Source organism: Schistocerca serialis, chromosome 2 (genome assembly GCF_023864345.2).
Source record: "Schistocerca serialis cubense isolate TAMUIC-IGC-003099 chromosome 2, iqSchSeri2.2, whole genome shotgun sequence".
Classification (NCBI taxonomy): Eukaryota; Metazoa; Arthropoda; class Insecta; order Orthoptera; family Acrididae; genus Schistocerca; species Schistocerca serialis.
Genome location: NC_064639.1, coordinates 549,889,354 through 550,177,711, shown reverse-complemented (window position 1 = coordinate 550,177,711; position 288,358 = coordinate 549,889,354). Strand labels below are relative to the sequence as shown.

The 288,358-nt window shown below is 42.5% G+C and overlaps 1 protein-coding gene across 1 annotated transcript; it reads right to left on the bottom strand.

Moving 5' to 3' along the window:
- Positions 1–187,164: 187,164 nt before the first annotated feature.
- On the bottom strand, positions 187,165–283,016 carry LOC126456200 (luciferin 4-monooxygenase-like). Its single transcript, XM_050091954.1, has 9 exons — positions 282,897–283,016; positions 256,930–257,140; positions 248,903–249,200; positions 228,063–228,246; positions 219,442–219,614; positions 206,513–206,612; positions 203,538–203,765; positions 193,646–193,811; positions 187,165–187,445 (listed from the first exon to the last, which is right to left on the bottom strand). Exons 1-9 carry the CDS (start codon positions 283,014–283,016, stop codon positions 187,324–187,326), a joined length of 1,602 nt encoding a protein of 533 aa, XP_049947911.1. The 3' UTR covers positions 187,165–187,323.
- Positions 283,017–288,358: the final 5,342 nt, after the last annotated feature.

The following is a 288,358-nucleotide window of genomic DNA, read 5'->3' as shown; positions in this document are numbered from 1 at the left end:
GGCGAAGACCATTCCTTCGGCCGGAAAGGTTATGGTGACTGTCTTTTGGGATTCGCAAGGGATAATCCTTATCGACTATCTGGAAAAGGGTAAAACTATTACAGTTGCATAGTATTCATCATTGCTGGACCGTTTGAATACCAGGTTGTAAGAAAAACGCCGGCGATTGGACCGCAAATAAGTCATTTTCCATCACGACACTGCACCAGCAAACACCTCAGCAGTTGTGGTAGCAAAACTAATGGAAATAGGATTCCAACTCGTTTCACATCCCCCCTATTCTCCGGACTTGATTTCCTCGGGCTACCATTTGTTCCCCAATTTGGAGTAATGGTTGGCGGGACAAAGATTTTATTCAAACGAGGAGGTGATTGCAGCAAGTAATAGCTATTTTGCAGACTTGGACAATTCCTATTATTCGGAAGGAATCAACAAATCAGAACAGCGTTGGACGAAGTGTATAAGTCTGAAAGGAGACTATGTTAAAAAATGAAAAAGGATACCCCAAACACGTATGTAGTTTTTTATTTTTGCACAGACTTTTCAAACGCCCCTCGTACAGTTTCTCTCCATGTTGTCCACGGCCTCCCTCGGCATCTTCTCTCTGGCGGACACCAGATGAGCTAACACTGCTACCATCGTTGTTCTTCCCCGTACCGCATCACAAGGAACCCCTTGACAGCGAGGTCGCAAGTTCAGTCATTAGTAAGGATCGTTTGAAACCGTTCTGTTAACATCTATGACAGGACAAATATTAGCTGCTAATGACTCACCATATCAATCAGGAGGGTAAGAGAAAATGAGTGTCAGGGAAGTGCAGAGATCAACTTTCTATGGGATGTACGTATTACACTTCGCCAAACGGACATCGTCGACATTCAAGAAATTTTCAAAACAAACCATTAACAGGCGCCATCAACACCGAATGAAAAATGGAGCGCCACAGTGATCACATACGTCGGCACAATCAAGATCGAAGGAGAACTCCTTCGGAGTTACAAACCGTGCAGTATGATGAGAACTGATGGAATGTGATGGCATGGAACCCAGTGCAAAACAGTCTCTTGTGTAGATGATCGTGAAACTGTCTCTCTTTTACGTCGTAGCTGCAGATGGTGTGATAATATGTTTTATAGGCACGGAAAAAAAACATCCAGAGGCTGTTTGTCCAGTGGCTGCTGGTGGTATGAACTGCAATGTGATTCTTCAACTTCTCCAGGCGTATTTTATGACGAAATAAATCTCGGGTGAACAGCCTGGTATGAGTGTGCGTAGGACACTAGTGTCCTACGCACACTCATACCAGGCTGTTCACCCGAGATTTATTTCGTCATGAATTGCAATGTCACACACTTTTCAGGAGGGGTAGTTTGCTCTAAACAGAGACCAGGAATCAAGCAAAAAAAGTTATTTTTACCACAAATTAGCCACAAGCAGTGCTCATACCATAGTTGTAGTTCTCTTACGCCCATTTCGCCACTCTGGCTTCCTGTGACGTACATATTCCCTACTTCCATTGCAAGATCATTCACACGAGAAAGAAACGTCGGTGGCAGAGCACCTCCAACTTCTAGCAGCACAATAAATAACTTTCCATCCGATTTACCATCCAGATTAACAGTCGGCATAATTGTATACAAATACGTTAAGGCATTGATGATAGCTGATCTTGATACGACTCTCTTCGTACCTCAGATTTCCAGGTCTCTTTTGATATGTATTTCCTCTTAAAATACCGATTGGTCTGACTTGAAAACAAATTCCTTACTGAGCGATGGGATAAGTTTGTTAATTTAATTTTAAAATTTTCGGGCCGATTCCGCACTTTGCTGTGCATCGTCAAGTTGACACTTTGTTTGAAATTTCGCTATCTTACGCCTTCAAATTCTGTAACATTGTTTGAAATTATGCAAGCATCCACTTCTTCGTTTTAAATCACTGTAATCTATGTCATGCGCACTTCGATGTGCATAACGCAGTAGGTCACTATCATGCACATCCTTGAAATACACGTAAACACCAGTTTTTGCAACAGGTGAGCCTTATCCTCCCTAAGTATGTGTAGTTATGCACTACACGGTCATATTGCTGCCGACTTATTGGAAATTGGGTCAGATTTTATATATATGCTGCGTACGATCTTCCACGTACGTAATTATGTTTAGTATCCGCTCCTTTGACAACTACTGTCCTTTAGTACGTTTCACTGGAAAGGAGTTTGTGGCTCGCTGTCCGACAAGGATGATGAACTAAATGGCTCGACACCTGTTTCAGTACCACTTTCACTTGTTAAGCACTTATCGTCATCATTGCAGTCCTCATACACATTGTCTGCACAGTCGATCCTATGCGAAACCACGCATCCAACTGCCTCATCTTGCAGAAACGCTAGTATCTCATCTGTCACTTCTCTCTCACACTGCGAAATTCCTTAGGTTCCTTTCTGACGAAATGCCAACTATGGCCATTGTTGTTGTAGATATAGTGCAATGTTTGCTTTGTTTATCGTTGCCATTTCTCTCCTTTGTATCAGCACCACCAGCACTGCAGCAGTGTCGTGAGTTACTCGTTGGCTAAGCAGTTCAGCTACACTCCGTAGCCTCATGCCGTGTTCAGCACGGGATACCTCCAGTCCTGCCGCTTGTTGCCATTATCAGCCAATATTGTAGCTTCGTAGAAGACAACATGTAGGTCGTCGAATGCCGTAAACATCATTAGCCTTGTACTCAAGGGGTTCCTTGTCAGTGATCGAGCATCGGTCCTATCTGTGACTGGTTGCATGGCATCCACCTCCATTCTTATATATTTATTCCTTATTCGATCGAAGTGGATTGCTTTCTGCTCCGTAGTAACACAGTCATTTCAGCAACATTAATTCTTCCCCCTTTGTCTCTCGTTGAATGTCAGACACATTGAGCCGTATATCAGAATGCTTTCAACCACAGCACAGAGCCCTACTTTTTTTGTTCGTACGGAAATGTGCCGGCTACAAAACAGATCATTTGATGAGCTAGTAGATACCTTCGCTCGACTTATGCTATGTGTTATTTCGTCGTCACACAGTCCAGTCTTATCGATTAGTGGACCGAGATATTTGAATATTTCCACATTGCTTACCGTATCAAACTCAAAATCCAAATTCTCATCTTTCCCACTTTCAACAAGAAGATATTCTGTTTTACCCATGTTGACTGTTAATCAAATATCCTTTTACTTTCTCATTTGACACATGGCATCACTTTTCTTCGGAGCCATCAGTAATTGATCGTCGGCAGACAGTAATGAATGTAAACTTTGATGCTATACTGTTACCCCTCAACTTTTGTACTTTATCTGTTTTCATAAATTTTTGATCTGTTTTCTGCAAACTATTACATAGGTCGCACATGTCCAGTAATCATAACGTGCAATACTTTATATTACGTACATAGTGGTAAGGAATGGTAATAGAAACTGTTGTTAATACAAAGGGTGTTGGGGGTATAAGTGCAGAGCAATATTACGTAAGTATTTACGTCATTTTCAGATTCATAATTATAGCTATTAGGAATGCTATGGTTTTAGTTTGTTTAGTACCTCCAAGCACACATCGTACAAGCAAGCCAATGATGTTTATTTTCCCTTTGCCAGTAGGAAAGGTACTGAAGCGTGATCACCTAGCTGCAATACGGATAGTGCATACTGACAATTCATAGTTCATGGCGCAGTTACGATCACGCAGAAAACATCAAGTACAAAATATGTGATGTGTTTGTGGGAAGACTGATAGAAGCAGAAAAAAACAATTAACACATTGAAGTGGGTACCAATTATCACAATTTCTGTACATGAACCCTTATCGCCCTGCGCAATGAAGAATCGATACGGAATGTTTAAAATATATTCAAATAAAACCAATTGAAATAGAAGGAATGCAATTAAAGTCATAAGGGACTAACTTTCAGCTTGATTGATAACGGTTATCGGTGAAATTTAAAGCTGCCTGTTATATTCGTCGACGTCGATTTTTCATGTTTTATGCGTCTGCTAACTCGCAAGCAGTTTTGCTACGACAGTCTGTGCCCACTAATCGATATCGTTGCTGTAGTCAATCCTGGATCAGCCGTGATGGTTTGCCTTAACGCCTTTCTTCAGATGAGCGGTTGGTCGGCCAATAGGAATTCGAGGAGACCAGTGCTGGTAGCACGGTCTGTCCTGTTCTGTGATCGTATAGTATGTTGCTTGTAAGGAGCAACCGTGCCTCCTCACAGGTATATCTAGTGAGAAAGAGATTGGTTGGTGATTACAAACAGGGTTTGCATGTGAAAATATATATCAAGAATAGCGACCTGCATTCCTCCGTGCACAAATCAAGAGATGTGAGGTTGCTTGGCGTGCCGTATTGATGCATCTATTCACGTCTGTACTGAGTCATTGTGGATGATATTGTGGGACAACCAGTTTCGATTAGTATTGGCCAGAATTTGTCTTATCAATGCTAGGCAATTGTTTCCTCAGTGAACTGTGTAAAGCTGTTATTCATTCATTTAATGATACCCTGCATTTTCATTGGTTTCACGAATCTTTCCTGAGCGAAGTTGTTTCCAGCTATGATACAGATCCCACGTGGTTCATGTAACTTTAACTACGACCTTCATGTAAATGAATTTATCTTTGGGTTGCAATAATCAACCGTGTTAACAAATCTTCCTATATTCATTCACACACGTTCCCATAATTAAAATGAAAGTAAATAATTATACAGCGTTTCTTTTCACAAAGTCACCTGGTCATGGACTTAAATATTATTCAGCAGTGACTATCCAACTGTGATTATTTGCCTTCAGTAAGAGAATCTACTGAGAACCGTTTTCCACATGTTGCACTTATTTAGTCAGCATAAGAGTGGTAGCACTATTTTTCGTGCGATTCTTACAGGTGACAGAAAGAAATTTTTCGCGAGATCTATAGAGCAGCAGATGCTGTGTCCTAGTTCACACAATTTTCTCCTATACTCCTTAAAAGAATTAGGGGAACATGTGTGTCAACGTCCTGTAAATTAAACGTGTTTTGATACAGGCAGTACTTGGGCTATTATTGAATAGCTTCGGACCTTCGGCCTCAATGCATGCAACAACTGAGGTAATTCGCTATCTATCGGCTGTGTTATACATTACAGTGTGACGTGACCGCTCAGAAGGAAGTGAGTACCGGAGTCCCAGTGTTCTCTTCTGAGGCACACAGCTGCCAGTTGTTATTTGTGGATGATGTTTTCAACCAAGCACGTGAAATGCGACATCTAAATGCAGTGAAAGTTTCATTATCAACCTGTTTGATCCAAAAAAGATGGACTTTCCGTCGTGTTGCAGCAAATGCGAGTATCACTCCATCTGTCATCCATAGGTTGTGGACACGCAATAGGGACACACGTCAGTACACAATGCGAGCTGGACTAGATCAGTGACACATTACAGCCCAAGGGGACACCGATATCTGTCAATCGCTGCGTTGAGACGTCGTACGGCTATTGTCAGAGCACTCCAGACGATCGCAGAAGGGCCACTGGAGTCGCTGTGTCCAATCAGACTGTAAGGAACAGGTTACGAAAAACGACCCTATGGCCCAGACGTCCCGTTCGTTTACTTGACACTAGAAGATCTCGCAGCTCGCCTTCTCTTCTGCTATTCCGATGTCAACTGGCAACTTCGTCACTGGCGAAACATGTTATCCACAGAGTAGTCCACATTTTCTCTGGGACAAGGCCGTGTTAGTGTGTGGAGACGCCATGGTGAGCGGTACCTGCAGAATGCTATCCAGGAAAGCGCAGATTCCGCCAAGGTTCAGTGATGGTATGAGGAGGCATCAGTGTTGACAGCCGTACGGATCTTGTCGTTGTTCACGGCCGCCTCACCGCCAGACAGTACATCGAACATATCCTGTTGGACCATCTGGTGGCTACTGCATACGGTGGTCGTCCTGAACTCGTTCTCATGCACGATTTTGCCAGAGCCCATGTGGTGGGCGTATTTGGACATTGAAATCTACATCAACATCTACACCTACATCCATAGTCCGCAAGCCACCTGACGGTGTGTGGCGGAGGGTACCTTGAGTACCTCTATCGGTTCTCCCTTCTATTCCAGTCTAGTATTGTTCGTGGAAAGAAGGATTGTCGGTATGCTTCTGAGTGGGCTCTAATCTCTCCGATTTTATCCTCATGGTCTCTTCGCGAGATATACGTAGGAGGGAGCAATATACTGCTCGACTCTTCGGTGAAGGTATGTTCTCGAAACTTTAACAAAAGCCCGTACCGAGCTACTGAGCGTCTCTCCTGCAGAGTCTTCCACTGGAGTTCATCTATCATCTCCGTAACGCTTTCGCGATTACTAAATGATCCTGTAACGAAGCGCGCTGCTCTCCGTTGGATCTTCTCTATCTCTTCTATCAACCCTATCTGGTACGGATCCCACACTGCTGAGCAGTATTCAAGCAGTGGGCGAACAAGCGTACTGTAACCTACTTCCTTTATTTTCGGATTGCATTTCCTTAGGATTCTTCCAATGAATCTCAGTCTGGCATCTGCTTTACCGACGATCAACTTTATGTGATCATTCCATTTTAAATCACTCCTAATGCGTACTCCCAGATAATTTATGAATTAACTGCTTCCAGTTGCTCACCTGCTATTTTGTAGCTAAATGATAAGGGATCTATCTTTCTATGTATTCGCAGCACGTTACACTTGTCTACATTGGGATTCAGATGCCATTCCCTGCACCATGCGTCAATCCGCTGCAGATCCTCCTGCATTTCAGTACAATTTTCCATTGTTACAACCTCTCGATACACCACAGCATCATCTGCAAAAAGCCCCAGTGAACTTCCGACGTCATCCACCAGGTCCTTTATGTATATTGTGAATAACAACGGTCCTATGACACTCCCCTGCGGCACACCTGAAATCACTCTTAGTTCAGAAGACTTCTCTCCATTGAGAATGACATGCTGCGTTCTGTTATCTAGGAACTCCTCAATCCAATCACACAATTGGTCTGATAGTCCATATGCTCTTACTTTGTTCATTAAACGACTGTGGGGAACTGTATCGAGCGCCTTGAGGAAGTCAAGAAACACGGCATCTACCTGTGAACCCGTGTCTATGGCCCTCTGAGTCTCGTGGACGAATAGCACGAGCTGGGTTTTACATGACCGTCTTTTTCGAAACCCATGCTGATTCCTACAGAGTAGATTTCTAGTCTCCAGAAAAGTCATTATACTCGAACACAATACATGTTCCAAAATTCTACAGCTGATCGACGTTAGAGATATAGGTCTATAGTTCTGCACATCTGTTCGACGCCCCTTCTTGAAAACGGGGATGACCTGTGCCCTTTTCCAATCCTTTGGAACGCTACGTTCTTCTAGAGACCTACGGTACACCGCTGCAAGAAGGGGGGCAAGTTCCTTCGCGTACTCTGTGTAAAATCGAACTGGTATCCCATCAGGTCCAGCGGCCTTTCCTCTTTTGAGCGATTTTAATTGTATCTCTATCCCTCTGTCGTCTATTTCGATATCTACCATTTTGTCATCTGTACGACAATCTAGAGAAGGAACTAGAGTGCAGTCTTCATCTGTGAAACAGCTTTGGAAAAAAGATATTTAGTATTTCGGCCTTTAGTCTGACATCCTCTGTTTCAGTACCATTTTGGTCACAGAGTGTCTGGACATTTTGCTTTGATCCACCTACCGCTTTCACATAAGACCAAAATTTCTTAGGATTTTCTGCCAAGTCAGTACATAGAACTTTACTTTCGAATTCATTGAACGCCTCTCGCATAGCCCTCCTCACACTACATTCCACTTCGCGTAATTTTTGTTTGTCTGCAAGGCTTTGGCTATGTTTATGTTTGCTGTGAAGTTCCCTTTGCTTCCGCAGCAGTTTTCTATCTCGGTTGTTGTACCACGGTGGCTTTTCTATCTCTTACGATCTTGCTAGGCACATACTCATCTAACGGAAAGGGCAGCGGTGGGTCCCGACATAAACCCCATTGCATATACATGAGACGTGTTTGACAGACGTGTTCGTGGTCGTCCTGTTCCACCAAAGCTCTCCGAGAACTCTCAAAGGCTCTCATCGAAGAATGGGAACGGATGCCACAGGGGACCTCCACAGACATACAGAGCATGTGACGTACGCATAGGTGGTGATAAACGCTCACAGAGTGTACACACTTTACTGAAGCTCTCAAATTCTAAAGAAAAGCATCCAGGATGACGCGATGAGTGATTGTTTCCACCTTGTTTTCGACACCTGTCGGACATTTAAATTATTGTTATGTAAATGAACGAGGATGTAATGATGTTTTGCTGTGTGCTTATTTTGTGAAGCGAAAAGGTATAATTTGGTAACACACCCAGTTCTCAGTTATTACTGAATGGATTATGGTAGACACATAGGGTCAAGTTCCCACAATTCTTTCGAGAGGTGTATTATTAAATATTTTCAGTTCTTTTGTAGACAAGTGTTTAAATTACAGTTACGATCCGAGCATCCCCACTGTACATAATTACTTGTAATATGGAGATTTTTAAACATTTCAGAGTACAAATAATAGTTCTTTTGGTAGGAAACTTGATCATTAATGTGGATTTAGGCATTATTTGCTCCGTATTTAACAGTTGCTCTGAGTGCTTCCTGTGATAACTTATTCATGAAATAAAGTCAGATAGCGTTACAATAGCACCTGCACAGATCAATATTCATCGACACAAGGGGCATTAAATTCACGGCCATTTCCTGCACGTATTTCTATATGCACTCAGATTCTACACTACATACACAGGCCGCTTAGGAGACGTCAGTGTCGATGTTTAGTACTCACACTCATTTGTGACTACGCTAAGTGCTACTGTTTCGGTAAAACCTGCCGTTTTGCCTATAACTCTAAATATCGGCCAACCTCATTCGGCTCCTAAAACATAGTGACACAGACAAGTCCATTGATCGTTTAAAGGGTTACATTTTACACTTTAGAAGGGTTATGTAGCCGAAACAATAAACTGACGTGAGAAAAGTTATGGGATAGCGAAATGTACATATGGAGAAGGTGGTCGTATTGCACACAAAGTATAAAAAGGCTGTGCAATGACGGACCTGTCATCTGTACTCAAGTAATTCATGTGAAAGAGTTGCCGAAGCGATTATGCACCCAAGGCGGGAATTTACAGACTATGAATGCGGAATCGTAGTTCCAGCTAGATGCATGGGGTCATTCCATTTCGAAAATCGTTAGTAAATTCAGTATTCCGAAATCCAAAGTGTCAACAGTGTGCCGACAATATCAGATTTCAGGCATTATCTCTCACCACGAACAACACAGTGATCGATGGCTTCACTTAATGACCGATAGCAGCAGCGTTTTCGTAGTGTGTTGTCAGTGCTAACTGGCAAACACCACTGCGTGAAATAACCGCAGAACCAATGCGACACTTACGGAAACGTATCCGTTAGGACAGTGCGGCGAAATCTGGCATTAATAGGCTGTGTCAGCAGACGACCAACGCAAGTGCCTTTGCTAACAGCACGTCATCGCCTGCATAGCCTCCCCCGATCTCGTGACAATATCGGTGGGACCCTAGACGACTGGAAAACCTTGGACTGGTCACATCAGACCTGATTTCAGTTGGTAATAGTTGATGTTAAGGTTCGAATGTGCCGCAGACCCTATGAAGCCGTGAACCCAGGTTGTCAACAAGGCACCGTGCAAGCTGGTCATGGCTCCAAACCGGTGTTGGCTGTTTTTAAGTGGAATGGACTGGGTCCTCAGATCCAGTTGAGCCCATAGTTGACTGTAAATGCTTATGTTCGGATACTTTCGATAGAATTTTTATGATGTGATTCAAAAAGAGACAGACAGAGCTGCAACTAAAACAGATGTTTATTTAGTCGGTGACCGGTTGCAGACAACGCCCATACTCGAACCAACCAATGTTTGCTAAGTAAATAACAGATTGGACGGTCATTTTACTTGCCGAACATTGGTTAGTTTGAGAGTGGGCGTAACCCGAAACCGGTCATCGACTAAATAAACTTCCATTTCACTTGCAACTCCGGCTGACTCTTTTTGCATCACAGTCTGAGAAATGAATTGCTGTCCGCCTATACTCAGCATGCTAGAGTTATGGGATTTTTATGGATGATAATGCGCCACGTCATCGAGCCATAGTTGTTAGAGATTGGTTTGGAGATTATTCTTGTCAGATCGAACAAATGATTTGGCTAGCCAAATCGCCCAACATGAATCCCATCGAAGATTTATGGGACGTAACAGAGATATCAGTTCGTGCACAAGATTCTGCACCGGAAACAGCTTCTCAGTCATGGACGACTACAGAGGCACCAAGGCTCCATATTTGTGCAGAGGACTTCCAACGACTTTTTGAGTCCCTATCACGTCGAATTGCTCCACTACGCCAAGCAAAAGTATGTTCGACAAGATATTAGAAGGTACCCTAAGACTTTTCTGAGCTTAGTAATGAACAATGTAGCGCAAAAGGCTGGTGAAATCCTGACACTAATAGTCATTGTGACAAACTGATATCATTCAAGAAATTGTTTGGGATGTGGGCCATGACTAATTAGTATTTGAACCACGCCTCGAGTTTGGTCAGTGTTGCGCGAACTGAGCATGTTTCTAAAGCTTGGGGATATGTTGCATACGCCCTCTGCAGTGTTTCAAGTGTCCCAGTCCGATTGCCATTCGTCTAATCATCAGGCTAGTAGGCGTCTTTTATTAGATATGTGATCTCGTTTACTCGATCATATTGTTCAAGCAGCAACGAACGCTCACCCTGTAACGTACAAAGATATCCAACGGAAATAGCCCGAAAATTACCAGTAAAACCTCTACAGGTGTACTGCGAAGGCATCGGTGAGATTTCTGTTTACTACTTCGCTACATTCGTTGCAGTTACGTTGTATAGCTCTCCATTCTAAGGTCTAATATGAGGTATCGTGAAAGAAAGCTGCTAGAGGAGTGACCATCTGTTGGAAGTAAGATTATGTTATACACTAATTTTCAGTTTGTCGATCGCTGTTTTACTGTCTCCCGGTTAAAGGTTTCAGGCATTGTCGCACATATGTGAGGCAGAGTGTTGTACCTGGACGATAGTGTACTAGGAACACATAACGTTTTTTGGTCGATGTGATGAATCTAGGTACCGAGTTTTGATTCAAATGAAGCAATACGTGTTAGGCTGCCATAACCGGATTCAGGGGGTAAGGGAGGGGGGGAGACGACGACACGAGGTTGTGCATTGTGCAGCATTTGTAAATATTTTGAGTATTACACGTTTAAGTGCTGTATATTATATTAAAGCTACTCAGAATGTAATATTAATTCTACGTATTTTTTAAACTATTTGCATAACGTGTTAGCTATGCACAATATTTTTACCTTGGAACGGAGTAAGATCTAATATTTGCAAATGAACTGAGTTTCTTTAACCTCTTAAAGGTTTTATGCGCATCGTAAATGAAAAATGTGTTGGTTTCCAAACACTTCAAATTTAAAAAAATAAATAAATAAATAAAAATAAAAACACTTCAATATCTACTTTTAACTAGTTTCTGATAATATTTTTACTTAATTTGACAACGCTTACTGATTGTTAGTGTGTATTAAACAAGGTAACAGAAAGACTATTAAATAAAATCATGTTGTGCTTTGGAATATTTCTTCATGTTTCAAAAAAACCTTACTTTTCCGGAGTAATTTTCGTAATTTCAGAAAAAGTCTGCAGCAACAAAAAGTAAATGCCATCAAACTTGCTGGCACATTAAAACTGTTTTAATCAACCAGGAAGCTTCATATGAGCGCACACTCCGATGCAGAGTGAAAATTCATTGCAGTGGATATCGTCATTTAAAAAGAAAATATATTAAACTTCTATTACATGGCTGCTAGAAACGAAAACCTGTTAAAATATCCAAGGTACAACAGTCTCCCCTATATGTGACAGTTTAACTGTCTGTATTTATGTAACTCGGGTTACTGGTTATCAGGACATAATAACACAGAAAAATGAGGCCTTCCGTTGTGGCTGAGCGGTTCTAGGCGCTTCTGTCCGGAACCGAGCTGCTGCTGTGGTCGCAGGTCCGAATCCTGCCTCGGGCATGGATGTGTGTGATGTCCTTAGGTTAGGTTTAAGTAGTTCTAAGTCTAGGGGACTGATGACCTCAGATGTTAAGTCCCATAGTCCTTAGAGACATTTTTGGAAGGAAAACAGTGTATTTTCCATAAATAAGGATCTGCATCACTCCTCACTGACAAATACAACCAGTTTTGAAAAAAGAAGTTAGGAATTAAGGTCCGTCGACGGCGAGGTCATTAAACATCAGTTCCACACAAATGGGGAGTTTGGCAGATACCAGTATACAACGTGGACGGATGACAATGTTTTAAAATCATTTTTATTCGGTTTTAACTGCCTGAGATTGGGTACTTGTCAGCAATATATACACTTTTGCCAAAACTAATCACAACTGTGCTCTAACCATCACTACTTTGGCTTTTTTCAGTACGCCCTTTATGGTGCGGAGGTTTAAGAGGAAGCCTAACCCATACAGGTAGCCCATCCCCTCGCACACAGCTCCCCAGGCCCGCAACTTACACTGAGCGCTTGAAACGTTAGTTCTAATTTGTTCTGTTCGCATAATGCATAACGCGAGAATCGCATCTTCGTAGCACCACTGACGTTACCACGGCTATGCAACTGACACACGATGCGCAAGAGTTGGCAAGAAAGCATGCGACCAACGGGTCACAGATTTTGCTCATTTTTCGGACGGTCCTAGTGCAATTTTTTTTTTATTTTTATGCTTACCTTCTCACTAGATGAACGTTTCGTGTGTTTATTCTTAATTTCCGATTGATAATTAACCAAGCACGGAAACAGTTGCCCCTACATTTTTCTTTTATTACAAAATCATAATAAATATTCTACGTTTACCTGCCTTTTCTCTATTTGTCTTTCACCTCGTAAAGTGCTATAGATTTATATGGTCAAGATTTTTAAACTGGAAGTGAAAAATACAACTTTTATGTTCAAGGGCCTCCTTGGCCTGGGTTGATGCTACCTGTGTTCATAATTTACATTGTGCCTAAATTTCATTTGGCATGCAGTAACGCGTAATTCATTCAGAAAACTGCTGTTTGTTCAATTATATTTATGATTACTTTTTTATTACATTTATGTAATATCTCCATTCGTTTATTCATAGGCCTATTCACAAATTCCTTCGGGTGTGGTGTTTGTAGCCATCTGTGTAAGAATAATCCAGAATCAATCCTTTTGTGGGGAGAGGCTAAATTTCATCTTTATATGACAATATTCTCTCTATATAGAGAGTGTTTCTTGAAAGGATCAATACATCATAATCCATATTTGCGCAAGTCTTTTTATTTCTGTTTTTGGAACTGTTCGTCGACAGAAATGTGTTATTCAGTTTTTAGCTCAAAGAGTGAATGGAAATTTTAGACAGCCTTTATATTCAAGTACGGACTTAATGTTTCTAGTTTAAACATTCTTTCATTGCCCAAGATTTGACCATTGCTGCTTGTTATCCCTTTTATCAGAAAAAATTAGTATAACAAATTATACATTTGCGGACACCCAACACCTTCCAAACATTAGGGTTTTAATTGTGTCACTGGGCACTTTTAAACTGACTCACATTGGAAACACAATCACTTAAAAAATATATATTACAAGATTTATAGCGTATTGTAACAGGGTCAAATTTTGCCCTTGGTTGCTCCCACTCCCGCTTAAGAACCTGTAAGTAGGCTGTTTAGGTTTTTATATTGGTAACGCCACCTCTGTATGAAAATCACTGGCTGTGCTGTGTGCAGTCTGTGTCTAGTTTGCATTGTTGTCTGCCATTGTAGTGTTGGGCAGCGGCAGCTGGATGTGAACAGCGCGTAGCGTTGCGCAGTTGGAGGTGAGCCGCCAGCAGTGGTGGATGTGGGGAGAGAGATGGCGGAGATTTGTAATTTGTCATGAATTGCTATATATATTATGACTATTGAGGTAAATACATTGGTTGTTCTCTATCAAAATCTTTCATTTGCTAACTATGCCTATCAGTAGTTAGTGCCTTCAGTACTTTGAATCTTTTATTTAGCTGGCAGTGGTGGCGCTAGCTGTATTGCAGTAGCTTGAGTTGCGATGAATTTGAAGAAATGCACTGAGAGGCTATACGAGAAAAGTACAGAAAGCAGGTATAGATAGGACTTTTGGAAATAATGAAGTACGGAGGGAGACCTCCGAGAAGTAAAGAAAGTTTTGTTTGCAAAATACTGCAGTAAAACAAACCCTGTCCTTTCCTTGTATTATTCCGCTATATGTTTGTGTACCCTTGGGTATTTATGTTTTTCCTGTATTTATATGTTTATCTGATAAGACTTATATTGTAGAATTATTCTAATACTAAGCTACATTCACTATGATGAGGAATACTGTTATCCTCAAATATAATTTGCATTAATAATATGTTATTTACCTTGTAAATATGCTTAGACATTATTTATTCTGTTTTGTTTTAATGCTCATGTGTAAAGTTCATGTTCCAAAAGTTATTCTGATATTATATGTATCTACTTATCTCATAATTCCTGTAACATTGATTCTTTTGTAAAGCCTGTTTTACTACAAATGTTATCTGTATTGTTATGTTCTTTAATGATGTATTCTGTACCTTTGTTATTGTATTCTCATGTTATAAAATTGTAATTGACACCAGTTTATCAAACTAAGTAACTTGTAAGCATTCATTTCACTGCACACATTTCCGTTGGTCATAGTATATGGACAATATGTGAGAAGTAGGGACTGATAGTGTTTGCACGTGTATTAATAATTCAGCAAGGGACTGGATAACAGCATTGCTGGTTCTAAGGACATGTCAAACAAATTTTTTGTGAGTGGACAAGTGGTGGTTTATGGACTTGCTATTTTCTCCGCAAGACTCTTCGATGGTGATTGTGCACCTGCACAGTCGCAACAGATGGCTGCTGGCCGTCTCTACAAGGACTACAGTAGGTCTGCATCTTTGATGGCCCACCTATACCATTATTTCTACAAGGACTGCAGTGGGTCTGCACCTCTGGTGGCCCACCAATACCGTAATCTCTACCAGGACTACAGTGGGTCTGCTCTGTGATGACCTACCTACCAATATTCTTCAAAACGTCGAATGACTCTGCTGTGGGTTTGCTCTGTTGTAGCCCATTACCTGTGTGCATGTCGAGAGTCAGCGCTGTCTTTCCGTTGGAAGGACAACACTACTTCTTCAAGACTGCATGGAAATCCACTACTTCTGTGTGCAATTTCTTTTACTAATGAGACTTTGCGAAAAAAACTGTAATTACTATTATGATGAATGATCAGGACTGTCTTTATGGACTGTGACAAAATTTTAGCTTCTGACCAACATTGTATCAATAAGTGTGTGCATTTGATTTCTTTGTTATTGTAATTACGAAAATTTTTTTCAAATCTGTATTGGCCACTGCCCAAACCAATTTGTAAAATTTTTTGTGGGGAGCATGGGGGCTATTTAAGTAGGCTGTTTAGGTTTTTTTTATTGGTAACGCCACCTCTGTATGAAAATCACTGGCTGTGCTGTGTGCAGTCTGTGTCTAGTTTGCATTGTTGTCTGCCATTGTAGTGTTGGGCAGTGGCAGCTGGATGTGAACAGCGCGTAGCGTTGCACAGTTGGAGGTGAGCCGCCAGCAGTGGTGGATGTGGGGAGAGAGATGGCGGAGATTTGTAATTTGTCATGAATTGCTATATATATTATGACTATTGAGGTAAATACATTGGTTGTTCTCTATCAAAATCTTTCATTTGCTAACTATGCCTATCAGTAGTTAGTGCCTTTAGTACTTTGAATCTTTTATTTAGCTGGTAGTAGTGGCGCTCGCTGTATTGCAGTAGCTTGAGTAGCGAAGATTTTTGTGAGGTAAGTGATTTGTGAAACTTATAGGTTAATGTTAGTCAGGGCCATTCTTTTGTAGGGATTTTTGAAAGTCAGATTGCGTTGCGCTAAAAAAATATTGTGTATCAGTTTAAGGACAGTCGTGTATAATTGTTCTAAGGGGACGTTTCAAACCTATGGTATTGAAATTAGGCCCTAATGGGTGAGGTCCATAAATTACGTGCATTAGGTATCCATAATACCAATAATTCTGAAGTAAATGAGTACGACTAGTCGATAACTTGCGTAACGAAATTTCTCGGTGGGCCGGGCCTGTATGTCCTGGACTCATAAATGAAAAAGCTTACGTCATACGCTTAAATAGAAAAAGGCAAACGATGGCAATGGAGGCGATTATGCAGAGGGTGTGCGACATCAGTAACAACAGTATTGATTAAATCTGTATTGAGTCCAAAATAGCAAAAAATTATATAGAGCAATGTAATACACGTGTCCCCAAAGGGTTTTTTGCTTCGTGGATATAGATACTGTCAGGGTACTCCTAAAACGTTAATCACAATATTAAATTCTCTATGACTTTAGAAATATATCTGTCCCGTAAAATCGAAGACGAGTTTTGGAATCAGTAAGAGGATTTCTTTAAGATAAGATTCTTTGCATATCACTGAAATCTTATTCTCATGGCAGTTCCTACTTTGTTATAAGTGGCGGGAGGCTGGACGCCGAAAAATAAAGATTTGTGAAAACCGAAAGCATCAGAAATTACATTTGTAAGATCTTTTAAAGGCTGCACTGGGAAGACGAAATCAAAAACGAAATGAGTATGGAAGAATTAGGGATTGAACCAATAATTCAGAAAGGCAATCAAACACAAAGAAGAAAAGTTGGCCGGGTGAGAGTAGGACTGACGTACTGAGGGTTCCCTTCATCCATTTTGGGAATCGAGGACCTCGACGATAAGGTATTGGTCCCACGGATTCCAAGATTTTCGTGGACGTTTTAATTTAAAGTCGAATAAAAATTGACAAAATACATATTTTTTTCGTTAGACATAATTAAGAATCAACCATTTTATAATTTTTTCGCTTTACTTGTGCTATGAAACCTTTCTTCTTGCTAGATTTCATAAATCTTCGTCAAGGCGAAGCACCTATAGGTTTCGATGAGTGAGTTTGAGAGCAACAAAAAGTGTCACATAAACTTCCTTATCTTTTGCTTGCATTGACTTAGCAGCTTACGTATTTTATACCGCCAAAGGACCACAGAAGTGACAAATTTCAAGCTGCTACGCCTTACCGTTCCTGAGAAAAAGGGTTTTGAATAGTCGGACGGACAGGCAGACAGACAGTCAGATAGCCGAGTGATGCTACAAGGGTTCCGTTTTTACCAACTGAGATACCCGGAACACTAAAAAAAATTCGAGGGACCGTGTACTTCGTATGCTGCCACAAAGACGTCCCAAACGAGCAATGAATTATAAGCCATGTGGCAAGAGAAATGTAGGAAGACCGTGGGAGAGATGGTGAAGCCGGAACAGGCTCTAGATCTAAACCTGGAGTGGTTGAAGAAGAAGAAGACCTACGAGTAACAGCGCCAACTTTCAGTAATACATACGTTCTATTAAGATGTAACATACCGTATTCTATCGCATAATTTCCCTCTTTTTTCCTCGAAAATTTTTCTTGTAAACACTGGGGAGAGAATTACGGGCGTAATAGAGTGATGCTTCTACGAAGGGAAACTATGTGTATTAGGTAGGTAAAAGTTATTTTACGGTAATTTGAGAAAAAAGTGGTACCTACATACCGGTATTTACTTTTAATTAGCAGAAAGGGACTGGGTTCATACCACGGTTTCATTAGCTAACAATGAAGAGCGGAGAAGCATTGATTTATTGTTTCGTTTTTCTCAGTATTCTGCGGCCTGCTTTTGTTACTATCATCACTATTTTCAGGCTCAGACAACACATCTCCACTTTCACTATTCCACGTGTCCTACTCGGAACCGTCAATGGCACAAGAAATTCCAGTTATTTTGAAACTCTTAACAATATCGACACTAACTCTCTCTTATACGGATTATCCACTCGCACATCGTCGTATTCTTAGTTTCTCCGCTCGAGTCGGCTTCACAAAACACTTTTTGAGCCAGTTGGAACAACGAGAGTGTTATGTAGCATATCAGGAAACACTGGCGTCCAGTCAGCGTTACCAACCTGGGAGAGCAAATAGTCATATTGCTGTCGTACTTGTACATGTTACGTAACGATGGAACTCTTTCATCATATCCGTGTAGTCTAGAGGTGAACGCTGGTACGAAGATGTTCTCCTTCGTAGAGTGAGATTTTGACGTCTCATAACACGAACCACCCAACCAATGCTTGCTTTAAAATCCTTTATGTCAATGGTGAGCGTGGCACCTATCTCGCAGGCTGAAACATTTCATAAGAGACAGCACAACCACCATTCCGAAGTTTATTGACATAAGCAGTTACACCATTATCAATGCTGCGCGGGATTAGCCGTGCGGGGTAAGGCGCTGCAGTCGTGGACTGTGCGGCTGGTCCCGGCGGAGGTTCGAGTCCTCCCTCGGGCATGGTTGTGTGTGTTTATCCTTAGGATTATTTAGGTTAAGTAGTGTGTAAGCTTAGGGACTGATTACCTTAGCAGTTAAGTCCCATAAGATTTCACACACATTTGAATATTTGAACCATTATCAATTTCGGGATATTTCCCCGTTTTAGGCCAATGGGAAAATTTGTAGCTTGCCTTTCCAGCCATGAGTTAATCTTTTTCTCTCCGACATACCTTATTGAATTAAAATGTCTTCCTTCATTTGTATCAGCATAACTCATTTAATTTAAATTTTGCAGTGTAGTTTTATACTTCGACACTATGATGAAATACAACAAACTGACCAAGAAATGTGTCTGTAAGTTCACATTTCAGATTTATGGTATGTTGTGACAATGGAAATGTTTTTATTCCACGTATCACTGCGTCCACTGTTGTCCATTGTCAAGTCATTTGAAGGCCGCTCCAGTAAGAACGAACCAGGAGAGGCAATTATGGACGATATAATAATTTTTAACGATGGGAACTCGTAGGGAAGAAGGAAGCTTTTTTTTTTTTTTTTTTTTTTACATCCTCAGACATTTCTTCCTCAAATTAAGGACGCTATTTGATATTAGTAGACTTCTCTTTGCCAGAAACGCCTTTTTTGCCATAGCGAGTCTGCTTTTGATGTCCTCCTTGCTCTGTCTGTCATTGGTTATTTTACTGCCTAGGTAGCAGAATTCCTTAACTTCATTGACTTCGTGACCATCAATCCTGATGTTAAGTTTCTCGCTGTTCTCATTTCTACTACTTCTCATTACCTTCGTCTTTCTCCTATTTACTTTCAAACCATACTGTGTACTCATTAGACTGTTCATTCCGTTCAGCAGATCATTTAATTCTTCTTCACTTTCACTCAGGATAGCAATGTCATCAGCGAATCGTATCATTGATATCCTTTCACCTTGTACTGTTATTCCTCTCCTGAACCTTTCTTTTATTTCCATCATTGCTTCCTCGATGTACAGATTGAAGAGTAGGTGCGAAAGGCTACAGCCTTGTCTTACACCCTTCTTAATACGAGCACTTCGTTCTTGATCGTCCACTCTTATTATTCCCTCTTGGTTGTTCTACATATTGTATATGACCCGTCTCTCCCTATAGCTTACCCCTACTTTTTTCTGAATCTCGAACAGCTTGCACCATTTTATATTGTCGAACGCTTTTTCCAGGTCGACAAATCCTATGAAAGTGTCTTGATTTTTCTTTAGCCTTGCTTCCATTATTAGCCGTAACGTCAGAATTGCCTCTCTCATCCTTTTACTTTTCCTAAATCCAAACTGATCGTCACCTAGCGCATTCTCAATTTTCTTTTCCATTCTTCTGTATATTATTCTTGTAAGCAGCTTCGATGCATGAGCTGTTAAGCTGATTGTGCGATAATTCTCGCACATGTCAGCTCTTGCAGTCTTCAGAATTGCGTGGGTGATGCTTTTCCGAAAGTCAGATGGTATATCGCCAGACTCATATATTCTACACACCAACGTGAATAGTCGTTTTGTTGCCACTTCCCCCAATGATTTTAGAAATTCTGATGGAATGTTATCTATCCCTTCTGCCTTATTTGACCGTAAGTCCTCCAAAGCTCTTTTAAATTCCGATTCTAATACTGGATCCTCTATCTCTTCTAAATCGACTCCTGTTTCTTCTTGTATCACATCAAACAAATCTTCACCCTCATAGAGGCTTTCAATGTATTCTTTCCACCAGTCTGCTCTCTCCTCTGCATTTAACAGTGGAATTCCCGTTGCACTCTTAATGTTACCACCGTTGCTTTTAATGTCACCAAAGGTTGTTTAGACTTTCCTGTATGCTGAGTCTGTCCTTCCGACAATCATATCTTTTTCGATGTCTTCACATTTTTCCTGCAGCCATTTCGTCTTAGCTTCCCTGCACTTCCTATTAATTTCATTCCTCAGTGACTTGTATTTCTGTATTCCTGATTTTCCCGGAACATGTTTGTACTTCCTCCTTTCATCAATCAACTGAAGTATTTCTTCTGTTACCCATGGTTTCTTGGCAGCTACCTTCTTTGTACCTATGTTTTCCTTCCCAACTTCTGTGATGGACCTTTTTAGAGATGTCCATTCCTCTTCAACTGTACTGCCTACTGCGATATTCCTTATTGCTGTATCTATAGCGTTCGAGAACTTCAAACGTATCTCATCATTCCTTAGTACTTCCGCATCCCACTTCTTTGCGTATTGATTCTTCCTGACTAATGTCTTGAACTTCAGCCTACTCTTCATCACTACTATATTGTGATCTGAGTCTATATCTGTTCCTGGGTACGCCTTACAATCCAGTATCTGATTTCGGAATCTCTGTCTGACCATGATGTAATCTAATTGAAATCTTCCCGTATCTCCCGGCCTTTTCCAAGTATACCTCCTCCTCTTGTGATTCTTGAACAGGGTATTCGCTATTACTAGCTGAAACTTGTTACAGAACTCAATTAGTCTTTCTCCTCTTTCATTCCTTGTCCCAAGCCCATATTCTCCTGTAACCTTTTTTTCTACTCCTTCCCCTACAACTGCATTCCTGTCGCCCATGACTATTAGATTTTCGTCCCTCTTTACGTACTGCATTACCCTTTCAATATCCTCATACACTTTCTCTATCTGTTCATCTTCAGCTTGCGACGTCGGCATGTATACCTGAACTATCGTTGTCGGTGTTGGTCTGCTGTCGATTCTGATTAGAACAACCCGGTCACTGAACTGTTCACAGTAACACACCCTCTGCCCTACCTTCCTATTCATAACGAATCCTACACCTGTTGTACCATTTTCTGCTGCTGTTGATATTACCCGATACACATCTGACCACAAATCCTTGTCTTCCTTCCACTTCACTTCACTGACCCCTACTGTATCTAGATAGAGCCTTTGCATTTCCCTACCACGTTCAAGCTTCTGACATTCCACGCCCCGAGTCGTAGAACGTTATCCATTCGTTGATTATTCAATCTTTTTCTCATGGTAACCTCCCCCTTGGCAGTCCCCTCCCGGAGATCCGGGTGGGGGACTATACCGGAATCTTTTGCCAATGGAGAGATCATCATGACACTTCTTCAATTACAGGCCACATGTCCTGCGGATACACGTTATGTGTCTTTAATGCAGTGGTTTCCATTGCCTTCTGCATCCTCATGTCGTTGATCATTGCTGATTCTTCCGTCTTTAGGGGCAATTTCCCACCCCTAGGACAAAAGAGTGCCCTGAACCTCTATCCGCTCCTCCGCCCTCTTTGACAAGGCCGTTGGCAGAATGAGGCTGACTTCTTATGCCGGAAGTCTTCGGCCGCCAATGCTGATTATTTATCAAAATTTAGGAAGTGGCGGGGATCGAACCCAGGACTGAAGACGTTTTGAATATGAATCAAAGACGGTACCCCTAGACCACACGTAGATTCTGCGATAAAATACGGTATCCTGCTCTAGTAAAACCCGCTTATCAATCGTTACCAATAAATCGAATATCATATGAGAGTGCCACCTGTCGACCAGCCGCTTAACCGGCTGAGGTGCCAGAGTACAAGTCTGGCCGTACTTTCCACTTAGGCAATGCTGTTGTCAGTAACGAGAGCGAAGACGTACCCCGGTCGAGGTCTGGGTTGAAGGGCGCCGGCACGGCGTTCCTGAGGAGGGTGCCTATGAGGAGCGGCGCGAACTGCGGCACGACGCGGCAGCCGAGCGCCACCACGTCCCCGGACCCCCCGCCGCGCATGCGCAGCTCCTCGGTCACGCAGGCCGCGCGCCTCGACAACTCCCTGTACGACAGCCGCAGATCCTGCTCCCCGGGGTACACCTGCACACAAGCAAGTACAGGTAAACTCAAGTTCAAGAGCACACATCTTGTAAAATCGACTGCAACTCTCATTTTCGTCTATTTTTTTTTACCTAGTAATTGAACATTTCTCCAATTCACGTGATTCTACGTAGCACTAGTATTCAATGACTACATTCGCTCTACAATAGAGCTACAGAATGTAGAAACCTCGAGACTCAATTTTTAAGCAACTGTGACGGAATTTTTTTCGGTACACATAATTAACATCGGTTCAATGGTACCATTGGCTCTGTTAATAATATACGCTTTTAATGTTGAGTTGATTCACACTTATATTGGTTCTTTAAATACAAATGCTAAAATTTAATAAGGACATTTGAAAGTATGTACTTATAATGGTTCAAATGGCTATGAGCACTATGGGACTTAACTGCTGATGTCGTCAGTCCCCTAGAACTTAGAACTAATGAAACCTAACTAACCTAAGGACATCACACACATCCATGCCCGAGGTAGGATTCGAACTTGCGACAGTAGCAGCAGTGCGGTTCCGGACTGAAGCGCCTAGAACCGCTCGTTAACATTTATGGCAGGAAAAATAGGATTCTATTTATGCATTCCGAGACGACTGGAAGTTGTTTAAAATGCCCACGTGTTTCCTACTATGTATTCGTCATGGTAACGTGTTTTTAGTATTTCTTTATTTTTGTCTGCTCCTGTAACATTATCACATCAGTGTTTAAACATTGTCCGCAGCTCGTGGTCGTGCGGTAGCGTTCTCGCTTACCACGCCCGGGTTCCCGGGTTTGATTCCCGGCGGGGCCAGGGATTTTGTATGCCTCGTGATGACTGGGTGTTGTGTGCTGTCCTTAGGTTAGTTAGGTTTAAGTAGTTCTAAGTTCTAGGGGACTGATGACCATAGATGTTAAGTCCCATAGTGCTCAGAGCCATTTTTTTTGTTTAAACATTTCCTCGATCGCAACCATTTTAAATTCGTTATAATACTTGTTCCTAAATACATGACCATATTGTACCTTGGGACATTTTTTCACTTTTGAAAAACAAAATTATTTTTCAAGAGTAATTTTAGAAGGAAAACTGCAGCGTACAAAAAGTGAAGGCTATCATTTAAAAATGAAACAAGAAAATATATTTAACTTCTATTACAGGTTTGGCTAGACGCGGAATACTGAAAAGTTCAAATGGTTCAAATGGCTCTGAGCACTATGGCACTTAACATCTGAGGTCATCAGTCCCCTAGAACTTAGAACTACTTAAACCTAACTAACCTAAGGACATCACACAGATCCATGCCCGAGGCAGGATTCGAACCTGCGACCATAGCGGTCGCGTGGTTCCAGACTGTAGCGCCTAGAACCGCTCAGCCACACGGACCAGCTTACTTATAATGGAATTGTACTTCTTGTTCTACTTTTGTGTGATATTAATGTAAAATGCCGCAAATGTAAAATAAGAACATATTAAATGCACAAGAACACATCGGAGTGTGGAGAGATGGCGGGAGGTATAGTAGTATGTTAAGAGAAAATCGATATATGTATTGAAGAGTGAGACTGGTGTGAGGTGGTACTGGTTGTCTGGAGGGCCCAATAGAAACACCGTTGACAGTAAAGACTGATTTCATTTAACTTCAATACATGACGTGTTGTGGCTCAGCGAGACAAGCACGCCTCCGTCTGTTCTTCTTGGCCGGGCTCACGCACGAACGGCGGTGTCCACCCTGGATGCTGAGGCGGCGCCCTCCTTTGCTGATGGTAGCCCGGCGACCTTTGGGTGCCACAGCCGTTCACGTCAGTGGCGCTACTTCCCTTGGCCGTGTAGAGCCCTGGTGATCCTTCACTCTACACTCGTCTCACGACAGCTCGTGGAGGTGCCTGTGCGCGGGGATCAACTGACTGCCCTCTGGCAGGAATCGGACGGCGGCTTCTGCAGAGGTGCGAGTCTCAGCAGCAGTGGTAGCAGCCGCAGACGGCAGGTCTTTGGAGCTGTGGCACCAAGTCCCGTGAAGGACTTGGTGGTGGAGGCAGGTGCAGCCTGGTCTCGAACCCTAGCCTGCTGCTGGCAGTGTCCAGTTGTCTTGTTGTCCAGAGTAACTTCGGCATCGTAGTGGTGCTGCTGGTCTCCAGTGACGAGAAGTGCCTCTACCTCAAGATTCAGACTCATTTATATGCCTCTGGCGCACGTTTGTTTCTCTGAAACCCAATACCTAGACACGTCATCCATAATAACAGACTTGTCCTGGTGTGATGACATCGACCTACTTTTTACATGGCTAACACTGCACGGTGCAGTTCACTTCTGTGCTCGGATATCCTCGTCTCGCAATCCCCTTACATGTCTGATATGTCTCACACCAGACGAGTGTAACCCCTGCAAATGCTAATGCAACGAACTACGTTGACTGTTTCACTACTTCTTTTACACTTTCAAAAGATGTATTACTTTTTCTCATTGGCTACATAGCAACGCTGCACTGCCTCCTGCACGGAGAAGATTCGGCCCCTCACTGTAGCCAGGTTTCCTGCTAATGTTACTCTCCCCTTCTAGAACGGATTCAGCCCTGTTGACTTGATCATCCACTTTACGAACTCGTCTCCTCTTTGTTTTCCTCTGTTCATCCTGCTTCTGAAAAATTTATGTGTCCCCTACCATTTATGCTACAATAGCTGCAACACAACTATCATCAACATTTTGTGTATTCCCCCGTAGTATCTAAAAGAACAAAATTATCCGCAGTTCCACTCCACACGACGCAAAAATCACCGGTGTATGTACCTCACTCTGCGTCTGGCGCAAGCTCTCTGCCATTAACGTAACCACCCAATGGGGCAAATAGTACTGCACTTACATCATCCATGTTGCTGTCCCAGCAGTTAGTTACTCCAGTAATGCCCACACCGAGACTCCACGATTCCACTGGATGTTGGGGTTGGTACTTCTACATTAGTTTCCTTAACTTCAGCAATGTCATTACTCTGTGCATCACATACATTCTGTGGAACGTGTATTATGACATCATCTGCATTTAATTATTTCACTAAAAATCGTCTAAACAACTAGAACAATGTGTTCTATTCTTCACAGAATCGCCGGCGGGTGTGGCGAGCGGTTCTAGGCGCTTCAGTCTCAAACCGCGCGACCGCTACGGTCGCAGGTTCGAATCCTGCCTCGAGCATGGATGTATGTCACGTTCTAGGGGACTGATGACCTCAGCTGTTAAGTCCCATAGTGCTCAGAGCCATTTTCTTCACAGAATCGACATGTTCAACTACATCAACGGTAGTGGGACATTTTACAGGAACATGTAACAGCCACAAGCCTGCTCCTCTTCCTTTCAGCTTCCTCTTTCCCCATTCTTTCCATCCTCTCCATAATCAACACACACCGAGGCCCGTTTTCCATTATTCATTTCTCGTGCTCTCTGCTCGCCGGCCGGGGTGGCCGTGCTGTTCTAGACGCTACAGTCTGGAACCGCGTGACCGCTACGGTCGCAGGTATACTAGCTCCGTCCCCGCCACAGCTGCAGTGGTCCGCAACCCCACGACGACTACCGCAGTCCACTTCACCCCTCTGCCGCCCCACATTGAACCGAGAGTTATTGTGCGGTTCGGCCCCCGGTGGACCCCCCATGGAACGTCTCACACCAGACGAGTGTAACCCCTAGTTTTGCGTGGTAGAGTAATGGTGGTGTAGCCGTACGTGAGAACTTGTTTGCGCAGCAATCGCCGACATAGTGTAGCTGAGGCGAAATAAGGGGAACCAGCCCGCATTTGCCGAGCAGATGGAAAACCATTCCACGGACTGGCCGGCTCACCAGACCTCGACAGAAATCCGCCGGGCGGCTTCGTGCCCAGGACCGGCGCTCCTTCCCGCCCGGAAAGCCGTGCGTCAGACCGCACGGCCAACGGGCGGGCATATACTAGCCTAGTACTGCTGACTGTTAATCCGAGTCCGCCAATGAATGTTTCCGATTGCACGTAAGCAGCAGTAAGTCGCGCAATGCGCCTATGCGTGGATGCGACCACAGCAGCGAGTAGGATTTCACCACAGAAGCTGCGAATAACAGACGTAAGGAATGTTGCACTACGGATGCCTCCAGTACCACGGTAGTTATCCCCGAATGTCATAACATACCTCCTATCATCCCGTACCTCCATGTCGCCAGTGTTTTACACATCAACCGTTCCTCGCCTATTCTGGGGAGATGTTCATTTCTTGTTGTATCGATCCATTTTTCGGCATTCATCTGAAGAACTACATCTGAAACGCTTAGATTATCTTTCCTAAGGTCCATGATTCACTTCCATACAGTGAAGAGGGAATGGACGTAATTTTTTGAAATTTTTCTCAAATTAAATACTGTTTTTGGCACCGGGTGATTATAATTAGAGTGCAGCTACTCACGGACGTCCATTTCAGACTGTAATTATCATATGGCAACGAAACTTGGCAGATATGTCAATGCGTTAATGCAAAACTGATTCACGCTGGAAAAAAAAAATTAGTTCTAACTGTGGCGCTGTGCACCGTTTGTATGATGGTGTAAGTAGGCTGCTCAGGTTTTTATGTTGGTAACGCCACGTAGTGCTCTGTATGAAAATGGCTGACTGCGTTTTGTGCAGTCTGTGGCTGCTTGGGTTCATTGTTGGTATATTCGCTTGCGTAGTGTTGGGCAGTTGGATGTAAACAGAGCGTAGTATTGTGCAGCTGGAGGTGAGCCGCCAGCAGTGGTGGATGTGGGGAGAGAGATGCCAGAGTTTTGAGCGGACGATCTGGACTTGTGTCTGTCAGAAAAAAGGAAATTATATATAAAATATCTTTTGAACGCTATTAAGGTAAATACATTGTTTGAACTCTATCAAAATCTTTCATTTGCTAACTATGCCTATCAGTAGTTAGTGCCTTCAGTAGTTAGAATCTTTTATTTAGCTGGCAGTATTGGCGCTCGCTGTATTGCAGTAGTTCGAGTAACGAAGATTTTTGTGAGGTAAGTGATTCATGAAAGGTATAGGTTATTGTTAGTCAAATGGCTCTGAGCACTATGGGACTCAACAGCTATGGTCATCAGTCCCCTAGAACTTAGAACTACTTAAACCTAACTAACCTAAGGACATCACACAACACCCAGTCATCACGAGGCAGAGAAAATCCCTGACCCCGCCGGGAATCGAACCTGGGAACCCGGGCGCGGGAAGCGAGAACGCTACCGCACGACCACGAGCTGCGGACTTGTTGTTAGTCAGGGCCATTCTTTTGTATGGATTATTGATAGATTACGTTTCGCTCAAAATATTGTGTGTCAGTTTAGTGATGATCAGAATAAGTTAATCCGAGAGAAATGTCTGAGTACGTTCAGTTTTGCTCAGCTGTTTGAAAATCAAATAACGTAGAAGTTTACCAGCACTGTCATTCATAATTTTTCTAAGGGAACGTTGCAATGGTATGACATCGACGCTGTCATTTGAAAAGCGATAACGTGAGTGAATTGTGTGGCTGTCGAGAAGAGACGTCATGTCCTGTAAGTGAAACTGTTTTATGCAAACGGCTGTTATTACAGTTCCGTACTGAGAGAGTGTCGCCGACTGAGAGGCCTGATGATAGGCCCGTTGTATTCAAATTGTTTAAAGAAGACGATAATGAAATTCGGAAACACCAATGGTGTAGCACCTGGAAGAGGAAGGCGACGTATCACGGTGGAAGTTATTGCCGAGCTTGCTGTTGATGTAACTGACCATGCAGCACGTAGCGCGAGTAGTGCCAGTGCTCGAACAGGATCATAAGAATTATCCGTCCCATGGTCCACAGTACGGAAAGTTTTGTGGTTTCTGTTACACTGATACACGTACAAGATCGAGACGGTAAAGAAACTGAATGATCGGCAGCACCGTCTGAATTTGCCCTTCGGGTTCTGACACGGATTGAATTTTATGATATGGGTCTGGGCAGTATTTTGTGGAGTGACATTTTACACTAAAGGGTGCAGTGAAGACACAGAACTGCCGAATTTGGGTTACTGTTAACCAGCGTGTTGGGGCACAAAGAGCAATTTCGCTCGCACTATGTATTTGGTGTGAATTCACAAGAACCTTTTTTCTCGGTTCTTGTTTGAAGATAATATATGCAGAGGGCCTGTTGGTGAGACCTTCTTGTACAGAATGTAATTCCTGCTTTAGAAAAGCGCAATTGCGTGGAAACCACCGCTTTCACGTAAAATGCGGCAACACCTCGTATCGCTCACCCTGTGAAAGATCTACTGAGTGCATCCTTCCACGAACATGTTATCTCCAGCGGTTTGCCTGCAAGATCACCTGATCTGAATCACGTTACTTTTGGCTTTGGGGATATCTAAATGAAAGCGTTTCCCAAGGAAACCTTCGATATGCAGGATGGTCAGTATACAGGAAAGCGTTGCTCGGATTGCACCGGACTTGCTGCGAGCAGCTGTTCAAATGGTTCAAATGGCTCTGAGCACTATGGGACTCAACTGCTGTGGTCATCAGTCCCCTAGAACTTAGAACTAATTAAACCTAACTAACCTAAGGACATCACACACATCCATGCCCGAGGCAGGATTCGAACCTGCGACCGTAGCAGCAGCGCGGCTCCGGACTGGAGCGCCTAGAACCGAGCAGCTGTTGATCACTACGTATTATGGATTCAGCATCTCGTGGACGTCTCCGGTGCTCATATTGAACAAATTGTGTAAGCTGCGGTTAATAATAAAATGAAAATTATGCCTTTCTCACTTGTCTGACCTTTTCTCACCACGCCAAGTTCCTAATCCATTACATACGGAAACATTTCTTGCATTCACAGCACCAGATTTGCCCCTTGTTGTCAAAACTGGAACTATTTTCTTTCTGCGTAAATGGGTTCCACATTAACGCATTAGAATATCTACCAAGTTTCACTGGGATATGGTAATTACAACACACACTGAACCTTTGTGAGGAGCTGCACTTTAATTGCAACCACCCGGTACTAACAGACATATTTCTTATGTCCTCCATGTTTCATCAAAAATTTTGGATAAATTAGAAATTCATACGTACATCTGTACTCCAAAAGGCACCCGGCGGTGTATGAAGGAAGCTACTTTTTGAGGAGGGCACTTACTGTACATCTATCATTCCCTGCCCTCTTCCTTGTTCAGTTACCGAAGGCTGCTCAGGAAGAAAGGTTGTCGCTATCTTTATATAAACTATGATTTCTCTTAGGCGACATATATGTTAGAAAAATTTCGGAACATAGGCACTTGTAATTTCGAGAATAACCTATCCGCGATGCAGAGCCTTACTTCTAAGGTCCCTTACTGCCGCTGGTTGACCTTTCCTGTGACTCTCTCATGAGGACTAAACAAATCCATGACGAATGTGCAGCTCTTCTTAGAATCTTTTCTGTTTCGTTATCCAACATGGTAAAGGCCCAGACCGATGAATAATACGCAACGATCGCTACGGTCGCAGGTTCGAATCCTGCCTCGGGCATGGATGTGTGTGATGTCCTTAGGTTAGTTAGGTTTAAGTAGTTATAAGTTCTAGGGGACTTATGACCACAGCAGTTGAGTCCCATAGTGCTCAGAGCCATTTGAACCATTTGAATAATACGCAGGAATTGCTCGAATAACTATGCAGTAAAACAATATCTGACCCTTCGTCTATTTACGCACATCACACTACATAAGACTGATGTATCACAGCAACTAGAAGCCGGCAGCCACTATTTTTCATGCAGGGGAAGTTTGGAGCAACTAGGATGCACAAAAAGTCAGACGTGTACCTCAACTCTTTACTTGTGAGGACCAATGGTATTCTAACGTCAATGGAGACGTAAAGTTTCGTTCACCCACCCAGCATGATTTTCTCCATACCAGGACATTCTTTCTTGGCGTTCCTTTGATTGTGCTTGCTAACACATTTCACCCAGGGGAACGTGCAGCGAGAGCCGTTCTGCAAAGTAAAAAGGGCTTCCTCTATTCGTTCAGAACCTAGCCCCGATCTAAATGACTCGTCGAGAACGTCTACACGGCCGTGAATGGAATACACTCTGCTGGACGCAGAGCATGCAAACAACTTTTCTTGAGTCTCCGATACACCATTTTTCCGGGAACAACCTCTTTAGTGGCATCCGCCATTTCTGCAGACAATTGTCTTGTATACCGTATTATATTTCCTGTGCAGGTGGGTCCACATATCGATCCAGTTGCAGAGTGATTTCTCTTAGTCGATCGTGTTTTGTCTTAGGTCTAGAACATCATCTCATGTAAGACAAAAGTTTCATAAAAAACATTGAAGCTACATCTTGTGGTATGTTAAATCGCGGTTCAGACAGTGCTTCCATCGTCCGCGGATTCTGCCTCGCGAAACAGGGTATAAATAGCATCGTTGCGTCGTGAACAGCCGAGAGACTACATTGTGTTCGTACCAGTTGGGGGACATGGTTCATTGTGTGTCCAGTGATTTTTATTCGTTGTCTTTGCCTCACATACTTATTCGAAGCAGGAAGTAATTCTTTCCTATGCAGTTAGCTCAACATTCACACGTCCAACTTCCTCTTTTCAGTAGCACGCTGAACTTTTGGTCGCTGTTGTTCATCGACACAATATTAGTCACTGCATAAAGCGTGGCAGGTAACACGTTTCTGTGTCCACGTACTTGGGTCTCTTTCCGTTCTGTTTCTGGATGCAGCGTCGAAAGAGTGGATGCTTGAATTCTTTTAAGGGAACGGTCTAATAGGAACAAGAAATTTACCTTAATTTCTTTTATTTTTACAAGTATCTTATTTAGATATTGGGGTGTTACCCGTGGTCTAGGGGAAGCGTCTTCGGTCCCGGGTTCGATCCCCGCCACTGCCTAAATTTTGATAAATAATCAGCATTGGCGGCCGAAGACTTCCGGCATAAGAAGTCAGCCTCATTCTGCCAACGGCCTTCTCAAAGAGGGCGGAGGAGCGGATAGAGGTTCAGGGCACTCTCTTGTCCTAGGGGTGGGAAATTGCCCCTAAAGGCGGAAGAATCAGCAATGATCAACGACATGAGGATGCAGAAGGCAATGGAAACCGCTGCATTAAAGACACGTAACGTGTATCCGCAGGACATGTGGCCTGTAATTGAAGAAGTGTCATGATGATCTCTCCATTGGCAAAAGATTCCGGAATAGTCCCCCATTCGGATCTCCGGGAGGGGACTGCCAAGGGGGAGGTTACCATGAGAAAAAGATTGAATAATCAACGAAAGGATAACGTTCTACGAGTCGGGGCGTGGAATGTCAGAAGCTGGAAGGAGGTAGGGAAACTAGAAAATCTGAAAAGGGAAATGCAAAGGCTCAATCTAGATACAGTAGGGGTCAGTGAAGTGAAGTGGAAGGAAGACAAGGATTTCTGGTCAGATGAGTATCGGGTAATATCAACAGCAGCAGAAAATGGTACAACAGGTGTAGGATTCGTTATGAATAGGAAGGTAGGGAAGAGGGTGTGTTACTGTGAACAGTTCAGTGACCGGGTTGTTCTAATCAGAATCGACAGCAGACCAACACCGACAACGTTAGTTCAGGTATACATGCCGACGTCGCAAGCTGAAGATGAACAGATAGAGAAAGTGTATGCGGATATTGAAAGGGTAATGCAGTACGTAAAGGGGGACGAAAATCTAATAGTCATGGGCGACTGGAATGCAGTTGTAGGGGAAGGAGTAGAAAAAAAGGTTACAGGAGAATATGGGCTTGGGACAAGGAATGAAAGAGGAGAAAGACTAATTGAGTTCTGTAACAAGTTTCAGCTAGTAATAGCGAATACCCTGTTCAAGAATCACAAGAGGAGGAGGTATACTTGGAAAAGGCCGGGAGATACGGGAAGATTTCAATTAGATTACATCATGGTCAGACAGAGATTCCGAAATCAGATACTGGATTGTAAGGCGTACCCAGGAACAGATATAGACTCAGATCACAATATAGTAGTGATGAAGAGTAGGCTGAAGTTCAAGACATTAGTCAGGAAGAATCAATACGCAAAGAAGTGGGATGCGGAAGTACTAAGGAATGATGAGATACGTTTGAAGTTCTCTAGCGCTATAGATACAGCAACAAGGAATAGCGCAGTAGGCAGTACAGTTGAAGAGGAATGGACATCTCTAAAAAGGTCCATCACAGAAGTTGGGAAGGAAAACATAGGTACAAAGAAGGTAGCTGCCAAGAAACCATGGGTAACAGAAGAAATACTTCAGTTGATTGATGAAAGGAGGAAGTACAAACAAGTTCCGGGAAAATCAGGAATACAGAAATACAAGTCGCTGAGGAATGAAATAAATAGGAAGTGCATGGAAGCTAAGACGAAATGGCTGCAGGAAAAATGTGAAGACATCGAAAAAGATATGATTGTCGGAAGGACAGACTCAGCATACAGGAAAGTCAAAACAACCTTTGGTGACATTAAAAGCAACGGTGGTAACATTAAGAGTGCAACGGGAATTCCACTTAACATCAGGATTGACGGTCGCGAAGTCAATGAAGTTAAGGAATTCTGCTACCTAGGCAGTAAAATAACCAATGACGGATGGAGCAAGGAGGACATCAAAAGCATGCTCGCTATGGCAAAAAAGGCATTTCTGGCCAAGAGAAGTCTACTAATATCAAATACCGGCCTTAATTTGAGGAAGAAATTTCTGAGGATATACGTCTGGAGTGCAGCATTGTATGGTAGTGAAACATGGACTGTGGGAAAACCGGAACAGAAGAGAATCGAAGCATTTGAGATGTGGTGCTATAGACGAATGTTGAAAATTAGGTGGACTGATAAGGTAAGGAATGAGGAGGTTCTACACAGAATCGGAGAGGAAAGGAATATGTGGAAAACACTGATAAGGGAAGGGACAGGTTGATAGGATATCTGCTAAGACATGAGGGAATGACTTCCATGGTACTAGAGGGAGCTGTAGTGGGCAAAAACTGTAGAGGAAGACAGAGATTGGAATACGTCAAGCAAATAATTAAGGACGTAGGTTGCAAGTGCTACTCTGAGATGAAGAGGTTAGCACAGGAAAGGAATTCGTGGTGGATCGCATCAAACCAGTCAGTAGACTGATGACCCAAAAAAAAAAAGTCTAGATATTGTTGGAATCTTTCTTCGAAGGTCTCTTTCATAATTCATCTGCTATCTGTTAAGCTAGGTTAGAGATTAACGTTTCTCTGACGTAGTGATGATTAGCTATGGAGCATAGCTCATTTGGAAAAGTGTAGGTGAGGAGGCTACCACTGCCTGATTAATGCACCATCCCATCAAGTATTTGGGTAAACCAAGGAAAACTTAAATCAGGACACCTGATACAGCTTCTGTCGAATTCGAGCTAAGAATTTTAAACACCACTCCACCTCCCTCGGTTCCCAATGCTCGCATAGATCAATGACTACAATCGTTGCAGTTTTACAGCGACAGTCACTGTATTCTTTACAGCATATGCCACAGTTAATTCCCTCATTGGTCAGTTACTGTTAATTCTTCATAACTGCATCGAAACCAAGAAATACGGAAGCATACGTGTCATTTATATCCTCATAATGTTAATATCTGCTTGTTCGTAAGACAAAATTACAGAAAGTAAACCGCCATCCACACCAAATTTGTCAAAAATTGCCTTGAGGCTACACACAGAACTGTCATCTTCTTAGTACGCTATAGAATAATGGATCCCCAGTTGAAGGTATCATACTTGTTTTGATTTATTCTTATTCAATCTCTTGTATGTGTCTTATCAACACGTGCTCTTTGGCCTTGGTGTAGTGATTACGTGAGTCGCACCGAGCGAGGTGGCGCAGTGGTTAGCACGCTGGACTCGCATTCGGGAGGACGACGCTTCGATCCCGCGTCTGGCCATCCTGATTTAGGTTTTCCATGATTTCCCCAAATTGCTCCGGGCAAATGCCGGGATGGTTCCTTTGAAAGGGCACCGCCGACTTCCTTCCCTAATCCGATGAGACCGATGACCTCGCAGTTTGGTCTGTTCCCCCAAACAACACAAAAACAACGTGAGTCGCACACCATTGCACACGAAGATCGCGGTTATTTCGTATCTCGGCTTTAAAAACACATTATGAAAAAATGTAGAACGATCCTTACACGATTTGCAGACAGATGGCTCTCACGATGTTTAAGGGGTGACTGCGTAGTGAAGAAAGACAGACTGCCAGTGTAAAAACAAATGACAACTCCACAATCCGAAGTATGGCATAAGGTGCTGACGCTGAAGCGAAAAGCAAAATAATGCCAGTACGAAAGCAAACTTGATTCAGTAGCAGTTTTACAGCTACATTTTTATTATTTTATTTCTTTGCGATTATTTTATGGGTCGCAGTGCTCAGTCTTGTTGTCGGCTAAGCTGTCAAGCTGAAACCTGCAGTCATCATATCCTTCTAAAATAATCGAGAAGATGATGAATAAATAAACGGCTCGTGGTGCAACAAGTTATTTCTGGGGTAAGCTGCTTATTTTAGTTTATTTATCTCATTGTGTCTGGAACACTGAAATTTTTGTTTCCCACACGCTCCCTGCTTATTACAGATGAGTCGCCGGCCGGAGTGGCCGTGCGGTTCTAGGCGCTACAGTCTGGAACAGGGCGACCGCCAAGTCGCAGGTTAGAATCCTGCCTCGGGCATGGATGAGTGTTATGTCCTAAGGTTAGTTAGGTTTAATTAGTTCTAAGTTCTAGGCGACTGATGACCTCAGAAGTTAAGTCGCATAGTGCTAAGAGCCATTTTGAACAGATGAGTCAAAAAAATGTTCAAATTTGTGTGAAATCTTATGGGACTTGACTGCTAAGGTCATCAGTCCCTAAGCTTACACACTACTTAACCTACATTATCCTAAGGACAAACACACACACCCATGCTCGAGGAGCACTCGAACCTCCGCCGGGACCAGCCGCACAGTCCGTGACTGCAGCGCCATAGACCGCTCGACAGATGAGTCAGTATGTAGTTCTACGAGCCGTCTTCAAGTGGGACGAGTCAGCTAACGACATGGAACTTTACGATTTTTGTGATGACAGTTCCTGTTATTTCACACTGAGGAGCCATTGCCTCGTTTAAAACACAAAATAAGTTCTGCAATATTTCGGCAATGTGTTACCAAATGTTAAACTAATGAGAGGCAAGATCACTCTCTACGCTAGAAATAGAGCTTGAAAGACGCAATATTGTATTTTTCGTTTGATGTGTTTCATATTAACTTACATCCTACGAACATATACTGTCTCTAAGCTTCAGTACATTGAGGACCTTTCAAAACTGCGTCGTTATACATACGATGTCTTGTATTTTCGTAATATATTAGACATACAGGATGCCCCACTCGAGAGAGACCCCACAAACAAACATTTGCTTAAATTACACATCAAGAATTTGCATAACTATCAGTAAATGAAAAATATGAATATTTCATAACTTGCTCACGGGGAAATAAAAGTGAGACACGAAAGATGTGGGGAGTGACCGCTCTCGTCTTGTATACACTCTTGCACACGACGCGGCAGATTCTCCAATGTTTCTGTCAGTACATCAGGTGTCACTGGCTAGATTTCACTGATGATGATCTCTCGTAAATCTTTCAAGTTGTGCGGTTTGTTCCTGTAGATCTTGCCTTTTAGGCCACTCCAATCAGGTGGTATTAAATCAGGTGACCTTGGGGGCCACAGTTCTTTCGAAATCACTCTACCGTGGAAAAATGATTCGACTTTAGCCATGGTCACTCGAGACCTGCGATATGTTGTGTCATCCTGTTGGTACCAGCCGAGTGTAAGTTCTTCATCGTCCAACTGGCTCTCAAATTCCCGAAATATTTCGATGTTACCTGCACTTGACACAGTAGACTTGAAAAAAATTGGTCCGATGATGCGACGATATGATAGTGCACAGAACAATCCAATCTTCTGTGAATGCAGGGGTTGCTCGGCCAGTGCATGTGAATTTTCATGACACTACAAACGTGTATTCTGAGAGTTTACATAGCCGGAGTGGTGGAACCACGCCTCATCACTGAACCACGTGTACTGCAATATTCACGGCCTCTGAGCAATAAATTTCTGAAACCAATGACAAAATGCAATGCGTTTGTCTTTGTCATTGGCGTTCACTTCCTGAACAACTGTAAACCTGTGTGGATACATGTCTGCTTTCTTCGCCGTTCTGCAACATGTGCTCCGTGATATTCCTCATTCCTGAGTTAAACGTCGAACAGACTTTGCAGTAGAAGTCAACAATCGTTGTTTGACGTTAGTCACTTTTTCTTCCGATAATGGCGGCTGTCCCCCACCGTGAAGCTCCAGCACAGTTCCACTGCTGTCGAACTTGTTCATTAACTTCTGTATACGGCATTTAGACGGTATATGGTGGCCACCAAACCGTTCAGAACACATTCGCTGACATGTCTTAATGAAACCAGTAATCGAATATTGTTTCACAAGAAACTCGAGCTATTCAACAGAGTAGCGATACATTTTCACTTAACACTAAACACTGACCTCCAGCCACAATGATGCGCAGAAACACACTGTTGCGTCAAACGGTGTTGCAGAGCGCAGTGTTGCCGCGGCAAATGTCACAGATTACATGGTGAAATTTCAGCGAAATTGCTACACATGTCTGAGGAGCCTCTTTCGAGTGGGACAGCCTGTGTTATTTAGTTATTTTCGTATTATAGCTCGTGTATTATGTAAGTACGCCATTTTAAGGAAACTGCATATTGAAGACTAGTCGTTCTTCGTAGAATTTATTATAATTAAATCCCAGTTCATAATACAACCACGATTAAAGCCTTCGGAATATCATTACACAAAATACACAGTCTTCTGTTGTCGAAATTCAGCGTAGCACTGCTGGTTGAGCCCCTGAATTACCAAACAATGTGTGTGGCTTTGCATTTTACTGTATACTAATTTCTTTTTTAATCATTACGTTATCTAAAAAGTTTCTGGGACTTTCTGCCATATTCTGTGTTATGTAAATATAAGTGCGTTCTCTCTTAGGAGTGAGTTCGCCCGGTTTCGTCAGGTTTTATGAGCTGATGTCCATACCGCCTACATGGAACCTTCCTTTTTGTGTTATAACATGTTCAAGGACAGTGAAGTTTTTATTTACGTGTACTACAAATTTGGAAATTTGTGGTATGGAAATGGAAATGTCGTGTGGCTAGGGCCTCCCGTCGGGTAGACCGTTCGCCTGGTGCAGGTCTTTCGATTTGTGGTAAGGAGTACGGGATCAAACTGCTGAGGTCATCGGTCCCTAGTGTTACGCACTACTTAATCTAACTGAAACTAAGACTATGCTAAGGACGACACACACTACCATGCCCGAGGGAGGACTCGAACTTCCGACGGGGTGACCCGCACGAGCCACGACAAGACGCCTGGGACTGCACGGCTACCCCACGCGGCTGTGTACTACAGACACGAAACATGGCTGTCACATGGAAAGGGTACGAAGTACGCGTTGTAATAGAACTAACGTAAGTATTTTTCGCGAGTCCATTATTGTAAGCAAACTGTACGGTTTGCGAACGAGATACAGCCGCTACAGTTTCAAATGGTCCCACGTGACGCGGGAGCTGTCTCTCGTGAGGTCGCATTTCCCATCCGCTTCTACGTCAACGTTAGATGCCTCGTCCCCTGCAAGTTGGATAGCGGACGAGACAGAGAATTCAACAAACAGCTGGGTCATTCGTCACGGCTGTGACAGGTCAGAGAACGAGGTTCTGAGAAATGCTCAAATGTCTCTGGTGGGAGACACTGGAGGAGGGACGTTGCGCACAATGTAAAAGCTTACTTTTAAAATTTCATAATGAATCAAGAAATGTAAAACTCTTTTCTGCATGCGGCTCACGGATAGTTACGGCAAAATTAACTACGTTCTAGGTTACATGATGATTCTCTGCATCATCCGATATTGCATTCGAAGAGGGTAGAATGGACACAGTAACCCATGTGCGTCCTACCACACTCCATGCGGTGACTTATGCATCACAGATGGAGAAGCAAATGAGACAACTTACTGCGTTTCATGAGTTTGTTGACCTCTGCCTCTGGTCATCGAGCTCCTCCTTATCACCAGCTGTAAGGACGTCTAGAAGATACTTTTATATCATCATACTTTTACTGACATTTCGCGTCGGCTATGACGCTGATTATTGTAGCGCGAGAGCCGTGAATCCCCTAAGCCACGTCTCTGCAGTATCCTTTCTTCCAGAGGTGCTAGTCCAGCGAGGTATGCAGCAGAAGTTCTGTGAAGTTTGGAAGGTAGGAGACGAGCTACTGCCGAAAGTTGAGCCGTAAGGGCGGGTAGTGAGCCAAGCTTCGGTAGCTCAGTCGGTCAGAGCGCTGACTGCCCTTTGTAACAAAAAATAAATAAAAAATAAAAAATAGCTAAGTGAATTATTCAACTATCAACTTGAGGGTGTGCTGTGTGACGTCCTACCTACACCAAAGGATGAGAACAATAACGAGCAAAATACCGTAGAGAAAAGAAGAAAAAATGTATGTCTGTTGAAAACCTGCTAGCAAAAGACGAAATTCACAGGTTCGTGTCACGGTCTGGCATACAGTTTTAATCTGCCAGGAAGTTTCTCATCTGGATTGTTATGCACAAGCAACAATATGATGTAATAAGATCTTCGACGAGTGATGTCTCGCTACGTGCCAAGCAAACGTACATTTTAATCTCAAAATGTACACTCTTATCAGTATAGAGAGTATGAAAACAACAAGAAGTAAAGTCGAGAGGCAGAGTGTTATCAGTACCGTGTATACGTAATCAGGCTGTCGTCTACGGAGAAAGACATGAAGAACTCATATCAAATCGTGCTATGTCGGATCAATGACTTGGTTTTGAGTCCTTGATTTGACACACTATAATTTATGGTAATGTTAGTGAATTTTTACTTGCAGAACTGATATAAACAGACCTGAAGTTTCCAGAATGAGATTTTCACTTTGCAGCGGAGTGTGCGCTGATATGAAACTTCCTGGCCGATTAAAACTGTGTGCCAGACCGAGACTCGCACTCGAGACCTTTGCCTTTCGCGGGCAAGTGCTCTACCGACTGAGCTACCCAAGTGCGACTCACGACCCGTCCTTACAGCTTCAATTCTGCCAGTACCTCGTCCCCTACCTTTCAAAAAGTTCGCAGAAGAGCTTCACTCATCGAATCACGGATTGTCGCAGCCTTTCAACACTCCCTTACAGTTTCCAGAGGTTTCACAGGCATCCATGACGTAGATTTTCCTCAGTCTGGAACAGCGCGACCGCTACGGTCATAGGTTCGAATCCTGCCTCGGGCATGGATGTGTGTGATGTCCTTAGGTTGGTTAGGTTAAAGTAGTTCAAAGTTCTAGGGGACTGATGACCTCAGATGTTAAGTCCCATAGTGTTCAGAGCCACTGAACCGTTTGAAGATTTTCTGCATCCGCGTGGCGTACCGATAGAGCAATTGTTAAAGGCGCCCCCACACATAATAATCTAAACGACCGTGGTTGGCGAAACGTGAGGGTCACGGAACTGATCCTTCTTACCTATCCATCTGTCATGGTAGATACGATTCGATGAATTTCGAAAACTGAGACCGAAATGTGCTGGAACTCCATAATGTATAAATCACGTTTTTCTTCTACTGAGTTATGGAGGGAATTCTGCATAAAATACCTGGAGATTGAAGCTCTAAGACGTGATGTGAGAACGTATGCCCCTAAGAGGCAGTCACCTACAATTCCAGCCCACACATCAATCTTAAACTGATGCTAATGTCTGGCCTGTACTGTAGCATGAGGACTGCGATCGTTCCATATGTGTTTGTTGTTCGTTATTCTGTGTCTCCCAAATTTGCCTCGTCTGTAAACAAAGCTGAAGAGGCAAACAAGGTTTTGTCAGGGTTTGTGCAACAAACTATAGGTAGAAGTTCTCTCGTGGTGGGTGATTGGCAGGCGTAGGGCCCTGCACACGTTGAAGGTGATACGGGTCTGTGAGTTGTTCGTGAAGTATCCTCCATGTTAAACTTGAAGATGTACCACGTGCCACGGCCACTTGTCTTGCACTGATACCTGGCTCTTCTTCGCCAGCTCGTAGAACGTGCTCTTCTTTGTCGTACGAGCAACACGTGATCTCCATAGTCTGTGGAGCTACATACTCCGTGTCGGCAACGCGACGAAACACGGCACCAAAGGCTGGATGACTCGGCTATCTTTGGTCTGGAGACGCCGTCTGATACAGCTGTCCAGCGTAGGGTCCATTGTGTTGCCAGGCAGGCTTGTTTACATTCGCCATTCATCTGTCTTCAACGTGCCTATTGTAAACATATACTACAGGTCGTGAGTTAACTGAGAGTGCTCCATTCAAACGCTGTATTTATTCATGTCTGCCAGGTCACGACATGAATATCTACCATGTTTGAACTGAGCATTCTCAGTTAACTCACTATAGTACGTATATACAATGGGCACGTTGGAGACAGATGAATGGCAAATGTATATCAGTCCGTATGGCAACGTAACACCTTCTAGTATATAATGACTAGCATAGATAAGTGAAGTTGCTTGTTTGTACCGGGAAAGCCTTTGGACGTCAGCTTTCAACAACAACTCGAAAACGAAAGTTTACTGGCATATGTTTATATGACTTTTTTTTCTTGTTTTGGTGAGAGAAACCTGTCCCCAGAGTTTGTAAAAGTATTTTTGAAACACCCTGTAAAAGAAGAACAAACTAAATCCTTACTATCAGACAACACAAATTTGTGATCTCCATTTGAGAAACCAGGAAACTGAAAGAACGTCACTAGTTAAACGGAATGCTACCAACCAGGAGCATTATTACTCAAAGAAGTGTCTGGCAGTAACTTTGGTCCGTACGCGGAATTTTAACCAACATTGTATGAATAAGAAACTGGCTAATATCAGCATCATCAGGAGCCTAAAGAACACTCATTATTGTGCTTGACCACTTACACTCAGGACATTTACGCTTGCCCTGTGTAATTTGGAAGGGCAGTGCACAGTCTCTGTGCAGCACACATCTATAACTGGATATCTCGCTAACGAGACTACCAGACTGATACAGGGTGCCTAAAACGGCACTTTGCCGACGCGTCCCACCCTCTGAGATACCGGCGAGAGCTTATTGCTCAGTAAGAATGGGTGAAGATGCGAACGCATGAGTGTCATCAGCTAGTACATGGGCACCAGATTCCTGGAGTGACACACATCAAGCAATAGTCGGCTGAGGACTTCCTCTGTTTCTTCCACCTGCAGGCACCCACAGTTCGCATAATAATTGGGAAAGGCAAGTGAAGAGACACCAGGAATGTATCCACCATGATGGCTATACCCAGCACTAGACGTGAACAATTATGTCGTTAAACAATGAGAATTGCTCCAGCAATCACTTACCTGTGCGGTCTTGTCCCCAAGTCTCAACATGTTGCTGAAAACGTATTTTCCCAGAGAGACATCTGGCAGCGGCAGGTCCATACTAGGGCCACGCAGGATTTTGTCCTGTGATTCCATCATGTCTATCGGTGCGATGTTGGTACTGAGCAACACGACACCCACTTACAGTGTGGGTGAATTTACGGCTTACAAAGCCGTTTCAGAACCGAACAACTGCCTCTTTGTCGGCAAGAAATCACTTGGAACTATGTGCGAGCCCTGTTCCGAGTCTAAGAGAGCTTAAGAGGAAAGTCATGAGCGATCACGAATAAAACGACGACTGCTGAACAGCTGTGGCGTAACATGACTAAGACGCTAATTTATGTGGTCCCTTCCCACCTACAACTCACGTCATTTACTCGCTTTCAAGCACAGGAAGATAAGTACTCGAACCTTGGAGCATAATGGCTTACTCACCTGCCACAGATGTAAGTCTGATAACGTATGAATGTTGCTCCACGACATCCAACAGCTTGCTTATCACACACATCTGGAGTGACTCCCTAATTTTCTAAATGGTGCTGACTAAATAAAATGTATTGCATACACCTTAATACATAAACCAGTTCTTCGATCTTTAACAAAACAAAAAGCGGCAAATTAAGTGGAGGCGTGATCACAAAAGGTTCTGTTGACAATCAGGCTTCTGCTTTAGATTCAAGAAACGCTATAGTGAATTTCGGAAGAAATCTGCTGCTTTCTGACTCCTAATTTCGCTGCCTTCCAGCGTTTGATTTTCAGGTACCACAAAACAAATTCAAGCGTAATACTCACATACCATTATGTTATTGGGAACGACATTGTAATATGTATCACAAGGATGTTAGCGATATTACCAAAGATTCTTATTCGGAGCTTTCCTGAAAAAGAGTGTCGACATAGTTGAATTCTCACCTCTCCCAGTCAGTGTGTATCAAACTCATTTTTACCATCAAGGGGAGTGTTATAGGACCAGTACACTTCACAATACTTATAGGCAACCTAATAGATAATGTCGAAAGTTCCATGAGGCTTTTCGCAGATAATGCTATGATGTCCAGAGAAGTCACGACGCTACAGAATTGTAGCGAAATGCAGGAACACCTGCAGAAGATGGACGCTTGGTGTAGGAAGTGGAAAATGACCCACAACATAAACAAATGTAACGTATTTCGACTACGTAGACAGAAGACTACAAAACTGCAGAACAGTCAATGGAAGCAGTTACTTCGACGAAATATGTACGAGTATGCTTAAGGAGCGATTTGATGTAGAACGACCACATACAATTAATCGGTAGTAACGTAGATGGCAGAATGAGATACATTGGAAGGATCCTCAGGAAATGTAGTTCACCAACAATGGAAGTAGGTTATAAAACACTTGTTCGAGCAGTACTTGAATATTGCTCGTTAGTACGGAATCCGTACCACGCAAGACCGATAGGGAAACTGGAGAAGATCGAAAGAAGAGCAGTGCGTTTTTTCACACGCTCATTTAGTAACCACGAACGCGCGAAGCAGATGCTCAGCCACATCCAGTGACAGGGCATGCAAGAGAGGCATTCTGGATCACGTTATGGTGTAATTTTGAAGTTCCGAGTGGATACGTTCCTATAAGAGTCAGCCAAGATATTGCTTCCTCATACGTATATCTCGCGAATAGACCACGAAGGTAAAATTAGAGAGTTTCGAGCACACGTCGAGGCTTACCAGCAATCGTTCTTCCCGCGAGCCATACGCTGCTGTTACAGGAAAAGGGGGAAGTGACGTCGGTATACAAAGTACTCTCTACCATACACAGTAAGGTGACTTCGGACTACAGATGTAGATGTAGAAGGAGATCCTAGACAGAGAACAAAGGATGATCTGCAATTTACAGCAGTAACAATTAAAAAAGAAATGTGTGTGCCATTCAGTTTCGACGGTCAAACGTGACTGGTCACTACAAAATCTCTTTCAATCTGCTTACATGCGTCTGCTCTCTGTGAATAACCGCAAGGTGCGCATAATTGTATACAGCTGAAGCGTTGATCGAAAACCACGACCCCTATGAGAAGTGGCCGCTGTTCTTCTAGCGACTTTTTACAGAGGTCAAAGACGTGAACACATGTCAGGGGCACCTTTTCACCCACTAAGTGCTGAAAACTCCCTAAAAAGGCGAAGAATCAGCAATGATTAACAGCATGAGGATGCAGAGGGCAATGGAAACCACTGCATTAAAGAAACGTAATGAGTACCTAAAGGACATGCGGCCTGTACTTCAAGAAGTGTCGCAGTCTCTTTAGTGGCTAAAGATTCCATATTAATTCCCCAGTCGGATCTTCGGAAGGAGACTGCTGAGGGGAGGTGACTGTGATAGAAAGACTGAATAACCAACGAGTGGGCAACATTCTACAAGGAGGTGTGTGGAATGCTAGAAGTCTGAAGGAGGTGGAGAAGCTATACAATCTAGAAATGAAGGTGCCAGAGCTCAATCTAAATACAGTAGGACCGAAAACCTTTCAACAGACAATACCGAGTAAAATATTTATTTAAGACAACCGGTTTCAACAGACTTTGCTGTCATCTTCAGCTCTAAGAAGTATTTTTGTTATGGAAGAACTTCTTTTTAAGCTGAACCTCACACCAAGATGTCAAGTGAATAAAAATCAGCACATTATCAACATCCACTTCGCATCGTGGCCTGAGGTTCAGCGTGAACAAAAAGATTTTTAAGACCTGAAGATTTAGCAAAGGTCTGCTGAAAGCGGTTGTGTTAAATAAGGACATACATATGTGATCTTAACTGTTGAATGGTTTTTAACAATTAAAACAAATCACTCTTTAGTACTCTTAAACTGAGAAAGTTCAATAGCACGGCCAGTGAAATGAAATGCATAAAAAAAAACTATTTCTGGTGAAACGATTGTAGGTTAATACCAAAATCATCAGAAAATGTTATAGTGGGAGCAGCGTCATCATGAAGAGGAATGTAGGGCAGAGATTGAGTTGCTGTGATACAGTTGTTCCCATCAAAATCGACAGTAAATCAATGCCAGCAAAAATAGTTCAGCTGTACACGCCGACGTCACAAGTAGGAGATGAAGAACAGAGAAAATGTATGAGAATACTGAACGAGTACTTTAGTATGTAAAGGAAAATACAGTTATGGGAGAATATGGGTTTGATTATACGAATGAGTGAGGAGAAAGACTGAGTTCTGCAGTAAAGGTCAGCTAGTGATAGCTAACACACGGTTCAAAAATTCGAGAAGGAGAATTACACTTGAAAATGGCCTGGAGATATGGGAACATTCGTGATGGATTACATCATGACGAGGCAGAGATTTTGAAATCAGGCATTGTATTTTAAGGCGTACCCAGGACAGAAATAGACTCACTTTAGAATTTGGTAATGAAAATAGATTTTAGACTGAAGTTTAAGAGACTCGTTTGGAAGAATCGGTGTGAAAAGAAGCGACTACTGAAGTGTGGAGGAATGAACAGATGCGTTTGAAGTTCTCTGAGACTATAGGTACTACGAGAATGAACACCAAAGTACTCAGTTTGCGAACTAACAAATGAATGTCCAGCGGTGTTTTGTACCGCGCGTTGGCAGGTCAAGAGAAGCCACATTGACAAGAGGACCGTAATAACTTCCCGTCACAGATTTGCTTCGTATTGATTGGGTGTAAAGGGCATGACTAGGACTTCAATATTTGTAATTAGAAAAACGCATATCTCAAACATTTTAGAGAAAAACAAGTTTGAAAATTTTAGTTGTCGTTATAAATATTGTATGGTCAGCAAAGCGGAACAAGCTCGCAGCCGAGCGAGTAACCATTTAGTTTCATAAGCGAGAGGTCACTGACTTCATTTTCGCTCTTAGAGCTGCTTCCTTTGGTTAGTATTCGCCGCTATGCTTCGATAAGCTGGCACTCTGCGAAATTGTGAGGGGGTCGGGAACCAATTATAAATGTAAACCACGTTCAAATGGTTCAAATGGCTCTGAACACTATGGGACTTAACATCTGAGGTCATCAATCCCCTAGACTTAGAACAACTTAAAGCTAACTAACCTAAGGACATCACACAAAATGTAAACCAAGTTTGTTTTGTAATAGACTCATTGAAAACAAAAAATCATTGACATGCAAGAATTCGGCGTTCCTTGCAATATTTTGTAGATCATGATAATTATTGTTTTACATTTTCTACGATCAGTATCATCCTGATTCTTGCAGTGCTGCATGTCACAAATGTGGATTCAATACTGTAAATAAAATGACTACACTGATTTAAAAAAAAAATAAAAAAAATTTCTCCTTTTTCATGTTAAAGATTAAGACAAAAGTAATTGAATTATTAGATATTGATACTTTTCACGGTCGTAATAAATCTATTGTTGGATTACTTGGGATTGAAAAATAAACTACCGGCAGTGAGACTCGATCCACAGACCTACCGCATATGAAACTAAGTGCTTAGTCGCCGATTCCGTGAAAACGAACGGCCCTAGAAAACGTACAGCAAACGCTCGAATATTATTTTCAAACTCGATTTTCTCAAGAACTGTTGAAAGTTGCATCTTCTTGTTAACATACTTTAAAGTCCTAGTGAACAGTAAGAGTGGAAGGCCAAGAACGAAGTGTTCGGATTAGAAAGGGTGTAAGGCAGGAATGTAGTCTTTCGCTCCCACTGTTCAATCTGGACATCGAAGAAGCAGTGATGAAAATAAAAGAAAGGTTCACAAGTGGGATTAAAATTGAAGGTGAAAGGATACCAATGATAAGACTCGCTGATGACATCGCTATCCTCGCAAGGGAAACTCCCCATCGCACTCCCCTCAGGTTTAGTAGTAGGATGACCCAGCGGTTAGCCCGTCAAAAACTGAACACAGATCAAGCATAAAAACAGGGAGAAGATGTACTGAAGCAAGAAAAAAAAGCAAAACATAAACAGTGAACGGTGCAAGGTTAACAAGTGCAACATCGAACGCCGTGGAAGAGCTACCACATGGCTTAGGACTGTAACGCGGACGAGCCGTGTCCAAAGTTTTCTCGTGACAATTTTAATTTTTTTTTCACAAAATTATAAACTGTCCGTCCGGCCATTGAAATGTTTTTTCTCTTTCTGTATTCTTGGCAGTTGTCATACTATACAATGGTTACAGAACATGAGTCATGTGGTAAGAAGACATTATCGTCGCAAGTAAATGTGATGAATAGTGAGAGCAGGCGACATAGCACATATACGTCGCACATAAATGAAAACAACAAATAAAAGGGTATGAACTATGTTACAAGAAATGGATTTCATCACTCGGAACTTCCAAAAAGGAACGCAACTTCAAAAACGTTGAAAACATATGTTTTGACAGAGCACAGGGCAAATGCTGTGATTGAGAGTGATGATATTCATATTCATACGAACATCTAAACCGGGCAAGGAGGCAAATTACACTCACTCACCACTCGTACAAATTAGGTGCGTCCATAAGAGATACCTATCATATGACACACGTATTGTCGTTAATGCCGTGTATGACACACCAGACGTGTTTTCCTATGGACGATCCGGTTGACTTGTCTCCTTGTCATCAAACTTTTGCAGTTCTCATTAGAAAGCCATTTCCTTTCGACTGCTCATAGAGTAGTCGTGCAGAATCAACTTTCATTTTAGGTCCTTTCTTTACACCTCACTTTTGCAAACGGACGTCACACCACGACACAGACACAGATTTGAATACAGCGAACAGCGGAAAAAAAATTGCACGAGGGAGATTTGAAGACAACTCGCTCACTTAGCAGTCCAACACCACAACCACTTTTTTTTTTTAAGTGGAACCAAAATAGCCTACTTCCGGATAGTTGTGAAACAGAAATTTTCTTCTCCTGACTTCTTGTATTTTTCTTAATCTATTCCATAACTAAAAAGTATGGTGTCACTTTTACTTAGACCTGTGCGGGTAACATTTTAAACCTTAATTTGCTACAAAGTGTGCAGTTGTAGGCTTTTCTAGGTTCCATATTCCTTCAAAAGATTCCATTCTGTAATTGTCTAACCTTTGAACAAACAGATAAATGGCCATTGTAAAAATATTGAAAATGGATGTATTTATTTGTAATTACTTCGACCACCACCTGATTTTGTCTGTTTTGCATACGTCATAGGTGTGCTTCAAAATGGCTGATTAAATGTTCGCGAGCGAATAATTGCTGTCTAATAATTGCTGTGTTTGAAAACGGTGTTAAGTGCATCTGAGGCGGAACGTCGTTATGGTGTTGATGCTTCCACAGCAAGAAGACAGATTAGAGGATCTAGAGAGGTAGCGAGAATTCCAGTGCCAGGAAGACCAAGAGTCTCTACACGGAGACAATATGAAGAATTGGTCAGAGGGTCTCAGAATGCTCCATCACTCACTTTAAAACTAAAGAAAGCTTCACATTTCCCGACCTCGTAGAAAACTGCTCTCAGAAGATTAAAGGACCATGGAATCAGGTCCCGTCGTTATCTTTCATGATGTGAATGCCAAGCTGAAGCTCCACAGACCACTAGAGTTATGAACATTGGCACTTCAGAACTTGGGAATGCACAATGCTGTTCTTGGACTCTAAATTGGTCGGGCCGAGCAATCTTTTGTATATTCCTGTCTTCCATTTCTTTCAATCATTTTCAAACTTATTAGAGAGTGTAGTGGACCGGGTCTTCGCAAATGCAACAAAATCTGTTTACATGTTTAGTAGATAGTTCTGTTTCCTTTCTTGGTATGGACTTATGTTACAGAGCCGCTAAAGCGGAGAAGCAATTTTCAGGCAAGACACCTGAAAGAAGAATACAGATGGAAGGCGTAGGAGGCACTGTTCTTTACAGAATTTTTTTTCAGGTGTCACTAGTAATTTAATCATATCTTGGGGAACCTTCGATGTCGACTCACATTTTATTAATTGAAAAATAAATTGATCTTTTGCGCAGCTGAATCGGTATTTAAATTCAACCTGAACTTAGGCCCATTTTCATGTAGCTGTGAGATGAGAAAAAGGAACGGTAAGAAAAGGAAATTGTTTCAAAAAACATTGTACTCATCGGAAAATCACGTGAAGCCATGGGCTGTAATCGGTGAAAAGCATACTGTGCGATGCACGGACGCTAAACTGTTGAAGGGTGTGCCAAGGAACCGTCACAAACACAGGTATAGGATGTTTATTGTAGTGAATGTTAAAAGTGAACGACGGCAAATGATTTGAAGGTGCTGTAGAAAGAATGAGGCAACTATTTGAGACGGAATACTAAGTGCACTAGGTGGGCGTGACTATTGAATAAGAAAATTATCGAACAAGTTTGATTTTAGTAAAGTAGTGAACAAAGCGAAATAATGCGCTGCAGTCGATGGTAATATTGCATGTTAACAGTTTCGGTCGTAAAACATCGGAAATATTAAGTTATAACTGAAAAGGAATAACTGTAAACTGTAGATCTATTATTTCATTTAATCAGTTACCTACGAATCTGATTCATAACTTAACTGGTGCCTTATTTAGGATTGTGAAAACGTGAGTTTGTAATCTTACGGAACACATCAAATATGGAGCCAAGATTGGGAGACTGCATACAACACTGCATTCATAAAATAACACACGAAGAACGTTGAAACATATGCAAGAGGAAATTAACCACAACCAACCAATTCAATTTTCACCCAAAGAAGTTACGTTCGTAGCGCAATCCTGTCCGTCATGAAATTACCACACAATGGTATACTAAATTCATACTAACTCTCTGTGAAATCTACTTTGATGATTACACTACATGCTTCACGTGGTCAACTTGGTTTACACAAAGAGTGTAACTCCACAATAATTATGATAACTAAAATAAATTACATCGAAACACAAATTACAAAAGAAAAACCTCGAACTGGTTACTATCGTCTTACTATTAACCTGATGGGTCAAACAATTGTATAAGCACATGGTACTGGTCTCACAAAGTACACCCCATGTAGGTTTAACATAAAGAAAAGTTGCTATATTGAAAAATACTGTCAAGACGAGACGTTATAATCTCACGCACATTCGCATTTAAGATTGATGATCTTAGTTAGAGTTACGGATCATCCACACGTGGTTCCACTTTACTCACAAAGTAGTGACAAAGCTACTACTGGAAGACATTCTGAAATTCACACTCGAATTACACTGCGTTGCAATTTAAGATAACATATTTTAGATCTAAACCTGAAATAAAGGTGATTAAATTTTCAGTTAGGCTGAACTTAAGAAATCAATTGTCCTACGGATTTAGCAAAGACGCGCTTAACCAGAGATTCACCACTTCAGACGCTCGACGTGGACAGACTGCCGTGGGCTTCCAGATACAAAACGGAAGTGACCAGAGAGGCAGCTTTCTATACCAACATGACAAGGGACGGACAGGACCATACTAAGAATAGAAACCTCTTTGCTTTTAGAAAGCGTAGCTACCTGTTCCGACGCTGGTCCTACTGTTCTCTAGCAGACAGGCTTGTCTGCTACCATCAAGCATGCAACTAGAAATACATGCTCATTCATCCTTTCACACAGAAGGGATGGGGGATGACACTATCTTATCATATACAGTAAATAAAAGAAAGCGGATGTAGGTTCCGTATGAGAATGTGTGACATGAATTACATATAAACTGTGTTTTAAAGTGTAGTAGTGTGACAGATCGTTCTTGATTATGTGTAAAAGTAACACGTACCACTGCTCAGTCTCCTCCCAGATAGTCAATAGTCAGAAACACCACAGTAAATTTAGAAGTGGAATGTATGCCGTAAATGCCAACAGTTTTAAAAAATTAACATGAAAGGAATCCAACAGAGACCTTTCATCTGATATGAAAACCCGTTGCCCAAATAAACATTTAAAAACTACCCTTCAGAAGTTCAAAGGCAGAAAAATTCATTTTAGAGCGCTCTATACACTAACAACCGTATCTGCTGCAACTTTGGAGAAAGAGATGAAGATATTATTTCGTACCCTGACGATCAACGAGCTTTGAACATCGTTAGGCAGGAGAGCCGGATCATAAATAAAGGCACCCAGAAGAGAGATGACCATGGTGAATAATTTGTGTTGAATTGGTTGCGGATGGTGAAAACGCAGAGAAAACTAGAAACCAGTATTCCTTAATTTATTAATCTATTTTTACGCGTTTTGGCGTTAGCCATCATCAGAATCCTGGTTCAGATTGACTTGCATGAGTCTTCTCTAGTTCGTTACACACAATTAGTTTTCCTTGGCATTTAATTACCTTCATTTTCTTTATTTCAAATTTCGATTTCATGAAGTTTACAGTTTTATTTCACAACACTGTTCACATTTGCAACACAGGGCCAACCAACAGTCAGTTTCGCTCAGCAATTGAATACGATAGCTGAATCACAAGTTACATGTGGGGAAAGTTTTATCAAATCAATATATTCAGCTGTCTCATGTATAGACAATAAATTTTATATGAAGCTGATTAAGTAGTGGGATTGCAGCACAGGTTCTCGTAAGCAAATTAGCACTACGCGTAAGTGTGCTAACATTGGTATTTTATCTTTCAGCTATTGTAAATCCATTGTCATATTTGTGTGTGATTTTGTGTGAAATTTTTTTCTCCTTTTGCAAAAAAAATATTGAGTGTGAAAATCTTTGTTGCATAGGCAGACAGCAGTATAAATCATGTTAAACAATCCAGTTTTACACAGATGTTTTGCAGATATTTCTGTTGCATGAAACAATTTATTACTTTAGTTTATTTAACTGCAAATAGGTATTTTAAATTCAGTTTTTACACTTCAACATTATGGCTTCCTACACAGTATTTCGTCGTGCCACTAGACCACAAACTACGGCACAAAGCAATAGAACAGAACAAGTACAACTGTCGTTACACAAAAATGATTTATTTGAGATTTCAGAGAACGCAGTGAGTGTCCAACACAGATGAGTTCTTCACCAGGAAATGCACTAAAACATATATCCAACAGTGAACAAGAAATTTCAGAAGTCGAATCGGGAGGCGGCAAGTCACCTCAGCAATGCGAAATTTCGCAACAACCACATACTCAGACAGTTGATTTGAGTTTTGTTTCCATTTGTTTTAATCAAACAATGCTCGTGCTAACATCAGTTACTGACAATACGCACTCTGCCGTTGCAAATCTAGTAGACATCCATACGGAATATAATAATCCAACTTTGTTAGAGTTACTACTAAAGATAGACAAAACTTATAACAGAACACAAAATCACAAGAAGAAATGTGAAAAGACATTAAAAGCAAAAAAATAATCTCACATTCCACATTTGGAAGCTTGAAGAAAAATAGCAAAACCTTTCTGTAGAAATCCGATGATGGAGTGGAGATGAATTACCACCTATTATTACGGGGCTTGAGGCAAGGCTATGCAACCTTGAAACAGAACAACATAATATGAAAACTACGCAACAGAACGACAAAGAAGAGCTACTTGCAAAAATAAATACCACTGCAATTCACAGAACATCACGACCACCTTAATGTCACTGTTGGAACAATTAGCAAACAGGCAGACGCATTAAAACTGAACTCTGTCGAACGAAAAGAACAACTTTGTACGTTAACTAAGAGCACAAAAGTAACCGACATGAGTTAAAACAATGAAACAAATCCGCGCAGTGGCAAAGTAGAACAACTGACCAAACAAACCAACTCCTGTACCATTAGGGCTCAACTACAGTACTATTATTTCGAGTAACGCTAAGCAGAAACTCAGATAACATTTTTCTTACTTGTTCCTCAGATACAAAGAAACGTAAAACTTTGATGCAGCATAAAGACGGCTATGTCAGAACAATAGAATAACAGCTTACACTTAATCAAAGAAAATGAAGTGCGATGATTTTGGCTACTCTCATTCATATTTTGGCACTTTCCGGTTTTGTGTGTATTCGTACCACTCAGGTGACCTTTCGGGAGAACACAATTTTAATGGCACTCGAAACAGTAAACAGACTTGGTGGCATACCAAGTCTGTACTTTCTAGTCGATAAGTACAAGGATTTTTCTTCTACTATCATAATGCAAATATGTTGAAAGTAAGTCAAATGACTTGTGAGCTATGATTGAGAATGTGTCATATTGCCGATAAAGTTAATTTTGCATCTGACAAAACTGAACATTTCGATTACACGCATTTAGTGACTAACAAAACTTAACTCGGTTAAATATATCTTACTGATCGTCCCAGGCACGATGTTAAACAGTCCAACACAAAAAAAAAAAACAGAAATAGGAAATGTGCTGTCAGTAAACATTTTCTAACACGAAATTTTTGGATTTGAACCAGATATTGGCGAAACCAGTATACAACTTTTAACACTATCATTTTTTCCATATAGCAGCATCAGTCACGAGTTAGAAAATGAAAGACTTGGTACCATTTGTGGTGAGATAAAAGATTATTTACATTTTAATTGTTTTGCCCAAATGGAAAGTCAATTTTCAAGTAGTGGTAGTATTGATGAATTGAAGTATATGCAGGATTTCTACCAGTTTAAGGAATAATTAAATCTTGTTAAAGGTAAGAGTGTGTTGTCTGGAAGAAATTATGAGTGTCTGAGGTAACCTGTACTTCTGTCGAGATTTTCTTTTCATGATCAGCTGTGCGGTAATGAAGATTAGTTTCACTAATAGTGTTATTTATGAAGTGTGACTGTGGAACATTTCTCGTGTAAGGATTGATTAAATAAACAAAGCAGAAGTATTAACTTCTGATTATTTACGGTGTATGAGGATATTATGAAATATGAGGTAATTATTATGATGATGGTACAGTAGAGATAAATATCGTGAAGGTATTAGTGATTACTGATGATGAGAATTATGAGGATCATGATGAAAATGTGATAGGAAGATGCAGTGGTTAGGAATTATGATGTTAACGAGGAATGTATAAGTATGGCTAGAGCGTATACTGGAGATCATGTTTTCGGTGTAGTTGATTTTTCTTTGCAGTGATATATTTCATTAGTTTGCATGTAATAAAAGGAAGGTGATGAACAGATATGTTGTTAGTAACACAACAAAAATCTGAAATGATAAGTAACACCTGTAAAAGACAGCACAATTATTTTTTACGTGAAGATGTTTTGAGTCATCAGGTACAACTGGTATGGCATAAATTTCTGTCATTTTTATGGTCTAGCTTTTGTAATCTTTTTTTTTATTTGCTGCATATGGCATACGAAAGCATTATCCTGCTGAACTAACTACAGACCTTTCTGTCTGCAAGTCAGATTATGACAGACATAATGATATACATATAAACGAATTTGGCTATTATGAATATATTCCAGACTTATGAGCTATAGTTGCATACATGTATAGGATGCATGCATGCATGTATAGGATACATCATTGAAAACACTTCTTTATGACGATGCTAGGCACAGTTGGAAAACACCAAGGAGAAGATCATTAATGTTCCCTGAATAATAAAACCACAAAGTTAAAAGTTATTCAGAATATGCATATGTATGTCGCAAATAAAAGTTACAAGTTTCACCATGCTCAGAGCAATATTTTCGCTAGAATCGGTATCTTTAATAATAATTAAAGCTGCTAAATATTAGACTCAGAAATTCGTATGTAACTTCAGTTACATGTGACACCAAAAAGTAACCTCAATTAGTTTTCAAGTTATTTACTAAAAACCACATTTTGAACTAAAATATTCTTAATCATGGTAGATTAAGTATCATTTGTATTCGTAATAGAAAGTTCTAATTATGGCACTCTATTACATTCAGGCATTAATATAGCTGTACTAAGTTTCAAGACTATTGTACATAACTATGACTACAAGTAATCTTAAAGAAACATTTCAGGGATCATGTTTTAGTGTCAGTTCGGTTCTAGAAATTCCCGTTGGCAAAGTTTAAATGCAATCGAGCGAAGACTTCTTCAGTAACAAAAGCAAACTTAACTCTGCTTTAAAAAAAATTAAGAAGATTGTCAATTGTCAAACGACAAAGCTATTTTTAATACGTACCCGACGAAGGGGCCATTCAGATACTGCTACCTGTGCCTAGGTCGGTTGATAGCAGATAGCAGATACAAATGCAGCAAGAGAGGTAGTTGCGCAGAAATACTTTGCACCGAGATATCAGACTGTTCGCGTCAGTCAAACGCCTTTGTGCGTTGTGCCTCGGATGACGTCAGGGCTTAGTTGACTTGAATGCGTTTTCAGTAAAATTAGCAAGTGAACAAGCGAGGACTGTAGACCGTCCTGGATCCCTTAGATTTCACCGAAGTCACTGGCTCTGTGCACACTGTAGTGTTGAAGAAACCGTGCGGCACTCTTGAGGCGTGTAATTAACTTTTGTGATTAGAAGGTAGGGCGATAAACCATTTCACTTGGAACTTCCCGTTATTACTATTTTTATGGATGTTATTATATTTTGTGTATGTGAATTTTTACAGAATACCTTTATTGGTTGAAACTCTAAACTTTTATATATAATCATAGTTCTTGACCCCGCTGAGTAAACAGCAAGTAGGAACATTTTCTTTTCTTTCAGTGAGCACAAGGAATAATGTAGACATGCAGACTGGAAATGATGCTCAGCTTGTTCTCCATCGCTTTCTGGACGATCACAAAAGCAGTTCTCAGGCCCTTGTAAACCGCGAAGATAGGTAAAATGCACGCACAGAAAATTTAAGAGTCTTTTAATTGTGAATTATCGACTATTTGAATATTTATACGCCGCCCCACAGTAGGAGGGGGTATGCAAAATAAACCGGAATTGTTTTTAAAAGCTGTAAATTTTCAAATTGTTTACAGAACAACCTTATCCCCTGCAAAATACTCTCCATTACAACCAATACATTTGTCCCACCGGTGCTTCCACTGTTCGAAACATTTTTTGTAATCATCTTTATAGCCGGGCTGACAGCTCCTCCCTTGTTTTTTTCCCCCCTTTACTTCTTCAACGTTGTCAAATCAGCGTCCGTTCATGCCTCTATTCATGCGTGGATATAACAACAAGTCGCAAGGAGCCAGACCAGGCGAGTAAGGTGCTGGAGGGCGTTGAACCATGCCATTTTTAACCAAAAACTGTCTTAACAGTGGAGGCTGTGTGTGGAGGTGCATTATCGTGGTGGAAGAACCAGTCTTCTGTTTGCCACAAATCTGCTCTTTTTTTTTTTTTGGCGAACACTGTTGCGCTTTCTTCTGGAAACTTCAAATAAAAGGTTTGATTGACGGTCTGACCTGGGGGAACAAACTCTGAATGAACTATGCCATTGGCATCAAAAAATACAAATCAGCGTTGTTTTGATTTTAATCTTACTTGACGATATTTTTTTGGACGGGGTGACGATGACGTCTTCCGCTGGCTTGACTGTTTCTTTGTTTTTGGGTCATAACCATAACACCATGACTCGACAGAAAATCTGGATCAGTTTCAGGCTGTTGTTTCAAAGCACATGTTTCAACTCGACGTTCTTTTTGATTGTCAGTCAGAACCCCAGAAACAAACTTGGCAGTATTTTCATTCTCAAATCTTCCGTTAAAATTCGGTGAACCGAGCTCCAAGATAACCCACTAATCTCTGACAGTTGATCAATTGTCTCTTCGGCAGTCTGTGGGCACAAGCTCTCGAATTTTTTCAATGTTTTTATCGATTCAGGCAGTCGGCGGACGTACAGAATAACATTTTTAAATAGAGCAAACCACTCGTACAGTTGGGGTTTTCTCCATAGCGTCATCTTGGTAAGCTGTTTTCAACATTGAAACAGTATCAGCAGCATTTTTGCCGAGTAGAAAACAAAATATCACAGCTGCACGTCGTTCACTTAAACTTGCCGTCATAAAAAACGAAAAAAAACAGCGTAGCAAAAAGAAACACTGCAGCAGAACAGAACAATACAGGTCGACAACACAGGCGGCTCTGAATTGGCGATGAGTTGCGCTATACACGTATAGCGGCAGAAATATGCATTACGCAAACTCCGCCCATGGCAATGTTATCCTTTTTTTATTTTTTAACACCGTCGTTTGATAATGAACTTGTGAATTTGGCTGCATCGCTTTTCTGATGAACTATTTTTGTGGATATATCTACATCGCAGCGTCCACAGGTTTTATCAGACCTCATTTGGTGTAAGCATATGTTGTTGGGTGCTATAAATGATGTAAATGACAACAGAATTATGAAGAATTAGTATAGGAAGACAGTAAATCGAGAATATAACAGGTACACCCAGAAGTAAGAAAGTAATGAGTACAGAGAAATGGAAATAATAATATGTGTGATTAGGAATTGCACAATGTGGAAATGTAAATGAATATAGGGAGGCTCAATAATAGCTATATTATGTGTATATGATGTGATAATGAAACACAGCCAAACTGACATGGTGTTTTTGGCAGGTAAACTGACATGAGATGTATTATTACACGAATATGATGTTTTTGGCAACTGCATTGAGATAAAGGCTATTACAAGAAAAGTCCAATATCTGAAAGAAAGTATAGTATGTTACAGTACAACAGTTAGAAAGCTGATCAGTGCACTAGAGTAGTACATGACACTGGGATAAAATTTTACACCGACTGACGGACTTTGACTTTAAAGTGCAAATAATTCCCTTTACTTTTCCATTACATGAACCGTGATACATTTGTTTGTCATTTATTTCTGATCTATATACCTCCTTCACCTACGCTGTGTTAATGTTCTTTTATTTATGTATTTTTACTGCCACTGTTACTACGATTTACGTGTTAGTTGTTAATTCTGAGTAACTACTATTGTGTGCATGCTAGATTTTCTTGTACATATTGTTGGCCATTTGTCACCATTAGATAATGATGTTTTGTAAGCTCTTATGAACTCTGCTTTCTATCTGGCACATAATACTGTATAATTCTTTCCGTATGTGATGTTTTCTGATGACACTGATTACTGCAATCTACAATTATTCATGTTTTGTACGTAAAGTTTATCTTACATTTTCATGCAATGCTCGGCGTACCCTTTCACATATTTACTTGGAATAAGGTCATTTCTTAGAGAGACATTATTGCATGTGCAGCTCAGATTTTTGTAATGTATTGTGAAAACCACAAATCCGATGAAGTCGTCAGAGATTTAACTGAGTTTTGCACAAACGTAAAGGAAAAAGCAGTACTGAGAGTAAACTTATTTACGAGATTTGAACTGGACGTATGAGTTGTCAGTGGAAAACTACTTCCCTGAGTCTGCTCATATTTAATTCTACGTTTATTGCTAATCTGCAGAGTATAGTCAGTGATGGACAGCCTAAAACACTTGTCACTTTCGTCAGCGACCTCATCGGTGACTGTGCTTCACGAAATGTGTCAATATTGTGATAGTGACATTCCTTTTCTTAATCACAAGATTAATAACAAGAGACATTAATAGTATCTTCGTTTGTGCTAAGTGATGCAACATTTTACCTTCATTTGCAGTTACATTCTAGCTCAAGATTAATGATATGAAACTTAATACCAGATTTTCGATGGTTTTCAGTGATTCAACATTTACCTCCAATCTACATTCTACAGAACTCAGCGAAGAGTATGCGTGGTTCCTAACTGTACAAAGACGATCTTCAACTGTTAAACTCAAATCAGGGCATTTTTTATTACTTTTGTAACCTATATAAAAAAATTAGAAAGAAATGTGTACAATAAGTTACAATTAAAATTAACATTACAAGTTTTACGATATTTTTTGCCAAGTCTTGCTCTTTTACTGGTTGTGAAGATTTTGGAGGAATTTTAAAAATATGTTTGTAATTTCTTTGTAATGAGAGAATTTTGTAATTATTAATCTTCTTATGTTGTACAGTCCTTTTGTCAATAATCAGAGTTTCACTTCTCAAGTACGATTTTTTTTAGAGTAAAACCCACTTCCATGATTCATAATGAAGTTTTAAATTACTGCCGTGTATTCATTGCACCCATGCTACACACAGCTAAAGGTTATTTCCGACAATCAAAAAATATTAGAATAGCTTATTTTTCTTTAGCTGCTACAGTTGCTGATTTGTATTTGCTTTCGAGCACGTCGGTACTCCAGACACAAAACCAGCATGCTAAGCATGAGGTAAGTCACGTTTACCTCAGGGAGCACTTCACCTTGCATTCTTAGGCAAACAGTGTGTAGTCCAGTCCGTCAGGTATTATGCTAACAATCAAATTAATTTTCAGTGAACAGTATCGGTAGTTTCAAATAGTTATTTTCTTCCGAGTAGAGCAGTATCTTACTTCCGTGCCTTTTCCAAGTCTAACATGGCACTTCATATCGCGCAACGTTCGTAATGCACTTCGTTACTGAATTTTAATACTATAGTGTTCATAGATCACACATTTAGCTTTCTTTGGCATTTAATTACATTCGTTTTCTTTGTTTCAAAGTTTGAATTTCATGAACTTTAAAGTATTATATCACGACACTGTTCACATGCACAACAAGCCCAAACAACAGTCAGTTTTGCTCACAACGCAGCCTCCCCATAGCACCCCCTCAGATTTAATAGTACGATGACCCAGTGGATTGCCAGTCAAAACAGAAAGAAGGTGTACTGAACTGTGAAAAAAAGTAAAATAGAAATAGTGAGTGGTCCAAGAAGAAAGAGTGTAATAAAGAGCAGTCTAATAGTAGCAATGGCATCGTGGGAAAGTGGTCCTCGTGTTGGACTGCCAACGGGCGAACCGTTTTCAAAATACCTCGGGTTTCTTTTCCATCATTATGAACTGTCAATCCGGTCATTGAAATGTTTGTTGTCTTTCTGTAGTCTTGACAGTTGTCATACTGTGCGTTAATTACAGAATATGAGTCATGTGGTAAGTATACGTTACCATCACAAGTAATTGTGGTGAATCGTGAGAGCAGGCGAGATACCACATAGACGTCTCACAAAATAAAAACAACAAATAAACGGATGTGAGCTATGTTATAACAAAGGAATTCAAGAATCAAGACTTCCAAACAGAACACAACTTAAAACGTTAAAAACATATGGTTTGATAGAGCACAGAGAAACTGGGTGATTGTGAAACTGTTGCTTTAATTTGTTGCAGCTCATGTGACAAACTGTTTTGTTTTCATCATTCTCTTGGGAGTGATCACATTCATACGAACTCCTACATCGGGCAAAGAAGCATATCTCACTCACTAACTCACCAATCGTACAAATTAGCTCTATTATATGACACATGTACTGTCACTAACGCTGTATATGACACACCAGAGCATCAAAGGTTTGCGATTTCCATTCGAAAGCCACTTCCTTTCGGCTGCCAATAGAGTGGTTGTGCAACATCAACTTTCATTATAGATCTCTTCCTTACACCTCGCTTTTGCAAACGGACTTAAACCACGACAGAGACAGAAATTTCAGTACAGCGAATAGCGAAAAAAAAAAAATAAAAGGCACGAGGGAGCTTTGAACGCAGCTCGCATGTTTTGCAATCCAACACCGTGACCACTTAACCTCGACGTCGTCGGTTCTCTTTTTTGTTCAGTGTTGCACTTCTTAAGCTTGGACTGTTCACTGTTCCTATTTTGCTTTTTTTTACAGTTTACTACACCTTCTTCCTGTTGTGATGCTTGATCTGTGTTCAGTTTTTGACGGAATGTTCACTGATCCCTCTTACCACTAAATCTGAGGGGGGAGGGCGGGGGCTGCGATGGGGAGTTTACGTTGTCAACAATTTAATACGATACCTAAAGCACACGTTACGTGAGGAGAGCGATTCTGAAATAAATATATCCATTTTTCTCACATACAGACAGTATTTATGGAAAGCTTAGTCTTGTAGCATGGAAACGGTACTTCTACGACCAGTTTCCTATTCAAGACACTGTATAGTAGTGTTGTATGAGTTTATATGAGGAATTTATAAACGTCCTATGCATCTGTAATGATGAGTACCACAAGTTTCTGTAGCGTTACTTACAACGTTATTGTAAGTACTCACAATGTTTCTAATATCAACTGTAAACTTTATTTTCGCCTTAACCTCATCAAATGCGTTCCAGGTGCGTTGCTTAGGCTCTGCATGTACGCACTTGTGGGAGACCGTCGGTAGACTATGGAATAAATGATAAGAAGCATTGTTATGTAATCTGGAGCGTTGAGGTAATGTGGGGGAATCTGCTGCGACGTTTCGCTTCGAATAACACAGTCTGCGGACAGGTGGTCGAAGGTGGACTCTGTCCTGACACGCAGCTTGTCACAACGTATTATCCCTGAAATACCACTCTTACCAATAGTCAAGTGCAGCATGCTTAGAGGTTTTGTTTCGCTAGGATATTTATTGTTAACATTCCCATTTCCTGTCTGTAAGTCAACCAAGCAAAAGATCTAGCGAACTCTGTTTTGTGGCTAGATTTACTTCATAAAGGAACTTGTGGCGATATTCATGTGGCCTACGTATACTAATTACAATATTTTACATTTAGTATTATTACTGTCTTAAGAAGGAGTACAAAATAACAAACATCAAAAACATTCTTAGAAGTTCACACGTCAAACACTTCAGCCTCGTTGATAAAAACACTAACTCCATTTGTTTTGTAGGTTTTTTTTTTAAGTCTGCATGTTTTTTGGGCATGTATAACAGGAAACTGAGAGGAAACGTTACTGACTGTAAGTGCAGAGGATTCGTGTTTCTTAGTCAATTTAACAGAACTGAAAGGATAAAAATAAAACTGTATCATAATTGAAGTTTGTAAGGAACGTACATGCTATTAGCTGAGCGAACTATACTACACAAAATAAAGTAAAAAATCTGTAAAGAATTAAAAATATAATGAATCAAAGTAGTTCAACACGAAAACTGAAACTACGAAGAAGAGAAATGGAGTATTTAACTTTAAGAGTCAGCTTTGGTTTCGTTGATGCTTCTTCGACATTAGAGAGCCCTTTGAGGGTTGGACGAGCGCACATGTGGCCTCTGCTCCTACTGGCCGCCCGCCGCCCACCTCCTGAGGACCCTCTTGGCCACTTTGCCGCTGGCCGTGTGCGGGAGCTCCCCCACGATCCTTACCCCGCCTCGCAGCTTCTTGTGGTCCGCCACCTTATCTGCAGAAACAAGTTCACAATTGCCAAGGCACCATAACCTGAATACACAACTTAAAATTATATTTATAGAACATCCAGTGGGTTCTTGTAGGAACACAGACACATTAACAACTTGAATGTAAAGTATTAATGTTCCACAATAATATTTATTTAATAGTTCATTATGAACCGGCTTTCAGCTCTTTAGGCCATCGTCAGATTGCGTTATAGTAAACAGGTAGTCCACACAACTTCAGCGAGAATTCAGCAAACGTTGAAAGATACATGATATTTTATGACTATATCCATACAGAATACATGCATAATGTATTTCCTGAAGAGACTCTTAACAAATGAATCTTATATTACAGCATATTCAGATATTAAAACTATCTGAATTAATAAGGCAAAGGTGTTCTTCAGGTGAATAATAGCACTGGCTACTATGTCATATTGATAAATTGGTGAATGTGACGAACACACCGAATAAAGGGAGGAGGACAAAGAAGACTACGGAATTACCGCTATAACAAGCTTATAATGTAATGGTAAGATAAATAATAACTGGCTGCTACTTTATCAAGGGTGAGTAATGTAATTGTGTCTGTTCACTGAGAACCAGGTCAAGATTCTTTGATTGATGTTTATTAACAGCCAGAATTTCGAGTTATGTTAGTTTTCTGCCTTTAGTTCCTATACAGAGAACACCACATTTCACATCATATGAATGACATTCATTCAGAGGATGTTCAGATAAGGTGGAATCTTTCTTTTTCGGTCTCCAACTCCTTTCATGTTAAGTCAGTCTAGTAGTTATAGCCCTGCCTGATTGACCGAGGCATATTTTGACATACGGATAACAGGAAATTCTATAAATTCCACTGTTTTCTAAAGGAGACATCTTATCCTCATTGTTGAACGGAGGGCGAGCGATAGTATTCCTAGCGTAAAAAGCTGGAGTATATTTCCTGGATTTTAGTTTCCTGGCAAGAACCTGTCAAGTTTCAACCACATATAGCATGGGTGTTCATCTGTTATCAGTGTAGTTTTGTGCTGTCTTAGGGGGATAAAAGAGTGCTGTTATCCTCGGTCTAACCTTTTTGCTGAGTATGTTGTCACTTAGAGTAGGTTATAACCATTGATGTATGCTATTTCTTTAATTATTTTCAATTCATTTTCAAAATCTGGTTTGTTTGTGGTATAGGTATTAAGCGGTGCACCACGGTGTGGGAGGCAGCATGTCTGTATGTAACGAGATGCTGGGAAATGGCTGGTATTACTGTGTGTGTTGAGGTTACTTTGCTGTATATCTTAAATTAATGCTGTTGCTTAAAGATGTCAAAGGTGGAGCTAAAATGTTGGTAGAGTCTCCTCCAACCTCCGCTGTAAATTCCACTGTGACTTCCATTATTGAAGAAATTTATTTAATCTGTTATTCTGTTAGTTATCTATTACTCTATTTTAAAATACTTTTGCCTTATGCTTTCACATAATTTTAATATTTGAATATACTATAATGTTAGATTTATTTGTTCAGTGTCTCTTTAGGTATTACATTATGCTCGTATTTTGTATCGCTATAGTCATAAAATGTCACACATCTTTGTAGAGCAAACTTTGTACAGCTATGGATTCTCTCTGAAGTTGTGTGGACTATCTCTTTAGTAGTATTAAGTTATCTGACGATGGTTTAAGAAGCCGAAAGCCAGTTGATAACGAACTATTAAATACATATTATTGTGGCCCATTAATACTTTGCTTTCAAGTTATTAATAAAATGATATTTACGGTATTTCTGCGTGTAAAGCTATTTGAACTCAAACATCGCCATAGCCATGTACAGAGTGATAATCAAGGTTTTCGTATTTATCTTCACTGTCTTGTTTGCTACACAAATGGGCAAGTGTCATGTCATTTCTAAACACGCAGTTCTTTTCAGACATACACCAACAAGCCTGAAGTGGAATAAAAGGATTCCAGCATACGAATGTTTGGAGCCACTTTGAACTGGTCCAGACATAGTATTGGAGAAAATGAGTTATTGCCAAAATTATAATTCCTGGCACCAAAATGTTTTGACGAAAGAACCTTCGGTCTCATGTTTACAAAGCGAAGATATCGATACACGCATTTCATAACGGCACGAAGAAAGGCTCTCAGTTTGCCTTTTATGTGTTTACCGGTGACAACACTGAAGACAATTATCTCGCTTGTTTCGTATCTCTTAGGCAACGAGAAAGTGGATGTGTATTTTTTCTGTTTGTGGTGCGTCGTTAAGTGACAAACTATTGCTTACCAGTGGTAGAAAGTGATATAACGTCCAAAAATAGTATAAATTGCATCTCGCAGGAAGACAACTGAGAAAGACCGTGCAAGAGTGAAGAGCGACTCGTGTATGAATAACGACGTTATTGTGTAGTCGGGGACGCTGTTTCCTTTCCTGCGACCGGGTCCTTGGTCTTATAAAACACAGGTACAGAATCGTTACCAAATCAATAGTATTCATCAGATATCAAAGATTATTGTAAACTACAGACAAAAACCAACGAAGTGCAGACATCAGATGCTTTTAATTTTAAAATTTTTTGGATAATGTTCCAAAAAAGACTTTTCTTTCAGAAGGAACTGCTAAGGGAAGCGTTTCTTGAGATCGGAAAAATAAAATTTAACGTTAGCAGCTAGCAGGTGTCCCATAAGTAAGGACGAATTTGAATTTTGCGCCATTTTGTCACATAACGGTTGACAGCCGTGGTTCTTTCATGTTTGTTATCTGCGATCCTTACCATTAGTAGCCTGATACCTTTGAGTAGTGAGCATCGTTATTTGACGTTTATTTTCGCAATGGAGCAAGTGACAACGGAGCAACGTATCCAAGTAATACAAATTTTTAACAAAAACAGTGAAAGCCCCACGGCTACCGTTAATGAATTCCATGTGACACACTTGAGTAAAACTGCTCCAACCGAATCAGTTCGGAAGTTGACCCGGAAGCCTGAGACCACGCGTTATGCTTCAAACGTTAAAAAAACAGGATGACTGCTTGCTTTCTGTTCGAACACAAGAAAACATTATTGTCGAGTGCAACAATGTGATCGTAAGCTCCAGAAAATCTGTTCGCCAACGAAGTCAACAACTGAATTTATCACCAAGTTCACTGCGTGAAATCCTTTCAAAAATCTAAAAATGCATTCGTACAAGATTCAGCTTACACAAGAGCAGATCATGGAAAGAGACATCGATTTACTCAGTGGGCCTTGACTCGACGAGCAGAGAACTTCACAAAAAGAATAATTTTCTGAGATGAGGCTCACTTCCACCTCAGTGGGTACGCCAATAAGAAGAACTGCAGAATTTGGGGCAGTGAAAATCCGTATGTGACTGTGGAAGATGAGATGCATCCACGCAAGATTGCGTCGTGTTGTTTCTGGGCAGGAGGGGGGATCGGCAAGTATACTTTTGAAAACGGTAAGGAAGCTGCCGTCACTGAGAACGGCGACCGTTACTAAAACATGTTACTGATTGGTTTTTTCCCTCTTATTGATGAAAATTATTTTCGGTTTCAACACGATGGTAGAACTTGTTTCACGTCCCATGAAACGATTTCTCTATTGAATGAAAAGTTTTCTCAAAAAATTGTCCCTCTGCGTGGCAACCTGGAATGACCTGCGATCTTACGCATTTTGCCTTTTTTTCTGGGGATTTGTGAAATCAAAACTGTACGTGAACCAACCACACACAATAAACCAATTGAAGGATGAAATTAAAAGGGCTATTATCGGCATCCCACCCGATGTTTATGAAAATGTCATCGAGAACGTCAATGAACGCATTGCTCGTTGCCGCGCGGCCTTGGGTGGTCCTATGGAGGATATTATTTTTCATACATAAATGGAAGAAATTACTCAATGTGTCCGCAAAAAACATTACATTTTCAATTAATTTTGAATGTTCTATAGCACTTTAATACTCATCCCTACTTCCCGGACACCCTCTATAAGCTTTTAATACTCATCCATACTTCCCGGACACCCTCTATAAGCTTTCCATCCATATGCCATCGCCAAGTTACTTACTTGGACTGTTCCCAAAGATGGTATGATCAAACATAATTTCCGAGCAGCTGGAGCAGAAGGAAATGCTCCCAGTCTACCCACCAGTTTAGCATATCTAGTAGGATGTGTCCCAGTAAAATCTGCCATATTGAGAGATGTAGCAAAACCGCTTAGCTACAGGCCTGGAGAGTATAAACAATTTTACAATAAACTTTGCGGTTTGGTAGTGGTGTTTTTCCACAAAATTGCAGTTGACAAGTTCGGAAACTAGAAAATTTAAATATCACGAAAATAACTGGGCGGAGTTACTGCTAATGTTATATGACATAGTCTCTATTTAACCGAAATATGTAAAAACACGCGGCACTGTAATTCTTTTCTTACTAATGGTCAAATGTGCGTGGTTGGCCACTTCTCGAACTCAGTGTTTTTTCTGCGTCTTCTGGTGGAAATATAGGTAGGAATTAACAAATTGCATCAAAATATACCATGCGGGAAAGACGTCAGACCATTGGCCTTATTTCATCACCCACATTATGCTAACGTTTTATATGAAGTTACGTTACGTAATAATATTAAGCACATTGCCGACCATAATACTGCATAAGTTTTTTAATTTATAAGAAAATCTAAGGGAATTAAACTTATTTTTTTACTTGTCTTTGAAGTCGCTTAGCTCTGCAGAGGCCCTTTTAATATGGACGGATTCATTTCCAAATCTGGAATTCACCTGGTAAGGAAAAGTAACTTCTCGAACTGGAGGTAGTAAGGAGAACGTTCTCTATTGCTCGAAACAAAAATTAAAAAAGTTTGCCTCTACATGTACGCTAGCTATGTGTATGTGTGTGACTGATAATTAACGTTTTAATTTATTTTTTATTTTTTTCCCTATTGGGTGAGAGGAGATAGAAAGTAATTTTTGGAATAATATTATTTCCAGAATTTGCCTTATGACCAAGGGAAATCTCCAAAAAACCCTCAGTGAGACTCTATCTCCCTGTACTCTATTACTGAAAGATTGTTGTCCACCGTCTCAAGCTTAATAAAAAATGTTTGAGAGAGAAAGTGTAATATTCTTGACGTATATCACTATTCATTTCATTCTCTAGGTAGACCAAGCATATTAAAGCAATGATTAGTGTAGACCCAGAGACTTTTCAGCTAAAACCCAGACCGAGGGGGACCCAACTGACTACATTTGGGAGGCGGTTTCCAGTTTTTCCATTTGCCTGGTAACCAAAGGAAAGCTCCCTACAGACTCGAACGGAATCAAAGAATGGAAACTATTTTTAATTTAATTCTGAAAAGAATGTCCTTTAAAAAAATGAAAGCGTAGCGTATGTTGAGTTTGTAACAATGTTCATGAATTGTTGTTGTTGTGGTCTTCAGTCCTGAGACTGGTTTGATGCAGCTCTCCATGCTACTCTATCCTCTGCAAGCTTCTTCATCTCCCAGTACCTACTGCAACCTACATCCTTCTGAATCTGTTTAGCGTATTCATCCCTTGGTCTCCCTCTACGATTTTTACCCTCCACGCTGCCCTCCAATACTAAATTGGTGATCCCTTGATGCCTCAGGACATGTCCTACCAACCGATCCCTTCTTCTAGTTAAGTTGTGCCACAAACTTCTCTTTTCCCCAATCCCATTCAATACCTCCTCATTAGTTATATGATCTACCCATCTAATCTTCAGCATTCCTCTGTAGCACCACATTTCGAAAGCTTCTATTCTCTTCTTGTCCAAACTAGTTATCGTCCATGTTTCACTTCCATACATGGCTACCCTCCATACAAATACTTTCAGAAACGACTTCCTGACACTTAAATCAATACTCGATGTTAACAAATTTTTCTTCTTCAGAAATGCTTTCCTTCCCATTGCCAGTCTACATTTTATGTCCTCTCTACTTCGACCATCATCAGTTATTTTGCTTCCCAAATAGCAAACCTCCTTTACTACTTTAAGTGTCTCATTTCCTAATCTAATTCCCTCAGCATCACCAGACTTAATTCGACTACATTCCATTATCCTCGTTTTGCTTTTGTTGATGTTCATCTTATACCCTCCTTTCATGACACTGTCCATTCCGTTCAACTGCTCTTCCAGGTCCTTTGCTGTCTCCCATAGAATTACAATGTCATCGGCAAACCTCAAAGTTTTTAATTCTTCTCCATGGATTTAAATTCCAACACCAAATTATTCTTTTCTTTCCTTCACTGCTCACTCAATATACAGATTGAATAACATCGGGGATAGGCTACAACCCTATCTCACTCCCTTCCCAACCACTGCTTCCCTTTCAGGCCCCTCAACTCTTGTAACTGCCATCTGGTTTCTGCACAAGTTGTAAATAGCCTTTCGCTCCCTGTATTTTACCCCTGCCACCTTCAGAATTTGAAAGAGAGTATTCCAGTCAGCATTGTCAAAAGCTAGAAACGTAGGTTTGCCTTTCCTTAATCTAGCTTCTAAGATAAGTCGTACGGTCAGTATTGCCTCATGTGTTCCAGTATTTCCACGGAATCCAAACTGATCTTCCCCGAGGTCAGCTTCTAGCAGTTTTTCCATTCGTCTGTAGAGAATTCGCGTTAGTATTTTGCATCCGTGACTTATTAAATTGATTGTTCGGTAATTTTCACATCTGTCAGCACCTGTTTTTTTGGGATCGGAACTATTATATTCTTCTTGAAGTCTGAGGGTATTTCGCCTGTCTCATACATCTTGCTCACCAGATGGTAGAGTTTTGTCAGGACTGGCTCTCCCAAGGCCGTCAGCAGTTCTATTGGAATGTTGTCTACTCCCGGGACCTTGTTTCGACTCAGGTCTTTCAGTGCTCTGTCAAACTATTCACGCAATATCGTATCTCCCATTTCATCTTCATCTACATCCTCTTCCATTTCATTAATACTGTCCTCAAGTACATTGCCCTTGTATAGACCCTCTATATATTCCTTCCACCTTTCTGCTTTCCCTTCATTGCTTAGAACTGGGTTTCCATCTGAGCTCTTGATATTCATGGAAGTGGTTCTCTTTTCTCCAAAGGTCTCTTTAATTTTCCTGTAGGCAGTATTTATCTTACCCCTAGTGAGATAACCCTCTACATCCTTACATTTGTCCTCTAGCCATCCCTGCTTAGCCATTTTACACTTCCTGTCGATCTCGTTTTTGAGACGTTTGTATTCCTTTTTGCCCGCTTCATTTACTGCATTTTTATATTTTCTCCCTTCATCAATTAAATTCAGTATTTCTTCTGCTACCCAAGTATTTCTACGAGCCCTCGCCTTTTTACCTACTAGGCCCTCTGCTGCCTTCACTACTTCATCTCTCAAAGCTATCCATTCTTCTTCTACTGTATTTCTTTCCCCCATTCCTGTCAATTGTTCCCTTATGCTCTCCCTGAAACTCTGTACAATCTCTGGTTCTTTCAGTTGATCCAGGGCCCATCCCCTTAAATTCCCACCTTTTTGCAGTTTCTTCAGTTTTAATCTACAATTCATAACCAATAGATTGTGATCAGAGTCCACATCTGTCCCTGGAAATGTCTTACAATTTAAAACCTGGTTCCTACATCTCTGTCTTACCATTATGTAATCTACCTGAAACCTGTCAGTATCTCCAGGCTTCTTCCATGTATACAACCTTCTTTTATGATTCTTGAACCAAGTGTTAGCTATGATTAAGTTGTGCTCTGACCCATGACTATTAAATTTTCGTCTCCCTTCACTATCTGAATAATTTCTTTTATTTCATCATACATTTCTTCAATTTCTTCGTCATCTGCAGAGCTATTTGGCATATAAAGTTGTACTACTGTAGTAGGCATGGGCTTCGTGTCTATCTTGGCCACAATAATGCGTTCGCTATGCTGTTTGTAGTAGCTTACTCGCACTCCTATTTTTTTACTCATTATTAAACCGACTCCAGCATTACCCCCATTTGATTTTGTATTTATAGCCCTGTATTCACGTGATCAGAAGTCTTGTTCCTCCAGCCACCAAACTTCACTAATTCCCACTATATCTAACTTTAACCTATCCATTTCCATTTTTAAATTTTCTAACCTACCTGCCCGATTAAGGGATCTGACATTCCACGTTCCGATCCGTAGGATGCCAGTTTTCTTTCTCCTGATAACGACGTCCTCCTGTGTAGTCCCGGCCCGGAGATCCGAACGGGGGACTATTTTACCTCCGGAATATTTTACCCAAGAGGACGCCATCATCATTTAATCATACAGTAAAGCTGCATGCCCTCGGGAAAAATTACGGCCGTAGTTTCCCCTTGCTTTCAGCCGTTCGCAGTACCAGCACAGCAAGGCCGTTTTGGTTAGTGTTACAAGGCCAGATCAGTCAATCATCCAGACTGTTGCCCCTGCAACTACTGAAAAGACTGCTGCCCCTCTTCATGAACCACACGTTTGTCTGGCCTCTCAACAGATACCCCTCCGTTGTGGTTACACTTTTTTTTTTTTTGGTCATCAGTCTACTGACTGGTTTGATGCGGCCCGCCACGAATTCCTTTCCTGTGCAAACCTCTTCATCTCAGAGTAGCACTTGCAACCTACGTCCTCAATTATTTGCTTGACGTATTCCAATCTCTGTCGTCCTCTACAGATTTTGCCCTCTACAGCTCCCTCTAGTACCATGGAGGTCATTCCCTCATGTCTTAGCAGATGTCCTATCATCCTGTCTCTTCTCCTTACCAGTGTTTTCCACGTATTCCTTTCCTCTCCGATTCTGCGTAGAACCTCCTCATTCTTTACCTTATCAGTCCACCTAATTTCCAACATTCGTCTATAGCACCACATCTCAAATGCTTCGATTCTCTTCTGTTCCGGTTTTCCCACAGTCCATGTTTCACGGCCATACAATGCTGTACTCCAGACGTACATCCTCAGAAATTTCTACCTCAAATTAAGGACGCTATTTGATATTAGTAGACTTCTCTTGGCCAGAAATGCCTTTTTTGCCATAGCGAGTCTGCTTTTGATGTCCTCCTTCATTGGTTATTTTACTGCCTAGGTAGCAGAATTCCTTAACTTCATTGACGTCGTGACCATCAGTCCTGATGTTACGTTCCTCGTTTTTCTCATTTCTACTACTTCTCATTACCTTCGTCTTTCTTCTATTTACTTTCAAACCATACTGTGTACTCATTAGACTGTTCATTCCGTTCAGCAGATCATTTAATTCTTCTTCAATTTCACTCAGTATAGCAATGTCATCAGCCAATCGTATCACTGATATCCTTTCACCTTGTATTGTTATTCCTCTCCTGAACCTTTCTTTTATTTCCATCATTGCTTCCTCGATGTACAGATTGAAGAGTAGGGGCGAAAGGCTACAGCCTTGTCTTACACCCTTCTTAATACGAGCACTTCGTTCTTGATCGTCCACTCTTATTATTCCCTCTTGGTTGTTCTACATATTGTATATGACCCGTCTCTCCCTATAGCTTACCCCTACTTTTTTCTGAATCTCGAACAGCTTGCACCATTTTATATTGTCGAACGCTTTTTCCAGGTCGACAAATCCTATGAAAGTGTCTTGATTTTTCTTTAGCCTTGCTTCCATTATTAGCCGTAACGTCAGAATTGCCTCTCTCATCCCTTTACTTTTCCTAAAGCCAAACTGATCGTCACCTAGCGCATTCTCAATTTTCTTTTCCATTCTTCTGTATATTATTCTTGTAAGCAGCTTCGATGCATGAGCTGTTAAGCTGATTGTGCGATAATTCTCGCACATGTCAGCTCTTGCAGTCTTCAGAATTGCGTGGGTGATGATTTTCCGAAAGTCAGATGGTATATCGCCAGACTCATATATTCTGCACACCAACGTGAATAGTCGTTTTGTTGCCACTTCCCCCAATGATTTTAGAAATTCTGATGGAATGTTAACTATCCCATCTGCCTTATTTGACCGTAAGTCCTCCAAAGCTCTTTTAAATTCCGATTCTCTATCTCTTCTAAATCGACTCCTGTTTCTTCTTCTATCACATCAAACAAATCTTCAGCCTCATAGAGGCTTTCAATGTATTCTTTCCACCTATCTGCTCTCTCCTCTGCATTTAACAGTGGAATTCCCGTTGCACTCTTAATGTTACCACCGTTGATTTCAATGTCACCAAAGGTTGTTTTGACTTTCCTGTATGCTGAGTCTGTCCTTCCGACAATCATATCTTTTTCGATGTCTTCACATTTTTCCTGCAGCCATTTCGTCTTAGCTTCCCTGCACTTCCTATTTATTTCATTCGTCAGCGACTTGTATTTCTGTATTCCTGATTTTCCCGGAACATATTTGTACTTCCTCCTTTCATCAATCAACTGAAGTATTTCTTCTGTTATCCATGGTTTCTTCGCAGCTGCCTTGTTTGTACCTATGTTTTCCTTCCCAACTTCTGTGATGGCCCTTTTTAGAGATGTCCATTTCTCTTCAACTGTACTGCCTACTGCGCTATTCCTTATTGCCGTATCTATAGCGTTAGAGAACTTCAAACGTATCTAGTCATTCCTTAGTATTTCCGTATCCCACTTCTTTGCGTATTGATTCCTCCTGACTAATGTCTTGAACTTCAGCCTACTCTTCATCACTACTATATTGTGATCTGAGTCTATATCTGCTCCTGGGTACGCCTTACAATCCAGTATCTGATTTCGGAATCTCTGTCTGACAATGATGTAATCTAATTGAAATCTTCCCGTATCTCCCGGCCTTTTCCAAGTATACCTCCTCCTCTTGTGATTCTTGAACAGGGTATTCGCTATTACTAGCTGAAACTTGTTACAGAACTCAATTAGTCTTTCTCCTCCTTCATTCCTTGTCCCAAGCCCATATTCTCCCGTAACCTTTTCTTCTACTCCTTCCCCTACAACTGCATTCCAGTCGCCCATGACTATTAGATTTTCGTTCCCCTTTACATACTGCATTACCCTTTCAATATCCGCATACACTTTATCTGTTCATCTTCAGCTTGCGACGTCGGCATGTATACCTGAAGAGTCGTTGTCGGTGTTGGTCTGCTGTCGATTCTGATTAGAACAACCCGTCACTGAACTGTTCACAGTAACACACTCTCTGCCCTACCTTCCTATTCATAACGAATCCTACACCTTTTATAGCATTTTCTGCTGCTGTTGATATTACCCGATACTCATCTGACCAGAAATCCTTGTCTTCCTTCCACTTCACTTCACTGACCCCTACTGTATCTAGATTGAGCCTTTGTATTTCCCTTTTCAGGTTTTCTAGTTTCCCTACCACCTTCAAGCTTCTGACATTCCACGCCCCGACTCGTAGAACGTTATCGTTTCGTTGATTATTCAATCTTTTTCTCATGGTAACCTCCCCCTTGGCAGTCCCCTCCCGGAGATCCGAATGGGGGACTATTCCGGAATCTTTTGCCAATGGAGAGATCATCATGACACTTCTTCGAATACAGGTCACATGTCCTGTGCATACGCGTTACGTGTCTTTAATGCAGTGGTTTCCATTGCCTTCTGCATCCTCATGTCGTTGATCATTGCTGATTCTTCCGCCTTTAGGGGCAATTTCCCACCCCTAGCATAAGAGAGTGCCCTGAACCTCTATCCGCTCCTCCGCACTCTTTGAGAAGGCCGTTGGCAGAATGAGGCTGACTTCTTATGCCGGAAGTCTTCGACCGCCAATGCTGATTATTTATCAAAATTTAGGCAGTGGCGAGGAACGAACCCAAGACCGAAGACGTTTTGATTATGAATCAAAGACGCTTCCCCTAGACCACGGGTACTTGCTCACCTATGGTACGGCTATCTGTATCGCTGAGGCAAGCAAGCCTCCCCACCAACGGCAAGGTCCATGATTCTTGGGGGGAAGCTATTCATGAATTCCAGCGTGAAATCGACGACTTGCTCGACATGTGGAGGGAACCTATGCCGCCATCGATCACAGCCTGATATACAGCTATGTCCAGTGTGTGTGTGTGTGTGTGTGTGTGTGTGCTTTATACCACGGAAGACATTCTTGGAGGAGGAGGGGGAGATTAGTGTTTAACGTCCCGTCGACAACGAGGTCATTAGAGACGGAGCGCAAGCTCGGGTGAGGGAACGATGGGGAAGGAAATCGGCCGTGCCCTTTCAAAGGAACCATCCCGGCATTTGCCTGAAGCGATTTAGGGAAATCACGGAAAACCTAAATCAGGATGGCCGGAGACGGGATTGAACCGTCGTCCTCCCGAATGCGAGTGCAGTGTGCTAACCACTGCGCCACCTCGGTCGGTGACTTTCTTGGTTATCGATGTTTGTTCACCTAAAGTTATAGGGAGAGAGACGTTTCAACCGAGTATAGGGTACCAGCTATATGTTATCATTATCTGTGAACAATCTAGTTATGACCAATTTAATATGACATGCCTGACTGAATGATGTAGCTCTTATTAAAAAGGCCATATGGTTGCCTCTCTTAAAAGTTAATGGCTTATGTATTTTCCAGTGCGCTCCATGTGTATGTACAACTTTACGTACGATTCCTTGGAACGAAACCAGCCGATTCACAGTTGCACAGTGACCTAATACTGTGTTGTGCGCGAATGTGCAATTTAAGTGGTCCTTACACACAACTCTCTCTTTGACTCTATGCTATCTCCTACAGATTTTGTTAACTACAGTTCTATCTTTCCCTTCCCTTTGATGCACAGTGGCCTTTCTTGTCTCTCCCGGGTCTCCTTTGCTCTAAAGTTTCCAGTCTAGTTCAGCGAAAGCGATCCTGAACCTTTCTTACTACAGTTGCTTCTCAAAGAAATATAGCTGGATAGGTGCCTTACAAGAGAGTAGGCCGCTTTCCTTCTTAGCGAGCGCCTCCTCGCTGCTCATCCCACGCCTGTGCCGCCTTCGCCCAGTAAGGAGGCGCACTTGGGTAGGAGCCGTGTTCACATTCCGTCCAGCCTTCCACATGTGGATTTTCGGTGGTTGCCCTAGACTAACTGAGGCACATGTATCAATGGTGGATTTGTAAAACTGACTTCGTTATTTTCGCTTCACATTATTGTCCTCCGTCAACAATGTCCTGGTCATCCATCATACAACAGCTATTAGCTACCCTTCCTTGTACTGCTCTCGCAGCACGACTGTCTCCTTGAAACACCCTAGTCTGGCTTACCGTCTACCAGCCGCTGCAGCTCCTCAGCGGTGGCAGAGGCGCCGGGCCGCAGCAAGACGAAGGCGGTGGGGTGCTCCTGGTCGGTGGGGTGCGGCTTCCCCACCACGGCGGCCAGCTGCACGCTGGCGTGCGACATCAGCAGGTTCTCCAGCTGCGGCGACAGCACCTGTTCACGTGCAACACATTATGTGATTCTAAATTTCTAAAACGTAAACTTTCACGGCCAGAAGTGCCACAATTAATAAAATGTTCCGGACTGTTATGACGTGGTCGAGTAGATTTCACCTTAAAACCCAACGTTTCGTCCCCATCTGCAGAGGATGTTTTTCAGGGAGGATCATAGCTTCTTTCAATGTCCGATTCATACCCTGGCTCCACACGACCACAGCAAAATTCCGCAACGTGATTGGCCGTTGTCGATTGTCGTCGTTCTCTGTTGCTATCACACCATAGTCGAAGACTGGTATATCTGCTTCAGCACCGGAATCCAGGAATCATTGAATTTCAGGCCCTCTTCCTTCCGACTGAAATTCCTGGAGTGTTCCACAATCTCTATCACCCTCCGTATAACCTTTCATGGTACCCGCTAGTGGCTGGCAGTACTTTAATCCTATCAAAACGAGTGTGTGAAAAATATGTTCAGTCAATCTCTTCTCTTCTGTAATTGCCCTTGTGCTCTTCTAGACGTTTTATGGCAGCTTTTTTTCTTTTCTCTCTCTCTTTTTCTTTTTTTTTTTTTTTAGTACCGGCGCATGCCTCCTCTTAACCAAATGGAATCCTATAAATTCTTGCTTCTTCCAGCGGTTGGCGGGCATCCTTGGCCGATTTTAGGTGATTTTGTGTCTTCCAGGTGGGTTTCTACATTACGGTGATGTTCTGCTATTTCAAGGTTTTTGCTATTCGGTCAGTAAAATCCTTACTGGAGGGCAGGGAAACTTTCGATGTCACCGGCGCTTGAGTATCACTATGATTTCTAAGCGGTGGTCTTAACGCTGTTTTCATGTCAGCGAAAGGATAAGCATTCTTGAGCAAAGTATTGGTGAGATGTAATTCTGCGGCAAGTAGCTCTAGTTCGCACATTTGCCTTACTCTGTCAGCCAACATTTTTATGGTGCCCTGCTTCCGTTGTGGGTTTTAATGTGAAATCCAATAGTCCACGGCATAATAACCCGGAACATTTTATTAATTGTTCTTTTAAATTTGTTATTTGCTGTCGATGGACGAAGACGAATCGCTGACATAGATCATGGACAGCGTAAGTTAATCGCTAACTACATCCGGGGACCGGCGACTACGCAAGTCGGACGTCTGGGGAACTACCAAGAGCACGATATAACCGATCACTGAACAAGAAAATGTCAGTTTCTCTTCGGACAGCCTCCTCAAGCACATTTACGCATTGTGTCTGACGACATGGCCCTGTTACACCGGATTCTGCCGAATTCCTCGTCTCGTCCTGCTGTGCTGCCATAAAACTTTGTCAGCAGTTCTGAGCTACAGGTGGCAGACTCTGAAACAGATTCACTGGATATCTGTGCTACCGTGTCAAATGTCGGGTGGAACAATCTGGACTTGCTCTCGTTATTATCGACTGTCACTGACTGTCACCTGAACTACTGGAACTTCAGTTGTCAATTCTTTCTACTTCCTTTATGTTCTTACGGACGATGTTAGTTGTATTAATATGGGATGTCAAGTAATGTTTGCAATGGTAATTGTTTGTTTATCGCTTTAGGTTACAACATTTATCTTGTCCATTCTCGACGCTGAACATTGCGACTCGTTGCAATAGCGAACGATTTGTTTAGAAACAAATACCAGTTTCTTAATCAAGCACTTAAAATTTTTATTTCCCCATCGTCCATGGCATACACCTCATAAGATGGTGTGCATCTCCAGGATGTTGGCATAAAACAAAACATGCCTGTAAATTTTAGTAACCCTGCGAGACATCGATGTCGCTAATACGTTATCCATCTGCGAGACAGGTCCGACGCCCGGCGGACACACTGCGAGCTGCATAGCGTGAGGTCCCTGGTGACGGAGGAGTTCAGCTGCCGGACGTCTGTATCGCTATTTCAACTTTTGCAGTGTACTAGCACAGTATCACATGAGCCACACCAAGTGATCTTGCATTCGGAATGCGTAGAAGTCTTTTATGAGTTTCTGGAACCATAGCTGCAACAGACAACAGTACAGAACCAAATCGTGGAAAGGTCGACTCTGGCATCCAGTTCACATTGGACAGCATTAGTATTCTACCACCTCATGATTTTACTCAGCCGTAAATGTAATTTCACTGAATCGGCTGACGCTGCTGCCAAGGCTGCCGTCTTCGTAACTCAGCCCGCCAGTACCTATATTCCCTCCGATAATGTCTGCGTTTCCATCTGTCAGGAGGTGGTGTTCCTTTGGCATCGCTAATGGTCCTCCCTTCGCGGGAATAAGCTTCGGCTTATGAAGCCTCTTCCGGCACCTTGGACAACCTCCTCTCGGCCCTCCTGCCGGGAGGAGATTATTTTAACTCGGCTGCGTACTGGGCACTGCCTTTTTTAGCTATCGGCATTTTCCAAGTGGCGCTACCCCACCACTTTGTACACATTGCGCCCAAATTTTAACTGTCCGCCACTTCCTTTTTTTAACAATTAACGTTCCAATTTGGGTTTACCTTCTGATTTATCAGCCGTTTTAGCGAATGACTCGCGAGCTGTAACCGCATTTTACTTTTTATCCGACGAAGCAATATGGCAAAGGCCATTTAATTTTTAGTTTTGGACCTCCATTTCTGTATGTTTTTTAGCCCTTTTTCCACGTGCCTGTTTTCAGCTGTCTCCGATTCTGTCCATTTGGACTGACGTATAGTCGTTTAACTTCTCTCTGTGTTCCTGTTCTATAGCTTTGACTTGGGCGTGTATGACCCCAGTTGTTTTTTGAGCCCTAAATCAAAACAAAACCAAAACGAAACGGAATCGTTAGAGTCATTGTGATACATTTTGCACGAGACCAAGATGTTCGTTCACACGCATTACGCGATACACATCTCTCCCTAGTGGAAGTTCTCCAAATCGCCAAGGCTTTTGAGATTTCACAAGTGGTATAACTAGTTTTGTGAGAATACAATTTGAAACGAGACTCGTCCGATCAGACAACATGTTTCCAGTCATCAACAGTCCAATGTCAGTGTTGACGGGCCCAGGCGAAGCGTAAAGCTTTGTGTCGTGCAGTCATCAAGGCTACACGAGTGGGCCTTTGGCTCCGAAACCCCATATCGATGGTTTCGTTCAATAGTTCGCACGCCGACACTTTTTGATGAACCAGCATTTAAATCTGCAGCAAATTTGTGGAAGGGTTGCACTTCTGTCACTTTGAACGGTTCTCTTCAGTCATCGTTGGTCCCGTTCTTGCAGGATATTTTTCCGATCTCCACGATGTTGGAGATTTGATCTTTTACCGATTCCTGATATTCACGGTACACTCGTGAAATGGTCATATGGGAAAATCCCCACTTCATCGCTACCTCGGAGATGCTGTGTCCCATCGCTCGTGCGACAACTGTAGCACCACTCACTTAAATCTTGATAACGTGTCACTGCAGTAGTGGTACCTGACCTAACAACTGCGCCAGACACTTCTTGTCTTATATTGGCTATCAGAATGTGAAGCATTCTCTGAGGTAATGACTCATTGTATGCAGCAAGAACGCTTCTGTTGCATTCACTACGACGTAGGCCTGTAGTGGTTTGATAAAAATACGGAGAAACGGATACTTCAACATAAATGCAGATGCTAGGCAAATCTGCAGGTTGCGCTGTTGTATGAGACTACGAACGGCACCTGTGCAGTGTCCTCAATGAGTTTCAAGTCTGAGTCGTGGTCAGAATAGTGTTCTGTGTAGTTTTGAGTACATTATGGCGGAGTTCGGTGAATGCATATGTGAGAAAATTATTGGTTCTCGTATGGCGGTGATTTTGTAACCAAGGGGGCCGGAGTATTTGGTATTTCAAGAGGCACCGCGTCCAAAATTTATACCGCACACAGGAAAAGCCATCATCCGCTAAATCATAAAGCAAACGAAAGTGTGTTCCCAGAATGAGATTTTCACTCTGCAGCGGATTTTGCGCTGATATGAAACTTCCTGGTAGATTAAAACTGAGTGCCGGACCGAGACTCGAACTCGGCAGAACTGAAGCTGTGAGGACGGGCAGAGCACTTGTCCGCGAAAGGCAAAGGTCCCGAGTTCGAGTCTCGGCCCGGCACACAGTTTTAATCTGCCAGGAAGTTTCGAAAGTGTGGTGTATGATCTCTGACAGACGCTCATTGAAGAGGACTTCGACGAAAAATAAAATGACGAAAGCTGCAAAAGTCACTGCAGAACTGAATGTCGCACTCGTGAACCCTGTCACTCCAGAACTACACGTCCGCAGCTCGTGGACTAGTGGACAGCGTTGCTGTCGCTGTATCACAAGGTCCCGGGTTCGATTCCCCGCCGGGTTTGGGATTTTTCTCTGACAGGGGACTGGATGTTTGTGTTGTCCTAGCCATCATTCGTGACAGTGGCTAGATTGGACTATGTAAAAATTGAAGTGTGAAAAAAATTGATGACCACGCAGTTGAGCGCCCCACAAACCAAACACCATCATCATCATCATCCATAACTACACAAAGGAAGCTCCATAAGCAGAAAACTGCAGTGCGAGCTGGAATTCCAAAACCCCTCATCTGTGATGCAAACATTCATAAAAGGACAAAGTGGTGCCGAAGCCACAAAACCTGGATTATGAAGCAATTTCGTCGAATGAGTCTTGTTTCACACTGTTTCCAATTCCTGGCCGAATTTACGTCCCAACAGTGAATCAGTGCAGGAGTTTCGTGACGATCTGGGTAGCCGTACTGTGGCCTTCCATGAGCTTCAAGGTTATTCTGCAAGGTCGCATTACTTCCAGGGATTAAGTGATCGTTTTGGCTGATCAGGTCCATCCCATGGTACAATGTTTGTTCCCCAATGGTGATGTTGTGTTCCAAGACGACAGGGCTACTGTTCACGTAGCTCACATCGTCCAGGACTTACTATGTGAAAACGAAGATGTATTGTCACTTCGGCCGGCTGGTGTGGCCGTGCGGTTAAAGGCGCTTCAGTCTGGAACCGCGTGACCGCTACGGTCGCAGGTTCGAATCCTGCCTCGGGCATGGATGTGTGTGATGTCCTTAGGTTAGTTAGGTTTAATTAGTTCTAAGTTCTAGGCGACTGATGACCTCAGAAGCTAAGTCGCATAGTGCTCAGAGCCATATTGTCACTTCTTCCCTGGCCACCACAGTCAGTGGGTGTCAATATTATTGAGACCTTACAGTGTACTTTGGAGAGAAAGGTACGTGATCATTATCCGCCTCCATCTTCGTTACCTGAACTTATTACTATTTTGCAGGAAGAGTGGTATAAGATACCCTCGAAAACCATATACGACCTGTATTTATCCACTCCGAGAAGACTGGAAGCCGTTTGATGTAGCAACAGATTACCTACACCGTACTAGGCATGATAATGTGGTGTGTGGTGTTCCTATACCTTGTCCAACCACTGTACATTGTTACATACCACCTCCTCCACTGAAATGTTCACAGAACTCCCATTTAATTAGTCTCGAGGAGGAAGTACTTAATCAAAGATGACTGGTTTTACTGGTTCAGAAATAGATGCTTTAATTTAATGTTTGGTATTTGGTCTTAGTGTAGATCAACGTTTTCTACGCGTCATTTGAGGTGCCTTCGTTACCTTCAGGCATTGTGCTCCCAGTGTTACCCGAAAAATAAGCACTGTCGACATCAAGGTGGTCAGAATCAAGGCAAAGCCTAAGTCTGGACAAGGATGATGGACTGAATTGGAAGTTCTCTTCCTGAAGCAATCATATAGGCATTTGTGTAATTCCAGTTCTTTGTTGAATTTGTTGCTGTAAGATATCCCTCCAATGGCTCGATACAGATTAATTCTTTTGGTGCTTTACTCCAGTTATTTTAGTTGGGAATATTTGCGCATCTGTACAAATTTGTGTAACACGGCTAGTAAGCAGCCAGGTGACACGGTGGTAATATATTCAACTCGTATTCGGAAATACGGCCGCTCAAATCCCTGCATAATCATCAAGATATAAGTTTTCCACGGTTTTCCTAAATAATGCAAGGAGAATACCAGGATGATTCCTTTGAATGAACGCAGCCGACTCGCTTCCCCATCTTTCTCCGAGCAGTGTTTGTCTTCTGTCTCTGATGATCCCATCGTTGACAGAACATTGAACCCTAACATTTCTTCCTTCCTTCCTTCTTCCATGCAAATACAGAACTGTCTTGATTCTAGAAGGCATCTAGGTAGGTACAGCAATCTACGGTGAGACGAAGCCACATCAGGGACAGATTCTATTGCCTCCGAAACGCGAGCTCCATTTGCGCTAACCCTCATAAGTAAACCTATTCTCTCTGTATTAGGCGCGGTTCGTACTGAGGCGATAATGATATGCGATACTATACGCTATGCAACTCGCGGTGCGACGCAGTGACGCATAAGCAACGTGCACCGCCGGAGCGCAGAGAAACGTACCTGAAGCGCTTTAACTGGTCCACACTGCGACGACAGCGATACGACACCGACACGTATCTACGTCGTAAGGCCGGCGCAGTGTTCCTCGCTCCACGCTACTTGTGTCCTACGATACACAGCAAGGGACATTTCAAGTCATCCTGTGTGTCCCAAAAAACTGTTTTACGTAAATGAAGCAAAGCTACATCCGTCTATGTACACTCCTGGAAATGGAAAAAAGAACACATTGACACCGGTGTGTCAGACCCACCATACTTGCTCCGGACACTGCGAGAGGGCTGTACAAGCAATGATCACACGCACGGCACAGTGGACACACCAGGAACCGCGGTGTTGGCCGTCGAATGGCGCTAGCTGCGCAGCATTTGTGCACCGCCGCCGTCAGTGTCAGCCAGTTTGCCGTGGCATACGGAACTCCATCGCAGTCTTTAACACTGGTAGCATGCCGCGACAGCGTGGACGTGAACCGTATGTGCAGTTGACGGACTTTCAGCGAGGGCGTATAGTGGGCATGCGGGAGGCCGGGTGGACGTACCGCCGAATTGCTCAACACGTGGGGCGTGAGGTCTCCACAGTACATCGATGTTGTCGCCAGTGGTCGGCGGAAGGTGCACGTGCCCGTCGACCTGGGACCGGACCGCAGCGACGCACGGATGCACGCCAAGACCGTAGGATCCTACGCAGTGCCGTAGGGGACCGCACCGCCACTTCCCAGCAAATTAGGGACACTGTTGCTCCTGGGGTATCGGCGAGGACCATTCGCAACCGTCTCCATGAAGCTGGGCTACGGTCCCGCACACCGTTAGGCCGTCTTCCGCTCACGCCCCAACATCGTGCAGCCCGCCTCCAGTGGTGTCGCGACAGGCGTGAATGGAGGGACGAATGGAGACGTGTCGTCTTCAGCGATGAGAGTCGCTTCTGCCTTGGTGCCAATGATGGTCGTATGCGTGTTTGGCGCCGTGCAGGTGAGCGCCACAATCAGGACTGCATACGACCGAGGCACACAGGGCCAACACCCGGCATCATGGTGTGGGGAGCGATCTCCTACGCTGGCCGTACACCACTGGTGATCGTCGAGGGGACACTGAATAGTGCACGGTACATCCAAACCGTCATCGAACCCATCGTTCTACCATTCCTAGACCGGCAAGGGAACTTGCTGTTCCAACAGGACAATGGACGTCCGCATGTATCCCGTGCCACCCAACGTGCTCTAGAAGGTGTAAGTCAACTACCCTGGCCAGCAAGATCTCCGGATCTGTCCCCCATTGAGCATGTTTGGGACTGGATGAAGCGTCGTCTCAGGCAGTCTGCACGTCCAGCACGAACGCTGGTCCAACTGAGGCGCCAGGTGGAAATGGCATGGCAAGCCGTTCCACAGGACTACATCCAGCATCTCTACGATCGTCTCCATGGGAGAATAGCAGCCTGCATTGCTGCGAAAGGTGGATATACACTGTACTAGTGCCGACATTGTGCATGCTCTGTTGCCTGTGTCTATGTGCCTGTGGTTCTGTCAGTGTGATCATGTGATGTATCTGACCCCAGGAATGTGTCAATAAAGTTTCCCCTTCCTGGGACAATGAATTCACGGTGTTCTTATTTCAATTTCCAGGAGTGTAATTAGTTTCTCAGTAAAACTTTCCCTTTTCGCAGAAAAACTTAGAAACCTTTGTTATGGGATTCGCGCGTGTTCTCCGCTATGCAGTTTTTCTCATTCAATTTTGTGGAAACTATTCAGTGAAAACGATTTCTCCGCACTTTATAGTCTAATATCTCAGTTTGATAAGGAACTGATTTCCGTTTTGTTATTGCCCATAATTACTGTGATACTTTGCAAACAAATAAATCATGAGGCATATTTTGAAGAGCCTGCAGTGGTGAATGTAGTCACTGGCCATTTTCCGTTTGGTTCATTTTAAGGCACACATTGCTGCATACGGGATATGACTAACACAGCGAAACTGTTTGCAACGGCAGAAGAAGAGCGATACCTCTTTCCATTCTCGAGAAAATTCGTGAGATATATTTAAAGTTGGCTATGAAGCGAATAGCACCTACTCGCCCCACGCGAGGCTACTGCTGCAAGCTATGGGCTGTTAAGCGGAGTGCGGAGCAGCCTCGTGTCTCTCTTTTCCATATGCTACCGATACAAGCTGGAGCTGGAAATGGAAATGGAGACACACTAAAATTAAAAGACACCAGGCGTCATCAGCCTATGATGCTGAGTGCATGTTTTTCAGCCTATGTTCCCTTACTTCAGGAAACTTTGTGGAAGGCATAATTGAGATCTGGCAGCTAAATTCCTGTCACTTCAGAAAGAGTAGCAGGAGGAAGCCGAGAAGGGCTTCTTCCATTTCTTCAAATACGTTGCCTACCCCAGGACAGAGTACACCGTCCTCTCCTACACCATCTATGGTGTCAAAACTCACTTCAGATGCAGCCGTGTTTCTTCTGAGTACTCCTTAGCTGAATTTTACACTACTTTGCTAAACTGAACAGTTCTAGAAACACTATCCTAGGTTATTTAATTTGTAACCATGAAATAGACTTTCCATGGTGACATTTTAAAGCCATTCACACACTTTCGCCATCTTATTGCGATTACTAGCGCCTCACCAGGAGACTTAGCAAGTCAGAAGTTACGTTCTGCTTAGTCAGAGTAGTTGATATTAATTGAAACAAAAGTTGAAATTGACTCAAAGTATTCTGTAGAATTTGTGGAATTTTTCGTGTTGAGAGACCTCTTGAGAAACCACAGCTGAACCATATTTCATATTTATAGCACTGTACGGGTGCTTCCAGTATTTGCTATTCTTCTTCAGTTTCTTGACATTTAAGTAATAATAAGTCACAATAACGTCCTTTTCAGAAGGGGTCATGATTGCAATTGAAACATAAACGTGATTCGTACTTTCTTGTTCGTTGTCGTATGGCGAGTCGCATCGCGTATCTTATCGCATCGCGTATCGAATCATCTTAGTGTGAATACAAGTGTCGCACGAATAAGGTTCGCATTGCGCAGCTGTTATTGCAACCTGTTGTACCTCATATTGTATCGTCTACGCGTCTATCTCTACATACAGTGCAACAGACCCGACGGGCAAAGAAGCACTGAGCAGTATACAGATAAAATCTGAGGGCAAGAAGGTAAGGGGATATTTCACTGTGTGGTCGGCATGGAGAAACATGAGTCGATTGAAGCGTATTTGTTACAAACGTATCCTGTGTAAGTATTCTCTGTCCATTACGGTTACAAAGGTGGAGTGCATTAATTACTCTGTAACGTACTTCTGCAGACCGTTGCTTCGCTAGATCAAAACCTTCAGCAAACAGCCCTGATTAGTTTCTGAAACAAAATGAGTGATGCTCGAGGGCGGACGAGGCAGTTACACCGACGCCTCCACAGACGCCGAAGCCAGCCTCTCAACGACCACCGACGCGCGGTCGCGGGTGCGGACCGCGGAGAGAACGCCTCGGGGGGGAAGGGGATTTAGGACGGCCGCCCACCCTCAGGAGCTCAGTTCGTCAGCGCACCTGATGATGGCGACATGTCTGATCGCCGAAATATTGTGCCCGTTGGACGCTATGGACCGGCAGTACATCCGTGAACCGTTCGAGCAAGAAATACGCCAGGAGAAGTTGAATGACAAAATGAATGATCTTCGGAATCGCGTGGAAATCCAGCAAATCCTACATGTGAATGCTTGGATGGGCATTTGACTCCTGGTCTGATGCGCTGTTAGGAAGATTGCTATGGCGTAACATGTGAGGAGTGCGTCGGTACTCACGTGGTGTCCCCTGAACTTGATGAGCTGCTTGACGCGGTCCACGACGTAGAAGTAGCCGTCGCGGTCGTAGCGCACTACGTCCCCCGTGTGGAACCAGCCTTCTTTGTCCCAGGCCGCCGCCGTCGCCTCCGGGTTGTTCCAGTAGCCCAGCGCCGCCGCGGGGGACTTCACCCACAGCTCACCCTCCTGCTCGGGACCCACCGGCTCCTGCGTCTCCAGGTCCACCACCTGGAGAAATAACAGCATGCGTCTTTCAAGTGCGAGCCACCGTTAGTCAGGGGATCTAATTTCATGGAAAACTCAGGGTGTTATTAACGTCGGTTACTTTCATAGAAACTCGTGTGATCGAGTCACTCACGAAAATACACTGGTCTCCTATTTATGAAAAAATGCTAACATTTTTCGTTTTTGGTTGTTCCTAGTCAAATAAGTAGCTCGACAGCTCAGTGTACGCGCAGGCGTCAAATCCAAACATGTGGGCTTCAGTATTTCCATTTGGTCGTGGGACTTATTTGCTGTCACTTACCGATTCTTGCCAAGCAATGTTACGCTGTGGTTAACAAACTGGACTCGTATTCATTGGGAGAATAACGGTTTAAATCTACGTCATAGGTTTCCCTATATGGCTTCCTATGCTTTCTGTTTTCCTCTCCGTAAATCCCCTAGTATGAGTTTGTGCTCCGCCTCTAATCACATCATCGTCGACGGACCGTAAAACCTTAATATTCCTTCCTTATCGCTTCTTCACGTCTGGTAATAACTTGTATGCGTGAAAAATGCCGACTTGTACCATGTTTCTGAGTCGATGTTGAACTGCAGGTCCGACCCTACTACTGTCTCGTTAAGTCAGTTCTAAGTTCAGAGGAAGGCAAACGCATACCTCCAATAGGACCATAAGATAGTACTCTCCATAATACGGATATTATTTGTTGCTTTTTCCTTATCACTCGAGATGCAGTTACATAGTTATTTATTCTGCATGTGCAGAACTTAGGTAACACAAAATAATAAAAATGCAATACAAGAAGTAAAAAGAAAATATTTCATCAAGCGTTTCATCGGTCACAGTTGCAGTTCATGTGCTTGGCGACTAGTTTCTAACCAACTGATTCACTCTCAAGCATAAACTAATGAGGCACCTTACGTTAACAACAAACATCAAAATTGCAGTATACTCATCTACAAAGTAATCGCAAATGATTGTCACAGTCAACATGTGTCCACTTATCAGGTCAGTTTGATTCTGCTTTGCTATGTAGTTACATGTTGATACTGACAGTCCTATGCGATTACTTTGCTAGATCACGAATTACCGTTTTGATGTTCCTTATTGAGATACGCAACTTAAAGTTCAACTTCAGTAAGTGAGGCTTCATAATGAACCACTTGGTTCGAAACTAGTCACCGAACAAATGTAATGCAGTCGTGACAGATTTATTAGTAAGCGCTTCATGAAATACTAAAAATGGTTGCTGGTATCAAATCAACAAAATGTTGAAACTGTGAAAAAGGATGGTTCAAATGGCTCTGAGCACTATGGGACTTAACTTCTAAGGTCATCAGTCCCCCATAACTTAGAACTACTTAAACCTAACTAACCTAAGGACATCACACACATCCATGCCCGAGGCAGGATTCGAACCTGCGACCGTAGCGGTCGCGCGGCTCCAAACTGTAGCGCCTAGAACCGCTCGGCCACCCCGGCCGGCTGTGAAAAAGGAATACAATACATAGTGCAATAGTCTTACAAAACTCTGTAAGTTTTACTTTTGAGATAATTTCCGTTTGTAGCTCAGCCACACTCAGGAAAATTGAAATTATTGCACCACAAAGCAGCATTCCGACTTTTTTCGAACTTCGTGCAGATGTTCATCATATAAAGGGTATTAACGCCTAAATACACCTTCCACTCGGAATTGATGTCCATCATCATCGCCGGCCGAAGTGGCCGTGCGGTTCTAGGCGCTGCAGTCTGGAACCGCGAGACCGCTACGGTCGCAGGTTCGAATCCTGCCTCGGGCATGGATGTGTGTGTTGTCCTTAGGTTAGTTAGGTTTAACTAGTTCTAAGTTCTAGGGGACTAATGACCTCAGCAGTTGAGTCCCATAGTGCTCAGAGCCATTTGAACCATCCATCATCATCACTATGGGATGTGAGCACCAACAGGTACAAATACACTCCCACATTCTTTGTACCACGAAAGCAAACAGCCTCCGAAGATTGTCAACAATTTCTTGGCATGCCAGAAACACATCCTGTAGAAGTTCATTAAGATTTCTGTCTGGAGGCTGGTACACGAGTACACGTCTTCCCACCACTTGGCAGATGTTCTCTACGGGTTAAAACCCAGATGGAAGGGGAGACCAAGCAAGAATCTGTTCATTCGTCGTGACGGTCTTCCATTATTCTGCTGCAATTGCCATTTGATACCTCGTTTTAAAACTTATGACAACTGGGTTTACCATTCTTTCCATACTGACGAGCATTCAGCCTCCTTTCAATATTTTCGAAATGCTGTTGTGATCTGTAATAGCTCTCCGGAGCACATTTATAGGAGTTAGGCAGGCACGTGTCTCGAGAGTCACGGTCTTCTGCGACCTTTCGCCACGCCGTCTCCTGACATGTCGGCCACGATCTGACCGACACAAGTATGACTCTCTCGTGATGAACAGAACAAACTGTGATACGCGAAACTCTATCAGCCTGTTAAATGTATCTGTTAAAGACCCAGGCAGAATGCAAAAGCAACATTGGAATGAGTTTTTCACCTCAAAAATCGTAAAATTTTGTTATTAGTTCAACAATTTCTTCTCATTCCACTAACTGATTTTCAGAATGTGAAATAATAGAAAACAGAAATGGCAAAGTATGCAATATAGCTACAGAAGGAGTGTACACATCAACTATACTTCTGACTATTATATTTAACAGTAATTTCTGTCCAGTATTTTCATACTTTCTCTCTGACTACACATATTAGATCTAAATCTATCAATTCACGATTCCCGAGACACAATGAAATTTTGGTAAATAGAGGAGTTGGTAACATACTAGAAGCTATCAAACATTAATTCTGTAGGGTATAACAGCTTCACTAGACTTCTCCAGACGAAGTACAAAGTAAAACAAATGAACAGAAGCATAAGAATTACCTTGGCCTCCACGTTGAAGAACAGCTTCCCTGAGGAACCTGGTGGACTAACACTACCGGGTTGAGCACCCATGACGACAACAGCCTCTGTCATGCCATACCTGCAAAGAAAACACTGACGTCGCAATAAGCTCTTATAGAATACAAGATTAATAACTTTCAAAATCTTTATCTTAATATAACCTTTACCGAAAAATAAAATAATATTTTTTGGTTGATTATCACACATATATAATAATATCGACTACGACCTACAGCCCTTACAATTGTTGGTATGTAACGGCTCTTGATATCAACTTACACATCAAACTGATGTTGAATGAGTCATTTATGAAGTTATATAGGCGTAGCATATTTCTGTAAGTGATTCACTAAACAAAACGTAGCTGTGAATCAGAAGACTTCCTTGTGACTATTTCAGAGAGCTCTTCAGGGTTACTACCTCTGCTGAGACGAAACTACCGAGGAAAGAGGAGGTCGTGAGTCGCGAGACCTCCTAGAGGCCATCGCCACGACAGTCCAGTGCAGACATCGAGGCTGGATGGTATGTGTTCGAGTCCTGGGACTCTCCATCTCCGATGAAAGTGCACCCGCCGGACTTCCACGTGCGTCCGCGTCAAAGATGTACGGTAAGCGGCTCCATTCGGAAAAACCGCCACGGCCAGAGTAAACTGCCATAAGCAAAAATGTGCTGACGTCTGAGGCCACGATCAATTGTTGCATATTGTAGCAGCGTGCAGTTGTCCACAATGAATTAAATCAGCTGCCAGTTAAAATCTCGACAACAACAGCCGGTGTGCAATCACACTACTACAGAACTATCGCCTTTCTAGGAGAATAGAAGTCACTACACAGGGCGTGTTCCTCTGCTCCCATAGATCCGGGCACAGAGGAAGGACCATCAAAAACATGGAGAAATGCCGCCTGGATTGATGAATCGCGATACATTTGTGTGCAAAACGGTGGAAGGAGACGATTACGTGGAAAGCCTCTAAATAGCGCTTCTTTATCCGTGATTTAGTGGTAGACCTGAACACATCATTATTGCTATCTTCCACATGAATGGCGACCAGTCTTCAATATTCAGATAGGCCGAAAATCTATATCTAAAACTAATTACAATTAGTGGCAAAGAATTGTAAAGTTTCGACAGTAGATAGTATTTAATTGCGTGAACACTTGCCCGAATGTCACATAACAAAACGATGAAGAATCTAAGTAAAAAATTTTATTAGAACCTCAGATAATCAGAGAATAAAATTTCGGGACAAGTTTTCTTCTTCTTCGTATACTAATGCTGTATCCGATCACATCTGCTCAGTCTTCTCTAACTGTTCCAGTATGAATCAAGTCCCCCGCATTTCTTGTTCCTGTCCACTGTCTGACGTTGCCGAGCAGTGACAGCCTCCTCCTACCAGTTTGCCTTCAGCCTTCCCCTCGATTACAATTTGTATCACATGACCTAAGTAAACTGTTTCTTGCGTCTGGTTGTGGTTAGCAGTTCTTGGTCTCTTTTTACTATTCTTTAGATCTCTTCACTTGTTTTCCTTGTTGTCCATGGAACTTTAAGGAAACCTCAATATAACCACATCTTGAATGCTTCTACCTTGTTCGTAGTGTTTACTTTCAGCGTCCATATTTCTATGTCATTCGAAAGTACTGAGCACACATATCTCTGAGATTAAGATCAAAGTCAGTACTTGTAAACATTTGTTAAATTTCATAAATGTATTGCGGGCCTCCTCTATTCTGCATCTGATTTCCATGTCGGACGACCAATTTTCGCATAACCACGTCCCTAAGTAGTTGAATGTACTCTCCCTTTCTAAGAGTTTATTGTTATGCATTAGTTCTATATTTTTATGTTCGTTTGAACTGCGAGTTACTATTATAAATTTTGTGTTTTGGTGTTGATACTGGGGCCCATATGCCTATTGTGTTATCCCACTGCAGTAAGAAGGTCTTGTAGGCAGTTCATCTTAACAGCAATTAAGACTGTCACCCGCATATCTTAAGCTGTTAATCTATATCCCATTTATTTTGATTCCAATCTCACGGTCTTCAAGCGACTCCTGGAGTATACGATCTTAGTACGGATTAAAGAGGAGTGGTGAGAGCACACATCCTTGTCCAACTCCTTTACAGACACTTTGTGTTTCCGTCACTTGACTTCCAATTTTAACCACAGCTGTTTCAGTCCAATAAAGATTTTCTATGCAGCGAGTATCTTTTCCGTATGTGCCAAGTCTCCTTAAAATTTGTACAAGTTTATAGTGTTGCACTCTGTCAAACGCTTTATAGTAATCTGTGAAGAACAGCATTACATCCTTTTTCAGAGCATATCTGAACCAATACATGAATTGCTACCAATGTTTCTCTCGTACCGAAAACCCCCTTTATATCCAAATTGCGAAGATCCCACATCTCTTTCAAACTTCGCAGTGATTCTATATTGAATGAGCTTAAGAACTATCTTTAGAGTACGGTTTATTAGGCTAATTAGTCTGTAATCTCCGCGTTTTGTTGCATTGTTCTTCTTGAATAAAGGGATGATGTGTGGCATCAGCCCTTTATCAGGAAATTTACCCTTATTACAAAACTAATTAAAAACTTTTTGGAGAACTAACGTACTGTTATTATCTAATAGATCCAGCATTTCAACTTATATCTGATCTAGACAGACTGCTTTCCTATCTTTTGCCGTTACTATTGTTCTTTTGATTCCGACATTTGTGATGGCAGGACCCGACAGACCACCGTCAACTTCATTTTCTATTTCTGGTCTTTCATCTGCAAAAAAGACTGTTAATATAGTCCTCCCAGATACTTTTCTTTTCCTGACCGTCCTGTGCTATTTCTCCTTAGTCATTTACTGTATTTGAACTTTTTTTACGATATCTACCATCCGTTTTCTTTACCGTCTTATGTAAGCTGAAGTCGTCGTGTATTTGCTGCAGTCGTTCCAACTCTTCACATAGTTGTTTCAGCCAGCTACTTTTTGCTGCTCTAATATTCATTCTTATGACTTTCTGTGTGTCCATATATTTTTCCGGGATTGTTTCGCTTCTATACTTACTTTTTTCAATTAATTCCAGAATTTCGTCTGTTATTTTTCCATTTCTTCCCGTTGGCTGTTTATGTTATTCCCTCTTCTATTTGTGGTTTGACTGTACCTATAATCCTTTCCCAGATTTTTGTGATTAACCTGTTTGGGATACCTTCATCTTTAAGCCGATCGTATTCTTTTTTCGTTGTTGTGTATGTCTCTTGTCATTCCTAATTTTTATCTTTTCTATTAGTAGGACATTGAAGGAACGTCGGTTTCCGGACAGGTACATACCCTCCTCACCGAGGTTGTAGAGCGCTTATTAATCAGAATGTAATTCTGTACTGTACTTTACTATTTTTTCACAGGATGTAAAACAGACATTTTTTGCAGTCATCGTTCTGGCAAACCCCTAATACTCCGAAGAAAACCCAACATGATATAGGTTGTAAAAAAAAAAGGCCAGTTAGAACTAACAACTAATGTTTGTTATTTCTAGAATATCTGCCTGATCTGCCTCGCACAGCCAGTTCAGATGGTCGCAGTCACACGAGTTAAGTGACAAGTACACGATATTTTCAGTTCATCGACTTCTCAGAGTGCATGTCCCTCAGTACACTCGATTACAGATCAAGTACCTGTAAGTAGAGGATCGCTGCAGGTTCTGGCGCAAGAGTCAGTGATATCAGCATTAGCATGATGACATCAGCGTCGACTTTCCTAAAATCGCTGGAGACTGCAGTCGCCACTCAAACGATGACATCATTCCTGGAATTTCCTTCCCAATCCTTACACCTCCCTCCCCTCCTCCCTCCTCCTTCCCTTTGACAAATGGCAACACAGCAGTTTTAATTTTTGTAATTTGATTGCGTGAACACCTTTATTTACCTACTGTTCGTACGTATGTCCAGTATGAAGTGCCGTCAGCAACAGCAGCAGTGATCATCTACGAAGCAGAAGACTGCCAGTAAGTATTCATCCATCCCTTATTATTCTTATAATTATTATTGTGTGTGGAGAAGGAAGGAGAAGGAAATCGGCCGTACCCTTTCACAGCAACCATCCCGGTATTTGCCTGAAGCGATTTAGGGAAATCATAGAAAACCTAAAACAGGATGGTCGGACGTGGGTTTGAGCCTTCCCTAACCCGAACTTGTGCTCTGTCTCCATACTTGGTTGGGGCTTTGCTATGAAGAGAGACGGAAGTTCCTGCCTAAACCAGTGCAGGAGCCGCCGCAGCAGTCACGGTCCGCAGGAGGTCTTTTCGACCCCCGAGATAGTTGGCGCAGTGGTTAGCACACTGGACTCGCATTCGGGAGGACGACAGTTCAAACTCACGTCCGACCGTCCTGTTCCCAAAATCGCTACAGGCAAATACCGGGATGGTTTCTTTGAAAGGGCACGGCCGATTTCCTTTTCCATCCTTCTCTAATCCGAGCTTGTGTTCTGTCTCTAATGTTCAGTATTTATGGTACAAGTGGGACTATATCTGGAGTGTGATGGAATATAAAGAGACGCAGATGATTGATGAATATGTCACATGTTGTACTCCGACTGACGCGCTTGGTCGTAAGGTGTCAGTAGTAGAGATGCTTGGAGAGGCAACGCTAGAATTAACTTCATGTGACACGAACATACACCTAAAACTTTCATTATCAATTGCAACAGACTCATTGGCACCAATATGAAAGAGGGGCACACATATGTGTGAATAGGACAGCAACATGGCGTCACTACAGCACGGCAATCAAACTAGGGTGTGGTTTGCAGGAGATCGGATGTAAGTATACATATTTATACGTGTTTGTCTCAGCTTTTAGCCACCCTTCCGTGTAGTGCTTATGTGTTCCTATTTTTTTCTGTAGGTGCAACTGACTTTGAGCTGGCACAAGCCGTAATGCCATTTTCTAGTCAGGACCCGCCGGAGACGAAAACGGTCGTTGACAAGTGGATAAGTCAGTATGACTAGTTGTTGTTGTTGTTGTGCTCTTCAGTCCAGAGCCTGTTTGATGCCGCTCTCCATGCTGCTCTATCCTGTACAAGCTTCTTCATCTCTAAGTAACTACTGCAACCTACCTCCTTCTGAATCTGCTTAGTGTATTCCTCTACGATTTTAACCCTCCACGCTGCCCTCTAATACTAAATTGGCGATCCCTTGATGCCTCAGAACATGTCCTACCAACCGATCCCTTCTTCTAGTCAAGTTGTGACACAAGCTCCTGTTCCCCCCAATTCTGTTCAGTACCTATACATTAGTTATGTCATTTACCCATCTAATCTTTAGCATTTTTCTGTAGCACCAAATTTTGAAAGCTTCTGTTCTCTTCTTGTCTAAACTATTTATCGTTCATGTTTCACTTCCATACATGGCTGCACTCCATACAAACACTTTCAGAAAAGACTTCCGGACACTTAAATCTACACTCGATGTTAAGAAATTTCTCTTCTTCAAAAACGTTTTCCTTGCCATTGCCAGTCTACATTTTATAGCCTCTCTACTTCTAGCATCATAAGTTATTTTGCTTCCCAAATAGTAAAACACGTTTACTACTTTAAGTGTCTCATTTCCTAATTTAATTCCTTCAGCATCACCTGATTTAATCTGACTGCATTCCATTATCCTCGTTTTGCTTTTGTTTATGTTCATCTTATATCCTCCTTTCAAGACACTGTCCACTACGTTCAACTGATCTTCCAGGTCCTTTGCTATCTCCCATAGAATTACAATGTCATCGGCAAACCTCAAAGTTTTTAATTCTTCTCCATGGATTTTAATTCCTAACCCAAATTTTTCTTTTGTTTCTTTTACTGCTTGCTCACTATACAGACTGAATAACATCGGGGATACGCTACAACCCTGTCTCACTCCCTACCCAACCACTGCTTCCCTTTCATGCCCCTCGACTCATAACTGCCACTGCAACCTGGTTTCTGTACAAACTGTAACCCTTTCGTTCCCTGTATTTTACCCCTTCAGTCAACATTGTCAAAAGCTTTCTCTGAGTCTACAAAAGCTGTAAATGTACGTTTGTCTTCTTAATCTATCTTCTAAGATAGTTTGTAGGGTCAGTATTGCCTCAAGTGTTCCAACATTTATACGGAATCCAAAATGAACTTTCCCGAGGTCGACTTCTACCAGTTTTTTCCATGATGGTAGAGTTTTGTCAGGGTGGGTGTACCAAGGCTATCAGTAGCTCTAATGGAATGATATCTACTCCTGGGGCCTTGTTTCGACTTCGGTCTTTCAGTTATCTGTCAAATTCTGTCACCCAGTATCATATCTTCCACTTCATCTCTCTTCCATTTCCATAATGTTGCCCTCAAGTACATCGCCCTCGTATAGACCCTCTATATACTCCTTCCACCTTTTTGCTTTCCCGTCTTTGCTTAGAACTGGTTTTCCATCTGAGCTCTTGATATTCGTGCAAGTGGTTCTCTTCTCTCCAAAGGTCTCTTTAATTTTCCTGCAGCCGGTATCTATCTTACCCCTAGTGAGATAAGCCTCTACATCCTTACATTGGCCCTCTAGCCATCCCTGCTTAGCCATTTTGTACTTCCTGTCGATCTCATTTTTGAGACGTTTGTATTCCTTTTTGCCTGCTTCATTTACTGCATTTTTGTATTTTCTCCTTTCATCAATTAAATTCAATATCTCTCATTCTACCAAGTATAATGATTTACACTTTCATGGAGAGCTTATGATGGGTGCACGTTTTTTTCTTATTTGTTGAGGCAACTGAAGATAGTATAGCTATGAATGTGAGTGTCTCATTGAACAATAAAATGTCTAAATATATGTAATATATCCTGAATGACGGAAATGATGAGTAGCTTATATCACTTGTTAGCATTAGCAACCCCAACGTAAGTACCAGAAATTATAATTGTTATTGAAACCTCACCGTTCCTTCCCAGAAGTGCTGAAGTCATCTGGAGGTGGACTCGCCACACCACCAATCTTAATGAACTGGCTGCTGAAAACACCATATGCGGTAGTCCCATTGTACCAGCACAGACCGATGATGTGCACATCATCACCCCAGGCTGAAAAATCAGACTGTTTACCACGTGCAGTAGCCTCTTTGCCGTGGCTACAGTCATCACGCTTCCTGTGGTCAGCGCTTGTGACTTTGTGACTTCAGTCGCCAACACTGTATGCGGCAGGCCTGTCACCTCAGAATGAATCATCAAACCACATGGATTATCAACTTTGGCACGTCTGCCACGGCCTCCATCACGTGGGACTCTATCAATCCGTCCTGGGGCGTGAGATTTGCCATGCTCACTTTTCGACTGATCATCACGCACTGTCCTGGGTCTAGCCGTAGTAGAAGTCACCGAGCCCGTCTTGATAATGAACGCCAGGTGAATCACACAGCTCCATTAGACTACTCTGTGATTACTGTTATTTTCAAGGATGATAATCTTGCAATGCCACATTGATAACACTAATACGATGTACAGAGATCTGGCAATCTTTTTGTATATTTGCCAAGCAGAGTTGGACCTTCCTGAAATTGTCAACAGCCAGCCGTATCCCAACATCACGTGAAAACCAGTTCTGTGCAGTGAGCTGATGTCACCCTTCCAATGAGGGCTGCTTCAGAGAAAATCATTGCTGAAATTTGGGTGACAGATGGCGCTATATCATGGGGCAAGTCAATTGTTGAGTGATATTTAACTTTTAACGAGAACTTCATACTAAGCTGTTCTTCCGATATGCAAAAAAGAGGGCCTGGAAAGGCAGTCAGCAGTGTACTCCAGCATGACATGAACTCTCTTGTGTTTGATCCAGTTAATGGAAGGGTCGAGTTTCATCCATCTTCCAGAAGACATTTCCTCTAAACAGGGAATGTTTAACATTTGGAATCTGGAGAAGGGTGATAAATATTGCTTCGCAGGGTCGCTTCTGGCATGTGAAAGGAACTACCCAAAACTTGCGTATCATACAGATACGTACAAGACAGCTAAAGTCCATGAGCATATTACTTTGAAGGTCTCTCATTTCCCATCACAATCCCAGACCTGCCAGTATTCAGTTCAAATTTATGATCTGGTCATAAGTAAAAAAAAAAAGAAAGTCAAAATATTTGAAGCATAAAATAGTTGGACTCCACTTTTCCAAAGTAGTGGTTCAGCGTCCCAAATATATGGATCTACTGTTATTCTTCAAAGGTGAGAAGCATCGCTGAGTCTGGATCAAGAACATGTCCTGGCTACTTATCTCAAAAACTAAGTAAAAATAAGGAGATAATGTATTTTTGCCATAGATGTCTCAATTCCCTCCCTATGAGTGATCATTTATAAACACATTTGATTCATTGTTCCAGCCAGAAACCAGTTCATGTGGAAATTCGCACTGAAGGTAAAATGTTCTTAAAGTTTAAGAATGCCCACTACCCGGAATGCTATCCTTTCGTTGTATACACTGAATTTCGGTGCTTACTCATTCCTGTGACACGTTATGTTGATCCCAGAGCCTGTCACAGCACTTTTACAGATCGATATGTACATTATGCAACAGTATATCGTGTTTTATACTCTTACGGTTGCACTTTTAACATATTCAAATCATACCTCGTGAATAAATCTGAAAGATGATTTCTCACTGTGCTTGAAAAACTTGCTTTGAGTGTTGTTGACGGTTATGGTAAAGAATACAATGACCAAACCGCAGGGGAAAGATGCCTTATATGAGCAGGCGAATATAATATTTGTGAGCTGCCATTGGATAGAAAAGCAGAAAATCCAGGCAGAGATCACTGTCGTCTAATGGGAAAGTTCTGCATTGCAGCGCACAATGTATGAAAGTTGAAATACTAACTTCCACGACATATATCCATCTTCTTACATAATTTGAGTGGGTATTATGCTCACTTGATTGTTGACCACTTGGATGATGTCACGTTGAAGAATGATAACGTCGGTGTCGTATCTGACAATGTAGAAAACATTTCATTCACCAAGCGAATCACATAAAGAATAGCGCTACACTTCCTGGATTTATTTTAATTCATACACGCACAGCTTTAAAAACTTGCTGAGACAATGCATCAGAAGGATGTTCATATCACCAGGGGGATGATGTAAAGTTTCTGCTTGTGACGAAGAAGGGAGTCTTTCCATATGATTAACTGGATTATATGGAGTGACTCTGTGAAATCACGACATAACGGCATTCACCAGCAAAGTCACAGGCTGCTGTAACAGATGCGGAGTATCAGCACACGGTGATTGTTGGGCAGGACTACAGGATCTCTGATTTAAACGGATATGTTAAATTGTAGATGGAGACAGATGTGCATTACCTCGCAGGCATTTTTGAGGAATTCCAGATTGTAGGCCTGGGCACGTAAACTCTGGATCCTACCTTCTATTACACAGCATCAGAGCTTCTGTGGGACGCAGTGTTGAAAAAGACATATTATCATCGAACTGTTGACCAATGTTAATATGTTGCTTTTTTTCGAACGCGGGATTCACTGGGAACGCCCCAATTGCATGCTCAGGTACGCCAAGGTGAATAACACGCGAATTAGCAGGAGGAGAGCAGCCATTTCACGATATGAGTTACATCTTTGACTTGTGTGTAACTATCTCCACTGGCATGCCATGCAATAAACTCATCTCTCTCGAGGGTACCGATACCTGTCCAAAGATGAAATGCTCATATTGAAGGATGAGGTCCAATATGTGACTTTAGTTGCTGATGAGGGATATTTCCTAAAGCCAGACCAATCTACACGACACGTACAGCGACTTGCTCACGTGTCTGGAGCCCCTAGTCCCACGAAATGGTTCTGTACTCAAGCTGGTGACAACGCTGGGAGATAAGCGGAGATACATTCTACACTATAGAAACCTCCAACAATGTTTCAGGTTGAGGATGAAAGTTGTTAGAATTACCCACAGCATCTTCAAGCAGCATCCCTGGTTGAAGAACTACATTTATTTTAATACTGGAAAGGGGATCTCATGAATTTTTATAATTTAGTGAATAATTCAGTTTTCGGCTGCATCATGGAGAGTGTGAGAAATCGTCAAGTTTATTTAGTTTAGGTTTGAATGGGCGTTATGGGACAAGAAATTACATTGCCAGGCCAAGATTTAAGTTGGCGACAACCTTCAGTCAAGGACTAGTCGCTGCGGTGATGACTACTCTCTCAATGTAGTCCACAAAACATGTCTGTATCGATGTGTGTATTCTAGACCTCTCCAAATTCCACACGCACCGATTCTACCTCGATTTTGCAAAACCAAAGTTCACTCACCGTAAGATACTTTATGTTGATGCAGACAGTTTCATCTACTGGGTAAAAGGCTGTGACTCACATGAAGTAATTAGGCACAATCCTGAGGAATTCGACAGGTTTTTTTTTATCCACAAGTCTTCTGACTAGTCTGATGCGACTTTTTCTCCTGTGCGAATCTCTTCATCTCAGAGTAGCGCTTGCAACCTGTATGCTGAATTATTTGCCGGATCTATTCCAAGCTCTGTCTTCATCTACAGTTTTTGCCATCTACAGCTCCCTCTAGTGCCATGCAAGTTATTCCCTGATGCCACAGATGTTACACAATCCTGCCTCTTCTCTTTGTTGTTGTTTTCCATATATTCCATTCCTGGCCGATTCTACAGAGAATCTCTATACTCCTTACCTGATGAATCCACCTAATTTTCAACATTCTTTTGTAGGAGCACATCTCAAATGGTTCGATTCTCTACTATTCCGGTTTCCCACAGCCCATGATTCACTACCATACAATGCTGTGCTCCAAACATACATTCTCAGAAATTTCCTCAAATTAAGGCCTTTGTTTGATACTAATAGACTTCTCTCGGCCAGGAATGCCGTTTTTGCCGGTGCTTTTTATGTCCTCCATGCTCCATACATCACGGGACATCTTGCTGCCTAGGTAGCAGAATTAATTTCAACTAATTCGTAATCACCAAGCCAGATGTTAAGTTTCTCGCTATTTTCATTTTTGCTACTTTAATTTCATCTTTCTTCAGTTTACTATTAAAACATATTCTGTACACATTAGACCGATTATTCCATTGAGCACACCACGTAATTCTTCTTCACTTTCGCTGAAGATAGCAATGTCATCAGCGAATCTTATCGTTGATATCCTTTCGTCTTGAATTTTAATTCCACTTTTGAACCTTTCATTTATTTCCATTATTCGTTCTTCAATGTATAGTTTGAACAGTAGGGGAGAAAGACTACATCCCTGTAACATCTATCTGTCTTACACCCTTTTTAATCTGATCATGTCGCATCTGCTCTTCCACTCTCGTTGTTCCCTCTTGGCTCTTGTACACATTGTATATTCTCCGCCTTTCCCTATACCTTACCCTGTTTTTCTTAGAATTTCAAACATCAAGTACCATCTGACGCTGTTGCACGCTTTTTCCAGGTCTACAAATCCTATTAATATGTCTTTATTTTTCTTTAGGCTTGCTTCCATTATGAAGAACATCGGCAGAACTGCCTCTTTGGTGTCTTTACCTTTCGTAAAGCCAAAGACATCGTCATCCAACACATCCACAATTTTCTTTTCCATCCTTCAGTGTATTATTCTTGTCAGTAATTTGGATGAATGGGCTGCTGAGCTGATTGTGCGATAATTCTCACACATGTCAGCCCTTGCAATCTTCGGAATTGTGTACAAGATATTTTTCCGAAAGTCAGATGGTATGTCACCGGACTCTACATTTTACACACCAGCGTAAATAGTCGTTTCGTTGGCACTTGGCCGAATTATTTTGAAAACACTGATGGAATGTTATCTACAACTCTGCTTTATTCGATTTTCAGTCTTCCAAAGCTCTCTTAATTTCTGATTTCAATAATCGATCCCCTATCTCTTCTATATCCACTCCTACTCCTTCTTCTGTCATCAGACTATTCCTTCCATTTATAAATGAAATCACTGTAGTCCTTCCAACTACCCATTCCCTCCTCTGGATTCAACAATGGAATTTCCATTGCACTCTTACTGTTACCACCTTTGCTTTTAATTTAATTGAAGTTGTTTTAACTTTTCTATGTTCTATGTCAGTTATTCCGACAATCATTTCTTTTCCGATTTCTTCACGTTTTCCATGCAGCCATTTTGCCTTGGTTTCCCTGCACCTGCCACTTATTTCATTCTTAAGTGACTTGTATTTCTCTATTCCTGAATTTCCCTGAACATTTTTGCATTTCCATCTTTCATCGATCATCTGAAGTATTTCATCTGTTACGAGTGGTTTCTTTGCAGCTACCTTCTTTGTACCCATGTTTTTCTTTCCAACTTCTGTGACTGCCCTTTGTAGAGATGTCCATTCCTCATCAACTGAACAGCCTACTGAGCTATTCGCTGGTACATTGTCTACAGCCCTGAAAAACTTGAAGCATATCTCTTCATTCCTTAGTACTTTCGGGTCCCTATTCTTTGTGCGTTCATTCTCCCTGACTATTATCTTGAACTTTAGAGTACTCTTCCACACTACTAAATTGTGAACTGAGTCTACATCTGCTCCTGGCTATGCCTTACAATCCAGTATCTGATTTCGAAATCTCTATATGACCATGATGCAATCTAACTGAAATCTTCCCGTATCACCCAGTCTTTTCCAAGCGTACCTCCTCCTATTGTGATTCTTGAACAGAGTATTCGCTATTACTAGTTAAAATTTATTACAGAACTCAATTAGTCGTTGTCCCGTCTCATTCCTTGTTCCAAGCCCATATTCTAACGTAACCTTTTCTTCCACTGCATTCCAGTCGCCGTTGATTATTAGAGTTTCATCTCCCTTCGCGTATTGTGTTACCCTTTCAATATCGTCATATAATTTCTCTATCTCTTCATCTTCAGCTTGCAACATCGGCATGTACACATGAACTATCGTTGTCGGTGTTGGTTTGCTGTCGATTCTGACAGGAACAACCCTATCACTGAACTACTCGCTGTAACACACTCTTTGCCCTACCTTTCTATTCATAACGAATCCTAATCCCGTTATACAATTTCCTGCTGCTGTTGATATTTCCCTACATCTAGATTGAGCCTTTGCATTTCCCTTTTCAGATTTTCTACATTCCCTACCACAATCAAGCTTCTGACATTCCATGCCCCGACTCGTAGATCGTTATCCTTTCGTTGGTTAATCAATCTTTTTCTCATGGTCGCCTATCCCTTGGCAGTCCCCTCTTGAAGATCCGAATGAGAAGATCCGAATGGGAGCTATTCCAGAATCTTTTACCAATGGTTAAATCATTATGATACTTTTTTCAGTTACAGGCCACATGTCCTGTGGATACATATTATGTGTCTTTAATGCATTGCCTTCTGCATCCTCATGCCGTGGATCATTGCTGATTCTTCCGCTTTTGGGCGCAGTTTCCCAACTCAAGGACAAGAAAGGGCCCTGAATTTCTGTACGCTGCTCTGCCCTCTCTCCATACATTCTGACAATTAACACCGCACCCTTTAACACGCTAATGCTGATTGGAGTATGCTGTGAGTTGTATTCACTTGTCATCTCTATCTCTATGAACTCTGTCAGGCTACACTGATTGTCCCAATTGGACCACATAGTCTCTACCCTAGTACCAAGCATTGAACTTTCCCTGTCCCAGTGACCGCATCAAAAACACTGTGAGGTGCTAGGCCTACATCCATACGTTCAGATGCATATCCAGTCAAATTACATATTGGTGAAGTGTAGCGAAACACATGCCAACGCCAACAACAACAACAACAACAACAACAACAATAATGCTTACTGATAGTCTTCTTCTTCTTCTTCTTAGCTGCTAGCTGCTGCTGCTGCTGCTGGTGGTGGTGGTGCTTCATACTGGACATATGTACAGACAGCGAAGAAATTAGTGTTCACACAATCGAATCATAAAAATTAAAACTGCTTGAAGGGTGGGGGGCTGTACTTGCACACCATTGGTGCTTCGAAATCCTGATGCAACTAGCAGAGAGCACTATGAAGTTAATGCACAGACATAGCATCATTGGCCGCAGAGAGAGGGGGTGGGGGAGGAGGAGGAAATTCTGGAAATGCTGATACTGTTGTCATTGAGTGCCAGATACTTGTATCAGCAGTTCCGGGAAGCCTGATGCTGATGTGGTCAATTCCAGGATTTTCTGCCCAAAACTCTCATTGTCCTCCTACTCCCATAATTGTACCCCAATCAAACACATGGTCTCACTTATCTAATATCTAAGTCTTATTCATCCACTAGCTGAGAAACCCAGCGTTACTTGGATACCTGTGCACAAGAACCTCATACATGTGGAATTTATTTTTTATTTATAAACCTCCTTTGTATACATCATTTGAAGTAGTATCATTGGGGATTGGGGACGTGAACGAAGACCTTGTTTGCTTCAGTAACACACATACAGATATAGAGCCACAGAAAGGCGTAAAGTAATTGACCCTAAGGTCCACGCCTGCCACATGCAACGTCTGGCTTTATGCTTTGTTTGTGGTAATAAAATAACATAAGCTCACTGGGAACTGACACGTTAATGCGAAATGGTAAATTGTTAGAAATAAGTGGGATTCGAGGTACACAATTTTACTCCCTAGCGACGCTTTCCGTCAAATTTTTTTCTTCTTTGTTGCTACGTTGGAGAGAAGTAACTTTAAGTGTCTTTGTTTAAGGGGTGCGAGATAATGCAGAACGCTCTCGATCAGAATTATGTCACGCCCTGCTTTCGAAAGAACTTCCCAAACGGTGGGCTAAAGCTTCATGTTAGCGAGCAGGAGCAATTCTCGCTTCACCGTCTTCACTGGATTCTTGAAGCCCAATATTGCTCAGTCGTTTAGCTATTCTAATGTATTCAGAAAGTCTCGACCGTTTTCTAGGCTATTTTCTTCATAAACAAATCGAAAACAAAATTTAATGCATAGCCACGTAAATCACGACGCAAATTTACTAAATTTGTTTTTCCTAGAAAAGAATATCAATAAAACGTATCGAAAGAAATAAAACAATGTCGTTCAGTTTTTAATACACAAAGCGAAATCAATTAAGTAAACTCGCTGTTAGTCTGTGTTCGTAATGATAAGATTACGGTGCTTAATTTTGTAACTGATGTGAACTTCCCAAAATGCATCACTGTCTTAAAGAAAATTAACAAGGCCATCTGTTGGTTCTTTGGTGTACTACTAAACTAACGATGCTATCTACTGGTTCTTTGATGAACTGTGATGTGATGACTAAACATCTGAACTACTAAGCTGAGCTGACGATTCTAGATAAAACTTTAAACCACTGTACCTGCGGAAACCACACGAAATTTCTTCTAGTAATTTTGGAGTTTAACGTGTTCGAACAGACAGACGAATTTTACACAAAACTTTAAATTATGTTTTCTTTTTTATCTGTGATCCAATTTTGCTGAAATGAGGTAAACAAACAATAGTTTTACAGTTTCATTGTTAGTGTAGATATAGACAGAAGATAGAGAATTCATATAGGTAAGTCACGAACGTTCTCAAACTGCACGTGCTAACGTAAATTTCCTTTTATCATCATATTTAATATTAACGTAATATGATGCTAATTGAATGGGTTTGTACGCCAAAAAATACAACAAAATATTTCAGCTTTTATAAAACATGTATATTTAACATGTCTAAAGCTACTAACTTTACTTCATTTCCGCACAGCTTATTTTACGTATGCACACAGTTTGGCTGTAATGAAATGAGACACTAATTTCAAGTCATTTATTAGTTTGGCTCAAAACACTGATTAGAAAAAATATTTTCATCACGAAGAGGTCGAAGGATGTTCCAGATGAACCTCTTATCACGTTAAACTCTAATAACCCGCATTTTTAATAACCTTTGTGTTACGTAGGATCAGTTCAGCGCCTGCAGAAATATTGTCATATATCAAAACTTTGTTCGCAACTAATACTTGTGTTTATCGAAGCTGGAGGAGGGGAAAGTAGTGTTTGTTTGTTTGTGTGTGTGTGTGTGTGTGTGTGTGTGTGTGTGTGTGTGTGTGTGTGTGGAGGGGGGAGGAAAGTAATGTTACTTCTGAACTAACTCTCATTGAGTTGCCTGTAAAAATGTTCGTAGTATTTTTGCACTAGAATACTAATAAATCTTCAGTTGATGTATTTTCTGTGGGTTCCTTTTCGGAATCTTCGGCCGATTTATGTTTAACGATTTTCCTGACGTTTTGCCTGCACGAGTGTATCAAATACTTACCTTCCATTGCTGATGGAAATACACTGTGTATTTTCGCACCCTCGATTGTCTTAGACTAGAAAATTGTTGTCAATTCCGAAGCTGTGTGTTAGTTTCGAGGGGTTAAATCAAGAACTATGTTATTTTACCTCCATATCTGACTTAGTCTGTTGTTGCACTCACCCCTGGCTGACCCGCTTACCAAGCTCCTTTTCAACGAAAAGCTGAGTCTCTGCGTCCATTACAGCCCCTCCGACTGATAAGATTTTGATGTGGTGCAGCATCTTTCGGACGGGACTTTGTGGGTTCTTGGCAATAGTCACTGCCAAGTTTGGAGGCATGAACAAGCTCGAAACCTGGAAAGAAAGAATAAGATGCATCAGGAGCCACAAAACTGTTGTGACACGCATTTACTTATAAACATGGCTCTATAACTATCCAAATTAATATAAATAAAGCTCGTAATAAACATTATTTTTCTTTCTGACCACTCACAGACGTCAAAAGGTAGCACTAGCAGTGGAGAGTATATAAAGCGTATCGGTGGGAGACGGAGAACAGTGCGTTCGTTGTCACAATGCGGAACAGGGCGATTTATCTGACGTCCAGAAGGGCATAATCATTGGCTTTCGCCCGCATCTCGTGGTCGTGCGGTAGCGTTCTCGCTTCCCACGCTCGGGTTCCCGGGTTCGATTCCCGGCGGGGTCAGGGATTTTCTCTGCCTCGTGATGGCTGGGTGTTGTGTGATGTCCTTAGGTTAGTTAGATTTACGTAGTTCTAAGTTCTAGGGGACTGATGACCATAGATGTTAAGTCCCATAGTGCTCAGAGCCATTTTCATTGGCTTTCGGGCCAAGGACGGAAGAATTTCCGAAACGGCTACAGTCGTAAACAGTTCGTGTGCCGCCGAGGTTAAAGCACACATGGCAAAATGGCGCTATCCGAAACCTTCGCGTAGGCAACTGCGACGCTCCACGGGCCACAGATGACTAGGGCGAATAACGGGTGCGGAGATACGTACAGGCGATTAGACGTGCAATTGCTGAGCAACTGATCGCCCAGACGAAGCCAGGGTCTATCAACAACGTCTCCTCAACAACCGTTCAGCGAGTGTTGCGGTGTCTGAGCCTCGGCAGCAGGCGCCTGGTTCAGTCACCCATACTGACCGCAGTTCATCGCTGGCGAAGGGTGGAATTTGTACGCCAGTGCCGTAGCTGGACGACCACTGAGTGGACACCGGTGGCCTTTTCAGCTAAACCACGTTTAAAGCTCCATCGGCTTGAAACGTCTGAAAGCAAACACCCCAAACAATCGCGGAGCGTTATAGCCTGTGAAATGTTTTCGTGGAATTCCCTGGGTAATCACATCTTTCTGGAAAGTACACTGGATCAACACAAGTATGCATCTATCCTTGGGAACCACGTCCACCCCTACATGCAGTTTGTTTCTCCTCGACACAATGGCATCTACCAGCAGAACAATGCAACATGTCACAGTGTACGTGATCGGTGAGAGTGCACCAGGACGAGTTCATCGTGTTCCCCTGGCCAACCAACTATCCGAATTTAAACCCAATCGGAAGTCTGTGGGGCCATAGCGGAACGCAATAGAGCGGCGATTCTGTGTGGCATGGGTGGAACAAGTCCTTAGTAGGCATGTGGAAACGGTTACGCAGTATGATGGCCGAGACGAAGTTCACTATTTTCCTCCTAAAACCACTGTAGCACGACTCTGGCCTTGTGATGTGATGGTGGTGTATTTGTTCCTGCGTTTAATATGCCAGATTGGGACATATTCTCACAATATGAGAGTCAGTCTTAATATACAACATGCTTTGCGCATTACAATAAAGTAATTTCAATGGACGAGGGCTATAGCATTCGGAACCTCACTGGAACAATCACCGAAAAAATCTTCTCGTTGGTTCACATGCATCAGCAATTAATAACTGATGTATATACAACATTTAGTCACCTGATTATGGCAGTATGCTGCCGAAAAGTGTGAGTATTGGATAATAAAAGCAACTGATTCTCAGAAAGCTATTTTTTATACTTGGTGACTGTATTAATGAGATCCGTTAGGCAACTGACATCGGAGGTAAGTTATGAACATTCACGAAGAACATAATTAGACTTCAGATGCAGTTTGCGACCAAAATAACCAAGATTATGAGTGTTGGATTGCGACTGTGTAAAGTGTCAACGGAGAACCAACACGTTTAAAAATCTTTATAATGTATGGATAATATGAGGACAAGGAACTACTACCTGCAGAATGAAAAGTAATGTCCTCTCACTATAATTTAGATGTTAATAATACTTCTGAGGGAACTGTGGCTGAGGAAATTAATATTTTTCACAAGTTATCTTCGGCGATCAAAATGCACTCGACGTGTTCAGTAAATTGATGAATTCGTAACTACATTAAGAAAACTGTCGAAATCCCGATAAGCGTTTTGAAGTATCTTAAAAGGTAGGGTGGTTGCCTTTCGTGTGTCACTGCACTGCTCTGCTTGGTGTTGGATGATACCCGGTGTACCAGCCAGGCTGTGTCGTATCGTGCACGCGAATTGGTGACATCTTGAAAGTAAATCTTGATATTTCCCGGAGTATTGAACACTCGATGACGCTTCGGGACTGCAACCGGTTGTAGTTGTCTGCCTTGAACATGTCTGGCAGGTGCCCAGACAAAATATGATATTTGGCAGAAAACGATGAGTGACTTAACTTCTGAAACACCATCGAGCACCTTTTAAGTAAAAGATGGGCAAATGGTTTCGTTACAAGGAAATCTGCCAATACCTACACCATTTTTGGTACTAACAAGCTCGAGAAATACCTTGGCTTCCCCAAACAAAATAGTTGCTCCGAACTGAAGAGATTATGGTTGACAGAGGAAAATTCATGTGGAGAATTTATGGCTTAATGGAAGGGCATTTCTGAAAAACAAAAATTTGTTAACATGTTAGTCTTTTCTGAAGGTTGCTTTCTGGCGCGTAGTTTTGAAACGTGAACCTGAACAGACAAGAATATAATAGAGGCTTTTCAAATATTGTGCTGAAGAATGGTGAGGAATAGGTAGGTAGAACAATAACTAGGTACAGATTCGAAATGAGATGAAGGGAATTAATGGCACAGTTGCCCAACACCTACAAGGGGGTAGTTTGCACCTGTGTCCGGAGACGGACGGTTCCACGACTTATATTTGTGGTCATTTTGGTTTTTCACTTTTTCTGGTTTCTTCCTTCCTTTGTTTGGTTCCTTTCTTTGTCCTTCTCCCTCTCACTTTCTTCCTTACTTTTTACCTTGCCTTCTTCTCCTTGCCTTCTTCTCCTTGCCGTCTTCTCCTTGCCTTCTTCTCCTTGCCTTCTTCTCCTAGCCTTTTTTTTCCTTGCCTTCTTGTCCACCCTCTGGTCTCCGCCTCGGCGTTTGAGATAGTCTGTCCTTTCTCTCCCTCTCTCCCTTTTTTTTCCTCTTCTTCTTTCCTCCCTGTGCGTGCCTGAAGGCCGACCCAAGCGTTCGCACGCGTATCCGGTGACGGGGTAACGCGTAATTCCCCGCCCCGGGTAAACAAGTAAGGCTCGCACGTACCCCCTGGTAAAGGCCAGGCCCAGGGAGGGGTGATTGCCTGAGCTGACACCTTCAGACCATGCCGATTGGTCTTTCCGTCCGTTTCTCGGGAGGTGTGACCTGAGGTGTAAACATTCACCTAAGGCGGGAGTGCCCTCTGAGAGGGTCCCCACAAGGAAGGAGCGCACCATCGGAGACGCTGGCAATCATGGGGTATTCCTCCGCAATGGATTTCTCTTCTTCTTCTCTCTCGACTTCTGCCCAAAAACGGAAACTTGACCGGCCACCAGTGACAAAAGTACTACCGCCTGCCCCAAAGTTCCTCGTAGTTTCTCGATCTGAGGATGGAAAGGATTTTTCATCTGTCAACCCTTTCGTTATCCAGAAGGGCGTAGATGCCATAGCCGGATCTGTCAAGTCTTGTACCAGGATGCGTAACGGTACCTTGTTGCTAGAAACTGAGAGCGCCTTTCAGGCACAAAAACTGGTTCGGGCCACACTTCTGTACACGTTCCCTGTCCGGGTGGAGGCTCACCACACTTTGAATTCGTCGCGTGGTGTGGTATATACTAGATCACTCGACGGATTGACTGACGAGGAGATTCAGTCTTTGCTCGCTGAGCAGAGCGTGACGGCTGTCCTTAGGGTAATGAAAAAGGTCAACACTGACCTTGTACTGACCCGGACACTTTTCCTGACCTTTGATAGTGTTCAGCTGCCGTCGCGCATCAAAGCGGGCTACGAGGTTATTTCTGTTCGCCCCTATGTCCCGACACCTACGCGCTGCTACCAGTGTCAGCGTTTTAATCACACTCGCCAGTCTTGTTCTAATGCGGCTAAATGTGTCACTTGTGGCAGGAACGCCCATGAGACAGTCTGCGTGAACTGTCACGGTCACCATGCAGCGTCCTCCCGCGATTGTCCCATCTACAAGGATGAACGCTGTATACAGGAAATTCGGGTCAAAGAGAAAGTGTCCACCTCAGCTGCTCGCAAGCTATTTGCTAGTAGGAAGCCCACGCTGCTCCCAGCGGGGAAATACAGTACTGTCCTCGCCTCTCCTCGGACTACCAGGGAGGTGGCGACGCAGACATGCGATCTGACCTTTAGCACTACGGTCGTCCGTTCGGCCAGTGCTAAGATCGCCCGGTCAACGTCTCCTCTTCCTCCCGTCACCCCTAAGACACAAGCACCTTCATCACCTTCTGCCAAGACTAAGACCCAGAAGTCAGATACACAGGCCTTCAAGACGGAACCGTCCCGTGCAGACTTCCTACGTACTTCGAGCTCCCAGCCATCGACCAGTACTTCCATTAAACGACCTTCCAAGAAGGCTCATAGGAAGCAAAGTTCTCCTTCTCCGCCACGGCGCGTTTCTTCTCCTGCGCCACCCAGCGGTTGCCGCCCCAGGCCGTCATCCGTTTCGCCTGGCCGCACCGCTGGTAGCCGAACATCTGGTCGTTCACCGGCGGAACAAGCTCCCCCTCCCGGCCATCTTAACAAGATGGCCGACGAACCTATAGAACCAACGGACGATGACTGTCCGCCTATTGATAGCAGCGGCAGTGCTCGATCGAAGCCAGGCCCTCAGCGGCCTTCGAGGTGACCTTGCTTCTCCTTTTTCTTCTCACGATGGCACTTCTTCATTAGAATATTCGAGGCATTCGCTCCAACCGAGAGGACTTAAAGTTGCTGCTACGCTTGCACTGTCCGCTCATCGTAGCTCTCCAGGAAACGAAACTACGCCCATGCGATCAAACCGACTTGGCACACTATGGCTCTGTGCGTTTTGACCTACCCCCTGTGGCAGGTATTCCGGCTCATGGATGGGTTATGTTGCTGGTCCGGGATGATATTTACTACGATCCCATCACATTGCACACCGGCAGGCAGTTGCCGTCCGAATTACTCTCCCCACTTTTGCATTTTCCATTTGTACCGTTTACACTCCATCGTCGTCTGCCGTTACCAGGGCAGACATGATGCAAATTATTGCTCAGCTACCTGTACCATTTTTGTTAACTGGAGACTTCAATGCCCACCATCTCCTTTGGGGCTCTCCAGTATCCTGCCCGAGAGGCTCCCTGTTAGCAGACCTTTTCAACCACCTCAATCTTGTCTGCCCCAACTTTTCTTTCGGACATAACTCACACCTACTCCCATTTAGATCTCTCTATATGTATTGCCCAACCTGCAAGCCGGTTTGAGTGATACGCTCTTTCTGATACGTATTCGAGCGACCACTTCCCTTGTTATCCATCTCCAGCATCATACCCCATCTCCGTGCTTAACTAGTTGGAACATCTCCAAAGCAGACTGGGGGCTCTTCCCCTCTAGAGCGACCTTTCAGGATCAAAACTTCGCAAGCTGCGATAGTCAGGTCGCACACCTCACGGAAGTCATTCCCACTGCTGCTGAATATTCCATCCCTCACACTACTTCTTCTCCACGTCGCGTACCGGTCCCCTGGTGGACTGCAGCATGTAGAGACGCTTTACGTGCTCGTCGACGTGCTTTACGCACCTTTAAACGCCACCCTGCAATGGCGAATTGTATTAATTATAAACGATTACGTGCGCAGTGTCGTCGTGTTATTAAAGAAAGCAAGGAAGCCAGCTGGGCTGCTTTCAGAAGCACCTTCAACAGTTTTACTCCTTCTTCTGTTGTCTGGGGTAGCCTGCGCCGGCTATCTGGCACTAAGGTCCACTCACCAGTTTCTGGCTTGACGGTCGCGAATGACGTCCTTGTGGCCCCTGAGGATGTCTCCAATGCCTTCCGCCGCTTTTTCGCAGAAGTTTCGAGCTCCGCTCATTACCACCCTGCCTTCCTTCCCCGAAAACAGGCAGAGGAGGCAAGGCCACCTAACTTCCGCTCCTCGAATCGTGAAAGTTACAATGCCCCATTCACCATGCGGGAACTCGAAAATGCACTTGCCCAGTCACGGTCCTCCGCTCCAGGGCCTGATTCTATTCATATTCAGATGCTGAAGAACCTTTCTCCTGCGGGTAAAGGTTTTCTTCTTCGTACTTATAATCGTATCTGGATTGAGGGTCATGTTCCCACATGCTAGAGCGAGTCTATTGTTGTCCCAATTCCTAAGCCGGGGAAGGACAAGCACTTACCTTCCAGTTATCGACCCATCTCCCTTGCCAGCTGTGTCTGTAAGGTGATGGAACGAATGGTTAACTCTCGTTTGGTTTGACTGCTCGAATCTCGACACCTACTTACCAATGTACGATGTGGATTTCGTAGGCGCCGCTCTGCTGTTGACCATCTGGTTACCTTGTCGACCTTCATTATGAATAACTTTTTGCGGAAGCGCCCGACCGCGGCTGTGTTCTTCGATTTGGAGAAGGCTTACGACACCTTTTGGAGGGCGGGCATTCTCCGCACCATACATACATGGCGCCTTCGCGGTCGCCTCCCTCGTTTTATTCGTGCCTTTTTAATGGATCGACAGTTCAGGGTACGTGTGGGTTCTGTCCTGTCCGACGTCTTTCGCCAGGAGAATGGGGTGCCACAGGGCTCAGTTTTGAGCGTCGCTCTCTTCGCCATAGCGATCAATCCAATAATGGATTGCCTCCCAGCTGATGTATCAGGCTCCCTTTTCGCGGACGATTTTACCATCTATTGCAGCGCGCAGCGTACATGTTTCCTGGAGCGCTGTCTTCAGCGTTGTCTTGACCGTCTTTACTCCTGGAGTGTCGCCAATGGCTTCCGTTTTTCTGCCGAGGAGACGGTCTGTATTAACTTCTGGCGCTACAAAGAGTTTCTCCCACCGTCCTTACGGCTCGGTCCCGTTGCTCTCCCATTCGTGGAGACAACAAAATTTTTAGGTCTTACATTTGACAGGAAACTTAGCTGGTCTCCACATGTGTCATATTTGGCCGCCCGTTGTATCCGTTCTCTAAATGTCATCCGTGTTCTCAGCGGTATGTCGTGGGGAGCGGATCGAACCGTCCTACTTCGCCTATATCGGTCGATCGTCCGCTCAAAGCTGGATTATGGGAGCTTCGTATACTCCTCTGCACAGCCGTCCATCTTACGCCGCCTCAACTCTATACAACAACGGGGTTTACGTCTTGCGATCGGATCGTTCTATACTAGTCCCGTTGAGAGTCTTCATGCTGAAGCCGGTGAATTGCCACTAACCTACCGGCGCGATATACTGCTTTGTCGGAATGCCTGTCGGCTATTGTCAATGCCCGACCACCCGTCTTATCGTTCCTTTTTTGACGACTCTCTCGACCGTCAATACAGGTTGTATGTCTCTGCCCTGCAACCCCCTGGAGTTCGCTTTCGTCGCATCCTTCAGCACCTTGATTTTTCACTCCCTGCAACCTTTCGAGAGGGCGAGAGCCAAACGCCACCTTGGCTCCAGGCTCAGGTTCGCGTTCACCTTGACCTCAGCTCGCTCCCGAAGGAGGTTACTCGAGCTTTGGTCTACCGCTCCCGTTTTGTCGAACTTCGTTCGAAGTTCATTAATATGATCTTCATTTATACAGATGGCTCTAAGACCAATGACGGTTTCAGGTGTTCTTTTGTTGTCGGGGCACACAATTTCAAATACCGGCGCCATGTCCATTGTTCGGTCTTCACAGCTGAGCTATTTGCCCTCTACCAGGCTGTTCTTTACATCTGCCGCCACCGACATTCTGCTTATGTCATCTGCTCCGATTCCCTGAGCGCCATCCAGAGCCTCAGTGATCCGTATCCGGTTCACCCTTTCGTGCACCGGATCCAACGCTCTCTTCAGCAGCTGGCGGACGACGGTTCTCCAGTTACCTTTATTTGGGTTCCTGGCCATGTCGGTATCCCTGGGAACGAAGCTGCAGATGCCGCGGCCATGGCTGCGGTCCTCCTGTCTCGGACAGCTTCTTGTTGCGTCCCTTCATCAGATTGTAGCAGGGTCATTTGTCAGCGCACTTTATCGCTGTGGCATGCCGATTGGACTACACTTACGAACAACAAGCTTCGGGCCTTGAAACCTCTTCCCACGGCTTGGACGACCTCTTCACGCCCTTCTCGGCGGGAGGAGGACGTTTTGGCCCGGTCACGAATTGGACACTGCCGGTTCATCCATCGCCATCTGCTGACGGCTGCGCCAACGCCCTTCTGCCCATGTGGGCAATTGCTGACGGTACGCCACATTTTAACGTCCTGTCCGAATTTTAATACACTGCGCGTTGATCTTGGCCTGCCATGTACTCTGGATGCCATTTTAGCGGATGACCCAGGAGCAGCTGCTCGCGTTCTTCGTTTTATACACTTGACAAACCTGTCTAAGGACATTTGATTATGCTGGTTTTTTTTTAATCCTTTGCCTGTTAATCTGTCTTTTATAGCATTGTCCCTTTTAGTTGCTGTTTTAACCTTGTGCCTCGCAGTGCATTCCTAACTTAGTCTGGGCGCTAATGACCATTGTAGTTTTGCGCCCTAAAACCACAAAAAAAAACAGTTGCCTAAAAGTAGGGATCGATTGGTGGGACAGCAGGAAACCACTTCATTCTTATAATAACTTTTTTAGAAAGACACTGCACATGAATTTTATTGTTGCCATCGTGGTCCTCCGCCCAAAGACTTGTTTGATGCAGTTCTCCACGCTTGTCTATTTTGTGCAATCGTATTCAGCTCTAGATAAGTCCTGCAGCTTAAATCCATTCGAACTAAGTATTCGAGCCTTGGTCTTCCTCTAGAATTCCTTCCACACTCTCCCGCCTCAAACTTATCATGATTACCACATAGGCGAATCTTCGATGCCTCAGGGTGGGACACATCTACAACTTTCGTGTCGTAGACATTAACCAATTCCGTATTACTACCACACTGGTGTATAATAGCTCTCGTCTTGTTAGAATACCGACTCGTAAGTTAGAAGCTGATGCTATCTCGGATGTAACAATGGCCTTGCATCCTGCCGTCCTAGTTGGGCCATGACTTACTTTCATCGGTTGACACGAACTGACGAAATGTTTTGATGTACTATAGACTCCGCGACAATAATTATTGGACGGGTAGCAGCGAAGGCCAGTCTTCCAAATCACGACTGCAATGTTCACAACACTAATCACTCTTCCTGTTCAGACTTGCGATGCACCTAGCGTATCTTAAAACGAATGTATGGTAGACATGAAACAATTTCAGGTGACGAAGTGTCTTTTGTACAGTTACTTGGTAATACACAGGTGTACAAACGGAAATGAAGTGTAGCATCGACTGAAATCTAACCGAAAAAAACGTAGTTCGGCGCTTGGGCGCCGTAGATTGCTATTCAAGACTGTAGTGTTCAGCATTACTCACGTTGTACTCGCCCAAGACGCGTGCTACTGTATCCTCGTCGAAGCTGGGAAGTATGCAGGCCGTCTTCCCAAGGTGAAGGGCATACAATGGCGTTATAAGCCCAGACACCCAGAAAATCGGCGACGTCGCTATTACGGCCTCTGGACGTCGGTCACTCGATGTGGCAAACTGTGCTGACATTTTCCTGCAACAACATAGGAACATTGAAAGGATCCATTCATCCTATTTTCCCCGATTTATTGTTGTTTACGTCATACATTTGCACCTCTAAATATGCTGTGGTATTTCTAAATTTATCTGGAAGGAGACTGAGCAGTGAAATACGTTATATTGACACATGAACACGAACAACTTGTCACACAACATTTTCAAACACATTTTTGTATGTAATTCTTATCATACAGTTTCCTATGAAACCCACATCCGCCTTCTTTACGTAGTACGTATGATGTCTTAAGATACTGTCATCTCCTTCCCTTCTGGCGTGAAAGGATGAATGAGTGAGAGTATTTGTAGTTGCATGCTCGGTGGTAGCAGAGTTCTGTCTGCTAGAGAACAGTAGGGCCAACGTCTGAGTAGGTAGATACGATTTCTAAGGCAAAGAGATTGTCTCCTTGATGTGGTTCTCCCGCCCCTTGTCAGGTTGGTAAAGGAAGCTACCTCTCTGGTCACTTCCTATTGTATCTGTGGGATGACCTCGGACGGGGCCCACGCTGGTCAGTCGGCGGGCAGTTTCTGAAGTGGTAACATCTCCGGGTAAGCGCGTGTTTGGTGAGTCCGAAAGACAATGAAATTCTTAAGTCTAACTGAAATATTAATTACTTTTCTTACAGATCTACATCGAAAATATTGTATATATATCTGGATTCAGTGTGATTTCAGTGTTGGTTTCGAGTGTATTGCGGTAGTTGCTTTGTTTCCACTCCAATAAAGGAAAGTGGAAGCACGCTGTCATGAGGTGTAATTCTGATAAAAATCATCACTCTTTAGTGTGAATGTGCGTAGAAGTGTTTTCTCTCGCTGAAATTAAGAATTTCTCTTTGTGTTCAACCCACGTGGTGTGTGCTTTGTAGTAGCAGTACCACGTGCTCGTAAAATTGAGGCATCAGGTCAATACTTATTTATTTATTTATTTATTTATTGTTCCGTGGGACGAAATTAAGGAGAAGACTCCATGGTCATGGAACGAGTCAATACATGAAATTATAACACGATAGTAGAAACAGATGAAATGAAATACAAGAAACGTATTCAGGCGACAATTCGTAAGTTTAAATAAAGAAAATCAACAAGGTAACACTGGAATTTACTTAATATTTCAGCTCTTCCAGGAGCTCCTCGACAGAATACAAGGAGTGAGCCATGAGGAAACTCTTCAGTTTATACTTAAAAGCGTTTGGGCTACTGCTAAGATTTTTGAGTTCTTGTGGTGCAGCAGAATAGTGCACTCCTTTCTGCACAAGAGTCAAGGAAGTGCATTCCACATGCAGATTTGATTTCTGCCTAGTATTAACTGAGTGAAAGCTGCTAGCTCTTGGGAATAAGCTAATATTGCTAACAAACGACATTAAAGAAACTGTATACTGTGAGGGCAATGTCAGAATTCCCAGACTATTGACTAGGGGTCGACAAGAGGTTCTCGAACTTGCACCACATATAGTTCGAACAGCCCGTTTTTGAGCCAAAAATACCCTTTTTGAATCAAAAGAATTACCCCAAAAAATAATACCATATGACATAAGCGTATGAAAATATGCGAAGTATACTAATTTTCGTGTTGAACTGTCACTTATTTCAGATATTGTTCTAATGGTAAATAAAGCAGCATTTAGTTTCTGAACAAGATCCTGAACATGGGCTTTCCACAACAGCTTACTATCTATCTGAACGCATAGGATCTTGAACTGTTCCGTCTCGCTTATAATATGCCCATTCTGTCTGATCAAAATATCAGTTCTTGTTGAACTGTGAGTTAGAAAATGTAAAAACTGAGTCTTTCTGTGATTTAGCATCAAATTATTTTCCACAAGCCACGAACTTATTTCATGAACTATATTATTTGATAATGTTTCAATATTACACACAAGATCCTTCACTACCAAGCTGATGTCATCAGAAAACAGAAATATTTTTGAATCACCTGCAATACTAGAAGGCACACCATTTATATAAATAATAAACAGCAGTGGCCCCAGCACCGGCCCTTGGGGAACGCCCCACTTAACAGTGCCCCATTGAAACTGAACATCATTACCACTCTCAATATTGCGGAGAATTACCTTCTGCTTTCTGTTCTTAAAGTAGGAGGCGAACCAATTGTAAGCTACTCCCCTTACTCCATAATGGTCCAACTTCTGCAGTAATATTTTGTGGTCAACACAGTCAAAAGCCTTCGTTAAATAAAAGAAAACACCTAGCGTTCGCAGCCTTTTATTTAATCCGTCCAAAACCTCACACAGAAAAGAGAATATAGTATTTTCATTTGATCAACCATTTCTAAAACCAAACTGTACATTTGACAGCAAATTATGTGAATTTAAATGCTCCAGTAACCTTGTATATACAACCTTCTCGATAACTAGCAAACACCGATGGCATAGAAACAGGTCTATAATTGTCAACAATATCCCTGTCTCCCTTTTCATAAAGTGGCTTCACTACCGAGTAATTTAATTGGTAAGGAAATCGACCACTCCTAAAGGAAAAGTTATAGATATGGCTAAGTACTGGGCTAACATACATAGAACAATACTTCAGTATTCTGCTGGATACCCCATCATATCCATGAGTGTTCTTGGTCTTTAGTGATTTAATTATTAACTCAATCTCCCTCTTCTCAGTATCGTGGAGGAGAATTTCAGAAAACAGTCTCAGAACACTTTTTTCTACAAGCGCTATATGATTCCCTGTTGGGACTAGGTTACTGTTTAGTTCACCTGCTATATTCAGAAAGTGATTATTAAATACTGTACATATATGCGACTTATCAGTAACACGGACATTCCCACTACGTACTGATTCTATATCCACGACCTGTCTCTGCAGACCAGCCACTTCCTTTACGATTGACCATATGGTTTTAATTTTATCCTGAGACAGCTATTCTATCTGCATACCACATACTTTTTGCCTTCCTAATTACTTTTTTAAGCACCTTACAATACTGTTTGTAATGGGCTGCTGCATTTAGATTTTGACTGTTTCTAACGTTTTGATATAATTGCCACTTTGTTCTACAGGATATTCTTATCCCTTTAGTCAGCCACCCAGGCTGCCTGTTTGTGCTAGTACCCTGTTTTGAACGTTCTAACGGAAAGCAACTTTCAAAGAGCACGAGAAAAGTCTTGAGGGAAGCATTATATTTATCGTCCACTGGGTCAGCAATATAAACATCTTGCCACTCTTGTTCCTTGATAAGTTTTACAAAGGTCTCTACAGCAACTGGATCAGCTTTCCTAAAAAGTGTGTTGCAGCACAAAAAATTTTTAGAGTTAAAACTTGTGCATCATGATCTGAAAGGCCATTCACTTTTTTGCTAACAGAATGCCCTTCTAGTAATGAGGAATGAACAAAAATGTTGTCTATGGTTGTTCTACTGTTTCCTTGCACTCTAGTTGGAAAGAATACTGTTTGCATAAGATTATATGAATTAAAGACGTCTACCAGCATCCTTTTCCTCGCACAATCAGTTATACAATTAATATTGAAGTCACCACATATAACTAACTTTTTGTAGTTCCTATAAAGTGAACCAAGTACCTCCTCTAGCTTTAGCAAAAATGTTGTGAAATCGGAGTCTGGGGATCTATAAATAACAACAGTTAGAAGTTTAACTCCACTAAATTTAACCACACCTGCACAACATTCAGACACCTTTTCAGTGCAGTACTTTGAAACATCGATTGATTCAAACGTGGAATACCGTTTCTCACATACATGGCTACTCCCCCACACCGCAAAGAGCTCCTAGAAAAGTTGCCAGCCAACCTGTATACTGGTAAAGGATGCCTCTGAATTATCTCCTTATTTAAGAAGTGTTCAGTTATACCAATAATTTCAGAGTCAACATCTATAAGCATTTCACTAACTTTATCTCTAATACCTTGTATATTTTGATGAAATATACTAATTCCCTCATTACTCGGATACCTAAGCTTTGTCGAAAGTGGTTTCTTTGTTAGAGAGACTTCCCTTAAGCAGGAATACCTATCAGCTGACTTCAATCTAAAAAAGGTACAGCTCTAACACCCACAACTACCGGAATTTTCCCATGAGTGATCGCACCACCCCCACCTATAAGCTTTGCCAACCTCCCCTTTCCATACTTGTTGAGGTGCAGGCTACGTCTTGTGAAACCCGTCCTGCTGATAGACTCCACCGACACCACTGAAATGTGACTCATGCCTTCTGTCATCAGCGCACCACCAAGTCTCATGTTATTACACTTGACGGCTGTATTGAGTTGAGGCCGATCGTGACGCTGAAACAGTTCCACGAAATGCACATTCGTGTTGCCAGTCTGAGTGGCTATCTCTTCCAGGTCACCATCTATGTCATACTCCCCATCCCTATCAATACTATTACCAGCCCCACCCACAATCACGACCTGATCCTCTTTAGTAAAATCCCTACATAACCCCCCTATGTTAACAGTCACCTGAGCCAATCCTGCATTAGGCTTCACAATGCTGGTGACCTGGTACTCACTCCCCAACACTTCCTGCAACTGCTGGCCTACACCTCTACCATGAGAACTACCTAACAGCAGAACCTTCTTCTTTCTCTCAGACTTTGCAACTGTCCTAGCCACCGTAACTGCTGAGGTCTGCTGCATACTTCCTACATCTACAGCTACTAGAGATTCCTCTCCACTAGACTCTGACAGTTGGTCATATCTATTGTAAACACCAATAGTAAAACTATCTGAAAATCTCCTTCTCCTAGCAGATCTCTTGCCAACAGCCAGCTCCCATTCCCCAACCCCCTTCTCCCTCCTCATCCTATCTAGCTCCTCCTGTGCGTTTTTCAACTGCACCTGAAGGGCACAGATCTTACGCTCCTGCTCCTCTATCAACTTACTCTTGCTACATAACCTGCCGTTATTAACGCAGTTCGAAAGTTTCTTTAGTAACTAATGTGTTTGGATTTGATTTCTTCATTAAAATCGTTGTGGAATTACATATTTTCTGTAAATGTTCGTGTGCAAAAAATGGTTCAAAAGGCTCTGAGCACTATGGAACTTAACATCTGTGGTCATCAGTCCCCTAGAACTTAGAACTACTTCAGCCTAACTAACCTAAGGACATCACACAAATCCATGCCCGAAGCAGGATTCGAACCTGCGACCGTAGCAGTCGCGCGGTTCCGGACTGAGCGCCTAGAACCGCTGACCACCGCGGCCGGCGTTCGTGTGCACGTGGAACATGTGGTGTAGTAACGAAACTAGCCCTCAGCTACTCTTTTGCATAATATTTCGCGTATTCAAACTTGATTCATCGCTATCGCGAACAGTTTTTCCTGCTTCACGATTTCTAGAAACATTTTTATAGAGCATTTTGGTAAGATTGTGGTTACATCGAACCACGTAATCTTTGTCTAAACTTCCAATACCAGTCTGTGGTTATCCATTGGCCACAGGACTGCGCGAGGAGAGGAATTTCTTTGCCTAAATCGAATGGATTGTTGATGGTTCAGTTCCTTTTATTGTGTACACTTGAACAATCTTCGTGTGCTTGTTTGAATGTGGTATCCCATCCTGTTGCCTAATTTTTGGTTCCTATTCTTAGAAAATCACGTTTGATGTTATTGAACCCTCTCTGAGTAACAGTTTTCTTAATTTACAATAGTAAATAAGGCACCAACTTTGAGACGGGCTTAGCATGTGTTATCCATTTTATTGAACACTGATGAATTTTAAAATAAACATGGAAGTTTAAACACTTTACTTCCCTTGAATCTAATTTTCCCCATCATCTGTTTACTTAAAATAATAATAAAATGATGAAAAAATGAGCTGATGGTGTGGGTGACCATTGCATAGATTTAAAAATTTATAGCAGTAATAAGAAATTGTATATTAGTCACCCACACGTACTTTCCACCCTAAGCTCGGATGGTTTTAAAAACACTAGGCTCATTATAACATTCGAGTACATCTTGTTGAAGTGTTGAGAGCGCTTTGGATACCTCACATCCACCGATCAACCACAGAAATTATCGAGGTGTGGTCGCTTGCGTGCCACAACATTAAGGATAGTCGCACCTTAGGTGAGGCCATAACGGAATGTTATCTATAGAGAAATTAAACTGATAGAACCCTGACGAGGGGTAGTAGGATTTTCCTACCATGGGTAACTGAAAGCTTTTTTTTATGAGGGCCTGTAGCTCTACCGTATGGTTTAACGATGATGGCATATGTACATCTACATCACTACTCTGCAATTCACAATTAAGTACTTGGCAGAGAGTTCATTGAAACACCTTGAAGCTCTTTCTCTACCCTTCCGCTCTCAAACAGCGAGCGGAAAAAACGAACACTCAAAGCCTTCTGTGCGAGCTCTGATTTCTCTCATTTTATTATGCTGATCATTCCTCCCTATGAACGTGGGCGGCAACAAAGTATTTTCACACTCTAAGGAGAAAGCTGGTGATTGAAACTCCTGGAAAAAGTCCTGTCGCAACGACAAACGCCCTTGTTTTAATGATTGACACCCCCATTCACGTATCATATCCATGGCACTCTCTCCCCTATTTCGTGATAGTGCAAATCGAGCTGCCCTTCTTTGAACTTTTTCGATGTTCTCTGTCGATCCTGTCTCATGCAGGCCCACGCCGCACGGTGGTACTCCAGAGGAGGACGTACAAGCGTAGTGTAAGCAATCTCTTTAGAAGACCTGTTGTATTTTCTCAGTGTGTTGCCAAAATGTCGTATACTTTGTTCTGCTTTATCCGCAACATTATCTATGTGATCGCTCCAACTTAAGTTATTCGTAACTGTAATTCCTAAGTATTTAGCTGAATTTACAGCCCTCGGATTTGTGTGATTTATTGTGTAACTGAAAATTAGCAGATTCCTTTTGGTACACATGTGGATGATTTCGCACATTTTAGTATTTAGAGGCAAATGCTACTTTTCACACCATATAGACATCTTGTCTAAATCGTTTTGCAATTGGTTTTGATCGTCTGATGACTTCATATGACGGAAAATGCCAACATCATCTGCAAACAGTATAAGAGTGCTACTCAGATTGCCTCCTAAATAGTCCATGTACATCAGGAACAGCAGAACGCCTATAGCACTTCCTTGGGGAACACCAGATATTACTTCTCTTATAGTCGATGACTTCCCGACGGTTACTATGAACTGTGACCTTCCTGACAGGAAATCACGATTCCAGTCGCACAGCTGAGACGATAGTCCATAGGCACGCGATTTGATTAGAAGTCACTTGTGAGGTATGTTGTCAAAAGCCTTCTGGAAATCTAAAAATATGGAGTCAATTTGACATCCCCCGTCAATAGCACTCATTTCTTCGCGAGAATGAAAGCCTAGTTTTTCACAAGAAAGATATTTTTTGAATCAATGTTCGCTGTTTGTCATAAATCGTTTGCTTATCGTTTTCTTCGAGATAATTCATAATGTTCGAATACGGTATATGTTCCAGAACCCTACAGCAAATCGACGTTAGCGATATGGGCCTGTAATTCAGTGGATTACTCCTGTTTCCTTTCTTGTGTAATGGTGTGACTTGCGTTACTTTCCAGTCTTTGGTATGGATACTCCTACGAGTGAGTGGTTGTACATGATTGCTAAGTGTGGAACTACACTATCAATATACTCTGAAACGAGCCTGAGTGGTGTAGAATCTGGGCCAGAAGCCTTGACTTTCTTGTTTTAAACTGCTTTGATACACCTAGGATATCTACTTTTGTTTCTCTTGGCAGCATTTTTCTTTTTTTTTTTTTTTTTTTTTTTGTTTCGAATTCTGGAATAATAACTTCATATGGTTTGGTGAAGGAATTTTGGAAAGCCAAATTTAATAACTCTGCTTCCGTGGTACTGTCATCAGTAACATCACCATTGCTATCGTGCAGATAAGGTATTGATTGCGTCTTTGCTCTTGTGTATGTTAAATATGACCAGAATCTCCTTGGATTTTGTGGACAGAGACAGTTTCGTTGCGGAAAGTACTAAACGCATCTCGCATTGTAGTTCGCGCTACATTTAGAGCTTTGTAAAAAACCGCCAATCTGCAGGGTTTTGCATTCTATTAAATTTGCCATGTTTTTTTCGTTGCGTCTGCGACAGTGTTCTGACCTTTTTAGTGTACCATGGAGGACCAGTATCATCTTTTATCAATTTATCTGGTATATAGCAATAGCCGTCGATACTGTTTCTTTGAATTTACACTACTGGCCATTAAAACTGCTACACCACGAAGATGCCGTGCTACAGAGGCGAAATTTAACCCACAGGAAGAAGATGCTGTGATATGCTAATGATTAGCTTTTCAGAGCATTCACACAAGGTGGCCGCCGGTGGCGACACCTACAACGTGCTGACATGAGGAAAGTTCCCAACCGATTTCTTATACACAAACAGCAGTTGATCGGCGTTGCCTGGTGAAACGTTGTTGTGATTCCTCGTGTAAGAAGGAGAAATGCGTACCATCACGTTTCCGACCTTGATAAAGGTCGGATTGTAGCCTATCGCGATTGCGGTTTATCGTATCGCGACATTGCTGCTCGAGTTGGTCGAGATCCAATGACTGTTAGCAGAATATGGAATCGGTGGGTTCAGGAGGATAATACGGAACGCCGTGCTGGATCCCAACGGCCTCGTATCACTAGCAGTCGAGATGACAGGCATCTTATCCGCATGGCTGTAACGGATCGTGCAGCCTCGTCTCGATGCCTGAGTCAACAGAGGGGAACATTTGCAAGACAACAACCATCTGCACTAACAGTTCGACGAAGTTTGCAGCAGGATGGACTATCAGTTCGGAGGCCATGGCTGCGGTTACCCTTGACGCTGCATCACAGACAGGAGCGCCTGCGATGGTGTACTCAACGACGAACCTGGGTGCACGAATGGCAAAACGTCATTTTTTTGGATGAATCCAGGTTCTGTTTCCAGCATCATCATGGTCGCATCCGTGTTTGGCGACATCGCGGTGAACGCACATTGAACGCATTTATTCGTCATCGCCATACTGGCGTATCACCCGGCGTGATGGTATGGGGTGGCATTGGTTACACGTCTCTGTCACCTCTTGGTCATATTGACGGCACTTTGAACAGCGGACGTTACATTTCAGATGTGTTACGACCCGTGGCTCTACCCTTCATTCGATCCCTGTGAAACCCTACATATCAGCAGGATAATACACGACCGCATGTTGCAGGTCCTTTATGGGCCTTTCTGGATACAGAAAATGTTCGACTGCTGCCCTGGTCAGCATATTCTCCAGATCTCTCACCAACTGAAAACGTCTGGTCAATTGTGGCCGAGCAACTGGCTCGTCACAATACGCCAGTCACTGCTCTTTATGAACTGTGGTATCGTATTGAAACTGCATGGGCAGCTGTACCTGTACATGCCATTCAAGCTCTGTTTGACTCAATGCCCAGGCGTCTCAAGGCCGTTATTACGGCCAGAGGTGGTTGTTCTGGGTACTGATTTCTCAGGATCTATGCACCCGATTTGCGTGAAAATGTAATCACATGTCAGTTCTAGTTCTGAAAACCCGTTTATCATCTGCATTTCTTCTTGGTGTAGCAGTTTTAATGGCCAGTAGTGTAAATCACGTATGGTCTACACTTACATATTCAGATTGGAAGGAGTCAAGGCTGTCTCTTAGAATGGCCTCAAGCGTATTTTTATCAGCTTGCTTAAATAGATTTAAATATATTCCGGACATAAAAGTCTCCCATTCAGATCTCCAGGCCGCCTAGCTCTACAGATAACGAGCTGCAATCAATGAGTGTAGTGGTGTAGTATGACAGCAACAAAAATGTCATTCTGTGAACCCTGCAATACGGACTAATGACGTGTAACATCCAAATTTAGCCGCTCCACGGCGTCCTATCATGTATGGGAAGTACAAAGGCGAGGAAAACTGAAATGGTTGATATACCACAGAGCTGACGAGGCTGTTGACACCTATGGGCTTCTCCAACTTCACTGTCCTGACGCTGATGCCTTTGCGACTGGAAGCAGTTTCCGATGTAGTCGTTGTCACCACAGCATTTTCGCTCATTGTACACACACATAAGCAGATGTTCGTCTTTGAGAGCACTGAAGTGGGCTGTACTAGGTGATAGTGAGTCACTGTAGGCTTGCGCCTGCAGACTCTGATCAGCCTACCTGCACGACATCGTTGTTGGGTCCTGACCTGTGCCACGCCAGGGTGTTACATAGGCTACACATTCCTTGTAGCGCTCGAGTGTGGGATTCAGCATGCCTTCACCTCGCCGGAGGAGACAACGCACGTTGTAAATCCACGAGTAATAAACATGTTTCCAGACAGCGCTCTTCAACTGATGCTCTCACAAGCTTCAACGCCCAGCCTCCTGCACCTGTAGCACCAGCCTCTACACCCACTAAAAATCCTGATCCGAGGGTTGACCGCTACAACTGGAATCGGAAATGACTGGCCACTTGCTGCAAATGGTGATCAAAAGCCGTCCTGACGCTTATGCATTTGCGACTGGAAGCAGTTTCCGATGTGGTCGTTGTCACCACAGCATTTTCGCTCATCTGGATTAGATTAGATTATATTAGATTAGTACTTGTTAAAAAATTCTTTTAATTTCCTTTTAAATGCTATATGGCTATCTGTCAGACTTTCGATTCTATTAGGTAAGTGACCAAAGACTTTTGTGGCAGCATAATTTACCCCCTTCTGAGCCAAAGCTAGATTTAACCTTGAATAGTGAAGATTATCCTTTCTCCTAGTGTCTAGCCATGTACACTGCTATTACTTTTCAATTTGTTAGGATTCTTAATAACGAATTTCATAAGTGAATATATATATTGTGAGGCTACAGTGAAGATTTCTAGCTCTTTAAATAAGTGTCTGCAGGATGATCTTGGATGAGCTCCAGCAATTATTCTGATTACACGCTTTTGTGCAATGAACACTCTTTTACTCAATGATGAGTTACCCCAGAATATGATGCCATACGAAAGCAGAGAATGAAATAGGCGTGGTAAGCTAATTTACTGAGATGTATATCGCCAAAATTTGCAATGACCCTAATAGTATAAGTAGCTGAACTCAAACGTTTCAGCAGATCCTCAGTGTGTTTTTTCCAGTTCAACCCCTCATCAATGCATACACCTAGAAATTTTGAATATTCTACCTTAGCTACCGATTTCTGATCGAAGTCTTTATTTATTAATGGCGTCATTCCATTTACTGTGTGGAACTGTATATACCGTGTTTTGTGAAAGTTTAATGAGAGCCCATTTGCAGAGAACCACTTAATGATTTTCAGAAAAACATCGATTACAATTTCACGAGATAATTCTTGTCTGTTGGGTGTGATAGCTGCACTTGTATCATCGGCAGAATGTACCAGCTTTGCATCTCCGTGAATATAGAATGGCAAGTCATTAATATATATTAAGAACAGCAGAGGACCCAAGACCGAACCTTGCAGCACCCCATTCTTGATTGCTCCCCAGTTTGAGAAATAACCAGTTTTTTCTGCATATTATGTGAACTGCTTATTTCAACTTTCTGCACTCTTCCAGTTAGGTATGAATTAAACCACTGTCCCATTCATACCACAGTACTTGTGCTTATCTAGAAGTATTCCATGATTTACGCAATCAAAAGCCTTTGCTATATCACAAAAAATCCCAACGGGTGACTTCTGGTTACTCAGAGCATTTAATATTTCATTACTGAAAGTATATATATCTTTTCCGTTGAAAAGCCCTTCTGGTAACCAAACTGACATTTTGTTAAAACTTTATTTTTACAAAGGTGTGAAGCTACTCTACAATACATTACTTTTTCAAGAATTTTGGGTAAGGAAGTCAGAAGAGAGATTGGGCGGTAGTTGTTGACATCAGACACATCCCCTTTTTTATGCAGTCATTGCTTCACACACTGCAGGGCGGTGAGTGAGAAACATTTTGTGTACCTTGTAATTGGCCGTTTTCATTGACCTCGGTGGATCATAGGGACGTTTTATTCTGGGGGTAATGATGTGAACCTACTAACCTGTCTGGAATCAAGGGCAGTTGTCACGAATTGCCTTTGGCACGTGTCAGATGTACATTTCATAGCCCTTCTGGGTACGTGTTGCTGTACCCGAAGACTATGCCAGCCATATGTTTCACTTGTCGGCGTAGGGGTCGGCCAAACGTTGCTAGTGTGGCGTTTTAAATCCAGCGTGTGTCTCCTGCACTGTCCAAATTGTCCTTTCTACATACATTTTTTCGCACTGGTAAGAGATGCGATAGACTCCCAGTTTCCGGAGTCCTAGGACATCCTTGACTGATCCTAATAAGGTTTTCGTCTTGGCTGGCAGGTGGAAGGCACATCTGACATTCTGTTTCCGGAGTATTCCTCCGATTTTGATGTGTTCCCATGTATGGAATGATCGCCATCGCAATCGCTTTTATCTTCGCCTTCAGCTTACTTTGGTTTTGCTTCTTGGATCTTAAGGTACGCCGTATTGGGGGGGGTGCTGTAACCGTTACAGAATACGGCCTGTACGTGTTGCAGTTCATCTACTACACAGTCGTGGTCTGGGATTTCAGAAGCTCTGTGCGCTTGTGTGCTTAGGACACCTCGTTGTGAAGGGGCATGGCAGTCTGAGGCGCTAGTGTGGCATCTGGACACTGCTGGACGAGTACATCCAGGTTCGGAAGTTGATGGTTTTCTTCTTTCTCCTTCGTAAATTTGATGTTCTGGTGGAGCGAATTTAAGTGTTGCAGAAAGTTTTGTAGGTGATGTTCATGTAGACAGATGATGAATGTATACATATAGAAAAAAAAAGACGGCTTGCAGAACGTCGACTTCAGGGCTTCTTCTTTACAGCCTCCAAAAATATATTAGCCAGCACAGGACATAGTTTGCAGTCCATCGCTACTCAGTCTGTCTGTTAGTAATACACTACTGGCCAACAAAATTGCTACACCAAGAAGAAATGCAGATGATAAACGGGTATTCATTGGACAAATATATTATACTAGAACTGACATGTGATTATATTTTCACGCAATCTGGATGCATAGATCCTGAGAAATCAGTACCCAGAACAACCACCTCTGGCCGTAATAACGGCTTTGATACGCCTGGGCATTGAGTCAAACAGAGCTTGGATGGCGTGTACAGGTACAGCTGCCCACGCAGCTTCAACACGATACCACAGTTCATCAAGAGTAGTGACTGGCGTATTGTAACGAACCAGTTGCTCAGCCACAATTGACCAGGCGTTTTCAATTGGTGAGAGATCTGGAGAATGTGCTGGCCAGGGCAGCAGTCGAACATTTTCTGTATCCAGAAAGGCCCATACAGGACCTGAAACATGCGGTCGTGCATTATCCTCCTCCGACAGTGTGCGGTGTGATCACAGACAGAGTATTAGTTAGTGCCTGCGAGCGAACATTGAGTGGCATCGCGGTGGACTGATCATCTGACCAGCGTACCACGCCAGTAGTTAGACTAGGGGCAGATAGGAGTCCTTGACTTCGTCAAGGCGTAGTGAGAGTTCGATTGGCGAAGGTCAATCCAGACAGAAAGAGATAGTTTTGTTATTTTTCAGTAGCGAACGATGCAGGCAGCAGTCATCGCAGCTCACGGTATTGTGCGCTACAGCATAGGCGAGCCCCATCTTTCCTCCATTAGAAATAACATGCTTCATGCACGTCACTCCATTACATTCTCGCGCAACAGCCTTGACCGTACTTAGAAAAATTCAATCGGATAATTATTCAAGTTGAGTAGGCACGGCTCTCAGCCATTCTGCCGAGTAAATAACGTCCTTAAAGAAAAGAGATAAAAGAGCTTTCCCACACTTTGTATATAAATTTCATTAACAGGATTCCCATCCATCATAGGTAACCTCCTATTCCGAAAAGAACCCGGAAATTTATGTATCATTTTATATATAAAAGTTTCACTTGATTTTTTCAGATTTTGCAATAAATAATATTTTCCGTTCGTTTAATGTTTTTCTCACACTAACTAGCAATACTCCAGTACCCAAGTATCCCACTAGTTACGTAAGAAAATAGAATATTTTTGTGTCTTTTCCTTAGAGCAGACGGCTCCAGAAGATATTTATTGCTGAAAGTTTTCAGGTAATTTTGGTACGTTAGGAGGTTCAAATGGTTCAAATGGCTCTGAGCACTATGGGACTTAACTGCTGTGGTCATCAGTCCCCTAGAACTTAGAACTACTTAAACCTAACTAACCTAAGGACATCACACACATCCATGCCCAAGGCAGGATTCGAACCTGCGACCGTAGCGGTCACGCGGTTCCAGACTGAAGCGCCTTTAACCGCACGGCCACACCGGCCGGCTACGTTAGGAGGGTCTGCCTGACTTCTGTAGTAGTATGGGGTGGAAACTGCTGCTTGCAGGAGCCAAAGTGTACTTGTCATATCAATCTGTTGCGCAACTCGTCAATATAACAACCACATACTGACAACATTTTGATTAGCAAATATAGTATGAAGAAGTTGCCTGTAATGAAGAGACTGACATTGAAGGAAGCATTGGAGGAAAGAGAGGGAGGGAAGTAGAAGACTTAGTGGAATGCTGTATGATATACAAAATAGACGAAGTTAGGAGCACGTGAACCAAGAGACACTTGACAGAGAAAAGTGTAGAGCATCTATTCGATACCTGTTTTAAGACAGATTTATCAAAGAAGACGGATACGTGGAGAGAGAATGCACGCACCCGAAGGCGACAGTCAAGGTGAGCAGCCCCCGGTGTGAGAGCATGACGCCCTTGGGCGGCCCCGTGGTGCCGGAGGAGCAGAGGATGGCGGCGCACGAGTCCAGCCAGCCGGCCGCGTCTGGCGGGGACAGCGCCTGCAGGGCCTGCTCCGGGTCTGCGTCTCGCTGCAGCCAGCCGTCCACCTGGGACAGCGGCAGAACGGGGCACCCTGCTGTTTCCCCCACTGCCGACAGCGCCGGCTCCTGGCTCACCAACAGCTTAGGCTTCAGGGTCTGCTGCACCACCACCTTTTATTCCTCTGCAACAATGCCATTGTATTCCACTTATGGGCACACTTGTTCGATTTTTCATTTATTAGACAGTATGCGTTGTTTTGCTGACTTATGCAACTAAGATGTTTCGATTCACTTCAGTTCATTTATTTTACTTTAGCAGGTGTTTCCTCTTATCAGTAGATGCCTGTTCTCAGATGCCATAAATTTCTATCCCGCCAACCTTCTTCCGATGGACATCTCATTTCCACAGCTTTGGCTACAGTTCCTCTCCATGTTGTCCACGGCCTCTCTCGGCATCTTCTCTCTGGCGGACACTAGTTGAGCTAACACTGCGACCATCGTTGTTCCTCCCCATAACATATCACATGGGAACCCTTGAGGGCGAGGTCGCAGGTTCAATCTCTAGTAAGGCTCATTTGAAACTGTGCTGTTAACATTTATGACAACAAAAATATTAACTGCTAATGACTCATCACATCAATCAGGAGGGCAACAGAAAATGAGTGTCAGGGAAGTGCAGAGCTCAACCTTCTTTGGGATGTACGTATTACACTTAACAGAATGGACATCGTCAACATTCAAGAAATGTTCAAAACAAACCATTAACATGCGCCATCAACACCGAATGAAAAATGGAGCGCCACAGTCATCACATACGTCGGCACAATCAAGATCGAAGGCGAACCCCTTCCGAGTTACAAACCGTGCAGTATGATGAGAACTGATGGAATGTGATGGCATGCAACCCAGTGCAAAACAGTCTCTTGTGCAGATGATCGTGAAACTGTCTATCTTTTACGTCGTAGCTGCAGATGGTGTGATAATATGTTTTATAGGCACGGAAAAAAACATCCAGAGGCTGTTTGTCCAGTGGCTGTTGGTGGTATGAACTGCAATGTGATTCTTCAACTTCTCCAGGAGTATTTTATGACGAAATAAATCTCGGGTGAATAGCCTGGTATGATTGTGCATAGGACACTAGTGTCCTACGCACACTCACACCAAGCTGTTCACCCGAGATTTATTTCGTCATGAATTGCAATGTCACACACTTTTCAGGAGAGATAGTTTGCTCTAAACACAGACCAGGAATCAAGCAAAACAAGTTATTTTTACCACAAATTAGCCACAAGCAGTGCTCATACCATACCTGCAGATCTCTTACACCATTTCCCCACTCTTGCTTCCTGTGACGTAAATATTCTCTACTTCCATTGCAAGATCATTCACGCGACAAAGAAACTTCGGGAGGAGAGCACCTCCAACTTCTAGCAGCACAGTAAATAACTTTCCAGCCGATTTACCATCCAGATTGTCAGTAGGCATGTATACGAATACGTTAAGGCATTGATGAAAGCTGATCTTGATACGACTTTCTTGGTACCTCATATTTCCAGGTCTTCTTTAATATGTATTTCCTCTTAAAATCCCGATTGGTCTGAGTTGAAAACAAATTCCTTACTGAACGATGGGATAAGTTTGTTTATTTCATTTAAAAATGTTCGGGCCAATGCCGCAGTTTGCTGTGCATCGTCAAGTTGACACTTTGTTTGAAATTTCGTCGTCTTACGTCTTCGAATTCCGTAGCATTGTTTGAAATTATGTAACCATCCACTTCTTCCCTTTAAATCACTATAATCTATGTCATGCGCAATTTGATGTGCATAACACAGTAGCTCACTATCATGCACATCCTGTAAATAGCATCCAGCATCCTTGAAATCTATGCAAGTACAATGTTCTGTAACAATAGCGCCTTGTCCTCCATAAGTATGTGTAGTTTTTGTTATGCGTTACACGATCATATTGCTGAGCACTTATTCGAAATCGCTTCAAAATTGTTTTTTTATTATACTGCGGCTGATCTTCCAAGCACGTAATTATGTTCAGTATCCGCTCCTTTGACAACGATTGTCCGTTACTTAGTTTCACTGGAAAGAGATTTGTCGCTCGCTGTCCGACCAGCACTTATCGTCACCATTGTACCCCTCATATACATTGTCCGCACAGTCGATCCTATAATACACTACGCATTCAACGGCCTCATCTTGCAGAAACGCTACTATCTCATCTGTCACTCCTCTCTCACACTGCGAAACTCTTTGGGTTCCTATCTGACGAAATGTCAACTATGGCTAGTGTTGTTGTAGATATAGTGCAATGTTTGCTTTGTTTATCGTTGACATTTCTCTCCTTTGTATCAGCACCACCAGCACTACAGCACTGTCGTGAGTTACTCGTTGGCTAAGCAGTTCAGCTGCACTCCGTAGCCTCATGCCGTGTTCACCATGGGGTATCTCCAGTCCTGCCGCTTGTTGCCATTATCAGCCAATATTGTAGCTTCGTAGAAGACAACATGTAGGTCGTCGAATGCCGTAAACATCATTAGCCTTGCACTTAAGGGGTTCCTTGTCAGTGATCGAGCATCGGTCCTATCTGTGACTGGTTGCATGGCATCCACCTCCATTCTTATATATTTATTCCTTATTCGATCGAAGTGGGTTGCTTTCTGCTCCGTAGTAACCCATTCATTTCAGCAGCATTAATTCTTCCCCCTTTGTCTCTCGTTCAATGTCAGACACACTGAGCCGTATATCAGAATGCTTTCAACCACAGCGCAGAGCCCCACTTTCTTTGTTCGTACGGAAATGTGCCGGCTACAAAACAGATCATTTAATGAGCTAGTTGGCACCTTCGCTCGACTTATGCTACGGCTTATGTCGTCGTCACACACTACAGTCTTATCGATTAGTGGACCGAGATATTTGAATATTTCCACATTTCTTACCATATCAAACTCAAAATCCAAATCCTCATCTTTTCCTCTTTCAACAACAAGATATTCTGTTTTATCCATGTTGACTGTTAGTCAAATATCGATTAACTTTCTCATTTGACACATGGCATCACTTTTCTTCAGAGCCATAAGTAATTGATCGTCGGCAGACAGTAATGAATGTAAACTTTGATGCTATACTGTTGCACCTCAACTTTTGTACTTTATCTGTTTTCATAAATTTTGGATCTGTTTTCTGCAAACTGTTACATAGGTCGTAAATGCCCAGTAATCATAACGTGCAATACTTTATGTTACGTACATAGTGGTAAGGAATGGTAATAGAAACTGGTGTTAATACAGAATGTGTTAGGGGTATAAGTGCAGAGCAACATTACGTAAGTATTTACTTCATTTTCAGATCCATAATTATAGCTATTAGGAATAGTATGGTTAGTACCTCCAAGCACACATCCTACAAGCAAGCTCATGATGTTTATTTTCCCCTGTCCATCAGGAAAAGTATTGAAGCGTAGTCACCTAGCTGCAATACGGATAGTGCATACTGACAGTTCACACTTCATGGCGCAGTTACGATCACGCAGAAATCATCAAGTACAAAATATGTGATGTGTTTGTGGGAAGACTGATAGAAGCAGAAAAAAAGCAATTAACACATTGAAGTGAGTACCAATTATCACAACATCTGTACATGAGCCCCTATCACCCTGTGCAATGAAGGACCGCTATGGAATGTTTAAAATATATTCAAATAAAACCAATTGAAATAGATGGAATGCAATTAAAGTCATAAGGGACTAACTTTCAGCTTGATTGATAACAGTTATCGGTGAAATTTAAAGCTGCCTGTTATATTCGTCGACGTCGATTTTTCATGTTTTATGCGTCTGCTAACTCGCAAGCAGTTTTGCTACGACAGTCTGTGCCCACTAATCGATATCGTTGCTGTAGTCAATCCTGGATCAGCCGTGATGGTTTGCCTTAACGCCTTTCTTCAGATGAGCGGTTGGTCGGCCAATAGGCATTCGAGGTGGCCAGTGCTGGTAGCACGGTCTGTTGTGTTCTGTGGTCGTATAGTATGTTGCTTGTAAGGAGGAACCGTGCCTCCTCACAGGTATATCTAGTGAGAAAGAGATTGGTTGGTGATTACAAACAGGGTTTGCATGTGAAAATATATATCAAGAATAGCGACCTGCATTCCTCCGTGCACAAATCAAGAGATGTGAGGTTGCTTGGCGTGCCGTATTGATGCATCTATTCACGTCTGTACTGAGAAATTATGAATGACATTGTGGGACAACCAGTTTCGATTAGTATTGGCCAGAATTTGTCTTATCAATGCTAGGCAATTGTTTCCTCAGTGAACTGTGTAAAGCTGTTATTCATTCATTTAATGATACCCTGCATTTTCATTGGTTTCACGAATCTTTCCTGAGCGAAGTTGTTTCAAGCTATGATACAGATCCCATGTGGTTCATGTAACTTTAACTATGACCTTCATGTAAATGAATTTATCTTTGGGTTGCAATAATCAACCGTGTTAACAAATCTTCCTATATTCATTCACACACGTTCCCATCATTAAAATGAAAGTAAATAATTATACAGCGTTTCTTTTCACAAAGTCACCTGGTCATGGACTTAAATATTATTCAGCAGTGACTATCCAACTGTGATCATTTGCCTTCAGTAAGAGAATCTAGTGAGAATTGTTTTCCACATGTTGCACTTATTTAGTCAGCATAAGAGTGGTAGCACTATTTTTCGTACGATTCTTACAGGTGACAGAATGAAATTTTCTGCGAGGTCTATAGAGCAGTAGATGCTGTGTCCTATTCCACACAATTTTCTTCTATACTACTTAAAAGATTTAGGGGAACATGTGTGTCAACGTCCTGCAAATTAAACCTGTTGGAATCCAGGCGGTAGCTGGGCTATTATTGAATAGCTTCGGACCTTCGGCTTCAATGCATGCCACAACTAAAGTAATTGGCCATCTATCGGCTGTGTTACGCGTTACAGTATGACGTGACCGCTGAGAAGGAAGTGAGTACTGGAGTCCCAGTGTTCTCTAATGAGGTACACAGCTGGCCGTTGTTATTTGTGGATAATGTTTTCAACCAAGCATATGAAACGCAACATCTTAATGCAGTGAAACTTTCATTGGCAGCCTGTTTGATCCAAAAAAAGATGGAATTTCCGTCGTGTTGGTGCAAATGCCAGTATCACTCAATCTGTCATCCACAGGTTGTGGAAACACAATAGGGACACACGTCAGTACACAGTGCGAGCTGAACAAGAGCAATGACACATTACGGCCCCACGTGAACACCGATATCTGTCAATCTCTGCTTTGAGCCGTCTTACGGCTATCGTCAGAGCACTGCCAGACGATCACAGAAGGGCACTGGAGTCGCTGTGTCCGATCAGATTGTAAGAAACAGGTTACGAGAAACGACACTATGGCCCAGACGTCCCGTTCGATTACTTGACACTAGAGGATCTCGCAGCTCGTCTTCACTTCTGCTGTTCCGATGTCTACTGGCAACTTCGTCACTGGCGAAACGTATTATCCATAGAGCAGCCAGATTTTCTATGGGGCAAGGTGATGACCGTGTTAGTCTGTGGAGACGCCATGGTGAGCGGTACCTGCAGAATGCTATCCAGGAAAGCGTAGATTCCACCAAGGATCAGTGATGGTATGAGGGGACATCAATGTGGACAGCCGTACAGATGTCGTTGTTGATGGTCGCCTCACCCCAGACGCCGAACATATCCTGTTTGACCATCTGGTGGCTGCTGCATACGGTGGTCGTCCTGAACTCGTTCTCATGCACGATTTTGCCAGAGCCCATGTGGTGGGCGTATTTGGACATTGAAATAACGGAAGGGGCAGCGGTGGTTCCGGCCTAAACCCCATTGCGTCTATGTGGGACGTGTCTGACAGACGTGTTCGTGTTCACCATGTTCCACCAAAGACTCTCCAAGAACTCTCAAAGGCTCTCATCGAAGAATGGGAGCGGATGCCACAGGGTGACCTCCACAGACATACAGAGCATGTGACGTACGTATAGGTGGTGTTAAACGCTCACAGAGTGTACACACTTTACTGAAGCTCTCAAATTATAAAGAAAAGCATCCAGGATGACGCGATGAGTGACTGTTTCCACTTTGCTTTCGACACCTGTCGGAGATTTAAGTTATTGTTACGTAAATGAACGAGGGTGTAATGTTTTGCTGTGTGGTTATTTTGTGAAGCGAAAAGGTATAATTTGGTAACACACCCACTCCTCAGTTATTACTAAATGGATTATGGTAGACACACAAAGTGAAGTTCCCATAATTCTTTCGAGAGGTGTATTATTAAACATATTCAGTTCTTTTGTAGACAAGTGTTTAAATTACAATTACGACCCAAGCATCCCTACTGTACATAATTACTTGTAATATGGAGGTTTTCAAACATTTCAGAGTACAAATAATAGTTCTTTTGGTAAGAAACTTGATCATTAATGTGGATTTAGGCATTATTTGCTCCGTATTTAACAGTTGCTCTGAGTGCTTCCTGTGATAACTTATTCATGAAATAAAGTCAGATAGCGTTACAATAGCACCTGCACAGATCAATATTCATCGACACAAGGGGCATTAAGCTCAGGGCCATTTCCTGCATGTATTTCTATATGCACTCAGATTCTACACTACATACACAGGCCGGTTACGAGATGACTGTGACGAAGTTTAGTACCACCACACACTTTACGCTGTATGCTACTGTTTCGGTAAAACCTGCTGTTATGCCTATAACTCTAAGGTTCGGCCAACCTCACGCGGCTCCTAAAATATTGTGACACAAACAAGTCCACTGATTGTTTAAAGGGTTAGGTTTTACAATTCAGAATGGTTATGGAGCCGAAGCAATACACTGAGGTGGCAAAAGTCATGGACTAGCGAAATGCACGAGAAGGTGGTCGTATTGCACTCAAGTTATAAAAGGGCTGTGCAATGACGGACCTGTCATTTGCTCTTAAGTGATTCACGTGAAAGAGTTTCCGAAGTAATTATGCACCCAAGGCGGGAATTTGCAGACCGTGAACGTGGAATCGTAGTTGGAGCTAGATGGGTCATTCCATCTCGAAAATCGTTATTCCGAAATCCACAGTGTCAACAGTGTGCCGACAATATGAGATTTCAGGCATTATCTCCCATCACGAACGTCACAGTGGCCGACGGCCTTCACTTCACGACCGAGAGCAGCAGCGTTTTCTTAGTGTTGTCGGTGCTAACAGGCAAACACCACTGCGTGAAATAACCGCAGGTATCAACGCGATACGTACGGAAACGTATCCGTTAGGACAGTGCGGCGGAATCTGGCTTCAATAGGCTGTGGCAGCAGACGACCAACGCAAGTGCCTTTGCTTAAATCACGGCATCGGCCCCCTCCTCCCTATCCTGGTCTCCTGACAATATTGGTAAGACCCTAGACGACTGGAAAACCTTGGCTGGGTCATATTAGTCCTGATTTCAGTCGGTAATAGTTGATGTTAAGGTTCGAATGTTCCGCAGACCCTATGAAGCCATGATCCCAGGTTGTCAACAAGGCACCGTGCAAGCTGGTCATGGCTGCATAAAGGTGTGGGCTGTTTCTAAGTGGAATAGACTGGGTCCTCTGATCTAATTGAGCCCATAATTGACTGGAAATGGTTATATTAGGCTACTTGGAGACCATTTGCAGCCATTTGCGTTGGAATTTTTATGTTGTGATTCAAAAAGAGACGGATAGAGCTGCAACTAAAACAGATGTTTATTTGGTCGGTGACCGGTTTCGGACAACGCCCATACTCGAACCAACCAATGTTTGCTAGGTAAATAACAGATTGGACGGCCACTTTACTAGCCGAACATTGGTTAGTTTGAGAGTGGGCGTAGCCCGAAACCGGACACCAACTAAATAAACTTTCATTTTAGTTGCAACTCTGGCTGTTTCTAAGAAATGAATTGCTGTTCCCCTATACTCAGCATGCTGGAGTTGCGGGATTTTTATGGATGACAGTGCGCCATGTCATCGGGCCACAGTTGTTAGAGATTGGTTTGGAGATTATTCTGGTCAGATCGAGCGAATGGTTTGGCCAACCAGATCGTCCGAGATGAACCCCATCGAACATTTATGGGACGTAATAGAGAGATCAGGTCGTGCACCAGATTCTGCACCGGTAACAGCTTCTCAATTAAGGGCGGCTGTAGAGGCAGCGTGGCTCCATATTTCTGCAGGGGACTTCCAACGGCTTGCTCAGTCCCTATCACGTCGAATTGCTGCTCTACGCCAGTCAAAAGGATGTTCGACACGATATTAGGAGGTACCCTATGACTTTCCTGAGCTTAGTAATGAGCAATGCAGCGTAACAGGTTGGTAAAATCCTAACAGTAACAGTAATTGCGACAAACTAATACCATCCAAGAAATTGTTTGGGTTGTGGGCGATGACCAATTAGTATTTGAACCACGCCTCGAGTAGGGTCAGTATTGCGAGTACTGAGCTTGTTCCTAAAGCTTTGGGATATGTTGCATACGCCCTCTGCAGTGTTTCTAGTGTCCTAGTCCGATTGCTATTCATCTAATCTTCAGGCTAGTAGGCATCCTTTATAGATATGTGATCTCGTTTAGTCAATCATGTTGTTCACGCAGCAACAAACGCTGCCCTGTGACGTACAAATATATCCAACGGAAGTAGCCCGAAAATTACAAATAAAACCTCGGCAGGTGTGCTGCGAAGGCACCTATGGGATTTCTGTTTACTACTTCGCTGCATTCGTTGCGGTTATATTGTATAGCTCTCCATTCCAAGGTCTAATATGGGGTATCGTGAAAGAATGCTAGAAGAGTGACCATAGGAAGGAAGTAAGATTATTATATACACTTATTTTCAGTTTGTCGATCACTGTTTTGCTATCTCCCAGTTATGGGTTTCAGGCATTGTCGTACGTATGTGAGGCAGAGTATTGTACCTGGACGATAGTGTACCAAGGAACACATGATGTTTCTTGGTCGACGTGTTGAATCAAGGGACCGAATTTTGATTCAAATGAAGCAATAAGTGTAAGGCTGCCATAAGCAGATTCAGACATTTTACTACTTTTTAGGGGGCGAGAGGGGAAGACAATAACACGAGGTTGTGCTTTGTGCAGCATTTGTAAATATTTTGAGTATTACACGTTCAAGTGCTGTATAATACATTAAAGCTATTTAGAACGTAATATTAATTCTTCAGTTGCGGAATTTTCTACATATTTTCAAACTAATTGCATACCGTGTCAACGATTCACAATTTTTTTACCTTGGAACGGAGTAATATCTAATATTTGCAAATGATCTGAGTTTCTTTAACCTCGTAACAGTTTTATATGCCTTGTAGATGAAAAATGTGTTGGTTTCCTAACACTTCAATTTCAAAATGTATTTAACTTTTAACTAGTTTTTGATAATACTTTTACTTAATTTGACGACCCTTACTCATTGTTAGTGTGTATTAAATAAGGTAACAGAAAGACAATTAAATAGAGTATTGACGAGATTTTCTCGATTGCAACTCAGTTAAATTGCAGTAGAATATTTGTTTCTAGATACAACACCATGTTGTATTTTGGAATATTTCTTCATGTTTCAGAAATACCTTGCTTTTCCGGGGTAATTTTCGTAATTTCGTGAAACGACTGCAGCACGCAAAAAGTAAATGCCATAAAACTTCCTGGTTTATTAAAACCGTTTTAATCAATCAGGAAGCTTCATATGATCGCACACTCCGGTGCAGAGTGAAAATTCATTCCAGTGAATACCATCATTTAACAAGAAAATATAGTAAACTTCTATTACTTGGCGGGTAGGGACGAAAATCTGTTAAAATATCCAAGGTACAACAGTCTCCCCTATATATGACAGTTTAACTGGCTGTATTTATGTAACTCTGTTTACTGGTTAGCAGGACATAATAAAACAGTCAGAAAAATGAGTGTATTTTCCATAAATAAGGATCTGGATCACTCCTCACTGACAAAGCAAACAGTTTTGAAAAAAGAAGTTAGGAATTAAGGTCCGTCGACGGCGAGGTCATTAAACATCTATTGCACACAAATGGAGAGTTTGTCAGATACCAGTATATGACGTTGGGCGATGACAATTTTTTAAAATCATTTTTATTCGGTTTTAACTACCTGAGACTGGGTACTTGTCAGCAATATATACAGTTTTGCCAAAACTAATCACAACTGTGCCGAACCATCACTACTTTAGCTTTTTTCAGTACACCCTGCATGGTGTGGAGGGTTAAGAGGAAGCCTAGTCCATTCAGGTAGCCCACCTTCTCGCACACAGTTCCTCAGGCCCGTAACTCTCACTGAGCGCTTGAAACGTTGGCTCGCATAGTGCATAACGCGAGAATCGCATCTTCGTAACACCACTGACGTTACCACGGCTATGCAACTGACACACGATGCGCAAGAGTTGGCAAGAAAGCATGGGACCAACGGTCACAGATTTTGCTCATTTTTCGGACGGCTCTAGTGCACCTTTTTTATTTTCATGCTTACCTTCTGACTAGATAAACGTTTAGTGTGTTGATACTTAGTTTCCGACTGATAATTAACCAAGCACGAGAAACAGTTGCGCCTACATTTTTCTTTTATTACAAACTCATAATAAATATACTATGTTTACCGGCCTTTTATCTAGTTGTCTTTCACCTTGTAAAGTACTATATTGTACATTTATATGGTCAAGGTTTTTAAGCTGGAAGTGAAAAATCCAACTTTTATGCTCACGTGCCTCCTATTCCACAACATGTCGTGCTCGGAACCGTCAGTGGCACAAGAAATTCCAGTTTCTTTTTTAAACTCTTAACAATATCGACACTAATTCTTTCTTACACGAATTATCGACTCGCACATCCTCGTATTCTTAGTTTCTTCGCTCGAGCCGGCTTCACGAAACACTTTTTGAGCCAGTTAGAACAACGGGAGTGTTATGCGGCATATCAGAAAACACTGGTGTCTAGTCAGCCTTTCCAACCTGGGAGAGCAAATAGTCATATTGCTGTCGCACTTGTACATATTACGTAACGATGGAACTCTATTACTTCGTGCATTCTCGAGGTGAAGGCACAAAGATGTTCTCCTCCGTAGACAGATTTTGTCGTCTCATAAAACGAACCACCCAACCAATGCTTGCTTTAAAATGCTTTATGTCAATGTTGAGCGTGACAGCTATCTCGCAGACTTCGTTCGCAATCATTTCATAAGAGACAGCACAACCACCATTCCGAAGTTCACTGACATTAGCAATTACACCATTATCAGTTTCGAGATATTTCCCCATTTTAGGTTCACGGAAAAATTTGTAGCTTGTCGTCCAGCCATGAATTTGTCTTTGTCTCTGCCATACCGTATTGAATTAAAATGTCTTCCTTTATTTGTATCAGCGTAAGATAAATTTTGCCGTGTAGTTTGATATTTCGACATTATGATGAATTGCAACAAACTGATCTAGAAATGTGTCTGTAAGTTCACTTTTCAAATTTATGGTCTGTTGTGACAATGGAAATGTTTAATGACACGTACCACTGCATCCACTGTTGTCCATTGTCAAGACATTTGAAGGCCGCGCCAGCAGAAACGAACCAGGAGAGGGAATAATGGGCAATATAATAATCTTTTAATGATGAAAACTCGTAGGAAAGGGGGAAGCTTATGCGATAAAATACGGTATGCTGCTATAGTAAGACACGCTTGTCAATCGATACCAATAAATCGAATATCATATGAGAGTGCCACCTGTCGACCAGCCGTTTAACCGGCTGAGTCGCCAGAGTAGAAGTCTGGCCGTACTTTCCACTTAGGCAATGCTGTTGTCAGTAACGAGAGCGATGACGTACCCACGTCGAGGTCTGGGTTGAAGGGCGCCGGCACGGCGTTCCTTAGGAGGGTGCCTATGAGGAGCGGCGGAAACTGCGGCACGACGCGGCAGCCGAGCGCCACCACGTCCCCGGTGCCCACGCCGCGCATGCGCAGCTCCTCGGCCACGCAGGCCGCGCGCCTCGACAACTCCCTGTACGACAGCCGCAGATCCTGTTCCCCGGGGTACACCTGCACACAAGCAAGTACAGGCAAACTCAAGTTCAAGAGCACACATCTTGTAAAATCGACTGCAACTCTCATTTTAGTCTCATTTTTTTTACTTAGTAATTGAACATTTCTCCAATTCACGTGATTCTATGTAGCACTAGTATTCAATGACTACATTCGCCCTACAATAGAGCTACAACATGTAGAAGCGTTGAGATTCATTCCATAAGCAACTGTGACGGAAATTTTTTCGGTACTCATAATTAACATCGGTTCAATAGTACCATTGGCTCTGTTCATAATATACGCTTTTAATTTTGAGTCGATTCACACTTTTACTGGTTCTTTAAATACAAATGCTAAAATTTAATAAGGATATTTGAATGTATGTTCTTATAATGGTTCAAATGGCTATGAGCATCTACATCTACATCTACATGATTACTCTGCAATTCACATTTAAGTGCTTGGCAGAGGGTTCATCGAACCACAATCATACTATCTCTCTACCATTCCACTCCCGAACAGCGCGCGGAAAAACGAACACCTAAACCTTTCTGTTCGAGCTTTGATTCCTCTTATTTTATTTTGATCATTCCTATCTATGTAGGTTGGGCTAAAAAAAAATATTTTCGCATTCAGAAGAGAAAGTTGGTGACTCTGCCACACTCTCTCCCCTATTACGTGATAATACAAAACGAGCTGCCCTTTTTTGCACCCTTTCGATGTCCTCCGTCAATCAAACCTGGTAAGTATCCCACACTGCGCAGCAGTATTCTAACAGAGGACGAACGAGTTTAGTGTAAGCTGTCTCTTTAGTGGACTTGTTGCATCTTCTAAGTGTCCTGGCAATGAAACACAACCTTTGGCTCGCCTTCCCCGCAATATTATCTATGTGGTCTTTCCAAGTGAAGTTGTTCGTAATTTTAACACCCAGGTACTTAGTTGAATTGACAGCCTTGAGCATTGTACTATTTATCGAGTAATCGAATTCCAACGGATTTCTTTTGGAACTCATGTGGATCACCTCACACTTTTCGTTATTTAGCGTCGACTGCCACCTGCCCCACTATAGAGCAATCTTTTCTAAATCGCTTTGCAACTCATACTGGTCTTCGGATGATCTTACTAGACGGTAAATTACAGCATCATCTGCGAACAACCTAAGAGGACTGCTCAGATTGTCACCCTGGTCATTTATATAGATCAGGAACAGAAGAGGTCCCAGGACGCCTCCCTGGGGAACACCTGACAGCACTTCAGTTTCACTCGATGATTTGCCGTCTATTACGACGAACTGCGACGTTCCTGACAGGAAATCACGAATCCAGTCGCACAACTGAGACGATACCCCATTGGCCCGCAGCTTGATTAGAAGTCGCTTATGAGGAACGGTGTCAAAAGTTTACGGAAATGTAGAAATACGGAATCAACTTGTGATCCCCTGTCGATCGCGACCATTACTTCGTGCGAATAAAGAGCTAGCTGCGTTGCACAAGAACGATGTTTTCTGAAACCATGCTGATTACGTATCAATAGATCGTTCCCTTCGAGATGATTCATAATGTTTGAATACAGCATATACTCCAAAAGCCTACTGCAAACCGATGTCAGTGATATAGGTCTGTAGTTCGATGGATTACTCATACTACCCTTCTTAAACACTGGTGCGACCTGCGCAATTTTCCAATCAGTAGGTACAGATCTATCGGTGAGCAAGCGGTTGTATATGATTGCTAAGTAGGGAGATATTGTATCCGCGTAATCTGAAAGGAACGTAATCGGTATACAATCTGGACCTGAAGACTTGCCCGTATCAAGCGATTTGAGTTGCTTCGCAACCCCTAAGGTATCTACTTCTAAGAAACTCATTCTAGCAGCTGTTCGTGTTTCAAATTCTGGAATATTCCATTCGTCTTCCCTGGTGAAGGAATTTCTGAAAACTGCGTTCAATAACTCCGCTTTAGCGGCACAGTCGTCAGTAACAGTACCATCGGCACTGCGCAGCGAAGGTATTGACTGCGTCTTGCCGCTTGTGTACTTTACATACGACCAGAATTTCTTCGGATTTTCTACCAAATTTCGAGACAATGTTTCGTTGTGGAACCTATTAAAGGCATCTCGCATTGAAGTCGGTGCCAAATTTCGCGCGTCTGTAAATTTTAGACAATCTTCGGGATTTCGCGTTCTTCTGAACTTCGCATGCTTTATCCGTTGCCTCTGCAACAGCGTTCGGACCTGTTTTGTGTACCATGGGGGATCAGTTCCATCTCTTACCAATTTATGAGGTATGAACCTCTCAATTGCTGTTGCTACTATATCTTTGAATTTAAGCCACATCTCGTCTACATTTGCATAGTCAGTTCGGAAGGAATGGAGACTGTCTCTTAGGAAGGCTTCTACTGACACTTTATCTGCTATTTTAAATAAAATTATTTTGCGTTTGTTTCTGGTGGATTTGGAAGAAACGGTATTGAGCCTAGCTACAACGAGCCGGCCGAAGTGGCCGTGCGGTTAAAGGCGCTGCAGTCTGGAACCGCAAGACCGCTACGGTCGCAGGTTCGAATCCTGCCTCGGGCATGGATGTTTGTGATGTCCTTAGGTTCGTTAGGTTTAACTAGTTCTACGTTCTAGGGGACTAATGACCTCAGCAGTTGAGTCCCATAGTGCTCAGAGACATTTTTTCTAGCTACAACGACTTTGTGATCACTAATCCCTGTATCAGTCATGATGCTCTCTGTTACCTCTATTTTGTGGCTAAGAGGTCAAGTGTGTTTTCGCAACCATTTACAGTTCGCGTGGGTTCGTGGACTAACTGCTCGAGATAATTTTCGGAGAAAGCATTTAGGACAATCTCGGAAGATGTTTTCTGCCTACCACCGGTTTTGAACAAGTATTTTTGCAAACATATCGAGGGAAGGTTGAAGTCCCCACCAACTATAACCGCATGAGGGGGGTATTTATTTGTTAGCACTATGGGACTTAACTGCTGAGGTCATCAGTCGCCTAGAACTTAGAACTACTTAAACCTAACTAACCTAAGGACATCACACACATTCATGCCCGAGGCGGGATTCGAACCTGCGAACGTAGAGGTCACGCGGTTCCAGACTGTAACGCCTAGAACCGCTCGGCCACTCTGGCCGGCTTACTTATAATGGAATTGTACTTCTTGTTCTACTTTTCTGTGATATTAATGTAAAATGCCACTAATGTAAAATAACTTAATAACAGGTTAAATGCACAAGAAGACATCTGAATGTGGAGAGATGGCGGGAGGTATAGAAGTATGTTAAGAGAAAATCGATATATGTATTGAAGAGTGAGACTGGTGTGTGCTGGTACTGGTTGCCTGGAGGGCCCAATAGAAACACTGTTGACAGTAAAGACTGATTTCATTTAACTTCAATACATGACGTGTTATGGCTCAGCGAGACAGGCACGCCTCCGTCTGTTCTTCTTGGCCGGGCTCACGCACGAACGGCGGTGTCCACCCTGGATGCTGAGGCGGCGCCCTCCTTTGCTGATGGTAGCCCGGCGACCTTTCGGTGCCACAGCCGTTCACGTCAGTGGCGCGCTACTTCCCTTGGCCGCGTGAAGCCCTGATGATCCTTCACTTTACACTCGTCTCCACGGCAGCACGTGGCTGTGCGCTGGGTTCAACTGACTGCCCTCTGGCAAAAATCGGACGGCGGCTTCTGCAGAGGTGCGAGTCTCAGCATCAGCCACAGACGGCAGGTCTTCGGAGCTGGGGCACCAAGTCCCGTGAAGGACTTAGTGCTGGTGGCAGCTGCAGCCTGGTCTCGAACCCTAGCCTGCTACTGGCAGTGTCCAGTCGTCTTGTTGTCCAGAGTAACTTCGGCGTCGTAGTGGTGCTGCTGGTCTCCAGTGACGAGAAGTGCCTCTACCTCAAGATTCATTTACATGCCTCTGGCCCACATTTGTTTCTCTAAAACCCAGTACCTAGTTACGTCATCCATAACAAGAGACTTCCGCTGGTGTGATGATATCAACCTACTGCGTGGTGCAGTCACCTCTGTGCTCGTGTATCCTCGTCTCGCAATTCCTTTGCATGTCTGTATCATGACCCACTGCAGATGGTAATGCAACGCACTACGTTGACTGTTTCACTACTTCTTTTACGTTTTCAAAAGACTTGTTACTTTTTCTCGTTGGCTAAATAGCAACGCTGCACTGCCTCCTGCACGGAGAAGACTCGGCCCCTCACTGTAGCCTAGTTTCCTGCTACTGTTACTCTCCCCTTCTAGAACAGATTCAGCCCTGTCGACGTGATCACCCGCTTTACGAACTCGTCTCCTCTTTGTTTTCCTCTGTTCATCCTGGTTGTGGAAAATATATGTGCCCTTACTATTTACGCCACAATAGCTGCAACATAACCATCAGCAACATTTTGTGCATTCCCCTTAGTATCTAAAACAACAAAACTATCTGCAGTTCCACTCCGCACGACGCAAAAATCACCAGTATATGTACCTCCCTGTGCGTCTGGCGCAGGCTCTCCCCCATTTACGTCATCACCCAATGGGGCAAATACTACTGCACTTACATCATCCATGTTGCTGTCACTCCGGTACTGCCCACACCCAGACTCCACAATTCCATTGGATATTGGAGATGGTACTTCTACATTAGATTCCTTAACTCTAGCAATGTCATTACTCTATGCATCACATACATTCTCAGGAACGTGTATTATGACATCATATACATTTCACTAAAAAAATCGTCTAAGCAACTGGGAAAATGTGTCCTACTCTTCACAGAATCGACAGGTTCAACTACATCAACGGTAGTTCAAAAATGTTCAAATGTCTGTGAAATCTTATGGGACTTAACTGCCAAGGTCATCAGTCCCTAAGCTTACACACTACTTAACCTTAATTATCCTAAGGACAAACACACACACCCATACCTGAAGGAGGACTCGAACCTCCGCTGGGACCAGCCCCACAGTCCATGACTGCAGCGCCTAAGACCGCTCGGGTAATCCCGCTTGGCCATCAACGGTAGTGGGACGTTTTACAGGAACATGTAATTTATGCACAAGCCTGCTCCTCTTCCTTTCAGCTTCCTCTTCCCCATTCTTTCCATCCTCTCCATAATCAACACATTACGAGGCCCGGTTTCCATTATCCATTTCTCATGCTCTCTTCACAACTTCTACACTCCTGCGTTTTGTGATAAGCTATTTTCGTCACCTCGGAGTCAAATGCTTCTAATCTTACCCCGCTCCATCTTTTCCGCTTGCAGCTTGTCTGCTTCCAGCTGGAAGCGGTCTGTAAAATAGTCCAATGGTTGGATTCCGGAATATTTCTGAAAGTGGTCAACATAAAACGGAGTCTCATAATCAGGAATGAATGTTGGGGGGCAGGGCAGGAAACCTGCATCAATGTCCTGGACAACGTCCTACTGGGGATGGTTTGGGGTGTCAGGTATTATGAGGTGTCAAGTGTGTATCTATCTCGTATAAATGACTCTGGTTTTTACTTATATAGTGCAGTGCTGGTTCCGTGTTATTGTAACTGGGTAACCTCTTTTGATGCTAGTCAGTTGTCAGCATGAGCATTACTGCAAAGGGCATTTGATTCTAAAGCATTATGTCAGGGTGAAAAACACTAAATAAATTACTTTTTCTCTCTTAACAACATGTGGGCAGGGTGGGTTCTTCCTTGGCTCGGGTATGAGATAGAATGAAGCAGCATTTTTACATGAGATAATTTTTATTGAAAGATTTGTAGAATGGTTTCCTTACTGGATAGTTCTGGCTGGGAGAGTGGCAGCTGTGTCGTTTGTGAAGGCTTCGGTGTGTGAGCGACGGAGTCTGATTACGCCAGGCGGAGTGTATCTCGTGTCGCTGTTTCGCCCAGTTGACTGGAGACGTGCATCGTGAGGTGGCCTGTTTAATTATTGAGAACGAAGTCGTGAATCGGATGGTGATACCTTGGATGTGGCGTCCCAGTGTTTCTCTTCTCTATGTGGCCGGTGTGTGTCAGTGGTGTGCGTCGGCCAGCGGAGCGGCGCGGCGTGGGAAGGCCAGTGTCCCGGACTCGAACAACGGACGGCAGTTTGATAGTCTTCGGCTGTCAGATCTTCATCACCATCTCACAAGTGACTGCTGATGTGAGGCCCTCTCCTTCCCGTCCTCACGAGTCACCCATGTACGTAAAATCAGCCTTCAAAAACCTTCTAACTTCTGTCTTCTGGCGGCGAGGCTGCTGCTTGCTATTCCATCACAGCGATGGACTTGGTGCTTCTGTGTACGATGTAGTCTCTTCCTATATGACAGTCTTCAGCACCGACTGAACTGTACTGAACTCGAACTGAAACTGAACTGAAAACTACTGTCGGGCCCACTGCGTCTCACGTATTTAATTACTTCACTTCACTAGAGGTGAACGACTTCACGGTCATTGCCTCTTCTGTCACGTTGAAAAGCTTCTCGAAGAATCTTCTTAATGTCAGTCATTGGCTCTTGGAATGTAGGCGATGGCCTTTGATCACGTGTGACAATTGAGAAACACGTGAGCCGGTCGGGCGATGTCCTGATGGCTGAATCGACAGCTTCTGCTTATCTGGGGAGGGCGATGGCTTCTCCTGAACGTGCTGACCTGCAAGTGCCGGCCGTTGCCACTGCTGCTCTGCCGCTGTTTGCCAGTTTTGTAACTATTCTAACTAAACTAAGTATTTCATTTATTTTCTAATTTCTACTTCACTTCACATTGATTTCACTAATTTATTTATCTATCTTAAGTACCACTCAACATTATGGATGAAGGGAAGGGAAATGGTGAAAACCGGTAATGCTTGTATGTAGCCTCCTCCTCCTGTCGAACAGCACCAAGAGGGCAACAGAGCTTAAGGTCCCCATCTGACAGACAGACCACCATCAAATGTGGCACAGGAAGTTTGGAATTTAATCCAGGATATTGGCGCTAAGACTGATAATTGGAAATCGTATACCAATGCACAGACTCCTCTTGATAGCCAAATATAATTTCTGAAAATTTTCCACCCCAAGATTCGACCCAGCTTATCTCCTTGTTGAGTTCCACTGCACACGTGTACGTTAGCGAACTCTTCTATGGAGGTGGGTAGTTGCACTGCTGCAGGGGTTTTAATTATTTACTTTGGAGTAGTGAGAAGTTTAACCCCGTTTCGCGTCATAAAGTAAGGAATGTGGCCCTTATTTAAATTGATATAGTAGGATAGTACTGCTGACTGTTAATCCGAGTCCGCCAATGAATGTTTCCGTTTGCACGTAAGCAGCAGTAAGTCGCGCAATGCGTCTATGCGTGGATGCGACCACAGCAGCGAGTAGGATTTCACCACAGAAGCTGCGAATAACAGACGAAAGGAATGTTGCACTACGGCTGCCTTCAGTACCACGGTAGTTATCCCCGAATGTCATAACATACCTCCTATCATCCCGTACCTCCATGTCGCCAGTGTTTTACACATCAACCGTTCCTCTCCTATTCTGGGGAGATGTTCATTTCTTGTCGTATCGATCCATTTTTCGGCATTCATCTGTAGAACTACATCTGAAACGCTTAGATTATCTTTCCTAAGGTCCATGATTCACTTCCATACAGTGATGAGCAAACGGACGTAATTTTTTGAATTTGTTCTCAAATTAAATACTGTTTTGGGCACCTGGTGATTATAATTAAAGTGCAGCTACTCACGGACGTCCATTTCGGGCTGTAATTATCATACGGCAACGAAACTTGGTAGATATGTCAATGCGTTAATGCAGAACTGATTTACGCTGGAAAAAATATTATTTCTAACTGTGGTGCTGTCCACGGTTTATATGGTGCTATGACATCGACGCTGTCATTTGAAAAGCCATAACGAGAGTGAGATTCATACATACACATGTACTCTAAAAGGCAGCCGATGGTGTATGAAGGAAGTCACGAAGTGAGGAGCGTACTTACTGTACAGCTATCATTCCCTTCCCTCTTCCTTGTTCAGTTACCGAAGGCTACTGAGCAAGAAAGGTGGTCGCTGTCTTCGTATAAACGATGATTTCTCTTAGGCGAGATATATGTTGGAAAAATTTTGGAGACAGACACCTGTAATTTTGTGAATAATCCTATCCGCGATGCAGTGCCTTACTTCGAAGGTGCCTTACTGCCGTTGGTTGACCTTTTCAGTGACTCTCTCATGCGGACTAAATAAATCCATTTTCTGTTTCGTTATCCAACATGGAAAAGGCCTCAGAGCGATGAAAAATGCGCAGGAACTGGTCGAACAGCTATGCAGTAAAACTCTATCTGACTCTTGGTCTATTTACGCACATCACATTACATAAAACTGATGTATCAGAGTAACTAGAATCCGGCAGCAACTATTTTTCGTGTAGGGGAAGTTTGGAGCAACTAGGATGCACGAAAAGTCAAACGTGTACCTCAACTCTTTACTTGTGGGGACCAATGGTATTCTAACATCAACGGAAACGTAAAGCTTTGTTCGCCCATCCAGCATGATGTTTCTCCACACCAGGACATTATTTTTTTGGGTTCCTTTGATTGTGCTTGCTAACACATTTCACCAAGGGGAACGTGCAACGAGAACCGTTCTGCAAAGTAAAAAGGGGTCCCTCTATTCTTTCAAAACCTAGCCTCGATGTAAATGACTCATCGATAAACGGAACAACTTACGCACTGCCGTGCATGGAATGCACCCTGCTGGGCGCCGCGCGTGAAAACAACTTTTCCTGTGTCCCCTGGAAACAACTTCTCTAGTGGCATCCGCCATTACTGCAGACAATTGTCTTGTATGAACCATTATATTTCCTGCGCAGCTGGGTCTATATATCGATCCGGTTCCCGAGTGATTCCACTTAGTCGATGGTGTTTTGTTTTAGGCCTAGAACAACATTTCATGTAACACAAAACTTCCGTAAAAAACATTGGTATGTTAAATCGCGTTTCAGACAGTGCTTCCATTGTCCGGGAATTCTGCCTCGCTAAACAGGGTATAAATAACATCGTTGTGCCATGAACGGCCGAGAGACTACATTCTGTTCGTACCAATTGGGGGACGTGGTTCATTGTGTGTCCAGTGAATTTTTATTCGTTTTCTTTGCCTCACATACTTATTCGAAACAGGAAGTAATTCTTTCCTGTGCAGTTAGCCTATCATTCACCCGTTCAACTTTCTCTTTTCCATAGCACGTTGAACTTTTGGTCATTGCTCTTCATCGACACAATATTAGTCACTGCAGAAAGTGTAGCAGGTAACACATTCCTGTTGCCACGTACTTGGCTCTCTTTCCGTTCTGTTTATGGATGCAGCGTCGAAAGAGTGCCTGCTTGAATTCTTTTAAGGGAACAGTCTAATAGGAACAAGAAATTTTCCGTTTTTTCTTTTATTTTTACAAGTATCTTATCTAGATATTGTTGGGATCTTTCTTCGAAGGTCTCTAAGCACAGATTTTTCATAAATTTCCTTGAATCTGCCATCTGTTAAGCTAGGTTAGAGATTAACGTTTCTGCGACGTCAAGATGATTAGCTTTGGAGAGTAGCTCAGTTGGAAAAGTGTAGGTGAGGAGGCTACCACTGCCTGATTAATGCGCCATCCCTTCAAGTATTTGGGTAAACCAAAGACAGCTTAAATCAGGACACCTGAAACAGCTTCTGTCGAATTCGAGTTAAGAATTTTAAACACCACTCCACCTCCCTCGGTTCCCGATGCTCTCATAGATTTATTACTACAATCGCTGCCATTTTACTGTTAATTCTTCATAACTGCATAGAAACCAAAAAAGACGGAAGCATACGTGTCATTTATATCCTCGTAATGTTAATGTTTGTTTATTCGTAAGACAAAATTACAGAAAGTAACCCGCCAGCCACACCAAAGCTGTCAAAAATTGCCTTGAGGCTACGCACAAAACTGCCATCTTCTTAGTACGCTATAGAATAATGGATCCCCAGTTACAGGTATCATACTAGTTTTGATTTATTCTTATTCAGTATCTTGTATGTGTCTTATCAACACCTGCTCTTTGGCCTTGGTGTAGTGATCACGTGAGTCGCACACCATTGTACATGAAGGTCGCGGTTATTTCGTATCTCCGCTTTAAAAACACAACATGAAAAAACGTAGGACGATCTTTACACGATTTGCAGACAGATGGCTATCACGATAATAAAGGGGTGACTGCGTAGCGAAGAAAGGCAGACTGCCAGTGTAAAAACAAATGACAACTCCACTATCCGAAATATGGCATAAGGTGCTGACGCTTAAGCGAAAAGCAAAATAATACCAGGACAAAAGCAAACATGTTTCAATAACAGTTTTACAGCTACATTTTTTATTATTTTATTTCTTTGCAATTATTTTGTGGGTCCCAGTGCTCATTCTTGTTATCGGCTAAGCTGTCAAGCTGAAACATGCTGTCATCATATCCTTCTAAAATAATCGAGAAGATGAAAAATAAATAAACGGATTGCAGTCCAACAAGTTATTTCTGGGGTAAGCTGCTTATATTTGGTCATTTATCTCATTGTTCCTGGAACACTGAAATTCTTGTTTCCCACACGATCCCTGCTTATTACAGACGAGTCAGTATGTAGTTCTACGCGCTGTCCTCAAGTGGGACGAGTCAGCTAACGACATGGAGCCTTACGATTTTTGTGATGACAGTTCCTGTTATTTCCCAATGAGGAGCCATTGCCTCGTTTAAAACACAAAATAAGTTCTGCGATATTTCGGCAATGTGTTACCAAATATTAAACCAATAAGAGGCAAGATCATTCGATACGCCAGAAATAGAATTTATGGTATTCAGTATTGTATTTGTCGTTTTCAGCTGAAGCCCATATTTGGTGTGTTTCATATTTACATCCTAAGAATATATACTGTCTCCAAGCATCAGTACATTGAGGACCTTTCAAAACTGCGTCGTTATACATTGGATGTCTTGTATTTTCGTAATATATTACACATACAGGATGTCCCATTCGAGAGAGACCCCACAAACAAAGATTTGCTTAAATTACACATCAAGACTTTGCATAACAATCAGAACATGAAAAAATTGAACATTTCATAACTTGTTCATGGGGAAATAAAGGTGAGTCACGAAAGATTTGGGGAGTGACCGCCCTCGACTTGTAAACACACTTGCACACGACGCGACAGATTCTCCAATTTTGCTGACAGAAGCTCATGTGTCACTGCCTGGATTTCACTGATGATGATCTCGCGTAAATCCTTTCAAGTTTTCTGGTTTGTTCCTGTAGATCTTGGAAACATTTCGATGTTACCTGAACTTGACACAGTAGACTCGAAAAAAATTGGTCCGATGATGCGACGATATGATACTGCACAGAACAAGCCAATCTTCTGCGAATGCAGGTGTTGCTCGGCCAGTGCATGTGAATTTTCATGACACTACAAACGTGTATTCTGAGAGTTTGCATAGCCGGAGTGGTGGAACCACGCCTCATCACTGAACCACGTGTACTGCAATATTCACGACCTCTGAGCAATAAACTTCTGAAACCGATGACAAAATGCAATGCATTTGTCTTTGTCATTGGCGTTCACTTCCTGAACAACTGTAAACCTGTGTGGATACATGTCTGCTTTCTTCGCAGTTCCGCGATATGTTCTCCGCGAGAGTCCACATTCCTGAGTTAAACGTCGAACAGACTTTGCAGTAGAAGTCAACAATCGTTGTTTCACGTCAGTCACTTTTTCTTCCGATAATAGCGACTGCCCCGCCGTGAAGCTCCAGCGCCGTTCCATTGCTCTCCAACTTTTTCTTTAATTTCTGTATACGGCATTTAGGCGGTATATGCTGGCCACCAAACCGCTCAGAACACATTCGCTGACATGTCTTAATGAAACCAGTAATCGAATATTGTTTCACCAGAAACACGAGCTCTTCAACGGAGTAGCGATACATTGTCACTTGAACACTAAACACTGAACTCCAGCCACAGCGAAGCGCGGAAACACACTGTTGCGTAAACGATGTTGCAGAGTGCAGTGTTGCCGCATCAAATGTCACAGATTACATGGTGAAATATCAGCGGAATTGCTACATATGTTTGGGGAGCCTCTTTCGAGTGGGCCGCCCTGTGTTATTTAGTTATTTTCGTATTATAGCTCGTGTATTATCTAAGTACGCCATTTCAAGGAGACTGCATATTGAAGACTAGTCGTTCTTCATATACTTTATTATAATTAAATCCCAGTTCATAATATAACGACGATTAAAGTCTTCGGAATACCATTGCATAAAATACAAAGTTCTCTGTTGTCGGAATTCGGCTTAGCACTGCTTGTAGAGGACCTGAATTACCAAACAGTGTGTGTGGCTTCGCGTTTTGCTGTATACTAATTTTTTTTTTAATCATCACGTTATCCAAAAAGTTTCTGGGACTTTCTGCAATATTCTGTGTTATGTAAAGATAAGTGCGTTCCCTCTTAGGAGTGAGTTGTCCGGTTTCGTCAGGTTTTATGGGCTGATGTTCATACTGCCTAGATGGAACTTTCCTTTTTGTGTTATAACATGTTCAAGGATACTAAAGTTTTTATTTATGTGTACTATAAATTTGAATATTTGTGGTAAGGAGTACGGGACCAAACTGCTGAGGTCATCGGTCCCTATTCTTAACCACAACTTAATCTAACTGAAACTAACTTATGCTAAGGATAACACACACAACTATGCCAGAGGGAGGACTCGAATCTCCGACGGGGGGAGCCACGCGAGTCGCGGCAAGATGCCTCAGACCGCAAGGCTACCCTGCGTGGCAGTGTACTACAGACAATAAACATGGATAGCACATGGAATAGGGGAGGAAGATCACGTTGTAATAGAACTGACGTAAGAATTTTTCGCGAGTTTGCGAACGAGATACAGCCGCTACAGTTTCAAATGGTCCCACGTGACGCGGAGCTGTCTCTCGTGAGGTCGTATTTCCCATCCGCTTCTACGTCAACGTTAGATGTCTCGTCCCATGCGAGGACGGCTTCAGTATGAGACGTCCTGCAATTTGGATAGCGGACGAGACAGAGAATTCAACAAACAGCTGGGTGATTCGTCACGGCTGTGACAGGTCAGAGAACGAGGGTCTGAGAAATGCTCAAATGTCTCTGGTGGGAGACACTGGAGGAGGGACGTTGTGCACAATGTAAAAGCTCACTTTTAAAATTTCATAATGAATCAAGAAACGTAAAACTCTTTTTTGCATGCGGCTCACGGATCGTTACGGCAAAATTAACTACGTTCTAGGTTACACGATGACTGTACATTCTGTGCATCATCCGATATTGTATTCGAAGAGGGTAGAATGGTCACAGTACCCCATGTGCGACCTACCATATACTCTATGGGTGACTTATGCGTCACAGATGGAGGAGCAAGAGAGACAACTTATTGTGTTTCATGAGTTTGTTGACCTCTGTCTCTGGTCATCGAGCTCCTCCTTATCACCAGCTGTAAGGACGGCTAGAATATACTTTTATATCATCATACTTTTACTGACATTTCGCGTCGGCTATGACGCTGATTATTGTAGAGCGAGAGCTGTGAATCCCCTAAGCCACGTCTCTGCAGTATCCTTTCTTCCAGGGGTGCTAGTCCAGCGAGGTATGCAGCAGAAATTCTGTGAAGTTTGGAAGGTAGGAGACGAGCTACTGCCGAAAGTTGAGCCGTAAGGGCGGGTGGTGAGACATGCTTCGGTAGCTCAGTCGGTCAGAGCGCTGACTGCCCTTTGTAACAAAAAATAAATAAAAAATAAAAAATAGCTAAGTGAATTATTCAACGATCAACTTGAGGGTGTGCTGTGTGATGTCCCACCCACACCAAAGAATGAGAACAATAGCGAGCGAAATGCAGTAGAGAAAAAGAGAAAAAATGTATGTCTGTTGCAAACTTGCTATAGTTCAATTCTTTTATCTTGGCGGTTCGCACATGCCCGCCCAGACGTGGGAGATTGCTGCGTTGCCAGTTGTACGCGCCAAGAGAAGCAGCGCCATAGTATAGTTCACAAACTTACGTTTCGGGGGGGAGCGCGCAGTTTATGAAGTAAAGCCACCACGACCGCATTAACCCTTTCGCTGCTACAGAGACGTGCTCCCCGCATTCCGCGATGTGCCCGATTTTGTCATCATTGAACTGCTCGCCTGTGCAGACACATGGTGTTTCGACTGCTTTGACACACTTTATCATTCGATTTCACAAAAACTATTTGGCCCAAAAATTTGTTTTTTACCCATCGTCTTGACTGATACCTTGCCCCCATAAATGACTTAATTTTGTTTCGATGTTCAACGCAGTTATTGTGCAGCATTAGATGTAGTAAACCATTGCACGAAATTTTGAAGGGTTTGCAGAGGTAAAAGTCCATAGCGTATACTTTCCGTATGGTCGATTTTAGCTGCCACTAGAAATTTCAAAAAATTACATTCAAACGAATAAAATTCATGAAGTAAGACACTTCGTTATTGTTTTTAAATAAAGAAAATATTAAGCACCGAACAAGCTTTGAACTCAGAATCTTTCGCTAAGTAGCTATACACTTCAACCATTACGCTAACGCAGCTTGTCGTTCAGTATATCTTCCGGAGGAGTTTAAACGATCACACAAAATACCGACAAACACTGTTGGTATGACTATGAATTACTTATGTTTCGTCGAATTAAAATAGGAAACAAACAATTACCGCTGTTCTTTATTGCCAAAAAGCGGTTAGTGAGAATGATACAAACACCTTTCCTTGCTATCGCTATTAGGAGGCTCATTGCTTGTATAGTGTAATTAATTAATAGAATATGAAGCAATTGGTATAAAGAATGCTTTTTCCAAACTTTCTATAAAAGAAAGTCTGCTATCAAGAAATTGCTTTTGTTCAATTACTTTATTTATGACTGAACATTTCTAAAACTGAAGACACTCGTCCGTGTTCTGCACTGCAGTCGAGCTCTGGCAACGTCGTTCTCTGTTCATTGGCTGACTGTGTTTTGTGACGTCAGATGCGCAGAACGAACCTAAACTCGGCTGCCGTCATAAATGACGCGCACTTTAGTAAAGGGCAAAAGTCGCAGATTCGTGTCACGGTCTGGCATACAGTTTAAATCTACCAGGAAGTTTCTCATTTGGATTGTTATGCACAAGCAACAATATGATGTAATAAGATCTTCGGTGAGTGATGTCTCGCCATGTGCCAAGTAAACGTAGAATTTAATCTCAAAATACACACTCTTAATGTTCATAAAGAGTATGAAAACAACAGGAAGTAAAGTCGAGAGACAGACTGTTATCAGTACCGTTATACGTAATCAGGCTGTCGTCTATGGAGAAAGACATGAAGAACTCATATCAAATCGTGCTATGTCGGATCAATGTTGGTTTTGAGTCCTTGATTTGACACTCTATAATTAATGGTAATGTTAGTGAATTTTTACTTGTAGAACTGATATAAACAGATCTGAAGTTTATTTGTCGAAACAAACCATCGTCAAATGAAAGTCTAGAACGACCTAAACCGTATTTAGAAAGTGACCGTATATATCTTCTACAAAATTTCTTGAAAAGTATACAGGGTGTTACAAAAAGGTACGGCCAAACTTTCAGGAAACACTCCTCACACACAAATAAAGAAAAGATGTTATGTGGACATGTGTCCGGAAACGCTTAATTTCCATGTTAGAGCTCATTTCAGTTTCGTCAGTATGTACTGTACTTCCTCGATTCACCGCCAGTTGGCCCAATTGAAGGAAGGTAATGTAGACTTCGGTGCTTGTGTTGACATGCGACTCATTGCTCTACAGTACTAGCATCAAGCACATTATTACGTAGCATCAACAGGTTACTGTTCATAACGAACGTGGTTTTGCAGTCATTGCAATGTTTACAAATGTGGAGTTGGCAGATGCCCATTTGATGTATGGATTAGCACGGGGCAATAGCCGTGGCGCGGTACGTTTGTATCGAGACAGATTTCCAGAACGAAGTTGCCCCGACAGGAAGACGTTCGAAGCAATTGATCGGCGTCTTAGGGAGCACGGAACATTCCAGCCTATGAGTCGCGACTGGGGAAGACCTAGAACGACGAGGACACCTGCAATGACGAGGCAATTCTTCGTGCAGTTGACGATAACCCTAATGTCAGCGTCAGATTTCAATGCTGGGCCTTCAACAAGTGTCAGCGTGAGAACCATTCAACGAAACATAACGTTGACCACGTCACTGTATGGAGAGTGCTACGGGAGAACCAGTTGTTTCCGTACCAGCAGCTGATTGACCTCCACGGGTACACTTCTGCGAATGGTTCATCCAACAATGTGTCAATCCTGATTTCAGTGCAAATGTTCTCTTTACAGATGAGGCTTCATTCCAACGTGATAAAATTGTAAATTTTCACAATCAACATGTGTGGGCTGACGAGAATCCGCACGCAATTGTGCAATCACGTCATCAACACAGATTTTCTGTGAACGTTTGGGCAGGCATTGTTGGTGATGTCTTGATTGGGCCCCATGTTCTTCCACCTACGCTCAATGAAGCACGTTATCATCATTTCATACGGGATACTCTACCTGCTAGAACACGTGCCTTTACAAGTACGACACAACATGTGGTTCATGCACGATTGAGCTCCTGCACATTTCAGTAGAAGTGTTCGTACGCTTCTCAACAACAGATTCGGTGACCGATGGGTTGGTAGAGACGGACCAATTCCATGGCCTCCACGCTCTCCTGAACTCAACCCTCTTGACTTTCATTTATGGGGGCATTTGAAAGCTCTTGTCTACGCAACCCCGGTACCAAATGTAGAGACTCTTTGTGCTCGTATTGTGGACGGCTGTGATACAATACGCCATTCTCCAGGGCTGCATCAGCGCATCAGGGATTCCATGCGACGGAGGGTGGATGCATGTATCCTCGCTAACGGAGGACATTTTGAACATTTCCTGTAACAAAGTGTTTGAAGTCACGCTGGTACGTTCTGTTGCTGTGTGTTTCCATTTCATGATTAATGTGATTTGAAGAGAAATAATAAAATGAGCTCTAACATGGAAAGTAAGCGTTTCCGGACAATGTCCACATAACATAATTTCTTTCTTTGTGTGTGAGGAATGTTTCCTGAAAGTTTGGCCGTACCTTTTTGTAACAACCTGTATATTATATTCAACCAGTCGATTGACACCAGAAAATGAGCATGTAATCAAGGAACTGCTACTCTATCAATGGTTCGACAGTCACCATACGGAAGGTTTGCTCGAAGACTACAATCATTTGCTGATGTCTCCAATGCGGAGAGACCGGAGATATTTTGTTGATTTTAAAGTCCCAAAGGACCAATGGCAACACAGAAAGGGTCTTTCATAGGACAGTTTGTCGCCTTTCACTCTTTCAAAGTAAATAACACAGATCATCATCTGCTTAATACTACTACAAGTTTTCTTATGGTGACAATCTGGTAACTGCAACACAACTATATGTCCTCTGTTCCATTGAGAGAAGCCTGACAAATGCGTAGGATCTCATTTATTGTACATCGCGCTCAAAAATTATTTTACAATCTTTGGAGACAGGTTTCTTACACGAAAACAACAACAAACGTCCGTGTAAACATATGCCCCAAAATCCTTCGTTTCTGCGTTATTTATGAAAGGAGCTCATGAAAACGTAAACTCATAATAATTGCTCTAAATTCTCTTCTCTTGCTTCCAAACACGCATGCACTTGTCGAATCACGGATTGTCGCAGCTTTTCAAGTACCCCTGACAGTTTCTAGAGGTTTCACGGGCATCCATGACACTTCGACGAAGATTTTCTGCATCTGCGTAACGATACGCATAGACCAGTTGTTAAAGTTGGCCCCATACATAATAAGCTAAACGACTGCGGTTAGCGAAACGTGCAGGCCACGGAACTCGTCCTTCTTACATATCCATCTGTCATGGTAGATACCAGTCCTTGCATTTCGAACACTGAGACCGAAATGTGCTGGAGCTCCATGATGCATAAATCACATTTCTCTTCTACTGGGTTTTGGAGGGTATTCTGCATAAAATACCTGTAGACTGCAGCTCTAAGATGTGATGGGAGAAGGTATGGCCCTACCAGACAGTCACCCACAACTCCAGCCCACACATTAATCTTAAACTGATGCTAATGTCTGGCCTGCACTGTAGCATGAGGACTGCGATCGTTCCATATGTGTTAGTTGTGGAAATTCGTTATTCTGCGTCTCACAAACGTTGCCTCGTCTGTAAACAAAGCTGAAGAGGCAAACAACGGTTTGGCAGGGTTTCTGCAACAAACTATCGGCAGAAGTTCTCTCGTGGTGGGTGATCAGCAGGCGTAGGGCCCTGCGCACGTTGAAGATGATACGGTTCTGTGAGTTGTTCGTGAAGTATCCTCCGTGTTAAACTTGAAGATGTACCACGTGCCACGGCCACTTGTCTTGCACTGATACCTGGCTCTTCTTCGCCAGCTCGTAGAACGTGGTACGAGCAACACGTGATCTCTATAGTCTGTGGAGCTACGTATTCCGTGTCGGCAATGCGACGATACACGTCACCAAAGGCTAGATGACTCGGCTGTCTTTGGTCTGGAGACGCCATCTGATACAGCCGTCCAGCGTGGGCTCCATTGTGTTGCAAGGCACACTTGTTTACATTCGCCATTCATCTGTCTTCAACGTGCCCATTGTGACCATATACTACAGGTCGTGAGTTAACTGAGAGTGCTCCATTCAAAGGTGGTAGTTATTCATGTCTATCAGACACGACATGAATATCTACCATGTTTGAAGTGAGCATTCTCAGTTAACTCACTATAGTACGTATATACAATGGGCACGTTGGAGACAGATGAATGGCAAATGTAAATCTGTCCGTATGGCAACATAACACCTTCTAGTATACAATGAGTCGTATAGATAAGTGAAGTTGCTTGGTTGTACCTGGAAAGCCTTTGAACGTCAGCTTTCAACAACAACTCGAAAACGAAAGATTACGGGCATATGTTTATATGAATTTTTTTTCTTGTTTTGGTGAGAAAAGCCTGTCCCCAAAGTTTGTATAAGTATTTTTGAAACACCCTGTAAAAGAAGAACAAACTAAATCCTTACTATCAGACAACACAAATTTGTGGTCTCCATTTGAGAAACCAGGAAACTGAAAGAACGTCACTAGTTAAACGGAATGCTACCAGCCAGGAACATTATTACTCAAAGAAGTGTCTGACAGTAACTTTGGTCCGTACGCGGAATTTTAACCAACATTGTATGAATAAGAAACTGGCTAATATCAGCATCATCAGGAGCCTAAAGAACACTCATTATTGTGCTTAACCACTTACACTCAGGACATTTACGCTTGCCCTGTGTAATTTGGAAGGTCAGTGCACAGTCTCTGTGTAGTACGTATCTATAGCTGGACATCTCCCTAACGAGACTACCAGACTGATACAGGGTGCCTAAAACCGCACTTTGCCGACGCGTCCCACCCTCTGAGATACCGGCGACAGCTTATTGCACAGTAAGAATGGGTGAATGTGCGAACGCATGAGTGTCATCAGCTAGTACATGGGGACCAGATTCCTGGAGTGACACACATCAAGCAATAGTCGGCTGAGGACTTCCTCTGTTTCTTCCACCTGCAGGCACCCACAGTTCGCATAATAATTGGGAAAGGCAAGTGAAGAGACACCAGGAATGTATCCACCATGATGGCTATACCCAGCACTAGACGTGAACAATTATGTCGTTAAACAATGAGAATTGCTCCAGCAATCACTTACCTGTGCGGTCTTGTCCCCAAGTCTCAACATGTTGCTGAAAACGTATTTTCCCAGAGAGACATCTGGCAGCGGCAGGTCCATCCTAGGGCCACGCAGGATTTTGTCCTGTGATTCCATCATGTCTATTGGTGCGATGTTGGTACTGAGCAACACGACACCCACTTACAGTGTGGGTGAATTTACGGCTTACAAAGCCGTTTCAGAACCGAACAACTGCCTCTTTGTCGGCAAGAAATCACTTGGAACTATGTGCGATCCCTGCTCCGAGTCTAAGAGAGCTTAAGAGGAAAATCATGAGCGATCACGAATAAAACGACGACTGCTGAACAGCTGTGGCGTAACATGACTAAGACGCTAATTTATGTGGTCCCTTCCCACCTACAACTCACGTCATTTACTCGCTTTCAAGCACAGGAAGATAAGTACTCGAACCTTGGAGCATAATGGTTTACTCACTTGCCACAGGCGAAAGCCTGATAACGTATGAATGTTGCTCCACGACATCAAACTAAAAAGTGTACACCTTCCTTATCACCCTCATCTCGAGTGACTCCATAATGGTCGATGATGCTGACTGAATAAAATGTGTTGCATACACCTTAATACATAAACTAGTTCTTCGATGTTTAACAAGATTATGTTGACTATGAATATCCATCAGGCTTCTGAATTATATAGTCCATTTCGGAAGAAATCTGCTGCTTTCTGACTCCTAATTTCGCTGCTTTCCAGTGTTTACTTTTCAGGTACCACAATACAAATTCAGCACACGCGTAATACTTACATACCGTTCTGTAATTGGGAACGACGTTGTAACATGTATCACAAGGATGTTAGCCATATTACCAAAGATACTTATTCGGAGCTTTCCTGAAAAAGTGTTTAGACGTAGTTGAATTCTCACCACCCAGTCCGAGTGTATCTTACTCATTTTTACCATCAAGGGGAGTGTTGTAGGACCGGTACTCTTCACAATATTTATAGGTGACCTAATAGATAATGTCGAAAGTTTCATGAGGCTTCACAATATTAATAGGTGACTTAATAGATAATGTCGAAAGTTCCATGAGGCTTTTCGCAGATGATGCTATGATGTACAGAGAAGTCACGACGCTACAGAATTGTAGCGAAATGCAGGAACACCTGCAGAAGCTGGGCACTTGGTGGAGGAAGTGGAAAATGACCCACAACATAAACGAATGTAACGTATTTTGACTGCGTAGAGAGAAGACTACAAAACTGCAGAACAGTCAATTCTTCCACGAAATATGTACGAGTACGCTTAAGGACCGATTTGAAGTGAAATGACCGCATGAAACCAATCGGGAGTACTGCAGATGCCAGAATGAGATTCACTGGAAGGATCCTCAGGAAATGTAGTTCACCAACTATGGAAGTAGGTTACAAAACACTCGTTCGAGCAGTACTTGAATATTGCTCAGCAGTACGGAATCCGTAGCACGTAAGACTGATAGAGAAACTGGAGAAGATCGAAACAAGAGCAGCGCTTTTTCCTACAGGCTTTAAAAAATTTTAAATAATATTTCATAAAACATTTACATTACCAATAAACTATAATTTAAAAAATCAATTCTATAAAATATACTAAGACAAAATCCAAAAAAATTGTTTATATCAAATAATTAAATAAACAAAAAATAAATATAATAAAATAGATGCTCAGCCAAAATAAGTGGCAGAGGATGCAAGAGAGGCGTTCTGGATCACGTTATGGTGTTGGTTGGTTGGTTGGTTTGGGGAAGGAGACCAGACAGCGTGGTCATCGGTCTCATCGGATTAGGGAAGGATGGTGAAGGAAGTCGGTCGTGCCCTTTCAGAGGAACCATTCCGGCATTTGCCTGGAGCAATTTAGGGAAATCACGGAAAACCTAAATCAGATGGCCGCACGCGGGATTGAACCGTCGTCCTTCCGAATGCGAGTCCAGTGTCTAACCACTGCGCCACCTCGCTCGGTGCGTTATGGTGTACTTTTGAACTTACGAGAGGGTTCGTTCCGATAAGAGTCAGCCAAGATATTGCTTCCTTATACGTGTATCTCGCAAAAAGATGACGAAGGTAAAATTGGAGAGGTTCGAGCACACGTCGAGGCTTACCAGCAATCGTTCTTCCCGCGAGCCATACGCTGCTGTTACAGGAAAAGGGGGAAGTGACATCGGTATACAAAGTACTCTCTACCATACACAGTAAGGTGACTTTAGGAGTATAGATGTAGATGTAGGAGGAGATCCTAGACAGAGAGCAAAGGATGATCTGCAATTTACAGCAGTAACAATTAAAAAAGAAATGTGCGTGCCATTCAGTTTCGACGGTGAAACGTGACAGGTCAGTGCAAAACCTCTTTCAGTCTGTTTATATGCGTCTGCTCTCTGTGAATAACCGTAAGGTGCGCGGAACTGTACACAGCTGAAGTGTTGATCGAAAACCACGTCCCCTATGAGAAGTGACCGCTGTTCTTCTAGCGACTTTTTACAGAGGTCAAAGACGTGAACACATGTCAGGGGCACCTTTTCACCCACTAAGTGCTGAAAATTGCCTTAAAAGGCGAAGAATCAGCAATGATTAACAGTATGCGGATGCAGAGGGCAATGGAAACAACTGCATTAAAGAAACATAATGAGTACCTAAAGGACTTGTGGCCTGTACTTCAAGAAGTCTCTTTAGTGGCTAAAGATTCCATATTAATTCCCCAGTCGGATCTTCGGAAGGGGACTGCTGAGGGGAGGTGACTGTGATAGAAAGACTGAATAACCAACGAGTGGGCAACATTCTACAAGGAGGTGTGTGGAATGCTGGAAGTCTGAAGGAGGTGGAGAAGCTATACAATCTAGAAATGGAGGTGCAAGAGCTCAATCTAAATGCAGTAGGGCCGAAAGCCTTTCAACAGCCAATACCGCGTAACATATTTATTTAAGGAAACCGGTTTCAACAGACTTTGCTGTTATCTTCAGGTCTAAGAAATATTTTTGTTATGGAAGAACTTCATTTTAAGCTGAACCTCACACCAAGATGTCAAGTGAATAAAAATCAGCACATTAACTATTTCTGGTGAAACGATTGTAGGTTAATACCAAAATCAGCAGAAAATGGTATAGTGGGAGCAGGGTCATCATGAATAGGAATGTAGGGCAGAGAGTGAGTTACTGTGATACAGTTGTTCTCATCAGAATCGACAGAAAATCAACGCCAGCAAAACTAGTTCAGCTGTACACGCCGACGTCACAAGCAGGAGATGAAGAACAGAGAAAATGTATGAGAATACTGAACAAGTACTTTAGTACGTAAATGGAAAGACAGTTATGGGAGAATATGGGTTCTATTATACGAATGAGTGAGGAGAAAGACTGAGTTCTGCAGAAAAGGTCAGCTAGTGACAGCTAATACACGGTTCAAAAATTCAAGAAGGAGAATTACACTTGGAAATGGCCTGGAGATATTGGAACATTCCATCTGGATTATATCATGGCCAGGCAGAGACTTTGAAATCAGACACTGTATTTTAAGGCGTGCCCAGGATCAGAAATAGACTCAGTTTATAATTTGGTAATGAAATTAGTTTAGACTGAAGTTTAAGAGACTCGTTTGGAAGAATCGGTATGAAGAGATACGACATACTGAAGTACGGAGGAATGAAGAGATACATTTGAAGTTCTCTGGGACTATAGGTACTACAAGAATGAACAGAGCAGGCAGTTTTCGAGCTAACAAATGTAAGTTCAGCGGTGTTTTGTACAGCGCGTTGGCAGACCAAGAGAAGCCACGTTGACAAGGGGACCGTAAGAACTTCCCGTCACCGATTTGCTACGTATTGACTGGGTGTGTAGGGCACGACTAGAACTTCAACACTTGTAATTAGAAAAACGCATATCTCAACCATTTTCGAGAAAAACAAGTTTGAAAATTTTAGTTGTCGTTATAAACTTTGTATGGTCAGCAAAGCGGAACAAGCTCGCAGCCGAGCGATTAACCATTTAGTTTCATAAGCGAGAGGTCACTGACTTCATTTTCGCTGTTGGAGCTGCTTCCTTTGGTTAGCATTCGCCGCTATGTTTCGATAAGCGTGGCACTCTGCGAAACTGTGTCGCGGCCGAGAACCGACTATAAATGTAAACGAAGTTTGTTTTGTAATAGACACATTGAAAACAAAAAATCATTGACATGCAAGAATTCAGCGTTCCTTGCAATATGTTGTAGATCATGATAATTATTGTTTTACATGTTTCTACGATCCGTATCATCCTGAGTCTTGCAGTGCTGCATGTCACAAATGTAGATGCAATACTGTAAATAAATTAACTACACAGAAATTTTAAAAAAATAAAACTTTTTCTCCTTTTCATGTTACATATTAAGAAAAAAGTAAATGTATTATTAGATATTGATACTTTTCACGATCGTAATAAATCTATTGTTGGATTACTTGGGATTGAAAAATAAACTACCGGCAGTGAGACTCGATCCACAGACCTACCGCATATGAAACTAAGTGCTTAGTCGCCGATTCCGTGAAGACGAACGGCCCTAAAAAACGTACAGCAAACGCTCGAATATTATTTTCAAACTCGATTTTCTCAAGAACTGTTGAAAGTTGCATCTTCTTGTTTACATATTTTAAAGTCCTAGTGAACAGTAAGAGTGGAAGGCCAAGAGCGAAGTGTTCGGATTAGAAAGGGTGTAAGACAGGAATGTAGTTTCTCGCTCCCACTGTTCAATCTGGACATCGAAGAAGCAGTGATGAAAATAAAAGAAAGGTTCTCAAGTGGGATTAAAATTCAAGGTGAAAGGATACCAATGATAAGACTCGCTGATGAGATCGCTATCCTCGCAAGGGAAACTCCCCATCGCACTCCGCTCAGGTTTAGTTGTAGGATGGCCCAGCGGTTAGCCCGTCAAAAACTGAACACAGATCAAGCATAAAAACAGGAAGAAGATGTACTGAAGCAAGAAAAAAAAAGCAAAACATAAACAGTGAACGGTCCAAGGTTAACAAGTGCAACATTGAACGCCGTGGAAGAGCTACCACATGGCTTTGGACTGTAACGCGGACGAGCCGTGTCCAAAGTTTTCTCGTGACAATTTTAATTTTTTTTTCACAAAATTATAAACTGTCCGTCCGGCCATTGAAATGTTTTTTTCTCTTTCTGTATTCTTGGCAGTTGTCATACTATACAGTGGTTACAGAACATGAGTCATGTGGTAAGAAGACATTAACGTCGCAAGTAAATGTGATGAATGTGAGAGCAGGTGACATATCACACATACGTCGCACAGAAATGAAAACAACACATAAAAGGGTATGAACTATGTTAAAACAAAAGGAATTCGTTAGTCGTAACTTCAAAAACGATACGAAACCTTAAAAAAGTTGAAAACATATGTTTTGACAGAGTACAGGGAAAACGGTGTGTTTGAGAAACTTTAGCGTTCATTTGATGCAGCTTCCGTGACAAACTATTATGTTTTCATCATTTCCTTGGGAGTGATGATATTCACATTCATGCGAACATCTATACCGGGCAACGAGGAAAATTGCACTCAGTCACCATGCGTACAAATTAGGTGCTTCGATAAGAGATTCCTATCATATGACACACATATTATCATCAATGCCGTGTATGACGTGTTTTCCTGTGGAGAATCCGGTTGACTTGTCGCCTTGTCATCAAACATTTCCGTTTCTCATTCGAAAGCATGCCTTTCGGCTGGTAATAGAGTAGTTGTGCAGAATCAATTTTCATTTTAGGTCCTTTCCTTACACCTCACTTTTGGAAACAGATGTCACACCGCGACACAGACACAAATTTGAATACAGCGAACAGCGAAAAAAAAAATGGCAAGAGGGAGGTTTGAAGACAACTCGCTCGCTTGTCAGTCCAACACCATAACCACTTTTTTTTAAAGTGGAACCAAAATAGCCTTCTTCTGGATAGTTGTGAAACAGAAATTTTCTTCTCCTGTCTTCTTGTATTTTTATTAACCTATTTTATAACTAAAAATGATAGTGTCACTTTTACTTAGAGTTGTGCGGGTAACATTTTAAATCTTAATTTGCTACAAAGTGTGCTGTTGAAGTCTTTTCTAGGTTCCATATTCCTTCAAAAGATTCCATTCTGTAATTGTCTAACCTTTGAACAAACAGTTAAATGGCCATTGTAAAAATATTGAAAATGGATGTATTTATTTGTAATTACTTCGGCCACCACCTGATTTTGGCTGCTTGGCATACGTCATAGGTGTGCTTCAAAATGGCTGATATAAACGTTCGCGAGCGAATAACTGCTGTCTAATAATTGCTGTGTTTGAAAACGGTGTTAAGTGCATCTGAGGCAGGACGTCATTATGGTGTTGATGCTTCCACAGCAAGAAGTTATGAACCCTGGCACTTCAGAACTTGGGAATGCACAATGCTGTTCTTGGACTCTAAATTGTTCGGGCCGAGCAATCTTTTGTATATTCCTGTCTTCCATTTCTTTTAATCATTTTCAAACTTATTAGAGAGTGTAGTGGACCGGGTCTTCGCAAATGCAACAAAATCTGTTTACATGTTTAGTAGATAGTTCTGTTTCCTTTCTTGGTATGGACTTATGTTACAGAGCCGCTAAGGCGGAGAAGCTATTTTCAGGCAAGACACCTGAAAGAAGAATACAGATGGAAGGCGTAGGAGGCACTGTTCTTTACAGAATTTTTTTTCAGGTGTCACTAGTAATTTGACCATATCTTGGGGAACCTTCGATGTCGACTCACATTTTATTAATTGAAAAATAAATTGATCTTTTGCACAGATGAATCTGTATTTAAATTCAACCTGAATTCAGGTCCATTTTATGTAGCTGTGAGATAAGAAAAAGAAACAGTTAGAAAAGGAAATTGTTTGAAAGAACATTGTACTCATCGGAAAATCATGTGAAGCCATGGGCTGTAATCGGTGAAAAGCATACTGTGCGATGCACGGACGCTAAACCGTTGGAGGGTGTGCCAAGGAACCGTCACAAACACAGGCATAGGTTGTTGATTGTGATGAATGTTAAAAGTGAACGACGGCAAATGATTTGAAGGTGCTGTAGAAAGAATGAGGTAACTATTTCAGACGGAATACTAAGGACACAAGGTGGACGTGACTATTGAATAAGAAAATTATCGAACAAGTTTTATTTTAGTAAAGTGGTGAACAAAGCGAAATAATGCGATGCAATCGACGGTAATATTGCATGTTAACAGTTTCTGTCATAAAACATCGGAAATATTAAGTTATAACTGAAAGGGAATCGCTGTAGATCTATTATTTCATTTAATCAGTTACCTACGAATCTGGTCACGAAAACTGACAACGACCGGGAGAGCGGTGTGCTGACCACATGGCCCTAGGTATCCGCATCCAGTGACCCCTAAGGGCTGCGGATGACACAGCAGCAGGTCTGTACCGTTGGGCCTTCAAGGCCTCTTCGGATGGGGTTGGTTAGTTTTTTACCTACGTATCAACATCAAGAAAAGACCAATGAAAACAAAATGAGCTCAGCATCAACTTGCAGCTAACGCAAACCAAGGTAGAAAATACACTCCTGGAAATTGAAATAAGAACACCGTGAATTCATTGTCCCAGGAAGGGGAAACTTTATTGACACATTCCTCGGGTCAGATACATCACATGATCTCACTGACAGAACCACAGGCACATAGACACAGGCAACAGAGCATGCACAGTGTCGGCACTAGTACAGTGTATATCCACCTTTCGCAGCAATGCAGGCTGCTATTCTCCCATGGAGACGATCGTAGAGATGCTGGATGTAGTCCTGTGGAACGGCTTGCCATGCCATTTCCACCTGGCGCCTCAGTTGGACCAGCGTTCGTGCTGGACGTGCAGACCGCGTGAGACGACGCTTCATCCAGTCCCAAACATGCTCAATGGGGGACAGATCCGGAGATCTTGCTGGCCAGGGTAGTTGACTTACATCTTCTAGAGCACGTATTGTGGCACGGGATACATGCGGACGTGCATTGTCCTGTTGGAACAGCTAGTTCCCTTGCCGGTCTAGGAATGGTAGAACGATGGGTTCGATGACGGTTTGGATGTACCGTGCACTATTCAGTCTCCCCTCGACGATCACCAGTGGTGTACGGCCAGTGTAGGAGATCGCTCCCCACACCATGATGCCGGGTGTTGGCCCTGTGTGCCTCGGTCGTATGCAGTCCTGATTGTGGCGCTCACCTGCACGGCGCCAAACATGCATACGACCATCATTGGCACCAAGGCAGAAGCGACTCTCATCGCTGAAGACGACACGTCTCCATTCGTCCCACCATTCATGCCTGTCGCGACACCACTGGAGGCGGGCTGCACGATGTTGGGGCGTGAGCGGAAGACGGCCTAACGGTGTGCGGGACCGTAGCCCAGCTTCATGGAGACGGTTGCGAATGGGCCTCGCCAATACCCCAGGAGCAACAGTGTCCCTAATTTGCTAGGAAGTGGCGGTGCGGTCCCCTACGGCACTGCGTAGGATCCTACGGTCTTGGCGTGCATCCGTGCGTCGCTGCGGTCCGGTCCCAGGTCGACGGGCACGTGCACCTTCCGCCGACCACTGGCGACAACATAGATGTACTGTGGAGACCTCACGCCCCACGTGTTGAGCAATTCGGCGGTACGTCCACCCGGCCTCCCGCATGCCCACTAAACACCCTCGCTCAAAGTCCGTCAACTGCACATACGGTTCACGTCCACGCTGTCGCGGCATGCTACCAGTGTTAAAGACTGCGATGGAGCTCCGTATGCCACGGCAAACTGGCTGACACTGACGGCGGCGGTGCACAAATGCTGCGCAGCTAGCGCCATTCGACGGCCAACACCGCGGTTCCTGGTGTGTCCGCTGTGCCGTGCGTGTGATCATTGCTTGTACAGCCCTCTCGCAGTGTCCGGAGCAAGTATGGTGGGTCTGATACACCGGTGTCAATGTGTTCTTTTTTCCATTTCCAGGAGTGTAGATCACAAACTGTTTCAAGACAAAGAGTCGGGAATTTTAATGATGAATGCGAAAGCATTGATATTATGTCATACGATCTGATATGAAAACCCGTTGCCCAAATAAACATTTAAAAATTACCCTTCAGAAGTTCAAAGGGGAAAAATTCATTTGAGAGCGTTCTATACACTAACAACCGTATCCTCTGCAACTGTAGAGAAAGAGAAGCAGATATTATGTCGTACCTGGACGATCAGAGTGCTTTGAACATCATTAGGCAGGAGAGCCGGATCATAAATAAAGGCACCCAGAAGAGAGATGACCATGGTGAATTTGTGTAGTCTGCAATTTGCTGGATTGGTCTCAGATGGTGAAAACGCAGAGAAAACTAGAAACCAGTATTCGTTAAGTTATTAATCTATTTTTACGCGTTTTGGCATTAGCCATCATCAGAATCCTGGTTCAGATAAAAACCAGAGACTTACATAGCTACATGGTTCACTTGCTTGAGTCTTCTCATGTTCGTTACACACAATAAGTTTCATTTGGCATTTAATTACATTCATTTTCTTTATTTCAAATTTCGCATTTCATGAAGTTTACAGTTTTATTTCACTACACCGTTCACATTTGCAACACAGGGCCAACCAACATTCAGTTTCGCTGAGCAATTGAATACGGTAGCTGAAGTACACGTTACATATGGAGAAAGTTTTATTAAATCAATATGTTCAGTTGTCTCGCGTGCAGACAAAAAATTTTATATGAAGCTGATTACGTAGTGGGATTGCAGCACAGGTTCTCGAAAGCAAATTAGCGCTACGCATAAGTGTACTAATATTTGTATTTTATCTTCCAGCTATTGTAAATCCATTGACATATTTGTGTGTGATTTTGTGTGAATTTTTTTTTCTCCTTCTGCAAAATAATATTGAGTGTGAAAATCTTTGTTGCATAGGCAGGCAGCAGAACAAACTATGTTAAACATTCCAGTGTTACATAGATGTTTTGCAGATATTTCTGTTGCGTGAAAGAATTTATTACTTTAGGTTATTTAACTGCAAACAGATTTTTAAATTCAGTTTTTACACTTCAACATTATGGCTTCCTACACAGTATTTCGTCGTGCCACTAGACCACAAACTACGGCACAAAGCAATAGAACAGAACAAGTACAACTGTCGTTACACAAAAATGATTTATTTGCGATTTCAGAGAACGCAATGAGTGTCCAACACAGATGAGTTCTTTACCTGAAAATACAATAGAACATGTATCCAACAGTAAACAAGAAATTTCAAAAGCCGAATCGGCAGGCGGCAAGTCACCTCAGCTATGCGAAATTTCTCAACAACCGCTTACTCAGACAGTCGATTTGGGTTTTGTTTTCATTTCTTTTAATCAAACAATACTCGTGCCAACATCAATTACTGACAATACGCACTCAGCCGCTGCAAATCCAGTAGACATCCATACGGAACGTAATAATCCAACTTTGTTAGAGTTGGTACTAAAGATAGACAAAATTTAGTAAAACACGAAATCATAAGAAGAAATGTGAAAAGACATCAAAAGTACAATAAATGATCTCACATTACACATTGGTAAACTTGAAGAAAAATAGCAAAACGTTTCTGCAGAAATCCGACGACAGGTTGGAGATGACGTACCACTTATTATTACGACGCTTGAGGCAAGGCTATGCAGCCTTGAAACTCAACGACTTAATTTGAAAATTACGCGACAGAACGACAAAGAAGAGCTACTTGCAAAAATAAATACCACTGCACCAAGCACGGTAGTCTCACAATTCACAGAACATTACGACCACCTTAATGTCACTGTTGAAACAATTAATAAACAGTCAGACGCATTAAAACTGAACTCTGTCGAACGAAATGAACAACTTTGAACGTTAAATGATAGCACAAATCTAGCCGACATTAGTTTAAACAATGAAACAAATCCGCGCAGTGGCAAAGTAGAACAATTATCCAAACAAACCAACTCCTGTACCATTAGGGCTTAGGAAGAACAATAACTCCAACCTCTTTCTAACCCGATCTGTGAAGAACACGAACAAACTACTATTATTTCGAGTAACACTAAGCAGAAACTCAGATAACATTTTACTAGCTTGTTCCTCACATACAAAGAAACGTAAAGCTTTGATGCAGCATAAAGACGATTATGTCAGAACAATAGAATAACAGCTTACACTTAGTGAAAGAAAATGCAAGTGCGATGATTTTGGCTACTCTTGTTCATATTTTGGCCGTTTCCGTTTTTGTATGTATTCGTGCCATTCAGGTGATCTTTCGGGAGAACACAATTTCACTTGCAGTCGAAACAGTGAACAGCCTTGGCAGCTTACCAGAAACGTTTTGTGGATACAGAACGCTTCCAGTTACAATTACAAACATTTTCATACAGTCAACTTACATGATTATTTTCTTGAAAAAAAACGTATTTACACAAAAGACAGTGAAAAGTCCGCGCATTGGAGCAAAAGAATTGCGAAGGAAGTGACAATCTGAAATCCGTGCAATTTACTAAGTTCAAATGTAAGTAGAGGATCCATTATACTTTTTTTGATCATAGATTAGCAAACGATGCATCCCCGAGATGAAAGTTAACTATTTTGCCGTTTCTTGGTACACTCGTCTTCTCCTACTATCCTTTCTAGTCGATAAGTACAAGGATTTTTCTTCTAATATCGTAATACAAATATGTTGAAAGTAATTCTAATGACTTTTGAGCTATGATTGAAAACGTGTCATATTGCCGTCAAAGTAAATTTTGCTTCTGACAAAACTGAAAACTTCTATTACACGCATTTAGTGACTAACAAAACTTAACTCTGCTAAATATATCTTACTGATCGTCCCAGGCACGACGTTTAACAGTCCAGCACAAGAAACAGAAATAGGAAATGTGCTGTCAGTAAATGTTTTCTAACACGAAAATTTTGGATATGCACCAGATATTGGCGAAACCAATACATAACTTTCAATACCATCTTTTTTCAATATAGCAGCACCAGTCACGAGTTAGAAAATGAAAGACTTGGTACCATTTGTGGTGAGATAAAAGATTATTTACATTTTAATTGTTTTGCCCAAATGGAAAGTTAATTTTCAAGTAGTGGTGGTATTGATGAATTGAAGTATATGCAGGATTTCTACCAGTTTAAGGAATAATTAAATCTTGTTAAAGGTAAGAGTGTGTTGTCTGGAAGAAATTATGAGTGTCTGAGGTAACCTGTACTTCTGTCGAGATTTTCTTTTCATGATCAGCTGTGCGGTAATGAAGATTAGTTTCACCAATAGTGTTATTTATGAAGTGTGACTGTGGAACATTTCTCGTGTAAGGATTGATTAAATAAACAAAGCAGGTGTATTTACTTCTGATTATTTACGATGTATGAGGATATTATGAAATATGAGGTTATTATTATGATGATGGTACAGTAGAGATAAATATCGTGAAGGTATTAGTGATTACAGATGATGAGAATTATGAGGCTTTTGATGATATGATAGGAAGATTCAGTGGTTAGGAATTATGATGTAAATGAGGAATGTATAGGTATGGCTAGGGCATATACTAGAGCTCCTGTTTTCGGTGAAGTTGATTTTTCTTTGCATTGATATATTTAATTAGTTTGCATGTAATAAAAGGAAAGTGATGAACAGGTATGTGGTTAGTAACACAACAGAGATCTGAAATAGCAAGTAACACCTATAAAAGAGAACACAATTATTTTTTACATGAAGCTTTTCTGTCACCAGATACAACTAGTATGGCATAAATTTCTAACATAATTATGGTCTACCTTTTGAGATAATTTTTTTTTATTTTCTGCATCTGGCATACGAGAGCATTATCCTGCTGAACTAACTACACACCTTTCTGTCTGCAAGTCTGATTATGACAGGCATATACAAATTTGGCTATTACGCATATATTCCAGATTTATGAGCTGTACTTGCACGTAGAATACATCGTTGAACACGCTTTTATTACGACGCTAGGCACAGTTGGAAACCACCAACGAGAAGATCATTAATGTCCCCTGAATAACAAAACCACAAAACTAAAAGTTATTCAGAATATGCAAATGTATGCAGCAATTAAAAGTTACAAGTTTCAACGTGCTCAGAGCAATGTTTTCGTTAATATCGACATCTTTATGAAAAATTAAAGCTGCTAAATATTAGACTCACAAATTCGTATGTAACTTCAGTTACATGTAAAAACATAAATATGTGACACCAATAAGTAACCTCAATTAGTTTTCAAGCTATTTACTAAAAACCAAATTTTGAACTAAAATGTTCTTAATCATGGTAGATTAAGTACCATTTGTATTTGTAATAGGAAGTTCTAATTACGGCACTCTATTACATTCAGGCAATAATATAGCTGTACTAAGTTTCGAGACTATTGTACATAACAATGACTACAAGTAATCTTAAAGAGACATTTTAAGGATCATGTTCTAATGTCAGTTCCGTTCTAGAAATTATAGTTGGCAAAGTTTAAATGCAGTCAAGTTTTCTTCAGTAACAAAAGCAAACTTCACTCTGTTAAAAACAAATTAAGAAAATTGTCAGTTGTCAAACGAGAAAGCTATTATTTAATACGCATCCCAGGAAGAAACCATTTAGATACTGCTACCTGTGCCTAGGGCGGTTGATAGCAGATGTTCCGCTTGGCGGTCCGCTGTGCCCATATACAAATGCAGCAAGAGAGGTAGTTGCGCAGAAATACTTCGCACCGAGATATCAGACTGTTCGCGCCAGTCAGTGTGCGTTGTGCCTCGGATGACGTCAGGGCTGAGCAGAGTTGAATGAGTTTCCGGTAAAAGTAGATAGTGAACAAGCGAGGACTGTACACCGTCCTACGGTCGCATGTTCGAATCCTGCCTTGGGTATGGATGTGTGTGATGTCCTTATGTTAGTTAGGTTTAATTAGTTCTAGGCAACCTCAGAAGTTAAGTCGCATAGTGCTCAGAGCCATTTGAACCATTTTTTCTTTTTTTTTTTTTTTGTACACCCTCCTGGATGCCTCAGTTCTCATGGAAGTCACTGGCTCTATATCCACTGTAATGGTGAAGAAACTGTGTGGAACTTTTAAGGCGTTTAATTAACTTTTGTGATTAGGAGGTAGGGCGATAACCTATTTCACTTGGAACTTCCCGTTACTATAATTATTATTATTATTATGGATACCCCCCCCCCCCCCCATGAACCATGGACCTTGCCGTTCGTGGGGAGGCTTGCGTGCCTCAGAGATACAGATAGCCGTACCATAGGTGCAACCACAACGGAGGGGTATCTGTTGAGAGGCCAGACAAACGTGTGGTTCCTGAAGAGGGGCAGCAGCCTTTTCAGTAGTTGCAGGGGCAACAGTCTGGATGAGTGACTGATCTGGCCTTGTAACACTAACCAAAACGGCCTTGCTGTGCTGGTACTGCGAACGGTAGAAAGCAAGGGGAACTACAGCCGTAATTTTTCCCGAGGGCATGCAGCTCTACTGTATGGTTAATGACGATGGCGTCCTCTTGGGTAAAATATTCCGGAGGTAAAATAGTCCCCCATTAGGATCTCCGGGAGGGGACTACTCAGGAGGATGTCGTTATCAGGAGAAATAAAACTGGCGTTCTACGGATCGGAGCATGGAATGTCAGATCTCTTAATCGGGCAGGTAGGTTAGAAAATTTAAAAAGGGAAATGGATAGGTTGAAATTAGATATAGTGGGAACTAGTGAAGTTCGGTGGCAGGAGGAACAAGACTTTTGGTCAGGCGAATACGGGGTTATAAATACAAAGTCAAATAGGGGTAATGCAGGAGTAGGTTTAATAATGAATAAAAAATAGGAGTGCGGATAAGCTACTACACATAGCATAGTGAACGCATTATTGTGACCAAGATAGACACGAAGCCCACGCCTACTACAGTAGTACAAGTTTATATGGCAACTAGCTCTGCAGATGACGAAGAAATTGAAGATGTGTATGAAGAAATAAAAGAAATTATTCAGATAGTGAAGGGAGACGAAAATTTAATAGTCATGGGTGACTGGAATTCGGTAGATGAAATAGGGAGAGAAGGAAACGTAGTAGCTGAATATGGATTGGGGGTAAGAAATGAAAGAGGAAGCCGCCTGGTAGAATTTTGCACAGAGCACAACTTAATCATAGCTAACACTTGGTTCAAGAATCATAAAAGAAGGTTGTATACATGGAAGAAACCGGGAGATACTGACAGGTTTCAGATAGATTATATAATGGTAAGACAGAGATTTAGGTACCAGGTTTTAAATTGTAAGACATTTCCAGGGGCAGATGTGGACTCTGACCACAATCTGTTGGTTATGAACTGTAGATTAAAACAGAAGAAACTGCAAAAAGGTGGGAATTTAAGGAAATGGGACCTGAATAAACTGACTAAACCAGAGGTTGTACAGAGTTTCAGAGAGAGCATAAGGGAACAATTGACAGGAATGGGGGAAAGAAATACAGTAGAAGAAGAATGGGTAGCTTTGAGGGATGAAGTAGTGAAGGCAGCAGAGGATCAGGTAGGTAAAAAGACGAGGGCTAGCAGAAATCCTTGGGTAACAGAAGAAATGTTGAATTTAACTGATGAAAGGAGAAAATATAAAAATGCAGTAAATGATGCAGGCAAAAAGGAATACAAACGTCTCAAAAATGAGATCGACAGGAAGTGCAGGGATGGCTAGAGGACCAATGTAAGGATGTAGAGGCTTATCTCACTAGGGGTAAGATAGATACTAGGGGTAAGATAGATACTGCCTACAGGAAAATTAAAGAGACCTTTGGAGAAAAGAGAACAGATGGAAACCCAGTTCTAATTAAGAAGGGAAAGCAGAAAGGTGGAAGGAGTATATAGAGGGTCTATACAAGGGCGATGTATTGAGGACAATATTATGGAAATGGACGAGGATGTAGATGAAGATGAAATGGAATATATGATATTGCGTGAAGAGTTTGACAGAGCACTGAAAGACCTGAGTCGAAACAAGGCCCCGGGAGTAGATAACATTCCATTAGAACTACTGCCAACCTTGGTAGAGCCAGTCCTGACAAAACTCTACCATCTGGTGAGCAAGATGTATGAGACAGGCGAAATACCCTCAGACTTCACGAAGAATATAATAATTCCAATACCAAAGAAAGCAGGTGCTGACAGATCTGAAAATTACCGACCAATCAGTTTAATAAGTCACAGCTGCAAAATACTAACGCGAATTCTTTACAGGCGAATGGAAAAGCTGGTAGAAGCTGACCTCGGGGAAGATCAGTTTGGATTCCGTAGAAATATTGGAACACGTGAGGCAATACTGACCCTACGACTTATATTAGAAGCTATATTAAGGAAAGGCAAACCTACGTTTCTAGAATTTGTAGACTTAGAGAAAGCTTTTGACAGTCTTGACTGAAATACTCTCTTTCAAATTCTCAAGGTGGCATGGGTAAAATACAGGGAACGAAAGGCTATTTACAATTTGTACAGAAACTAAATGGCATTTATAAGAGTTGAGGGGCATGAAAGGGAAGCAGTGGTTGGGAAGGGAGTGAGACAGGGTTGTAGCCTCTCCCCGATGTTATTCAATCTGTATATTGAGCAAGCAGTGAAGGAAACAAAAGAAAAATTCGGAGTAGGTATCCATGAAGAAGAAATAAAAATCTTGAGGTTCGCCGATGACATTGTAATTCTGTCAGAGACAGCAAAGAACTTGGAAGAGCAGTTGAACGGAATTAATTGCGTCTTGAAAGGAGGATATAAGATGAACATCAACAAAAGCAAAACCAGGATAATGGAATGTAGTCGAATTAAGTCGGGTGATGCTGAGGGAATTGGATTAAGAGATGAGACACTCGAAGTAGTGAAGGAGTTTTGCTGTTTGGGGAGCAAAATAACTGATGATGGTCGAAGTAGAGAGGATATAAAATGTAGACTGGCAATGGCAAGGAAAGCGTTTCTGAAGAAGAGAAATTTGTTAACATCGAGTATAGATTTAAGTTCAAAAATGGTTCAAATGGCTCTGAGCACTATGGGACTCAACTGCTGAGGTCATTAGTCCCCTAGAACTTAGAACTAGTTAAACCTAACTAACCTAAGGACATCACAAACATCCATGCCCGAGGCAGGATTCGAACCTGCGACCGTAGCGGTCTTGCGGTTCCAGACTGCAGCGCCTTTAACCGCACGGCCACTTCGGCCGGCTATAGATTTAAGTGTCAGGAAGTCATTTCTGAAAGTGTTTGTATGGAGTGTAGCCATGTATGGAAGTGAAACATGGACGATAAATAGTTTGGACAAGAAGAGAATAGAAGCTTTCGAAATGTGGTGCTTCAGAAGAATGCTGAAGATTAGATGGGTAGATCACATAACTAATGAGGTATTGAATAGGATTGGGGATAAGAGAAGTTTGTGGCAGAACTTGACTAAAAGAAGAGATCGATTGGTAGGACATGTTCTGAGGCATCAAGGAATCACCAATTTAGCATTGGAGGGCAGCGTGGAGGGTAAAAATCGTAGAGGAAGACCAAGAGATGAATACACCAAGCAGATTCAGAAGGATGTAGGTTGCAGTAGGTACTGGGAGATGAAGAAGCTTGCACAGGATAGAGTAGCCTGGAGACCTGCATCAAACCAGTCTCAGGGCTGAAGACCACAACAACAACATTAACATTATGGATGTTATTATATTTTGTGTGCGTGAATTTTTACAGAATACTTGTATTGGTTGAAACTCTAAACTTGTATTTATAATCACAGTTCTTGATCCCGCTGAGTAAATAGCAAGTAGGAATATTTTCTTTTCTTTCAGTGAGCACAAGAAATAATGTAGACATGCAGACTGGAAATTATGGTCAGCTTGTTCTCCATCGCTTTCTGGCTGATTACAAAAGCAGTTCTCAGGTCTTGTAAACGGCGAAGGTAGGTATAACGCACGCACAGAAAATTCAAGAGTATTTTAATTGTGAAATATCGGCTGTTTGAATATTTACACGCCGCCCCACAGTACCAGTGGGTATGCAAAATAAACCGGAATCGTTTTTAAAAGTTGTAACTATTGACATTGTTTACAAAACAACCTTATCCCCTTCAAAATACTCTCCATTACAACTAATACATTTGTCCCACCGGTGCTTCCACTGTTCGAAACATTTTTTGTAATCATCTTTATACCCGGGCTGACAGCTCCTCCCTTGTTTTTTTTTTCCTTTACTTTATCAACGTTGTCAAATCAGCGTACCTTCATACCTCTTTTCATGCGTGGACATAAGAACAAGTCGCAAGGAGCCAGGTCAGGCGAGTAAGGTGCATGGGGCCGTTGAATCATGTCATTTTTAGCCAAAAACTGTCTAACAGAGATGGCTGTGTGTGTAGGTGCATTGTCGTGGTAGAAAAACCAGTCTCCTGTTTGCCACAAATCTGATGTTTTCTGACGAACAATGTTGCGCAGTCTTCTGAAAACTTCTATATAAAAGGTTTGTTTGAGGGTCTGACCTGGGGGAACAAACTCTGAATGAACCACGCCATTGGCATTAAAAAAGCAAATCATCATTGTTTTGATTTTCATCTGACTTGACGACACTTTTTGGACGAGGTGATGGAGACGTCTTCCGCTGCCTTGACTGTTGCTTTGTTTCTGGGTAGAAACCATAGCACCATGACTCATAATCAGTAATGATATATGACAGAAAATCAGGATCAGTTTCGGGCTGTTGTTTCAAAGCACAACATGTTTCAACTCAACTTTCCTTTTGACTATCAGTCAGAACCCGAGAAACAAACTTGGCAATAACTCTTTTCACTCTCAAATCTTCCGTTAAAAATCGCTAAACCGAGCTCCCAGATAACCCACTTGGTAAGCTGTTTTCAACATTAAAACAGTTTCAGCAGCATTTTTGCCTAGTAGAAAACAAAATTTTACAACTGCTCGTCGTTCACATAAACTTGCCGTCATAAAAAACGAAACGAGAACAAAACAGCGCTAGCAAAAACAAACATTTCATCTGAACAGAAAAATCCAGGTCGACAACACAGGCGCCGGCCGCTGTGGTCTTGCGGTTCTGGGCGCTGCAGTCCGGAACCGCGGGACTGCTACGGTCGCAGGTTCGAATCCTGCCTCGCGCATGGATGTGTGTGATGTCCTTAGGTTAGTTAGGTTTAAGTAGTTCTAAGTTCTAGGGGACTGATGACCTAAGATGTTAAGTCCCATGGTGCTCAGAGCCATTTGAACCATTTTTTTTGACAACACAGGCGACACTGAACTGGCAATGAGTTGCGCTATACATGCATAGCGGCAGAAATGTGTACTACACAAGCTCCGCCCATGGCAATGTTATTCCGATTTTTTTTTTTACACCCCCGTTTGATAATGAATTTGGCTGCATTGCTTTTCTGATGAACTATTTTTTGATATATGTACACTGCAGCGTCCACGGGTTTTATCAGAGCTCATTTGGTATAAGCATATACTGTCAGGTGCTGTAAATGATGTAAATGACAACAGAATTATGAAAAATGGGTGTAGGAAAACAGTAAATTGGGAATATAACAGGTACACCCAGAAGTAAGAAAGCAATAAGTACAAAGAACTGGAAATAATAAATAAGTGATTAGGAATTACACAATGTGGAAATGTAAATCAATACAGGCAGACTCAATAATAGCTAAAATATTTGGTTATGATGATGTAATAATGAAATACAGGCAAACTGACATGGTGTTTTTCGCAGGTAAACTGACATGAGAAGTATTATTAGACGAATATTATGTTTTTGGCAAGTACATTGAGATAAATGCTATTACAAGAAAAGTCTGATATCTGAGAGAAAGTATAGTATGTATGCAGTACAGCAGTCAGAAATCTGATCAGTTGCACTAGAGTAGTACGTCACACTAGGATAAAATTTCACACAGACTGTCAGACTTTGACTTTAAAATGAACTTAATTCCCTTTGGTTTTCCTTTACATGAACAATGATACATTTATTTGTTTGTCATTTATTTCTGATCTATATACCTCCTTCACTTACGCTGTGTTAATGTTCTTTGATGTATGTATTTTTACTACCACTGTTACTACGATTTACGTGTTAGGTATTATTTCTAAGTAAGTAAACATTTTCTGTAACATAATATCTATTATTGTGTGCATGCTAGATTTTCTTGTATATATTGTTGGCCATTTGTCTCCATTAGATAATGATGTTTTGTCAGCTGCTTCTCTTGTGAACTCTGATTTCTATCTGGCACAGAATATTGTATAATTATTTCTGTATGTGATGTTTACTGATCACACTGATTACTACAATCTAGAAATATTCATGTGTTGAACGTAAAGCTGGTCTTACATTTCCATGCAATGCTCGGCGTACCATTTCACATATTTACTAGGAATAAGGTTATTTCTTAGAAAGATATTACTGCATGTGCAGTTCAGATTTTTGTAATGTATTGTGAAAACCAGTTATTCGAGGAAGTCGTCAGAGATTTAACTGAGTTTTGCACACACTTAAAGGAAATAGTAGTACTGAGAGTAAACTTATACACGAGATTTCAACTGGACGTATGAGTTGTCAGTGGAAAACTATTTCCCTGAGTCTGTTCATATTTGATTCTACATTTACTGCCAATCTCCAGAGTGTAGTCGGTGATGGACATTCAATTGCCTTATTTGCTACCCTCAAACCTGAAACAGTTTTTACTTTCATTAGCGACCTCATCGGTGACTGTGCTTCAAGAAATGTGTCAAAATTGTGCTAGTTGCATTCCTTTTCTTAGTCACATGATTAATAACAAGAGACATTATCAGTATCTTCGTTTGTACTAAGTGATGCAACATTTTACATTCAACTTTAGTCACATACTAGCTGAAGATTAATGATATGAAACTTTAAAACAAATTTTCGATGTTTTTCGGTAATGCAACATTTACCTACAATCTACATTCTACAGAACTCAACGAAGATTGTGTGCGCTTCCCAACTGTACAAAGACGATATTCACATGTATAACTCAAAGCAGGACTTTTCTTTTTTATTTCATTTTGTAACCTACACAAAAAAATTAGAAAGAAATGTATACAATAAGTTACAATTAAAACTAACACTACAAGTTTTATGATATTACTTTACATATAATACTTTCTTACTTTTTATACTGACTGTGAAGATTTTAGAGGAATTTTAAAAAGTATGTTTGTAATTTCTTTGTAATGAGAGAATTTTGTATTTATCAGTCTTCTTCTATGGTCTAGTTTTTTTTTTGTCGATAATCGGAGTCTGACTTCTCATGTACGATTTTCTTTAGAGTAACACCCACCTCCATGACTCAAAGTGAAGTTTTAAATCATTGCCGTGTGTTCATTGAACTCATGCCACACACAGCTAAAGTTTATTTCTGACAATAAAAAACAAATAGAGTAGGTTATTTTTCTTTAGCAGCTGTTTGTATTTGCTTTCGAGAACATTGGTACTCCAGACACAAAATCAGCATGCTAAGCATGAGGTAAGTCACGTTTATTTCAGGGAGGACGTCACCTTGCATTCTTGAGCAAACGATGTGTAGTCCAGTTTGTCAGGTATTGTGCTAGTGATCAAATTAATTTTCAGTGAACAGTATTGGTAGTTTCAAATAGTTATTTTCTTCCGAGTAGAGCAGTATCTTTCTTTTGTGCGTTTTCCAAGTCTAACATGGCACTGCGTATCGCGCAACATTCATAATGCACTTTGTTACTGCGTTTTAATACTATAGTGTTCATCGAGCACACAATTAGCTTTCTTTGACATTTAATTACATTCGTTTTCTTTGTTTCAAAGTTTGAATTTCATTAAGTTTAAAGTATTATTTCATGACACTGTTCACATGCACAACAAGCCCAACCAACAGTCAGTTTTGGTCACAACGCAACCTCCCCATCGAACCCCCTCAGATTTAATAGTACGATGACCCAGTGGATTTCCCGTCAAAAACTGAACACAGATCAAGCATGAAAACAGAAAGAAGGTGTACTGAACTGTGAAAAAAAGTAAAATAGAAACAGTGAGTGGTCCAATAAGAAAGAGTGTAATAAAGAGCAGTCTAATAGTAGCAATGCCGTCGTGGTAAAGTAGCCCTCGTGTTGGACTTCCAAACGGGCGAACCGTGTTCAAAATACCTCGGGTTTCTTTTCCATCATTATGTACTGTCAATCCGGTCACTAAAATGTTTGTTGTCTTTCTGTAGTCTTGACAGTTGTCATACTGTGTATTAATTACAGAATATGAGTTATGTGGTAAGAATAAGTTACCATCACAAGTAATTGTGATGAATCGTGAGAGCAGGCGAGATACCACATAGACGTCTCACAAAATAAAAACAACAAATAAACGGATGTGAACTATGTTACAACAAAGGAATTCAAGAATCAAGACTTCCAAAACAGAACACAACTTAAAACGTTAAAAACATATGGTTTGATGGAGCACAGAGAAACTGGGTGATTGTGAAACTGTTCCTTTCATTTGTTGCAGCTTATGTGACAAACTATTTTGTTTTCATCATTCGGGAGTTATCACATTCATACGAACTCCTACATCGGGCAAGGAAGCATATCTCACTCACTAACTCACCAATCGTACAAATTAGCTCCTATCATATGACACATGTGCCGTCACTAACGCTGTATATGACACACCAGAGCATTCCGTTGACTTGTCATCAAAGGTTTGCGGTTTCCATTCGAAAGCCACTTCCTTTCAGCTGCTAATAGAGTGGTTGTGCAAAATCAGCTTTCATTGTAGGTCTCTTCTTTACACCTCGCTTTTGCAAACGGACTTACGTCACGACACAGACACAAATTTGAGTACAGCGAACAGCGAAAAAAAAAATAATAATAAAAGGCACGAGGGAGCTTTGAACGCAGCTCGCACGTTTTGCAATCCAACACCGTACCACTTAACCACGACACCGTCGCTTCTCTTTTTCGTTCAGTGTTGCACTTCTTAATCTTGGACTGTTCACTGTTCCTATTTTGCTTCTTTTTTTTTTTTTTTTTTTTTTTTTTTTTTTTTTTTTTTTTTTACACCTTCTTTCTGTTTTGATGCTTGATCTGTGTTCAGTTTTTGACGGAATGTTAACTGGGCCCTCTTACCACTAAATCTGAGGGGCGAGGGGGGGGAGGCTGCGATGGGGAGTTTCCCTCTTCAACAATTTAATACGATACCTAAAGCACACGTTACGCGAGGAGAGCGATTCTGAAATCAATATATCCAGTTTTCTCACACACAGACAGTTTTTATAGAAAGCTTAGTCTTGTGGCATGGAAACGGTACTTTTACGACCAGTTTCATATTCGAGGCGTTGTATAGCAGTTGCCGTCTAGATGTTGTATGAGTTTATATAAGGAATTTATAAACGTCCTATATATCTGTAATGATCAGTATTCCAAGTTTCTGTAGCCTTATCTACAACGTTATTGTGAGTACTCACAATGTTTCTAATATCAACTGTAAACTTTATCTTTGTCTTAGCCTCATCACATGCGTTTCAGGTGCGTTGCTTATGCCGTCGGCACACGGACCATGCTGTCGAACGTTAACGTTGAGCGTGCCACGTTCCACGTGCTCCTGAACGCTCAGGAACGGTGCGACTTGTGCATACGGTACGTGGGCCGCAAACGTGGTATACACTATCACGACGCACTCCAGCGGCGGATGTGGGATGTTTCCAGTTCGTAAATCACACTGTTTACTTAACGGGCGCACGTAAAATTCCCACGTTAGCTCTATTAAAACGCACATTTCCTGCATCGTCCACGAAAAGGATAGTACCATGTCCAATAAATAAGGACACAGGCGTATAAAAGTTCCATTACAAACAGTGCAGTACTAATTTGGTTCTTGGTTATTTCATCATCCCCACATTTCAGTAAAACCCCAAGATCAGTCTTACATGAGCACTGTTCCTATCCAGCAGCAGAATCCTTGCAACATGTGAATTACGAAACGTAAAAGAAAAAGGAGCAAAATATGTTTATACAAGTAGTGCAAGCTGCTCTGTAGATTAAGCCAATCGAACAAAGTCACCCCTCAAAAATTGGTTTACATAACATCAAATATTATAATATATACTTATATTAAACTAATAATAAAGTATCAGAACCCAATAAAAACGTGAATGTTAGGAAAAAAATACTCATTACGCTACACGAACAACATACCACGGATCTCCAATTATTTTATGATAACCGTTGCTGAAAACCTTAATCGTAGATATGTTACTAACTGAAATTTAATTATAGGAAGTTGTACAAAGAACAATGCGTTTAGGGTGGATCTTCAGCGTGTCGCTACCTTCAAATAGCCTACTCTCATAATAAGCAAGTTACAATACTTCTTTTGCCACGAATATGTTGTTTGTCATTATTTTATTGGAACGAATCGCACAGTTAACAACGATTTTTCCAGTGATTCTCAATTTGCTGTTGCCTAGAAACGGTATATATGCATATAGGCTTGAAATGAATGCCAATATGGCGCCTCATAAGTATGTACTGAAGGCAGATGGCGTGTGTGTGACGTCGGTGGCGTTGGGCCATCTCATTGGTCAACGCTCAGACGCACGCTCAGAATATCTGACATGCCAGATATTGCTCTGCACGTTCGGAAAGACTCCCAAACGTGCTATTCCACGCTATGACGTCAGAAACTCGGCACGCTCAACGCTCAACGTTCGGATGCTCGGTCCGTGTGCCGACGGCTTTAGGCTCTGCATGTATGCACTTGCGGGGGACCGTCGTTAGAGTATGGAATAAATGAGAAGAACCATTGTTACGTAGTTTGGAGCGTTGAGGTAATGTGTCAAGTCTGCTGCGACGTTTCACTTCGAATAACACAGTCTGCGGACAGGTGGTCGAATGTGGACTCTGTCCTGACACGCAGCTTTTCACAACGTATAATCCCTGAAATACCATTCTTACCAATAGTCAAGTGCAGCATGCTTAGAAGTTTTGTTTGGTACCATATTTACTGTTAACATTTCCATTTCCTGTCTGTAAGTCAACCGAACAAAAGATGTAGCGAACTATACTGGTTGTTTTGTGGCTTGATTTACTTCATAAAGGAACTTGTGGAGATATTCATGTGGCCTACGTACACTAAGTACAATGTTTTAGTGTTATTACTGTCCGAAGACGAAATACACAATAACAATCATCAAAAACATTCTTAGAATTTCACACATCAAACACTTTTAAGATAGCATGTTTTTTGGGCATGTATAGTTACGTTGAGGGTGCTAACACAGGAAACTGAGAGGAAACGTTACTGACCGCAAGTGCAGAGGATTCGTGTTTCTTAGGAAATTTAACAGAACTGAAAGGATATACATAAAACTGTATTGTAATTGAAGTTTGTAAGGAACGTACATGCTATTAGCTGAGCGAACTATACTACACAAAATAAAGTAAAAAATCTGTAAAGAATTAAAAATATAATGAATCAAAGTAGTTCAACACGAAAACTGAAACTACGAAGAAGAGAAATGGAGTATTTAACTTTAAGAGTGAGCTTTGGTTTCGTTGACGCTTCTTCGACATTAGAGAGCCCTTTGAGGGTTGGACGAGCGCACATGTGGCCTCTGCTCCTACTGGCCGCCCGCCGCCCACCTCCTGAGGACCCTCTTGGCCACTTTGCCGCTGGCCGTGTGCGGCAGCTCCCCCACGATCCTTACCCCGCCTCGCAGCTTCTTGTGGTCCGCCACCTTATCTGCAGAAACAAGTTCACAATTGCCAAGGCACCAGAACTTGAATACACAACTTAAAATTATATTTATAGAACATTCAGTGGGTTCTTGTACGAACACAGACATATTAACAACTTGAATATAAAGTATTAATGTTCCACAATAATATTTATTTAATAGTTCGTTATGAACCGGCTTTCAGCTCTTTAGGCCATCGTCAGATTACGTTTTAGTAAACAGGTAGTCCACGCAACTTCAGCAATAATTCACAGGTGTGCAAACATTGTAACATACATGATATTTTATGACAATATCGATACAAAATACAGGCATAAAATAATTTCTCAAGAGACTCTTTAACAAATGAGTCTTACATTACAGTATATTCAAATGTTAAAACTATGTGAATTTATAAGCCAAAGATGTTCTTCAAGTGAGTAATAGCACTGGCTACTATGTCATATTGACAAACTGGTGAATGTGACTAACAGACCGAATAAAGAGAGCAGGAGAAAGAAGACTATGGAATTTGGATGTGGAACCGCTGTAACAAGCTTATTATGTAATGGTGAGATAAATAATAACTGGCTGTTACTTTAACAAGGGTGAGTAATGGAATTGTGTTGTTCATTGAAAACCAGGTCACAATTCTTTGATTGTTGTTTGTTAACAGCCAGAATTTCAAGTAATGTTAGTTTTCTGCCTTTAGTTCCTTTGCAGAGAACACCAAATTTCATATTATATGAATGACATTTATTCAGATGATGTTCAAAAAGGTGGAATCTTTCTTTTTCAGCCTCCAATTCGTTTCATGCTCAGTCAGTCTAGTAGTTATATCCCTACCTCATTGAACTGGACATATTTGACCACACGGATAACAGAAAATTCTATAACTTCCACTCTTTTCTAAAGGAGAAATCTTATCTTCACTGTTGAACGGAAGGCGAGCAATAGTATTCCTAGCGTAAAAACCCTGAGTATATTTCCTGGATTTTAGTTTCCTGGCAAGAACCTGTCCAGTTTCACCCACATATAGCATAGATGCTCATCTGTTATCAGTGTAGTTTTGTGCTGTTTTAGGGGGATAAAAGAGTGCTGTTATCCTTGGTCTAATCTTTTTGCTGAATATGTTGTCACTTAGTGTAGGCTGTAACCATTGATGTATGCTATTTCTTTAATTATTTTCAATTTATTTTCAAAATCCGGTTTGTTTGTGGTACAGGTATTAAGCAGTGCACCACGATGTGGAAGGCTCCATGTCTGTATGTAATGGGATGCTGGGAAATGGCTGGTATTACTGTGTGTGTTGACGTTACTTTTCTGTATATCTTAAATAAATGCTGTTGCTTACAAATGACAAAGGTGGAGCTAAAATGTTGGTAGAGTCTCCTCCACATTCCACTGTAAACTTGATTTTACTGTGGTGTGAATTCCATTGTTGAAGAAATTTATTTGATCTGTTATTCTGTTACTCATCTATTACTCTCTTGTAGAATATTTTTGCCCTATGCTTTCACATAATTTTAATATTTGAATGTGCTATAATGTAAGATTTATTTGTTCAGTGTCTCTTTAGGTATTACATTATGCTCGTATTTTGTATCGCTACAGTCATAAAATGTTACACATCTTCGTTCAGCTATGAATTCTCTATGAAGTTGTGTGAACTATCTGTTTAGTAGTGTTAAGTTATCTGACAATGGTGTAAGAAGCCGAAAGCCAGCTGATAACGAACGATTAAATAAATATTATTGTGGAACATTAATACTTTGCATTCAAGTTATTAATAAAATGATATTTACGGCATTTCTGAGTGAAAAGCTATCTGAACTCAAACATCGCCATGTACGGAGTGATAATTAAGGTTTTCATATTTTTCTTCACTGTGTTGTTTTCTACACAAATGGGCAAGTCACGTCATTTCTAAACTGGTGGTTCTTTTCACAAATACACCAGCAAACCTGCAGTGGAGTAAAAGGATTCCATGATACGAGTATACGGAGCCACTTTCAATTGGTTCAGACATAGTTTTGGAGAAAATGAATTAGCGCCAGAATTATAATTCCGGGCACTAAAATGCTTTGACGAAAGAACCTTCGGTCTCTTGTTTACAAAGCGGAGATATCGATACACGCATTTCGTAACGACACGAATAAAGGTTCTCAGTCTGCTTTTTCTGTGTTTACCGGTGGCAACACTGAAGACAATTGTCTCGCTTGTTTCGTATTTCTTAGGCAACAAGAAAGTGGATATGTATTTTTTTCTGTTTGTGGTGTGTTGTTGTCAAAAGATAAACTATTGCTTACCAATGGTAGAAAGTGACATAACGTCCAAAAAGAGAGTATGAATTGAATCTCGCAGGAAGAAAACTGAGAAAGACTGTGCAAGAGTGAAGAGCGAATCATGTATGAATTACGAGGTTATTGTGTAGTCGGGGGACGCTGTTTCCTTTCCTGCGACCGAGTCCTTGGTCTTACAAAACACAGGTAAAGAATCGTTACCACATCAATAGTATTCATCAGATATCAAAGATTATTGTAAACTGAAGACAAAAACCAACGATATGCAGATATCGGATGCTTTTAATTTTAAAATTTTATGGATAATGTTCCAAAAAAGACTTTTCTTTCAGAAGAAATTGTTAAGAGAAGCGTTTCTTGAGATCGGAAATATGAAATTTAAAATTAGCAGCTAACGGGTGTCCGATAAGTAAGAACGAATTTGAATTATGCGCCATTTTGTCATGTGACGGTTGGCAGCCGTGGTCTTTTCGTGTTCTTGATACCTTTTGTGTAGTGAGCATTGTTATTTGATGTTTATTTTCGCCATGTAACAGATGACAACGGAGCAACGTATTCAAGTGACAAAAATTTTTTACAAAAACAGTGGAAGTCCCACGGCAGTGAGTCGCTGACGTAATGCTGCTCCAACGGCATCAGTTCGGAAGTTGATCCGGAAATCTGAGACCACCTGTTCACGTTAAGAAAACAGGACGACCGCTTTCTGTTCGAACACAAGAAAACATTGCTGTCGTGCCCGAGAATGTGATCGTAAGCTCCAGAAAATCTGTTCGCCAACGAGCTCAACAACTGAATTCATCACCAAGTTCACTGCATGAAATCCTTTCAAAAATCAGCTTACACAAGAACTGGAGCCTGTAGATCATGGAAAGAGACATTGACGAGCAGAGAACAAAAACTTCACAAAAGGCATAATTTTCTAAAATGAGGCGCACTTCCACCTCAGTGGGTACGTCAAAAAGAACTGCAGAATTTGGGGTAACGAAAATCCACAAGTGACTGTAGAAGATGAGATGCATCCACAACGCATGTTGTTTCTGAGTAGGAGGGAGGATCGGTCCGTATATTTTTGAAAATGATAAGGGCGACCGTTACCAAAACATGTTTCTGATTGGTTTTTCCCCTCTTATTGATGAAAATGATTTTTGGTTTCAACACGATGGTACAACTTGTCTCACATCCCATGGAACGATTGCTCTGTTGAATGAAAATTTCCTCAAAAAATTCTCTCTCAACGTGGCAACCAGGAATGGCCTGCGATCTTTCGTTGCAGTGAGGCCTTGGGTGGTCCTATGAAGGATATAATTTTTCATACATATATGGGAGAAATTACACAACATGTCCCTAAAAAACATTACATTTTAAATTAATTTTGGATGTTCTATAACGCTTTAATACTCATCCCTAATTCTCGGACACCCTCTATAAGCTCTCCATCCATATGCCATCGCCAAGTTTCTTAGTTGGATTATTCCCAAAGATGGTATGATCAACATAATTTCCCAGCAGCTCGACCAGGAGGACCTGCTCCCAGTCTACCCACCAGTTTAGCATACCTAGTAGGATGGGCCCAGTAAAATCTGCCAGGCTGAGTGATGTAGCAAAACAGCTTAGTTACAGGCTGAAGAGAGTAAACAAATTTATAATAAATTTTGCGCTTTGGTAGTGGGCGAAACTTCTTGTGTTCTTCCACAAAAGCTCAAATGGATTATAGTTGACAGGTTCGATAACTAGGAAACTTAAATATCACGAAAATAACTGGGTGGAGTTACCGCTAATGTTATACGACGAAGTCTCTATTTAACGTAAATATCTAAAAACACGCGGCACTGTAATTCTTTTCTTACTAATGGTCAATGTGCGTCGTGGGCCAGTTCTCGAACTCAGTGTTTTTCTGCGTTTTCTGGTGGAAATATGGGTAGGAATTAACAAATTGCATCAAAATATACCACGCAGAAAAGTCATCAGACAATCGTCCTTATTTCATCACGCACATTAGGGTAACGTTTTATATTAAGTTATGTTAGGTAATAATATTAAGCATACTGCCGACTATAATACTACATAAGTTTTTTTAATTTAAAAGACAATCTAAGGGAATTAAACTTATTTTTTCCACTTTTCTTTCAAATCGCTTAACTCCTCTGAGGCCCTTTTAATATGGGCGGATTCATTTCCAACTCTGGAATTCACCTGGTAAGCAAAAGTAACTTCTCGAATTGCAGGTAGTAAGGACAAGTTCTCTATTGCCCGAAAAAAAAATTAAAAATTTGCCTCTATACGTACACTAGCTATGCGTATGTGTGCGACTGATAATTAACATTTTTATTATCTATTTTATTTTTGCCGTATGGAGTGTGAGGAGATGGAAAGTAATTTTTGGGATAGTATTATCATTTCCAGCATTTGTCTTATGACCAAGGGAAACCTCCCGAAAACCCTCAGGGAGACTGCATCTCCCTGTACACTATTTCTGAAAGAATGTAGTCCACCGTCTCAGGCATAAATAAAAAGTACTTGAGAGAGAAACTGTAATGTTCTTGGTATATATCACTATTCATTTTACTCTCTAGATAGACCAAGCTCATTCAAGCAATGATTAGTGTAGACTCAAGGACTTTGCAGTCAAAAACCAGACCGAGGGGGACCCAACTGATTACATTTGGGAGGCGGTTTCCAGTTTTGCCAGTTGCTTGGTAACCAAAGGAAATCTCCTTACAAACTCGAACGGAATCAAATCAGGGAAAATATTTTTAATTTACTTCTGGAAAGTATGTCCCAGAAAAAGATGAAAGCTTAGCGTATGTTGTGTTTGTAACATTGCTCATGAATATCCAGCGTGAAATCGACGACTTGCTCGACATGTGGAGGGTACCTATGTCGATCACAGGCTGGTATACAGCTATCTCCATTGGAGTTAATATCGTTAAAGATAATGAATACGTGAGAAAGGAATATTTGTGTGTGTGTGTGTGTGTGTGTGTGTGTGTGTGTGTGTGTGTGTGTGTGTGTGTGTAGCAGTGAAGTTAGTTCGTATGGAATATCCTTTCAGGTTGCTATATCTCAGTGGCTGCACAATTTGAATTTGCTTTATACCACGGAAGACATTCTTGGTTATCGATGGTTGTTCACCTAAAGTTACAGGGTACCAGCTATATGGTATTATTATCTGTGAACAATCTAGTTGTGGCCAGTTTGATATGATATGTCTGACTGAATGATGTAGCTCTTATTAAAAAGGCCATATGGTTACCTCTCTTAAAAGTTAATGGCTCATGTATTTTCCAGTGTGCTCGATGTGTACGTACAACTTTACTTACGATTCCTTGCACAGCCCCACAGTGACCTAATACTGTGTTGTCTGCGAGTGTGCGATCTAAGGGCTCCCTTTTTGACTCTAGACTATCTCCTAGATATTTTATGAACTACAGCCCTATCCTTCCGTTCCCTTTAATTAGCAGTGGCCTTTCTTATCTCTCCATGGAATCCTTTTCTCTAAAGTTTCTAGCCTAGTTCCGCGAACGCGATCGTGAACCTTTCTTACTATAGTTGCCTCGCAAAGAAATATAGCTGGATAGTTGCCTTACAAGAACTGTTGGCCTCATGCCATCTTAGCGAGCGCCTCCTCGCTGCTCATCCTGTGCCTGTACCGCCCTCGCCCAGTAAGGAGGCGCACCTGGGTAGAAACTGCATTCACTGTCCTCCCAGCCTTCCACATTTGGATTTTCGGTGGTTTCCCTAGACTGATTAAGGCAAATGTAGGGATGGTACATTTGTAAAACTGACACCGTTATTTTCTCTTCACTTTATTGTTCTCCGTCAACAATGTCCTGGGCATCGATCATACAACAGCTATTAACTACCCTTCGTTGTACTGCTCTCGCAATACGACTGTCTCATTCAAACACGCTAGTCCGGCTTACCATCTACCAGCCGCTGCAGCTCCTCAGTGGTGGCGGAGGCTCCGGGCCGCAGCACGACAAAGGCGGTGGGGTGCTCCTGGTCGGTGGGGTGCGGCTTCCCCACCACGGCGGCCAGCTGCACACTGGGGTGCGACATCAGCAGGTTCTCCAGCTGCGGCGACAGCACCTGTTCACGTGCAACACATTATGTGATTCTAAATTTCTAAAATGTAAACTTTCACGGCCAGAAGTGCCACAATTAATAAAATGTTCCGGGCTGTTATGCCGTGTTCGAATGGATTCACCTTAAAACATAACGTTTCGTCCCCACCTGCAGAGGATATTTTTTAAGGGGGATCATAGCTTCTTCGAATGTCCGATTAATACCCTGGCTCGCTACTTCCATGTGTTTCGCGCAGTGTTGTGACGTCACATGTTTTGAATACGCAAGTGCAATTGGCCGTTGACGACTGCCGTCGTCCGCTCTTGCAATCACCTCCCTATTAACATTCCTGGAGTGTTTTACAATCTCTATCGCGTCTCCGTGTAGCCGTCCATGGTATCCGCTAGTGGCTGCCAGTACTTGAGTCCTACGAAAATGAATGTGGTGATCTCCTGGCTGCAAAGCACGTTCCGCAACAGCTGCCCTGTCAGTCTCCCCTCGTCTGCAATTGCTCTTGTGTTCTTCTAGTCTTTTTTTACCGTTCTTTTTGTAGTACCGACGTATACCTCTCCGCAACTACAGTGAATCCTATAAATTCCTGGTTCTTCAGATGGTTGGCGAACAACCTTGGCCGATGTTAGATTGTCTTATATCTACCGGGCGGATTTGTAGATTACCACGATGTTCCGCTTTTTCAAGGTTTTTTCTATGCAATCACTGACGTCCTTAATGAAAGGCAGGAAAACTTTCGATTTCACCGGCGCTTGAGTATCGCTATTATTTCTAATCGGTGGTCTTAACGCTCTTTTCACCTCAGCGAACGAATAACCATTTTCGAGCAATGCATTGGTGACATGTATTAATTCTGCGTGAAGCAGCTGTGATTCGCAAATTTTCCTTACTCTGATCGCCAACGTTTTTATGGTGCCTCCCTTTTGTTGTGGGTTTTAAGGTGAAATCCATTTTACCAGGGCATAATAGCCCAAAACGTATTATTAATTGTGCTTTTAAATTTGTTCTTATATCTTTGCGATCGATGGACGAAGATAATCGCTAACAGAGATGATGGACAGCGTAAGCTTATCGATAACTACACCAGGTGACCGGCGGCTACGCAAGTCGAATGCCGGGGGAACTACCAAGAGTACGATGTAACCGCTCACAGAACAGGCTGTAAGACGTGTATGTTTCTATTGCCTATTGCCAGATCACAATTTATGAAAGATGTTTATATTTTATTAATAGGATTAAGTAGGAATAATTAATATTTGTCATGTTGGAAATAATTGTGGTAGCAGGGAATGTCTGCACCAAAGTATTGTTGACATCTACATCTACATTGATACTCCGCAAGCCACCCAACGGTGTGTGGCGGAGGGCACTTTACGTGCCACTGTCATTACCTCCCTTTCCTGTTCCAGTCGCGTATGGTTCGCGGGAAGAACGACTGTCTGAAAGCCTCCGTGCGCGCTCTAATCTCTCTAATTTTACATTCGTGATCTCCTCGGGAGGTATAAGTAGGGGGAAGCAATATATTCGATACCTCATCCAGAAACGCACCCTCTCGAAACCTGGCGAGCAAGCTACACCGCGATGCAGAGCGCCTCTCTTGCAGAGTCTGCCACTTGAGTTTATTAAACATCTCCGTTACGCTATCACGGTTACCAAATAACCCGGTGATACCGCAAATTGATATAATTTGAAAAAGGGCGGGAGAGACCGCGTATGGATACATTTTAAGAAAAGAGCGGGAAAGACCGCGCATTGATACATTTTGTAATGGTAGCAGGGATTGTCTGCACCAGAAAGCATTGTTGGGAGGAGAGACCGCAGTTTAGCGTTCGTAGGAAGTCAGTAGTAAGCGAGATGTGAAGCGAGTTGGTAGAACGTCTGAAGCGAGAGGTTGAGAAGAGTAGTGTGCATGCCAGCCACCAGCTATGATTTATAAGAGATTATAAACGGATGTACAGAGACATCAACTAACTATTATCATAAGAGGAACTAATATTATTGAATTATTTTCTTTGCGAAACTCAAGAACGCTTCAAATATTTACTGTTGGTAATGAAATGATTTTACAAACGTTCAAATGGGACTTACTTTTTACAATAATCTTACAACCAGCACTGCGCAAACATACCTTCAGTAGTCTTGAGTTTCTCAAAGCAGTGCTGAACTATAGATGATAGCTTCAAACAGTTTCACTGGATATCTGTGCTACCCTGAGAAATGTCGTGTGGAACATTCTGAACTTGCTCTCGTTATTATCGAGTGTCACACTTACGACTGAGACCTTATAGGTCCGCGACGCAGACTGCTTGAGGATACGCTTCTGTTTAGCTATTCTGGGGAGGTTCTCCAGTGTAGCAGCTACCACATGTCCTTTTTAAGTGTAAAATGATGAGATAGTAGAATACTAATGTGTCCAATGCGAAATGGATGCCCTTTATAACGGCTCCAGTTTCTGCTCTATATGAAATGACTGCGGACTTTTGAAGAAAATAATTGCACTGCCGACCAGTGATATTAATTGCCTGGAAATTTAGTGTTAATCGTATTCAGTTTCATACAAGAGAAAAAATGCCGGAATAGCTGGAGCTATGTCACAGTCGACATTTCCGCGATGTGGTTGTGTATGTGGAGTACTGATTTCCGCTGCAGTTATGGTTCCAAAAAGTTATAAATGAATTCTGCGCCTTCCTAATGAAAGCTCACTTGGTGTGGCTCGAGTGACTCCACAGCCCTAGTACCCTGCAGAGGTTGAAATGGTGCGGTCGCTAAACTCTGCCATCACCAGAGACCTTAGCCAGACAGCACGCAGTGTCCCCACGGGGCGTCGTACCCGTCTCGCAGTTGTATGATGTATTGACGATATCGATGTCTGTCAGGGCTACTAAAATTAACAGGCACGTTATATTTTATACCAACGTTCTGCAAATACCCACCGTCTTACGAGGTGTACACAATGGCTTGAAAACTGGATAATCGGGAAATAAAAACTGGTTTTCAGTTTTGAACGTGGCCGTTACTCAGCAACCGTATACTGACTTCAGCATAGGATTATAAAGCAAACCGGTTGCACGTAACTGGTAGGTACACTGACCTGCGTTGGTTTCGACAGCTACGAGGGGCGTCTTCATCAGGATGAAATTTTGCTAAATCGTAAAATTACATTGCTGAAAAGTAACGGTTAGAATTTGCAGCACCTATGCTCAAGTCCAAATTGAAATAAAACGTTCTATACTTTGCCACGTGTGCCCAGCTGGGAACTCAATTAGCCTGATGGCTAGAACGTTTTATTTCACTTTCGACTTGAGCATAGCTCTCTAAATTCTAACCGTTACTTTTCAGTAATGTAATTTTACCATTTAGCAAACTTTCATTCTGATGAAGACGCTCCTCGTACGTGTCGAAACCTATGTAGGTCAATGTACCTACCAGTTACGTGCAACCGGTTGATTTTATAATCATATATCGAAACTGGTGTTTGTTTCCAAACAAATCGTCCGCTATTTTAAGGACTGTCATGGTGTTCAACGTAGAGATTGGGCAAGATAAATGTTGTAAAATAAAGAGATAAACAAACAGTTACCGTTGTGATAATTACTAGGCATCACGTACGAATACAAAGAAGTGAATACAAAGAGGTGACAACTGAAGTTTCAGAAATTCAGCGTCTATCAAACAGAAGCGTATCCTCAAGCAGTCTGCGTCGCGGACCTATAAGGTCTCAGTCGTAAGTGTAATTACGCTGAATCGTTTGTCATTGTGATACGTTTAGCATGAGACTAAGATGTTCATTCACATGCATTACGCATGACAGATCCCTCCCTAGCGCAATTTCTCCAAATCGCCAAAGCTATTGAGCTTTCACAAGTGGCACAGCTAGCTTTAACACAATACTGATGGGTCTCCAAAATTTCCCTTCTACCTTACAGAGCATACACCAGACGCTCATCTGCCCACTTATCAAAACGGTAAAGAGAACTGTATTTAATCGGCCAAGACAGCGTCGTACAATTACTGCTATTTGCGAATATGCCTAGAATGTCCGCGTATAGAATACCTCCACAACAAATCTATCTGACAAATTTGCTTTTTGTAAGGAATGTATCAGAAGTTAGAGCCTCAAGGGCCCGCTGCCTGTAAGACAAATATGATGGCACAGAAACAATATGCAACCGCTCTGTCCCCGAAATTTACTCTCTCCAACAAATTAATGCTGTCGCTGGCTTGTCCTTTACAAACAAATTCATGTAATTAAACATCGTTAGGCTGAAATAAAACCTCCAAAATTGTAAGTTTGTAAGCATGGACATCATTCGACACCATTGATAACTAACGGTGCCCCTAAAATGCTAACAATTGACCCGTGTCATCACATTCCCAGTGACAGCAGATCCTACAGCCAAAAAAATTTTCGACTCTGGTAACCTCGCCGTTGAGCTCCCGTAAGCACCAACCAACCTAAAAAGTTTTCGACCTGAATCCAAACATCGCGTACTTATTTTCCATCGAGAATCAGCTCATGCCATGCTGCATCCTATTTCTTAAGCTGAATCAGATATGCTTTGTACGTTTTTCCCTTAACACTGACCTCGAAGAATAATCAGATGGCCCGGACAGTAAAATATTTTGATACCTATAGACAACTACCAGTTACTAAGTAGATAACCGTGTCCAAACCAGGAAATACATTGCGCTTATGTGGTGATCTGAAAGGAACCTTGAGCGTACGAAAGAATTAGATTCAGATCATTTACCTAGATACGATTGAATTTTCTCATAGCCTCCAACAGGGAAAAATATTTATAAGATAGATTCGTCTTTGGAATGAAATTTTCACTCTACAGCGGAGTATGCGCTGATATGAAAGTTCCTGGCAGATTAAAAGTGTGTGCCGGACCGAGACTCGAACTCGGGACCTTTGCCTATCGCGGGCAAGTGCTCTACCAACTTTTTCTTAAATTTTTTTTTATCTTTGTGTTTGGTCGTTGAGGACGTCGCAATACATCCTGTTCAAGTTCGGTGGTTGATCTTTCCACTCAGTTTTTTTTATTACAGAGGCCAACTGGCTCTCTGACCGAACACGCTGAGCTACCGCGCCGGCAGCTGAGCTACCCAAGCACGACTCACGCCCCGTCCTCACAGCTTTAATTCCGCCAGTACCTCGTCTCCTACCTTAGATTCGCCTTATTTACACTTCATTTCCATCTAAACTATGTGATCAAAAATATCCGGACACCCCCAAAACATACGTTTTTCATATTAGGTGCATTGTGCTGCCTCTTGCTGACAGGTACTCCATATCAGCGACCTCAGTAGTCATTAGACATCGTGAGAGAGCAGGATGGGGCGCTCCACGGACTTCGAACGTGGTCAGGTGATTTGGTGTCACTTGCGTCCTACGTCTTTACGCGAGATTTCCACACTCCTAAACATCCCTAGGTCCACCTGTTTCCGATGTGATAGTGAAGCGGAAACGCGAAAACTTACAGGCCGACCTCGTCTGTTGAGTGACAGAGATCGCCGACAGTTGAAGAGAGTCGTAATGTGTAATAGGCAGACATCTATCCAGACCATCACACAGGAATTCCAAACTGCATCAGGATCCACTGCAAGTACTATGACAGGCAGGAGGTGAGAAAACTTCACAATAATCTGGTTATTAGAATTGTCTTTAATCACAGTTCATACCAACGTAGGTAATATTCGATTGCTGTTCAGTGCACACGCACAGCTTGAAGAGACTACTGATTCATATGATTCACATGCTGCTATCGGAATCCGAAAGCGTTCTCTGGGGTCATGTCTCATTATGTGTAGCAACAAAGGTTCTGTCGCATTCGTACGACGTACAGTGGTCTGACAAGAATATGGAAACACCGCGAGAAACGGATGTTGTTGTTGTTGTTGTTGTTGTGGTCTTCAGTCCTGAGACTGGTTTTATGCAGCTCTCCATGCTGTTCTATCCTGTGCGAGCTTCTTCATCTCCCAGTACTTACATCCTTCTGAATCTGCTTAGTGCATTCACATCTTGGCCTCCCTCTACGATTTTTACCCTCTAGCTGCCCTCCAATGCTAAATTTGTGATCCCTTGATGCCTCAGAACCTGTCCTACCAACCGATCCCTTCTTCTAGTCAAGTTGTGACACAAACTCCTGTTCCCCCCAATTCTGTTCAGTACCTATACATTAGTTACGTCATTTACCCATCTAATCTTCAGCATTCTTCTGTAGCACCAAATTTTGAAAGCTTCTGTTCTCTTCTTGTCTAAACTATTTATCGTCCATGTTTCAATTCCATACATGGCTACACTCCATACAAATACTTTCAGAAACGACTTCCTGACACTTAAACCTATACTCGATGTTAACAAATTTCTCTTCTTCAGAAACACTTTCCTTACCATTGCCAGTCTACATTTTGTATCCTCTCTACTTCGACCATCATCAGTTATTTTGCTCCCCAAATAGCAAAACTCCTTTACTACTTTAAGTGTCTTATGTCCTAATCTAATTCCCTCAGCATCACACGACTTAATTCGACTACATTCCAGTATCCTTGTTTCACCTTTGTTGATGTTCATCTTATATCCTCCTTTCAAGACACTGTCCATTCCGTTCAAACTGCTCTTCCAAGTCCTTTGCTGTCTCTGACAGAATTACAATGTCATCGGCGAACCTCAAAGTTTTTATTTCTTCTCCATAGATTTTAATACCTACTCCGAACTTTTCTTTTGTTTCCTTTACTTTGCTCAATATACAGATTGAATAGCATCGGGGAGAGGCTACAACCCTGTCACACTCCCTTCCCAACCACTGATTCCCTTTCATGTCCCTCGACTCTTATAACTGTCATCTGCTTTCTGTACAAATTGTAAATAGCCTTCCGCTCCCTGTATTTTACCCCTGCCACCTTCAGAATTTGAAAGAGAGTATTCCAGTCAACATTTTCAAAAGCTTTCTCTAAGTCTACAAATGCTAGAAACGTAGGTTTGCCTTTCCTTAATCTTTCTTCTAAGATAAGTCGTAAGGTCAGTACTGCCTCACGTGTTCCAACATTTCTAAGGAATCCAAACTGATCTTCTGATCTTCCCCGAGGTCGGCTTCTACCAGTTTTTCCATTCGCCTGTAAAGAATTCGCGTTAGTATTTTGCAGCTGTGACTTATTAAACTGATAGTTCGGTAATTTTCACATCTGTCAAAACCTGCTTTCTTTGGGATTGTAATTATTATATTCTTCTTGAAGTCTGAGGGTATTTCGCCTGTCTCATACATCTTGCTCACCAGATGGTAGAGTTTTGTCAGGACTGGCTCTCCCAAGGCCGTCAGTAGTTCTAATGGAATGTTGTCTACTCCGGGGACCTTGTTTCGACTCAGTTCTTTCAGTGCTCTGTCAAACTCTTCACGCAGTGAGAGAAACGGATACTTCAACATAAATGCAGATGTTGGCCAAGCCTGCAGGCAGCGCTGCTGTATTACACTATGAACGGCGCCCGTGCAGTGTCCTCAATACGTTGCATGTGTCAGTCGTGGTCAGAACAGTGTTCGGTGTAGTGGTGAGTGCAATAGGCTGAGTTCAGTGAATTCATATTTGAGCAAGTGCGGGGCAGTCTCGTATTTCTCTTTTCCGTATGCTGCCGATACAAGCTGAAGTTGGAAATGAAAACCTCAAAAAAAGAAAAGACACAAGGAGTCTTCAGCCGATGGTGCTCAGTAGATGTGCTTTCAGTCTATGCTCCCTAATTTCAGGAAATTTTGTGGCAGGCATAAATGAGATCCGAGAGTTAAATTCCTGTTACTTCCCAATGAACAGCAGGAGGAAGCCCAGAAGGGCTTCTTCCATTTCTTCAAATACGTTACCTGCCCCAACACAGAGTTCACCATCCACTGCTACTCCGTCTATGGTGACTGAACTCACTTCACATCCAGTCGTGTTTCTTCTGAATTCTCGTCAAACTGAATTGTGCGCTACTTTGCCAAATCAAGCAGTTCTAGAATCACTATCCTAGGTTATTTAATTTGTAACCAAAAAATAGATTTTTCATGGTGGCATTTTTAAAGCCATTCACACTTTCACTAACTTATATTATGATGAGTAGCTCCTCACCAGGAGACAGCGAGTCGGAAACTTACGTTCTGCTTTGTCAGAGTAGTTGATACTAATTGCTTCAAGAAGTGGAAGTTGACTCAATGAATTCTGTAGAATTTGTGGAATATTTCGCGCTGAAAGCACTGTATCGGCGCACCCAATATTTTCTTTCTTTTTTAAGTTTTTTGAGATTTAAATAATGGTAAGCCACTATAACATCCTCTTCAGAAGAGATCATGATTGCTGTTGAAACTGAAACAGACGGTTAAAGGCACTGCAGTCTGGAACCGCAAGACCGCTACGGTCGCAGGTTCGAATCCCGCTTCGGGCATGGATGTTTGTGATGTCCTTAGGTTAGTTAGGTTTAACTAGTTCTAAGTTCTAGGGGACTAATGACTTCAGAAGTTGAGTCCCGTAGTGCTCAGAGCCATTTGAACCATTTGAACTGAAACAGAAACGTGATTTGTGCTGTCTGTTGCTTGTCGTATGACGAGTCACACCGTATATCTTATCGCATAGCATATTGTATCATCCTAGTGGGAATACGAATAAGCGTAGCGTCTCGCAACCTCTATTGCAACCTGTCGCACCTCATAGTGTATCGTCTCTGTTCAACCCTGCCCTAGTCTTTACATACAACAGACACCGACGGGAAAACAAGCACTGAGCAGTATACAATTAAAATATAAGGGCGAGGAGACCAAGAGATATTTATCTGCGTTATTGGCATGGAGATTTGTTGCAAACACATCATGTGCAAGTATTATCTCATCTACTACAGTCACAAAGGAGGTGTGTGTAAATTACTCTTTACAGTACTTCTGAGGACCATATTGTATGTTAACCGGGGACCTAGAAATGACGGAGAGGCTCCGTCCCCGCCGCAGCCGCAGTGGTCCACAACCCCACGACGACTACCACAGTCCACTTCACCCCTCCGCCGCCCCACACCGAACCCAGGGTTATTGTGAGGTTCGGCCCACGGTGGAACCCCCCAGGGAACGTCTCACACCAGACGAGTGTGACCCGTATGTTTGCGTGGTAGAGTATTGGTGGTGTATGCGTACGTGGAGAACTTGTTTGCGCAGCAATCGCCGACATTAACTGAGGCGGAATAAGGGGAACCATCCCGCATTCGCCAAGGCAGATAGAAAACAGCCTAAAAACCATCCACAGATTGGCCGGATTCACCGCACCTCGACACAAATCAGCCGGGCGGATTCGTGCCGGGGACAAGGCGCTCCGCCAGCCGCGGTGGCCGAGCGGTTCTAGGCGCTTCAGTCCGGAACCACGCGACTGCTACGGTCGCAGGTTCGAATCCTGCCTCGGGCTTGGATGTGTGTGATGTCGTTAGGTTAGATAGATTTAAGTAGTTCTAGGGGACTGATGACCTCAGATGTTAAGTCCCATAGTGCTCAGAGCCATTTGAACCATGCGCTCCTTCCCGCCCGGAAAGCCGTGCGTTAGACCGCACGGCCATCCGGGCGGGCAAACAACCCTGAATAGTTTCTGAAAGCAAATCAGTGGTCTTCGGATTCACGTGGCAGTCTAGCAAACCCTAAATCTGAATGCTCGGATGGGCATTTGACTCCTGGTCTGATGCGCTGTTAGGAAGATTGCTATGGCGTAACATGTGAGGAGTGCGTCGGTACTCACGTGGTGTCCCCTGAACTTGATGAGCTGCTTGACGCGGTCCACGACGTAGAAGTAGCCGTCGCGGTCGTAGCGCATGACGTCCCCCGTGTGGAACCAGCCTTCTTTGTCCCAGGCAGCGGCAGTCGCCTCCGGGTTGTTCCAGTAGCCCAGCGCCGCCGCGGGGGACTTCACCCACAGCTCGCCCTCCTGCTCGGGACCCACCGGCTCCTGCGTCTCCAGGTCCACCACCTGGAGAAATAGCAGCATGCGTCTTTCAAGTGCGAGCCACTGTTTATCACAGGCTCTCATTTCATCGGGAACTCAGGACGTTATTAACTTCGATTACTCTTATAGAATCTTACGCGATCGAGTCATTCACGAAAATACACGGGTCTCCTATTTATGAAAAAATGCCAACATATTTTTTTTTTAGTTGCTCCTAGTCAAATAAGTAGCTCGACAACTCGGTGTACGTGTCAGACGTCAAATCCAAAGGTGTGGGCTACACTATCTACACTTGCTCGTAGGACTTATCTCTTGTTACTTACCGCTTATTACCGAGCAATGTTACGCTGCGGTTAGCAAACTGGACTCGTATTCATTAGGAGAACAGATGTTTAAATCCCCATCATAGGTTTGCCTAAATGGCTTCCTATGCTTTCTGTTATCTTCTCCATATGTCCCCCAATACGAGCGTGTGCTCTGTCTCTAATCACATCGTCGTCGACGGAATGTAAAACCTTAATCTTCCTTTCTTATCACTTCTTTCACGTCTGGCAGTAATTTGTCGACTTGCACCGTTTTCCGTAGTCAACGTTGAACTGTAAGAGCCCCCCCCCCCCCGCCCCCCCTCTATTACTGGCTCTTAAGTCAGTTCTAAGTACAGAGCGGATACCTCAAACAGGGCCATAGGATGGTCGTCTCCGTTATATGATCTTCTTTACCAGCCGTGTTACATAGTTATTATTTATACCGCTTTTCCAAGACTTAGGTAACACAAAATAATAAAAATATATTATCATAACTAAAAACACAATATTTCATCAAGCGTTTATTACAAATCGGTCTCAGTTGCAGTACATACGCTTGGTGACTAGTTTCTAACCAACTGGTTCACTCTCAAGCATGAACTACTGAGGCTGCTCCTAAAGTTCCTTATCTGAATAACAGGCGTCAAAATAAAAGTACACTCATTTACAAAGTAATCATAGATGATTGTCACAGTCAACATGTGCCCACTTAGGTCAGTTTGTCTGGGTTGCTAAGTAGTTACATGTTGATAGTGACAGTCAAGTGCGATTACTTTTTAAGATCATGAACTACCATTTTGACGTTTGTTATTAAGATAAGCAATTTTAAGTACAACTTCAGTGCGTCAGGCTTCAGAATGAACCAGCTGGTTCGAAACTACTCGCCAAACAAATCTAACGCAGCTGAGACTGATTTATTAATAAACACTTCGTGAAGTACTAAAACTGGTTGCTGGTCCCGAATCAACAAAATGGTGAAACTGAGAAAAAAAGAATACAGGTCAAATTGCAACTGTCTTATAAAACTTAAGTTTAACTTTGGAGATAATTTCCAACTGTTCTTCAGCTATACTCAGGAAAATTGAAATTGTTACAGCACAAAACATCATTCCAACATTTTTCTACGTTTGTGGAGATGTTCATCACATAAAGAGTATTAATACCTAAACATACCTTCCATTCGGAATTGATGTTCATCATCAGTATTGGGTGTGACCACCCACAGGCACTAATACTCACCCATATTGATTGTGGCATGAAAGGAAACAGCCTCCTAAGATCATCAAGAATTTCTTGCCATGCCTGAAAAACATCCCATAGAAGTTCATTAAGATTTCTATCAGGAGGCTGGTACACGAGTACACGTCTTCCCACCACTTGGCAGATTACAGGTGAAAAACCAGGTGGAAGGGGAGGCCAGTCAAGAATCTGTACATTCGTCGAGGTGGTCTTGCATTACTCTGCTACAATTCGCCATTTGATACCTGGTTTTGAAAAGTATGAGAACAGGGTTTACCTTTATATCCTTACTGACGAGGATTCAGCCTCCTTTCAATATTTACGAAATGCTGTTGTAATCTGTAATATCTCTCCGGACCACAATTAGAGGAATTAGGCAGGCATGCGTCTCTAGAATCACGGTCTTCTGTAACCTTTCGCTACACCGTCTCCTAACACGTCGGTGACGATCTGACCGACAGAAGCAGAAGCGATACTCGTCGATGAGTTGTCCACACACTGCCACTCGAAGTCACAGTTAACTTTGGTTCCATGCCACACAAGTCTCTGTCGTCTGCGGTATGACGTCAGCAGTAAACGATTTGTGGTAACTCGAGATCCCAACGCAGCTTCCAATAGATGCTTTGACTGAGCCAGAACTGTCCGGGGTTTGCGTGAGATGGGAAGAGGAGGGGGAAAACCCATTGTCTGACTTAGAAGTGGCACCTACATCCTAGACTCTCTGGTGCTGAACAGAACAATCTGTGATACGCGCAACTCGTTTGAATTTTCTCTACCAGCCTGTAAAATCTATCTGTTAAAGACCCAGACAGAATGAAAAAGAATCAATGGAATGTGTTTTTTATCTCAAAAATAGTAAAATTTTATTGGTAATTCAACAATTTCTTCTCATTCCACTAACTGGTTTTGAGAATGGGACATAACATAGAAAAAATAACTAGCAAATTATGCATTGTAGCTACAGCAGTAATGTACACGTCAACTATACTTCTGACTGTTAAATATAACAGGGAGCAGACAGTACTTTCTGACCGGTACCGGTACTTTTATATTTTCTCTCTGACTACACATAGTGGATCTAAATCTATCAATTCACGATTCCCTTGACACACTGAAATTTTAGTAGCGGAGTTGGCAACATACTAGAAGATACAAATAAAACAGCTTCACTAGACTTCTCTAGACGAAGTACAAAGTAAAACATATAAACAGAAGAATAAGGATTACCTTGGCCTCCACGTTGAAGAAGAGTTTTCCAGAGGAACCTGGTGGAGGATCACTACCGGGTTGAGCACCCATGACGACAATTGCTTCTGTCATGCCATACCTGCAAAAAAAAAAAAAAACACTGACGTAACAATAAGCTCTTGTAGAATACAATATCGCTGCTTACTTTCAAAATCCTTATCTTAAAAAAATTTTACCGAAAAATAAAATAAGACTTTTTTCGATGATAATCACACATATACGGTAATATCGCCTACGACCTACAGCCTTTACAATTGTTAGTATGTAACGGCTCTTAATATCAGACAGATATTGAATGAGTCATTTATGAAGTCATATAGGCGTAGCAGATATCTATAAGTGATTCACTAAACAAAACGTAGCTGTGAATCAGAAGACTTCCTTGTGACTATTTCAGGGAGCTATTCAGGGTTAATACCTCTGCTGAGACGAAGCTACCGAGGAAACAGGAGGTCGTGAGTCGCGAGACCTCCTAGAGGCCATCGCCACGACAGTCCAGTGCAGACATCGAGGCTGGATGGTATGTGTTCGAGTCCTGGGACTCTCCATCTCCGATAAAAGTGCACCCGCCGGACTTCCACGTGCGTCCGCGTCAAAGATGTACGGTAAGCGGCTCCATTCGGAAAAACCGCCACGGCCAAAGTAAACTGCCGTAAGCAAAAATGTGCTGACGTCTGAGGCCACGATCAATTGTCGCAGATTGTAGCAGCGTGCAGTTGTCCACAATGAATTAAATCAGCTGCCAGTTAAAATCTCGACAACAACAGCCGGTGTGCAATCACACTACTACAGAACTATCTCCTTTCTCGGGGACAGGAGTCACTGCACAGGGCGTGTTCCTCTACTCCCATAGATCCGGGCACAGGGGAAGGACCATCAAAACATGGAGAAATGCCGCCTGGATTGATGAATCGCGGTACATTTGTGTGCACAACGGTGGAAGGAGACGATTAGCTGGAATGCCTCTAAATAGCGTTTCATTAGCCGAAATTAAGTGGCAGACCTGAAGACATCATTATTGCTATCGTCCACATAAATGGCGACCAGCCTTCAAAATTCAGATAGGCCGAAAATCTATATCTAAAACTAATACAAGTAGTAACAATTGTAAAGTTTCGTCAGTAGATAGAATTGAATTGCTTGAACACTTGCCCGAGTGTCACATAACAAAACGATGAAGAATCTAAGTAAAAAATTGTATTAGAACGTCAGATAATCAGAGGAAAAAATTTCGGGACACGTTTTCTTTTTCTTCTTCTTCTTCTTCTTCTTCTTCTTCTTCTTCTACATATACGCTAATGATGTTTCCGATCACATCTGCCCAGTCTTCTCTATCTCTTCCAGTATGAATCAAGTCCCCCGCATTTCTTCTTCTACATATACGCTAATGATGTTTCCGATCACATCTGCCCAGTCTTCTCTATCTCTTCCAGTATGAATCAAGTCCCCCGCATTTCTTATTCTTGTCTGACGTGGCCGTGCCGTGACATCCTCCTCCTATCAACTTATTCCTCTCTTCCCTTCAGTCTTCCCCTCGATTATCGGTTGAAGAAAATGATACCTTTCAATTTGTATCACATGACCTAAGTAACCTGTTTCCTTGCGTCTGATTGTGGTTATCAGTTCTCCGTCTCTTTTTACTATTCTTTAGATCTATTCATTTGTTTTCCTTGCTGTCCATGGAATTTTAAGGAATCTTCAGTATAACCACATCTTGATTGCTTCTACTTTGTTCATAGTGTTTACTTTCAGCGTCCATGTTTCCACGTCATTCGAAAGTACTGAGCACACATAGCTGTTTATAAATCTAGTTCTGAGATTAAGATCAAAGTCAATACTTGTAAACACATTTTTTTTCTCTACTGTACATCTGATTTCCACGTCGGACACCCAATTTTCGCATAACCACGTCCCTAAGTAGTTGAATGTACTCTCAATTTCTATAAGTTGATTGTTATGCATTAGTTCTACATTTTAATGTTCGTTTGAATTGCGAATTACTATCATAAATTTTGTCTTTTTGGTGTTGATACTGAGGCCCTTATTCCTACTCCGTTATCCCACTGCAGTAAGAAGGTCTTGTAGGTAGTTCATCATATCAGAAATTAAGACTGTCACCCGCATATCTTAATCCGTTAATCCATACCCCATTTATTCTGTTACTAATCTCTCGCTAAACACTAATCTCCTCCTCTTTTCGATCTATCGGACCTAGTTTCATCCAACTATTCAATGTCACAGCTGTAGCTGGAATCACCACAGCTCACCGAGCCACAGAGAAGTCTCACAACGGTTCTGCTCTTCACTAACACTTATGATGTGACAGCGAGTGGATATAAAGGCGTTAATGTCGGTCTATCACCGCAGTGTGACTTTGACGTGTAATAGAAGTAGAATACACAGAACAAATTGGTGCTATAGTTCAGTATTGATGGTACAAGTGGGACTATATTTGGGGTGTGATGGAATATAAAGAGACGAAGATGATTGATGAATATGCCACATCTTGTACTCCGACTGACACACTTGGTCGTAAGGTGTCGGCAGTAGAGATGCTTGGAGAGGCAACGTTAGAATTAACTTCATGTGACACGAACATACACCTAAAACTTTCATTATCAGTTGCAACAGACACATTGTGCCATTGGCACCCATATGAAAGAGGGGCACACAATTAATTTGGCGTGTATTTGCACAATAACTGTGTAAATATGGACCACGTGAAGCAATGCATGAATGCCTGTACCGCACCTGCAAGAGTAAGTGTCGGATCTATCAACTCCTTAGAGGCTAAGTTCACAAACGTTTCCTAATCCGTGTGTTCATGCCTGTTGGACTCAGTGTTATATGGGTGAGCTGTAGGCTTATAGAAGCAACATTTAGCGAGATACTATGCTACAACACAATGATTGTAAATAAGTGTATACATATGAAAATAAAACTAAAGTACCGGGTGCCTCAGGCGCATTTTATCTGGTGTTTCGGCAGACTGTTGCCATTTCGCTTTTGCAGCGTTTAGCTGGCATCAGTCCAAAAAATGCTACTCATCACGTCTTTCATACGACGCCCAGTTTCGACGGAATGCCTCGGTTTGTTTCCCGTTTCAGACAATCGTTTTTTAATCGGAATTTTACGTCATCATTCGATAGAGAACTGCCAAATACGTGTAGTGCGATATTTGTTTTGCTGATATGTATTAAGAGGGACGGTTAAAAACGAAGGACAATTAGTACTGCGGCAGCGACTGAGCAGCACACTTCTGTATGGCAATAGCAGTCACCGCAGACCAAGACAGTGCTATCTCTGGTGGTGAGCTCGTTATTCCTTTTGTGTTTTATTGTCCTTGTTAATACATACACTGAAATACTAAAGAAACTGGTACATCTCCTAATATCGTGCAGGGCCCCGCGAGGAAGCAGAAGTGCCACAACACGACGGGGCATGTCTGAGGTAGTGCTGGAGGAAACTGACACCATGGATAGCGCAGGGATGTACATAAATCCGTAAGAGTGCGAGGGGGTGGAGATCTATTCTGAACAGCACGTTGCAAAGCATTCCAGATATGCTCAATAATGTCCTTGTCTGGGGAATTTGGTGTCCAGCGGAAGTGTTTAAACTCAGAAGAGTGTTCCTGGAGCCACTCTGTAGCAGTTCTGAAGGTGTGGGGTATCGCATTGACCTGCTGGAATTGCGCAAGTCCGTCGGAATGCACAATGGACATGAATGGATGCAGGTGATGAGGCAGGATGCTTACACATATCACAATCGTATCTAGCTGTAAAAGGGGTCCCATATCACTCCAATGCACACGTCCCACACCATAACAGAGCCCCCATCAGCTTGAACAGTCCCCTGCTGACATGCAGGGTCCATGGATTCATGAGGCTGTCTCCATACCCGTACACGTCCATCCGCCTGATGAAGCGAGACTCTTCCGACCAGCCATGTCATCAACAGTCCAATGTCAATGTTGACGGGCCCAGGCGAGGCGTAAAGCTTTGTGTCATACAGTCATCAAAGGCACGCGAGTGGGCCTTCGGCTCCGAAACCCCGTATTGAAGATGTTTCGTTGAATGGTACGCACGTTGATACTTGTTTATGGCCCAGCACTGAAATCTGCAGCAATTTGCGGAAGGGTTGCACTTGTGTACAGGAACGATTCTCTTCAGCTTTCGTTGGTCCCGTTGTTCCAGGATCTTTTTCCGGCCGCAGCGATGTCGGAGATTTGATGTTTCATCGGATTCGTGATATTCACTGTACACTCCTGAAATGGTCGAATGGGAAAATACCCACGTCATCGCTACATCGGGGACTGCTGTGTCCCATCGCTCGTGCGCCGACTATAACGCCATGTTCAAACTCACGTAAATATTGATAACCTGCCAATGTAGCAGCAGTAACCCATCTAACAACTATGCCAAACACTTGTTGTCTTATATAGGCGTTTCCGACCGCAGCGCCGGTTCTGCCTGTTTAGATATCTCTGTATTTGAATACGCATGACTATACCAGTTTCTTTGACGCTTCACTCTATCGTGATAATGAATATTTTGATAGACTAATTTGGGACCGCTCTGCCCAATGGGCGCGTATTTCAGTTTAAAAATCATTCTGTCTGAAACGGGAAGGATACCGACGCTTTCCCTTTGACGTGAAAGACGTAATGAGCAGCATTTTTCTGGGCTCTCTCCAACTACACGTTGCAAAAACAAAACTGCAAATATCAACGAAACTTCAGAGCAAATGTGCCTCACGACTCTTAGGAGAGACATCGTGTAAATATATTTCCTACAAAAAATACTGATGTTCTTTGCCCCCCCCCCCCCTTCCATGGCCTACCCAGTTGCACATTCTTTTTTTTTATAAATATATATTGCTGCTTTCCTATGAAGCAGTGTGCTAGCAATTGAACCCTAGCTTAGTATGTTAAATTCTGAGTTATTAGTAACAAGACACAAACTTGCAGTTTATAAAAGCACTTTCTTTAAATATAAATTACGTGTAGTTTCAGCATTGCTACTACTGATATGCTGACATGGCCACTGCATGTACCCGTACTGTCAAGACAGTTACTCCATGCACACAACTTAATTATGCAACAAATACGGCACACACAAGTTATACACTGTATATTCACCAAATATGCACCATACATACATAGGACATACAACGTCGTAAGATACGTTGACTTTACAAAATGATATTGTAACACAGCCTGTTAAATGTTAGTTGAGTGGTCCAAAGCTGTAGATTGGTAAAAATGGCTCTAGAATTAGGAACGAGGTAGGATATGAAATTGTAAATTGCTAAAATTGGTAGGATAACCCAAAATTCAGATTATCAGCCAAAAGGAATTGACGGATATGTAAATACACTGATAAGCCAAACGACTAAGACCGCTGCCCTTAGAGGCGTTAGATGCCACCTTGTGGCGTTGCGGATACGTCAGGCGGTAACAAAAATATGTAAGTGGAGCAGGCACGGACGGAGAAGATATGGCCTGCAAATGATGAAGTTCACTGGGGTAATCAACTCTGGCAAAGCGCAGATTATTATTACGCAGAGCCTGTGAAATAGTGCCTCAAAAACGGCGAAGCTGGTCGAATGTTCACGTGCTACTATCGTGAGCATCTACGGATAAAAGTAAAAGGATAGTTAAACTACCGCTAGGCGCTAAATGGTTGCACGTCCACGACTATTTACAGACCAGACAAACCTCCAAACCTCATGTTCTGTGAAGTAGGATAGATGGTGATCTGTGGTATCTCTGTTGAAAGAGCACAATGCTGGCGATAGCAAAGTATTTCTGAGCACACCTTTCATCGTACATTGTTGACCACGGAGCACCGCAGCAGACCACCCCTATATGTTCACATGTTGACCTAAGGACATCGTCAGTTACGATTGCAGTGGGTATGGGACCATCAGGATTCGACTGTCGATCAATGGTACAGTGTCAGCTCTTTGGGTGTATCACATTTTTTGCTACATGTAGTAGGTGATCATCTCGACAACTGCCATCATGGAGGTGAATGGCGGGAGCAGTATTATGCTATGGGAGATATTCTCCTGCGCTTGTATAGGACTTGTGGGAGTACTCAAAGACCCGCTGACAGCTGCAAACCACCTGCATCCCTTCATGCTTGATGTCTTTCCCGACAGCGATGTCATCTTTCACCAGAATGACTGTACACATCTTGGAGCCAGAACTGTGCTACAGAGTTTTGAGAACCATTATAGTGAACTGACGTTGATGTGTCTGCGACCAAATTCGCCTGATGTAAATGCTACTGGACGCCATCACCGCATACGCAGATCAGCGACCTGTTATTTACGCGAATCACATGACTGGTGCGTACACATCTAATGCCACATACTGCAACAAAGATAACAACAAACTGTCGGACTCCTGATACTCAGAATCAATGATGGATTTCATTAAAAAGACGATCAAACAAGCTACTGAGCAGGTGGTTTCTTTGGAAATTTCTGGTAAGCTTATATGGGACCAAACTGCTGAAGTCATCGGTCATACGTGCACTGCTTCAGAAACTTGCTGAGAGAATGCATCAGAAGGATGTTCGTATCACCAGGGCATGATGTAAAGTTTCTGCTTGTGATGAAGAAGGGAGTCTTTCCATATGTTTAACTGGATTTTATGAAGTGACTCGGCGAAATCACAACATAACAACATTCACCAGCAAACTCACAGGCTGCTTTAACAGATGCGGAGTATCAGCACACAGTGAATGTTGAGCAGGACTACAGGATCTCTGATTTAGACGGATATGTCAAATTTTAGATGGAGAGAGATGTGCATTACCTCTTAGGCATTTTTAAGGAATTCCAGATTTACGCCTGGGCACGTAAACTCTATATCCTGCCTTCTATTACACTGCATCAGGGCTTCTGTGGGACGCAATGTTGAAAAAGACACATTATCATCGAACTGTTGACCAATGTTGATATGTTGCTTCTTTTCGAAAGCGGGATTCTCTGGGGACGGTCCAAGTGCATGCACAGATATACCAAAGTGAATAACAAACGAATTAGTGAGGAGGAGTGCAGCCATTTCCTTTACTTGGGTGTAACTATCTCTAGGGCATGCCATGCAACAAACTCATCTCTTTCGAGGATACCGATACCTGTCCAGAGATGAAATGGTCATACTGAAGGATGAGGTCCAATATGTGACTTTAGTTGCTGATGAGGGATATTTCCTAAAGCCATATCAATCTGCACGACACGTACAGCGACTTGCTCATGTGTCTGGAGCCCCTGGTCCCACAAAATGGTTCTGTCCTCAAGCTGGTGACAATGCTGGGGGATAAGCAGAGATACATTCTACACTATAAAAACCTCCAACAATGTTTCAGGTTGAGGAAGAAAGTTGTTAGAATTACCCACAGCATCTTCTTCAAGCAGCATCCCTGGTTGAAGAACTAAATTTATGTTAATACTGGAAAGGGGATCTCATGATTTTTTATAATTTAGAGAATAATTTAGTTTTCGGCAGAATCATGGAGATTCTAAGAAATCGTCAAGTTCATTCAGTTTACCGTATGCATGGGCGTTATGGGACAAGAAATTGGATTCCCACGCCAAGTTTTAAGTTGTCCACAACCTTCAGTCAAGGACTAGTCGCTACGGTGATGGCTACTCTTTCAGTGTAGTCCACGAAACATGTCTGCATCGATGTGTGTATTCTAGACCTCGCCAAATTCCACACCATCGATTCTACTACGAGTTTGCAAAACCAAAGTTCACTCACCGTTTCATCTACTGGGTAAAAAGCTGTGACCCACATGAAGTAATTAGGTACAATCCTGAGGACTTTGACACATCCTTTTTATGTACAAGTCTTCTGACTAGTTTGATACGAATTTTTCTCCTGTGCGAATCTCTTCATCTCAGAGTAGCGCTTGCAACCTGTATCCTGATTTATTTGCTGGGTCTATTCCAATCTCTGTCTTCATCTACAGTTTTTGCCCTCTACAGCTCCCTCTGGTGTCATGCAAGTTATTCCCTGATGCCGTAGATGTTACACAGTCCTGTCTCTTCTCTTTGTTGTTGTTTTCCATATATTTCATTCCTCGCTGATTCTACAGAGAATCTCTATATTTCTTACCTGATGAATCCACCTAATTTTCAACATTCCTCTGTAGGAACACATCTCAAATAGTTCGATTCTCTACTATTCCGGTTTCCCACAGTCCATGATTTACTAACATACAATGCTGTGCTCCAAACATACATTCTCAAAAATTTCCTCAAATTAAGGCTTTTGTTTGATACTAGTAGATTTCTCTCGGCCAGGAATGCCGTTTTTGACGGTGCTTTTTATGTCCTCCATGCTCCATCCATCACGTGACATTTTGCTGCCTAGGTAGCAGAATTAATTTCAACTAATTCGTGATCGCCAAGCCAAACGCTAAGTTTCTCGTTTTTTTCATTTCATTACTTTAATTTCATCTTTCTTCAGTTTAGTCTCAAAACATATTCTGTACTCATTAGACAGATTATTCCATTCAGCACATCACGCAATTCTTCTTCACTTTCACCGAGGATGGCAATGTCATCAATGTCATCAGCGAATCTTATCGTTGATATCTTTTCGTCTTGAATTTTAATCGCACTTTTAAACCTTTCTTTTATTTCCATTATTCCTTCTTCAATGTATGGGTTGAACAGTAGGAGAGAAAGATTACATCCTTCTAATATCTGTCTTACAACCTTTTTAATCTGATCATTTCGCATCTGCTCTTCAACTCTCGTTGTTCCCTCTTGGCTCTTGACATATTGCATATTATCCACCTTTCCCTATAGCTTACCCTGTTTTTCTTAGAATTTCGAACATCATGTAGCATCTGACATTGTTGCACTATTTTTCGAGGTCGACAAATCCTATTAACATGTCTCGATTTTTCTATAGTGTTGCTTCCGTTATGAAGAACATCGTCAGAACTGCCTCTCTGGTGTCTTTACCCTTCCTGAAGCCAAACACATCATCATCCAACGCATCCTCCATGTTCTTTTCTATCCTTCTGTGTATTATTCTTGTCAGCAACATGGAGGCATGGGCTGCTAAGCTGATTGTGCTATAATTCTCACACTTGCCAGTTCTTGCAATTTTCGCAAATGTGTACAAGATGTTTTTCCAAAAGTCAGATGCTATGTCACCGCACTCCACATTCTACACACCAGCGTGAATAGTCGTTTTGTTGCCACTTGGCGGAATGATTTTGGAAACTCTGATGGGATGTTATCTACACCTTTGCTTTATTCGATCTTTAGTCTTCCAAAGCTCTCTTAATTTTGTGATTTTAATATTGGGTCCCCCATCTCTCCTATATCGACTCCTATTTCTCCTTCCATCATGTCATGAGACTATTCTTTCCATTCATAAATGAATTCACTGTAGTCCTTCCAACTACCCACTCTCTCCTCTGAATTTAACAATGGAATTCCCATTGCACTCTTATTGTTACCACCCTTGCTTTTAATTTAATTGGAGTTGTTTTAACTTTTCTGTGTTCTATGTCAGTTATTCCGACAATCATTTCTTTTTCGATTTCTTCACGTTTTCCATGCAGCCATTTCGCCTTGGTTTCCTTGCACCTGCTACTTATTTCATTCTTAAGTGACTAATATTTCTCTACTCCTGAATTTCCCTGAACATTTTTGCACTTCCATCTTTCATCGATCATCTGAAGTATTTCTTCTGTTACCAGTGGTTTCGTTGCAGCTACCTTCTTTGTAACTATGTTTTTCTTCCCAACTTCTGTGACCGCCCTTTTTAGAGACGTCCATTCCTCATTAACTAAACTGCCTACTGAGCTATTAGTTAGTGCAGTGTCTATAGCCTTGAAAAACTTGAAGCATATCTCTTCATTCCTTAGTACTTTCGGGTCCGTATTCTTTGTGCGTTCATTCTTCCTGACTATTCTCTTGAACTTTAGACTACTCTTCCACACCACTAAATTGTGAACTGAGTCAATATCTGCTCCTGGCTGTGCCTTACAATCCAGTATTTGATTTCGGAATCTCTATCTGACCATGATGCAATCTAACTGAAATCTTCCCGTATCACGGAGCCTTTTCCAAGCGTACCTCCTCCTCTTGTTATTCTTGAACAGAGTGTTTGCTATTACTAGTTGAAATTTATTCTAGAACTCAATCAGTCATTCCCCTCTCTCATTCCTTGTCCCAAGCCCATATTCTCCTGTAACCTTTTCTTCTAGTGCATTCCAGTCGCCGTTGACTATTAGAGTTTCATCTCCCCTTGCATATTGTGTTATCCTTTCAATATCCTCATCTAATTTCTCTACCTCTTCATCTTCAGCTTGCGACATCGGCATGTACACATGAACTATCGTTGTCGATGTTGGTTTGCAGTCTATTCTGAGAGGAACAACCCTATCACTGAACTATTCGCTGTAGCTCACTCTTTGCCCTACCTTTCTATTCATAACAAATCCTACTCCCGTTATACCATTTCCTTCTGCTGTTGATATTACCCTATACTCATCTGACCAGAAACCTTCTTTCCATTTCACTTCACTTCACTGACCCCTGCTACATCGAGATTGGGCCTTTGCATTTCCCTTTTCAGATTTTCTACCTTCCCTACAACAATTAAGCTTCTGACATTCCATGCCCCGACTCGTAGATCGTTATCCTTTCGTTGGTTGCTCAATCTATTTCTCATGGCCACCTCCCCCTTGGCAGTCCCCTCCTGAAGATACGAATGGGGGCTATTCCAGAATCTTTTATCAATGGAGAGAGCATCACGATGATTTTTTCAATTATAGGCCACATGTCCTGTGGGTACACGTTATGTGTCTTTAATGCCTTGCTTTCTGCAGCCTCATGCCGTACATCATTGCTGATTCTTCCGCTTTTGGGCGCAGTTTCCAAACTCAAGAGCAAGAAAGTGTCCCGAATTTCTGTCCGCTGCACTGCCCTCTCTCCATACATTCTTACAATTAACACCGCATCCTTTAACACGCTAATGCGAATAGGAGTATGCTGTGAGTTGTATTCACTTGTCATCTCTATCTCTATGAGTTCTATCACGCTACACTGATTGTCCCAATTGGACCACACATTCTCTACCCTAATACCAAGCATTGAACGTTCATTGTCTCAGTGACTGCATCAAAGACACTGTGAGGTGCTAGGCCTACATCCATACGTTCAGATGCACATCCAGTCAAATTACATATTGGTGAATAGCTGTATTTTGCTATCACTTAGCTGAGACTCAATTTCTGTCAATGGCTGTGCTATAACATAGTGGAATGGTACCAGGTTCAGAAGTTCAGGAGGACATCCTATCCAGAGTAATTGCTGCTTTTGCTGCTGTGGCAGTTCGGAAAGAAACTACCAGGCAACCTCATCTATAGCATAACAACAAAGCGCTAAGTGTAGCGAAACACATGCCAACAACAACAATAACAACAACAACAACAATAATAATAATAATAATGCTTGCTGATAGTCTTCTTCGCCTTCTTAGCTGCTCGCTGCTGTTGGTGGTGGGGGTGGTGGTGGTGCTTCATACTGGACATATGTACAAGCAGCGAAGAAATTAGTGTTCACACAGTGACGAAACGACGCTTAAAGTCCTGCAGATTCTTCCTGAACAGCTGCAAACCATCCTTGCAACACTTCACATGATTCAGTTTTTGGTCAAGCATGAGCAATCGCGGAACCCATCTTGGAGATAGCTTTCTCATGTCCAAATGTTTATGCAAAATATTATGTACCCGTTCATTCGAGATGCCCACAGCACTAGCAATCTCACGCACCTTTTCTCTCATCCATCACCATATCATGGATGTTATCAATGATTTATGGAGTTGTAATCTCCACAGGGCGTCCAGAACGTTCAGCATCACTTGTGTCCATATGATCACTCCGAAAGTTTTGAAACCACTGTTCTAATCGAAGGTGCAGAGTCACCGTAACGTTTTTCAAGCTTCTCTTTAGTCTCCTGAGGCGTTTTGCCTTTCACAAAGTAATGTTTAGTCACCACACGAAATTAGTTTTCGCCCATTGTTTGACAATCACTTGACTTTCTTGATTCACACGAATGCCAGACACAAAGAAATAGACCAATATGGCTCAAACTTGGTGTGCATTCTTTCCAAAGATGCTACTAACTAAACATGAACTCAATACGCGCCGGTGGTACCATCTCTCAGACTTTTCACGGACTTTTCAAACGCCCCTCGTATGCACACAGTTTGGCTGTAATGCAATGAGACACTAATCTCAAGTTATTTATTAGTTTGGTTCAAAACACTGCATAAAAAAATATTTTAATCATGAAGAGGTCGAAGGATGTACCAGATCAACCTATTATCACTTTAAACTCTAATAACCCGCATTTTTAATAACCTTTGTGTTATGTAGGATCAGGTCAGCGCCTGCAGAAATATTGTCACATATCGAAACTTAGTTCTCAACTAATACTTGTGTTTATGGAAGCTGGAGGAGGGGAAGGTAGTGTGAGTGTTTATGTGTGCGGGGGGGAGGGGGGGAGTGGTTGGGGAAGGGTAATATTACGACTGAATGAACTCTCATTGAGTTGCCTGTAAAAATGTTCGTAGTATTTTTGCACTAGGATACTAATAAATCTTCAGTTGATTTACTTCCTGTGGGTTCCTTTTCGGACTATTTGGCCGACGTTTGTTTAACGATTTTCCTGACGTTTTGCCAGCACGAGTGTGTCAAATACTTACCTTCCATTGCTGATGCAAATTCACTGTGTATTTTCGCTCCCTCGATTGTCTTAGACTAGAACATTGTTGCCAGTTCTGAAACTGAGTGTTAGTTTCGAGGGGTTAAATCACAAACTATTTAATTTTACCTTCATACCTGACTTAGTCTGTTTTTGCACTCACCCCTGGCTGACCCGCTTCCCAAGCTCCTTTTCAACGAATAGCTGAGTCTCTGCGTCCATTACAGCCCCTCCAACTGTTAAGATTTTGATGTGGTGCAGCATCTTTCGGACGGGACTTTGTGGGTTCTTGGCAATAGTCACTGCCAAGTTTGGATGCATGAACAAGCTCGAAATCTGGAAACAAAGAATAAGATGCATCAGGAGCCACAAAACTGTTGTGACACGCATTTACTTATAAACATGGCTCTATACCTATCCAAGTAAATATAAATAAAGCTGGTAATAAACATTATTTTTCTTTCTGAGCATTGAAGTTGCAATCAAGTTTCCACTGTGAATGATTTATCGTTGTTGGGCTTCAGCTCCATTCATTTCGTATCGAAAACTTAGCGCAGTCAAACAGTATTTGGATCGTCTTCAACATGTCTTTACCAATGTTTTTCTCGTAGGAAATTAAAGTAATGAGTATTCTATACAGAAGTTTGATTGATGGTTGACAATGAAGGTTTTCATTCCGTGTCATAGTAAAAAATGATATTTTTTACATCCATTATTAGAGATTACTTGCCAAATCCTAATTATTACATCTACTCTACTTTTGCTAGTTTAATTTCCCGAAGCGCCCAGCTTTTACTTTTCCGTGCCCAACAACTGCGCGTACATGGAACCTCAAACAAGTTAATTTGAGAGAGCACCACTCGTTCTTACCACTTTCATTGTCAGCACTGTCTAGCCAGTTGCATTCCTATAAATACTACAAAATTATCGTTAAGACTGATATCAAGCTAATTATCTCCGTAACTGAAAGCGTATCTATCTTAGGTGGATGTACCTTCTGCAACAGTAACAAGAACCAATCACACTGACACGTAGTGTAGAGCTTTCATCTGTCTGGTCTCCACCTCTGTATCAACTTGCAATTCGCGCTGTATATTACCGCTTCTTCCGGCTCGCCTTCTTATTTCCGTTTTTCTTCAACGTATACTTTGCAATCTGTTATCAGTAAGTTACGTGTAAAGGTACTATACAGGAACAATAAATAATTGTTCAGTTGTTGTAAAGCCATGTTATAGATATTACGAGCGTTAATGTAATGTTTATAAAGTTTTGAAAGAATGCTAAAATCCAGATCCAAATGCTATGGATGCAGAAAGAGCATAGAACCTCTGTTGACACGCACTCTGTCAAAGGCAATACAAATATTTACAAAATGAATTTTTAACAGTGATAAGGCACATTTACGATGGAATATAAATGTTTTCAAGCAATATTTCGTCCACCTTCGATGATGCAATATTGCCAGGACATGGTAGGATAATCCTTGAGATGGTGCTTCGAGAAAGGCAGCAGTTGTGGCACTTTGACGGACAATTGAAACATCCACAAACTATAACAATAAATCATTCATGGTTTTCTTAAAGATGGTGGTATTTTCATTTATTTCACGAGCATAGCAACCCAGAAAATAAATTTTCACCTTTAAGTGAACTGGAGGCGTTGTGGGTAGTTTCTTACGAAAATGAAAGGCGACTGGTGTGGTTCGAGTTAAGTCATGTAAAGCAAACAGCTGGGCTAGGTTCGTCCTGCTCAGTTTGTATGTAAATTGAGAACTCTTACTCTCCACGACACACAACCAATGCGATCTGTGAAATGAGAATGCATTCAACTAACGAGACTCAAGTAAACACTTGCTTACATCAGGTTAGGAGTGATTTTGCCAGACAAACTGTTTTATGACGTTGTCGGTTTTTTTATGGTTCTGAGATAGCAAAGAAGGCTATTCTTCTTATGTCACTCAGCCACACTGCTCATTTGCGCATGGGATGAATCAAACAGAGATATTCCAAGAAAAATTATCAAAAAGTAAAAAGCGCCACGTGTTCCACTCTGGAGAACACGGTCCAGTCACAATGTGACCACCGCCTATGTTCGACATTATGTTATAACCACTCACAGACGTCCAAAGGTAGCACTAGCAGTGGAGAGTATATAAAGCGTATCGGTGGGAGACGGAGAACAGTGCATTCGTTGTCACAATGTGGAACAGGGCGATTTATCTGACGTCCAGAAGGGCATAACCATTGGCTTTCGCCCGCATCTCGTGGTCGTGCGGTAGCGTTCTCGCTTCCCACGCTCGGGTTCCCGGGTTCGATTCCCGGCGGGGTCAGGGATTTTCTCTGCCTCGTGATGGCTGGGTGTTGTGTCATGTCCTTAGGTTAGTTAGGTTTACGTAGCTCTAAGTTCTAGGGGACTGATGACCATAGATGTTAAGTCCCATAGTGCTCAGAGCCATTTTCATTGGCTTTCGGGCCAAGAACGGAAGAATTTCCGAAACGGCTTAAGTCGTAAACAGTTCGTGTGCCGCCGAGGTTAAAGCACACATGGCAAAATGGCGCTATCCAAAACCTTCGCGTAGGAAACTGCGACGCTCCACGGGCCACAGATGACTAGGGCGAATAACGGGTGCGGAGATGCGTACAGGCGATTAGACGTGCAATTGCTGAGCAACTGATCGCCCAGATGAAGCCAGGGTCTACCAACAACGTCTCCTCAACAACCGTTCAGCGAGTGTTGCGGTGTCTGGGCCTCGGCAGCAGGCGCATGGTTCAGTCACCCATACTGACCGCAGTTCATCGCTGGCGAATGGTGGAATTTGTACGCCAGTGCCGTAGCTGGACGACCACTGAGTGGACACCGGTGGCCTTTTCAGCTAAACCACGTTTAAAGCTCCATCGGCGTGAAACGTCTGAAAGCAAACACCCCGAACAATCGCGGAGCGTTATAGCCTGTGAAATGTTTTCGTGGAATTCCCTGGGTAATCACATCATTCTGGAAGGTACACTGGATCAACACAAGTATGCATATATCCTTGGGAACCACGTCCACCCCTACATGCAGTTTGTTCCTCCTCGACGCGATGGCATCTACCAGCAGAACAATGCAACATGCCACAGTGTACGTGATCGGTGAGAGTGCACCAGGACGAGTTTATCGTGTTCCCCTGGCCAATTTAAACCCAATCGAAAGTCTGTGGGGCGATAGCGGAACGCAATATAGCGGCGATTGTGTGTGGCATGGGTGGAACAAGTTGCGACGGATTTTTTACGTGCGTGCGTGCGATGCACCAATTGCGACGGATTGTACGTTGCTGCTGCAATGCAATTTCTTTTATAATTTTTGTTCACCTACCTCTTTACAGCGGTAGATCTTCACACGTAAACTCTTGAGTGCAGCTGCTTGCGAGATCGCAGAAAAGCAGTGTTGAGGAAACTGTAACCTCATAGCTACACGCCAGAGGCCGCTACGCGTAAAATTTGCTGAAAATTTTCTATGTACTTTAAAGAAATGATTCGTAAAGGGGATATCACTCGTACTTTAAACACGAAGTTCAAGTTTAAACCTTCAATAGATCTTTATTGCCGTTAAGCAAGATCATCAGCCCACATTTACGAAAATTACTAAAGTTTCTGCTCACAGTTATCACCATACCTAAAACAGCCAGAACTTTTACCTTCCCAAATTCCGAAACCAATTACTTTTAACACAGTCAATGATCGGCCAATTACTTCTGCACACGATATTCAGTGGTTGTCTTTAGTAAAAGTTTATGCTCGCCATAAAATATTCAATAACAATATACTCAGTACCGCCACACTATATACACTCCTGGAAATTGAAATAAGAACACCGTGAATTCATTGTCCCAGGAAGGGGAAACTTTATTGACACATTCCTGGGGTCAGATACATCACATGATCACACTGACAGAACCACAGGCACATAGACACAGGCAACAGAGCATGCACAATGTCGGCACTAGTACAGTGTATATCCACCTTTCGCAGCAATGCAGGCTGCTATTCTCCCATGGAGACGATCGTAGAGATGCTCGATGTAGTCCTGTGGAACGACTTGCCATGCCATTTCCACCTGGCGCCTCAGTTGGACCAGCGTTCGTGCTGGACGTGCAGACCGCGTGAGACGACGCTTCATCCAGTCCCAAACATGCTCAATGGGGGACAGATCCGGAGATCTTGCTGGCCAGGGTAGTTGACTTACACCTTCTAGAGCACGTTGGGTGGCACGGGATACATGCGGACGTGCATTGTCCTGTTGGAACAGCAAGTTCCCTTGCCGGTCTAGGAATGGTAGAACGATGGGTTCGATGACGGTTTGGATGTACCGTGCACTATTCAGTGTCCCCTCGACGATCACCAGTGGTGTACGGCCAGTGTAGGAGATCGCTCCCCACACCATGAAGCCGGGTGTTGGCCCTGTGTGCCTCGGTCGTATGCAGTCCTGATTGTGGCGCTCACCTGCACGGCGCCAAACACGCATACGACCATCATTGGCACCAAGGCAGAAGCGACTCTCATCGCTGAAGACGACACGTCTCCATTCGTCCCTCCATTCACGCCTGTCGCGACACCACTGGAGGCGGGCTGCACGATGTTGGGGCGTGAGCGGAAGACGGCCTAACGGTGTGCGGGACTGTAGCCCAGCTTCATGGAGACGGTTGCGAATGGTCCACGACGATACCCCAGGAGCAACAGTGTCCCTAATTTGCTGGGAAGTGGCGGTGCGGTCCCCTACGGCACTGCGTAGGATCCTACGGTCTTGGCGTGCATCCGTGCGTCGCTGCGGTCCGGTCCCAGGTCGACGGGCACGTGCACCTTCCGCCGACCACTGGCGACAACATCGATGTACTGTGGAGACCTCACGCCCCACGTGTTGAGCAATTCGGCGGTACGTCCACCCGGCCTCCCGCATGCCCACTATACGCCCTCGCTCAAAGTCCGTCAACTGCACATACGGTTCACGTTCACGCTGTCGCAGCATGCTACCAGTGTTAAAGACAGCGATGGAGCTCCGTATGCCACGGCAAACTGGCTGACACTGACGGCGGCGGTGCACAAATGCTGCTAGCGCCATTCGACGGCCAACACCGCGGTTCCTGGTGTGTCCGCTGTGCCGTGCGTGTGATCATTGCTTGTACAGCCCTCTCGCAGTGTCCGGAGCAAGTATGGTGGGTCTGACACACCGGTGTCAATGTGTTCTTTTTTCCATTTCCAGGAGTGTAATTCAAAGTTCACTCGCGATTTTCGTCGGAACGAATTATCACAACACTCTAAAGTTTTCATAAACAGTTTCTGGTCACTACCAGATACCATTAACACTGGACCATAACGCGGAAGTCATCCCAAGACTTCATCTTACACATAATGCGAAAAGTCACATCCAGCATAACCGCCTCCAATCAAAGCTAGCTCGCGACTCCCCTCTCACTCTCCCACACTCAAAATCCATATCTCCTGGCTAGGCGGCCAACCGTCTCGCATCTCATTGGCTGTCAGCACTTACGACCAATGAGAACTCACTTCTAGGGCGTGGCTCGGGCCAAAATCTAGCAAGCACCAACCACTTCTCTAGGCTCATTGACGTCATCAAATTAAGTAACACAAAACTCTCTAATTAAATAAACAAAACAAAATGAACTATAAGCTTTACTCTATATCTGGAAATTTATTATGTAGTCGCAAATGTTCTGGCTGTCTTATACATAAGCATACATACTTGGACATCTGACATTCACGAGTAGGGGAACCACTAGTGGCTTCGTTACCACGTTACAGAGTTGGAACACTTACCAAATCCTGTGGAGAATTACATGAATGATTTTTAATAATGCCGAACGTCCCACATACTCTCACGTACGCATTCTCATTCACACGCACCCTAACACACACCTACACATATTTACTTAGAATTCTTGAAATTATTGTTATAGAAAAGTCACAGAGGTTTTCTGAAACTAAAAACTTTCCAAATTTATATATGAACACTGAAATTGTTATCAGATCATCGTACATAGTCACTGAAGGTGAACTATTACATTACTGTGTTTATTTAAATTCTTGACTGTCGGAAAATTACGTTTTTTTATGGAATTTTACTAACTTCCAAAATACAACTATTTTTGATCTCAGACTTTGACAGATTGTTTGTTTTCACAACAGAAGGATGTACATCAAATATGACGTTCCTCAGATTATTCCTTTATTAGTTATTAATATTTTTAGTCTCGTATAATGTAAGTGGCCTGCCAGCGCTACTCCACTGCTTTCACACGCGCAGCTGTAACACATGGTCGTGACGTCAGTCTGCAGGACACAACTCGTCCGTTACTGACCGTATAATACTCTACCGGCTTACATTGCAGCCCACATACATTCTGAAGTAAAGCTTTTAATAGACAAATGGGCGATCGTGCACTAGTTGCGACGCCACAAAGTCCTTAGTAGGTATGTGAAAACTGTCACGCAATTTGATTGCCGAGACAACGTCAGTTCACTATCTTACTCCTAAAACCACTGTAGCACGACTCTGGCCTTGTGATGTGATGGTGTTGTATTTGTTCCTGCGCTTAATGTGCCAGATTGGGACATATTCTCACAATATGAGAGTCAGGTTATCTTAATATAGAACATGCTTAATATTGCGCATTACAATAAAGTAATTTCAGTCGACGAGGGCTATGACATTCGGAACCTCAGTGGAACACTCACCAAAAAAATGTTTTCGTTGGTTCACATGGATCAGCAATTAATAACTGATGTATATACAACATTTAGTCACCTGATTATGGCAGTATGCTGCCGAAAAGCGTGAGTATTGGATAATAAAAGCAACTGATTCTCAGAAAGTTATTTTTATACTTGGTGACTGTATTAATGAGATCCGTTAGGCAACTGACATCGGAGGTAATTTATGAACATTCACGAAGAACATAATTCGACTTCAGTTGCAGTTTGCGACCAAAATAACAGTAAGTAACCCAGATTATGAGTGTTGGATTGCAACTGTGTAAAGTGTCAACGGAAAACCAACACGTTTAAAAATCTTTATAATGCATGGATAATATAAGAACAAGGAACTAATATCTGCAGAACGAAAAGTAATGCACTTTCTTTATAATTTAGATGTTAATAATACTTCTCTGAGGGCACTGTGGCTGGAGAAATTAATATTTTTCACAAGATATCTTCGGCGCTCAAAATGCACTCGACATGTTCAGTAAATTGATCAATTCGTAACTATATTAAGAAAACGGTCGAAATCCCGATAAGCGTTTTGAAATATCTTAAAAGATAGGGTGTGTCACTGCTCTGCTTGGTGTTGGATGATACCCGGTGTACCAGCCAGGCTGTGTCGTATCGTGCTCGCGGATCGGTGACATCTTGAAAGTAAATCTTGATATTTTCCCGGAGTATTGAACACTCGATGACGCTTCGGGAGTGCAACCGGTTATAGTTGTCCGCCTTGAACATGTCTGGCAGGTGCCCAGACAAAATATGATATTTGGCAGAAAACGATGAGTGACTTAACTTCTGAAACACCATCGAGCACCTTTTAAGTGAAAGGTGGGCAAATGGTTTCGTTACAAGGAAATCTGCCAATAGCTACACCATTTTCGGTACTAACAACCTCGAGAAATAGCTTGGCTTCCCCAAACAAAATAGTCGCTCCGAACTGAAGAGATTAGGGTTGATAGAGGAAAATTTATGTGGAGAATTTATGGCGTAATAGAAGAGCATTTCTGAAAAACAAAAATTTGTTAACATGTTAGGCTTTTCTGAAGCTTAGTTTCTGGCGTGTATTTCGAAACGTGAACCTGAACTGACAAGAAGATAATAGAAGCTTTTGAAATATTGCGCTGAAGAATGGTGAAGAATAGGTAGGTAAAACAATAACTAGGTACAGATTCGAAATGGGATGTAGTGAATTAATGGCACAGTTGCCTAAAAGAAGGGGTCGATTGGTGGGACAGCAGGAAACTACTTCACTTCATTCGTATAATAACTTTCTTAGAAAGACACTGCACATGAATTTTATTGTTGCCATCGTGGTCCTTAGCCCGAAGACTTTTTTCATGCAGTTCTCCACGCTTGACTATCTTGTGCAGTCGTCTTTAGCTCTAGATCATTCGAACTAAGTATCGAGCCTTGGTCTTCCTCTAGAATTCCTTCCACACTCTCCCGCCTCAAACTTATCATGATTACCAAATAGGCGAATCTTCGATGCCTCAGGGTGGGACACATCTACAACTTTCGTGTCGTAGACATTAACCAATTCCGTATTACTACGACACTGGTGTATAATAGCTCTCGTCTTGTTAGAATACCGACTCGTAAGTTAGAAGCTGATGCTATCTCGGATGTAACAATGGCCTTGCTTCCTGCCGTCCTAGTTGGGCCATGACTTACTTTCATCGGTTGACACGAACTGACGAAATGTTCTGATGTACTATAGACTCCGCGACAATAATTATTGGACGGGTAGCAGCGAATGCCAGTCTTCCAAATCACGACTGCAATGTTCACAACACTAATCACTCTTCCTGTTCAGACTTGCGATGCACCTAGCGTATCTTAAAACGAATGTATAGTAGACATGAAACAATTTCAGGTGACGAACTGCCTTTTGTACAGTTACTTGGTAATACACAGGTGTACAAACGGAAATGAAGTGTACCATCGACTGAAATCTAACCGAAAACAACATCGTTCGGCACTTGGGCGCCGTAGCTTGCTATTCAAGACAGTAGTGTTCAGCATTACTCACGTTGTACTCGCCCAAGACGCGTGCTACCGTATCCTCGTCGAAGCTGGGAAGTATGCAGGCCGTCTTCCCAAGGTGAAGGGCATACAATGGCATTACAAGCCCAGACGCCCAGAAAGTCGGCGACGTCGATATCATGGCCTCTGGACGTCGGTCACTCGATGTGGCAAACTGTGCAAACATTTTCCTGCAAAAACACAGGAATTTTGAAAGGTCTCTGTTGGATTCCTTTCATGCTATTTTCCTCGACTTTACGTCATACATTTGCACCTCTAAATTTACTGTGGTATTTCTAAATTTATCTGGGAGGAGACTGAGCAGTGGAATACATTATATTGACACATAAACACGAGCAACTTGTCACGCAACATTTTCAAACACATTTTTGTATGTAATTCTTATGATACAGTTTCGTACGAAACCCACATCCGCCCTCTTTACGTAGTACATATGATGTCTTAAGATACTGTCATCTCCTTCCCTCCTGGTGTGAAATGATGAATGAGTGAGAGTATTTGTAGTTGCATGCTCGGTGGTAGCAGAGAAGTTTTGTCTGCTAGAGAACAGTAGGGCCAACGTCTGAGTAGGTAGATACGATTTCTAAGGCAAAGAGGTTGTCTCCAAATGGCTCTGAGCACTATGGGACTTAACAGCTATGGTCATCAGTCCCCTAGAACTTAGAACTACTTAAACCTAACTAACCTAAGGACATCACACATCACCCAGTCATCACGAGGCAGAGAAAATCCCTGACCCCGCCGGGAATCGAACCAGGGAACCCGGGCGCGGGAAGCGAGAACGCTACCGCACTACCACGAGCTGCGGACAGGTTGTCTCCTTGATGTGGTTCTCCCGCCCCTTGTCAGGTTGGTAAAGGAAGCTACCTCTCTAGTCACTTCCTATTGTATCTGTGGGATGCCCTCGGACGGGGCCCACGCTGGTCAGTCGGCGGGCAGTTTCTGAAGTGGTAACATCTCCGGGTAAGCGCGTGTTTGGTGAGTCCGAAGGACAATGAAATTCGTAAGTCTAACTGAAATCTTAATTAGTTTTCTTACAGGTCTACATCGAAAATGTTTTATACATTATTTTAATTCGGGATTCAGTGTGATTTCAGTGTTGGTTTCAAGTGTATTTCGGTAGCTACTTTGTTTCCACTCCAATAAAGGAAAGTGGAAGCACGTTGTCATGAGGCGTAATTCTGATAAAAATCACTCTTTAGTGTGAATGTGCGTAGAAGTGTTTTCTCTCGCTGAAATTCTTGAAATTAATAATTTATCATTGTGTTCAACCCACGTGGTGTGTGCTTTGTAGTAGCAGTACCACGTGCTCGTAAAATTGAGGCATCAGGTCAGTACTATGCCGTTATTAACGCAGTTCGGAAGTTGGATGTGTTTGGATTTGATTTCTTCATTAAAATCGTTGTGGAATTACATATTTTCTGTAAATGTTCTTGTGCACGTGGAACATGTGGTGTAATAACTAAACTAGCCCTCAGCTACTATTTTACGTAATATTTCGCGTATTCAAACTTAATTCATCGCTATCGCGAGCAGCCTTTCCTGCTTCACGATTTCTAGAAACATTTTTATAGAGTATTTTGGTAATATTGTGGTTATATCGAACCACGTGATCTTTGTCTAAACTTCCAATACCGGTCTGTGGTTATCCTTTGGCAACACGACTGCGTGAGGAGAGGAATTTCTTTGCCTAAATAGTTCCTTTTTTGTGTACACTTGAACAATCTTCGTGTGCTTGTTTGAATGTGGTACCCCATCCTGTTGCCTAATTTTTGGTTCCTATTCTTAGAAAATCACGTTTGATTTTATTGAATCCCCCCTGAGTAATACTTTTCTTAATTTACAATAGTGAATAAGGCACCAGCTTTGAGACGGGCTTAGCTTGTGTTATCCGTTTTATTGAACACTGATGAATTTTAAAATAAACATGAAAGTTTAAACTTAGTTTACTTTCCTCGAATCTAAGTTTCCCCATCATCTGTTTACTTAAAATAATAATAAAATTATAAAAAAATGAGCTGAGAGTGTGGGTGACCATTGCATAGATTTAAAAATTTATAGCAGTAATAAGAATTTGTTTATTAGTCACCCACACATACTTTCCACCCTAAGGTCGGAAGGTTTTAAAAACACTAGGCTCATTATAACATTCGAGTACATCTTGTTAAAGTGTTGAGTGCGCTTTGGATACCTCGCGTCCACCGATCAACCACAGAAATTATCGAGGTGTGGTCGCTTGCGTGCCCCAACATTAAGGATAGTCGCCCCGTAGGTGAGACCATAACGGAATGTTATCTATGGAGAAATCAAACTGATAGATCCCTGACGAGGGGTAGTAGGATTTTCCTTCTATGAGTAACTGAGTAATCTACATCATTACTCTGCAATTCACAATTAAGTACTTGGCAGAGAGTTCATTGAACCACCTTGAAGCTCTTTCTCTACCGTTCCGCTCTCAAATAGCGGGCGGGAAAAATGAACACTCAAAGCTTTCTGTGCGAGCTCTGATTTCTCTTTTTTTTTTATGATGATCATTCCTCCCTATGAACGTGGGCGCCAACAAAGTATTTTCACACTCGACAAACGCCTTTGTTTTAATGATTGTCACCCCCACTCACGTATCATATCCATAGCGCTCTCTCCCCGCGCCGCACGGCGGTTCTCCAGAGGAGGACGTACAAGCGTAGTGTAAGCAATCTCTTTGGAAGACCTGTTGTATTTTCTCAGTGTGCTGCCAAAAAGTCGTAGACCTTGTTCTGCTTTATCCGCAACATTATCCATGTGATCGTTCCAACTTAAGTTATTCGCAGCTGTAATTCCTAAGTATTTAGCTGAATTTACAGCCGTTGGATTTGTGTGATTTATTGTGTAACTGAAAATTAGCAGATTCATTTTGGTACACATGTGGATGATTTCGAACTTGTATTTAGAGGCAATTGCCACTTTTCACACCATGTAGACATCTTGTCTAAATCGTTTTGCAATTGGTTTTGATCGTCTGATGACTTTATAAGATGGTAAATGCCAACATCATCTGCAAACAGTATAAGAGTGCTACTCAGATTGTCTCCTAAATAGTTCATGTACATCAGGAACAGCAGAACGCCTATAGCACTTCCTTGTGGAACGCCAGGTATTACTTCTGTTATAGTCGATGACTTCCCAACAGTTACTATGAACTGTGACCTTCCTGACAGGAAATGACGAGTCCAGTCGCACAGCCGAGACGATAGTCCATAGGCACGCGATTTGATTAGAAATCACTTGTTAGGTATGTCGTCAAAAGCCTTCTGGAAATCTAAAAATATGGAATCAATTTGACACCCCAGTCAACAGCACTCATTACTTCGCGAGAATGAAGGGCTAGTTTTTCACAAGAACGATATTTTCTGAATCCGTGCTCGCTGTTTGTCATAAATCGTTTGCTTATCGTTTTTTTCGAGATAATTCATAATGTTCGAACACGGTATATGTTCCAGAAGCCTACAGCAAATCGACGTTAGCGATATGGGCCCGTAATTCAGTGGATTACTCCTGTTATCTTTCTTGTGTAATGGTGTGACTTGCGCTACTTTCCAGGCTTTGGTATGGATCTTCCTACGAGTGAGTGGTTGTATATGATTGCTAAGTGTGGAGCTACAGTATCGGCATACTCTGAAACGAGCTTGAGTGGTGTAGAATCTGGGCCAGAAGCCTTGACTTTCTTGCTTTAAACTGCTTTGCTACACCGAGGATATCTACTTTTAAGTTGCTCTTGGCAGCAGTTTTTTTTCCGAATTCTGGAATAATTACTTCATCTTGTTTGGTGAAGCAATTTTGGAAAACTAAATTTAATAACTCTGCTTTCGTGGTATTGTCATCAGTAACATCACCATTGCTATCGCATAGCTAATGTATTGATTGTGTCTTTGCTCTTGTGTATGTTAAATATGACCAGAATATCCCTGGATTTTGTGGACAGAGACAGATTCGTTGTGGAAAGTATTAAACGCATCTCGCATTGTAGTTCGCTCTACATTTCGAGCTTCTGTACAACTCCGCCAATCTGGAGGGTTTTGCTTTATTTTAAATTTGACATGTTTTTCGTTGCGTCTGCAACAGTGTTCTGACCTTTTTAGTGTACCATGGAGAATCAGTATCATCTTTTATCAATTTATTTGGTATATAGCAATAGCCGTCGATACTGTTTCTTTGAATTTAAATCAGATATAGTCTACGCTTACATATTCAGATTGGAAGGAGTCAAGGCTGTCTCTTAGAAAGGCGTCAAGTGTATTTTTATCAGCTTGTTTAAATAGATTTAAATATATTCCGGACATAAAAGTCCCCCATTCAGATCTCTAGGCCGCGTAGCTCTACAGATAATGAGCTGCAATCAATGAGTGTAGTGATGTAGTATGACAGCAACAAAAATATCATTCTGTGAACCCTGCAATACGGACTAATGACATGTAACATACAAAATTAGCCGCTCCACGGCGTCCTAGCATGGATGGGAAGTACAAAGGCGTGGAAAACTGAAATGGTTGAGACACCACAGAGCTGACGAGGCTGGTGACGCCTCTCGGCTTCTCCACCTCCACTGTCCATGATAAGTTGCTGGTCTTTTAGAGCACTGAAGTGGGCTGTACTAGGTGATAGTGAGTCACTGTAGGCTTGCTCCTGCAGACTCCTGATCGCCTGCCTGCACGACATCGCTGTTGGGTCCTGACCTGTGCCACGCCAGGGTGTTACATAGGCTACACATTCCTTGTAGCGCTCGAGTGTGGGATTCAGCATGCCTTCACCTCGCCGGAGAAGACAACCCACGTTGTAAAACCTCGAGTAATAAACATGTTTCCAGACAGCGATGTTCAACTGACGCTCTCACCAGCTTCAACGCCCAGCCTCCTGCACCTGTAGCGCCACCACCTCACCTGGTCAGCCTCTACACCCACTAAAAATCTTGATCCGAGGGTTGACCGCTACAACTGGCATCAGAAATGACTGGCCACTTGCTGCAAATGGTGATCAAAAGCCGTCCTGACGCTGATGCCTTTGCGACTGGAAGCAGTTTCCGATGTAGTCGTTTTCACCACAGCATTTTCGCTCATCTTGCAATCAATGCTTCACCCACTGCAGGGCGGTGAGTGAGAAGCATTTTGTGTACCTTGAAATTGGCCGTTTTCATTGACCTCGTTGGATCATAGGGACGTTCATTTTATTCTGGGGGTAATGATGTGACCTCCTAACCTTTCTGGAATCAAGGGCAGTTGTCACGAATTGCCTTTGGCACGAGTCAGGTGTACATTTCATAGCCTTTCTGGGTACATGTTGCTGTACGGAAAGGCTATGCCAGCCATATGTTTCACTTATCAACGTAGGGGTCTGCCAAACGTTGCTAGTGTGGCGTTTTAAACCCATGTTGTGTCTCCTGCATTGTCCAAATTGTCCTTCCTACACACATTTTTTCGCACTGGTAAAATATGCGGTAGACTCTCGGTTTCCGGAGTCCTAGGACATCCTTCACTGATCCTAACTAGGTTTTCTTCTTGGCTGGCGAGTGGGAGGCACATCTGACATTCTGTTTCCGGAGTATTCTTCCGATTTTGATGTGTTCCCATGTATGGAATGATCGCCATCGCAATTGCTTTTATCTTCGCCTTCAGCTTGCTTTGATCTTGCTTCTTGGATCGTAAGGTACGCCGTATTGGGCGGTTGCTGTAACCGTTTGCACAGAATACGGCCTGTACGTGTTCCAGTTCATCTACTAGACAGTCTTTGTCTGGGATTGTAGGTGCTCTGTGCGCTTGTGTGCTTATGACACCTCGTTGTGAAGGGGCACGGCAGTCTGAGGTGCTAGTGTGGCATCTGGACACTGCTGGACGAGTACATCCAGGATCGGAAGTTGATGGTTTTATTCTCTCCCCTTCGAGAATTTGATGTTCTGGTGCAGCGAATTTAAGTGTTGCAGAGAGTCTTGTAGGTGAAGTCCATGAGGATAGATGACGAATGTATACACATCGAAAAAAAAAACGAGGGCTGGCAGAATGCCTCCAAAAATACATCGGCCACCTCAGGACATAGTTTGCAGTCCATCGCTACTCAGTCTGTCTGTTAGTAATAATTTCCGTCGAACAGAAATTAGGCTGACATAAGCACAAATTCAGTTTCGTTAGCGATGGCCCCAACTTTTACTCTATGATGCTTAAGGATTTTCTTAGATGTACCCTTTTAAAGAGAGATACCGCTTTGAAACCGTGAGGTCTTCTTGACCAAGTCGGAAGTTCCGGAATTTCTGGATGAAATGTGTAGAATTTCTTATGCGGTGCTGGCATTTTCCCCACAAAGGGGCTGAGCATCACTGGCAGGTGTTTCGCTGATTCAGATGTTGGTGCGCCATTGTTGCTAACAATTGGGCTAAGAGCATTTCTTCCTTGTGGACTTCATATATTTCGTAAAGCTTAGGCAATGCAACTGCTCATGCACGAAGTTTCTTCAGCGCCTTCTTGTCTGATCGTCTTCAATTCCCCTGTATGTATCAACCTATAATAAAGCGTACAATTTTTTCTTGTTAACATGATATGATAGCTGTACCGTACAATTCCCTTTGTCTGGTGGGACGATGACTTTCTCAATCTTCTCGTAGCCGCGTAAGTGTTTTTTTTTTTCTCTTCCTTGGTCATTTTCGGCTTCGATGAAACTGCCGCTGTTAAGTGAACGGTATGTTTCACGTCGTATTTCGTCTGCCGCGTCCCGTGGAAGTGTCAGAACAATCGAAATAACATGAATTATGATGCCACCGAGCTGTTTCAACAAGCCAACACCTTCTGGGATTGTATTCTCATAGAAGCTGTTGAGATCCGACAGCATGACGGACTAATAAACATGGACAGTGGTTTTTAATACAGCAAGGCCTAGGATCCAGTCTTGGGCATGACGAAAAGCACAGCGGCAATTTACACGTAGATCTGCTCCCGTCATGATAACTGAAGATGACGAAGAAGCACTGTCGCCACGCCAGCAAACACCCGCGACCAGTGCTGGTGTGGAGTTGCTGATGACCCTGGATCGACGCCCATGTAGCGCTTCCCTCATCACAGCACCAGGTCCACGCCCGGAGCCTGCCGACTGGTGACGACAGGAGGGGTGGGTTGAGGTGGAGGGGAAGAAAGAGAGGATATAAAGACGGCATCCAGCAGATATCTCTCAGCCACCACAAATGTCTGAAGATTTCAAGAAGTAAGCTTGCCGAAATATCGCACCTTTTACACGTCGTCACCAGGCAGCATATGCGAGAACTAGTCAAGATGTTATTTATTATAATACATAAATTCGTTATATGTTATTTAACAGAGAATAAAAGAACCCACTGAGGATGGAGAAACTTCTCCGAAACATTTTTAGGTAATAAAACAAGAAAAATTGTGTTTGCTCAAGGCAGAACCACATTTCCATATTACATACAGTTATTAATATTCAGCCAATGAAATACTGTAAGCTTAACCGATGCGTCCTTAATGAAACGCTATCAAATGGATTTTTTAGCATCTTCTGGGATTACAGTGAGGTGAAAAACGTCACGGAATACCGATATGCACATACACAGATGGCGGTGATATCTCGTATATAAATTACAAACGCGAAGTGCATCGGATGAACAGTCATTCGTATTCAAATGATTCATATGAAAAGGTTTCTCACGTGATTATGGCTGCACGATGGGAACTAGCAGACTCTGAGCGTGGAATGTAGTTGGAGCTAGACGCATGGGACATTCCATTTCGGAAATCGTTAGGGAATTCAATATTCCGAGAGCCACAGTGCCAAGAGCCTGCCGAAACATCAAATTTCAGGAATTACCTCTCACTCCCGACAACGCAGTGGCCGGCACCTTCACTTAACGACCGAAAGCAGCGGCACTTTCTTAGAATTGTCAGTGCTAACCGACAAGCAACAGTGCGTGAAGCAACGACATCGTACTACAATCCTGATAGTGCAGTGTATTTGGCTTTAACCGGCCATAGCAGCAGACGACCAACCCGAGTGCCTTTGCCAATAGCAAGACATCGCCTCAGCGCCTCTCCTGCGCTCGTGACCATATCGATTGGAACCTAGACAACTAGAAAACCATGACTTGGTCATATGAGTCCGGATTTCAGTTGTTAAGAGCTGATGGAAGGGTTTGAGTCTGGCGCAGACTCCACGAAGCCATAGGTAGACCCAAGTTGTCAACAAGGCATTGTGCAAACCGGTGGTGACTCATAATCGTGTCGGCTGTGTTTACATAGTTTACTGGGTCATCTGGTCCAACTGAACCGAACCTACACTAGAAACAGTTATTTTCGCCTACTCGGAGATCATTTCCAGCCATTCATGGACTTCATGTTCCCAAACAACGATGAAATTTTTATGGATGACAATGCGCCTTGTCACCGGACCACAATTATTCACGATTGGTTTGAAGAACGTTCTGAATAATTTGAGTGAATGATTTGGACTCCCAGATAGCCCTATATGAATCCCATCGAATATTTATAGAATATAATCGAGAGGTCAGTTCATGCTCAAAACCCAGCACCGGCAACACTTTCGCAATTATGGACGGCTGTAGAAGCAGGATGGCTCAATATTGCTGCAGGGGACTTCCAGCGACTAATTGGGTGCATGCTACATCGAAATGCTGCACTGCGCTTGGCAATAGGAGGTCCGATCAGATATTAGGAGGTACTTTCGTCACCTCAGTGTATGAAATATCTACACTCCTGGAAATGGAAAAAAGAACACATTGACACCGGTGTGTCAGACCCACCATACTTGCTCCGGACACTGCGAGAGGGCTGTACAACCAATGATCACACGCACGGCACAGCGGACACACCAGGAACCGCGGTGTTGGCCGTCGAATGGCGCTAGCTGCGCAGCATTTGTGCACCGCCGCCGTCAGTGTCAGCCAGTTTGCCGTGGCATACGGAGCTCCATCGCAGTCTTTAACACTGGTAGCATGCCGCGACAGCGTGGACGTGAACCGTATGTGCAGTTGACGGACTTTGAGCGAGGGCGTATAGTGGGCATGCGGGAGGCCGGGTGGACGTACCGCCGAATTGCTCAACACGTGGGGCGTGAAGTCTCCACAGTACATCGATGTTGTCGCCAGTGGTCGACGGAAGGTGCACGTGCCCGTCGACCTGGGACCGGACCGCAGCGACGCACGGATGCACGCCAAGACCGTAGGATCCTACGCAGTGCCGTAGGGGACCGCACCGCCACTTCCCAGCAAATTAGGGACACTGTTGCTCCTGGGGTATCGGCGAGGACCATTCGCAACCGTCTCCATGAAGCTGGGCTACGGTCCCGCACACCGTTAGGCCGTCTTCCGCTCACGCCCCAACATCGTGCAGACCGCCTCCAGTGGTGTCGCGACAGGCGTGAATGGAGGGACGAATGGAGACGTGTCGTCTTCAGCGATGAGAGTCGCTTCTGCCTTGGTGCCAATGATGGTCGTATGCGTGTTTGGCGCCGTGCAGGTGAGCGCCACAATCAGGACTGCATACGACCGAGGCACACAGGGCCAACACCCGGCATCATGGTGTGGGGAGCGATCTCCTACACTGGCCGTACACCACTGGTGATCGTCGAGGGGACACTGAATAGTGCACGGTACATCCAAACCGTCTTCGAACCCATCGTTCTACCATTCCTAGACCGGCAAGGGAACTTGCTGTTCCAACAGGACAATGCACGTCCGCATGTATCCCGTGCCACCCAACGTGCTCTAGAAGGTGTAAGTCAACTACCCTGGCCAGCAAGATCTCCGGATCTGTCCCCCATTGAGCATGTTTGGGACTGGATGAAGCGTCGTCTCACGCGGTCTGCACGTCCAGCACGAACGCTGGTCCAACTGAGGCGCCAGGTGGAAATGGCATGGCAAGCCGTTCCACAGGACTACATCCAGCATCTCTACGATCGTCTCCATGGGAGAATAGCAGCCTGCATTGCTGCGAAAGATGGATATACACTGTACTAGTGCCGACATTGTGCATGCTCTGTTGCCTGTGTCTATGTGCCTGTGGTTCTGTCAGTGTGATCATGTGATGTATCTGACCCCAGGAATGTGTCAATAAAGTTTCCCCTTCCTGGGACAATGAATTCACGGTGTTCTTATTTCAATTTCCAGGAGTGTATAATATGGGGACGCGGGCTGCCATAAGAAAGCGTACTTGCTCCTTTGTTGTTCTTATTCGTGTCACGTTTCCCTCAGAAACAATTATGTGTTGATAGACGCTGTAAGCAAACACAGATTGTAAAAGGCCCTCGAAGAAAATATATAGATCTTAAACGAATACTTTCGAAGGCAACGGCTTCTACCAAAATCTCGTGCCTACCGTAGAACATATAGATGGAACACATTTAAGAGAAGCTACAGGTCCAAAACGAACGCGACAGGCATCTAGATTCAGTAATTGACTATAGACTTAAATTCGAGACACATATTACGAGGATTGCATAGGAGACCAGCGCGAGAATAACAATCTTTCAACTGTTAACAAATAGGATGAGGGGAACTGCTGGATGTCCTCTCTGCACACTATCACCGGCTATATTGCACTAACTTAACATTACCCTTCTGTTCACACAGTAGTGTGGTTACGTAAAAACTAAATGTACTCTTTAACGCAAGAACTTCAGCTTTCCAAAGTCTACCCAACTAGTCATCTTTAAAGAGGAGAGATAGAAACACAATATTTGCATTGGACACTGAAAGAATATAGCATAGGCAATTATTGAAAGCGCTGAGCTGTGGGCAGAGCAGAAATCATTGTACCTGCCTGAAACAAAGATACGATTACAAGGAGTAATTTTACAGACAATCTGTTGCCTCGATGAATGCTTCGATGACAGCGCCAAGTATGACACATCGAACGACGAGTGTTCAGTGGAAATGAAAGTAGCATCAGGCGTGCCCCGAGGAAGTGTAATGGAACTTCAAGCGTTCTTATTACACGTAAATGCCTTATCAGATAAAATTAGTGGCGCTTGCACACTGTTCACTGACGAAGCTGCGCGTACGCGAAAGAATCCTCGCTGGACGGTAGTATGATAATGCGAAAAGATAAAGACAATATTTTCACTTGGTGTAAGGAATGGCAGCTCTCTTCGAATATGTGTAAGCATAAGGTAATAATCACATTAAAAAGAAAAACCTGGCAGTATCAGACTACACGATTAGTACTGAACTTTCACAGCCTATCGCATCATATATCTTGATAACGCTAAAAGCATTATGAAATGGAAATTTATGTAAAATCAGTAGCAGCGAAGGAAGAGTTACGTTTGTTGAGGGAATTCTGAGAAAGTGGAGCGCCTGTGTGAAGGAAGTCACGTGTAAGACACTAGTGCCACCAGTTCTACAGTACTGTTCCAAGTCCTCAGCCGGCCGCTGTGGCCGAGCGGTTCTAGGCGCTTCAGTCCGGAACTGCGCTGCTGCTACGGTTGCAGGTTCGAATTCTGCCTCGGGCATGGATGTGTGTGATGTTCTTGGGTTGGTTAAGTTTAAGTCGTTCTAAGTCTAGGGGACTGATGATTTCAGATGTTAAGTTCCATAGTGCTTACAGCCATTTGAACCATTTGAACCAAGTCCTCATTAAGTAGGTACGACAACAAACATCAAACGAATTCAGGCAACAGCTGCTAGAATCGCAAGGAGTCAGTATAATTTCTTATAATATGGGTCCACAGCTTCCATAAATTTTTAAATGGTGTCATCTTTCATTCAGGTGTTATTGTTTTATTTTACGATTGCAATTTCGACATTATGCCATTTTCAGGCATCTACAAAACATAGCACAACGTAATGACAACAATGTGGGGTGGGAATAGCAGTACGTGCAACCAATTTTATAAGGTTCATTCAGATGAAAAGGTCTAATTGTAGATATCCGGACAATGTGTTGAGGGAAATGTTAGTCCTGTGTGTTTTTCTAAACTCATCTCTGTGCAGGACTTAATAAATGTTACATTTGTTGCGCATGGGCTAGTGTGGCACATAGGTTACTTATCACCGTTCCTTTCCGCTCCCCCACACACACCAGGTAATTCCAGGGACAAACGTTACTAAGGAAGAACGCTTTCTTTGTGTGGAAGGTGTCCATCCAGCGGACATATACAGAGGACAGCACGGTGCGTATGGTGCGGAGTGTGTTTCAGACAAAAGTGGTGTCGGCGTTTTCGTGGTGGCAGGGAGACACTAGCGGATAATGGCGCGACCCGGGCAGGTTACGAATCCATGTCCTGATGAGACAGTTGCTGCTACTGACAATTGCATTCACTCTAATAGAGGGGTCACCTCTGATGCCATTAGTGCTCAAGTGCAGGTGTCATATGGCAGTGTGGATGCCACTGTACACAATAGACTTGATTATCGGAAGGTTTGTGCTCATTGGGTCCCCAAATTTTTGTCCGAGGAGCAGCGGCACAACGTAATGGGAATACCACTGAACCATTTGTCGCGATATCTGTGCGAGGGCGACGATTGCGTTTCCAAGATCACCGCCAGAGATAAATCCATGTGCCCACTATTTCAACCGGAATCCAAACGTCAGAGTACGCAGTGGAAGCGTCAGGGGCTCCTAAACAAAAAAAAATAAAAAAAGAACAAAAAAAATTCGTTCCACAAGATCAGCTGCTAAGTTGTCCGCCCCCGGCAGGTGAGTGGTCAGCGCGACAGAATGTCAATCCTCAGGGCCCGGGTTCGATTCCCGGCTGGGTCGGAGATTTTCTCCGCTCAGGGACTGGGTGTTGTGTTGTCCTAATCATGATCATTTCATCCCCATAGGCGCGCAAGTCGCCGAAGTGGCGAACGGTCTCACCGACGGGAGGCCCTGGCCACACGAGTCATTCATTCAGCTGCTAAGTGTTCTTCGATGAGCAGGGGCCTCTGCTAGAGGAGTTCCTCCACAAAGAAGAAACAGTAAACGTCAACAAATGTGCGACGCTCTCTGTCGGCTGCAGCTAGCAATCAAAAATAAACGTCAGGGTAACCTCACAATGGCTATCATCTTACTGCAAGACAATGTGCGACCACATGTTTCAAAACAAACACAGGATCTTTTGGCGTCGTTGAAGTGGGAAGTGCCAGAAAAAAAAATCTTCAAATGTATGTGAAATATTATGGGACTTAACTGACAAGGTCATCAGTCCCTAAGCTTACACACTACTTAACCTAAATTACCCTAAGGATAAACACACACACACCCATGCCCGAGGGAGGACTCGAACCTCCGCCGGGACCAGCCGCACAGTCCGTGACTGCAGAAGTGCTAGACCTCACTGCGTATAGTCCTGACTTCGGTCCCTGTGATTTCCAAGTTTTTGAGCCACTCAAGAAACAACTTCGAAGGCACCACTCTTGATCGTATCAAGAAATGCAGGAAGCTGTGACAGAATGGTTCCATACTCATTCCAAGGATTTCTTCTTCCAGGGCATTCATCATATCGTGCCAAGGTGGGGTAAGTGCCTCAACAGCTATCGTCATTATATATAGCTCTATGCAGTAGTAAAGTCTGTACATGGAAATTGACCTTTCCATTTGACGGCACCTTATATTCTTAGTTCTTCAACATTCATATACTTACGAGATTGTGACATAGGTTTATGGTAAGCAGATAGTACAACGTAATGTGCACTAGCCAGCGATGCTAATCAATATTTCGTTTTATTTACTGCAATTTTCCTGTACGTTGAAGTGAAAAAAGTCATGGGAAAGCATGGAAACGGCGGTAGCATCTCGTACACAAGGTATGAAAGGGCATTGCACTGGCGGAGCTGTCAGCGGCATGATTCTGCTGCTCGACTCGTTGAGGGTCGCACCGCTGCTGCTGTCGCTCGTCTCGCTCGCCTACACATCGCCGACATGTCCGTATGCGGGAAGGGAAGGGAAGCAGAGTCGTCGTCGTGGTTGAGTTCCTCCTTAATCTGGCCGGAAACGATCACGACGGCAAGACGACGACGGCGACGAAAGAGCATTGCTACCTCTGCTTGAAATAGCGGCATGCCGCCAAGTTCTGTAGAGACAGTCGCGTGTCTGAAATTTGCGAAAGCGCTTGATACAAGCGACTGTGACGAGCCACGAGATGTCGCTGTCACATGCTTACCATATCAACTAATGCAGCTGCAGCTACAGCAAGAATTTTAGCCGCAGGAAGAAGAGGTGAACGAAGGAACGTACTGGCGCCACACATGAAGAGGTGGCACTGAACGATAAGCAGTGGCCACCACCGCCCCCATCAAAGACTGGGAAGCGGGTCGCGCCACCACGAGAAAGAAAAAGACATGCGCGCCAAACTGCGTGTGGCTTCCGACGACACAATGGCCGCCACCAAAGCAGCTGTGGAGGCAAAAAGGGCGGCAGTAAGGACAGAAGTCAAAGACTTCTGCCACCAGCTGCAGTTGTTAAAGGAAGAGCTGTGGGCGACAAAAGAAGGTGTCCCCCGCCAAGGCGAATGCCGCCGCACAGACAGACACTCCCCCGGCCCGTGCAGAAATGTAGGAAGCCAAGGAGACGCCCATGGAAACAGACATGCCTGCTCACCTTCCCGAAGGGGAGGTCGAGCAGCAGACACAGGAAGCCGAATAGACGCCTATCGCGGCAGTCCCCTGAAGAAAGTGCGTCGGCGGAGGAATCAGACGTCTGCTTGCCACTCCCTGACAAGCACAGCGTACAGGCGCTACTGAAGAAAACTGCCCAGTCGCTTCGTAACGAAACCCTATCCCTTCACCCCTCCCATTGATCACAAATCTCCCTTCCACCACAGATCGCACGATTTCGTTGGATCACGAGGAATCGTCGCCTCGAAAAAGGAACTCAAGTTCTTCAACGCCCTCCCTGTATTCACCCCGAAGGACTGGACACATGTCATCGACGTTTCGGTTCAGTGGATAAAGGAGTAATGCTGGTCAGGAAGAAGGAAGCCCACCTCCGATGTATACCGACTGTATATCCAACAGATGAACAAGAGGAACAAGACATAGAAGAACAAGTCTTCTAATAACCGATAGCCTACTAGCAGCCCATGTTTTTATTTGTTTCAGTTAACCATCATGACTGTTCATCAAAGAGATGTCGTCATAACCACCAATAGTCAATAAAAGTATGATCCGCAAATATTTCCTCGGACCTCTTAAATCTCTTACCGAGGGCGAGATCCCGTCAGTCAGCAACAGCGTCAGTAGCTGTCGATTACACTCTAGTGATTGATGTGAAAAAGTTTCTGATGTTATTGTGGCCGCATAGCGGGAATTTATAGACTTTGAACCCGGAATGATAGTTGGAGCTAGACACATTGGACATTCCATTGCGGAAATCGTTAGGGAAATCAATATTCTGAGATACAGAATGTCAAGAGTGTGCCGAGAATACCAAATTTCATGTATTACTTCTCGCTACTGAAACACAGTGGCCGGCGGCCTTCACTTAACAGCAGAGAATAGCAACATTTGCATGGAGTTGTCATTGTTAACAGACAAGCAACATTGTGTCAAATAAGCACGGAAATCAATGTGGAACGTACGACGAACGCTCTCATTAGGATACGACGGCGAAATTTGGTGTTAATGGGCTATGGCAGGAGACGACCGACGCGAGTGCCTTTGCTACAGCGCGACATCGCCTGCAGCGCCTCTCCTGGGCTTGTGGCTCGTGACCATATCAGTTGCAATCTAGACGACAGGAAAAACGTGGCCTGGTCAGATGAGTCCAGATTTCAGTTGGTAAGAGCTGATCTTAGGGTTACAGTGTGGCGCTGACCCCACGAAGCCATGACCCAAGTTGTCGACTAGGCACTTTGTAAGCTGATGGTGGCACCATATAGGTGTGGGCTGTGAGAACATGGAATTGACTGGGTCCTTTGGTCCACTGAAACGATCATTGACTGGAAATGGTTACATTCAGCTACTTGGAGACCATTTGCAGCCACTCACGGAATTCACGTTCCCAAACAACAATGTCATGTCACTCCATGCCATGTCGAGATGCTGCGACCGAAGGGCAAAACGAGGTCCGACATGGCATTAGGAGGTATCCCACGACTTTTGACACCTCACTGTCTCTCGTGACAGGTTGATACGACGTGGGCACATATTAGAGTAAATATCTAAAGCATCGAGAAAATTTTTATTTCTGAGGTCTGTTCACGCAGCATGTATTGTTGTTGTTCTTTGACGGCGCTATAAATGTATATTTCCTGTAGAGCGGCACTAAGAGCGTCCATTAATCTGCCTTTCTCTACCCTATGTAACACTACTGATCATTAAAATTGCTACACCACGAAGATGACGTGCTACAGACGCGAAATTTAACCGACAGGAAGAAGATGCTGTGATATGCTAATGATTAGGTTTCAGAGCATTCACACAAGGTTGGCGCCGGTGGTGACACCTACAACGTGCTGGCGTGAGGAAAATTTCCAACCGATTTCTCATACACAAACAGCAGTTGACTGGCGTTGCCTGGTGAAACGTTGTTGTGATGCCTCGTGTAAGGAGGAGAAGTGCATACCATCACGTTTCCGACTTTGATAAGGGTCGGATTGTAGCCTATCGCGATTGCGGTTTATCGTATCGCGACATTGCTGCTCCTGTTGGTCGAGATCTAACGACTGTTAGCAGAATATAGAATCGGTGGGTTCAGGAGGGTAATAAGGAACGCCGTGCTGGATCCCAACGGCCTCGTATCACTAGCAGTCGAGATGACAGGCATCTTATCCGCATGCCTGTAACGGATCGTACAGCCACGTCTCGATCCCTGAGGCAACAGATGGGGACGTTTTCAAGGCAACAACCATCTGTACGAACAGTTCGACGACGTTTACAGCAGCATGGACTATCTGCTCGGAGACCATGGCTGCGGTTACCCTTGACGCTGCATCACAGACAGGAGCGCCTGCGATGGTGTACTCAACGACGAACCTGGGTGCACGAATGGTAAAACGTCATTTTTTCGGATGAATCCAGGTTCTGTTTACAGCATCATAATGGTCGCATACGTGTTTGGCGACATCACAGTGAACGCACATTGGAAGCGTGTATTCGTCATCGCCATACTGGCGTATCACCCGGGTTGATGGTATGGGGTGCCATTGGTTACACGTCTCGGTTACCTCTTGTTCGCGCTGACGGCACTTTGAACAGTGGACGTTACATTTCAGATGTGTTACGACCCGTGGCTCTCCCTTCATTCGATCCCTGCGAAACTCTACGTTTCAGCAGGATAATGCACGACCGCATGTTGCAGGTCCTGTACGGGCCTTTCTGGATACAGAAAATGTTCGACTGCTGCCCTGGCCAGCGCATTCTCCAGGTCTCTCACCTATTGAAAACGTCTGGTCAATGGTGGCCGAGCAACTGGCTCGTCACAATACGCCAGTCACTACTCTTGATGAACTGTGGTATCGTGTTGAAGCTGCATGGGCAGCTGTACCTGTAGACGCCATCCAAGCTCTGTTTGACCCAATGCCCAGGCGTATCAAGGCCGTTATTATGGCCAGAGGTGGTTGTTCTGGGTACTGATTTCTTAGGATCTATGCACCCAAATTGCGTGAAAATGTAATCACATGTCAGTTCTAGTATAATATATTTGACCAATGAATACCCGTTTATCATCTGCATTTATTCTTGGTGTAGCAATTTTAATGGCCAGTAGTGTACATTTAAAGACTCCTCGATACTGTTGGTGCTGTGACTGAAGTTTTGTGTATGTATGCTTAATGAAGATTTACAGTTCCCGCTTATGTCTGGGTTTTCTCTGAATCTGGTGGAGAAACATCCTCCTGTTTACTCCACACAGATACTTTCACATTCACTATATTTGATTTTACGAATCCCTGATTATTTGAATGGTTTTCTTTTGCGTGTGATGTGTCAGACTATTATCCCTCCTTTGTTCCTGCGGAGACCGATTCGTCCACTAGTTTTAAGAAAATTTTTGGCTATTTTGTCTGATACTGCATCTTAATACGGTAAAGAAATGTATTTTGCTTTTGCTGGTTCTGCTTCTCTTGCTATCGTTATTTCTTTATCTAATCCCTGATTTTGTTATGTAATTATTTTGTATACATTTTGTCCACCGTATCAGCATTATATACGTTATTTGTTGCTATATGTTGTAATGTACACACCTCTTCGGCAATTTCGTTGTTTTCTGATGGAAGGTTACTACAATTCACAAGAAAGTGGTACATAAATGTGTATGGAACTAAAATGAGAATCTCTGGACGAAAGGCGAAGCCATCCTCGTCAATACCTGTTCGGTAAATTTAGCGTATCGCTATTCGAAGTGTACTACCAACATAGGCGTGTATTTCGTGTAGGGATCACGAGAATAATATTAGACCCATTCAAGAGCTTACTGAATCATATAATCACTATCCCTCACTCCATACTCCAGTAGAGTAGAACAGCAAATGGATAATACTGGGACGAATACGCTCTACTATGCAGTTTGCATAGGTTTGCGGAGTGTGCACGCAGGTGTGGATGAGGCTATGGCATGTAAGACCCTAGTGATGTCTTTTGTCTCGTTAAATGAATCTCGTAAGCATGGCAGGTCAAGAGAAGAATAGTTCCGGATTAATATACCCACATTCGAACCTCTGGGTGGATGCTTTTCCAGGAGAAAAAAGTAAAATCTCGACAGGGGATTTGAACATTGAATGTAAGGTCGCCGAATTGAATGGTAAACTGGAAAATAAGATGTATTAAGAGGTACAGCATCAATATTTTAGGACTAGTGAAGAGCGATGGTAAAGAAAGGAGAATTTGATCGTGGAGACTACGAAGTAATATTTAATGGAGCAGGCAAAAAAGCGTTTCACAGTTGTCTGCAATCCAGAAGACCATGATGGATGCTGATGTCGACTGAAAGAACTGTAGAGTGAAAAGGAACTATATACGAGACACAACGTGATAGTAAGGAATGGCTATAAACAGGCAGGCAGGTGTTATTCAAAGGTGTTGTTCGTCATCAATGTTTCTCAATATTTATGCTCGGAAGCTAATAAACAAAGCATTAGAAGCCACATGGAGCATAATAATAGTAATATGCATGTAACCAAGCTGAATCGGAGGAGGAGCTACTCTTCACTGTGCATGTCGCTTGGCCATTGAAAGGAGTAACAGGAATTTTTATTGTTAATGTAAAATTTTTCCACTTACGTTTTTGCCTTCAGTGCTCACAGACTTTTGGCCTACGTGCCACACAGAATCATTGTCTCAGCAGGAGTTGGTTGCTCTCGTAAAGTACGCTGATTGACAAGTCCCCACAAAAGTAAGAAAGAATACGAAATGAGGCTTCCGTGAAAATTCAATTAGAAGGAAAGCCCTCGGAAGAAGTAAAATCTTCTAAGTACAAAGGAACTTTGGTAGCAGAAAATAAACTGTGCGGTGGAAATTAGCAGTATAATTTCTATGGGTAAAAGTGCTTTTGAAAAGGTGAAACAACTGTTGACAGCAAAAAGAGTTCCGATAGGTTTTTTAAAATAATAGGGATGCCAAGATGTGTTCAGCGGGAACTGTAAATCTTCGCTTTGCGCACATCTACTAAATTACAACCGCAACACCTGCAGCCTGACGCTCTAGAAAAAATTGAAATTTATAGCGCCTTCAAAGAATAACCGCAATACATACTAAATGAACAGAAATAAAAATTTTCTCAACTGGTTTAGACATTTGCTGTAATATATTGTTAGTGCCCACTTTGTGGCAATCTGACGTGATATATACACTGTATTGCAGTATATAAAATGAAATGTTGTTTAGTATTGTTGAGTAGTGCATATTACGTTATAATCTCTGCCTACTGTAAACGTATATGCCAAAATCTTGTAAGTACATCAATGTCAACGAACTAAAAAATTGGTTCTACACACTGTCATTCCCACGTTACATGGTTGTCATTACGTTGAGTTATGTTTGGTAGATTCCTGGAAATGGCAATTGCAATTGTAAAATAAAATAGCTGAAAGCTAGAGGACTTCATTTTAAAAAATTATAGAAGATGTGGACGCATATTGCAAGAAATTATACTGACTTCTTTAGACTCTAGCAGTAGTTTCCTGTATTCGTTTGATGTCTGTTTTCGTACCTACTTGATGAGGATTCAAGATGCTCGATCATACTAATGTCTTACATGAGACTTCCATCACACAGGCGCAGCACTTTCCCAGAATTCTTCCAACAAACGAACTTTTCCTTCACTGCTGCTGATTTTATGTATTATTTCCGTTTCATATCGCTGTTAGTGTCATTTCTAAGTAGGTAAATGATGTAACAGGTTGCAAAAGTTTAATACTAATCGTGTATTCCGATACTACCAGGCTTTCTTTGTATTACGATTATTTTCTTACATTTATGCACATTCGAAGAGAGCGGCCATTCGTTGCACAACGTGAAAATATTGTCCGTGTCTTCTCACAGTATCATACTTCCATTCAGCGAGGATTCTTTACTGTAGGCACAGCATCGTCAGCGAACAGTGTGGTTGCGAAGAAAAATGGTAGAAGTGAAATGGACTGACAGATTGACAAATGAAGAAGTAAGAGTATACCTAAGAAATGGAGGAGAGAGAGAGTGGAAAGGAGAAGTAGGCCTGACATTGTAGGAAGGATTGGAGGAAAGAGAGGGAGGGAAGTAGAAGACTTAGTGGAATGCTGTATGACATACAAAATAGACGAAGTTAGGAGCAGGTGAACGAAGAGACACTGGACAGAGAAAAACGTAGAGCGTCTATTCGATACCTGTTTTAAGACAGATGTAACAAAGAAGACGGATACGTGGAGAGAGAATGAACGTACCCGAAGGCGACAGTCAAGGTGAGCAGCCCCCGGTGTGAGAGCATGACGCCCTTGGGCGGCCCCGTGGTGCCGGAGGAGCAGAGGATGGCGGCGCACGAGTCCAGCCAGCCGGCCGCGTCTGGCGGGGACAGCGCCTGCAGCGCCCGCTCCGGGTCTGCGTCTCGCTGCAGCCAGCCGTCCACCTGGGACAGCGGCAGAACGGGGCACCCTGCTGTTTCCCCCACTGCCGACAGCGCCGGCTCCTGGCTCACCAACAGCTTAGGCTTCAGGGTCTGCTGCACCACCATCTTTAATTCCTCTGTAACACAGGTGTCGCACTTCGTACATGTGACGATCTTCCAATACCCCTATAGTGCACTGTGCAGTAATTAATAACATTCTGGGTGAGACTGAAGCCCATTGTAAACATAGGATAGGTGGCGGTAAATCCCTAAATCTTCAGTTTTTCTGATATTCTGGTCAACGATGGGGTCAATTTTCCACCGACTTCAAACAGAAGTCATAGGTTTGGTTGTTGCCTGTAATCCATCCAAACTCCAGCTCTAAATGATCGTAAATTACAGAGATATTTACAATTTAGCTGACACAAAAATTTCCACACTGTTAACTGCAATGTGTTGTAAATTGGAGCATAATACTTAACAAAAGAAATTGTAAAAGGATAATACATTTTTCTCCATGAAAGGCGGAGTTCTATAACATACTGGAAGAGTTCAGGTACTGAGGTAAAGCTACCTTGGTACCTAGTACACTACTGGCCATTAAAATTGCTACACCACGAAGATGCCGTGCTACAGAGGCGAAATTTAACCCACAGGAAGAAGATGCTGTGATATGCAAATGATTAGCTTTTCAGAGCATACACACAGGGTTGGCGCCAGTGGCGACACCTACAACGTGGTGACATGAGGAAAAATTCCAACCGATTTCTCATACACAAACAGCAGTTGAGCGCGTTGCCTGGTGAAACATTGTTGTGATGCCTCGTGTAAGAAGGAGAAATGCATACCATCACGATTCCAACTTTGATAAAGGTCGGATTGTAGCCTAGCGCGATTGCGGTTTATCGTATCGCGACATTGCTGCTCCTGTTGGTCGAGATCCAATGACTGTTAGTAGAATATGGAATCGGTGGGTTCAGGAGGGTAATACGGAACGCCGTGCTGGATCCCAACGGCCTCGTATCACTAGCAGTCGAGATGACAGGATCTTATCAGCATGGATGTAACGGATCGTACAGCCACGTCTCGATCCCTGAGTCGACCGATGAGGACGTTTGCAAGACAACACCCATCTGCACGAACAGTTCGACGATGTTTGCAGCAGCATGGGCTGTCAGCTCGCAGACCATGGCTGCGGTTACCCTTGACGCTACATCACACACAGGAGCGCCTGCGATGGTGTACTCAACGACAAACCTGGGTGCACGAATGGCAAAACTTCATTTTTTCGTATGAAAACAGGTTCTGTTTATAGCATCATGATGGTCGCATCCGTGTTTGGCGACACTGCGGTGAACGCACACTGGAAGTGTGTATTCGTCATATCACCTGGCGTGATGGTATGGGGTGCCATTGGTTTCACGTCTCGGTCACCTCTTTTTCGCATTGACGGCACTTTGAACAGTGGGCGTTACATTTCAGATGTGTTACGACCCGTAGCTCTACCCTTCATTCGATCCCTGCGAAACCCTACATTTCAGCAGGATAATGCACGACCGCATGTTGCAGGTCCTGTACGGGCCTTTCTGGATACAGAAAATGTTCGACTGCTGCCCTTGCCAGCACATTCTCCAGATCTCTCACCAACTGAAAACGCCTGGTCAATGGTGGCCGAGCAGCTGGCTCGTCACAATACGCCAGTCACTACTCTTGATGAACTGTGGTATCGTGTTGAAGCTGCATGGGCAGCTGTACCTGTACACGCCATCCAAGGTCCGTTTGACTCAATGCCCAGGCGTATCAAGGCCGTTATTACGGCCAGAGGTGGTTGTTCTGGGTACTGATTTCTCAGGATCTATGCAATCAAATTGCGTGAAAATGTAATCATATGTCAGTTCTAGTATAATATATATGTCCAATGATTAACCGTTTATCATCTGCATTTCTTCTAGGTGTAGCAATTTTAATGGCCAGTAGTGTAAATAGTGTACATCGTTAGGTCCTCTGATAATTCCATAAGGTTCTAAGCTGTTCTTGTTCTTCTTCTTCTTCTTCTTCTTCTTCGGATACTTCTCCACCAAATAGTAAGTCCATATCTGTATCTAAACTACTGTCATCATGAGCGAAGACTGAATCTGATCCTGAAGAATAGTCAACTAGCTGTTGATCTGTTTCCTTCCTTTTGTTGGTACTGATGTATTGAAATCTACCTTCAGTTGTTTTGTTTCTATAGCAAGCTCTTTCCTCTTTTTGGCACGTCTTTCCTTCTCAGTAGCAAGTGTTTTCTTCCTGATGCGTTCTTCTTCCATTCGTTCCTCGTTGGATATCGACGTTAGAGGCCCAGATTTCTACGTTTTGCGAGAAATTTTCCCCTATATCTTTATTTCAGACAGCGGAATTATATCATCAGGTAAGATAATCTCACGCAATGTGTGTTGAGTGTCATATTTTGTGGGGTTTTCGTTGAAGAATTTCAGTCATATTGTCGGAGCTGCGGGGATTTACCCCAAAACACCTACAGGGATTTGTCCCATTTCGTCATTTTCTTACAAACGCGACGTTGTTGATTTTGGGTAACAACTGGAACAATTATTTCAACGCGAAAGTGAACCTTAAATGCAGTAATGTTAGTGCGTAATTCGTTGACTCTTCTTTTCAAACCCTATATTATTATTTTCAAGTAAAACATCAGAAGTTACAGGATATGCCCAACGGTTCTACGATTATGTGCCGATTATGCTGTACACAACTGTCCTGTGCAGCCCTAATTGTCTGAGCAATGTATGGCATACCACTACTGAGAATACAGTAGATACCCGTCTTAGCAAAACAGGATAATCCACTAAAAAATCCATAAAAGGTCCCTAATCTTAGACTGTGGTCAAACAACGCATTTCACATCGTGTTTCCTGAATATACGTTCTATCAAGTTGTTCATACTACCTGCGGAAAGTATCTTTGGTTTTGTGATGGCGTTAGTTCTTTACTTTGTATCTTGTCTTTCTGCATACGCCGTCTTTGGTTTCCGCACCGCCACAGCCTCGGCTCTGAGAGCGTAAACTGCCAAGTACAGCGGTCTCTAGTTCCAGTTGTGTAACGAAACAAGACGCTGTATTTACCTGTCAAAATTTAGGACGCTGTCGAGAGCGTTTCCTGACTGCATTATCGTAAACAATTTGAATATTCGTTACGCTGGTGAAAGCTCAAGATGCACAATCTCAGGAGTACGCTTTGATTTGAGATTGTGGAAGCAATTTGTAAATTACTGAAGCGCCTCCCAGTTGCTGAGAAGTATGAAATTGCAGTTGGTCTTCGTCATGCATTACAAAAATTTGCAAGTCGTCAGCTTGCATCATGCATGTCATGAAGCAGCATTACACGACGAAAATCGTTTCATTTCAGCGGGTGCTGTCTTGAGTAGGGTAAGTGGGGGTAAAGCCTTGGGTGGGATAAAAACCACACCGAGTTTTTGAATTTCCTTTCTTCCATTCAGGACCTGACCAGAAGGTGGTAAGTTTATCTTATTCCAACTTATTGTTTGCCTGAAGGTTCATCCCAGAAGGTTGCCCCAATGATGAGATTTCCATGGTACCGGAAACCCTATGGAATATAACAATACAGAGATTCTGGCGTGCACTTCCAGTTATTGGGATGTGTTATTGAGTAACTGTTGCGATAGAACCAGCAACTGACCATATAAATAGACTCACATTAATTTCTGTTTGAAATTCTCTCAAAAACAGATGGACACGGTTAATGTTAATTGTTCACCTGTTGCTAACAAACATTTCACTATCGATAACGTCTGACGTTAATCAACTTATGTGGTGCCACCCGATGTCTACTAAGTGGTATCTTTCTCTGTACGCCGTCTTTTGGTTTCCACGACAGCGCAGCCCTGCAGATAAATGGTTAAGTTGCAACGCACAGCGATCCTTAGTTGCATCCTTGTCTTGAAACTGATTACTTGTTCACATATCGAAATATTGGCTATTATCGGGGACCATAGTCGACTGCATTTCCAAGTGTCGTTTGAACACATTTTAATTGACTTTCGCCATACGGTCATCCTACATACTCAAATAGCACACGAGTAATTCGTAAATACTTATTCTATTGTTCATTACTTACCATTTACAAAATATGCAACTCCGACAAATGACTCATTATCCTACACACTTGTTAGAGTTGCCACTTGTATTCATCGTTTCCTTTAGAACTCCCTGATACTTGGACGTCGAAACAACTTTAAATATAAAGTTGGCTTATACATTTTGTCTCTGACGTTAGAGCGAATTGATTAACTCTATTTTTGCCAAAGCATCTTCCTAAAATTAAAATCACAGTTGAAATGTCTAGAAGGTAAGTTACAATACGCTGTTTAATGATAATTCTATGAATTATCATCACTGTCCATATATCGTAGTGGTAGCAGCTTATCTACATAGCCTACGTCAGCTTCGTACTGTATACAGTCTTCCTTAGTTCCCATAACTGCAAAGTTTATCATTCGACATCATCGACTTATTTGCATTGGCTTCTACTGCACAGACGACCATGTTTAACATGAAATCTTCAGTGAACGCAATTCAGTCATTTTAATGTACTTCTGAACTCTCAACAGATTTTCTTCTAGAGATTACAGTATAAGTTGAACAGTGTCAAGCCATTCCCAACCTGACACTTCAGTTTTCTAATATGCAAATCACTTCTGACACCAATTTAAGGCTTGTGTAGGCTGATCAGCTCATTTTTTATTTAAATAATGCGGGCTATGGCAGTCATTGTACAGGCCAATCAATGCACGAACGTAGTACATTCACTTAGCCACCAACTCACAGCCTGACAAGGGCGCGACTCGCTCACCGACCCACTAGCCATCAGTCTGTGTGTGGGCAACAGCAACTGCTTGGCGGACCCAGCCTGGCGGAGTGTGGACTAGCTGGTAGAGGTTGGGGCTAACAGGTGGCGGTTCGCCAACAATCCGACCCATCCGGACCACAGACCCGACTACTATAAAATCTCCCACACATAGGTGAACGAGTCGAGATAGACCTGCTCGGCAGGGATGTCAGCTGTCTGGTCAGCCTGTCTATGGGCGCCAAAGCCAAGCCCATGAACAGCCAGCTTTAACAGAAAGCGAGGTCAGTTACTAGCACACCTTGAAGTGTCGCTACCAGGGGAACATTGGGGCAACTTAAAAGAGGGACGTCGACTGGAAGCAGAGACGCTCCTGGCCGCCCAATGCAGGTAGTTTGGATCCGCATTGTTCTTCTGGAACCACCTTGATGGAAGCAACAAAATTCTTCTGAGACATTTGGGAAGGGAGAACAAACAGCACGTAGGTCCAGCGAATACGATAAACAGATAGCGTGTGATGACCCACCACCTGCAACAAAGGATGTTTCACAATGTATTCCTTCTCTCAATATGATATCTGCAGACGGCACTGGACGTTTGCCAGCAAGTTTACGGAAAAGAGGTGGAATGAAGGAAACTTTTCTGTCCCACAGTTGTGAAATCTATTAGTGAGGTGTTCTACAAAAGGCATCTAAGAAGTGGAGGCTACTGACCACTTTCCAAACTTTCGAAAGGAGACTGTGGACTGGTAGTTAAAGAAACGAGACCTGATCTAGGCCTGATTCATCTAGTTCTCAAAACAGTGCGAGAGGGGAGACAGACGACTTGAGCCCGATTTTTATGCACTAGTGCGAGAAATGAACGTCGCAAAAGTTGCACTGTTGGCTAGCGCTATATGAACTTTTTATTCATTGGTGAGTTGGGTTTCTCAAAGGACTCTGAGCAGAGCGAGTACAAGAAATGGATTGCTCTATTCACACATGTGGCCGACAGCACTAGTGGCTGATATCTTTCTGGTAGCAGATGGCACTTGGATGACAGACTTAGAAGAAGACAGAGTTCACTTTTGTGGCAGAGTGATGTGAGACTAGACAGACAGAGGCCAACTGCAGTCAGATTTCTCACTGCTGTGAGGAGGCTGCTTTGATGGACTAGCTTCGGCAACATCCATCTGCAACGCTCAATCTACTCGTCCACCTACGCATAATGATATGAATATCCCGCGGCACCAGATAGTTAGGGCAGAACAGAATTAAATGTTTGTTGTTATCTTCAGCCCGAAGACTGATTTGACGCAGCACTCCAGACTACTCTATCCTGTGCAAACCTCTTCATCTCCGAATAACAGCTGTAGCCCACATACTCCTGAATCTGCTTAGTATATTCATCTCTTGGTCTTCCTCGACGATTTTTATCCCCCTCACTTCCGTCTAGCGTTAAATTGCTGATCGCTAGGTATCTCAGAATGTGTCTTGTCAACTGACCCCTTCTTTTGGTCAAGCTGGGCCACAAATTTCTTTTCTCCTCAATTCTGTTCAGAACTATCTCATTAGATACGTGATGTGGCCATATATTCCTCAGCGTTCTTTTGTAGCACCACAGTTGAAAAGCTTCTTTTCTCTTCTTGTGTGAACCGTTTATCATCCACGTTTCACGTCCGTACATGGCTTTACTCCAGACAAATAACCTCCAGCACAACCGTGCAATCGCTGGTTTCACTTTGTGGTTATGTCGTACGCCACTAATACGTCAGGAAGTCGAGTTACACCAACACACTTCCCCTGTTAAATTACCTTTCCCAAACGTACTGTTGGATATCATAACTCAGTTTCATGTAAATTTGTAACATTAAAAGCCGAGATTGCTTGATGCGAAAGAGGTTATTTCATGATCAGTTTCTGTCATCTTCAGATCTACAGTGCATGGATAGAATAACGTTAGTGTAGTAATCTAAATGATCTTACAACAATTATACACAATGAACCAAATTATATAAAGAAGAAAAACTACATACCATCCAGAAATTTAACTCCGGTTACAATAATACAGCTCCACACTGGTTTGTCATATACATAAAACTTGCTAAATAAAATACGCATACCACCAACAAGGAGTAGAGCAGAAAAAACAGGTACATAAGTAAAGTTGGTGCGCCAACGACAACTCTGGAAGACAGTCGATGAGCTTTGGACACCACGTGAAGTGTTTACAAGCTTGGTCACCAGGCGACGCCACCGCACTAAGACAACGACGTTTACATGCTTATTTTGAAGATTGTACTAACCATCTGTTTTCATAAAGATTTTAAACCATGGTACAAAACAAAACTACGGACAGGAACATAGTTCCAACTGGACAAACACTGACACTTCTTACAGCACAAAACAAGTACATAATCGGGCATAGCATCGAAGAGATTACAAATATTATAACTGCTTTATGCAGGTATTACTTGCAAAAGATGGTATATTCATTCCTAGAGCAAGAGAGATTATTACGTTATATAATTGACAGCCAGTGAATGGAAGCACATAAAGATGGCTTGGTACTGGGCACATCAGTCTCATGTCTCATTTTCATGTTTTTGTTGTGTACCCCATTAATAATCTTGTAATGTCCGTTAACACTTGGTGCACACTAAGAATTTTGGGACTTACCTGGGTCATCTTTTGATTTCATAATTAATAAATCCCTCTCATAAAAACAGTTAACCGAAAATGATGGGAACACGGGTACCTGGAATTCAATATTAGGGTCACCATTTTCATTAACTACTTGTAGGTAGATACTTTGCATAACTTTATGAAGCAGTTTTGTTTCGGGGTGAGATCTTCCGCGCAGAAGACAGATCAGCTTGGGCTTACACTGGTGTATCGCAACATTTACTGACCACCTCCGTAACATTCTTATACTGACGGAAACTAAGGACTGGCTCTCTAGCAGCATGCTTCTGAACGCCTTCAGTAGTTCCCCTGTAAATAAGAAACCAAGAGTGAAAATGTGTACCTTGGTCGAGATCTGGGTTGAAGGGCGCTGGCACGGCATTCCTCAGGAGGGTGCCTATGAGGAGCGGCGCGAACTGCGGCACGACGCGGCAGCCGAGCGCCACCACGTCCCCGGGGCCCACGCCTCGCATGCGCAGCTCCTCGGCCACGCAGGCCGAACGCCTCGCCAGCTCCCGGAACGACAGCCGCACCTCCGGCTCCCCAGGGTACACCTGCACACACCACAACAGCACTGCGTGTTGAGAAACTACGGTAGGTCTGGTAAAATTCACTCGAGCTTCCACCCGCGTCATGTGGCTTAAAATCCGCGAGCTTTCGGCAGGGTGCGCTTCGGTCATACTGTATGGCCCTGAAGCTGGCACCAGTGACGTCACCGAAGGCACTGCAACTATATAAGGATTGTAGTAGCAACCAAAAAATAGTCACTACTTGGCCGAGGAATATCCGGCCGAAATTTCGTGGGTTTTAAATCACTCGACGCGGATGGAAGCTCGGGCGAGATTTATCAGTACGTATTGCCACGAAACCGTGCTTTCTTATGTAGAGGTAAGATTGCAACCTTCCGCTGCTGGAATGCTTGAACTAAAAGTAAACTGTCGAGCCTGCTCAAGGAATTGGGCAATTGTGCGGCCCTGTTCGAATAAACCTGGCTCTTTGAGGGGAGGATCGCACACTCCTACCCTGGGCTCTGAAATATTTCTTCAGTACCAGATAATTTCTCACAGACAGCTTCCGAAATTTAATTATTGCGTTTAATAAAATCTAAAAACTTTCACTGAACGTACGTTGATTGGAAATTATATTAATATGTCCTATGTATTCAGAAATAAACATATGAAATTTAGATCTACCATTACCCAGAAATGAATCTGCGTGGTGTAAAGTTTGATATTTTGGAGCACGTGCGGAATGTCTATCCTTAATTCAGATGCTAGCTGCGTAAATTGCAAGTCACGATGCGCGTTAACTTAACGAGAATTAGTGTAATAAATGCTTTTAAATAAGTATCTGCAGCCACATAATGAAATGAAACGCGAGTTCAAGTTCCAAACTATCGAGAATATTCCAAAACCGAACGACCATAAAACTGTGTGAGACCTTAGCTCCTGCCGGGGTTTAGAATGTTCAGGTAACTTACGGGAATGCAGCCGGGTTCTGTCGTCCACAACTGCAGCAAGAAACAGCCATGCAATCAAATTTAAAAGCTCGGTTTTCAGGAAACTCCGTAAAGATATAACACGCACACGCACACGCACACTGTAAACACTAGCCCCAACACAAACCAAAGATGAATGATGTCAGAGACAGTTTGAACGACTTTTTAGAACACCTTAATTCAATCCAACCGAATATTCATTTTATGATGTAGGTGGAAAATGATGCCTGTCTACCCTTGCTTGATGTGTTGGTCACGAGGAAGATGGATGATACTTTGGGACATGCCGTTTATAGGAAGCCTACTCACACTGATTTATCTGCAGGCTGATAGTTGTCATCATCCGACTCAACATGAATAGGGTACTTCGTTCCTTGTTTCACAGGGCCCCTGTTATCTCGGACCGTGAAACTTTGTCAGCTGAGTTAGCCTATCTAGAGGTCACCTGCCGTCAGGATTGTTAAATTTAAAGATAGATTAGGCGTGTGTTGCGCTATCGACCAATTGTTAACCGGGTGAATGATGATAATACCGAGGTGGCACCAAAGTGTCCGGCCTTCTTGTCTTACGCGGTGTGAATTTCGGACAGAATTGGTCGTATTTTGCGGAAATATGATGCGAAATGTTTTTTTCGATCATCATCTATGACCAGTGTCCTTTTGAGGTTCCGTAAAGGATGATGTTGGTTTGCGTATTCCTTGCAGTTAAAGCATGTAAGCGCTGTGGAGGACCGGTGTACTGAACACAAGAGGCACACACGCTTACAATAGTCGAGCAAATCGGCCACTGCAGAACATCGTCTTGGCACCGGTCATCCTATGGAATATAACAACACAGAGATTCTCGCATGCACTTCCAGCAATTTGCATAATGTTATTAAGGAAGCTGTTGAAATTAAATTTACAAGTGACTTTATAAATAGAGAAGTAGGTTTTTGTATAAATTCTGCATGGAATCCTGCTCTCTCACTTGTCAAAAATCGGAGTCTGAAACATACGAAAGTATTTCCATCAGTTGACACTGTGCGGACTAGTACCGTGCATTACTGCTTGACTGACTGTCCAGAACTGCCCGACTGGAATGACAAACCATTCAGGGCCGAAACTACAAGCCGATTTCCCACGGCTCATACACGATGAGGCACCTAACACAGGCCATACCCAATATATTCAGAAACAATAAATATATCGATGCGCAGTTGCCACAAGTTTTATATGACAATATGGTGAATTCTCTGACATTCGTAAGTAATTTTTATCGTTTGTAGTAGTCGAATTACGACACTGATTCTGTTATATGGAATTAGCGAGAAGCTTCTGCGAGAACTACAGCGACATAACATGTATGGGACGTGATCAAATAGTATCTAATACCAATAACCACCGCCCCGCCATCAGGAGAAGAGGTAGCACAAACATCTGCTCTGTTATATCAAATCTAAGCAAACACGTAAATCAGTTACAGTTGGTGTGTTTCTTACGACAGCTGTCATACTAAGTGTTCAAAATGTTGAATTTGAGCATTGATACACGCTATAAAGTGATTCTGGAGAAACAATACTGCACATTGAATTTAACCTGGAATTAACGGCAGCACTGGCTCATGTTATAGGACGTGTCATGCCTATTGGACTCGTCGGTGTTTCGTAATAGATGTCTTGTTTTAATTTTCGCCACAGATAAAAGACAGAAATGTTAAGTTTGGTGAGTGTGCACACCATATTGCGTTTCCTGAACGACCGTTCCAACGATCTCCAAATGTTCTCTTAGGGCGGTCTGTCTTTACATGTGCAGAACCGATGACTTCAGGTATGTATAACAGAACCACAATCCACAGCATATCTTAAAAAGATCTACATTTAACGAAGGAAAGCAAACAAAATCACCTAGAGGAAGTCTACCCTCAGATAATGTTTAAAAATGTACGGAAGAATCTACATGGAAAGGTTCTACCATGTAATATTAACGGTACATTATAGTCAACGGAAAAATAGCAACGAAAAATTATGCAATTTTCACGTTTGAAACACGTAGTCTCGTCGATACATTATTTCAGACTCCCTTGAGGAACGGCATTTGCTAACCATTCTAACTTCATAGATCGTTCAACCCCACATTGCAGTTTCATAAGGGAAATTATATGGCGGCAAAAGCCACAAACCTATGAGCTAACAGCAACAAAGCAATCTGGATGTCAGACACGCGGCTACTCACTTATTCATACGTACAATTGTTACATCAAACAATAAGATACAATAAGAAATGCGTAAAATTATTTGGCAGTGTAGCTGAACACAATGACCACACCGCCGTAACGAAGGAGAGAAAAAAAATGTAAGCAACAACAATGTTAGATTAAGAAATACCAGTTTGTATAATTACATTGCCTGACAAAATCAGGCATTCTGAAGACATGGTCGGATGTCATATCATTGTAACTCCGAACACACATACACACACACACACACACACACACACACACACACACATATATATATATATATATATATATATATATATATACATAATCCGCAGTTATGTAAATAATGACAGTTGTAATTGTCTGTGGCAAGTAGAACGGCCTCCAGAGTGCATTAGTGTTGTTCAGAGACGTAACTAGGGTGAGTGGGGGAGGGGGCGGGCAGGGGGATGAGAAGGATCAATTCCCCTCCTCCCCCCCCCCCCCCCCACCGAAATAATCATGAAAGAATTTTGTATATCGTATCCCCATTATACAGTATTTTAATAATCTTATAGTTCTCAGGCTTCAGTTTGATGTCATGGTAATCTAAGTGAACTACGTAATAGTCACACAGTATTACGCACCAGTAATTATTTTACAGATTAATCAGGTTTTCTACACGCACTAATAAGGTTTAAGCGGAGTTAAGTAATTATGCATCCGGCTACACTTCTGTAACTTAAGTATAGCTAGCCATTAATTCATGAACTGGCGAATAATATGATGAATTTCGCTACGCCTTTGCCGCTTATTATGACCACTAGTAAAATTACTTAGGTATAATCCGTGACATGAACGCATTATTTTGGAAACGCGTTGGTATGAAACCCGAATATCTTCGAACTTAATTAAAATCATTGTTTAAGCGAGAGTTTTTTTACATTGGTAGCACCGACTGGTTCTCGTGGAATCGAACACTTGCGTTGTGCTTCATTTTTGCCTACCATGCGGGAAGTTTCATCCTCAATTTTACGCAATAGACAGATGGCTACCTACTAAGATGGAGGTGGTGTTGAAAGTATTTTACGTGCACAGTTGTAAAACGGAACGAGGACAGTGCTCGATATTGAATTTCGTTCAAGAGGTTACGTGCATCTAGATCATGCTGATGAATCAGTCGCCTCAACAAGAAGTTGTATGACTACTGCTTGAGAATTAACAAGAGAACTCCAGCTATAAGATCCAGAGGAACGAAGACTCTGTGGATGTTCCAGGTACGTCTTCTCCATTGATTTAACATTTGATATTGCTGCTTACATAAATCACAGTCCTCTTGAGTGAACTGACACGGAAGGCTGTTACTGAACCTTGGATGCCACCTAAAGATTTTGCGTGTCCGATCACGGAGCCTAAAGGGAAGTATCCATTCCAGTATCAGTTGTAAAAATGCTCTCCTTGCTTGGCGTACTCATTAAAACTAAGTGGGGCCCTGCGTAAATATTGTGTTGTATTCCGTAAAGAACAAGTTTGGTGCGCTTGTATGCAGGGTATTTACAAAATGGAACACGAACAAAGTCATTACCACAAATTAATGTTTTGGTTGCTAATAATTTTGTTGTCAGCGTTACACACAAACAGTAAGATGTCATCACTCAAATGAACTCCGCACTTTAAAAAAAATACAAGACAACAAACTAAGAGTTGTGCCCGTAGCAGAAACTGACTTGCTGTTGGTAAAACAGGAAGTACCATTGCAGGGAGCACGCAATACAGTAGCTCTACAGCTGCATAGAACCGACCCAGACTCGAATGACGCTCTCAGAAGGTCCACAAAAACCGCACCATTAAAAGCTCTTTACACAATTCCGGTCACCCAGAGTCAAATAATATCCGTTTTGTATCTTTAATTCAAGAAAAAATAATCAGTAGAATACATAGGTCATAGTTTTTGCTATTTTGGCAAATGAAACCTGCGATACATCAGGGACAGAGAAAATGTTACTGTTTTACCCTTCTACAATCTGGAAGTGATGAAAGAGATCCAAAATCCGGATACATTGGCCAAGGCTAGCCAGCTTTTTCTTGCGGTACAGAAGACTGAATTCCTGGTCTCGCTTACTGTACTTAAAGAAATGTTTCCATTAACTCTGTTTATAAGTACAACACTTCGAACTGACGGCTGTGATCCCTCACAGATAACATAACTCTTACAGCATGTTTGTGACGTTTTGAGTGACGTAAGTGAAAATGCACATCTCAGATTCCAAGGGCTCTTCTCTCAAATAAAGGTGGTAGCAAAAGAAGCCAAAATCGAACTGCTTGTCCCTCGTATTGTTTCATAACACAGAGTTCAAATGTGGGATACCACTATTCCAGAAGACTATTTCAGAAGAAATATGTGCGTACCATAGTTAGACGACATAACAGCGCAGCTTAGAGAAAAATTTATGCATCTTAAGTCACTGATTTCTGCATTAACGTCAGTATTGCCAAAACAAAACCACAGAGGAACATAGAAACCATTGTTAAAAGTTCCCACACATTCCACATTGAAGAATGTGGGTGAAGGCCAGAAATGCAGTTATTGAAGTGCAAATGGAATAAAATATCAAAGGCTAATTGACCCGATTGTGCTCGCGCAGCTCTAGGTCACTCCTAAACTCCGTTAGAACAGGCCATGAAGGCCCAACGGTATCGACCGGCCGCCGTGTCATCCTCAGCCCACAGGCGTCACTACATGCTGATATGGAGGGGCATATGGTAAGCACACCGCTCTCCTGGCAATATGTCAGTTTACGAGGCCAGAGGCGCTACTTCTCAATCAGGCAGCTCCTCAGTTTGCCTCACAAGGGCTGAGCGAACCCCGCTTGCCAATAGGGCTCGGTAGACCGGATGGTCACCCATCCAAGTGCTAGACAAGCCCGACGGCGCTTAACTTCGGTGAGCTGACGGGTACCGGTGTTATCACTGCCGCAAGGCCGTTGTCTTTAGGTCACTCCAGTGAACATTTTTTTCCCTAACAATAAACCGTACCTTTAACGTTTTGGCTACCATTTATAGCGTCCCCAGCGAAATAATGATAATAAAAGACTTAAAAAACAGTATTTTTAAATAAGAGACATTTAAAATTTGAATAATAAGTGGACACTAACCGCTCAGGCGAACATAAATTTTTCTCCGTATTATAAAAATTTCTCTGTGTAAGTTTCGAGTGCAAGAAATATAACAAAATGATTTAAAGAGACGAAAAGATACGCTCTTTTGTTAATTTTTTAGTCGTCTTCACTTCTTCTCTTGTCTTGAGAGCGTGTAGACGGACATCATGTGAGTGCTGGCAACTGTAAGCATATTTGTGCTAATTAAGCAGATAATATATTGATTTAATATTATTGTTCACTTTTGATTTGTAAGAGGTGATCCTGATTTCATGTCCGCCTTCCTTGAATTAACCTGCATTCGAGTAATTTACAGTTCAACAATCGCAGTGGCCGATGCAGCCAACGACGCCATTACGTGGCGATATTAACTTATAAAATTTAGCGGAAGCGAAAAACTCGCCCGTTATTAACGTAATATACATTTTTCTCCACAGCCGCCCAACGCTGCAGAAAATACGTACCTTTAAGGTTCTCATTTTCAGTACCACAGCCGAGAGCCAGAGCCAGGACTCCGACTACAATGCAATGGTTAACGGAGGTAAGAAAAAATACTCTCGCGCGTGTGTGGGCCGCAATTGTAATTAGTAACTAAAGATTTTTTGCTTTAAAGTGAACTGACTAGCCGAGGAAATTAATATGAAAAGTTTATTCCATTGTTCAACTTATATGCTCATGTTTTAAGATTCAGCGAGTCTAACGTTCATTAACGTAAAAAATAATTTAAGATTAATATTGTTAAAACGGAGAACTTCACAAAAGCATTTAATGGTAAATCAAAATTTAATGAAATATCATTTTTATTAAGGCCCACCACGTAAGTCGGCAACAATAAAAATAATAATAATAATATATTAAATTACGACGGCCGACGGACGTGAGACATTCCAGTATCCTGAGAGAACATTCTTAACAGTAAGAAGACTAAAGAATAATTCGCGTAGCTAGCACGAGAAATAACACACTTATGTTGTAGCATTGTTGTCTGTCCATAGAATCCTGACCATTCACCTATACGCTGATTGGGTAACTGAAAAGTATGCTCAAGTCACTCCTTGGAAACGAGCCATGTAATAAAATGTAATATTATGTCTATTGTAATATACACTGGAGCGCCAAACAAACAAATGTAGGCAGGCGTATTCAAATACAGAGATATGTACAAAGGAGATATATAAACAACCAGAATACGACGCTGCGGTCGGCAACGCCTATATAAGACAAGTGTCTGGCCCAGTTGTTAGATCGGATACTGTTGCTACAACAGCAGGTTAGCGATATTTAAGTGAGTCTGAACGTGGTGTTATAGTCGGCGCAAGAGCAATGGGACACAGCGTCTCTGAGGTAGCTATGAAGTGGGGGTTTTCCCGTACGACCATTTCACGAAATCCGGTAAAACATCGAATCCTCGACATCGCTGCGGCCAGAAACAGATCCTGCAAGAACGGGACCAGCGACGACAAGAGAATAGTTCAACGTGATTGAAATGTAACCCTTCCACAAATTGCTCCGGATTTCAGTGCTGGGCCATCAGCAAGAGTCAGCGTGCGAACCATTCAACGAAACATTATCGATATGGGCTTTCGGAGCTGAGGGACCACTTGTCTATCCTTGATGACTGCATGACACAAAGCTTTACGCAGCGCCTGGGCCCATCAACACCGACATTTGATAGTTGATGACTGGAAACATGTTGCCTGGTCGGACGAGTCTCATTTCAAATAGTATCGAGCGGATGGACGTGAACGGTTACGGAGAGAGTCTCATGAATCCGTGGATCCTGCATGTCAGCAGAGGACTTCGGCTGGTGGAGGCTCTGTGATGCTGCTGTTGGAGTGATATGGGTCTCCTGATACGTTTAGATACGACAGGTAACACATACTTAAGCATCCTGTCTGATAACCTGCGTCCATTCATGTCCATTAAGCATTCCAACGGACTTGGGTAATTCCAGCAGGACAATGCGACACCCCAGACGTCCCGAATTTAAACACTTTCGTTGGGCACCAAACTCCGCACATATGAACATTACTGAGAATATCTGGGATGTCTTGCAACGTGCTGTTCAGAACAGACCTCCACCTCCTCGTTCTCTTACGGATTTATGGGCAGCCCTCCAGGATTCATGATGTCAATTCCCCCAGCACTATTTCAGACATTTGTCGAGTACGTGCCACGCCGTACTGCGGTACTTCTGCGTGCTCGTGGTGCCCTACACGATATTATGCAGGTGTACCAGTTTCTTTGGCTTTTCAGTGTATGTGCTCATTTAGATGCACTTACGAGGGGCGTTTGAAAAGTCCGTGCAAAGTCCAAGAGATGGCACCACCAGCGCGTGTCGAGGTCAAGCTTAGTTAGTAGCATCTTTGGAAAGAAAGCACACCACGTTCCACCCATATTGGTCTATTTCTTTGTGTTTGGCATTCATGTGAATCAAGGAAGTCGAGTGATTGTAAAAAAATGGACGAAAAACATTTCGTGAGTTGATTAAAAATTACTTTATGAAATGCAAAGCCATCAGGAGACTAAAGAGTAGCTTCATAAACATTACGGTGACTCTGAACCTTCGATCAGAACAGTTTATAAGTGGTTTCAACATTTTCGTAGTGGCCATACGGGCACAAGTGATTCTGAACGTTCTGGACGCCCTGTGCAGGTTACGACTCCAGAAATCATTGATAAAATCCATGATATGGTGATGAATGACAGAAGAGTTAAGGTGCGTGAGACTGCTAGTGCTGTGGGAATCTCGAATTAACGGGTACATAATATTTTGCATAAACATTTGGACATGAGAAAGCTATCCGCAAGACGGGTTCCGCGATTGCTCACGCTTGACCAAAAACGGAATCGTGTGAAGAGTTTCAAGAATGGTTTGCACCTGTTCATGAAGAATCCGCATGACTTCAAGCGGCGTTTCGTCGCTGTGGATGAAACATGGATACATTACTATACTCCTGAGACCAAAGAATAATCTAAACAATGAGTTACCAAGGGAGACTCTGCACCTAAAAATGCGAAGACCACTCCTTCGGCCGGAAAGGTTATGGCGACTGTCTTATTCATCGTTATTGGACCGTTTGAAAACCGAGCTGCAAGAAAAACGCTGGCGATTAGACAACAAAAAGTCTTTTTCCATCACGACAATGCACCAGCACACACCTCAGCAGTTGTGGTCGCAAAATTAGTGGAAATAGGATTCCAACTCGTTTCACATCCCCCCTATTCTCCAGACTTGGCTCCCTCTAACTACTATTTGTTCTCCAATTTGAAGAAATGGCTGGAGGGACAAAGATTTTATTCACACGAGGAGTTGATTACCTCAACTAATAGCTATTTTGTAGACTTGGATAATTCCTATTATTCGGAATGGATCAACAAATTAGAACAGCGTTGGACGAAGTGTATAAGTTTAAACGGAGACTATGTCGAAAAATAAAAAAGGTTCACCCCAAACACGTAAATAGTTTTTATTTTCGCACGGACTTTTCAAACGCCCCTCGTATGTTGCAACGCTTTAGAAGGTACAGCATATGGTAGCATTTACGATTAAGGATTTATTAGAGATTTTCGGAGGCGACTGTCCATAGCTGTTACGTACGCTGTAATTTGGACAAAGCATATTTGTGCCAGCAGCTGTACAATTATGTTTATTCTCTGCCGGTTTCTATTATTACGATTATCTTCACAAGAGACGTACATTGTTTCTGCTGGTAGAGAATGAACATGCAATTGTACAGGTGATGGCACAAATGTTTTCTCAAATAAGGATTTATTGCCTGGTTTTCCTCATCCCCTCCCTGTACACACACACACAAACACGCACACACACACACTCTCACTCACCAAAGAAGGCAAAATCCTGGCTATGACCCCAGTGTTCTTCAAGCGTAGTGTTGTTGCCAGGCCTGGTAGGATACGTGAGTTGCGTGGCTAGCTCGGATGTTTAGTGGTCACTGAAGAGGAGGTAGATGCCGGGCACTCATCTGAGACAGCATTATCAGCAGCTGGCAGTGTATGAACAAGGCTTCATTGTGGGTCTCCATTAGACCAGCTGATCGAGCCGTACAATATCCAGAGGCATTTGGATATGACAGTTGCCCGATGTTGGAACGTGCGGGAATGTGAGAGCAGGCATACTCTTTATCAAAGTTCCAGTCGACCACATCTAACCACGACAAGTGATGAAGCAGTACTCTGCACCAAGTACATCATAACCCCTTCATATCTACATCTGGCACCCGAGAACAAGTAATGGACTCGCTATAACATTCTGTGTCATTCCAAACCATTAATAGGAGACTAGCAGCAGCCGGTCCACCGAGTTACTGTCTCACGGGTGCCCTGCCGTTAACTCCACAATACAAAAGGCTGCCTTTGGAGTGGTGCCGTTACCGGGAAGCACTCACTGCTAGTGAATAGCGTCGCATTGTGTTCAGCGATGAACTGTGGTCCTGCACTGCCCTGGATGACCTTTGTCGCTGACTAAGACGGCCACCTGGAGAGAGATCCTATTCTTCCAATGTTCCGGAGAGCAGCTGGTAGTGACTGACAGCACAGCACTACGTCACGGACATTCTACGTCATCATGTGTTACTTGTCATGGGGCAGTATCATTGTGCCATTTTTCAGCACGACAATGCTCGTTCATACATGCTCGTGTGTCTATGAACTGCCTGTTTGATGCTGATGATCTCCCGTGGTCAGCAAGATTCCGGGATCTCTCGCAGTGCCAGTATCCAGGAAATCGAGCACCAGTTACGTCAGCCATGGGCCACCTCACCACAGGAAACAACAACTTATGACACCTTATCCAACCGAACAAGTGTGTGCAACCAGGACAGGCAAATGCAACGTCATGCTGATAGACGGCCTCATACTGCCAAGTTATATGTAGATCTGACTCGCTTTTGTAATCGCTGCAGTAACATCACACTCTCTCAACCTCTCTCCTTCCCTCCTAGGTGCTTCACCATTTTCGTCACGTAATCTGTTAGTAAAGTTATTAACAAATAAATTCCAGATTGTTACGTAAATCAGATAGTGGCATTCCCACACCAAAGTCGAAGTATGGTGAAAATAGAGGGACAGAGGTCGAAACTGAAGATGACCTCAGCAGGAAACCCCAAAGATCAGTCTCATGACCTGCACTGCACAACATTTATGTGAATGGTATCTCAAACACGGACAAAGAGATGCTTGCCAAATTAGTAGATGACACAGCCCTTCTCGTCAGTAGCCATCACCATACACCGAACGTTTGAAAATTTCAAGCCCAGTTCACGGCAATGGAAAGATGGTACACGAAGAACAAAGTGCAACTTACCTCCAGCAATGTACTGTTATCTATTTTACTTCCAAGAGACTCATAATCGATGATCCAATCCCATGAGCAAAGACGGTGAAACATCTGGGAGTGACATACAACACGAAAGTACCACTGTACAAGGCATCAGTTCTACCTGCAATGCTCTATGGTAGCTTCTCTTGGGGCTTCTCAGAAAACAGTCACGGCAGTTGCACAGCAAAGTAGACAACTTAAGGTAAATCATACTTTAGGTCAGAGTTGTAGGCACAACATTCCCGCACAACACTCCCACAGTGTAGACACAACATTCCCGCAATCAAAAAATCATTTTAATATATGAAAATCCCTTACTAGATGAGTGTTAATTATGTTAGCTTTTAAATAAATGCGGAACATTTAGCTGCAGTAAATAATTACATCGCCCGAAGAAGTAAAAGGAGCTCAGGTGGCCTGTGTAAAACACTTTCAATCGAATAAAGACTTTACCCATCAACCAAACATAAAAGAGAAAGAACAGGAAGTGCCAGTGATGGGATTAAAACCAGGAGAGAAAAGAAATCTCTGTCAAATGGAAATGAGCTTGGCTTTTGGAAGAAGAAAATGACCACACAACAGAAGTATAGTAGATAGGGCCCAAAATACCACCATAAAAAGTCTCCAACGAAAGTGCAGTATAGAAGGTATATGCGGTACTGTTTTGTAAGTAGTGAGCTTGTCTGTTGTGCATTAATCGAAACTGAATTGACAATATTTAATCAAGTATTCCACTTTATTTTACTCTTTCTCGACTGTGTTTAATAAATTAATATGACGTCAGGCCATAGTTAACTGTATGTTAATGTACATATTTTTTCGGTGAACTTATGTCAATGAAACATCTTTCTGTTAATCATTAGAGAGAGTTCATGAGACTTTTAAAGTTAATGAGACTCTTATAACACGGGGAGAGAAATGTGCTATTTCTGCAAAGACCTTCAGTAATTCCTGAACTGATACAAAGCTTATTTGATGCAGTAGTTGCTATAATTATTGAGAGTGCCAGCTATGGATCACTTTCGCTATGTCCACTTACTAATTAAACCTTAAAAGGTAGGGAACTACACAACTGTTGCTTCAGTATGTTTCAGGTGTGTTCAGATGTAGTGTTAGTGCTGCTGACAACGTACGACAGTATGACCATTCAATTTTAGAAAGTATAACATTGCTGCTTTCCTTGCTAAGAGTAGACTGCGTGGTGTTTTCCGGTTTAGGAACGATATGATTTTCTAAACTTATTACTTATTCCAAAAAATGGTAGAGCCTTTCGAGGAAAACTAATTTTAACAAATGTGCTTCTATATTGGTTCATGCTTTGTATTTCACATGCCCAAATTTTGATTTTTTATACAATTACTGTTCAAGTTTTAAAATATTTAATGACTATCATTAATATTGCACAGTATGTATAATTATTACTATTGAAGTCAACTACTAAACTAAATTTATTTAATTTTGAGTCACTGTGTGAGTAATACCAATTATGATCGTAGTCTGACGCCTTAGGCTTTACAACTTTGGACTGGTTTTACGTTGTACTGAAAATTATTTTATTCAAAACGGCATTGACTCCATTCTGAGCACTGAGAATGGTGACTTACACACAACACTGCGTTCAGTACGAAAGCAGAAGCATCAGGTGGAATTAGGTATTACTCAGCCATTATGCGCAACTGCGTTTGAAATAATCTTATTCACTGCAATATGAGACGCATTAAACACAGCTGTATGTTAGCTGAAATTGGTAGAAAGTTGAAAGCATTCAAAAGAAGTTCAAATTTTGATTCAGCTACACTCAGCCACCACCTCGCTGAGAGTCGCCTTGTAGTGCACATTCAGTGAGTCTCACACGTCGATAATTATACCAGATCCTACTCTCTTATTGCTGCGTCTGTAAACAGAAAACTAGTTTTTGGGCCGAAAATGAACTTATTTCTCTAGTAGTATCTTTCCTTCTGTAGGGCAAATATCTGCCTTCATTTCTTTAGCGACTGTGATTTTTGAAAGTCTATAAAATAGTCATCTACGGATATCCTGCAATGTCTATTCGATTCAGTACGTTTACCAGCGATAATTTTTTGAGACTGAAGGCCAGTGCAGTTCTTACTTGGATCCTCAGATCTCCGATACTTAAAGCACCAACCACGCTGATGAAACACTTTTTCATCTTTCGCAGTCCAAGCACCTCCTCAAGTATATTCACTTGGTGGCTAAAAAATAGTTGTACTGGATTGTTGTGTCACTGAGCAAAGTTTTCCAAACAACATAGCACCTACCTCTGAGTGCGCCCTGTGAGTGATTTCAAGACGTCAGCAAGAGGCGGGAACATCTAGAAGAAGGTAAAATGCACGAAGCTAAAGCTAGAATTTTGAGTTGTTAAGAACTCGGCTGAAAACTTAGGAGATTCCGAAGATGGTTCAAGAAAAGAAGCAGGTCTGATATATCAAGTTTTAATATACCAAAAAATGATTATACTTGGGTTCACATAGTAGACCCGCAACTTATACGAAATGTGGATACAATCACACATGAAATACAATCAGTCGACTCACGTCTGAGACTACAAGAACGAAGCTAACTGCTGTATACATTCATTGGGTTCTGAAATACAAAGGCTTCGCAGCTTCTCACATGTTGTCTGCTTACATCATCACTCTTACCTGTCAACTCTTTTCTCCTTACTCTGGACTTCGCTAACTCCTGGACTACCAGCCCAAGGTTTAAACGATACTTTACGTGACGTTAGAGATGCCATGCCCATGAAATCTGTGCCATATCAAGAGACGTTCATAGTCCGACAAATATGTCATGATGTGGAACATCCTCGGAAAGTCCTTTGTTTATATGATGTACCGCCTTTATCAAGTGTGACCGTCTCCGTTTTTGATTATATTACCTTATTCCACAAGTCTGATAAGATGAAGCGGCTTTTCTGTCGATAATATTATCTGAAGTGCTAATCAACCAGAGTTTACTCGGAACACACTATTAATGCCGTGGACTTTTGGCCGGCAGCTTAATTCGATGCTATCTCAATGTACAAAGAAGACAGATCATCGCCAGTTGTTCTAATGGGAATATGTAAACACATACTACATTTAATAGGTAATTTCGATTTCCCTCTGGAAAAAACCACTTTTCAATATATATTCATATACTGGTTACCATGAAGACGACACTCAAGTTGGTTAATATTTTACTGAGAGCTTTATCTATTTACAACATATTTTTTGTTAGTTCTATTAACGAACACACTTTATTTCGTCCCATTTCTGTGTGGATATGTGTACCAGTTTTGTCTACTTTCGTTTCTTTTCTTAATGATATGGTTTTCAACGGTGCTAGCTGTCATATGCTATTAACTCTGTTCTCAACTTAAGTTTTGACATGCAATTTTAGATAACTATCATCAGTTGTTATTCTAGTCTAGATATAAATCAGTAACAATCTCTGCAACATTTGCAGCATTGACACAAACACATTATTAACATTAACACTGTAACTGTTCCCAAGTACCCTACTGTTGATATATGCATCCAAGGTACTTGTGATAAATTCCTCTCTTGTTAGTCTAATTCTTCCTCTAACTCTTTCAATTTATGTACTGTTATCTTGAGATCGCTTGGATTCATTTCACATGTTCTAGGAGCATAGTTAGCTTTAATTCTGTTGAATTCACCTTTACATTATAAGTCATACAACATTGATCCCGCATCAGGTGTGCAGGCATTACTCGCTACGTTAGTCATTATTACATTTTTTGAATGCAACAATACTTGGGCACCATACATCGCCATTTTCAGTAAAATTTCAACTTCCTCATGTTAGTTTTTTACCATTTCTAACGGCTTTTAGTTGTTACACAAGATGGGTACAACTTCTTTATTAGGAGTGATGAAGCATAATTCTTTACTATTAAGTTTTGTCCATACTCTATCATTAAACTTAATCATTTTCTTGTTACAATCGTTAGATGCCTTTCAAACTGGCTGAAATCTGCTAGCCGTGCAACCTTCGTGATCATGGATAGACATATGTACAAACTTCTGCTTACAAATCCTGCAGTTTCTTTCTGTTGGTTAATATTGAAGTTTTTCATTGGTCAGTTCCGCTTACTATTTTTTCACAATGTTAGCTAAGGGTATGTCCTCTGAAATAATACACATACATATTTCCTGTTTAGACCCTACTTCCGTTGCTAAAGGTAACAAATTGTAGAAGCTGAACTCTGTTTTCTTAATGGAACATTTAAAATGTAGATCAAAATGCTATCTGACGTGACGACATCTAAATCAATTATTCAAAACAACTGACATCCATTACCCTCTGTTAGTGCTATTAGGAACTTCTTACCTTCAATGTCAATCCCATTTACTTCTAGATGGCTGGTTCAAATGGCTCTGAGCACTATGGGACTTAGCAGCTGAGGTCATCAGTCCCCCAGAACTTAGAACTATTAAAACCTAACTAACCTAAGGACATCACACACATTCATGCCCGAGGCAGGATTCAAACCTGCGACCGTAGCGGTCGCGCGGTTCCAGACTGAAGCGCCTAGAACCGCTCGGCCACTCCGGCCGGCTACTTCTAGATGCCTTACCACTTTTTTGGATTTATATTTTATAGATCTAAAATTCCTTCCTGCACATTTAGAACACCATTAATAAATTTATTGCATTCTGTTCTAACTCATTAAATCCATGCATGAGCTGTATTTATTGTTCGTTTATGGTGGTATTATGGAGACATGCTGTAATCTTTTCTCAGAGCTATAAACGTACCTGTTGAAGTATTTCTTTAACTCCCGCACTCTGTTAGCAATAACTTCTTCGTAGCAATTCTTGGTGAATAACATTTCATTGAAACCAGTTAAAGAGGTTTTCTCTGCGATTACTTGTCCCTTACTAAGCTATAACAATTGCCTCTGCTCTTCTTCCATCATGACCAATTTTTCTTTAAACTATTAGTCATCTCCATCGTCCCTGAAGTTTACTACTCCACGTTTGCTTCGTGTTTCCTGCTTCGTTGTTTCTCCTACTAGACTTTGAGTATTTTTTGCCATTTCAACACTGTTTCTGCTACGTGACTACATAACATCCTCATAAACTTATCTCACGTTCCGTAGCCTTCTTTTACAGGTATCTACTGGTACTTGCAATAATTGTTCAGTGTTTTCGTATTTCCCTATTAATTCTTTTAAACTTAAGTAACAAAATTTTCCATTTCCTGCTGTACAGGGCGAATAAACTAATTTGAGCCGCAAAAACTGCGTAAATGGAAAGTACTACTGATTGGCGCTTTTCACAGAGTGGATTGGCAGTCAGGGGCTCATAATGTTACCCAATACATAGACTGTAATAATACTTAGAAAGTCTATTTTTTGTGCCAAAATTCTTTTTTGAACGGAACAATGCCTAAAAGCAAGGTAAATTAGAATGTCAGTAGTGTTTGTTGCAGCAGTCTAGCGCGAGTCGTTTGCGAGATATCGTATTGTGAAACTTTTCCATACCGACACTTGTTTGTGCCATTCAACGTGCGTAGTTGCTAGGCAAGATGTTGTCATGTTTGCTTACAGTGTGCTTTTGTGTTCCTTGATGCATTACGACTTCGTAGTCAGTGTGTGACGGCCCAAGCAATAGGTCGTGAGTGGATGCTGGGATTTACAAATGCAGATAAAGTCGACAGCTCATGGTTTATGGAGAGTGTCTGAAGTAGGTAATTCGTTCTTGCACGGTGTATGTAGCAAGATATCCCAAAACAAGTCAATCATCGCTGCAGTTATTTACCACATTCTTCAACCAATGACGTGGAAGTGCTAGTGTAGCACCTATACAACGTAACAGAAGGAAAGAAATGAGAATAGAAGAGGAAGAAATTAATGTCTTTGCTACTGTTATAGTCAGGAAAGTGTGCTACACATTCTCCACCGACATAGGCTCCATTCCTATCACATGTTCCCCCTCAAGGACTGCATGGAAGCGATTATGAGAATCGTGTTAACTTATATACTTGGGCATTAAAACAGGATACTCCAGATGTATCTTGTTTAGTGACGAAGCAACATTTAACCAATCATGATCAGGTAAACTGCCGAAATATGCGCTATTGGTCTGTTAGTGTAGCCAGTGGCTTCGTCAGGTAGAACATCACCAACCGTGGAGTGTAAACGTGTTGACGTGGGACAGTGAATCATCAGCTTATAGGCTTGTTTTTCATACAAAGAACATTGAACGCGTTCAACTATCGCAGCCTTTTAATAGACCATATTCCACGTTCCAAGGATGCAAGAAAACGGTCTTTTTCAGACTAGAAGGAGCCTGTCGTACCAACATGATGGCTTTCCAGCCCATAGTGCACGAAGTAATCAAGCACGTCTTCACGAATTGTTTCCAGATCGTTGGACTGAGCTCAGAGACCTGTACCTTGACAGGACTGTTCCCCGGGTTTAACGCCTGTAGACATTTTCTGACGTGAAAGCTAAAAGACCCTATCTATAAGGACATACTGGCTGCACTCTGTGATATGCAACGACATACGACTGCATCCTCCACGGACATCTCCGCTGAAATGCTAGCACATGTGCAGCAGTCATTCCACACGAGACGAAGCGTGTATTGGCAATGCCAGTGGTCTTTTTGAATACATCCTGTAATGGTCAACTGTCTTGTTACTGGTCAGAATCCACATAACAAGTGCATCCATTTGTGTTGTTATTTATAATGTACTACCATAGGTACTGCACAAGTGTCGGTGTGGTAACTTTTCAAAATACGATCTCTCTCTAAAAGACTCGTTCTAGGATCCTACAACAAACGCCACTGACATTATAATTTATCATACTTTTCGTTTGTCAGTGTCAACAGGTACTGTTCTATTTAAAAAGTGAACGTTTGTACAAAAAATACACTTTCTATTACTGCAATCTGTATATACTATATTATCATAGTACAGTCCTGGTACTTCATTTCTTCATTTACTACAGCAAACATAATTTCTTGAACATCTTTCACCTGTTCTAGCGGATACTACTTTTCCTTATTTCTGCAGTTACTCTGGCTAATATTTCTTTAACACTCTTCGTCTCATGAGGTTACCTTTCATTCGGGAAGTCGGTGCACTCAGCGACTGTTATGTGATTTATAGATTATAGAGCGCAGCAATCAGTCGCCCTTTTTTGCAGGTTTTATTACACAAATCCAGATTTTCGCTAGTGCCTAGACCATTATCAATGCACTATTTTCTAATCTCGATGCATGTTAGTTCCCTGTTGTTCGGACGTCAGTCACACTTCTTTGAATACTACTCTTCGTCTGTTCCAACACATCAAAGTTATTTCTTTTAGCCGTAGTAGACTTTCTGTTACCTTCCCTACCTTTCTTAATCTAATTCCTCCGCGAACATTGTTCTTTCTAGCTTCAGCTAGATTCATTTTTCCATAAATTCCATTGACCCTTTAGACTTAAGTATTTTTTTATATGTTTCAAGGGTCTATCATGATTCCTGCTACGACGAGTTGCGTCTCATTCCGTTTTCATTTGAATTTCTTAGATTGTCTTAGAGGTGTAGTCTATCACTGCTTCATGAAGAACTCTGTAACATCAGGCCTATAAATGATGAATCCAACTATTCCTTAAAACGTGAAATTCATGTTTCACCTACAGCTTATCACCTACTGCCAACCAAAAGTTTACCGTATCATTGTTATTAATTACCTAATTCAGAACTCCATTTAGCTGAAGTCTCTTTGTGGAGTCGTATGATGTCCCGTTTTCATCATTTCTCTACTGATCAGACACAACTGCGTTACAGTGCCAACTGTCCTGACAATCTAACTGAATACCTGCTTTCTGTTATACTAACCGTCACTTTCCGAGCACTGTCGGGCATAATGTCCTGGTTGCTGACAGGTATAACACGCCCTTTTTTTCTTTGACACAAGACCCATTATGCGCTGGCAAGTAACATTGTACACACTCCTCTGGACGTAATATTTCTTCCTTTTTATCGTATCATAGAACGTATCTCGTATCTAGCACACATATACTAATCTGTGCCAATTTTTTATGTTCTGGATCTACTAATACTGCTGCAAGAATTAATATCTTTTTAGAACGTTTACAAACTCGATTGTATGATCTCATTTACTGCATAAATTGCAGTACGGAGAGCTCTGATGTTCCCTTGACGTGTGCCCCGTTTTACCGTGTGAGAAACCCTTGTTTACTCATTGTTATGAGTTACTTGCGGCCTGAAATACGTCTCTGCTACTGATAACATCGTACCTTCTACCGTTAGAGAGACTTCCACAGCTTCAGATAAACTCAAATACGCTTCTTCAGATCTTACAATTATCTTGAATCGATCTTGCACGAAAACAGCTCTACTCAGCTTCCAAATTAGAGCCAGACCACCTTCTGCTTCTGTACTTTGTAGTACTTCTTGGGATGCTTGCCTGTACTGATGCTGTAGAGAATCTGTTCGTGATTCCCACTGTGCTATTCTCTCTAAATGTTCCTGTCTGTTTGTGAACGTTTCCCAAGAACAAACATCGAATGAACGAACGCGTCTATAATATTTCATTAATATTTTCCTAACGTCAGGCCATGTAGACGTTAGGTCATGGACTAAAAATTTACTTCGAGCAGGGCCTATAACCGCAGTTTTAATAAATTTCAGCAATACGTCATGCTCCTCCTCAGGTTCAGAGGCAGTATCACAATTATCAAAGAACTCATGCAGCTCTAATTTATTCCCATTAACGATTTGTGGAACGATCTTAAGTGTCTCAGACTAACGTGCCGTCTCGATTGTTCTACTTCGCTTTCCAAATTACCATTAGGGGCTGCTATGTTGTTGTGTGTCTGATTTTCATGCTGGTGCAATGACTGCGATGAGATTGCTGGTCTGTATGGCGCTGATGATGGCGACATTATGCCCCGATTATGGTGCAGTAAGATGTTCTGGTGCATTCCCTGGGTATCAAGTGGTTATCAGTTGCTGCACTGACTTTAAGAGATGGCAGATTCTTTCGGTGTATCCATCTCCCAGATGGAAGTTGACGTGTCGCGAAAGCCGTCGAGTGCCGACGCCACACGGCAACACACCGGTGTCAGGTTGGTTTCCAGCTCAGCCCCTGGGACTATATATTTTTGCAGGATAACCTGCATAGGGCCTTCGCGTACACCGGACCACAGTACAAAGGTGGAAATCAACAAGGGGGGTCGTTCATATCATGTCGCTCAAGCCCCGTCCAGGAGCTGGCAAAGATGAAGGGAGGCGGCCGGCGGCAGACTGGTTATGAGATAGGTGCGTATCAGTGCACTGGGGCTAGTGCCACAACCATGGGCACATCTGCCGGGCAGGAGGAGGTCTGGTAAAGCTCTCTGCTGCCTACCAATGTGTCATACCCTGTTGTGAACAAGTGGGCATGGTCCACAGAACTGCCCAAACACTCTACCACACAGCCACTCACACTGACTTTCACCTGCCCCCATGAATAGTAGGCACTGGAGGAGTCATAGCGTGTGTAAAGTTCCTGTGCAGTGCTTAGCGTTTGCTTGTGTAGCCTTGCTTCGAACCATTCCACAGTGGTTTCAAACAAACATTTGAACGCTACGATGTGAACAATGTCACAGTTGCACAACTAATTTTCTCCATTTTGTATTCATATTTCCAAGTTAGTTCATAGTATAGTTCACGTCTAACATGCAAGCACTATTTGCCGGCCGGTGTGGCCGAGCGGTTCTAGGCGCTTCAGTCCGGAACCGCGCTGCTGCTACGGTCGCAGGTTCGAATCCTGCCTCGGGCATGGCTGTGTATAATGTCCTTAAGTTAGTTTGGTTTAAGCAGTTCTAAGTCTAGGGGATTGATGACCTGAGATGTTAACTCTCATAGTGCTTGGAGCCATTTGAATTTTTTTGCAACCACTATTTGTTATATGTTAGGCCTCATAACATTCTAGTTTTCTTGATTCACTAATGAGTTATTATGTTTAACTTGCCTTTGTACGTCGTCATTGTAACCTGACAAACACACCTCATTGCTTACACACATTTAGCCACCCCTCAACAACAGAACACTTAGCACATTACAATTAAATTAAATTATCCCATATGCAACATGCGATATCTTGTGCTTTTAGTTTTCTGGCTGTACATTTGTATCATTTTCGTGTTACACTTGTTGCTTGATACCACTAATTTAAGTGTTTATATCATGGTTCATCATGTTGCCCATTCTTTAGTGTACTTACCCAATGATGTAGACAGTGTCTGTTAGATGTTCTCTACTTTCTTAATTTTTGAGGTATTCATGACCATAAAAGATACACGTTTGTCATCATTGCTGTTGAACATCTGTTCATCCTTCAATGTTCATCAGTGTCAAACCATTGCTGATATTTTGTATGTTTTTGTTTGATTATCTAATGTTCGTACGCCCTATTACGATGTACGAATCGTTACACAGTATGAAATGGCCAAAAACACAATTTTTACTCTCAATGTGAGTGGAATGCATGTTGCCGTCTCCATGTTTTTAAGGGTGAGCGGTGCATGGATGGGCCGTAAGTCATATCCACATTTTTCTGGAATTTTGCTCAGAGAAATAGAGTCAATGACGTCATTCCTACTTCTCAGAAATTTTTATGAAGAATCTTCTTACTAGTGCTTGGAAGAATGCGTTTGCACTGGGCATAAATAATTTCAAGGTTGATTACTTAAGACTGGTGATTGCCAGACCTATGTAGTCCAATGCCACTTCACAGCAACATCCGGCATGGCCATCTGGCACATACGCAGCAGCACTATTTGAATGAGTGAGTGACTGCGTTGGCAATTTGGATGCCCCTGCATATGGATCTGTGTTACATGAGTTAGTTTAGAGAGGCTGAGAGGGTGGTAACATCTGAACCAGTTTCGTTGCGTTTTGAAGATATCCAGTTTCTGGAATTGTCTTTCTCAGATTTTCACTTGTTATATGACACACCTCCTTAATTCCAAGTGAGTCATTCACAGTGCGAAAATCTAGTGTGAGTGGGGATTAAAGAGATATGGCAGATTCTTTCGGTCCATCCATCTCCCAGATGGAATTCCCTACAGGATCCTGCACCTCTCATTTTATCGATATCAAATTTCACTATGGTATGTAGGATGACTGGAAATACACATACAGTGTTTGTGCTCATCATACTTACGTATTCTAAGATTATAATTAGTTGGGGTGCTGGAAATTTCTTCTCCACGCTCTGTCTATTTATTGTCTTTCACTTCACGGTCGTAGGGGACTGGCAAGCCATGTTGCAGCTAGATATCAACAGGGATGACGTGTTCGACGGCTCAGTTCGTAGAAGGCACCTTGTGCACAGAATAGCGAAGATGTAGTCGCAAGCAGGAGGTGGGCGAGGTCACTTCGTGGCATTCGCTTCAGAACTGTTCCAGAGATTCGACAGGCAGTAGGCCGCTCCATTCACACCATCAGCAGAACAGGCTCTGCTAACGGTATACTACGACTTCCACATCGCTGGCAACAGGTTCTACACAACGCTGGTGACTACTTTGAAGGACAGTAACAGGTGCAAACATGTAACTCTTTTGTATCGGTTGTGAATAAATACTTGCCAATATTTAAGTTCCAACCCTAGTAGATTGTTTCGTCGCCGGTAACACTGATGCATTACAATTGACCATTGCATGGTAATTCGTACCTCACAAACGTGCTCAGTCACTGACTTGCACTTTCCTAATCATTATAGATTTTTATTGCCCTTCATATCACACTGGATAGGAGAGTGAACTGTAGAGACCTGATAGGTTCATGTTTCGATCAGATCTATCTGTCGCTAAATAATGTTTGTTTGTTAGGAGATATCCATTCATGATTGTGCTCTCAATGACATATGTTCATATGTTGTTTTGAATAAATTTAATTGCGAAATTTCAGAAGTCAAACTTCCCTTACATGCACCTTCACTGATTATATATACATATATATGCCAATGAGTAGAAAATTAGAAAGAATCGCAGCCGAAACACATTACTGGAGCGATCAATGTGTGCTGCCGCCTTTTGTGTTTCATTTATACTTTTAGACTTGCCAGCAGTGGACTTTATTTAAATTCAAGTTTTATTTTTCATACACCTGCCTTATTTCAAACAATCTGACAAGCATATCAAAGTGGGTTTGAAAGGAAACACATTACAGGAATTTCATGCATTTTCCTACTTCTACAGCTATACTCCGCAAGCCACTTTACGGTGTGTGGCAGAGGGCACCTTGTGCACCAGTGAGACTTCGCCCCCGTTGCAGCTTCTGTCACTGGTGTTGGCTGAGCATCTCCATGAGACTTCCGCACTTACTGAACTTACTAAATAAACCTGTAACTAAACTTGCTGCTCTGATATAAACTTATTGCACACGACCACCTTTTCTTCAAGTCAGCGAATCTCGTAACGGTTCATAATATTAATTATTTTAATATCAAATCAAGCTTTCTTTTCGGATTTTTGACGAGACCCACTTATGGTAAATACCGCCGAGTAGACGACTGTGGGTCCTGGACAAGCTAGTGATGTCTAGTTGAATCCTGACGTTGAAACAACTGCCACTCAGGAAGTACGACTGGTGGATCTCTTGAAAGAAGAAATTCGAATAGATGTTTTCGGCAGTGACAAGAATTTCCAAGAAAGTAGGCTAATAAGGCTGCTACGTCTGCCGAAATCTCGGAAAATTCAAAAAAGAAAAATTCTACGGCGAACGAATTCTTAGGAAAGTGTAGCGAAATGTCGACAGTTTCAGAAATCGTGGAGATGCCCTTGTATCCGAAATTCTGGAAAGACATCATACGATATCGAAGGAATTATCCGCTGAAATATCAGCGTTGTAAGGAACACATCCCTGTATACCGGCGGCAGTGCAGAAATAAACAGACGGGGTCGAGACTTAAAATAAACATATTCCGCACTCCGTGAAAATGTTCAACAGCTTATCAAAGAGTGGATAATAGTGCTGCAGAGCAGGAAAAATCCTTGCGAGAACGATTCGTGACACAGTGACCAATTTTCGCAGAAGTTTACGGCTTAGGTTGCCGAAAAGGAAACCCGGATTGTACAACTGTTAGACGCTAAGACACAATAAGTACTTGGAAACATTTCGAATGAAGTGAGGGAGGAACATAGCCGTTCCGGTAGTCAAGCAGAAAGCGAGCTGCCTAATGTAAACGAGAAATTAGAACAAGATGATTGTGGCAAAACACTGTCCATACTGTGTGACTAAAACTGCGTAGATCGCTTATTAAAATTTCTTAACTTTTCTAACGATTCGGCCACTGTCATCACCAGATATCAAAAAGTTTAGAACTTATAAAAATATACTGTCCCTGATATACTGCCCCTGTATCAAAAACTGTGCTTAATCTATATCTGATAATGGGAGTAGCCTAAATGTCATAGTAAATAAAGAAATTTTAACAAGCGATCTAGTCGGACACTATGAACCGGCAGTATACCCGTGGACTGTTCGAGCATTATACGATGTTGATTCAAGCTTCTGCAACTTCCACGAGGGATATTTCAGAATGGCACGAACTAGAGTGAAAATAATGCTGTGAGGAAGTCACGAGTTTGGGCTGAAGCTAATAATAAAACGAACTCTGATCTAACAAACAGAAACTACAATTCTAAGTGCTCACTGAACATAAACCAGGCACGTCATATTATCTATTAAAATGAACAATCCATCAAAATGTAGTAAATGATCGAAATGGGGTTGGTACCAGGCACCGGGTCGTAGTTCTTAACCTTCTCTTGTTTACCTGCACGTGGGTTACTCACCCAAACTAAATAATTTCCGGTTGTTTTTAATGAAATTTGCGACCGTTAATAACCATCGCAACATAGTGAATCAGGATGGAAGCTTACAAGTGGTCTGGAAAATGAACACTCATATCCATATCATAGAGGCATCGAGCAGTGAATGACCATCACGCTCCTGCACTCGTCCGTCACAGCTTTCATCTAAACGTGGGGACATGGTGCTTACATGATGAGTTCGGTGAGCTCACTACATAATTTGTCGGTATTAGTAGTCTGCTTTCAAAGATTGTACTCATTTAGAAGATTCACACGGGTACTTACCTGTGCAACGTGGTCGCCGTGCTTCAGCAATCCGGAGAAAATGTATTTGCCCAGAGTGACCTCGGGCAGTTCCAGGTCGTACTTTGGTCCCCGCAAGACCCGGTCCTGTGGTGCGGCCATGTCGCCGGGTGTCTCGCGATTCTGAGTGGCACTGTCGGCGGCGAACGACAGGGAGCGGCGTCACGCGTCCAATGGAGTTCCAAGGGCGGTCGAGAGCGCTTTCTTTTGTAGCAGTTCGCTGAGCGGTTGCAGAGCGCGACACGACTTATCAGTGTACCACGCGACGCCGTAGTACTCGGCAAATCCGAGCACGAGGCACGTCAAGTGGCATGACGAGCCACACTCTTATCTCTGTATCTTATTTAGGTTACGTCGCCCAGCCTATCCAGTTCCTTCTCACTGTCATGTACAGGAACCCCACCTCACTGATCTTTTAGATCGAAAACGTTATCAATATACCGGATGCGGCGATAAAAGCTTTAATCCGCAGCATCACTCTATCGGCTGTTAATCATTTATAGGGGCTATACGACAAAGACATAGAGTAATTTGACAGCTTTATTACTCACGCTGACGCAGCGTAAGATTTATGTGACTCACGCCGTTCTGCGTTGATTTATAAATCAAACTTATGTGTTAAATTCTGCACGGTTTGAGGAAGAAAACGAATAACACATTGCAATTAAACGTACACAAGATAATTAATAAGAGTACTTACCTCATAAACCGGTGCTCATCCCTAATCATAAGTAGTTATAAACGACTTTTCGAGTGCTTAGGAAAGACGAATGTGAAGCCTGCTTGCGTAATATACCGTATAAAATACTTTTTTAAAGAAAATTTTTATTTGTAGCACTTTCAGGAGCCTCCTTAAAATTGTAAAGTATATGTTGAAGATGTCACATGAAACTTCCTGGCAGATTAAAACTGTGTGCCCGACCGAGACTCGAACTCGGGACCTTTGCCTTTCGCGGGCAAGTGCTCTACCATCTGAGCTACCGAAGCACGACTCACGCCCGGTACTCACAGCTTTACTTCTGCCAGTAAAGCTGTGAGTACCGGGCGTGAGTCGTGCTTCGGTAGCTCAGATGGTAGAGCACTTGCCCGCGAAAGGCAAAGGTCCCGAGTTCGAGTCTCGGTCGGGCACACAGTTTTAATCTGCCAGGAAGTTTCATATCAGCGCACACTCCGCTGCAGAGTGAAAATCTCATTCTGGAAACATCCCCCAGGCTGTGGCTAAGCCATGTCTCCGCAATATCCTTTCTTTCAGGAGTGCTAGTTCTGCAAGGTTCGCAGGAGAGCTTCTGTAAAGTTTGGAAGGTAGGAGACGAGGTACTGGCAGAAGTAAAGCTGTGAGTACCGGGCGTGAGTCGTGCTTCGGTAGCTCAGTTGGTAGAGCACTTGCCCGCGAAAGGCAAAGGTCCCGAGTTCGAGTCTCGGTCGGGCACATAGTTTTAATCTGCCAGGAAGTTTCATATCAGCGCACACTCCGCTGCAGAGTGAAAATCTCATTCTGGAAGATGTCACATGTTTGTAAGTAAAATATTCATAGAATGATTTGATAATTGGTATGAAACTTTTGTTACCCCATTTTTGCACATATTTTCGACCCCCACAAGTGGGTGGGTCAGATTGATACCAAATATGTAATTTTCTCTTACAGTGAAATTCATGGGAAAGTTATTGTCTTTCGACTAAAAGACATAAACGTTACACTTCAAACACCTCGTTTGCAGTAACTGTCAAAATACAGTCTTGCAATCTGAGGTAAAATTTTTGCAAATCAAAGTGTTAAACAAGTTACAAGGCCAAAGCTAACATCTGGCAGAGACTGTTATTACTCCTGATAAAATTTGAAACTGATAACATTTTTGTTGTTTATGTTTCCAGACACTGTTCTTAATCCAAAAGACCGCGGGTTTTTCGTAACATTCTAAGTTAGTGTGCAACGTACCACTACTTATCGACGGAGTAATTATTTTCTACAACCGTGTAAATCCCTAAAAAATATTGTCTGAAAAGATAAATGCCTTTGGTAATATTTTCAATCTGACTGTTGATGATTTTTGTGGAACGTCGCTAATATCAGCACCGTCCAGTGGTGTTCTGAGAGCCCTTCGCTTGTTATTTGCAATCGACGCTAAAAGCAATGGTCTCTGCTAAGCATATCGATTTGATTATGTTTCTTTGTATGGCAAAGGTTGATGTATACCATACAGTTTCTTATTTTCTTCAGGATCTTTTGTCAATGCCCCAGCTTTATTTGGAAAAATCTTCATATACAGATAAATAGCCACGGTTAGTGTGTTATTAGTTTTATTAATGGTTTCGTTCATCAGGCGAGAGCATCCGCAGATTTACACCTCCCTCATAACAACACGTTAAAGGCTTAAAATTCCACTCGGCACCATCGTCAAAACAAAGTGGTGCGAGTTGGATGTATACAAGTGTGGTGGGCCGATTCATGCCAGTCACAGCACTGACGACCCAATTCAAAAGTAGCAGCAGAAGACTGACAATACTTTTTCGTATAGCACACCACTGTATCCAGCATCGCAAGTTTTATTTATCAGAAGCTGCATACGAAGTGCGAGGAAATAAAACAATTGCTTGAATACTCTGCTTCATGAAGAAATGATGCTCTATTGTATCCAGACACATAGTGACTTGAAGTTCTGGCAATGTAAGAAAGAGTTGTGACGATCGAGATGAAAATAAGGGGGGAAGGTAATGCTCCGATGACTTAAATCACTACAAGACGCAACAGCTTATAGTCTGCCATAAATCCAGAGTAAATAAATTAGCCTACGTGAAAGGTTACGCCACCGTCTTATTTATCCGAACTCAGCACTCTGAAGTACTGCTAGCTATACCTTGACAGTAACTGGTTGATAACATTGTCGATTCTAGATCTTTTAATGTCCATATGTGTTTTGTACGGAAAAATTGACACCTCATTCGATCACTGACGAACTCTAACTACATTACTTACCTGTACAGGTAAACAGCGTGCTATGTTGTCTGCTTGCATCAAAAATGGTTCAAATGGCTCTGAGCACTATGGGACTTAACAGCTGTGGTCATCAGTCCCCTAGAACTTAGAACTACTTAAACCTAACTAACCTAAGGACACCACACACATCCATGCCCGAGGCAGGATTCCAACCTGCGACCGTTGCAGTCGCGCGGTTCCGGACTGCGCGCCTAGAACCGCGAGACCACCGCGGCCGGCTGTCTACTTGCAGCATCAGCTCAGAGCCGGTACACCTGATACTTTATGCAAGCGTCGTGGGGCCAAATTATTTGGAAACGAAGTAGCGTGCTTAGGATGTTGGTCCACAGAGAACTAGCCACATCGGATTTAGCTTATCCGATGAGTTTCGCCATCTCCGTATGTATTCCTAAACAATAGATATTCCGAACGGGAGATTCGTCGTCTCTTACACCCGACGCATAGTAGACAAAGCGAGGAGCTAGAAGAGGATGAAGGACAGAAGGCACTGGTCGACTTACCATACGTTGGTGGTGTATCTTCGTAAATAGGAAGATTACTGACAAAATATACAATATGTGTCTTCCATCCGCCAAAGAAACTCAGACCTCTTTTAGACTCAGTTAAGGACAATCTTGGCTTGAGAAGGCTTGGGATTTGAAAGATTCCTTGTAGGTGCGGGAAATCATACAACGGGCACACTTGTCGTATCATGGAAGACAGATGCATCGAACTTCAATGACACACTTTGTGGGGAAGCAAGCACTTATCAGTACGTCTAGTGTGGCGAGCGAGACATTGATATTTCTCTATGGCTCCGCCATTGCCAAGACGGCAGCACCTAATGCAGACCGTGAAAGGAGTGAAAAAAGAATGAGCAATAATCTCATGTAAAAGTAAATGCTTAAACATTGTTTCAATATTTGGCCCGATTATGTAAAACAAAGCCAGAGTCTTAGCACGTTCCGAAAACTATTTTCTTCAACAATACACTTCTTTACGAAATTTTAAAAGCTTGTTATATTAAACTTGAAAGTTGTACTTTTTGAATTGGGTTCAGTTAGTTATAAAAAAACATTACGTAGAGATTTTCATGAAGCTACCTCCTTTATCTTTTTAATTATTAAGTAAAAACCAATTTTCGTACCAAAAACTATAAAAACGAATTACATTAAGTTAGTTTAGTATATAAGATGCAAAGCTAAGACGAAACATTTCAACGAATATAAATAGTGATGAAACTGTGCCCATTTTTTCACTATGATACTGTGATTTACCAAAGGCATAGGAATTAGAAAGAGACAATTCAAAGGCCACTATATGCTCTCGGTTCCATTTGAAAAATTCTGAAGGTTAAAGTTTAAACAGTATCGAGCTGATAATTTTATACAATATAAACAGAGTGTAGATTTACGTAGAGGAAAAAATTTAGAAACATTAAAAAAGTAAAGTTAACAAAAGGTACTAACCATATATAAAATTTTACCCGCTGCCACACAACGTGTCTAGACAAGCAGAGAAATCTACAGTCGCCAACCACTGCCTCAGATAGGGCACAATACGGATTCCAGAAGCAGCAAAATTCGTACTGGGACAGCGTAATTAAAGAAATTCGCAACTCAACAAATCTTGCGAATAGAGACAGGGGTTTCCAGCTTAGTGCAGCATGGGATCCAGCGCTGGTAATTAATGTCACGGCGACTACAAGAGAAACTATTGGTCATCCAAGCTATGACGTTTCGACGACGACATAAATCTACATCTACATCGATACCCCACAAGCCACCATACGGTGCGTGGCGGACGGTACCCTGTACCACCATCAGTCATTTCTTTTCCTGTTTAATTAGCAAATAGAGCGAGGGAGAAACGACTGTCTATAAGCCTCCGTAGGAGCCCAGATTTCTAGTACCTTACCTTCGTGGTCTTTACGCGCAATGTTGACAGTAGTGGAATCGTGTGGCAGTCAGCTTCAGATGCTGGTTCTATAAACTTCATCGTTAGTGTTTCTCGAAAAGAACGTCGCCTTCCCTCCAAGGATTCCCATTTGAGTTTCCGAAGGATCTCCGTAACAATTACGTGTTGTTCGAACCTACCGGTAAAAAATCTAGCCGGCCGGAGTGGCCGAGCGGTTCTACGCGCCACAGTCTGGAACCATGCGACCGCTATGGTCGCAGGTTCGAATCCTGCCTCGGGCATGGATGTGTGTGATGTCCTTAGGTTATTTAGATTTAAGTAGTTCTAAGTTCTAGGGGACTGATGACCTCAGAAGTTTAGTCCCATAGTGCTCAGAGCCATTTGAACCATTTTTAAAAAATCTAGCCGCCTTCCTCTGAATGGTTTCGGATTCTAAACAGTGGAGCAGTACTCGAAAAGAGGTCGCACCGGCGTCCTATATGCAGTTCCTTTTATAGACGAACCTCTCTTTTCTAAAATTATCCCAATAAACCGAATAAATCGAAGTCAACCA

Coding starts and splice junctions, on each gene's coding strand:
- LOC126456200 (XM_050091954.1), bottom strand. CDS start 283,016: ATGGCCGCACCACAGGACCGGGTCTTGCGGGGACCAAAGTACGACCTG. Junction 206,613..219,441: donor GGGAAGCGGGTCAGCCAGGG/GTGAGTGCAAAA, acceptor TTTTTTTTGCAG/GTATGGCATGACAGAAGCAA. Junction 187,446..193,645: donor GCTGCAGCGGCTGGTAGATG/GTAAGCCGGACT, acceptor TTGTTTCTGCAG/ATAAGGTGGCGGACCACAAG.